The sequence below is a fragment of the Zophobas morio genome, unplaced genomic scaffold (assembly GCF_036711695.1).
Source record: "Zophobas morio isolate AGI-343-1 ecotype UQ-CSIRO unplaced genomic scaffold, CSIRO_AGI_Zmor_V1 ptg000031l, whole genome shotgun sequence".
Classification (NCBI taxonomy): domain Eukaryota; kingdom Metazoa; phylum Arthropoda; class Insecta; order Coleoptera; family Tenebrionidae; genus Zophobas; species Zophobas morio.
The window spans coordinates 5,858,302-6,105,851 of NW_026972136.1; the positions used below are offsets into that span (position 1 = coordinate 5,858,302).

Consider the following 247,550-nt stretch of genomic DNA (forward strand, 5'->3'; position numbering starts at 1 on the left):
TTTTTTCGATTTTTAAATTTCTCGGTTTTTAGTTTTTCAATGTTTTGATTTTTCGTTTCCCCAGTTCTTCGATTAGCAATTTTTCGATTTTATAATTTCCCACTTTTTCAGTTTTTCGATTTTTTAATTTTTGCCGGTTTTTATTTTGTATGATTTTTAATTTTTTGATTCTTCAGCTGTTCGATTTTTCAACTTTTTGAATAAAAAAACTGAAACATCGCAAAATTATAAAATTGAAAAATTAGAAATGAAAAAACGAAAAAATATAAAATGAAAACTTTGAAAAATCTAAAAATTAGAAATCAAGAACTTGAAAAATTGAAGAAACTTAAAAATCGAAAAACTGCAAAATCGAGAAAACGAAACATTGTAAAATCGAAATGTTGCAAATTAAGGCAATCGGATAGTTGAGAAATGCAAAAACTGCAAAATTGAAAAATTAAAAAAATTAAAAATCGAGACATCAGAGACTGAAAATTTAAAGAATTGAATAACTGAAAAATTATAAAAATGAAAAAAACGTTGAAAAAATAAGGGAAATGAATAAACGAAAAATTATGATATAGAGTCAAGAAAATGAAAATTAAAAGTTTTTGTTTTTCACTTTCTTTTTTAAAATTTTTCGGTTTTTAAGTTTTTAGATTTTTCGTTTTATGGATTTCTTAAATTTTAAATTTTTCGATTTTTCAATTGACTATTCAATTTCTTAATTTTCCAATTTTTCGATTTTTCGATTAATTGATTTTTTAATTTTAAATTTTTCAATTATTCTATTTTAAACTTTTCGATTTTTCGATTTTAGTCTACTTCAATCTCTCAATTTTTTCGATTTTTCAATTTTTCAACGTCTCGACATATCGATTTCTCGATTTTTTGATTTTTCAGTTTTTAAATTTTTCGACGTTTCGATTTCTCGTTTTTTCGATTTTTTACTTTTCGGCTTTTAGATTTTTCAATATTTCTATTTTTCAATTATCCGATTCTTCAATTTTTTAAATTCTGGAGTTTCATTTTCTCGATTGTTCGATTTTTCAATTCGATTTTTAAATTTTACATTTTTAATTTTTCATTTTTTCGATTTCTTGATGTTTAGATTTCTCGTATTTTCTATTTTTCGATATTTAATTTTTTAATGTTTTAGATTTTAAACGTTTCGTTTTCTCGATATAAAATTGAAAGAAACGTTGAAAAAACAAGGGAAATGAAAAAACGAAAAATTATGATAGAGTCAAGAAAATGAAAATTAAAAAATGGGGAAAATGAAAAATAGAAATTAAAACATCGAAAAATTAAAAATTTAGAAACTGAAAAATAGAAAAAGTTGCAAAAAACGAAAGCTTTTGAAACCCAAACATTGAAAAATTAAGGAAAATGAAAAAACAAAAAATTGTAATATCAAACAATTGGAAAAATCGAACTGATAAATCGAAAAATACAAATCTAAAAAACTGAAAAATTAAAATATCGAAACAATTAATAAATTTTAAATTTTAAAAAGTAAAAAATTAAAAAATCGAAAAGTCGAACATTTGAAAAATCCCAAAACTGAAATACCGAAAACCTGAGAAATTGGAAAGTCGAAATATCGAAAAATCGATTAATCCAGAAATGGAGAAACCGAAAATTTAGAAACGCCAAAAATTGAAAAACCAAAAAATTGACTTATTAATCGAGAAATTGGGAAACTGAAAATTTAGAAACCTCAGAAATTGAAAAACCGAAAAATTTAAAAACCAAAAAATTTAAAAATCGTAAAACTGAAATATCGAAATATTGCAAAACTGAAAAATAACAAAAACGAGAAATCGAAAATTAAAAGAAAACAGAAATTGAAGAATCAACAAATTGAAAAATCCGCAAAGACAAATATCGGAAAATTAAAAAATCGAAAAAAGTAGGATTTAAAATTCAAAAAACTGAAAAATTTTAAAATTCGGAGAACTGAAAAATTAAAAGTAATAAAAAATTCCAAAACTTGAATGTTGAAAAACTAAGAAATCGAACATTCGAAAAACTGAAAAATCGAGAAATCGAACTGAAAAATTGAAACATCGAAAAATAGAAACATCAAAATATCGAGAAATCAAAAAGTCGAAACGAAAAATTGAAAAATTTACATTAAAAAAAACGAAAAATTGAAAAATCGAAAAATTTATAACCGAAAAATTAAAAAGTCGAAAAGGCAAAAATTTTAAAATTCAAAAATTGAAAACCCGAAAAATCTAAAAGCGAGAAGTTGAAAACTCAACACGGATTCATACACCACCAATGCAGGAGTATCTTATTTTATAAAAATAAAAACAAATTTATCATCAAATTATTGGTGGGGATGATTAGCCAATTTTTAGTTGGGATTTTACCATCTACGTGATAGTCCTTCTACAAAATTTGACAACAATTGGGCCAGTGTTTCAAATATTATCTGTCTAAAAAAATCCAGATAGACGGTAAACAGACAGACGGAAACCTATTTCTTCGTACTCTAGGGATCATGAAAGGTCGAGAAAACACAAGAGTAGGGAGTCGCCCGATGAAGCCGATTACAATACTTCCTTAGCTTGCTTGTCAAGTAAAAAGCATTCACATTCACTCAAAAAAATGTCAAAAAAATTAAAGTACAATTTTCCTAACGTCTGTGTTTGCTTTCAATTTTTGCTCTCTCCTGAATTAAAATTTTACACTCTCCGAACTGTTTAAAAATGTCATTTGTCGGAAACTTTCACTGTTTATGGAATAAAAACCGAGCCTTTACTCTTTTAATGTCACACACTGCCTACAGTCATAAAGCATTCTTTTTACCCATAATTGAATTCACCCCTCCGATTCATTTTTCAACGTTAAAGCAAAATTCACCTAATTGAACCTTTGCAATCTAGCAAAAAACAACCACAGTCAATCGGCTAAATTAGTTTATCTTTTGCGGCACTCAAGAAGCCCACCCACGCGAAATTTTCTTTAAAATTTGCATTATCCTCGTTCCATGACAGTTTAATTGGAGAACGTGTTATTTATCGGCGGTAATTCCAACAATTACCCATCTAATATGCAACTGCAGTTTAAATTCAGGCCTATTTGTAACAAATCTAGCATGGAATGGGGTTCTGCGGCCCATTTGAACGTCAAGGTTTTGAAAGGAGGCGTTATCTTTAACAGAAGCTGAAATGTGTAAGAATGTGAGTATTGTGCGTGGAAATGAGTGCTTCACATCACGCATTCAAAATGCCAGAGGTAAATACTTCTATTTTTATTTCATTTGGATGGTGTTTTCATTGGGAATTCAGAATTTCGCCAATAATTGAAAGTCAATTATTTCAGTAATTTTTATCTCTTGGAATCGCGGCCGAATTTAGTTAAATAGCAGCGGTGTATTATTGCAGTAGACACAGTTTAATCTGTAAATTAACTGCAGAGTTTCAGTCGCTTCAAACTCGTCCTTATTAAATCTGAACAACCGCAAAACACGAAATTATAAAAGCAAATGACATCTCTCCCTAGATTCCCCTTCCTGGTGGAATAAAGGTGCGGCAGTGGTGGATAATTAGGTAATCTACATAAAATAACAACAATAAAATAAGTTTTCAATGTAATTTGGACACATTTTCCTAATAAAATTTCAAGTCGATGAAACTTTCGCTCGGTGAAAGTATATTTCAAGAATAATTAATGAGATAAGTGGGGTGGCTTGAAGCAAAGTTAAATTTAACAGCAGTCCGACGTATGAAAGATTTAAAAACTACCATTGTAGTTAAGTGTCTACGTACCTTCGGGTAAATTTTTTGCGAAAGAAAAATGGCGTGCTTTAGAAACTGAAAAAAGCAAAAGATCGAGATATTCAGCGTTTTACAGAAGCTTGTCTAAATAGATAAACGGAGAAATGTTGATTCTCGATTTCTCGATACATTTGAAATGTACATATTGACTTACGTTTGTATATACAATACAGTTTGGTTTACTCTGGAGGACACCATTTATTATTAAAATTGTTTATTAACCTTAGTTAAAGTACTAACTGATAAACTTTATCACTTTCATCACTTTCGTGAGAACACAATAAAATTACTGGTTGGAAAAAAATGTGCGGGCATCTCCTGTGTGTATGTAATGTAATATTTTGATTGCAGAGGCTCGTATTCGAAAACTTGAGCACGAATTCATTCTCTGACTTATGCCAGTGTATTAGTCGATTAAACGACATGTTGTAGGAAATGGTTCAAATAACCAAGTTTTTTCGAACGTTGGGTCCAGTTACTTATTTAGCAACCGATTTTTTGTTTCCTTAATTCTCAAGAATCGTACCTACACCAAGGATAAACACGTAACCGGTGTAGAATTCTATCTACAAGACATCCGCCCCAATCAGTATCGGCGTAACCAAGTAATCGATTCTTTGAGTACCTAATTAGAAGTTAAGCCAACATTGTGTGCTCCTTTCAAATAACATATAATTGTTTTCAGAACTGGTCGGTGTTTTTAACCAAAAAAATAAATAAATAACTGAGAACTGTATTTCCTTTCAAATAACGGGGTTATTAATCAAAACAGTTTTGATTTAACTAAGTACACCTATCACGTAGATTATTCGAAGTCGCAGTAAATAGATTTTTACTTACCGAGCATAGGCTAGGAACCGATAGAGTATGAAACAGTAAGTGTCCCGTTTACGTCTGTCTACCTGTTTGTCTGTCGAATTTTTATTTGACAGATAAATAATCGTCGAAACTACCGGACCGATTTTTGTTCAATTTTGTACGTATATTAGGGATATCATATAGATGGTAAAACGCTAACCAAAATTTGACTAATCATCCCCACCAATATTTTAATGACGTCATCTCAAATGATTTTATTTTAAAATGATTTAAATATTATGCAATAATATACTCCTATGCTTGAGGTGTACGAATCCCCATTTTACAAAACCAAATTTTGTAATTTTTCGAAAAAGCTGGAGATAAACTTCGACCAATTTTTTCTATTATAACCAATTCTTAATTTTTTTTCGACTTCTCATATTTTCGATTTATTAATTTCTCGGTTTATCAGTTTTTGAATTTTTCGATTTTTCGATTTTTGTTGTTTCGATTTCTCGATTTTTCAGTTCTTTGATATTTCTAGTTTTTAATTTTAGATTTTTTTAAATTGTACAGTTTTCGATTTTTCAATTTTTCGATTTTACGATTTTTTAATATTTCGATTTCTTGACATCTTGGTTTTCCGAGTTTTAAAATTTTTGACTTCGATTTATAGATTCCTCGGTTTTTCAAGTTTCCGATTTCTCAATTTTTCAACATTTCAGTTTTGGAAATTTTCCCATTTCTGTTTTTTTCAATTTCTCTATATTTTAATTCTTCGATTTTTTGATATTTCGATTGCCTGATCTTTCAATTTTTCGACTTTTCGATTTTTCAAAATTTCTATTTAAATTTTTTTTTGGTTTCTCAATTTGTCGATATTCCGATGATTCAATTTTTCGATTATTCCATGTCTCTGAAATTTTTCAGTTCTATTGTAATAGAAATGAAAAATTTTTTTCAACACGTTTTTTCAATTTTAATCTTTACAATTGTTCGTTTCTTCAGTTTTTCGATATGCAGTTTTTCGTTTCGGTTTTTCATTTTTAGGTTTTTTCAATTTTTCAATTCTTCAATTTTCCGATTTGCAATTTTTCGTTTCGGTTTTTATTTTCTTTGTTCTTACAATTTTTTTATTTTTCAATATTCCAATTTTATATTTTTTTATTTTTTTTATTTTTCATTTCACAAAACCAAATTTTGTAATTTTTCAAAAAAGCTGGAGATGGTTTATTTATTCTATTGCAGGGATGAGGAAAGTGCTGTCGACATAACCTTCCACCAATTTTTTCTATAACCATAATTCTTAAATTTTTGGTGTTTCAATTTGAGATTTTGCAATTTTTGGATTTAGAGTTTCACGGGTTTTCAATTTTTCATTTTTCAATTTTTTGATTTCTCGATTTATCGAGATTTGGGTGTTTCGATGTTTCGATTGTTTAGTTTCTCGATTTTTCAATTTTTCGATATTTCGATTAGTCGATTAATTAATTTTCGATTTTGGCCTATTTGACATCTCAAATTTTTGATTTCTCGATTTCTCCATGTATCAGTTTTAGAATTCTACGATTTTTCGATTTGTCGATTTTTAAATTTTAGATTTTTAAATTTTTCATTTTTTCGATTTTTGTTGTCTTGATCGCGATTTTTCAACTTTTGTATATTTTAACTTTTCAATATTTTAAATTTTAGATTTTTCGATTCCTCGATTTTTCAGTTTTTTGATATTTCTAGTTTTTAATTTTTCGATTTTTTTAAATTTTACATTTTTTAATTTTTCAATTTTTCGATTTTACGATTTTTTAATATTTCGATTTCTTGAAATCTTGGTTTTCCGAGTTTTAAAATTTTTCGACTTTTCGATTTATAGATTCCTCGATTTTCCTATTTCTGGTTTTTTCAATTTCTCGATATTTTAATTCTTCGATTTTTTGATATTTCGATTGCTTGATCTTTTGATTTTTCGCCTTTTCGGATTTCGCCTTTTCGATTTTCCAAAATTTCTATTTTTAAAATTTTTTTGATTGTTATTATAAATAAATACATTTTTATATATTAAAATTCTTCAATTTGCAATTTCAAGAATTGTCAATTTTTAGTTTTTTAATTTTTCGATCTTTCAATGTTTCCTTTCTTCAGTTTTTCGATGTTTCCATTTTTCAATGTTTCGACTTTGTAATTTCTTGTTTTTTCAGTTTCAATTTTTTCAAGTTTTCGATTGGCAATCAATTTTTCAATTTTTCATATTTTATTTCTTCAATTTTACAATATCTCTTCGAGTTTTCATTTTTAAATTTTGTTATTTTTCGATTTACAATTTCACGGGTTTTCAGTTTTAAATTTTTCAATTTTTCAATTCTTCAATGTTCCGATTCGCAATTTTTCGTTTCGGTTTTATATTTTCTTTGTTCTTGCAATTTTTCTATTTTTCAATGTTCCAATTTTGTAATTTTTTGTTTTTTCAATTTTTCATTTCACAAAACCAAAATTTGTAATTTTTCAAAAAAGCTGAAGATGATTTATTGTACTGCAGGGGTAAAGAAAGTGCTGCCGAAATAAACTTCGACCAATTTTTTCTATAACCATTAAAATTCTTAAATTTTTGGTGTTTCAATTTGAGATTTTGCAATTTTTCGATTTGCAATTTCACGGGTTTTTATTTTTAATTTTTCAATTTTGATTTCTCGATTTATCGAGATTTGGATGTTTTGATTGTTCAGTTTCTCGATTTTTCAATTTTTCGATATTTCGATTAGTCGATTAATTAATTTTTCGATTTTGGCCTATTTGACATCTCAAATTTTTGATTTCTCGATTTCTCTCTCCATGTATCCGTTTTACAATTTTTCGATTTTTCGATTTGTCGATTTTTAAATTTTAGATTTTTAAATTTTCCATTTTTTCGATTTTTGTTGTTTTGATCGCGATTTTTCAACTTTTGTATATTTTAATTTTTCAATATTTTAAATATTAGATTTTTCGATTTCTTAATTTTTCAGTTCTTTGATATTTCTAGTTTTCAATTTTTCGATTTCTTTAAATTTTACATTTTGGCAGCAGGTGACGCCATCAAATTGTTGTTCAGACTAATTTCAGTTAGCGCTGTACCAGCTATTTTTTCATTCTCTGCAGTCGTTCCACATTCCTTATTACAATATTTCCATAGCTTACGCTCTTAAAGTAAAAACGGTGGGTGGGCGGGGCCACTTTAAAATTTTTATTTAATCGTAAATTTTATTAATGATTGAAGAAGATTTTTGGGTTGGCAGTTCTGAATTATTGGCAATAGTGTTAGCATGCAGTTGTCAATTTTGACATGAGCCTAAAAAACGAATCAAAAGATGGCAGCTACTGAATTAGTACCAAAAATTTCATATGACATCATGCATACCATCATAAAATTTTATACAATTTTGACTCTTTTGTGAAAATTTGGATATCTAGGTAAAAAAATCAAGGTAGATTCATGAACTACAAACGGAGGAGTATGTTCTTTTGTAAAATTTAAATAGCTTTTACCACGCAAACTTTTGAGGTGACGCCATTAAATTGTTGATCGGACAAATTTTAGTTAGCGCTTTACCAGTTACACGATATTCCTAAAATTTGACAATTATCAGTACAGTAGTTTCGGAGATTATCCGTCTAACAGACGACAGATGACAAAAAACAGAGAGTTGGAAACGGAGGACCTATTTTTTCATTCTCAGGAACCCATGAAAACGAAACCAGTCGTTCCACATTCCTTATTACTCTACAATATTTCCCTGACTTACGCTCAGAAAATAAAAACGAAGATAATAAAGAAATGGTTGGCAACTATTGAATTAGGCCAAAATTTCAATTTGACATCAGACATGCCATCATAAAATTTTAGATATATTACCAGCTTAAAAGTCCCCAATTACTTACAACTATACAATTTCAGACACAGTAGAGAACAATAAATCTGACATATCTACCAATAACACCCACGTGTTATTATTATCAGCCCATCAAACTATAAAAAACACATACACATAATATGAAAACACCAAAAAATCATAATATCAATGAAAACCGCGGTCGCGCCAATAAAATAAGCATCGATTTGCCCGTAACTTTTAGATCAGATAATAACATTTACATTATCGAACACACGAAGCGAATGAATTTAATAATCACCACAAAAAATCTGTGAAATCAATTTTTCTCAATGAAATTATATACAAAAAAACGGTGATTCAGACACGTGATAAAATACATAACGTATTTTATTTACATCTCCCAAATCTCGTAATTAATATCTGGAATTTTTCTGTAATGTTGACGCAAGCTTGAGACTCACTTGAGATACCAGAGTCAACATAAAAAGTAGCCTTTGATCACACAGAGTCGCGGCTGTTGAATTTAATTCATCTCGCGATGTCATTTATATATTATTATTTATTTAAACCGACGCTGGTTTTATTTATTTTTTCTTCTGAAACCTGGTTGCTTCTACAAAGTGGCTGTAATTTGAACACTAATTAAAAATATATTATTAAAAACCTAATTAGGTTAAAAATAAAAACCTGGATTCCGTATTGTCATAGCTCAGAGTTCATTACAAGCAAGCGAAAAACAGGTAGACAATGAAATTCACTAGTTTCAACCCGAACAAATTTCAGTCACCAAAAAACGATCAAATATAACCCACTTTAGTTGTCGTATCTTTTCGTAACTCATTTACTTTGAACGTAAATTGCGAATATAATATATTTTTTGCAAAAGTTGGGAATTTAATTACGTCAAGGTTTCATTACAGTACAACAAGTCTATTCGTTTTAATTCGCATAGTTATTAAGTATTGAGGGATAAAACAAAACTTTTCTCGCTTTGCCTATGGATTTTCAATAACTAAATTTAATTTATAAAGGTGAGTTCTTAATTTACTACATTATTTACGAGATTATTTGAGTTGGTAGGTGCGCTGAAACTTATTCTCCAATATTTCAGGTTTGGGGATATTTATAGCTTGGGAACGTTGGCCTAAAGTGACGTCAAATTTCAAGCTGAGGAGGCGCCAATTAATTATTTAGATGGTGGTTAAACGAAGAAGCACAAATTTCCTGGTTGTAGTACACAACTTATTTATTTAATTTAATATTTCGTTATCATTGTGTATTCAAATGAGAGGATTTAAAAAATAATAACCCCAATAAACCCCTTCTCAATAAATCCATATGTTTGAAGATTAATAACAATAAAATGAAGGTTCTAATAAACTTTAATGTGTTATCATAATTCAACCGACTCGTCAAACAAGGAATGAAGAATTTTAGATCCCATTTTTATGATTTCGCAGGTAAAAATGAATTAAAAACAACGTACGCAACCTGAAACGGTCCAAATGAATTTTGTAACAACTTCAAATTGATGCTCTATATTTAATTATTATTATCCACCACACACGAATAAATCCAAAAAAAAAACCTCAATTCACTAAAAAAACCGCTTTAAAAACCAGCATCAAATTCAATAAACCCCAAAATAGCTGTACTTACTGCAACTTTAACCCTTGCTTGTCCAGATTACGCAGTAATAAACCAACCCCTTCAAATTACCAAATTATTACCCTAACTTTACGCCGTGTCAACACTCAGCTCCAATATTTATTTTAGTGTTTTTTCTAGATAAGACGCTCATCTTTACGTCTCCGAAGCAAGAAGCAGTTAATTCAAATAGCCCCTCGGGCACTGGAAGGAACAACACGAAGTTATGGCAGAATCGACCTTCGTGTTCAAAGCTGCAAATATAAATACCGCGGCTGCAAAGTAAAACTTGAAGAGGAAGAAATAAAAGCTCACGAGAAGGAGTGTCGATATCGGTGGTTTAAGTGCGAAGGACGTAAATTTGCCGCCTGGAACTGTAGTTTTAAAGGATATCGCGAAGACGTAATGAACCATTTTAGGAGAATCCATCCGGAAAGGACGTACATGAAGGTCGGTTCAAAAAGCAATGATTTATAAATGTAGATGCGTGACAAGTGTATCGACAAAAGTTGATGTTTTCGGTGTGCTTAGTGTTTCATGCAAAAATAAATTATGCACTGTTATTTTGCTGCGTTATCGTGGCTTTTTTACGCGTTAATTAAATTTGCTCGTGTGAAATAGTAGCTTTTAAAAATTCTTCCACTAATTCATACAAAGAGACAAAGATTATGATCTAAATTTTTGAGGACGCACTGCTGCTGGTTGTCTTTGAAGTGTATGGCCTTTATATATCAACGTCCGCATTTATTGTGCCAGCACTAATCTAAATACAAGTTTGCACAACTTATTTAACGGCCGTTGCTTTAATACGATCACCTTGAAATAGAATGTTTCAACCACCACGTTTACGTTTGTTTAATTCAAATATTATGTTAGATTTCGACGAACAGCAAATTATTAACTCGAAAATTAAACATTTCTACTCATTTATGATAATCATAGTCATAATTATGTTTTACTAGCAGTAGTTTTCATAATAACGTTCGTTATATCAATATATTTCTAGGGAAAACATTCTGGCTAAATATTACAAACTACCCGTAAATTTATTGTCTCGCTGTTAGTAATCAATAGTAATTAATATTTATTGTCTAACATTTATAGAAAACTCGGCCCCAATTGATTAATTTAAAACTTCAGCAAAATTCGAAACTTTCAAACATTTTTATTGTCTCTTCTTCAGGTTCAGAACATTATCGACATGAGCATGACTTTCGGCCGCGACTCCTACGACATCGAGCTCATACAAAAGCGCAAACAGCTCTTCTGGTTCAAGCACCGCCTCCTCAGCAAAGAAAAAATCGCCTACTGGCTGTGCCAATACGTAGGTCCCCAAGACGAAGCCCTGACCTACTGCTACGACTTCGTAATCAGCGACGAGGTCCGGAAATTCGCCGTAACCGAATTGTGTTATACAGACGCTCTGGATGCAGATGAAATTTACGAATCCGGAAAATGTGTCGTTATGACGTTCGATCAAATTAAGAGCTTTATGACTGGAGCGAGGAACATCCACGTGTACTTCAGAATTAAGAAAAACGTCAAAGCTAGACGGTGACTGGAATTACTGGATTAATAAACGCGGTTTGCGCATACATTTTTTTATGAAATATTTAAACTGATAATAATTAAACAACGCATTGGTGCAAATAAATTTGTAAAAACTCAATTCAATTCTATATAAAAATATCGACCCTTTTTGGACAAATCTTACAAAATTTATCTAAAAAGATTTTTTTGCAAATAAGTTACTTTCGGCCTCATTTCTTCGTAAACTTTTACCATTTTTCCAGAATTGCCCAACGAATTGTGGCTATTTTTGGGATTTAAAAAAAAATTGAATTTCAAACCAAATATTTCTAAAATCTTGCTTCGGGACACTTTTGATTTTGTTTTAAATCTTAGATTCTACCGCTTGTCAAAATAGAATTCAGTTCCAATTTTATAATTTTTTTCTACAATCTTATAGGCAAGACGTAGCCCCGCCCACCCACCCCCTCTTCATTCTAACGACCACCTTTAATATTCTTCAGTCTTATCTTAGCAAGTACTAGGACCATCCACCCGCCCCCATTTTTCTTATAAAGTACGTCATTTGCCAAAAATTAGTGTTATCTTGGCCGGTACTAGCCCCGCCCACCCGCCCTCTATTTTCTTAGAAGATATGTCATATGCCAAAATCAGTTTTATCCTATCAAGTACCAGCCCCAACCATCCGCTGTTTATTTTGCAATCAGCACGCCGAGATCTTGATTTTTTTGTAGATTTTTACATAACTTTTTCATAAATAGCAATTTTTAGGTAATTTAAATTTTCAAATTTGATTAAATTCAAATATTTCGAAAATCCTGGTCCAGGACAAGTTTTGTTTCTCCAGAGTCTCCAGAGATATATCTCACATTTTTTTTTGTAGTTTTAGGAAACTTCGCCAAAAGCTCATTTTTTCAATAAATATGAAATTTCTGACCTTCTTCCGAGCACCTTCGAAAATTACATACCAAAAAACCTCTTTTGTTGATCTCGACATCGAGAAGTTGTTTTCAGCTCTATTTCTTCGAAAATAGCTACCATTTTTTCAAAATCGCCAAAATGAAATACGGCAATAACTTTTAGGTCAATTGGAATTTTTGAATTTGGTTGAACGCGAATATTTCGAAAATGTTGGTCCAAAAAAAGTTATATTTTTGGATTCCGCTTTTTGTAGATTTTTGTGCCAATTCCCCAAAAGCTCACTTTTTCAATGAATATGAAATTTTTGACCTTCTTTCTTCTGAGTACCTTCGAAAATTATTAAAAAACCTTGTATTGTTAATTGGTTAATCGAAAAATTGAAACATCGAAACCTCGAAAAACTGGAAAATCGAGAAATCGAAAGCTCGAGCAAACATTTAAAAACTGAAAAAATAAAATATCGGAAAATTTAAAACTCCTCAAATTGAAATTTTCAAATCGAAAAATCAAGCAAGAATTTAAAAAATCGAAACATTGAAGAATCGAAAAATCAAAAAATGGTAAAATCTAAAAATCTATTGAAAGGCTGAGAAATCGAAACTTCTAATAAATAAAAAATCTAAAATTTAAAATTTCGAAAAATTGAAAACAAAAAAATGCAGAAATCGAAAAATCTAAAATTTAAAATAGAAAAACTAAATGTTGACAAATAAAAAAATCCAGAAATCGAAACATCAAAAAATCGAAAAATTAATAATAAAGTAAATAAAGCGATAAGGTGAAAAATTGAAGAAAAATTGAACAATTGAAGAAAATAAATCAAACAATTCCAAACTTCAAATAACGAAAAACTGAGCAAGGGAAAAATTGAAAAAAAAAAATAGAAAATTCGAGAAGTCGAAACTTCGAAAATTGAGAAAAAGAAAAATCGTAGTCAATTTTAAAAATCGGAAACCAAGAAATCAAAAAATTGAAATAAAGTTGAAGAATAACAAAATCGAAAAAATGAAACATCAAAAAAATCGTACAATTAAAATTTGAAAAATTTCCCAGTTCTGTTATTTTTAAAATCGAAAAATTCATACATGAAAAAATAAAAAAATCATAAAATCAAAAACTGAAAAATTAAAAAACAATATATCGAAAAATGTATAATATAAAAAACCGAAAAATCTAAACATTGAATTGAAAAATTGAAACATCCAGAAATTGAGAAGTCTTAAAACTGAATTAGTTAATCGAAACTGGAAAAATTGGAAAATCGAAAAATCGAAAAGCCAAAAAACCGGGAAATCGAAGCATCGAAAAATTCAAAAATAAACATCGAGAAAACGAAACGTCGAAAATCGAAATCGCATGGAATCAACAAATTAAAAACTAAAAATTGAATAATTTAAAATTTAACAAATCAAATGTTCAATAATCGAAACATCAAGCAAAAATTTTAAAAATCGAAATTACCATTTTTCGAAAATGTTGGTCCTAGAAAAGTTATGTTTTTGGATTCTGCTTTTTTGTAGATTTTTGGGCAAATTCCCCAAAAGCTCACTTTTTCAATGAATATGAAATTTTTGACCTTCTTTCTTCCGAATACCTTCGAAAATTATTAAAAGACCTTGTATTGTTGATCTCGACATCCAAAAGTTGTTTTGAGCTCCAGTTCCTCGAAAATTGCAAAAATCAAATATGACAATTTTTAGATTAAATTCAATTTTCGAGTTTGAGTAACTTCGAATTTCCGAAAATGTTGATCCAATACACATTATGTTTTTGGATTCTGCTGGTTGAGGTCTATATCCTAGAATTTTTTATAGATTGTTGGGAAAATTTGTCAAAAGCTCACTTTTTCAGTGAATTTTTGACCTTCTCCCTAGCACCTTCCAAAAATTACTAAGAGACTTTCGTTTGTTGATCTCGACATCCAGAATTTGTTTTCAGCTCTATTTCTTCGAAAATAGCTACCATTTTTCCAAAATCGCCAAAATGAAATACGGCAATAACTTTTGGGGTAATTTGAATTTTTGAATTTGGTTGAATGCGAATATTCCGAAAGTGTTGGTCCAAAAAAGTTATGTTTTTGGATTCCGCTTTTTGTAGATTTTTGGGCCAATTCCCTAAAAGTTCACTTTTTCAATGAATATGAAATTTTTGACCTTCTTCTGAGTACCTTCGAAAATTTTTAAAAGACCTTGTATTGTTAATCTCGACATCCAAAAGTTGTTTTGAGCTCCATTTTCTCGAAAATTGCTAAAATTAAATATGGCAATTTTTAGATTAAATTCAATTTTCGAGTTTGAGTAAATTCGAATTTCCGAAAATGTTGATTCAATACAAGTTATGTTTTTGGATTCTGCTGATTGAGATCTATATCCTAGAATTTTTTGTAGATTGTTGGGAAAATTTGTCAAAAGCTCACTTTTTCAGTGAATTTTTGACCTTCTCCCTAGCACCTTCCAAAAATTACTAAGAGACTTCCTTTTGTTGATCTCGACACCCAGAAGTTGTTTTCAGCTTCGAAAATAGCTATCATTTTTCCAAAATCGCCAAAATGAAATACGGCAATAATTTTTAGGTTAATTGGAATCTTTGAATTTGGTTGAACGCGAATATTTCGAAAATGGTTGGTTGGTCCAAGAAAAGTTATGTTTTTGGATTCTGCTTTTTTCTAGATTTTTGGACAAATCCCCCAAAAGCTCACTTTTTCAATGAATATGAAATTTTTTACCTTCTTCTGAGTACCTTCGAAAATTATTAAAAGACCTTGTATTGTTGATCTCGACATCCAAAAGTTGTTTTGAGCTCCAGTTTCTCGAAATCATTTTTCCAGAATCGCCAAAATAAAATATGGTAATTTTTAGGGATAATTTAAATTTTCGAATATTTCGAAAATCTTGGTCCAGGACAAGTTATATTTTTGTGTTCTGGTCTCGAGATCCATATCTCAGAAGTTTTTGTAGTTTTGGACAACTTCGCCAAAAGCTCATATTTTTCAATGAATATGAAAGTTTTGACCTTCTTCCGAGCACCTTCGAAAATTACTTATCAAAAAACGTCCTCTTTTTTTCAGCTCTATTTCTTCGAAAATAGGTACCATTTTTCCAAAATGGCCTAAATAAAATATGGCAATAATTTTTCATTTAATTTAAATTTCTGAATTTGGTTGAATTCGAATATTTCGAAAATCTTGATCCAAAAAAAGTTGTTTAGATTCTGCTTTTTGTAGATTTTAGGCAAATCATCCAAAGCTCACTTTTTCAATGAATATGAAATATTTGACATACTCTCGAGCACTTTCGAAAATTGCTACATAGTGTTGATCTGGACATCCAGAAACTGTGTTCTGCTCCACTTTTTCGAACAGAACTATCGGAATTGTCAAAATGAAATCTTGCAATTTTTAAGTTAATTTAAATTTTCGAATTTGAGTGAATTAGAATATTTCGAAAATGTTTATCCAAGTCATGTTTTTGGATTTTGCTCGTCGAGATCTATATCCCAGAATTTTTTGTAGATTTTTAGGAAAATTCGCCAACAAAGTTCATTATTTCATTGAATTAAACAATTTCTAAAATTTCTAAAATACATCCTTTTATTGATCTCGACATCGAGAAGTTGTTTTCAGTTCTATTTTTTCGAAAATAGCTACCATTTTTCCAAAATCACCAAAATGAATTATGCCAATAATTTTTCATTTATTAATATTTTTAATTTAAATTTCTGAATTTGGTTTAATTCTAATATTTCGAAATTGTTGGTCTAGGAAAAGTTTTGTTTTGGAATTTTAATTTTTTGTAGATTTTTGGGCAAATTCGGCAAAAAATCAAATTTTCAATGAATATCAAATTTGTGACATTCTACCGAAAAAAACACTTTCGAACATTTTTTTGTTGATCTCGACATCCAAAAATTGTTTTCACCTCCACTTCTTCGAAAATAGCTGCCATTTTTCCAGAATTGCCAAAATGAATGTGGCAATTTTTGAGTTTAATTGAATTCAAATATATATTTCAAAAATGTTGATCCAAGGCAAGTCATGTTTTTGGATTTTGCTCGTCGAGATCTACGTCCTATGTAGAATTTTTTGTAGATTTTTGGGAAAATTCGCCAAAAGCTCATTATTTCAATGAATTTTTGAGCTTCTCTCCCAAACACCTTCGAAAATTATTCTACTAAAAGGCGATTGATTGATGTCTTATACACCTAGAAGTTGTTTTCAGCTCTATCTCTATTTCTTCGAAAATAGCTACCATTTTTCCAAAATCGCCAAAATGAAGTATGACAATAATTTTTAAGTTCATTAAAATTTTTGAATTTGGTTAATTTCAATTTTTCGAAAATATGTATTAGTCCAAGAAAAGTTGTTTTTAGATTTTGCTTTTTGTAGATTTTTGGGCATTTTCACCCAAAGCTCACTTTCAATGAATATGAAATTTTTTACCTTCTCCCAAACAATTTCTAAAATTTCTAAAAGACATCCTTTTATTGATCTCGACATCGAGAAGTTGTTTTCAGTTCTATTTTTTCGAAAATAGCTACCATTTTTCCAAAATCACCAAAATGAAATATGCCAATAATTTTTCATTTATTAATTATTTATAATTTAAATTTCTGAATTTGGTTGAATTCTAATATTTTTCGAAATTGTTGGTCTAGGAAAAGTTTTGTTTTGGGATTTTAATTTTTTTGTAGATTTTTGGGCAAATTCGGCAAAAGCTCATTTTTTCAATGAATATGAAATTTGTGACATTCTCCCGAAAAACACTTTCAAAAATTTTTTTGTTGATCTCGACATCCAAAAATTGTTTTCACCTCCACTTCTTCGAAAATAGCTGCCATTTTTCCAGAATTGCCAAAATGAATATGGCAATTTTGAAGTTAATTTAATTTTCCGAATTTGATTCAAATATTTCAAAAATGTTGATCCAAGGCAAGTCTATTTTTGGATTTTGCTCGTCGAGATCTATATCCTATGTAGAATTTTTTTGTAGATTTTTGGAAAAATTCGCCAAAAGTTCATTATTTCAATGAATTTGTGACTTTCTCCCGAGCACCTTCGAAAATTATTCTACTAAAAGGCGTCCTTTTGTTGATCTCCCATGGAGAAGTTGTTTTCAGCTCTATTGCTTCGAAAATAGCTACCATTTTTCCAAAATCGCCAAAATGAAATACGGCAATAACTTTTAGGGTAATTTGAATTTTTGAATTTGGTTGAATGCGAATATTTCGAAAATGTTGGTCCAAGAAGAGTTATGTTTTTGGATTCTGCTTTTTCGTAGTTTTGGACAATATAGCAAAAAATTTTAGGTTGATTTAAATTTTTGAATTTGGTTGAATCCAAAAACTTTGAAACTGTTTGTCCAGGAGAAGTTGTTTTTAGATTCTGTTTTTTGTAGATTTTTGGGCAAATTCACCCTTACTTTTTCAATGAAAATACCATTTTTTACCTTCTCCCAAGCACCTTCTAAAATTTCTAAAAGACGTCCTTTGGTTGATGTATATATCGAGACCTTGTCTTCAATTTTATTTCTTCCAAATAACCACCATTTTTTCCAAAATTGTCAAAATAAAATGTGGCAACAATTTTTAAGTGAATTTGGTTGCATTCGGTTATTTCGATCCAGGAAAAGTTATGTTCTTGGATTTATCTTTTGTAAATTTTTGGGCAAATTCGCCTACGTCCAGAAGTTGTAGTCAGCACCGTCTCCTCAAAAATAGCTACCATTTTCCCAGCCAAAATCGCCAAAATGAAATATGGCAATTTTGAAGTTAAATTTTCGAGTTTGTTTGAATGCGAACATTTCGAAAATGTTGGTCCACGACAAGCTTATGTTTTTGGACTTTGCTCGTAGAGACCCATATCCCACAATTTTTTCTGTAATTTTAGACCATTTCGGTGAAAACTCAATTTTTCAGTACACCTTTTGACCGAATTTGAATCAAAAGTTGGCACTGAAAAAAAATAACAGCGGCGCAAAATCACATTTGAAAAATTTAAATTGGAGAAAAAAATCAATCAAAAAAATCGTTAAACATGGGCAACCATGTGCACGTTAGCGCTTTTTGGATAGTTGGTAGTTCCGCTTGGTAGCGGTTTAACGACAATTAATTGTAACGACGACGACGCCCAGTTTCCCCAACACTGCTATTTTTTCCGAACGGAAACATGCGAATTTTCGACCGACGCTAACATGTGTAAATTTGTTTTAGTGTTTGTAAATTCACAGTTCATGTTAGGATGTTAATCGTTAACTGGTGCTAACACAATTTAACAGATATTACATTTATTTGGATAAATACTGGATGCTAATGCTTCAGTGTTACATTATAAAACTTCTTAATTCTTCATACAAAATTGCTAATACTTTATTTACGGCAGTTAAATTAACCTAAGGTTGCCCCACTGTGGAAAAAGACCGTAGAAACACCGTCATAATATCGTAGACTCACGGGGGGATTAAATATTTCTCTCCTTAGACAGTTATCATCGTTATCATCATCACATCACCGAGACATTTTATTTCTCACAATATTGGATAATTACGCAGGACGCATTTTGTGTTTATTTATCATGTGTTTTGTTTGGGGTAAACAGTTCACGATATAAACTCTCAAAACAAATTGTTTTAAGTAACCAGTGACTTGGATCATGGCATAATGTAACATCATATAAATTCTTTGTTTGAGTCGTTAATAAAGTGTGGCAAATATTAACCTTATTATTCATACTTTTGTTAGCTTTGCAAATTTTCACCTCCCACAGTTTTCTATCTCCCAACTTTAGCCTCAGTAATTTTCTTTGTTGTATAATTTAAACTAAACGTAAATTTTCACGCTCTGTAGTTTCTAACCTCACGTAATATTTGATCTGCACAAGTTTACTTCATACCAGATCTTTTGTTTTTATAAATCTTTGCTAGTTTTGTTTTGTAAATATTTTGTTAATGAATGTTTCCATCATACAAATTATCTGATATAATCTCAAATAAGAATTTTGAAGTTTTCGAAACTTTAACACTTGTTCAGTTGTCGTTCATGTCAGAGTCATAGAAATTGAGGTAAAAAACACCATCGTGGGTAGGAGAACAGCCACAACCAGGAGCCCCAAACTCCGCACAAATGAATCAACGTTTCGTCGCCTCAAGAAACTCACCATGTACATCTAAGAACAATTTTAGTTTTGGATCACAACCTAGACGTCCTTGACTTTTACTTTGTACTAATATACACCCGGTATTTTAATACTATAAACCGGGTTCTAACCAAGTTTATTTGCAAAATTGTCGTAATTTTTGAGTCTTTGACGATTTCTTCATCCATCTTTCACATTCTTCATCTTCTCAGCAAGTGAGATATAACCTGAAGAAGAACGTGTATACTTTTAAAATATGAAAAGAAAAATATCTTCAAGTGATAAATTAACAATGCTAACCTTATTGTTCGCCGTTTAGAAAAGTGATACAGGATCGGGGATGGAAGACGGAGGTTTACACAGGAACAAATACACACCCCCCTTAACGTTGACAACTCTACAAACACAACTCCGGCGAAGAGGTTCTCTGTAATCAACTGTATTTATTTTAACAAAATTTAGATTACAAAAAAAATCTGACCTATCATAGAAAACTGCACCTTACTAAAGTTGGCGCACTCAAATTAGGATACAATAAAAAATAACTTCCCCTTCGTTCAGGCAACATGCATATTTATACTTGCAGTGTTAATCACAAGTTTACTACGATTAAATAGATATTCATTGCATATCACAAAACAACAGCTCATATTCAACTTACAACAACAATAACAGCAGCAGTACTTGGAAAAAATCCACAACACCAGATCACTTTAATAAAACGTACACTTTTAACAACGTTTAATATAATAAAAGGCAGTTGCATACTTTTTGACTAGTATTACGTTGAGCGATAAAAATGCATGTTACTGACTTGTAGGAAAATGCACGCACAAGAACCACTACGAAATGTACTAACGAGACGCCTATCTTTTTCATTACAACTAAAACAAATTCTACTATTTTTCCGCAGCTTCTGCTTTTATTTCTTTCGTTTTTTCTTCGGGTTTTTCTTCTTCGACTTCGTTCTCTTCGGTCAGTTGTCTCTTTTCGATCTCCGCTTTGAAGTTCTCGATGTCTTCTTGACTGCAAGCGCTTGGTTAACAACAAATTCGAAATCGCACACAATGTTTAATACCTGATCTGAACGAACAAAATTCCGTTTATAACGTTTAACATGTCTAAGACTGAACCCATGGAAGGCGGCTGGATTTGGATTGGTGGCAGTGAGGCTCCATTTTTACCTGTGTAGATCTCGTTCATTTTTTTCTGGAGAACGACGGCTTGTTGTGTTAGGTGTTTGAGACACTCTGATGATTCTTTAGTTTTTTCGTGGTTTTCTCCAAGCTGAATAAATTATTTATTAATTTCGAGTCATTATTTTTTTTTTTAATTCTACTCACTTGCTGCTTATAGATGGCGTAAGCTTCCTTTTCATTGGTTAGTGCCGACCGGAAGTTACCCATACAACTCTGGGTCCTGGCCACTAGGTGGTAAGTCACGGCAACTTTGAGAGATTTGGCCCCGTAATATTTGATATTTAATGCTAAGGCCTTTTCTAAGAAACGCAACGAAAGTTCATATTCGCCTACTGCGTGTAGAATTAAACTGATATTGCTCTAGAAATTTATTGTCGTTAGTTGGAGTGTTCAATAGTTAAATAAGTTTCTTACATCAAGCAAGGCAACTTCTGGGTGATTTTCGCCACATACGAGTACTGCGAGATATCTAGCCCTGTACAATAATTTTAGGGCAGTACTAACCTGACTATTGGCGAAACAATATAAGGCGAGATGTGCCTACAAAAATAAAAATTATTAACGTACAATACACAACAAAACTACTGAAAGTAATAATAACCTTGGCTTTTTTTATAAAATTATTTTAATTTTAAATATTAATAGAAAAAACACCTTTAAACTGCTCGATTATCAAATCCTTCGGTTTTGTTTCTTTGTGTTTTAATAATTAGTGCTAACAATGTTGCTTTTATACGAACCACATTTTTTATTGTTACAGTACTTAAAAAAATTGGTCGAAACGAAAAATCGAAATCCGAAAAGTCGAAAAATCCAAAGCTCGAGCAAACATCAAAAGCCTGAAAAAGTAAAATATCGGGAAAATTGAAAAATTCTGAAATTGGAAAATTCCCAAAATTGAAATGAAACGAGAACTAAAAAAATCGAGAAATTGAAAAGTCGAAAGATTATCGAGATGTCAAGAATTGGAACATCCAGAAATTGAGAAGTCCTAAAACCGAAATACCGAAAAATTGAAAAATCGAAACCTCGAAAAAATGGAAAATCGAAAAATCGAAAGCTCGAGCAAACATCAAAAAACTGAAACAGTAAAATATCGGAAAATTGAAAAATCCTGACAGTGAAAAATTCACAAAATTGAAATCGAGAAATCGAAAAATCGAAGTCAAAAAATTTAAAAAATCGAAAAATCGAAAAGTCGAAAGATTGTCGAGATGTCAAGAAATCCAAAAATTGAAATATTAAAAAATCAAGAAATCGAAAAATTGAAGAATCTAAACATTGAATCAGAAAATTGAAACATCCAGACATTTAAAAGTCCTAAAATTGGAATATCGAAAAATTGGTTAATCGAAAAACTGAAAAAATCGAAAAATCGAAAGGTCGAGCAACCATCAAAAGAACTGGAAAAGTAAAATATCGGAAAATTGAAAAATCCTGAAATTGGAAAATTCCCAAAATTGAAATGTAGAAAAACTGAAAAATCGAAACCTCAAAAAATTGAAAATTGGAAAATTCCCAAAATTGAAATCAAGAAATCGAAAAACCGAATTCGAAAAATTTTAAAAATTCAAAAGTCGAAAGATGTCAAGAAATCTAAAAACTGACAAATTAAAAAATTGGAAAATCCAAACATTGAATCGAAAAATTGAAACATGCAGACATTGAGAAGTCCTAAAATTAGAATGTCGAAAAATTGAACAATCGAAACCTCGAAAAATTGAAAAACAAATATCGAGAAATCCAAACATGAAAAGATGGAGAAATCGAAAAGTCGAGAAGTCGAAAATCGAAATAACCCAAAATCAACAAATTAAAAACTGAAACATTGAATTTAAAACAAATCGATGAATTGAAAAATTGAAAAATGAAACAATCGGAAAACTGAAAATTCGAAAACTTGGAAACCCAAAATGATCAAAAATCGAAAAATCTGAACTGAAAACTTTAAAAACCGAAAAATTGAATAATCGAAAAACAAAAATTTTAAAAATCAAATACTTAATAGTAAAATCGAAACTTCAAAAAAATTTAAAATTTAAAATTTCGAAAAATCTAAAAATTAAAAAATAAAAAAAAATTGAAAAATTGAAAAATCAAAAATTGAAAAATTAAAAAATAAAAAAATTGGAAAATCGGGACATTGAAGTCGAAAAATTTAAAAATCAAAATATTAAAAAATCTCAAAACTGAAATTTCGAATAACTGATGAATCGATAAAGCGAATAATCGAAAAATCGAAGAAAAATTGAAAAATCCATAAATAGCGAAAAAATTTTAAAAATCGAAAAATTGAAATATTAAAAAATCAAAAAATCGGGAAATCGGAACATCAAAAAATTGTAAAATCAACCACTGAAAAATAAAAAAAAGAAAAAACGCAATCAAAAAATCTTATATTTTAAAAAATTGACAAAATCAAAAAAGTAAAAAAATCCCAAACCTCAACCAGAGAAAAATTGAGAAATATAAAAATCAAAAAATTGTAGTCGAAAAATTTTTAAAATCGTACAACCAAGACGTTGAGAAGTCGAAAGATCGAAAGATTAAGAAATCGAAACTTCAAAAAAATTAAAAATTTCTAAAAATAAAAAAATTAAAAAGTCGAAAAACTAAAATATTGAAAAATTAAAAAATACATAAACCGGAGCATCAATAAACAAATTAATTGAAAAATTAAGAAATCAAAAGATTGGAAAATCGGGAAATCGAGAAATCGAAGTCGAAAAATCGAAAAATTGGAAAATCAAAATATTAAAAAATCTCAAAACTGAAATTTCGAAAAAGTGATGAATCGATAAAGCGATAAAGCGAAAAATCAAAAAATCAAAGAAAAATTGAAAAATCAAACAAGTGAAAAATCCAAACCTCAAACCAGCGAAAAATTGGGTAATTGAAACATCGAGAAGTGGAGAAATCGAAACTTCTAAAATTGAAAAATCGTTAATTCAAAAAATTTTAAAAATCGACGTCGAGAAATCAAAAAAATGGAATAAAATTGAAGAATCAAAAAAATCCGCACATCGAAACATCAAAAAAAATCGTAAAATCGAAATATGAAAAATTGGTCGAAGGTTATTTCGACAGGACTTCCCTCGCCTCTGCGGTACAGTACAATAAATCTAGATTTTTCGAAAAATTATAATATTTGATGCTGCGAATTTTATTATTTTTTTTTATGACAACCCTTCTAAGTTGAAATAAAGATATGTACGTAATGTTAAAGTACTGAAAAAAATAGTCGAATGTTCTTTCGATAGAACTTCCCTAAAAAACTAAAAAAAATTACCAAACCGAAAAAATCGAAATCCGAAAAGTCGAAAACTCGAGCAAACACCACAAAACTGAAAAAGTAAATTTTCGGAAAATTGAAATGTTGAAAAATTAAAAAATCGAGAAATTGAAAATCGAAGTCGAAAAATCAAAAAATCGGTAAAACGAAACCTCAAAAAATCGCAGCAAAGTTAAAAAAACAAGACATGGAAAATTCTATATTTTAAAAAATGGAAACATCCAGAAATTGGAAGTCCTAAAACTGGAATGTCGAAAAATTGGTCAATCGAAAGATCGAAGCCTTGAAAAATTGGAAAATAGAAAAACCGAGAAATCGAAGTATGGAAAAATTCAAAAATAAATATTGAGAAATCTAAACATGAAAAGATGGAGAAATCGAAAAGTCAAAAATCGAAACACCCCAAAATCAAAAATAAAAAACTGAAAAATTGAATAAATTAAAATTGAACAAATCGATGAACTGAAAAATTAAAAAATTGGAAAAATCGGGAAATTGGGCAATCGGAAAACGGAAAAATCGAAAACTTAAAAAACCGAAATATTCAAAAATCGAAAAATGAAGCAAAAATTTTAAAAACCGAAATTACCATTTTTTGATTTCGAGAAACCGAAAAATCGAAAAATCGAAACTTACAAAAAAATTAAAACCTAAAATTTAAATTTCGAAAAATTTAAAACAAAAAAATCCAGAAATCAAAAAATCTAGAATTTCAAAAATAGGAAAACTAAAATAATGAAAATTAAAAAAATCCAGAAATCGAAACATCAAACAATAAAAAAAAAATTGAGAAATCGAAGTTGAAAAATCGAAAATTGAAAAATCTAAATATTTAGAAAACTCAAAACTAAAATTACCAAAAACTGATAAATCAATAAAGTGATAAGGCAAAAATCGAAGAAAAATTGAAAAATCAATCTATTGAAAAATCCCAAATCTCAAATAGCGAAAAAAAAATTAAAAATAGAAAAATTGAAATATTAAAAAATCAAAAAATCGGAAAATCGAAAAATCTATATTTTAAAAAATCAAAAAATTGAAAAATTTAAACCTCAAATAGCGAAAAAAATTTAAAAAACGAAAAATTGAAGTATTAAAAGATCAAAAATTGGGAAATCGAAAAAACCATATTTTAAAAAAAAAATTGGAACATTCAGAATTTGAGAAGTCCTAAAACTGGAATATCGAAAAATTGGCTAATCAAAAAATTGAAAAACTGAAACCTCGAAAATTTGGAAAGTCGAAAAATCGAAAAGCCGAAAATCGAAATAACCCAAAATGAACAAATTAAAAACTGAAAACTTGAATAATTTAAAATCTAACAAATCGATGAACTGAAAAACTGAAAAATGGAAAAATCGGGAAACTGAAAAATCGAAAACTTGAAAAATCAAAAAATGTTAAAATCGAAAAATCTAGAACCGAAAAATCTAAAAATCAAAGGTTGAGAAATCGAAACTTCAAAAAAATTAAAAATCTAAAATTAAAAATTTCGAAAATTTCAAACAAAAAAATCCAGAAATCGAGAAATCTAAAATTTAAAAAATAGAAAAAATTAAATATTGAAAAATAAAAAAAATCGAGACATGACACATCAATAAAAAATTGAAAAAATAAAAATCGAAAAATTGAAAAATCGGGAAATCGAGAAATCGGAGTCGAAAAACAGAAATATTTAAAAAAACTCAAAACTGAAATTACGAAAAACTGATAAATCGATAAAGCGATAAGGCGAAAAATAGAAAAATTGAAAAATCAAAGTCGAATAATTTTAAAAACCGAAAAATTGAAATAGTAAAAAATCAAAAAATCGAGAAATCGAAAAATCTATATTTTAAAAAGTCGAAAAACTGAAAAATCTAAACATTGAATCGAAAAATTGATTAGTCACAAAACTGAAAAATCGAAACCTCGAAAAATTGGAAAACCGAAAAATCGTAGAGCCGAAAAACCGGGAAATCGAAGCATCGAAAAATTCAAAAATAAACACTGAGAAATCGAAACATGAAAAAATGGAGAAATCTAAAAGTCGAAAATCGAAATAGCCCAAAATCAAGAAATTAAAAACTGAAAAATTTAATAATTTAGAATTTAACACATCGATGAATTGAAAAAACTTGAAAAACCGAAATGTACTAAATCAAAAAATCAACAGACAGACGGAAACGGGATACTTACTTAGCTTACGCTCGGAAAGTAATAAAGAGGTTTCAAACCAAGAAGCATATAACCTGTTCGTTTTAATTAATATGATTATAAAATAACACTCATATACTTGTGGTTGATAAATCCGCCTTAATTTTGCACCCTAGGCAACCAGACTTTCGCAAAGAAATGTTGAAATTAATCTTTTTAAAGATATTTCCAATAAAATAAGAAAACTTGCATTTATATCGAAATTGTAACCATTTTTTAGTTTAATTTTAACACCTTTGATATGTATTGGGAAATTTTTTGCAACAATATACCTATTTCTCAAACTAAAAATGTTAAGTTGGCAACGGAAGAAACTGTCATTCTTGTCTTTCTAAACGCCAACTTTTGTTTATGTAGTGAGATGAATAATAAATTCATATCACTTTTTGGACGTGAAAATAAATTAAAATCAGTTAAAAGACACTTTAAACCTATTCCAAATGTGTTTCATTGAACTTTTTAAACCATTTTCACCAAAACTACACCTTCATCTTCTAATTCACATGCTTTTTTAATACCTGGCCGCCAACTTTACAGTATTGTTTCTAATATTGAAAATAATCATTATTCTTCACAATTTATGATCTCATTTAGTCAATATATCAGCAATTTTAACACACACGAATCACGACAATTAGTTAATTCGCTGTTAAATGAAATAACACAATGACGTTTGTTGTCATTTGTTTGTCATAACAACCTACTTGATTCGACGAAAAAACAAATTAATACAACTTATGCCAACCTAACAAGAAAACAAATTACACATGACACTATTGACATTTAAACTATGGCAACTTTTTATTTATAAAGAAAAAACCTAGAACAAACCCGAACACAACCAAATACTCACATATTCCGTTATAGTATAAGGATGATCAATCCCATTAACCCGCTCCGACATCAACACAGCCTTCTGTTGATACACCATAGCCTCGGTGTGCTCCCCCATAATATAATTCAACCGAGCGATCATCCTCAAGCACTGCGCAATCTCCGGATGCATGGCCCCGTACACGTTATTCAACAAATTCAAAGCTTCGCTGATCAACTCGTACCCGTCCTTCAGATAACCCTGTTGAATCTTGTTTTGTCCAGTGGTGTAGAAATTATACGCGTCAGTCGCCCTCGGATTGATGTGCTTGACGATGGGGAAGACGTTCAGGATATCCTCCTCGTAAAATATCAATTTAGTTTTAGAATCGAAATGGTAGTCTCTTAGTAGAATCTGAACGCCGGTTTTTAGACAAAACGAACGTAGGAGGGATATTTTTTGCAAGGAAAAGCTTTCCGTGGTAGCGTCGATGTCGTTGGTCGTTAGTTCATAGTCAAAGTAGGATTTCAGTTCTTGTTTTAGTTGAGACCAGAGGGTTTTAGGGGTGAGATTCGCCCATTCGTTATTGTCGTTGCAGGCTAGTGGGTTCAGTTTGCCGCGACGTTTGTTGCGCTTCCTGTTGTTTTTGCTCTGTAAATAATAATTTAAAATCCCGTTTTACTGTTTTACCACTCACCTCATCAATGCCTTGTATAGGATTTGACACTTGCCCTGAATACAAAAAGCAGTTCAAAAAGTGAGCAATCGCTATGGACAAGTTCATCATTTCTGAAGACTACAAAACACAAATTTAGAAAAAATAAAAACGCTTTTCAATCAAAACTAACCTGTAAATATACAGTGAAAATATGTTTAGCTGCTCTTAGCAATAACTCCGCAATAGCAATACTATGCAAATACTCCAACTGTTTAACCTTCGCTAATAAATTTGTTACTTTTCCTAAGTATCTCATATTGATTCCGCGATTGTGCAACGCTTCCGATAAAGTGAAACCATCCATTGGTGCCGACGAGTGGTCCAAACAGTCTCGAATCTGCAACGAACCCACAAATAATAACCTGTACACCACCAACTACTCCACTCACGAATGTAGGAATTTGTACAGTGAGCAAAAACTCTGCCGCATCTTTCACTAGTTGTCTCTGTTTAGAGATCACTGGGTCCAATTTATCACAATGTTTGATCCCCGGAGAATACACATCCGGATTAAAACGAATATCGAATTCCGTATCTTTCAACGAACCCACAGCCACAGCTGCCGTCTTAACAATATTTTTGGTGCTTTCTTCAACTACAAAACAAAAGTGTGACGATTAAAACCGACCTTAATCCGTCGCTACTTACGTTCTATTTTGTTTCCGTCGGTGATACTCTCGACCATTTTCTTCGCCTCTTCGTCCTCCATCTGTCCCTTTTTAGTTTCACTATCGTCGGCGATTTTCTCTGGCTCCTTTTTCTCGCTTTCGTCCTTCTCAGTCTTTTGGTCATCAATCGCCTGATTATTGTTAATTTTGGGGTCATTCTTACGTATATTCAGTTGTTGCAAGTGATATGCAGCATATTTAATAAACATCATATAACGCGAATCAACGAAACTATCGATCAATTCCTGACGCAAACAACACAACTTGTGCTTGTGTTTAAGTGGGAAGCCTAAGAGTTTCACTTCTTTACTTAATTCTTCGTCGACTAAAATAGAATGAGTGAGATTATGGTTGCAGAAGTTTATTTAGTTGATTACGTTGCAAGAAATTAACGTCAGGTGGGAAAGTTCGCAACAGATCTAAAATATAATGGCGTCCGTCGTTCCCTATGATACCTTTACATTCGACACTCGAACACAACTCGACGGGTTCATCCTTGTCATTAAGTACGTGATGAGGTAATATTTTTAATTGTTGGCCGGCTTTGTTCAACTGGAACAACCTCAAATTCAGTGGTTGGAAGTAAATCGATTACAAGAAATTCATGTAATGAGTAATTGTAACAAATTACTTTTTTTGAGAAATTCAGTCACTTTTACAATTACTTTTAACCCAAATACTCAAAAATATTGTTTTGTTTTTCTCTACGAATCGTTTACTTGACCTGGTTCGTCCCCACAAAGAGAAGATTAACCCAGTAGGGAGTAAAAATCTAAAACGAGTTTAGCACAGAATTAACCAAATTATACACAAGCTCTTCATCATTTTAAGGGTGAGCTAAAGCATATTTCAGCATACATATAAATTTCTGCCTCAGTTCTTTTCAGAAGTACTAACCCCGCCAATTGGCATACCCTTGCATAAAATAAAAGGTGGGTGGGCGGGGCCAATACTTACCAAGATAAGACTGATTTTGCCAAATGATATACCCTCTACCCTTCATTTTCTTAGAGGGTATGTCATTTGGAAAAATCAGTCATATCTTAGCAAGTACCAGCTCCGTCTACTCGCCCTTCATTTTGTCAGAGAGTAGGTCTTATCTTAGCAGGCACTAGCCCCGCCCACCCACCCTCTTTTTTCTTCGAGGATATGTCATTTGCCAAAATATATACATATATACACTAGGCGGTTAATATATATTTTGAAATACTCATACTCATACTGACGTCATCAACTTTCTAAAGGGGGCAAAGACAAAATTTATTTAATGTTGTATAATGGAGAATGATCAAATCAATGCCAGTGCTGTACTAAAAATTGAAACATCTCCGTTATGTTATTTCTCAAGTGAATTGCAAAATGTTATTGTAGAGAGAAAATAGTTTGAGAACAACACACCAATAAAATATCGCAGTAGACCAATTGCCCGGACGGGTCCACTTGTGAATTTAGAGGAAGCGATTTGTATCGTCTTCCCGTGATTTATTACTTTTATAATCTTTCATCGGTCACATCTGACAGATAGTGATGATGACTTAACACGTTCTTCTCATAATATTTCTACTCTACCAATTTGAATTCTTTTTTTTTTATAATCCGACTATGTGAAGTTAACAATAAGGATATTTTTTTGAACGTCAGGTCAAAGACATTGTTTCAAAACAGATGCATTTAATACATTTTAAAATGGCGTCATCAATTTTTCAGAGGGGATGCATAGACAAATTTTCTGTAAGTTTTCATTATTTTTATGCAACCTTAATGTATAGACATAAAATTTTAAGAAAATTGCTGCACACTTCCGAAGCACGGGATATAAATGAAACCAATATATTTTCAAAAAAAAACACGAACTAATTTTGATTAAAAAAAAATCGAAAAACATGTTTGTTAATGAGTTCAAGGAGCGCTTAATATTTATTTTGGAACATTCTGTGTAGGTAATCGTAAAGCCACGATTTAATAAACAAGTATTTAATAATTTCTTGGGGTGACGTCACCAATTTTCTAGAGGGGGGTAAAAAAACAAAATTTATTTAACGTTGTATAATGGAGAATGACCAAATCAGTGGCAGTGCTTTAGTAAAAATTGAAACATCTTCGTTGTATCATTTCTTAGATGAATAAAAAATGTTGTTGTAGAGACAAAATACTTTGAGAAGAACACATCTTTAATAAACTTATATTTAATAATTTATTGCAGTGACGTCATCAACTTTCTAAAGGGGGCAAAGACAAAATTTATTTAATATTGTATAATGGAGAATGATCAAATCAATGCCAGTGCTGTACTAAAAATTGAAACATCTCCGTTATGTTATTTCTCACGTGAATTGCAAAATGTTATTGTAGAGGGAAATAGTTTGAGAAGAACACAGCAATAGACCAATTGTCCGGACGGGTCCACTTGTGAATTTAGAGGAAGCGATTTGTATCGTCTTCCCGTGATTTATTACTTTTATAATCTTTCATCGGTCACATCTAACAGATAGTGATGATGACTTAACACGTTCTTCTCATAATATTTCTACTCTACCAATTTGAATTATTTTTTTTTATAATCCGACTATGTGAAGTTAACAATAAGGATATTTTTTTGAACGTTAGGTCAAAGACATTGTTTCAAAACAGATGCGTTTAATACATTTTAAAATGGCGTCATCAATTTTTCAGAGGGGATGCATAGACAAATTTTCTGTAAGTTTTCATTATTTTTATGCAACCTTAATGTATAGACATAAAATTTTAAGAAAATTGCTGCACACTTCCGAAGCACGGGATATAATGAAACCAATATATTTTCAAAAAAAAAAAAAAAAACGAACTAATATTTTTTTTTTCCAAAAACATGTTTGTTAATGAGTTCAAAGGGCGCTTAATATATATTTTGAAACATTCTGTGTAGGTAATCGTAAAGCCACGATTTAATAAACAATTATTATTTAATAATTTCTTGGGGTGACGTCACCAATTTTCTAGAGGGGGGGGGGGGTAAAGAAACAAAATTTATTTAACATTGTAACTAATATCGAAGTGCCACAGAGGCGTTAGTTTACTAAAATATCAATCGATCAATGAATCAATCAAGTTTTATTTGTACTCTTTGAAACTTTAGTTTTGAAAAAAATGAAAAAGTCTTAGAAAAAATTGGAAAAAATGTTGGGTGCTGCTGCTAGAATTTGGCATTTCTTTTAAAAGATTTTGAAGAATCCTGGCAAGCTCTGGTGTTATCTTTACGGAAGTATCTTGGAGATAATTCATGTATAGTTTTTGAAAACAAAAACAAAAGATATTGGGTTTTTCTGGTGTTTTCTTAGAGTTTAAGCGACTTTTGAGCCACCTGATATTCCATTTTTAAAACAATTTTTTAAATAATCATCTTTTCCAGCTTTTTTCTTTTCAAAAAAAGTGAAAGTTTATTAGGAGCCCTACTGTTGATTTTTGACAAAATTTGAAAAAATATCGGGTAACTCTGCTGTTCATTAAGAGTTTAAAAGGATATTGAGACCCATGGTGTTTTATTTTTGCAGGAATTTGAAAGCATCCTGGAGATCCTTCGTGTTTAATTTTTTAAAACAATTGAAAAAATTGGGTCTTTCAGGCGTTTTTTTTTTAGAGTTTAAAGGAATCTTGAGGTCCCTGATTTTCCATTTTTGAAAAAATGTGAAAGAATCTTGGGGGTTTCAGGTTTTCTGTTTTCTAAAAAAGCGAAAGTTTCTTAGTGTTTGATTTTCGAAAAAATTTGTAAAAATGTTGGCTACCCTGCTGTTTTTCAAATGGTATTGGGACCCATGGTGTTTTATTTTTGAAGGAATTTAAAATAATCTTGGAGATCCTTCGTATTTAATTTTTGAAAACAATTAAATTTCACTAGATTTTTAATCTTATAATAGGGAAAAAATCAGTTTTATCTTAACAAATACTAGCCCCGCCCACCCGCCCGCTATTTTCCCAGAGGATATGTCATTTGCCAAAATCAGTCTTATCTTACCAAGTACTAGCCCCGCCCACCCACCCCTTTTTTTTACGGGATATGTCATCTGCCAAAATCAGTCTTGTCTTATCAATTACTAGCCCCACCCACCCGCCCCCTACTTCCTCAGATTTTATGTCATTTGCAAAATCAGTCTTATCTTACCAAGTACTAGCCCCGCCCACCCGCCCTTTATTTTTTCAGAGGATACTACTTACCAGTACTTGCTACAATAAGTCTTATTTTGGCAAATGACATATCCTCTGAGAAAACAGGGGCGGGTGGGAGGGGCTAACACTTGCTCAGATAAGCCTGATTTTGGCAAACGCTATATCATCTGTGAAAATAAAAGGTGGGTGGGCGGGGCTAGTACTTGATAAGATAAGACCGATTTTGCTCCTATTAAACATGTAAAAACTTATTAAATTTAAAATGTATTAAATTGTATATTTCCATAGTAACGAATTCAATATGTACCTAGATCTGATTGGATATATATTTTTTAACAATTCAGTCATTAGTTTTTCTGAGGCAGACTGTATAAACAAATTTAAGAAATATTAATTATATATTAAAAATAGATCCCAAGTATAGACTCATCATATTTTGGACATTTAGGTGACGTCATCAATTTCTTAGGGGGAATGAGCAAATACATTTTGATCAAAAATTTACCATGCTTATGATAACCTTAAAACATGTCCAAGATTTCAAAGGATTCGGTTTTGCAGTTCCTGATTAAATCAATAAAATAAATTCATTAATTTTTTTGAGTCACCCTATTTAAGTAAATTTAAAAAATATGAATGCAATGATAAATAAACACTCATTATATTTTGCATATTTCGGGTAGATTTAAGAATTTAACACGTTACTATAGAAATTTGCTTTTGAACACCTTTAAATTTCACAAGTTTTTACAAGATTAATAGGCGTCAAAGCAGTTTTATCTTAATAACAAACACTAGGCCCGCCCATCCGCCTCCTATTTTCCCAGGGGATGTCATTTGCCGAAATAAGTCTTATCTTAGGAAGTACTAGCCCCGCCCACCCACCCTTACTTTCTTAGAGAGTATGTCATTTGCTAAAATCAGTGTTATCTTACCCAGTACTAGCCCCGCCCATCCGCCCTTTATTTTCTCAGAGGATGTGGCGTTTGCCAAAATCACTCTTATCTTAGCAATGGAGAATGACCAAATCAGTGGCAGTGCTTTAGTAAAAATTGAAACATCTTCATTGTATCATTTCTTAGATGAATAAAAAAATGTTGTAGAGACTAAATACTTTGAGAAGAACACACCAATAAAATATCGCAGTAGACCAATTGTCCAGACGGGTCCACAGACTGGTGATTTTAGAGGAAGGCAATTGTATCGTCTTTTTGTGATTTATTATGTTTATAATCTTTCATCAGTCATATCTTTAACAATCATAACTATATCTAACTTAAAATAATATACACTCTAAGAAAATAAAGGGCGGGTGGGTGGGGCTAGTACTTACTAAGATAGACTGATTTTGGCAAATGATATATCCTCTAAGAAAATAAAAGGTGGGCGGGGCTGAGCATCATCGCCCATCGACCCTTTGTTTTTTTAGAGTATATATCGTTTGCCAAAATCAGTTTATCTTAGCAAGTACTAGCCCCACCCACCCGCCCTTTATTTTCTTAGAGTGTACGTCATCTGCCAAAATCAGTCTACCTCAGCAAATGCTAGCCCCGCCCACCCACCCTTTATTTTCTTAGAAGATGTCATTTAAGAAAATAAAGGGTGGGTGGGCGGGGCTAGTACCGGTCAAGGGTCGACTGATTTTGGCAAATGACATATCCTTTAAGAAAATAAAGGGCGGGTGGGTGGGGCTAGTACCTGTCAAGATGGGACTAATTTTGGCAAATGAGCACTAAGAAAAAAAAGGGGACTGTATCAATTCACACGTGCTTACTGCACTTGTACTCCTCAAGTTGTTTTTGTCACAATAATTTAGCGTCTATAGAATTATTATAATAAAACAAAGTAAGTAGCCATACCGATGATTCACAATTGTCGAAAAAAACATTAAGAATGCGAGCACAGCGAGCACGTTTAAGTGTTATTAAAAATTACTTGTTAATGTCCCCGAGAAGCCGAATTTATTAATGAGAGATTTTTTTTCTTGTCTAAAAAAGGTGAATCCCGAAAATGTTTGTGTTATTATCTGCTGAAATTGGGGAGACTATCGCAATTTTAAACGTGCTTTTCGAAAGTCTAGAAATTTATTCGAAACAACTTCGCTGAGACTCTTTCTTGCAGACGTCTATGAAAATAAAGCGGAAAAATGAAGTTTAAAGTGCGAGCGCAGCGAGCACGTTCAGGTGTAAATTAAAAAATTATTAATTGGTGTTCCTGAGAAGATAAATTATTAAGAACGATTTTGTTGTTATTTAAAAATGTGAGTTTAAGATTGTTTGTGATCACTGATGTCTGTGAGACTGAAACATCCTGAACAGGCTCGCTACGCTCGCATTTTGAAGATCGATTTTTTCAGAGTAATTTACCTTCATAGGGACACATCTAGAATTATTACATTAAAAACTAAGTAGTCTTGCTGACCGTTCATTAGTAAATGTATTTATGACACTAAATTAATTGAAAAAGAGCATTCAGATTGGGAGAGCAGCGAGTGTTATTAATAATTATTGGCCGATGTCCCTGGTAAGTTAAATTAGTATTAATGAGAACGTTTTTTAGTGTCTGAAAAAGGTGAATCTTGAAATTTTTATGAAAATAAAAGTCGTAGAGACCCCAGCGACCCAAACGTGCTCTCTGCGCTCGCATTCTACAGGTTGTTGTTTTTTTTTTTTATAATAAGACTAGAGGCAACCTAGACAGCTTCGCTGAGGTTCTTTTATGGCACTAAACTGCTAAAAAAAGAACGTTTAGATTGCGAGCGCAGCGAGCTTGTGGAGGTTATATTAAAAATAATTCTCTGTTGTCTCTGAGAAGCTAAATTACATAGGCTTGCATTATATAATATATGGAAATATATTTTTCAGAACTAGTAGTTACACGCTACAAAGTGTAAGTGACAGATAGTGATGACTTGACACGTTCTTCTCATACTATTTCTACTCTTACCAATTTGATTTCTTTTTTTATAATCCGACTATGTGAAGTTAACAATACGGACATTTTTTGAACATCAGGTCAAAGACATTGTTACACTGCATATTTTGATTTAAAAAAGTAATTGTTAAAGTATTGCATTACTTTTCAAAATTAATTGTTCCAATCACTGCTCAAATTAATATCAAACACACAAATCCAGGCCAAACTCACCAAATCCAGATATTTAGGGTGGCTCAACACAGTCTTTCCAAAATCGATGGACCCATAAACCACCGACTGCTCTTGTTCGCGCTCGAGTATACCGGGTATTATCGACTGAGCAGTCACTCTAAATCCTCTATAATCAATAACAACAGTACCTAGCGTATACAAACCGGGTAAATCAACAGCGCTATAAACGCGAACACCTTGTAGATCATTTTTCTACAAACAAAATAATAGTCATTATATTATACAGGGTGTTAAAAACATACAGGAGCAACGAAGGCAGCGGCGTCGCCTCCGAATTCCTTGTAATGATCCCTGACGTCGAAACCCAGCGAGAAAAATATGTTGTTCCAGATGAACATTTGCATTTTGGCTTCTTCGCCCGGGTTTATCGCCATTACGTTGCCGTCTATGACGGCCATTGCACCTCTGGTGGCCGCAGCCACGAAATCGCTGTGAACCTTGAAGATGGCCCGTTCCCGAAGGAGGCGTTCCGGGAGGGTTTTTCTGGGCAACTCCCGCGTGGTTTGGAGCTCCTCGTTCCAGTCTCTGGTCTGACCAGGAATGTGCTCCTCATAGCCCAGCTTTGAGGAGAAAGCTAGGTGGATTACGAAAGTGAAATTAGAACTCAAAAAGTGGCACTATGTCCTACGAAATTTACATTGGTCAACAAGCGATTTATTGCAAAATTTTATTCGAATGTTGTAAAACTTTGATGACGCTCCGTTGTAACGTCGTGAATTATATCACATCAAAAACATGCGTTCCGGTCTTCGACTATAACGTCGACGATAACTAATTTCATGTGATGTCCAAACAGCATAAACAACACTTGTGGTTAAGTAACCACAAAATATTATTTTTATACGTAAGGAGGGTGACAAATATGTTACAAAACAATCGAAAATGTTTAGCGATAAATTTTCGACGAGACGTTGGCCGAGCTAAAAAATAATCCGAGAACGAGAAATTGATTTCTATTGAATGAATGCTTAGTGAAGAGAACTATAAAAATGGCAATATCCACGTCATAGCGTATAATCAGTTGACAAGTTGTAAAATGAGGTTTATATTTTAAAACAACACGATAATTACTACGATTACCCTCGAAATGTAAACAAGGACACAATACGTAAGCAATACGACTTTTAACTACATATAGCTTCACCATTTAAATATTATTCTAATTTATAAAAACAATGTATACTATTAATTTTTATCACATTTCTTTACCACAATAGCTTTCAAAAATCAAAAACGAAAAAACTACGAACAACGAAAACACCTATAAAATATTTAAATTTTGATACAGGGAATGTTTAAGCGCATCCGGGCCAACGTAACCTGGCGTCTAACCGCGCCAAGCCTCTACCGAGATGCGTTGAACCATTTCACACTGGAATATAAAAACTTTCAACACAAAATTGCTTAATGAAAACAGACTTCCATTTTCTTGAGCCGGGTGCGCTTGAATGTTCACAAGGTGTAAATTATCGTTTTAGCGTAAAGTATCGACTTTACTCCACGTCATTATAAAATTTAATCAGCCAGACTGTAAAATGAAACTGTACGACATTATTTATTATTTCCATTCCCTTCCAAACCAAAATGACTCATTGAAAACGCAAGTAATGCATACGATTTCTGTTTAAAATAGTTTTATGAATAATAACTTGTTTTTTTATAACGCAGTAAACAGTAAATGCTCAAAAAAAGGATTGTTTTCTACGTTACAGAATTATGTCTAAGCTGTAAAATGAGCACAGTTTACTTTTTAAAGACATTTTTTCACCGTAAAAGTTGAAATTTTGAAACACGAAATGTTTAAGCGCACCCGGGTCCAATTAAATCTATTTTGTGCCTAGCGGTGCCAAACCCTTTTCAATTTTACTCTGAAGACGATTTTTTTAATTATCACTTCACTTTTATCTAATTTTACAAGATGTATTAATTTTTTTTAACATAATTTTATATAAAAAGTAATTTACGTTTTTTCTGAAAAAATAACAACGTGAACTTATTTTTAGCATTTTTTTCAATGTTCAAGCGCCTCCGGTTCAACGAAAAAGTATCACACGATCGACAAAAAAAGTACTCTAGTAGGCCATAAATTTTATTTTTGAAGTAACTATGTTGGCATTGCAGTTGCTTGATCGTAACGGAATAGTTTAAGATTTAATTTTCCTAGTTTAATTTTATAAAGTCATAGGTGTACACGGATTAAAATGTCAAACATCTGTCACTTAAACGCCACTGTTGTGTCATTCAGAAACCACTCTCTGCTCAAAATTGTACCATATGATCGAGAAAAAAAGTCGCCACCTTTGAAATTTAATGTTAAAAAAATTATGTTGGCAACACCAACGCCTCCCCTTTCTTGGTTATCAGTTTGGCATTTAAATAAATCTGGAATGTCATTATTTTCAAAATAAATTTCATGGTCTGCCGACTGTTTTTCGATCATATGGTAGCTTGTCTCTAGGTTATCCCGTTAAAAGTCTCAGTTTTCATTTATACAGGGTGAGTCAAATATCGAGAAATTGGGATATCAACAAATTTAAACATCGGAAAATTGAAAAATCCGAAAAATTACAAAATCGAAAAATCTAACAAACGAAGCAAAGAAAAATCGAAAAATTAAAATACTGAAATACTGAGAAATCGAAAACTTGATTAAATCCAAAAATTTTAAATCAAAAAGTCGAAAAATCGGAGAACTGAAAAATCTGAGAAATCGAAATATCAAACAATAGAAAAACTGAAAAATTCAAAAATCTAAAATTTACAAATCAAAAATTTAAATATCGAAAAGCAGAGAAATCGAAAATCCAAAATTTAAAATACTGAAAACTGGTGAAATTGAAGAATTGAAAAACTGAAAAATCGAGAAAACTGAAATGATGAAAAATTGGGAAATCGAAAAATCGAAATATTGCAAAATTCAGAAACGGAAACATCGAAAAATAGAAACAGCAAAAGATCAAGGAATCAGAAAATCGAAAAATTGAGGAGCCGAAATAGGCAAAAATCGAAAAATCGAATAATTAAAAATTGAAAATTTTAGAATTAAAAAAATCCATAAAACGAAACATCTTAATTGAGAAATCGAAAAATTGAAAAATCAAAATCAGAAATTTTCAAAAATCGAAAAAGTCAAAAGTTGAAAAATCTAAAATCGAGAAGACCAAGAAATCGGAACATCAAAAATCTGGAAAATTGAAAATTTAAAGATTCGAAAACTGGAAAAATGAAAATATCGATAAATTGAAAAATCAAAAAAGTAAAAAATTGTGAAATCGAAAAATCGAAGAATTGAAATATTGAAAAATCCCAAAAGTGGAATATCGAAAAATTGAAAAGGAAAAATCGAGACATCGAAAAGCTGAAAAATCGAAGCGGAATAATCGAAAATTTTAAAAATTGAAAAATTTAAAAATCAAAAACCCGAAAAATTGAAATATCCAAACATTGAAAAGTCGAGAAATTGATAAGTCGAAAAATTTAAAATATAAAGAATCGAGAAATTAAATAATCAAAACTGAAATTAAAATTCCAAAACTGGAATTATGAAAAACTTAGAAATCGAAAAATCAAAACATCAAAAAATTCAGAAACTGAAATGTCGAAAAACAGAGACATCAAAAGATCAAGAAATATAAAAAATCGAAAAATCGAAATGTGAAAATCTGAATAAAACCGAGATCAACAAATGGAAAAATAAAAAAAAATGAAAATTCGAAAATTTAAAGATTCGAGAAATTAAATAATCAGAACTGGAATTATGAAAAACTTGGAAATCGAAAAATCAAAACATTGAAAAATTCAGAAACTGAAATGTCGAAAAACAGAGACATCAAAAGATCAAGAAATATAAAAAAATCGGAAAGTGAATATCTAAATAAAACCGAGATCAACAAATGGAAAAAAAAATGAAAATTCGAAAATTTACAGATTCGCAAAATAGAAAAGTAGAAATATCAGAGAAATAAAAAGTAGAGAAATCGAAAAATCTAAATTTTAAAAAAAGAAAAATGAAAATAACGATAAATAGAAAAATTAAAAAAAAAAATAAAATTGAGAAATCGAAAAATCGAAATGTGTGTTGAAAAAACCCGAAGTGGAATATCGAAAAATTGAAAAACGGAAAAAAACTTAAAAATCGAGAAGCTGAAAATCGGAGCGGAAAAATCGAAAATTTAAAAAATCGCCAAATTTAAAAATCAAAAACCTGAAAAATCGAAAAATAAAAACAGCAAAAATCAAGGAATCAGAAAACCGAAAAATTGAGGAGCCGAAATAGGCCAAAATCGAAAAATCGAAAAGTTAAAAATTAAAAAATTTAGAATTAAAAAAATCCATAAAACGAAACATCAAAAAAAAAGAAAATTGGAACAATCAAAAAATCTTAATTGAGAAATCGAAAAATTGAAAAATCAAAATCAGCAATTTTAAAAATCGAAAAAGTCAAAAGCTGAAAAATCTAAAATCGAGAAGACCAAGAAATGGGAACATCAAAAAACTGAAAAATTTAAATTTAAAAGATTCGAAAACTGAAAAATGAAAATGAAAATATCGATAAATTGAAAAATCAAAAAAGTAAAAAATTGAGAAATCAAAAAATCGAAGAATTGAAATATTGAAAAATCCCAAAAGTGGAATATCGAAAAATTGAAAAAGGAAAAAAAATAAAAATCGAGGAATCGAAAAGCTGAAAAATTGGAGCGGAATAATCGAAAATTTAAAAAATTGAAAAATTTAAAAATCAAAAACCCGAAAAATTTAAATATCTAAACATTGAAAAGTCGAAAAATTGAGAAATCGGAAAATTGAAAATTTAGAAACATTAAAAACAGAAGAGAAACGTCGGAAAATTAAGAAACCTAAAAATGAAAAAAACCAAAAATTGAAAATTTGATGAATCGAGAATAAAAAACATTGAAAAACCCCAACACTGAAATATGGAAAAATTGAGTAATCGAAATTGACAAATCGAGAAATCGAAAAATTCATAAAGTGAAACATCGAAGAATAGAAACATCAAAAGATCAAGAAATATAAAAAAATGGAAAAATCGAAAAGTTAAAAATTGAAAAATTTAAAATTTAAAAAACCCATAAATCGATAATCAAAAATTGAGAAGTCGAAAAATTTTAAAACCGAAAAATTAAAAAATCGAAAAGTGAAAAGCTGAAAAATCTAAAACCTAGAAGACCAAGAAGTCGCAACATCAAAAAACTGAAAAATCGAAAATTTAAAGATTCGAAAAAAAAATAAAAATATCCAAGAAATGAAAAATCGAAAAATCGCAATTTCTAAAATTTTAAAAATGGAAAAATGAAATTATCGATAAATTGAAAAATTAAAAAAAAAGCAAAAACTTGAGAAATCGAATATTGAAAAATCTCAAAAGTCGAATACCGAAAAATTGAAAATCGGAGCGGAAAAATCGAAAAATTAAAAAATCAAAAACCTAAAAAATCGAAAAATTGAAATATCGAAACATTGAATAGTCGAAAAATAGAGAAATGGAAAAATCAAAAATCGATGAATCAGAAATTGAGAATTCGGAAAACTGAAAAATCGAGAAATCGAAATATCAAAAGATCAAAAAATCCAAAAATCGAAATGTTAAAATCTGAAAAATTGAAAAATTTTAAATTAAAAAATCCATAAAACGAAAAAACGAAAAATCGAAGTCAGAAATTTTAAAAATCTAAAAAGTGAAAAGCTGAAAAATCTAAAACCGAGATCAACCAATCGGAAAATCAAAAAACTGAAAAATCGAAAATTTAAAAATTCGTAAAATGGAAAAATAGAAATATCGAAGAAATAAAAAGTCGAGAAACCGAAAAATCTAAAATTTTAAAAATGGAAAAACAAAAGTATCGATAAATTGAAAAATTTAAAAAATTAAATATTGAGAAATCGAAAAATCGAAATATGTATTGTAAAATTTCGAAAGCGGAATATCGAAAATTTGAAAAACGGAAAAAAACTTAAAAACCTAAAAACCGAGAAGCTGAAAATCGGAGCGCAAAACTCGAAAAATTTAAAAACCAAAAACCTAAAAAGTCAAAAAATTAAAGAAATGAAAAATTGAAATATAGAAAACATTGAAAAGTCGAGAAATAGGGCAATGGAAAAATAAAAAAATCGATAAATCAGAAATTGAGAAATCGAAAAATTTTAAATTTAGAAACACCAAAATTGAATTGAAACATCGGAAAATTAAGAAACCTAAAAATGAAAAAATCGAAAAATCTCAACACTAAAATATGGAAAAATTGAGTATTCGAAAAACTGAAAAATCGACAAACCGAAAAATTCCAAAACTGAAACAATGAAAGATTTGGAAAGCGAAAAATCGAAACATCGAAAAATTCAGAAACTGAAATATGGAAAAATAGAAACATCAAAAGATTAAGAAATATAAATAAAAACGATAAAATGAAAAATCGAAAAATTGAGAAATCAAAAAACTGAAAAATCGAAAAATTTGAAAACTGAAAAATTAAAAAATCGAAGTCAGAAATTTTTAAAATCAAAAAACTGAAAAGCACAAAAACCTAAAATTGAGATCAAGAAATCGGATCAAAAAAATGAAAAACCGAAAATTTAAAGATTCGAAAAATAGAAAAATACAAGAAATAAAAAGTCGGGGAATGAAAAAATCTAAAATTTTAAAAATGGATAAATGAAAATATGTATAGATAAATTGAAAAATTAAAAAAGTAAACAATTGAAAAATTCTAAAAGTCGAATAACTAAAAATTAAAAAACGAAACAACTTAAAAATCGATAAATTAGAAATCGAGAAATTAAAAAATGGATAGTTCAGAAATCGAAAAATTAAAAATTTAAAAACGTCAAAAGTTGAACTGAAACATCGGAAAATTAAGAAACCTAAAAATAAAACAATTGAGAAACCGAAAATTTGAAGAATCGAAAAACTGAGTAATAGAAAAATTGAGAAAATGAAAAATTGACGAATCAAAACTTTTTTATATCTGCAATTTAGATTTTTTTCCGAAAAATTTCGATGTCTCGGATAAAAATTCGACACGGATTCAGAAACTACAAGTTCAGGATTACGTTAGTTTTTAACACTGAAATAAGATTGATACTGTAAAATTGTAAAACTCAACACGGATTCATAAACCACAAATGGATTACAATCCTTCCTTAGCTTATAGGTCTTTGTTAATTATTTTTCGTTACACCGGTATCAGTTTGGTTCAGCTTATTTAAGTATGCTTCCATAAAATATTGTAAGACAGTCTTATATCCCTATTGCGACTTTTTTACCCCTTCCAATTGCCAAAAAATTTCAAGCAAATTGGAATAACGTGGCAACGTCGCATCGGAATTTGAAAAGTAAACTGCGATTATAAAGCGTAAGAAGTCAATCAAAATACGTAAAAATATAAGGGGTGTTTAATTAAAAAAAACTAAGTGATGTTTTGATTGAACCCTGGAGGTACATTTTTCAACTAAAAACAAATACAGGGTGCGCTTGAACATTCGCACCTCCTACATTATTTTCACTCCACGTCATTACCAAATTAATCAGTCATCAATCACAAAATGACCTTTCCACGCTACAACATTCCAATCCCTCCGAATCAAAATGAATCATTGCCCATCCATTAATCAATCATCTACACACTTTGACCCCGCGCATTTAACTTTGACGTCACGCCAACAATCTCCACAAACAACTCACTATCTTCAGCTCTAATGGCATCAATCGTGTGCTCCATCAGCGGCGCCGTCCACGAATACAACTGATAGGGTGTCACCACCCTCTCGAACGGATGCCTCTGACTCCTCTTCTTCTGCAACAGCGCGAAATTCCGCTTGAACTGCGGCGAAATCTGGTTCAAAAGCTCGATCAACGAATGGCACAAATGACTAGGCGTAGCAGGTTTAGGATTAAACTCTTCAGCGGTGGACCTAGAACAACCCCCTTAATACGACCTCGACGAACATTACCGTCACCTACTGGTTAATATAGAACCCCCTCGAACACGCAGATATGTAATAGTGCTTATCCTCCAACGTAACCACGTACAGGTACATCAAGTCGCCGTGGATCTTCCTGTACCCCGGTGGCGGGTTCCACGCCGAGGTGGTCAGCACCTTGACGCACTGCGCCACCTTCTGGTCTTTGAGTTGGGGCTGGAGCGCCGTCAAGGGTCGATCTTTGCTATCCGGCATTATGTAGTCCGGAGGGGTGCAATCGACGCTCTCCGGCCGCATTTTCTTCTTCTCTAAAATATCTCCCTGAGTCACCGTGTTCAAGAAACTTAAAGAATTGCACTCGATTCCGTTGTAAGCGTCCGCTGGGTCCAGACTCTTGAGTAAATCTCGGACGTGTCTGACGTGGATTCGTGCCTCGCGCATGGTGTAGGGTTCTTCGACCACTTTGATCACTGAACCCTCTTTCAAACCTTCGATGTTTTTCAGTTCGGCGAAGTTGTCTAAAGTGTTGCCGTCTAGTTGAAGCGAAAAACATGTTCGATGACAAGTGTCTTCTCTGTCCATTAAGAGTTGATGGATTTCTTGGACTAGTTCCACGCTAGAAACTTGAATATCGAAGGGTTCCACACCGGGACTCACGATTTTTACGGAGAAACCGATGTCTTGGATAAACACGACTTCATCTTTACCCTTGGCTTCGTCCTCTTTCTTCTCCGTTTCTTCGGCGTCTTTGGTTTGTTTTTCTGAAAAAAGGGTTAGGTGTGGATGGAGGCGATAAAGTGCTATTTTCGTACCTGGACTGACGTCCGCGTGTCCATTTTGTAACGGAGTTTTGGCGCCAACATTTTCGCTGTCTCCGTTAACTGGAAAAGATAAAAATATTGACACGTGAAATATTGCACCCGATATTGTTTTTACTATTGTGTAAATCATGATAACTGAGCCAAAAATACACGTTTATTTACCCTGTGGCCATATCATGAATGATTAATTTCGGTACTCCGTTTTTACCTTGAAGTAAGTACTTACTCAGCAAATTGTGACAAAAAACATCCCGAATTAGGACAAGTTTCGCGCTATATTTGCATTTCCTCTAATTACATCAACAGTTAGCGAGTTTTGTTTAAATTGGACAAATAGTTTCAACAGCAAAAATCCAATTTGCCGACTTCCTTTGACAAAAATATAAAATAAAACACGTTGTTTTAAAATAAATGAAATTAAAAATTATAATCAGTTCTTACGTATTATATCTATTACAAAAATGAAAGTCACGATCATTTAATGGTCCACCTGACGGACTTTGCTCAGTTCATTATTAATACAATTAATTAATAATTCTCATTGGTGCGCACATATTTCAGTAGCAATATTTCATTCCACCAGAACACACTTTTCCAGAACTAGAAAAAAATAAAAGTTTAAAGGGAAATAATTACGACTGGATATAGTCCAACAATTTTATTAATTATTCCTTGGACGAGTACTATTTTTACTCGGACTCATTATTTCGCAAACAGACAAGTCCATTCTGTTATTCAAGACACTTCTCCACATGATAATAATCTTGTTTTCTCAGAATTATCACGTTACAAGAGGAATGAAAAATATGCTTCATTTGAAAGTCAAAACTAAGGTCTAATTGTTAAACAAATTATTTCTTTTGAGAGATTTATTTCCATTCAACAATGTAAATGGCCTATAACCCAGTGAATGTTGAAACATGTTAAATTTTAATGAACTATTACAAGTATCGTAAAACGTTATTTTTGTTCTCAAAACGTAGCATAGGTAAGAAATCGCTCTGTAAACAACCGATTGCAATTCATTATTTTTCCGATAAACATAGTTTGTAAACCTGTTAATATTCAAATTAAAACATATATTTGTTAAATCAGTTTGTTGGTATGGCGTCATTTGCGTTGCGTAACTTCTGAAACATCCAAATCCAGTCAAATTGAATTATTTTTTGTTGCTCAAAATTTGAAGTCACGACCGCGACATCACCTGGATTTACGCTGGTGGTGTTTCATTACAACTAAGTAAAACGAATCTGAAGAAACTATTTTGTTTGGTGAGTTTCATATTTTCCACTCCAAATGTCAACCCGGAAGAAAATAAATGTTGTTGACTGCCTTGACTACAAAAAAACTTGTTTTTCGCCCTACTGTTCTGGCTAATAATCCATATACTCAAAATATGTAATAATCTTCACGTAAGAATGTCTCTCACCTTTCCCAAACCTAACTAATTACTGCAATTAAATGCAAAAATACACAAATTTTTAAACAATTACTTCCAGCTAATGTTACTTAACTTCTACTTTCACATTTTCGCCTATGATAAAAATTGAATGCGTTATTATTTGCACTTTTAGATAACCAAAGTTAAATATGCTCAGAAGTTTTATTATCTCGAACAGAATTTGATTTATAACCGCTTGGAGATAAATTTACAGTGATAAGTGTTCAGATTTTACGTATTATTCAATTTTATGCTAAAAAAGCAACTTGGTAGGTAGATGAGAGGTACATTACATTTACTTAATCTTAAATTGTGTATTTATTGATTACCAATTTTTTTGAGAGAGAAAAAAACAAAAGTAGTAACTCCTTTCATCAATTCTGTGCACCTTGGAAGTTTGCCTAAAATTTATTATCCAATTATACGAGATTTCTCTCGCTGTTACGCTCAATGAAATAGATGGCTACAAGGGTGAATGCCCCTGGTAAACAACCTATTTCAAAATCCTCAACACTCCCGTCGTCAAACAAGAACGACAGCAGGATTAAAATAAAAAACGAACGGTCCTGCAATGAGCTTCAGTCTAACAAGTTCAAGAATCAATAAATCTTTACAAATTATATTGACTTGCGTTTATTTATCTACTTTGTCGATCACCCATATAATTTATTGCTGCTCTTCTGGTCGGAATTTATCTTATCTTATTTTACTTTTTTGTTTAATTTTTTTATTAAATTAAAAAAAAATGTTGGCAATATCAACACTCTTCTTATTCGCATTAATCAGTTTGACATTTAATAACTGTCAAACAACTGTCTGCAATGTCATTATTTTAAAAGTAGATTTCATGGCTTACCAGACAACTTTTATTTTTGATTTTTTTTTTTCAAAAATTCGAATGTCTGGGGTAAAAACTCAACGCGGATTAATAAATCACAAGTCCAAGAGTAATTAATTTTGAAATTAACGGAAAAGTTTAGCTATTCCTCAGTATTTTTGGATTTTTACATTTTTGACTCATTGATAAAAATTGGTCGAAAATTATTTTGACAGAACTTCCCTTGCCCCTGAAATACAGTCCAACAAATCCCGATTTTTTGAAGAATTGTAAAAATCGATTTTGAATTTTTTATGATAACCTCAATGTTTTTTATTATATATTTTTATAAACTTCATTACGATTTACCGTGCTTGGATGTTTTTTTTTCTAAAAATGTGGCTGTCTAAGGAAAAAATTTAACACGGATTCATAAACCACAAGTGCAGGAGTATGTTATTTTATGACATTAAAATAACGTTTTTTCGGCAAAATTTTGTAATATTTCAAAGTATTCAGTTTTGCGCTTTTTGGTTTAATCAATAAAATATATACATTGACTTGGTCAAAAAGATTAAAAATCGAAAAATTGTAAAATCGGAAAATTGAAACATTAAAACATGAAAAAATTGAGAAACTGAAAAGGGAGAATTTGAAAATTTATAAATCGAGGAATGGAAATCTGCATAATTCTAAAGTTGAAAAATTGAAAATGGAAAAACAAAAAAAATTTTAAATTGAAAAAAAAGAAAAATTCAAACTCGAGAAAATAAAACAGAAAAATTACAAACTTGTAACATTGAAAACTTGAAAGCTGGAAAAATTGAAAAGAAAAAATCAAAAATAGAAAAAGTGAAAAATTGGACAACTGAAATGAAAAGACGAAAACCTGTAAAATTGAAAAATTGTGACATTGAAAGATCGAAAAATCGCAAAAACAAAACATTGAAAACAAAAAATCAGAAAAAGTGAAATATGGAAAAACCCCAAAATTGAGAACTTGAAAAATTCAAAAATTGAAAAACGTAAAAATCGGATAAAAGAAAAATAAAAATATTTAAAAATAAAAAATTCGAAAAATTTAAAAAAGATAAATTGTAAACTAATTAAAAAGTCCAAAAATTGCAGAATTATAAAATTGAAGAATCGATAAACTTCACATTCGAAAAATTTAAAAATAATAGTATTCAAAAGCTGGAAAATCAAAAATCAACAATCCAGAACATGAAATATCGAAAAATTAAAATGTGCCTCTTGAAATCGGAAAATTGAAAACTTATAAAATCGCACAATTGCATATCGAAAATTTAAGACACGAAACACTGAGAAACGGAAAACTGAAGAAATAAAAAAAATTTAAATCGAAAAATTAAAAAATTCAAAAGCGAAATAATACAAAAAATTGCAAAACTCGAATATCGAAAAATAGAAAAGCAAAGAAATTGAAAATTCGAATATTGAAAAATAGAAAATTCAACCAATCAGGTCTCAAGTCAAGTAGGTCGAAATTAGAAAAAATCGAATATCGAAAGACCGAAAATTCAATAAATGGAAAAATTGAAAATTCGAAATTTTGAAAATTTCTCGATTATTTTATTTTTCGATTTCCCTATTTTCCGATATTTCAGTTTTACGATTTTTCAATTTTTCGATTGTTTAATATTCCGCTGTTTGGTGTTTCTAAATTTTCAATTTTTTAATCAACCAATTTTTCAATTTTTTGATTTTTCGACTTTTCGATTCCCCGATTTTCAACTTCTCGATTTTTCGACTATTAGATGTTTTGATTTTTCGATATTTTCTCAATTTTTCCGTGTGTCGGTGTCTCGACTTCCCAGTTTTTCGATTTTCATATTTTCGATTGTTTCTCGACTTTTCGATTTCTCGATTTTTTAATTTTCCCCTATCTCAGTTTTTCGATGTTCCAGTTTTCTATTCTTCAATTTTTCCTCGATTTTAAAATTTTTCGATTTTTGAATATTCCAATTTTTGGTGGTTGTAAATTTTCGATTTTTTTATCAATTGATTTTCCGATTTTGTGATTTTTCGACTTTTCCAACTTCTCGACCTTTCGATATTTTGATCTTCCCATTCTTCGATTGCTCAACTTTTCGGCTTTTCGATTTTTCGACTTCTCGACCTTTTGACTATTACATTTTTCGCTTTTTGGATATTTGATTTTCTCATTTCTCCATTGCTCAATTTTTCGATGTTTCAGCGTCTCGGCTTTTCAATTTCGCGATTTCTCGATTTTTCCATTTTTCGATATCTCAGTTTTTCTTTTTCAATTTGGATTTTGCCATTATTATGATTCTTCAATTTTTTGTTATGTTAATTTCTTCGATTTCTCGTTTTTTGATTTTTCGGTTTTCGATGTTTCCATTTTCTGGTTTCAAAATTTTTCCATTTTTCAGTTTTATCATTTTTTCGAATTATCCAGATTTCGATTTTTTTATTTTTAGATTTCTCGATTTTTCAATTGTTCGTCTTAAAAACTAAAGAACCCAAAAACTGAAAATCGAAAAATAAAAAAATTGAAAAGTCTACGAACTGAAGAATGGAAAAATGGAAAAATCGAGAATGCGAAAATTCGAAAGTTTCAAAAAGCGAGGAATTGAAAAACAGAAAATCGAAAAGGAAATAAATTGAAAAATCTAATTTCGAAAGACCGAAAATTCGATAAATGGAGAAATCGAAATTCTAAATTTCGATAATTGAAAATTTGCAACATCGAAAAGTCGAAAAATCGAAATAACGAGAAATCGAGAAACCGAAAAATTTTCGATTTTTCGATCAATTGATTTTTCGATTTTGTAATTATTCGATTTTCCCATTTCTGACTTTTCCGAATTCCCGACTTTCCGATTTTTCGATATTTTGATCTTCCCAGTCCTCGATTGCTCAATTTTTCGGCTTTTTGATTTTTCGACTCCTCGACCTTTTGACTATTAGATTTTTCGATTTTTGGATATTTTGATTTTCCCATTTCTCCATTGCTCAATTTTTCGATTTTCGATTCTCTTCGACTTTTCGATTTCTGGATTTTGCAATTTTTCGATATCTCAGTTTTTCTTTTTCAAGTTTGAGATTTTTCATTATTGTGATTCTTCATTTTTTTGTTATGTTAATTTCTTCGATTTTTGTTTTTTGATTTTTCGGTTTTCGATGTTTCCATTTTCTGGTTTTAAAATTTCACATTTTTTCAGTTTTATCATTTTTCGATTTTTCGAATTATCCAGATTTCGATGTTTTGATTTTTAGATTTGTCGATTTTTCAATTTTTCGTCTTAAAAACTAAGAACGGAAAAACTGAAAATCGAAAAATAAAAAAATTGAAAAGTCTACGAACTGAAGAATGGAAAAATGGAAAAATCGAGAATGCGAAAATTCGAAAGTTTGAAAAAGCGAGGAATTGAAAAACAGAAAATCGAAAAATCGAAAAGGAAATAAATTAAAAAATCTAATTTCGAAAGACCGAAAATTCAATAAATGGAAAAATCGGAAATTCGAAATTTCGAAAATTGAAAATTTGCAATATCGAAAAGTCGAAAAATCGAAATAACGAGAAATCGAGAAACCGAAAAATTTTCGATCTTTTGATCAATTGATTTTTCGATTATGTAATTTTTCGACTTCTGATTTTTCCGACTTCCCAACTTTTCGATTTTTCGATATTTTGATCTTCCCATTTCTCCATTGCTCAATTTTTCGATTTTCGATTCTCCTAGACTTTTCGATTTCTGGATTTTGCAATTTTTCGATATCTCAGTTTTCAATTATTGTGATTCTTCAATTTTTTGTTATATTAATTTCTTCGATTTCTCGTTTTTTGATTTTCCGGTTTTTGGTTTTTCAATTTTTCAATTTTTGAGTTGTATCATGTTTTGATTTTCCGAATTATCCAGATTTCGATGTTTCGATTTTTAGATTTTTCGACTTAAAAACTAGAGCACGGAAAAACTGACAATCTAAAAATCGAAAAAGAAATAAATTGAAGATTCGAATATTGAAGAAGGGAACAATTAAGAAAAAACAAAACTGAGAAATCGTAAAACCCAAAAGCACATTTTGACATCACCCCCGGAATTGGGGTTGATAAACAGATACTTTTTGATTAAAAAAAAATAATAATAAAAAATGTAAAAAGTTGAAAAACAAAAATTGTAAACCGAAAAATTTTAAAATCACTACACTGGAAAAGCAAAAATTGAAAAAATTAAGAAAATGAAAAACCGAAATAAAAAATTACAATTCTACAAAGAAAGAAATGAAAAAAATAAAAAAATTCAAAATTTAAGAATTATAGAATCGTCAAATTTGGAAAAACTGTAACATTGAAAAATCGTAACATCAAAAATCGAACACATGAAAAATGGAAAACTTAAAATTATAATTATTATTACATATTTGACATGACAATTAGAAAAATTGCAAATCAAAAATTGAAGAAACGAAAAATCGAAACAGTGAAAAACTAAAAATCGAGAAAAAATAATGAATCAAAAAATTGAAAAAAAGAAAAAACGAATCGAATCGAAAAATTGGAACAGCCAAAAATTGTACAATCGAAAAATTATAGGATCGTCAAAGTTGTAGATGACAATTAGAAAAACTACAAATCAAAAATTGAAGAAACGAAAAATTGAAAAATCTAAAAATTGAAATATTTCATATAGGAAAAAAAGAAAAATTGCAATTCGAAAAACTGAAGGAATGAAAAAATAAAAAATCGAAAAATTATAGAGTCGTCAAATTTGTAAAGTCAAAAAACTATGACACTGAAACATCGAAAAATTCAAAAATAGAATAAATTTTAAAATCGTAAAGTTGAAAAAGGGGAAAGTTTTAAAAATTCTAATAATTATTACATATTTAATTAAAATGCCAATTTGAAAAATTGTAAATCTAAAATTGTAGAAACGAGAAACTGAAAAATCTCTAAAATTGAAAAAACGAAATATTCACAATGTAAAACTTGAAAAAACGAAAAATTGGTTAGCGTAGTAGTTTTATTAGTTAGTAGACAAACAGACGGAAACGGGAGATCCATTGTTTCATACTAGAGATCATGATACGTCCCAAAAATACGAAACTACCTATTCATGTCTGATTACAATAGTTCCTTAGCTACGAAAATAAAAACTACTTTTTCAATTTTTTTTTTTTTTCAACTGACTAGCACCTTAATATTTTACGATTGTAAAGTAATATTCAAAATTCATCCATCATGGCATTTGAAACAAACCCTTCTTATACCATTTTTTTTTTCAAGAACAACTTAAAACAACGTTTATTTTTAACAATAAATTTTAAAATATGACAGCACTATTTACAGGTTTTAATTATAACAATCGTTATAACTCTCTTGACACCACAGTAGTTAATTATAGACATATCATCCACGATTTTAGGGGTCAAATTTGTATTAATTATGTATTATAATGTGATCCAAGCTACTATTATCTATGACTTTGAACTGTCTCTAAATTATGATAATTATTACCTGATTAGCGCGATAATATAATTCATTACCTAATTTATTTAAAGTAAACATGCTTTTCTGTAGTGGAAATAATTAAACAATAAATAAAGCAAACCCTACCCGAGGAACATATTTATGTAAATTTAACCTTAAAGGAGCTTAAAACACAAAATAAAAGGAAGTGAACTGAAAATTGTAGATACTCTACCGAAGCTTAGAAGTCACCAAACACTGAACAAAGTCGTATTAACCCTACATTTTACTTTCACGAAAGTATCTGTATACCAGATAGTGTATCAATCAGATTTGAAACTTACACTGGAGCAATTTTTATTAGGCGTTGAAAAAATTATCGTCAATATAATTTATTAACTAGATAAAACTACAAAAATCAGAAAAAATTTTAAGTACAAATCTCCGATAGTCTACTAAACACTGCATTAATTAGTTCAAATTATGGGTATTTTAAATAACTTGTTTTAGATTCAACTCATTTAACATATGGCACGAAAAAAATCCTTTTTTATTTCCATGATACAAGTTGCATTCACCCTAAATTTAAAGTCGTATTAGAAGGTCAGAGACACATAAACCGTATCAGTACCTTAGGTGAGTTTAATTACAACTGAGTAAAGTTGACTATGCGCACATGCGCAGACAAGGTATATTAATATGTTAACTTAACCCATTAATTCAAAAAATGTATAATTTTCTTCTCTTTCTCTTACTGGAAACTCCTTGACTCATGATGTTTGATGTGAAAACATTCTAGTTTTCAAGAATTCCCTATAACCTCACAAAATATTGTGAATTAATTTGGTCCGAATGACACGAAAAGGTTAAGACATGAATCTTCCCAATTCTCTCCACCTTGAAATTTTCCCTAAAATTTATTACTCAACACACTGTCAATGTAATCAGATAGCAAAAGGGGTGAATGCCCCCAGCAAACATCCGGCGTTAAAATCCTCAACATTCTCGATCTTCAAACAAGAATGACACTGCACAATAGGACAAAAAAGGCCGAAATGATAAGAATCCACCGCGAGCTCCATGTACCACTTCTTGCAAATAGCATACCGGCTTACAAAAGAGGCAAGGTCCAAGTTCATCAATAAATCTCCATTGTAAATCAGAAAATTTATCAGCCGACACTGTCCTCCCCACCCCGCGGCCCTCTATCACCCGACAGCCCCCCATAACCCCAAAACGGCCGCTTTTCCAACCTCGCCGGATTACGTAACGATGTCGTAATAATCGCCGGCGAGGGGTTTTGCGGCCCCCACGGCCCCCCGATTCGCCACTAACCTGCTATTTTCGCATCTCCGGGCTCACTTTTATTCACTTTGTCGATTGCGCCGTCTAGGTTATTGTTGGTCTTCGGCTCGGAATCGTTCACCGCTGCACCAAGAGCCATTTTATGCACTCAACGTTCGTCGCACGATTCTTATTTATTCAATTCAAGAGGATTCCGTTTCACGTTCGTTATTTAAAAAATGTTCAACGGTACGGTATTTTACAACGACAGGAACATTTTGTTTAGCACGTGCTTCGAAAATAACCCCCCCTAAACGCACTAGATGTAGTGCGGGCGCGCATGCCACGGGAGCGGCACGCACTATAATTACGCGAAGACGCCCTTTTCACACGACGATAATTTTAGCGCGATGGGTTGTGATGGGCACGAAATTTCAAATTTGGGGACGGTCACATGTCAGGATTTTTTCATTTTTGGGAATTTTGACGGGAGGCGACTTGGCGGTGCGGGGGGATGTGACGATTTCGTGGGTCATGGTGCTCTTGCGTAAGAGTAATGGGTTACGAAATTGCGACAATGGATAAAGAAAACAAGATAAAAAGTACAATCTGTAATTACGGTTTTATTGATTTGTTTAAAAAAAAAAAGTAGGCAACCAGTTATACACTTGCACTATCAAGGTTTCTGCAGGACCATTGACGTCAAAAGTGTCCTGCACATGATTCTTACAGGAATCATAGTTTGGATGGGGGCTTCCAGGTACTGAAACGGACAAATTATATTGTATTATTATATAAGTAATGAGCAAATTATTGCAGAGATTGCTATATACATCATTATGAAACACTAGTTTACTATTATTTTTAAAGTGTTTTTGAAAATAAATACCTTTTTCATATTCTTCTCTCCTATGTCTTTTAAATATAAGTGTTCCACTGACTTCGTGCTTTTATTTTTATCAGTCTGGGACTGTGGAATTGTCATGCTGAACAATGATTTGGATATTTCTTGTATTTCTCTGGGAGTATCCAAATTTTCTTCATCACAACCCAGACTAAATAACTCCTACGAAAACACATAAGTTAAGATAAAATAAGAGAAAGTTTATAGCCAAATTTTCAAAATATTTTCAGTGATTTTTGGCTTATATCAATTTAATAATTGTTATTAAGTAGTTCAAATTTAGTAGATAATTTTTCACGAATATGTTAAACATTAAAAAGTATCCTAATTTTAAAGTTTTCCTATAGCAGAAAATGCTAGATTAAAATCAAGAACGACTCACTCTATTTTCCCGAAAATTTTGGAATACAGTGGTGTTTAAATTTACAGTTACTTTAACATTACATACACGTCTTTATTTTCACGTAGAAATGTTACCACGAAAAAATAAAATTCGCAAAATCAAATCTTATCATTTTTCCAAAAATCTGGTCACACCTTTACCTTTTTCTTCGATTTTACAATTTTTTGATATCACAATTTTGTCGTTTCCTTAACTATAAGATTCCAAATAAACTAAAGTTCTAATGTTCTAAATATAAAAAACATTCAACAAAATCTTTAAAATTTCCATAGATTGGAAAGACTCTAAAGAACCTAAAGACTAAAGATTTTAAAGACTCTGAAGGGTCTAGAGACTCTAAGGACCTTTCTAAAATTCTGTTTCGAATGCTTGAAAGATTCTAAAAGTTCTAGAGAAATTCCCAAAGCCGAAGATTCTAATTAATGTTTTTAATTTTTTAATTCCGCGACTTCCAAATTTTTCGAATTTTGCGTTTCTTCAATATTTCATTTTCGATTTTTCAGTTTCTCAATATTTAATTTTTCGATTTTTCAATTTCCCGTTTCCTCAATTTTTCCAGTTTTTGAGTTTAATTTTTCATTTTCCGATTTTTTAATTTTGTTTTCTCGATTTTATATCACAATTTTTCGATTTTACCATATTTAATTTTTTCGATTTTGCACTTTTTTGACTTTCAAGTTTCTCAATTTTTAATTTTTCAATATTTCAATTTTTCGTTTCTTCAGTTTTTCAAATTCTTGACTTCCAATTTTTAGATTTTTCAAAACTTTTATTTTATACTTTTTCGTTTTTTCATTTTTGATTTTTCAGTTTTACATTTTTGTATTTTCCCATTTTTTTTTATTCGAAAAGTTGAAAATCGAAAATGCAAATCGAAGTACTGAAGACGCGAAAAACTGAATAAATTGAAAAATTAAAAATCTAGAAAAAATAATTAATCAAAAAATGGAAAGAAGAAAAAACGAATCGAATCGAAAAATTAGAAAACACAAAAACTGTAAAATCGAATGAAAAATGGAAAAAGTTTAAAATCGTAAAATTGGAAAAGTGAAAAATTTTAAAAATTACAATTATTATTACATATTTAAAATCAAAAGAAAAATTGCAAATCAAAAACTGAAGAAACGAAAAATTGGAAAATCCAAAAATTGAAAAATTTCACATTGAACAAAATTGAAAAATTTTAAAATCAGAATATAGAAAAAGCAAAAAATTGATAAACTTAAGAAAATGAAAAACCGAAACGAAAAATTGGAATTCGAAAATCTGAAGAAATGAAAAATCGAAAAATTATAGAATCGCCAAATTTGTAAAGTCGAAAAACTGGAACATTGAAAAATCGGAAAATTCCAAAATCGAATAAATGAAAAATGGAAAAATTTTAAAATCGTAAAAATATAAAAAGTGGAAAATGTTTAAAATTATAATACTATTATTACATATTTGAAATGACAATTAGAAAAACTGCAAATCAAAAATTGAAGAAACGAAAAATTGAAAGAGTGAAAAACTAAAAATTTATAAAATCGAGAAAAAATAATGAGTCGAAAAATTGAAAAGAAGAAAAAACGAATCGAATCGAAAAATTGAAAAACTCAAAAATTGTAAAATCGAGAAATTATAGGAATATCAAAACTGAAAAGTCGAAAAACTCAAACACTGAAAAATCGAAAAACTGAAAAATGGAAAAATTTTAAAATTGTAAAATTAAAATTCTAATTATTATTACATATTTAAAATGACAACTAGGAAAATTGCAAATCAAAAATTGAAAAAACGAAAAACTAAATACTCTTTAAAATTAAAAAAACGTAATATTAAAAAATGTAGAAGGTGAAAAACCGATAAACTGAAAAATTTCACATTAAAAAAACGAAAAATCTTAAAATCGGAACTTTGAAAATATGCAAAATGGAAAAAATAAAGAAAATAAAAACCGAAAAGAAAAATTGCAATTCGAAAGATTGAAAAATCGAAAAAATGGAAAATTGAAGAACTGAAGAAACGAAAAATTGAAAAAATTGAAAAACTAAAAATCGATAAACTTACAAAACCGGGAAAAAATAATTAATCGGAAAATTGGAAACAAGAAAAAACGAATCGAATCGAAAAATTGAAAAACCCAAAAATTGTAAAATCGAAACATGGAATCGTGAAAATTGTAAAGTTGAAAAACTGCAACATTGAAAAATCGAATTAATGAAAAATGGAAAAATTTTAAAACCGTAAAATTGAAAAAGCGGAAAATCATAATAATTATTATTACATATTTAAATTGACAATTAGAAAAATTCAAAATCAAAAATTGAAGAAACGAAAAATTGAAAAATCGAGAAAACTGATAAACCTAAAATTGAAAGAACAAAAAATTAAAAAACGTAAAAACTGAAAAACCGAAAATTGAAAAATTTCACCGTGAAAAAATAAAAAAAAATGTAATCAGAACACTGAAAAAGCGAAAAATTGATAAAATAAAGACAATGAAAAACCAAAACGAAAAAATAAAGAAACGGAAAATTGACAAATCGAAAAATTGAAAACTCGTGAAATTGTAAATCTTTAATTTTTCAATTCCTCGATATTCGAATTTTGAAATTTTTCAATTTTTGGATTTCTTAATTATCCGATTTTCCGTTTCTTCAATTTTTCAAGCTCTTGATTTCCAATTTTTAGATTTTGCGATATTTTCACTTTATACTTTTTCATTTTTGATTTTACAATTTTGCAATCGAAAAACTAAAAAATCAGAAAAATTGAAAAGTTGAAAACTTGCAAATAGAAGAAGTGAAGAAATGCAAAATTGCAAAATTAATACATTGAAAAACTAAACATCGAGAAACCTAAAAATCGAAAAAAAATTGATTCAAAAAATTGGAAAGGAAAAAACGAATCGAATCGAAAAATTGGAAAACCCAAAAATTGAAAAAACGAAAAATTTAAAAAACAAGAAATTAAAAAATGTGAAAGTTGAAAAACCGAAAAAGTGGAAACCGAAAATTGAAAAATCCAAAAATTGAAAAATTTCATCCATAAAAGAAAGAAAAATATTTTTAAATCAGAAGACTAGAAACGCGAAAAATTGAAAAAATAAAGAAAACGAAAAATTGCATTTCGAAAAAATTAAGAAATTAAGAAATGGAAAATTGAAAACTCGAAAAATTTATAAATCAAATATTCAAAACTGTAAATCGAAAAATTGCAAAATCTAAAAATCGAAATATCCAAAAGTTGGAAAACTCGATGAGTTACAAATCGTAAAGTTGAAGAAACAAAAAAATGAAAAATTGTAATACATATTGCAACCGAAAAATGAAAGAAACAAAAAATTGAAAAAATTGAAACTGAAAAAAACAAAAAATTCTAAAATCGTAACATTGAAAAATCGAAAAATTGTAAAAATGAAGAAATAAAAAACCGAAACGGAAAATTGAAACATTGAAAAACTTATAAAATCGAGAAATAATAATTGATCGAAAAATTTGAAACAAGAAAAAACGAATCGAATCAATAAAAATAACAAAATGAAAAATTGAAAAATAAAAAATTGAAAACTTCTGAAATTGTAAAATTTTGATTTTTAAATTCCTCGATATTCGGATTTTGAAATTTTTCAATTTTGCAATTTTTGAATTTTTCAATTATCCGATTTTTCGTTCTTCAATTTCTCAAGCTCTTCAATTCCCATTTTTAGATTTTTCGATATTTTCATTTTATGCTTTTTCGTTTCTTCATTTTCGATTGTACAATTTTGCAATTCTTTCATTTTTTTGATTCGAAAAGTTAAATTAAAAATCGGAAAAAATAGAAAAAGCGAAAAATTACAAATCGAAGAACTGAAGAAACGCAAAATTAATACATACATTGAACTTGAAAATCGAAAAAAATTATTGTATCGAAAAATTGGAAAGAAGAAAAAACGAATCTAATCGAAAAATTGGAAAACACAAAAATTATAATAGAAAAATCAAATATCGAGAAATTCAATCAATCAATCAATTCAAAAATTAACAATCGAAAAATAGACATTCAAAAGCCGTAAAATTTATAGTCGTAAATTTTAAAAATCATAATTATTATTGCATTTTTAAAATGACAATTAGAAAAATTGAAGAAACGAAAAACTGAACAATCGAGAAACTGAAAAATCTAAAATTGAAAAAAACAAAAAATTAAAAAATGTAAAAGTTGAAAAACCGAAAAATTTCACCTTCAAAAACAGAACACTGAAAAATGGAAAAATTGACAAAATAAAGAAAATGAGAAACCGAAACGAAAAAATGCAATTCGAAGCACTGAAGAAATGGAAAATTGAAAAATCGAAAAATTGAAAACTCGTGAAACTGTAAATCGAAAAATTACAAAATAAAAAATTGAAATAACCAAAGTTGCAAAACTCGAAGAGTTACAAATTGAAGAAACAAAAAAAAATAAAAATTGTAATATTGCAGTCAAAATATTGACGAAACGAAAAATTGAACGAACTGAAACTGAAAAAAACAAAAAATTATAAAATCGTAACATTAATTAATCCAAAAGTTGTAAAAATAAAGAAAATAAAAAACCGAAACGAAAAATTGCAAATCTAAAAATTCAAGAAATGAAAAACCGCAAAATTCCAAAATGTAAAAATTCAAAAGTTGGAAAATTGAACTCAAAAATTTAAATTTGAAAATCGAAAAAATGTAAATCGAAAAGCTGAATAAATAAAAAAATTGAAAAATCTAAGAATTGAAAAATTGAAGTCAAAACAGCTGCGGGAATGGTTTTAACGTTATAGAGGTGACCAGAATAAAAAATGCCAAAAAAATGTATATACATTTTCAAAGAAGCAGGATTTGTTGGGCTGTACTTCAGGGGCGCGGAAAATTCTGACGAAATAACCTCCGCCCACTTTTTATTTTGCAGACCTTTGACTGCGACGTTGCCACGTGATTTAAGTAGTAAGCTGACTTAACTTATTCAAAATTTTCCGGATACTTAAACCCTTGAAAAAATCTGTACAGTTCTTGATTATACATTTAGTGCGTTTTTTTTTTCTTTTTTTTCGAAGACAATACCTTCTTAGCATCCAGTACGAAAATCGGCGACCTTCGATACCACTGCAACTTCGTATCATTACTCTGCCTACTCGGAACAAAAGCCGCCGCATAAATACTTCCCGACTTCTTCAACAACTTATCACTTGAAAAAACCGGCTCAGGTGATATTGGGGCAAACACAAACACTAAAAATAATCATTAATAACAATCACAACAACAACAACAACAATAAAACAAATCTACCCATATTATCTTTCGTTATAATCGCCATATTCGTAGTCACCGTGTCCGCAATCAAAATAGAAACATTAACCGGCACAGTCCACACCATCGTCAACGTCAACAAATTCCACACACAAAGTCTCTCACTGCTAGCAGCCACAAGAAGATGACACTGATTACTAGTCCCAAACTCCACATGAGTAATGTCTTTCTTACACATAGGGTGGCTCAAAACACACTTCAGATCGCCATGATCCGGCAACCACGTAGTTACAGTATTACCAAAAGTAACAGCGACCAGAGAGCCGTCAATGGAAAAGGAGAGATCTTTGCAGGGTAAATCGTGGTAGAAACCAACCCACAGACCCATCCATATTTCGCTTTTACCTGTAAAAGCACAAAGTAAGTATAGTACGCATGCGCATCAAGATTTTATTAAGTTAAACCACTCCCACTTACTGTTGGCCGTCTCAGTTTCCGTCAAATGCAAGACGTTGAATTTCTTATCCCCTCCCACAGTCACTAATTTTAAGTAATCGACGTTTTCTAAAGGCTGAAATGCTAGAGCATGGATGTGGTTTTCGTGGAGATCTTCCATCCATGTATTTAACTTGAAACTAAAAAAATATTTTACAATTTGTGCCACAGTTATTTTAATATTTGAGTTACCTTTGAATAGTGACGTCAAATTTCCATAATTTTAGACGTAATTCGGAAGAATAGTCCGGGTCTCGTCTGGATTCAACGGTGGCAAGCCAAAGTCCGTTTTTACTAATCGCGATTTTGGACACTTGGGTGTTTTCTATATTACAATTTCTCTCACTACTTACTTTATTCTGACCAACAACATCTACCTACAGAAAAAATCCAAATACAAAAATATTATTAATAGCGAAGTGAACTCACATTATATAAAAGACTATTATCACAGGACGAATAAAACTGGATTTGACCCACATTCCCATTCATAATTAGCGCTTTCGTTTTTGGGTCCACAACAATCCCAGTTTCATAGCTGTCCCCTATCACTAAATTCTGAATCAGACTGACGTTCTCAAACCTCGGATCCACGATTCTCACAGCGTTATCATTAGTCGCAATCGCGACTAACGCATTATTAGAGGAAACCCTGATCTGGGCTATCGTGGAAGCCAATCTTGGTAAAAATTTTCTTTCATAGTGATTATCCAACTGCCACCTAACCAAAACGGACTCGTCGCCCCCACTGTAAAAGTAGCTTCCTGACGTAGAAAACCCGAGACACTTAACAGGAAGTGTGTGCCAATGAAACACGGCTTTCGACGGTTTTGACGTAAAAATTCTTTGCCAAACCACCACACGACCTGCGCTGTCGCCAGTCAAAATAATCTCGTTTTCCGGGTGACATGCCACACACGTGAATTCGCGCGGACTATCTATGCAAAAAGTGTAAACTTTTAAAACATCTTTAAACGAAACAACGTTGAGGGAAAGTTTTTGCACAACGGCGAAATATTTATCGCTTGAAACGTCCACTTGGTAGTGATATGGGGTGATTGTTAGGCCACAATTGTGACTAATTTCAAGCGTCAGCTCGATGATTTGAAATACAATCTTCCCATCTTGTTTGAAGGAAATTAGCGCTCTGGGGGCACCTTCTGACTGTATAACGTGAAACGTCTTAATGTTGCGCTCTTTAATAGTCTAAAACGGGAATATTAGAATTTATACTTGTTGATACAAACACCAAACCTTTGTTAATAGCTTGAAAAAAGTTACAACTTTCCACGTGATTATCTCTCCAGAACTGGAACAAGCGGTGACACACTCATACGAGTCGTAGTAGTGGACCCCAAAACCCACGATTCGGTCCTTGATTCCTCTAAATTCGGCGAACTGTGCCCCTGTTTTGGTACTATAACCCAAGATTCGGTTCTTCCAGGCGATATACACATTTCTAAAATTACACATGTATTACAGTGGTTTAAAAGGTAAGTACTCACTCAGCGTTGGAAGAAAACTGCGGTGGGAGCTCCACGAACGAGCCCCCTGCTTTAAAATTCACTTTTATATCCATAGACCGAACAAAGTGAGGTTAGAAAACCGAACACATGTCTAGAGCGGCCAGCAAAATGAAAGATGACAGACAGCACGTGACCAGCGCAGATCGCACAATTTCGTTCTGGTCGAGTCCATTGGGAGCTGAAGGGAGATACGTATAATACACAGTGGCGCGCGTCTACTCGCTGTTACTCAGTTTTTCTCTTCAATTTTACGATTTTTAAATATTTCGATTTTTCAATTTTTTACTTTTATAAACTCTTTATTTGTCGATTTTTCAATTGATTGATTTTTCAGGTTTTTTGGTTTTTCAATTTTTCTGTTTTTCAGGTTTAGATTTTTCAACTTCACTTTTTTGATTTTCCGATTTCTAAATTTTTCAGTTTTTTAATTTCTCAGTTTTTTGACATTTCAGTTTTGGGACAGTTATATTTATTTTATATACATAGTATTCTTGAAACAATACGATTCTCAAAAACATGTTTTTAATTTCTTGTGAAGAAATAAGTTTTTTGCAGTTAAGCTCACGACGAATAAAAAAAATCATCACAATTGAGATAGGGCGGGTGGGTGGCCATACATTTTGCCTTTTTGTTTTAATATGTATAAAATTCTTTTTACAACATGAAACTTAAAACATGTTTAAAATGGAAAATTTGTATAAGGAAAAGTCGACTTTGCAATTAAGTCCTCCCCATAATTGCAAAATCTATATTTCCTTGCGAAAATGTACTGTTTTAGCCATGTGTTAAGTTTCTTGTTGTTGAAATAAGTCCACAAATATTGAGAAAAAAAGTCAAAATGGAGCCCCGCCCACCCACCCTATCTCAATTGTAATGATTTTTTTTATTCGTCATGAGCCAAAGGGGCGGAGCTTAACTGCAAAATCCTTATTTCTCTATCAGAAATTAAGAACATGTTTTTGCGTATCGTATTGTTCAAAGAATACTAGTATATTAAGAAAAAAATAAAGGCAAAGATTAGACCCCACCAATACCCGCCCCGATGTCAATTCTCAATTGTGATGAATTTTTAATTCGTTGTCAGATCGATGGGCAGGGCTTAATTGCAAAATCTATATTTGTCTACAAGAATTTACCATTTTAAGTTTCTTGTTCTGAAAAGGCGATTACGTATATTAAGAAAAAAGGCCAAATATAAACCCCGCCCACCCGCCCTATATCAATTGTGATGATTTTTTTTTTTTGATAGCCGTAAGTCAAAGGACCGGAATTTAATTGCAAAATCCGTATTTTCTAACAAAAATTTATCATTTTAAACGTGTTTTAAGTTATTATGAATAAAAAAAATTATCACAATTGAGACAGGGTGGGTGGGCGGAGTTTATACTTTGCCTTTATTCTCAATATACTTAGTATTCTTTGAACAACACGATACTCAAAAACATGTTTTTAATTTCTTATAAACAATGAAGTATTTTGCAGTTAAGCTCCGCCCTCTTGGTTCACGGCGAATAAAAAAAATTATCACAATTGAGATAGGGCGGGTGGGCGGGCTTATATTTTGCTTTGTTGTTTTAATATGTGCAGACCTCATTTCACAACATGAAACTTAAAACATGTTTAAAATTGAAAATTTGTATAAGGAAATGTCGATTTTACAAATAGGTTCCGCCCCATAAAAAAAATCAATATTTCCTTGGAATAATATGCCATTTTAACCATGATTTAAGTTTTTTGTTGTCGAAATAAGTCTACACATATTGAGAAAAAAAGACAAAATGGAGACCCGCCCACCCTCCTTATCTCAATTGTGATGATTTTTTTTGATAGCCGAGAGTCAAAGGAGCGGAATTTAATGGCAAAATCCGTATTTCTTTACAAAAATTTATCATTTTAAACGTGTTTTAAGTTACTATGAATAAAAAAATCATCACAATTGAGACAGGGTGGGTGGGCGGGGTTTATGTTTTGCCTTTTCTTCTTAATATACGTAGTATTCTTTGAACAACACGATACTCAAAAACATGTTTTTAATTTCTTGTGAAGAAATAAGTGGTTTGCCGTTAAGCTCCGCCCCTTTGGTTCTCGGCGAATAAAAAAAATCATCACAATTGAGATAGGGCGGATGGGTGGGCTTACATTTTGCCTTTTTGTTTTAATATGTACAGACAAGAAACTTAAAGTATGTTTAAAATGGAAGATTTGTATAAGAAAATATCAATTTTGCAATTAGGCTCCGCCCCATAATTGCAAAATCCATTTTTCGTTTCAAAAATGTACCGTTTTAACCAGTTTTAAGTTTCTTGTTGAGAAACAGTTGAGAACAGTTTACTTATTATTCAATTTTTCGATCTTACGATTTTGCAGGTTTTTGATTTTTCAATTTTTCGATTTTTTTAAGGTTTCGATATTTCGACTTCACTTTTTTGATTTTTAGATTCTTTAGATTCTCAGTTTTTGCATATTTCAGTTTTTTGATTCGTCAGTTTTTTTTCATTTTTCTGGATTTTTCGATGTGTCGACTTTTTACTTTTTCGATTTTTAAATTTTAGATTTGTCAGTTTTTTGGTATTTTAATTTTTCATATTTAAAATTTTAGATTTTTCGATTTCTCGATTTTTCATTTCAGCTCTTCCATATTTCAATTTTTCTAATGTTTGGATTTCTTAATCTTTCGATTTTTTGACTTCCCGGTTTTAGATTTTCTGTTTTTGAATTGTCATTTTTTCAATTTTTCGATTTTTAAATTTTAGATTTTTCAGTTTTTTGATATTTTAATTTTTCAATATTTAAAATTTTAGATTTTTCGATTTCTCGATTTTTCATTTCAGTTCTTCGATATTTTCAGTTTTTCAAGTTTTCGAATTTTTCAAATGTTTTGATTTCTTAATCAATCGATTTTTTGACTTCCCGCTTTAGATTTTCTGTTTTTCAATTGTCGTTTTTTTTAAATTTCGATTTTTCAATTTTTCAAATTTGACACTTATAAACTGTCAATTTTTCGATTTTTCCATTAATCGATGTTTTGATTTTCCCATTTCTTGACTTTCGAGGGTTTCGATATTCATGTTCTTCAATTCTTTAATTTTTCGATTTTTCAGGTTTTTGATTTTTTATTTTTTATTTTTTAATTTTTTTAAGGTTTCAATTTTTGGATTTTTCTATTGCTCAATTTTTCGACTTTTTAGGTTCTCAGTTTTTGGATATTTTAGTTTTCGGAGTTTTCAGGTTTTCCATTTTTCAGTTTTTCTTTCATTTTTCAGTTTTTCGATATTTTAGTTTTGGGATTTTTCAATATTTCGATTCTTCGACTTGTCGATTTTTGACTCCTAGATTTTTCGATATGTCCATTTTTTTACTTTTTCGATTTTTCAATTTTTCGATTTTTAAATTTTAGATTTTTTAATATTAAAAATTTTAGATTTTTCGATTTCTCGATTTTTCATTTCAGTTCTTTGATATTTCAATTTTTCAAGTTTTCGAATTTTTCAAATGTTTCGATTTCTTAATCTTTTGATTTTTCGACTTCCCGGTTTTAGATTTTCTGTTTTTCAATTGTCATTTTGTCAAATTTTCAATTTTTTAATTTTTCAAATTTGACTTTTATAAACTCTCAATTTTTCGATTTTTCAATTAATCGATGTTTTGAATTCCCAATTTCTTGACCTTCGAGTGTTACGATTTTCTTGTTCTTCAATTCTTTAATTTTTTGATTTTTCAGGTTTTTGATTTTTCAATTTTTCGATTTTTTAAAGTTTCTATTTTTCGACTTCACTTTTTTGATTTTTCGATTTTTCAGTTTTTAGATATTTCAGTTTAGGATTTTTCAATATTTCAATTCTTCGGCTTTTCTATTTTTGACTTCTGGGTTTTTCGATGTGTCTATCTTTTTACTTTTTCGATTTTTTAATTTTTGGATTTTTAAATTTTAGATTTTTCACTCATTTGATATTTTAATTTTTCAGTATTTCTTAATCTTTTTATTTTTCGATTTCCTGGTTTTAGATGTTCTATTTTTCAATTTTTCGATTTGTTAATTTTTCATCCCCGATTTATCGAGATTTGATTGTTCAGGTTTTCGATTTATCATTTTTTCAATTTTTTATTTCGGTTTCTCAGTTTTTCCAGTGTTACATTTTTTCGTTTTTTGATTTTTCCGCTTTTCCAATTTTTCAACTTTTAACTTTTTGTTTATCGATTTCTCTATTTTTCGATTTTTCGACTTCATCACTTTTCGATTTCTCGTTCTTTGGATCTTTCAATCTCTCAATTTTTCAATTTTTCGAATTTTTAAGTTTTTTGATTTCTCGATTTATCGAGATTTGGATTCTTCGATATTTTGATTGTCGATTTCTCAATTTATAAATTGTTCAATTTTTAACTTTTCGATTTTGACCTATTTCGGTTTCTCAATTGTTCGACTTTTCGACTCCACGATTTCTTGATCTTTTGATTTTTCGATTTCTCAGTTTTTCGATGTTTCGATTTTTCAGTTATCCGATTTTTTAAATTTGGGAGTTTAGATTTCTCGATTTTTCGTTATTCGGTTTTTAAATTTTACATTTTTTGGCGCTTGAGGATTCCAATGTCAATAAGGGTGGTTTTGCAAAATCAGCCTCTATGTCGCATCTATATTAATCTATGGGTTGGTATGTCTTCTCGAGTTGCTTTGTGTTTTCCAAGGTATTTCTTTTTTAATAACTAAAACAGCCTTGTTAAAGACTAAATTTAATTAATTAAATAAAAAATAATTAATGAAATGTTGTATGGTACGACACTGGTGACTTGAAGCCGCGCAGCCTAAGCTCCGCCCATGTCATCTTCTATTCTGCCAGCTGCTCTAACACTAGGTCGTGATCACCGAACAGTTACTCAAAAATGTCACTAGATTTGTTAGTGCGCGCCAAGTTTTATTTGACATTAAAATGACATTTGACGTTTCTTGAACCGGTGCAGACTTGTTTATTGTTGTAAATTGAGCAAAACCCATGTTTATTGTTATTAAAACTAATAGGTAAGTTTATTATTAATTATTACTTTATTTCGTACTTACAGTAAATATAAAATTAACAATTTTGTAAAAATATTGTCAATATGGGGGCTCTTCCTCCGCCAGATTTATGTCATGTATTGCCCCTAAAAATATCCAAACCGACAAAACTTGATTGGGGTAGGGCTTCACGTACACGGCGGATGCGAATTGAGCCTTGTCTTCTTCCACTAAGTGCACACCATATGATTTTATTCGTTTAACAATCGAAGATGTGTCAGTAAAGGCTGAATTGAAAATGTGTCCACGCATCTAGAGTGTTAACTATGACTAATACGCATTGTTGCAGTTATTACAAACCTTATACATCTTTGTCAACTTCTTAATTTCGTCAAAAACGTCTGAATTGCTTTTGCCATACATTTCAGTTTTTTCAAACGCGCTTAAAATTCCTTTGACTGTGTTGGAGACATGGTGATTCCATATAGTGCGATCCAGTTGTCTCATTTTTGCCACTCGCTTCCGGATTTTTCGGTCCACAATGATTTCCAGTTCGTCGGTAATAGGTTTGGGTAAATACGTAATTATCCCTTGAATGGAAGTTGTGGGGGCTGCATTTTGATTATTAAATAAAGCCACCCAGTCAAATCTACGGGTTAAATCAAACCTCATTGTTGATACGTCGTCGTTTCTCTGAATATTCCCCCAAATCTATAATTAATAACAAATCTTCAAACACGAAAATGCTAAAAAATACAAAAATTACGTTTTGTTCATTGACAACACAATACACCTTCTGGAGAGGGCAGAACGCGTCCGTCAGATTAATTTTCGCCCCCTGAACCACGTCAAACAAGTAATAAACGGGAATTTGATTGTTGTCATACTCTTTTACTAGAACAAAAGCGGTGGAACCGTATGGAACCCCGAAACCTAGCAAAAGCCACACTTCCATTTTTAAAGCCAGGAGATAACACGTTAAAGCCACTGCGTGGTCTATGATTGAACCAATCATGAAGTGTAGAAATTTCTACAATAAAAATAACAATCGTTAATGTTGGTTTTAAATTTAATACACAGTTACTTCAGTTGGAAGCCAGATGTTTTTGTAAAATTCGTTGCAGTCCGTGAATGGAATTAAAGACACAAATCGGGCGCACTGTTCGGGGGTGACGTCGAAGCCTTCTACGTTGATTTGTGGGGGCTCCAGGGGTTTAATGTAGCGTACGATGCAAGTTGTGGTGGCGTTGGTGTCGATGGCGAAAACTGAGAATTTTCGGTGTGGGTAGCGGGTGTTGAAGTCTTCGTTCCAGAGTAGACAGTGTTCTTTTATGTAGGGTAGGTCGGCGCAAGGGAGGTCCTCCTGAAATTGGTGTTAATTTTTGGGGGTGGCTGATGTTTCGACTTACCACGGCGGGGTTTAGTTTTGGGACGTTGGGTTCTATGGATATGTGGAGGTTCAAGTATGTTTGTTGAGTGGGTTGAGTGTTGTTTCGTGAGGATTTGTTCTGGGCTTGGGTTTTGCCTCCGTAGCCGAATAGTAGGTAGGGGGTTTTGACTTTGAACATCCCTTGAAGCTGAAAATTTTTCATCATTAAAATTTGAAAAACAAATGGTTGAAGATTAATTCAACAGAATTTCCCTGGGCCCTGAAGTACAGCCCAACAAATCCCGTTTCTTTGAAAAATGATACATTTGTTGCGTATTTTGTTTTCTGATAACCTCTATAAAGTTAAAACTAGTGGCCCAAAATTTTTAGATTTTGCACTTTTTCGATTTTGCAATTTCTCTTTCTGTCAGTTTTTCGATTTTGCAATTTTTTCCGATTTTTAATTTTTCGATTTTCGGTTTTTTGTTTTTTGATTCCAGCGTTTTTATTGTTTTTGTTTCTTCAGTTTTTCGATTTTCCAATTTTTTGAGATTTCAGTTTTTCGATTTTACCATTTTTCCGATTATTGTTTAGTTTTTCGATTTTTAATTTTTCGGTTTTCCATTTTTTATTTTCTTTATTTTTACAATTTTTCGATTTTTGATGTTCCCATTTTATAATGTTTTGTTTTTTGTCGATTCCAGTTTTCAGTGCTTCGTTTCTTCAGTTTTTCGAGTTGCAATTTTTAAATTTTTCAGTTTTTCGATCTCCCAACTTTTGGATATTCCAATTTTTAGATTTTGCAATTTTTCCTTTCGATTTTTTATTTTCTCTATTTTTTCAGTTTTTCGGTTTTTCAATAATTTATTAATAATAATTTTATAAATTTTTTTTCAATGTGAAATTTTTCAATTTATGGATTTTTCAATTTTTCAGTTTCTCAATTTTTCGTTTCTTAAATTTTTAATTTGCATTTTCTCTAGTTTTCACTGTAAGTATGTATGTAATATTTTTCGATTTTGCAATTTTTCGATTTTTCATTTCCTTATTTTTTTTCAATGATTCTTTCATTTTTATGATTTTCTGTTTATTCAATTTTTCAGTTGTTCTTCGATTTTTCAATTCCTCGATTTTCCAATTTTTAAATTATTCGATTCCTCGATTTTTTAATTTTGCAATTTTCGGTTTTTTATTTTCTTTATTTTGACAATTTTTCGTTTTCTCATTTTCCGATTTTATATTTTTTTGTTTTTTCAATTCCCATTTTTTCAATGTTTCTTTTTTTCAATTATATTTGCAATTTTCAAATTTTTCATTGTTTTTGTTTCTTCAGTTTTTCGATTTTCCAATTTTTTGAGATTTCAATTTTTCGATTTTACCATTTTTCCGATTATTGGTTAGTTTTTCGATTTTTAATTTTTCGGTTTTCCATTTTTCATTTTCTTTATTTTTACAATTTTTCGGTTTTTCGATCTCCCAACTTTTGGATATTTCAATTTTTAGATTTTGCAATTTTTCCTTTCGATTTTTTATTTTCTCCATTTTTTTTTTCAATGTGAAATTTTTCAGTTTATAGATTTTTCAATTTTTCGCTTTACAATTTTGGATTTTTCAGTTTCTCATTTTTTCGTTTCTTCAATTTTTATTTGCATTTTGTCTAGTTTTCACTCTAAATATGTATGTAATATTTTTCGATTTTGCAATTTTTCGTTTTTTCATTTCCTTAATTTTTTTCAATGATTCTTTCATTTTTATGATTTTCCGTTTATTCAGTTTTTCAGATGTTCAGTCTTCGATTTTTCAATTTCTCGATTTTCCAATTTTTAAATTATTCAATTCCTCGATTTTTTAATTTTGCAATTTTTGGATTTCTCAATTATACGATTTGCAGGTGTCTTTAATTTTCAAAATTTCGATTTTACAATATTTCGTGTTTTCGATTTTGCATTTTTATGATTTTTAAGTTATTGATTTCCAATTTTTAGATTTTTCAAGTCTTCATTTTATACTTTTTCGTTTTTTCATTTTTCAGTTTTACAATTTTTCAATTTTTTGATTCGAAAAGTTACAAAATCGGAAAATTAACAATCGAAAAATTAAAAAAAAAAACTAGAAAAATTGAAAAATCGGAAAACTGAAGACACGAGAAGCAACAAAATCGAAAAAGTGGAAAATCGAAAATTTTCAATTTCTCGATATTTAATTTTTCAATTTTTGGATCTTTTAATGTTTCTGTTTTTCAACTCTACAATTTTGACGATTCTATAATTTTTCGATTTAATAGTTTTTGGGTTTTCCAATTTTTCGATTCATTAATTTTTTTTTTAATTTCTCGATTTTTAGTTTTTCAATGTTTCAATTTTCGTTTCTCCAGTTCTTCGATTTGAAAAATCGAATAAATAGAACAGTTTCAAAATCCAATAATTGAAAAATGGAAAAATGTTAAAATCGCAAGAAAGAAAAAGTAAGCATTTTTTAAAATTATAATAATAATACATATTTTAAAATGGCAATAAGAAAAATTGCAAATCAAAAATTAACGAAACGAAAAATGAAAAAATCGGGAAGCTGAAAATTCTAGAATTGGAAAAACGAAAAATGAAAAAATCTGAAAGTTGAAAAACTGAAAAATTGTAAATCGAAAAATTGCAAATCGAAAAACTGAAAAATTTCACATTGAAAAAAAGAAAAATTTTGAAATAAGAACAAAAAGCGAAAAATTGATAACTCCTGAAATTGCAAATCGAAAAATTGTAACTTGAAAAAACTGAATTATTATCCAAAAGTTGCAAAATCCAAAAACTGAATTTGTTTAATTACATATCGAAAAATGGAAGAAACGAAAAATTTTAGATTTTTCATTTTTTCGATCTTCCAACTTTTGGACATTTCAATTTTTAGATTGTGCAATTTTTCGATTGGGAATTTCACGAATTTTCAATTTTTGGATTTTCTAATTTTTGGATTTACAATTTTTCGTTTCGGTTTTTTATTTTCTCCATGTTTTCAGATTTTCGGTTTTTCAATAATTATTTATTAATAATAATTTTAGATTTTTCAGTTTCTCAGTTTTAATAATCTATATATATAAAAATGGATGTTGGTATATACATCTGTGATCGATAGACTCCGAAATCGTTTGACCGATCACCATGAAATTTGGCACATGTAAGTGGTTTTTCATGGAGAAGGTTTTTATAGTATCCGCTTTGCTGTAACTAGCCACTAGATGGCGCTACAGCACATCAACTTCTACACCGTTCAACCGATTCTCATAAAGATTGGTACACGTTGGCATTTGACTATGGAGAATATTTTCGCCCTATCCATTTTGCTGTAACTCGCCACTAGATGGCGCTGCAACACATCAACTTCTGTACCAATCAACCGATCCTCATGAAAATTGATATACGTTGGTATTTGACCATGGAGAATATTTTCGCGTTATCGATTTTGCTGTAACTTGCCACTAGATGGCACTGCAGCACATCAACCTCTCTGTTAAAGTATTATGAACTTAGAGAATCAGCGGCACCCATATATATAATACTACTATATTGCTATCAGGCCTCAAAAGAGTCCGAAAACACAACGTCAGAGCAATATATCGGACCTCTTTGTCTCTCTATAGTACCAAACAGTACTGCTCATATACTCGTACTTGCTTGATTTTTAGTCGATAATGTGACTAGATGTGTTTTGACATTTCATACGTTCGCTTCTATTTTGTGTACGTGCGCACAGACCCTCGGTACTTTTCTAGACAGAAAACAATATCTTCCGTCTCTCTTTGTCCGTGAACACCGTTTCTATGTTACTTCTGAAGAGTTAGCAAGTATTAGATATATGGCGGCACCAATGACAGCATTGTTTTCGTTGGTATTACAACAAAAATCGTATTGACCGCAAAATAAAATCATTAGTGATGTTCACTGTCTACAATCCTCAGTAATAACAAAGAGTGAATTACTAGAGATTATTGAAAATGCCATCCAAAAAATCAAACTGATTCCGCGCATTCCAATGGTTCCTACTGATTTGCCCTTTACATTCAAAACGACTACAGTATCCTGTGCGTCTTGCTTTCGCGATGGCAATCAACAAAGCCCAAGGGCAGTCTCTGCGCGTTGCCGGATTAAATTTAGGAAATCCATGTTTTTCGCATGGTCAACTGTATGTTGCTTGCTCCAGAGTAGGAATTCCAAAAACTCTGTACGTCTATACACCAAATCGAAAAACCAAAAATATTGTTTACCCACTAGCGTTACGATAGATGTTAGTATTGATTAAAATGTGTTCAAGTTGTTTCAGTTATAGTGGACCAAAAGCTATAAGGTTATATGGCCATCATAAAATCATCCCATTGTGTCGAAGTTAAGTTGTTTACAATAGAAAAGGTTTTAGGGTCGTAAATAACGTGTCCAATGGAGCTCGACCGGCTGTTGTGATTTCGTTCAGGGGCGGCTTTCACTAAATATGTAAATCTACCACTCCACTATTTCTTTACTACCTGCAGCCGCTGAGGGTTCCGAAATCACCACTCGCTTTGAAAGCCGGCCCTGTTAAATATGAGCAAGAAATGTTGAGAAGACGATTTATTGCCAACCGGTAAGCTTAGTGCGAACCACACAAAGGGGGTACTTATTTGCGGTCACTACTTTTATAATGGTCATATAACCTTACACCTTTTGGACTAGCATATATAGCGAATACAATAGTCAAAAATTTTGTTCATTCACGTGAATTACTAATACAAAAATGTGTACATTGTGTATACTAATGAAAATAAATGGAATAGCATCAATATGAGTTATCTTATTATTCAGTTTTCTACAACGCATTCTGCGCTCCAGACCATACATTTATATCCACATATATACAAAGTAAATATATACACAAGCAGGATAACGTCTGCCGGGTTCCGCTAGTAATTATTATAATTTTTAAAATGTTTCACTTTTCCATTTATTTTTCTTTCAATGTTACAGTTTTTCGAATTGCCAATTTTGATGATTCTACAACTTTTCGATTGCACAATTTTTTATTTTACAATTTTTCGATTCGTTTTTTCTTCGTTCCAATTTCTCGATTCATTCGTTTTTTCCACTTTTAAGTTTCTGGATTTTGGTTTTTTCAAAGTTTAAATTTTTCGTTCACTCAGTTCTTCGACTTTTTGGTTTTTCGATTTTTCTTTTTTCAACTTTTCGAATAAAAAAAGTGGAAATGTTATAAAATTGAAAAATCAAAAATGAAAAAGTATTTAATGAAAACTTTTGAAAATCTAAAAACTGGAAATCAAGAACTTAAAAAATTGAAAAAATGAAAAATCGAAAAATGAAAAACTGAGAAACTTCAAAATCGAAAAAGTGCAACAAACCAAAATATTGGAAAATCTAAATATTGAAAATTAAAGAAATCGAATAATTGAGGAATCCAAAAATTCCAAAATTATAAATTGGGAAATGGAGGAATTGAAAAATTAAATAAGTGAAAAATTATGCTATAAAATCGAGAATAAACGAAAATTAAAAAATCGGGAAAATGAAAAATAAAAATCAATCAATGAAGAGTTAAGAAAGCGAAAAATTGCAAGTTGAAAAAGTGAAATCAAAAAAATTGGTCGATGGTAAATAAATCAAGATTTTTCGAAAAATAATAACAATTGATTTTGCGAATTTTATTTTTTTGATACCCCTTATAACTTAAAATAAAGATATGGTTGCGATAGATTATCTTAAAACGGACGGCAGACAGACAGACGGAAACGGGACTATTTTTCGGTACTCTAAGGGTCATGAAACGTCGAGAAAACATAAAACGAGTCATTCGTCCAATGTACTCGATTACAACAAAATATAATAAAATAGGTTCATATAAAGAAATACCCACCCCATTAAAACATATCGCTGATAAAGGAATTTCCACACTTCCTAACCAGTTCTTGCCTTTCTCACCCCCAAATCTCAACAAAACTTTATCACTTTCATCAAACAGATTAATAATAATCGTTCCATTGAGCGAATTAGGGTTCAAATAATCCAAATGTGAGGGTTCGAGTGGCAAAACCAATTTTTCGTTCCAACTAGGATGAGGTCCTTGACTCGTCAAAGTCCTGACACTTTTATCATTATATTCAGCTTCAACAAAAGGATTGACGACTTCATTTTTGCCTTCCCGTTGCACAGGAATATTAAGCCCCGAAATAACGTTAATAACAACTTTAACTTGACTTTGTAAATCGTAGTCGTTTTGCTTGGACGTTTTCGTTTCGGGAAGAGGCTTGAGAGGACGCCACTGAAACCACCTGATAAAACCGGCAACTAGTCCTGTGACCAGTTTTCTGAAACCAAAGTCACCTAATACAATTGTTTCATTTTATAAAACACTTACTCCAACTGGGGCAACAATTTCTCGTCCACCACATCCTCGAACGTAAGATTATCCTGCGAATTTTTACACTTCTGGAAAACTCTAATGTGGATTTGCTTCAAATGCTTCCGCCCGCTGCTCCTCTTCTTTTCGACCTCTTCTTCATCGTCGTCTTCTTCGATGGACATCGCTTCGCGCTCCGCCGCGATTCTTCTCTTATAATCCGAAAGAATATCCAGCGGGATTTCCTTAATCCGGTTAGGGACCATCATTCGGTCGAATTCGGGCTCATTCCGATTCCTCAGTTGCAAAACCTTCAGTCGGAGATTGTCTTCCAGGATTTTGGGGTCGCAGAATTGCCAACCTTCCATTTGGTGGTTCAAGCGAAAATATTTTTTGGGTGTGTTGGGCGCAATTATGTCTTCATTGGAGTCAAACGCGTACTCGTACAAAATCGAATTTCGGGGGTCCAGAGGGTCCGGTTTGTGTTGCTGCATCCAGTGGGAGAGTTTCTCGGGATCTACTGACCCGTTTTTGTCGATTATTTCGTTAAGGATTCGTCTGGCGCTTTCTGGACTGTTTTCGTCAGGTTGCGTGGATGAATCCCACGTTAGGGAATACACTAGACAACCGGAGGTGTTAAGAATGTCGTCTTCATTGACCGGAAGACCTAAATTATGTACTAAACTGTCCATTTTTAAGCCACTTCCGACTCCTTCGTGTTTGTAGTGAACAGTTTCGTCTTTATCGAACGTAGCTTCAATTTTTTTCTTCTCGTTTAACGTTTTCGCGGGTATTTTTAAAGCGAGTTCGCCTACAGTTCTTTTGATGAGAGATTTCGGTTGTTCGATAATTTCCACTGTGATTGACTTTGGAACGCTTATTAATTGTATCGAAATAGTTTCGTCGAAGTTACACGTGAAATCGTCTTGCAAGTTCACCCATTTTGTCCTACACACCTCCATCTTGTTACAAATTATCTTTAGAGCGACTTTGGTAGACGCAACAACGTTTCTTCGACTCGTTTCTTTGGTGTTGTCTATAGATTTGTTAACTTCGTTGTCATTGGTGAGTGTGAAGTATAAAATTGGTTCCCCCGGGGCCCTAAAACTCTCCTTAAACCGTTCCTGGAGCTCTTCCCTAATTTCGTCTTCGTCTTGTCTTTTGCGTCTCGATTTTTCCCGATTGTAATCAAGAAAGTCTTCGTAGGTTTCTTCAAACGTGCGTTCAAAATTTTCCTTGTCTTCTTCATAGTTGATTTTTTCTTTTTTTATGATTAGTCGCACCAGGGTATTTGCATACTTGTTTGTCTCTCGTACTTTCTTGACGGCTTTCCACGTCTGTAACATCGTTCGAACTCTATCCCTTTCCTTTTTTCCCTCTTGGAAGACTTGTTCTTGTAGCTCTTTTATGTCCCTTCTATATGCTTCCATTTTTCCGTCTTCTCTGTCCGATTGGTCGCCAGATTGACTTGAAGTGTCTTCCCAGTGTTTCAGAAGTTTTCTCAAACCTTCGACACGTCTGGTAAGTCTTGTTAGGTCATTCTTCAAAACACTTTCTTCATATTCCGTGTATAGTTTCTTCAATTTTTGTGCGAGCACGTGCTCCAAGCTAAACAAAGGGTGGTGGGTGAATTTTAGCGAAGAAATTTGTAGTTGAAGGAGGTTCTCCCTAACTACTACGATTTCTTCACATTCAGTGTCTTCGATTTTTGCCGGTAAGTAAGTGGCGACTTCGTCTACGAGAAGGTGTTTCAGGTGTGGTCTGTAGGAAATTTCCTGGCAAGGGTTTTCAATAATGTTGAGCTCGCCGTCACAATTAAACCATTTTCTGTAGAGAAACAAACATTGGTTGAAGGTTATTTCGGGAGAACTTCCCTCGCCCCTGAAGTACAGTCCAACAAATTTAGTATAAAATTTAATTTTGCGGAAGTTTACTTTTTGTGTAAACTTTTACTATGGAGTAAAAACAATACAGAAATAAAAACTAGTGAAGTAATTAATACCCCGCGGCCCGCACAAATATGAGTAATGTAAAATATATCTAAAACAGATCACCAACAGAAAAAATTTTTATATTCTCAATTTCTCGCTACATGCTTAACTTCGACTGTTTATGTTATATTTCGAAAAAATTCGACTATTAGCACTTGCAGATGATAAGCATCAGCGGTTAAAATGAAAAGAAATTGTAATTTGTTTCCTCAACACAAAAGAGGAGATTGATTAATTATTTAACCGCATCCAAAAATTTTACCCAAAAATACTAATACGAACATTTATTCGGCAAAATTGTAAGATGACAGAAAAATTTTGATTAACGATCTACCCGGCTTTCAATAAATTTAAGGTGTTTGCAAAATTTCAGATTTAAAGTTAAATTGTACAATATTGTTTTTTTTTGTGGATTATTGTGTTCTGAGGATTTGAGGATTTTCGTGCTCTGAGGATTTGAGGATTTTCGTGTTCTGAGGATTTGAGGATTGTGGTGTTTTGAAAGTTTAAGGATTATGGTGTTCTGAGGAATTTAGGATTATGATGTTCTGAGGATTTGAGTACATATTATGGCGTTTTGAGAATTTTGATGTTTTGAGGATTTGAGGATTATTGTTTTAAGAATTTGAGGATATGGTGTTCTGAGGATTTGAGGATTGAGGATTGTTGTGTTCTGAGGATTTGAGGACTGATGTTCTGAGGATTTAAGGATCATGATGTTCCGAGGATTTGAGTATTGTCATGTTTTGAGAATTTGAGGATTACGGTGTTCTGAGAATTCAAGGATTATGGTGTTTTGAGGATATGAGGATCATGATATTTTGAGGATTTGAGGATTATGTTGTTCTGAGGATTTGAAGTTCATGATGTTTTGAGGATTATGTTGTTCTGAGGATTTGAGGGTCATTGTGTTTTGAGAGTTTGAGGATTATGGTCTGAGGATTTAAGGATTTTGAATTTCTGAGGATTTAAGAATTGTTTATGTTCTCAGGATTTGAGGATTGTATTGTTCTGAGGATTTGAGGATTTGAAGATTTTTATGTTCTAACGATTTGAGGATCATGTTCCTTTGACGATTTGAGGATTGCGATGTTCTGGGAAATTGAGGATTATGATGTTCTAATGACTGATGATCATGTTTTGACTATTTGAGGTTTATATTGTTTTCAGGATTTGAGGATTTTGAAATTCTAAGGATTTAAGAATTGTTGTGTTTTAAGGGTTTGAGGATTATGATGTTATGAGGAATTGAGGATTGTTGTATTCTGAGGATTTGAGGATTATGATGTTCTAAGGATTTGAAGTTCATGAGGTTTTGAAGATTTTGAGATTACGGTGTTCTGAGAAGTTAAGGATTTTGAAGTTTTAAAGATTGGGGATTGTTGTGTTCTGAGGATTTGAGGATTATGATGTTCTGAGGATTTAAAGATCATGATGTTCTGAGGATTTGAGGAGTGTTGTGTTCTAGGGATTTGAGAATTGTCATGTTTTGAGATTTGAGGATTACGGTGTTCTGAGAATTCAAGGATTATGGTGTTTTGAGGAATTGAAGATCGTGATGTTTTGAGAATTTGAAGATTATATTGTTCTGGGAATTTGAGGATCATTGTGTTTTGAGAGTTTGACGATTATGGTGTTCTGAGAATGTAAGGATTTTGCATTTCTGAGGATTTAAGAATTGGTTATGTTCTTAGGATTTGAGGATTCTAATGTTCTGAGGATTTGAGGATCATAATGTTTTGGAAAATTTGAGAATTATGGTGTTTTCAGGATTTGAGTTTCATGGTGTTTTGAGGATTTTGATGTTATGAGGATTTAAGGATTATTGTGTTTTGAGAATTTGAGGATTACGATGTTCTGAGGATTTGAGGATCATGTTCTTTTGACAATTTGAGGATTGCGATGTTCTGGGAAATTGAGGATTATGATGTTCTGATGACTGATGATCATGTTTTGACTATTTGAGGTTTATATTGTTTTCAGGATTTGAGTATTCTGGTGTTTTGAGGATTTGAGGATTTTGAAATTCTAAGGATTTAAGAATTGTTGTGTTTTAAGGGTTTGAGGATTATGATGTTCTGAGGATTTGAGGATTGTTGTGTTCTGAGGATTTGAGGATTATGATGTTCTAAGGATTTGAAGATCATGAGGTTTTGACGATTTTGAGATTACGGTGTTCTGAGAAGTTGAGGATTATGGTGTTCTGATCATTTGAGGATTATGGTGTTTGGAGGATTTGAGGATTACGGTGTTCCGAGAATTCAAGGATTATGGTGTTTTGAGGATTTGAGGATCGTGATGTTTTAGAATTTGAAGATTATATTGTTCTGGGGATTTGAGGATCATTGTGTTTTGAGAGTTTGACGATTATGGTGTTCTGAGAATGTAAGGATTTTGCATTTCTGAGGATTTAAGAATTGGTTATGTTCTTAGGATTTGAGGATTCTAATGTTCTGAGGATTTGAGGATCATAATGTTTTGGAAAATTTGAGAATTATCATGTTTTCAGGATTTGAGTTTCATGGTGTTTTGAGGATTTTGATGTAATGAGAATTTAAGGATTATGATGTTCTGGGGATTTAAGGATTATTGTGTTTTGAGAATTTGAGGATTACGATGTTCTGAGGATTTGAGTATCATGATGTTTTGAGGATTTAAGGATTTTTATGTTCTGGGAAATTGAGGATTATGATGTTCTGATGACTTGAAGATCACGTTTTGACTATTTGAGGTTTATATTGTTCTCAGGATTTGAGTATTCTGGTGTTTAGAGGATTTGAGGATTTTGAAATTCTAAGGATTTAAGAATTGTTGTGTTGTAAGGGTTTGAGGATTATGATGTTCTGAGGATTTGAGGATTGTTGTGTTCTGAGGATTTGAGGATTATGATGTTCTAAGGATTTGAAGATCATGAGGTTTTGACGATTTTGAGATTACGGTGTTCTGAGAAGTTGAGGATTATGGTGTTCTGATCATTTGAGGATTATGGTGTTTGGAGGATTTGAGGATTACGGTGTTCTGAGAATTCAAGGATTCTGGTGTTTTGAGGATTTGAGGATCGTGATGTTTTGAGAATTTGAAGATTATATTGTTCTGAGGATTTGAGGATCATTGTGTTTTGAGAGTTTGAGGATTATGGTGTTCTGAGAATGTATATATTTTGAATTTCTGAGGATTTAAGAATTGGTTATGTTCTTAGGATTTGAGGATTCTAATGTTCTGAGGATTTGAGGATCATAATGTTTTGGAAAATTTGAGAATTATCATGTTTTCAGGATTTGAGTTTCATGGTGTTTTGAGGATTTTGATGTAATGAGAATTTAAGGATTATGATGTTCTGAGGATTTGAGGATCATGATGTTTTGAGGATTTGAGGATTTTTATGTTCTAAGGAATTGAGGATCATGTTTTTTTGACGATTTGAGGATTGCGATGATCTGGGAAATTGAGGATTATGATGTTCTGATGACTTGAAAATCATGTTTTGACTATTTGAGGTTTATATTCTCAGGATTTGAGTATTCTGGTGTTTTGAGGATTTGAGGATTTTGAAATTCTAAGGATTTAAGAATTGTTGTGTTTTAAGGGTTTGAGGATTATGATTTTCTGAGGATTTGCGGATTACGTTTTGAGAATTTGAGAATTTTGATGTTCTGAGGATTTGAGGATTATGATGTTCTGAGGATTTGAGGATCATAATGTTTTGGGGATTTGAGGATTGTGGTGTTTGGAGGATTTGAGGATTGTTGTGTTTTGAGGATTTGAGGATCATGATGTTCTGAGGATTTTAGGATTATGGTATTTTGAGGATCTGAGGTTTTCGATGTTCTAAGGATTTGAGGATTATGGTGTTCTGGGGTTTTGAGTATTATGGTGTTTTGAGGATTATGTTGTTTTGAGTATTTGAGGATTACAGTGTTCCGAGAAATTGAGGATTATGATGTTCTGAGAACTTGGAATTATGGTGTTTTGAGAATTTGAGGTTATGGTGGTCTGAGGCTCTGAGGATCATGATTTGAGGATTGAAGGATTATGTTTTTTGAGGATTATGTTGATCTGAGGATTTGAGTACATATTATGATGTTTTGAAGATTTAGAAGTTTAGAGGTTTTGAGGATTATTGTGTTTTAAGAATTTGAGGATTAGGGTGTTCTGAGGATTTGAGGATTATGATGTTGTAAGGTTTTGAGGTTCATGATGTTCCGATGATTTGAGGATTGTTGTGTTCTAAGGATTTGAGGATTATGATGTTCTGAGGATTTGAGAAGCATGTTTTGGGGATTCTGATGTTTTGAGGATTTGAGGATCATGATATTTTGAGGATAACGGTGTTCTGACAATTTGAGGATTATAGTGTTTTGAAAATTTGAGGAGTGTGATGTTCTGAGGATTTGAGGATCATAACGTTTTGGAAGATTTGAGAATTATGGTGTTTTGAGGATTTGAAGATTACGGTGTTCTGAAAATTTGAGGATTACAGTGTTTTGAAGATTTAAGAATTTGAGGATTATGTTGTTCTCAGGATTTGAGGATTATTGTGTTTTGAGGATTTGTGGATTTTGATGTTTAGAGAATTTGAGGATTATGATGTTCTGAGGATTTGAAGATTTTCATGTTCTAAGGATTTGAGGATCATGATGTTTTGAGGATTTGAGGATTGCGGTGTTCTGTGAAATTGAGGATTATGATGTTCTGATGATTTGAGGATCAAGCTTTTACTATTTGGGGTTTATGTTGTTCTCAGGATTTGAGTATTATAGTGTTTTGGGGTTTTGATGTTCTGAGGATTTGAGGACTATTGTATTTTGAGAATTTGAGGATTAGGGTGTTTTGAAGATTTAAGGTTTTGAGGATTATGTTGTTCTGAGAATTTGAATTTTATGTTCTAAGGATCTGAGGATTATTGTGTTTTGAGAATTTGAGGATTATGGTGTTCTGAGGATTTGAGGATTTTGAAGTTCGAAGGATTTAAGAATTGTTGTGTTTTGAGGATTTGAGGATTGTTGTTAATAATAATAATAATATGTATTTGCCCAACAGATACAAATCCATTAACAGGACAGGTGTTTTGAGGATCTGCGGTTTTCGGTGTTCTGAAGATTTGAGGATTAAAGTGTTCTGAGGCTTTGAGTATTATGGTGTTTTGAGGATTTGAGGATTTCGATATTCTGAGGATTTGAGGATTATGTTGTTTTGAGTATTTGAGGATTACAGTGTTCCGAGAAATTGAGGATTATGGTGTTCTGAGAACTTGGAATTATGATGTTTTGAGAATTTGAGGATTATGGTGTTCTGAGGATCTGAGGATCATCATTTGAGGATTGAAGGATTATGTTGTTTTGAGGATTTGAGGATTACGATGTTCTGAGAATTTGATGATTATGGCGTTCTAAGAATTTGGGATTATAGTGTTCTGGGGATTTGAGGATTATAATGTTCTGAGAATTAGATTGTTCTGAGGATTTGAGTGTTATGGTATTTTCAGGATTTTGATGTTCTCAGGATTTGAGAATTATGTTCTTTTGAGGATTTGAGTGTTATGGCGTTTTGAGGATTTGAGGATTTTGATGTTCTGAGAATTTATCATAAATCACACACACAGGAGCATGTTATATTATAAAATTTAAAGAATATTATTTATTCGGCAGAATTATAAGTTGACGTCATCACTTTAGGGAAGGGGAGCATAAACGAATAGATTTTGTTTAACGATATATCATGCTTCTGGTAACCTTAAAACGTTTGCAAGATTGCAGAGCATTTGGTTTTGCATTTTGTTAAATTGTAAAAATGTCCCACCACTTTTTGGAGGGACATAAACAAAAAAATTTTGATTCGGTTTTGCAGTTTCAAAGTTAAATTGCAAAATTGCAAATCTACAATTTTGATTTTTTTTTCCCCAAAAACTGAACACGAATTCATTAAAACACACATGTGAAAGGATTCTTACTTTAAAAAATTGAAATAATATTTACTAAATTTTGGAGTTGACGTATCCTATTGTTGGTGGGGACGTTTATACAAATTTTGGTTAACGTTTTACCATATACACGATATTCCTAATACACATATAAAATTTGACAACAATCGGTCCAGTAGTTCTATCTAATAAAAATTCGGACAGACGGAAACGGGGACCTGTTTTTGCGTACTCTGGAGGTCATAAAACGTCGTGACAACATAAAAGTAACCAATCGTCCAATGGACTCGATTACAATACTTCCTTAGCTTATGCTCAGGAAGTAAAAAGGTAAAAGTAACCCGTTGACTTATTTTAGTTACTATGAGATGAAAATTGTAATTTTATTTTGACGAATTGTAAGATTTTAAAAAAAGTTAGAAGTAGCACACTTACTTGTGGTCACGTGAAAGCCGCTGTTCCAAAATATGGACATGTTGAATGGGTAGTTTGGGCTTAGGAGTAACGTAGAGGCCTTCATCTTCCAAAAAACGAGGTTCTTCCGAGTCGATTTTATCAATAATGTCTACAGGTCGCCTAAAATTTACCATACGAAAAAATCGCTACTACCAACATAATTTTCTTAGGTAATTTATTTTATTACTATAATACTACTCACGCTTTCGCTTTAAACAAAATAGCATCCTCCGAACTCCTCACAACCCCTCTACACTGCCTGGGAAACTCGAACTCAACACCAACCCTCCCGTCCGTCAAATCATCCGTAGACTTAAAATTCTCTTCCTTCTCCTCCTCACTCGCTTCGTGACACTTCTCGCGACAAAAAAACTCGTACACGTCGCTATTCTCGGGCGCTTTTCCCAGCTTCAAGCGATCCCGCATCAGCTCCAACTCCGCGTCGATGTCGCTGCTTTCCCTTTTCACCTTTTCCAAGAGAATCTTCTCGGCTGCTTCCTTGAACACGTTCGCTTTCTTCGTCGATTTTCCTGCTTTTTCTTTCACGTTTTTGAACCGTTCGTTGATCCTGTCTCGGTAGGACTTCGTGTCGGATCTGCTGGGGGTGGACAGGGAGACGGGTTTGGGCTTGACAAAGACATCGTCGGAGAGCTCGGAGGTGTCTTGGCTGTCTGAAAGCGCAGTTTTGGTTTTGTGGTGCTTAATTGGGGTTTTTATTGTGAATAATTCGAAAACGTCGCTCTTTTTGCTGGGGTGGTTGAGCGGGGAGTGGTTGATTTTGTTGCCTTTTTTGGTTGGTTTGGTGGTGCTTGATCTTGCGGGGGAGTTGAATTCGCGGATTTCTTCCTAGAGAAGGTTGTTTTATTTTGATTAAAAAGTAAATAGTTGAAATACCTGCGAAATTGACATGGTTGGATGACAAGTAAACAGTGTCGATTTGTTTGTATTGGTCGTTGCTATGTAACGGGCCACCTGTTGCTGTGTTGGTTGTGGTAATTTGTACAGTTGGCAATATTTGGAGCGAAATACAGTAAAAAGGGTAGTGAAAGGTTAAGTAATTATTATAACAAAAAAGTGCCCATCCCTAGCAGCTCTTGGTAGGTAGTAGAAGAGTGTTACCAATTTTTTTTTTATTATTATTATTTTTAATGAGCTAGCATAACCCACTTTTTTGTCGCAGTAGTTTATCGATTAAAATTTAATATATGAATATTTCTAAAATGTCCAATTTCCGAAATCACATTTTGAAAAATATCGTTGAAAAGAATTTGAAGTTGCTACGGAAATTTCTACTTAATAAATTGTACTGAAAAGAAACGTGATTGGATGAAATAAAAAATACTGGGATTTGGTTGGTTAAAAATGTTTAACATATTAATAAAATGAGTATTTCCCGAATCCATGTGTTTTATTATCTATCTGATCACGATTTTAGAAGAAATCAATCTTACACATTTTCTTTTACTCTTTTCCAGACAATGGCGACCCTAACACGACTCCAAATCTCGGGCATCCGCAGCTTCGGCCCCTACGAAGAACACTCCCAGCAAATAAAATTCGGCACTCCCGTCACCCTCATCCTAGGTCAGAATGGCTGCGGCAAAACCACCATAATCGAGTCCCTGAAATACGCCTGCTCCGCCGAGCTCCCCGGCGGAACCAACAGCGGCCAAGGTTTCGTCCACGACCCCAAAATCTCCAGAACCTCCTCCACAAAAGGCAACATCAAACTACAGTTCCTAGACCCCCGCAACAACGAAATCACCATCGCCAGAGTAGTGGAAGTGAGCCAAACCGAGAAACAGATGAAATTCTCCACCAAAGACTCCACACTGAGAAGACTGACCCCCACCGGCAACACTTCGAGCATCTCCGGCCGCTGCGCTGACATCACCACCGAGTGCTGCCAACTCATGAACGTAACCCCCGCCGTTCTCAACAACGTGATCTTCTGCCACCAGGAGAACTCGCTGTGGCCTTTGGACGAAGGAAAGAAACTCAAGGAGAAGTTCGACGAGATTTTCGACGCCCAGAAGTACAACAAGTGCACGGAACTGTTCCGCAAACATTGCAAGACGAAACATTTAGAAGTCAAGTTTTTGGAAAACGAACTGAAGAACAGGAAGGAGAAGAAAGATTACGTGAATGCGAAGACGCAGACGCTGCAAGATAAGGAAACTAAGTTAGAGGGGTTAGCAAGCGATATAGAAACTAAAGATGAAGAATTGAGTGGTGTTAGGAACCGAATGAACGAGATTCTCGAGCTGGAGGGGACTTTGTCTCAGTTGCAGACGGAGCTTGCGACGAAAGAGACGATGAAGAACGGGATAGTGGAAGAGCAGAAGACTATCAAGAAGGGACTGGCTTTCGAATTTGAGGGTAGCGATGAGGATTTGAGGAACAAAATCAATACTTTTGAGAACGATAGGCAAAAGGAGGAGAGTCTAATTTCGAATTTAGAAACAAGGAAGAGCGAGATCGAAAGTAAGAATAAAGTTATTGCGAATGCCACTCAGGAGGCTCAAACTGAGTTGGGTATATTGAAAGAACAGAAGAATCAATATGAGCAGAAATGTGTTCAAAGAACGAATTTGATAAAGGAAGCAAGAAATGAGATGAAAGTTAAAGATCTGAAGGAGTTTCAAGACAACGATGGAGCAAGAGCTGCGCTGTCTGAGTTGAACGCGGAATTGGAGAACCAGGAGATTTGCTTGGCAAGTTTGATTGACGAGAAAGACGAAGTACAGAAGAACTTACAGAACAAGATTGATAAAGTGAGGGAGAAAACGGTAGCCACCAAGCAGAAAAAGTTGTCTAAAGAAGGAGAAGTGCAACAGTGTGAGAAGAAAGTTATTGACATAACCGGAGAATTAATAGCTTTAACAACCTCAGACTCCTTAATGGAAGATATGAAGAAGCGTATAGAAAGCATTGATAAAACTGTACATAGCTTGAACTCTACATTCAAAGAAGCAGAAGAAAGTAAAAAAATAGACACCTACAAAGCGGACATACAGGGAATGGAACGCCAGCTGGAGTCTCTAGACAGTGAACATAAAACCCTGCAACAAAACGACGTCATCGAAGGAAAAATGGAAAGCGAGAAACATCTAATAATCGAAAAACAAAAGGAAATTAATAGAATCAAGTCGAAACATTCTGATAATTTTAGACAGCTGTTTGAAGGAACGGTTCCAGAGAGGAACCTCAAAGACTCCGTCGTAACCAAACAAAAAACCGCTGACACTTTATTCAAAACCTTAACCAACGACATCAACATCAAACAGAAAGAAGTGACCACTTTGGAAGTCCAACGCAACAACCAGTCGGGAAGAATCGCCGATTATGAAAAGGAACTAAAGACCAACCGGGCTAAAATTTCAGAGGCTTGCAGCGGCCGCGATTTTGAGGAGACCTTCAACAGTACCTTCCAGAAAAAAGAGCGTCTTCAAATCGACAAAGGACAGTATAGATCAGTTCGAATCATCTATGGTCAGTTTATTAAAAAATTCGAAGAACAAGCTCCATGTTGTCCCGTGTGTGAAACAGATTTCAGCAATAAAAGTACCGTGGTACAGAAGATCATATCCACGTTGAAAAGTAAAGTGGAACGAGTTCCTCAACAGCTGACGCGAGTTGAAAGCGAGTTAGAGAAAGAGGAGGCTCTATACAGCAAGCTCCAACAGTTGAAGTTGGTGAATGAAGAAACGGAAGTACTCGAGAAGGAAAAGTTGCCTCAGTTGAAGCAAATTTTGAGCGACATTGAAGATAAGTTGAGTGCGACTACAAGCGAGTTGAATCAGTTGAAGACGAGATTGACTGAGCCCCAGAAGATTCTTGAGCTGTGTGGGAGGGTCATCTCGGATGTGGGTTCGTTGGATCAAAGTATCTCGGATGTTGAAAAGTCACAGCGGACCGTCGATAATTTGAAGCAAAGCTTGGTTGAAGTCGCTTCTAAAAAATCGAAGGAAGAAGTTGCAGCGGAGATTGATCATATTAAATTCGAAGTGAGCGAGTCGAGGGGAAAAGTGGAAACCATCACCAAAAACATTAACAAGCATAAAGATAGAATACAGAACTTGATGCAAGAGAGAAAGGAAGTGGTTGAGAAGCAACTCAAACTGAGGGATGGCATTCAAAATAGGCCACTTTTGGAAACACAGCAGGCCGAACTGACAGATAAAGTAGGGTCATTGCAGGAAGAAATCACCCAGTTGTCGACCCAGTTGAATGCCGAAGAAATAGATCTACAGAACGCGATAGAAAACAAGAATACCACCACACAGAGGGATAAACAAGAAGTCGACGAACAAAGACAAAAAGTAATAAATTATCGCAGACTGCTTACCGGGATAGATAAACTTCAAACCGAAATAGACGACTACTTGAAGAAGGGAATCACCGATAAGCTCACCACAATCGAAGAGAAATTAAAAGAGTACAAAAACAAAGAAACCGCTCTCGAAGTCACCAAAACCAAAATTCTTGAAACGATTTCCGAAAAGAGAGAGAATCTAGCCAAGGAAGAACTCCGCTTTCGCACTCTACAAAGCAACGTCGTCCTCCGCGAAAAAAAAGCATCAGAAGAAAAACTAGAGACCGAAGTTAGAGCCCTGAAGATCCGAATCGGCGGCTACAACTACCGGACCGTCTACGAAGAAAAAGTCCGCCTAGAAAGAACCCGCGAAAACTTGGACAAACAAATCAACAACATGAAAGGCCAAAAGAACGAATTACAAAACTCAATCGACGAACTACGCAGAGAGTTGGCTCTCCCCGACAACAAAAACGCCTACGCGAAATACAGGGAGCAGCTATACCGACTCGAAATCAGAAAGAGTGTCATCAAAGACCTGGAGAAGTACATCGTAGCGCTAGAAAAAGCAGTCCTGGAGTTCCACAAGTCGAAAATGGTCCAAATCAACCGCACGATCAGACACTTCTGGCGAAACACGTACAGGGGCAACGACATCGACCACATAGAAATCAAAACTGAGTATGCAGCCGGAACTTCGACGAAACGCACCTATAACTACAAAGTTGTTCAGATAAAGAAGGGGATTGAGCTGGATATGAGGGGTCGCTGCAGCGCTGGACAGAAAGTCTTGGCTTGTCTATTGATTCGGATGGCGCTGGCAGAGACGCTCAGTTCGAATTGTGGCATTTTGGCTCTAGATGAGCCCACGACGAATTTAGATAGGGCGAATGTTTTTAGTTTGAGCGACACGCTGGCTAGGATTATCAATAATAGGCATCAGGAGAAGACATTCCAGTTGATTGTGATCACGCACGATGAAGAGTTTTTGAATGCGTTGACTAGAGCTCAAGGGACGACGCATTATTATAAAGTGGAACGGGATAGAGATGGTTATTCTGTTATTAATAGGCAGCAGACTTAACTTAGTGGCTAGAAGTGTAAAGTTGCCTTATTCGTGTTTAATTTCCTCTCCGACGTTTCCAATATTCCAGTGCTGTTAAATGATAAAAAAAGTTGGGTAATACCTCTTTTGCATTTTGTAATAATAAGTGTAATTTTTGTAAATGTTGTTTTAAGTCAACAATAAAGCTAATTGAAGTTGAAGTTTCTTTAAAATAATTTAAATAATAATTAAAAATTAATTTTTTCTAACCATCTTTCGACTGTCATCAGAGAGTCTAGACTTGATTATGAGAAGCGTATTGCAGAGAATAAGGACACCAAAACTCTTTTTAAGTATATTCGCACTACATTATCAGGTCCAGTTAAAACAGTTAAGGTTAAAGATACGACAGACACGGTTAATGATAACAGTTACACCGTTGCTGATATATTTGCCGATTCCTTTGCCAAAGTGTTTACTGTGGAATCTCTTTCTGGGATGCCTAATTTATCTAGCGTTTGTCATTCGAATAGTATCGCTGATCTACGGACGCGGTGTCAGATAAGCTCAGAAAGTTGAAAATTACTTAATCCCCAGGTCGTGATCTTTTTTCCGCCTGCGTTTTAAAGGACTGTGCACCCTCTCTTTCCACTCCGCTTTCTATTCTAATGGCGCCATCATTCATGCAATCTAGACTTCCCTCCAACTGGAAAACCGCGTTTGTCAAACCAATTTACAAGAACAAGGGTGATAAGTTTGATGCATCAAACTATAGGCCAGTGAGTTTGACATCGCTCGTGGTCAAGGTCATGGAATCCATTATCTATGACCATTTAGTCAAGTTTCTTATAAATTACAATCTAATTCCACCTGCACAGCATGGCTTCTTACCTGGGAAATCTGTCCAATCTAATCTTTTGTGCTCTTTGTCAGAGTGAACTAGACTGTCCAGCGAGTTGCGAGGAAAGCAAATAAAATGCTCTTTCTTCTGAGGAAAATATTTTCCAAAGCTAGAGTTTGCTAATGGTGTCTGGTCTCCCATACTTCAAAAAGACATTATTTTGTGCTTGGAATCCATTCACCGTCGAGCAACCAGATTTTCATTCGGCATAAATCCGCCTCCTTACTGCAAACGGCTTAGACTAATGCATCTCTGCCCTCTTTCAGACAGGCGCAAACGAGGGGATCTAATCATTACTTATCAGGCCTTGGGTGATAGTTTTTCCCCAGTGAGGCATCTGTTCCCTCTCAATCCTCTAAAGTTGCGTAAGTTGAAGTTTTGCAATTTAGCTCGCCAAAAATTTTTAACAAATAGGGTGTTTGACAGTTGGAACGTGTTACCCAAGGATATAGTGCTAGCTTCATCTATTGTAAGTTTTAAATCAAAATATGATACATATTGTGCGACAAAAAATCTCTAAGTTATACTGAAGATAAAGCCACTACTCACTTTGTCGCGGGCATAACAGGCATAGCCTCTGCCCGATCGATTCCTTAATAATAATAATAATAAATTAAACAGTTCATGTATACTGATTGTTGTCAAATTTTGTATTTATATTAGGAATATCATGCAGATGGTAAAACCCTAACCAAAAATTGTCTAATCATCCCCACCAAATTGTGATAACGTCACTTCAAAATTGGACATAGTAAATGGGTCTTAATTGTATAAAAAACACAGTCCTACACATGTAGTTCATGACTCCGAATTGAGTTTTTATCCGAAACGTCCAGATTTTTGGGAAAAAATCAAAATTATGAAACATTTTGCAATTTAATTTAGAATCTAGAAAACCGAATACTTTGAAATCTTGCAGACGGTTTACAGTTATGATAAGGATGATACATTTTTAGTCCAAATATATTTACTTATAACCTCCACAAAATTGATGTCAGCTCAAAAGTTTGCCGAATAAATCCTGTCTAAAATGTCCAAAATATGATGAGTCTGTACTTGTGATTTATCGTTCCATTAATATTTTTTGAATTTGCGTATACAAGTGACACTTTTTACCCTGGATCCGATTTTAAAAGTATATTTAAAAAGCAAGTCCTTTTCGATTTAGAGTTTAAAGAGAAAAGAAACAGATGTCAATAAGAAAAAAATAAAATTATTTATTATGAAGAGATACATATATAGTATTATCTTGACAAGATTTATATTCACGTTCCTACTAGTCCACGTGGATGTTCTTCTATTAGAACTTCAACTTCTTAATGAAGACATTTAAGATGAAATTAATAAAAAGTAATTGTGTACAAAAAATTGTATTTGCAATATGTACATTGTTTCAATTATTTTTTTTAAGTTTTTTAATTTTTAGGTAATTTTACAATATATCATCATAGTTAATTTAATTATACTAGAAATACTTACTTACAACTTAAAAACTGCTCCATAAATAAATTAACAGGGCAGCACACAAACCGTTGTTAACACGAACGATTCATTACTCGCCAGAACATACAATAGATTTTTTTTTTAAATTATCTTTACCCAATAGCCATGAATTTCATTTTGTCAAGTAAACAAAAAGTTGGTGCTTGGCATTTACAATCAAGATAAATGCAAATTCTAAACGTATTTTCACTTTAAAATTCCACCATATATTCCTTAATATTCATTTTCAGTTCATCTTTTTGGGATTGGACTATGTGGTGTATAAGTTTCTCGCGTCCTAATATTTCTCCCTCCATTCCGTTTATCGTTTTGTCCTCAGGTTCAAACTTATGTGTACAAAGTAGTTCGTATCCACATAGTTTGTGGTGGACGTTAATGATTTTACGTCGACAATTATCACATTTTTGTGCAGAAGGCAGTTCTGGCCGAAGATATTGATAAGAGCTTTTCACGTATCGTTTTCCAATAAGTTCACGGAATGTGAACACGGAAAGTTTAAAAGGAAACTAGCCTGTAAAGAAAAAATCTTATATTAATCACGGTTGTGAAACCACTTCTAGACCTTGCGCTTAGAGCCCTCGACGCTGCCCGTCTCAGGTTCTAATTTGCGTTCGGTCTACAATGCTTCGCTTCACATAAGAGGTACAATAAATTATTCATTAAATCAATATTAATTAACAATGAAAAGGATTAATTGCCAAATGGTATTGTATCAAAGTTTTCTGTAATAACTCGCTTGTCATAAACAAAACCAAATTCTTTTGTTTCTATTTTATTTAAAAGTTCTTTAGTTTTAGTGGCTCTGGTAATTCGATTATATGTATTGTGTAGGTACTGATTGTTTTGTCTTTGTTTTCTAAAATATTATTTATAATATCGGAGTTAATCTTTTTGGACGTTTCATAGTTTAATGTGAATCCTTTTATATTTTTACTTCCCGAGCGTAAGCAAAGGAAGTATTGTAATCGAGTCCGTCGGCCGACTCTCTACTTTTACGTTTTCTCGATCTTTCATGACCCCTAGAAGACGAAGAAATAGGTCTCCCATTTCCGTCTGTCTGTCCGTCTGTCCGTCCGTCTGTCCGTCCGTCTGTCCGTCCGTCTGTCCGTCCGTCTGTCCGTCTGTCCGTCTGCCGTCCCGGATTTTTATTAGACAGATAATCTCCGAAAGTACTCGACCGATTGTCGTGAAATTTTGTACTTATATTAAGAATATCATGTAGATGGTAAAACGCTAACCAAAATTTGTCTAATCATCCCCACCACTAATGCGATGACGTCACTTCAAAATTGTACATAGTAAATGGGTTTTCATTTGTATAAAATAACATAGTCCTACACATGTAGTTTACAACTCTGAATCGACTTTTCACCCGAAACGTCCAGATTTTTGGAAAAAAAATCAAAATTATAAAACAACATTTTGAAATTTAATTTTTAATCTGCTAACCAGAATGCTTTGAAATGTTGCAGATGTTTTAAGGCTATAAAGAGCATCATAAATCTTTGGTCAAAAAATATTTGCTTATCCCCTCCAAAAACTTGATGACGTCAGCTCAAAAGTTTGTGGAGTAAATCATATCTAAAATGTACAAAATATGATGAGTCTGTACTTGTGATCTATCACTCCATTCATATTTTTTGGATTTGCATATACAGGGTGACTCAAAAAAGTTAATGAATGTGTAAATATATTTTATTGATTTAATCAGGAACTACAAAACGGAATGCTCTGACATCTTGCAGATATTTTAAGGTTATAAAGAGCATAATAAATGTTTAGTCAAAGTATATTTGCTTATCCCCTCCAAAAACTTGATGACGTCAGCTCGAAAATTTGCCGAATAAATCATATCTAAAATGTACAAAATATGATGACTCTGTACTTGTGATCTATCACTCCGTTCATATTTTTTCGATTTGCATATACAGGGTGACCCAAAAAAATTAATGAATGCGTAAATTTATTTTACTGATTTACTCAGAAACTACAAAACCGAATGCTTTGAAATTTTGCAGATGTTTTAAGGTTATAAAGAGCATAATAAATGTTTAGTCAAAATATATTTGCTTATCCCCTCCAAAAAATTGATGACGTCAGCTCGAAAGTTTGCCGAATAAATCCTATCTAAACTGTAAAAATATGATGAGTCTGTACTTGTAATTTATCACTCCATTCATATTTTTTGGATTTGCATATACAGAGTGACTCAAAAAAATTAATGAATGCGTAAATATATTTTATTGATTTAATCAGGAACTACAAAACGGAATGCTCTGACATCTTGCAGATGTTTTAAGGTTATAAAGAGCATAATAAATGTTTAGTAAAAATATATTTGCTTATCCCCTCCAAAAACTTGATGACGTCAGCTCGAAAATTTGCCGAATAAATCATATCTAAAATGTACAAAATATGATCAGTCTGTACTTGTGATCTATCACTCCATTCATATTTTTTGGATTTGCATATACAGGGTGATTCAAGAAAATGAATGAAAGCGTAAATTTATTTTACTGATTTACTCAGGAACTACAAAACCGAATGCTTCGAAATCTTGAAGATATTTTAAAATTATCATAAGCATGGTAAATTTTTGATCAAAATGTATTTGGTCGTCCCCCCTAAAAAATTTATGACGTCACCACAAAATTTTGCTGAATAAATCCTATCTAAAATGCAAAAAATATGATGAGTTTGTACTTGTGATTTATCATTCCATTCATATTTTTTAGATTTTCTTAAGAGGTGGTTCAAAAAAATTAATGAAGTCAATTTATTTTATTGATTAAATTAAAGGCAACACTTATTATTAGTATTACACCCCAACCAACCCAATTTGGTAGACACAAAATTTGTTAAAGGAAAAACTCGGTTGAAACATAAGGGTAGCACGCTTATTTACAGCGACTTTAACATTACAGACCTGCATTTGTTTTATGCGCTCACTTGGTTCCGCGAATGTGAAATAGACATGTTTATAATCAACCAATTGTGAATTTCACCGTCAAGAATTAAAATAAAACCCAATGTTTTATATAATAAGCGGAAGTCGAAGCAATAAAACCGATGGTCGTTTTGTTTAAGTTTCTCTGTTTGACTCTCACGTATGCTGTTACGCTTGTCATCTTAAATTAAGAATGTTTATACATAAACGATTTTCAGTTGCCCCTCATATTACTAGACAGCGGATTTGTGTCGGGCTACGTCACGATTATAGGGGGGGACGTGCTGGATCGCCGGGTGATAGATAATCACTACATTTAATCAGTACTAATTCCATAAATATAATTAACGATTTATTAATCAAACGGCTAAGTAAATGAGAACGGGAATTAACAGCAGAGTGCAACGAAACAGCGTTATTCTAATCTCAAATAAACGAAGTGCAGTCCGCAACCGCAATGAATTCGCATCCCGTACGAGCCGTACCGAGTTTGGCCTTGCCTAGCCCATTGATTAAATACATATGTATATATGTATTTAATCAATGCCTAGCCCGACAGAAATCCGCTCTCTAGATATTACACACCGGCGCCGTATACGTGAGTAAATTGTTTCGTTATTTTATTGATTATAAGAAATCAATATTCAAAACGACCCAATTCATTTTCCCGAAAATTTGGGAATACAATAATTTTATTCTTAGTATTACACTACATCTATCCCAACTGATATACGTGTCCTTGCAAAAATGTTGATGACGTCATCACATTTTTTTTTAAATTCCCACTACAAAAATGTAATGAGAAAAAAATTGGTCTAAAGAGTTTAGACAGTACTTCCCTCGCTGAAACGGACAGACGGACGGACAGACGGACAGACGGACGGACGGACGGAAATGGGAGACCTATTTCTTCGTCTTCTAGGGGTCATGAAAGATCGAGAAAACGTAAAAGTAGAGAGTCGGCCGACGGACTCGATTACAATACTTCCTTTGCTTACGCTCGGGAAGTAAAAATAAAAAATACGGAATGTGTTATGAGTAAAAAAGACAAAATAATAAATTTTTTACCACTACAGTCGAATAATGAGTCTGTAGTAAATAAATTAAGTTTGAAAAAATTAAAATCCATTGCAAAATAGCAGGGTTTAAAGAACTACTCAAAATATAACTCAGAGATTAATACGATCGTATAAAATTAATGCTGGTGATTGGTTTAATAAATTAAATAGACTCAATATTAAAAAATAAAAATTGGTCTAAAGAGTTTAGACAGTACTTCCCTCGCTGTCGGAAACTTGACGACTGCATGCCTATTGTGTTTTTTTTTTCTTATTACATTTTTGTAGTGGGAATTTGAAAAAAAATTGTGATGACGTCATCAACATTTTTGCAAGGACACGTATATCAGTTGGGATAGATGTAGTGTAATACTAAGAATAAAATTATTGTATTCCCAAATTTTCGGGAAAATGAATTGGGTCGTTTTGAATATTGATTTCTTATAATCAATAAAATAACGAAACAATTTACTCACGTATACGGCGCCGGTGTGTAATATCTAGAGAGCGGATTTCTGTCGGGCTAGGCAAGGCCAAACTTGGTACGGCTCGTACGGGATGCGAATTCATTGCGGTTGCGGACTGCACTTCGTTTATTTGAGATTAGAATAACGCTGTTTCGTTGCACTCTGCTGTTAATTCCCGTTCTCATTTACTTAGCCATTTGATTAATAAATCGTTAATTATATTTATGGAATTAGTACCGATTAAATTCAGTGATTATCTATCACCCGGCGATCCAGCACGTCCCCCCCTATAATCGTGACGTAGCCCGACAGAAATCCGCTGTCTAGTAATATGAGGGGCAACTGAAAATCGTTTATGTATAAACATTCTTAATTTAAGATGACAAGCGTAACAGCATACGTGAGAGTCAAACAGAGAAACTGTAAACAAAACGACCATCGGTTTTATTGCTTTGACTTCCGCTTATTATATAAAACATTGGGTTTTATTTTAATTCTTGACGGTGAAATTCACAATTGGTTGATTATAAACATGTCTATTCCACATTCGCAGAACCAAGTGAGCGCATAAAATAAATGCAGGTCTGTAATGTTAAAGTCGATGTAAATAAGCGTGCTACCCTTATGTTTCAACCGAGTTTTTCCTTTAACAAATTTTGTGTCTACCAAATTGGGTTGGTTGGGTAATAAGTGTTGCCTTTAATTTAATCAATAAAATAAATTGACTTCATTAATTTTTTTGAACCACCTCTTAAGAAAATCTAAAAAATATGAATGGAATGATAAATCACAAGTACAGACTCATCATATTTTGTACATTTTAGATACGATTTATTCGGCAAACTTTTGAGCTGACGTCATCAGTTTTTTGTAGAAGATAACCAAATATATTTTGACTAAAAATTTATTATGCTCTTTATAACCTTAAAACATCTGCAAGATTTCAAAGCATTCGGTTTTATAGTTCCTAATTAAATCATTAAATAAATTTACACATTCATTAATTTTTTTGAGTCACCCTGTATATGCAAATCGAAAAAATTTGAATGGAATGATAAATCACAAGAAGAGACTCACCATATTTTGTACATTTTAGATAGGATTTATTCAGCAAAATTTTGTGGTGACGTCATAAATTTTTTAGGGGGGACGACCAAATACATTTTGATCAAAAATTTACCATGCTTATGATAATTTTAAAATATCTTCAAGATTTCGAAGCATTCGGTTTTGTAGTTCCTGAGTAAATCAGTAAAATAAATTTACGCTTTCATTTATTTTCTTGAATCACCCTGTATATGCAAATCCAAAAAATATGAATGGAGTGATAGATCACAAGTACAGACTGATCATATTTTGTACATTTTAGGTATGATTTATTCGGCAAATTTTCGAGCTGACGTCATCAAGTTTTTGGAGGGGATAAGCAAATATATTTTGACTAAACATTTATTATGCTCTTTATAACCTTAAAACATCTACAAGATGTCAGAGCATTCCGCTTTGTAGTTCCTGATTAAATCAATAAAATATATTTACGCATTCATTAATTTTTTTGAGTCACTCTGTATATGCAAATCCAAAAAATATGAATGGAGTGATAAATGACAAGTACAGATTCTTCATATTTTGTACATTTTAGATATGATTTATTCGGCAATCTTTCGAGCTGACGTCATCAAGTTTTTGGAGGGGATAAGCAAATATATTTTGACTAAACATTTATTATGCTCTTTATAACCTTAAAACAACTGCAAGATTTCAAAGCATTCGGTTTTGTAGTTTCTGAGTAAATCAGTAAAATAAATTTACGCATTCATTAATTTTTTTGAGTCACCCTGTATATGCAAATCCAAAAAATATGAATGGAGTGATAGATCACAAGTACAGACTCATCACATTTTGTACATTTTAGATATGATTTATTCCACAAACTTTTGAGCTGACGTCATCAGGTTTTTGGAGGGGATACGCAAATATTTTTTGACTAAAGATTTATGATGCTCTTTATAGCCTTAAAACATCTGCAACATTTCAAAGCATTCTGGTTAGCAGATTAAAAATTAAATTTCAAAATGTTGTTTTATAATTTTGATTTTTTTTTCCAAAAATCTGGACGTTTCGGGTGAAAAGTCGATTCAGAGTTGTAAACTACATGTGTAGGACTATGTTATTTTATACAATTGAAAACCCATTTACTATGTACAATTTTGAAGTGACGTCATCGCATTAGTGGTGAGGATGATTAGACAAATTTTGGTTACCGTTTTACCATCTACATGATATTCTTAATATAAGTACAAAATTTCACAACAATCGGTCGAGTACTTTCGGAGATTATCTGTCTAATAAAAATCCGGGACGGCAGACGGACAGACGGACAGACGGACAGACGGACAGACAGACGGAAATGGGAGACCTATTTCTTCGTCTTCTAGGGGTCATGAAAGATCGAGAAAACGTAAAAGTAGAGAGTCGGCCGACGGACTCGATTACAATACTTCCTTTGCTTACGCTCGGGAAGTAAAAATTGGTCTAAAGAGTTTAGGCAGTACTTCCCTCGCTGTCGGAAACTTGACGACTGCATGCCTATTGTGTTTTTTTACTTCCCGAGCGTAAGCAAAGGAAGTATTGTAATCGAGTCCGTCGGCCGACTCTCTACTTTTACGTTTTCTCGATCTTTCATGACCCCTAGAAGACGAAGAAATAGGTCTCCCATTTCCGTCTGTCTGTCCGTCTGTCCGTCTGTCGGTCCGTCTGTCCGTCTGTCTGCCGTCCCGGATTTTTATTAGACAGATAATCTCCGAAAGTACTGGACCGATTGTTGTGAAATTTTGTAGTTATATTAGGAATATTATGTAGATGGTAAAACGCTAACCAAAATTTGTCTAATCATCCCCACCACTAATGTGATGACGTCACTTCAAAATTGTACATAGTAAATGGGTTTTAAATTGAATAAAATAATATAGTCCTAAACATGTAGTTTACGACTCCGAATTGAGTTTTTACCCGAAACGTCCAGATTTTTGGAAAAAAAATCAAAATTATATAACAACATTTTGCAATAATTTTGAATCTGCTAATCCGAATGTTTTGAAATGTTGCAGATGTTTTAAGGCTATAAAAAACATCATAAATCTTTACTCAAAATATATTTGGTTGTCCCCTCCAAAAACTTGATGACGTCAGCTCAAAAGTTTGTCAAATAAATCCTATGTAAAATGTACAAAATATGATGAGTCTGTGCTTGTGATATATCACTCCATTCATATTTTTTGGATTTGCATATACAGGGTGACTCAAAAAAATTAATGAATGCGTAAATTTATTTTACTGATTTACTCAGGAACTACAAAACCGAATGCTTTGAAATCTTGAAGGTGTTTTAAAGTTATCATAAGCATGGTAAGTTTTTGATCAAAATGTATTTGCTCATTCCCCCTAAAAAATTTATGACGTCACCACAACATTTTGCTAAATAAATCCTATCTAAAATGTACAAAATATGATGAGTCTTTTCTTGTGATTTATCATTCCATTCATAGTTTTTGGATTTGCATATACAGGGTGGCCCAAAAAAATTAATGAATGGGTAAATGTATTTTATTGATTTAATCAGGAACTCCAGAACCGAATGTTTTGAAATCTTGCAAATGTTTTAAGGTTATAAAGAGCATAATAAATTTTTAGTCAACATATATTTGGTTATCTTCTACAAAAAACTGATGACGTCAGCTCAAAAGTTTGCCGAATAAATCCTATCTAAACTGTACAAAATATGATGAGTCTGTACTTGTGATTTATCACTCCATTCAAATTTTTTGGATTTCCATATACAGGGTGACTCAAAAAAATTAATGAATGCGTAAATTTGTTTTATTGATTTACTCAGGAACTACAAAAACGAATGCTTTGAAATCTTGAAGATGTTTTAAAGTTATCATAAGTATGGTAAGTTTTTGATCAAAATGTATTTGCTCACCCCCCTAAAAAATTTATGACGTCACCACAAAATTTTGCTGAATAAATCCTATCTAAAATGTACAAAATATGATGAGTCTCTTCTTGTGATTTATGATTCCGTTCATATTTTTTCGATTTGCATATACAGGGTGATCCAAAAAAATAATGACTGCGTAAATTTATTTTATTGATTTATTCAGGAACTACAAAACCGAATGCTTTGAAATCTACTTCGAAAAAAAAACATAATAGGCATGCAGTCGTCACGTTTCCCACAGCGAGGGAAATACTGTCTAAACTCTTTAGACCAATTTTTCTTTTTTTCGTATCCTTTTTGGCCGTATTTCTTATTCTTATTTAAAAGGGTTATAATAAAAAAACTTAAATTTGCAAAACCAAGTTTTATAATTATTAATCTAAGAAACTGGATTTACTTGGTTGTAATGTCTATGTTAAACTATGAAAACATTATTAAACCATAATGATGTCACAACATAAACCTTTTATCAGATCTAACCAGTTTTCCAAAAAAATATTCGAATACTTCAACATTTATTACTGAAACCCAGCTTAAACACATTTTCATCCACTCTCTTCCAGACAATGGCGACCCTAACTCAACTCCAAATCTCCGGTATCCGCAGCTTCAGCCCTTGCAAAGAACACTCCCAGCAAATAAAATTCGGCACTCCTGTCACTCTCATCCTCGGACAGAATGGCTGCGGCAAAACCACCATAATCGAGTCCCTAAAGTACGCCTGCTCCGCAGAGCTCCCCAGTGGAACAAACGGCGGCCAAGGCTTCGTCCACAACCCTAAAATCTCCGGAACCTACTCCACAAAAGGCAACATCGAACTACAGTTCTTGGACCCCCACAACAACGAAATCACCATCTCCAGAGTAGTGGAAGTGAGGCAAACCGGGAAACACCTGAAGTTTTCCACCAAAGACTCCACACTGAGTAGATTGACCCCCACCGACAACACTCCGGGCGTTTCCGGCCGCTGCGCGGACATCACCACGCAGTGCTGCCAACTCATGAACGTAACCCCCGCCGTTCTCAACAACGTGATCTTCTGTCACCAGGAGAACTCGCTGTGGCCTTTGGACGAAGGAAAGAAAGTCAAAGAGAAGTTCGACGAGATTTTCGACGCCCAGAGGTACAACAAGTGCACAGAGCTGTTTCGGAAACACTGCAAGACGAAGCAACTGGAGGTCGAGTTTTTGGAAAACGAACTGAAGAATAGGAAGGAGAAGAAAGATTACGTGAATGCGAAGACGCAGACGCTGCAAGATAAGGAAACTAAATCAGAGGGGTTAGCAAGGGATATACAAACTAAAGATGAAGAATTGAGTGGTGTTAGGAACCGAATGAACGAGATTCTCGAGCTGGAGGGGACTTTGTCTCAGTTGCAGACGGAACTTACGAAGAAAGAGACGATGAAGAAGGGGATAGTGGAAGAGCAGAAGACTATCAAGAAGGGACTGGCTTTCGAATTTGAGGGTAGCGATGAGGATTTGAGGAACAAAATCAATACTTTTGAGAACGATAGGCAAAAGGAGGAGAGTCTAATTTCGAATTTAGAAACAAGAAAGAGCGAGTTTGAAAGTAAGAGTAAAGTTATTGCGAATTACACTCAGGAGGCTCAAACTGAGTTGGGTATATTGAAAGAACAGAAGAATCAGTATGAACAGAAGTGTGTTCAAAAAACGAATTTGATAAAGGAAGCAAGAAATGAGATGAAAGTTAAAGATCTGAAGGAGTTTCAAGACAACGATAGAGCAAGAGCTGCGCTGTGTGAGTTGAATGCGGAATTGAAGAACCAGGAGATTGTTTGGCAAGTTTGATTGACGGGAAAGACGAAGTACAGAAGAACTTACAGAACAAGATTGATAAAGTGAGGGAGAAAACGGTAGCCACCAAGCAGAAAAAGTTGTCTAAAGAAGGAGAACTGCAACAGTGTGAGAAGAAAGTTAGGGAGATAACCGGAGAATTAATAGCTTTAACAACCTCCGACTCCTTAATGGAAGATATGAAGAAGCGTATAGAAAGCATTGATAAAACTGTACATAGTTTGAACTCTACATTCAAAGAAGCAGAAGAAATTAAAAAAATACACACCTATAAATCGAACATACAGGGAATGGAACGCCAGCTGGAGTCTCTAGACAGTGAACATAAAACCCTCCAACAAAACGACGTCATCGAAGGAAAAATGGAAAGCGAGAAACATCTAATAATCGAAAAACAAAAGGAAATCAATAGAATCAAGTCGAAACATTCTGATAATTTTAGACAGCTGTTTGAAGAAACGGTTCCAGAGAGGAACCTCAAAGACGCCGTCGTAGCCAAACAAAAAACCGCTGACACTTTATTCAAAACCTTAATCAACGACATCAACATCAAACAAAAAGAAGTGACCACTTTGGAAGTCCAACGCAACAACCAGTCGGGAAAAATCGCCGATTATGAAAAGGAACTAAAGACCAATCGGGCCAAAATTTCAGAGGCTTGCAGCGGCCGCGATTTTGAGGAGACCTTCAACAGTACCTTCCAGAAAAAAGAGCGTCTTCAAATCGACAAAGGACAGTATAGATCAGTTCGAATCATCTATGGTCAGTTTATTAAAAAATTCGAAGAACAAACTCCATGTTGTCCCGTCTGTGAAACAGACTTCAGCAATAAAAGTACCGTGGTGCAGAAGATCATATCCACGTTGAAAAGTAAAGTAGAACGAGTTCCTCAGCAGTTGACGCGAGTTGAAAGCGAGTTGGAGAAAGAGGAGGCTCTATATAGCAAGCTCCAACAGTTGAAGTTGGTGAATGAAGAAACGGAATTACTCGAAAAGGAAAAGTTACCTAAGTTGAAGCAGACTCTGAGCGAAATTGAAGATATGTTGAGTGCGACTACAAGCGAGTTGGATCAGTTGAAGACGAGATTGACTGAGCCCCAGAAAATTCTTGACCTGTGTGGGAGGGTCATCTCGGATGTGGGTTCGTTGGATCAGAGTATCTCGGATGTTGAAAAGTCACAACGGACCGTCGATAATTTGAAGCAAAGCTTGGTTGAAGTCGCTTCTAAAATATCGAAGGAAGAAGTTGCAGCGGAGATTGATCATATTAAATTCGAAGTGAGCGAGTCGAGGGGAAAAGTGGAAATCATCACCAAAGACATTAACAAGCATAAAGATAGAATACAGAACTTGATGCAAGAGAGAAAGGAAGTGGTTGAAAAGCAACTCAAACTGAGGGATGGCATTCAAAATAGGCCACTTTTGGAAACACAGCAGGCCGAACTGACCGATAAAGTAGGGTCATTGAAGGAAGAAATCGCCCAGTTGTTGACCCAGTTGAATGCCGAAGAAATAGACCTCCAGAATGCGATTGAAAACAAGAATACCACCACTCAGAGGGATAAACAAGAAGTCGACGAGCAAAGACAAAAAGTAATAAATTATTGCAGACTGCTTACCGGGATAGATAAACTTCAAACCGAAATAGACGACTACTTGAAGAAGGGAATCACCGATAAGCTCACCACAATCGAAGAGAAATTGAAAGAGTACAAAAAGAAAGAAACCGATCTCGAAGACACCAAAACCAAAATTCGTGAAGCGATTTCCGAAAAGAGAGAGAATCTAGCCAAGGAAGAACTCCGCTTTCGCACTCTACAAAGCAACGTCGTCCTACGCGAAAAAAAATCATCAGAAGAAAAACTAGAGACCGAAGTTCGAGCCTTGAAGACCCGAATCGGCGGCTACAACTACGTCGACGAAGAAAAACTCCGCCTAGAAAGAACCCGCGAAAACTTAGACAAACAAATCAACAACATGAAAGGCCAAAAGAACGAACTACAAAACTCAATCGACGAACTACGCACAGAGTTGGCTCTCCCCGACAACAAAAACGCATACGCGAAATACAGGGAGCGACTATACAAGCTCGAAATCAGAAAGAGTATCATCAAAGACCTGGAGAAGTACATCGTCGCGCTAGAAAAAGCAGTCCTCGAGTTCCACAAGTCGAAAATGGTCCAAATCAACCGCACGATCACACACTTCTGGTGTAACACGTACAGGGGCAACGACATCGACCGCATAGAAATCAAAACTGAGTATGCAGCCGGAACGTTGACGAAACGCACCTATAACTATAAAGTTGTTCAGATAAAGAAGGGGATTGAGATGGATATGAGGGGTCGCTGCAGCGCGGGACAGAAAGTCTTGGCTTGTCTTTTGATTCGGATGGCGCTGGCGGAGACGCTCAGTTCGAATTGTGGCATTTTGGCTCTAGATGAGCCCACGACGAATTTAGATAGACCGAATGTTCTTAGTTTGGGCGACACGCTGGCTAGGATCATTAGTAAAAGGCATCAAGAGAAGACATTCCAGTTGATTGTGATCACGCACGATGAAGAGTTTTTGAATGCGTTGACTAGAGCTTAAGGGACGACGCATTATTATAAAGTGGAACGGGATAGGGATGGTTATTCTGTTATTAATAAGTAACAGACTTAACTTAGTAGCTAGAAGTGTAAAGTTGCCTTATTCGTGCTTCAATTCTTCTCCGACGTTTCCAGTATTCCAGTGCTGTTACATAATTAAAGAAGTTGGGTAATACTTCTTTTGCATTTTGTAATAATAAGTGTAAATTTTATAAATGTTGCTTTAAGCCAACAATAAAGTTAGTTGAAGTTAAAGTTCCTTTATAATAATTAAGAATTAATATACTTCCAGTTAATAAATTTACGAAAATCTTTTTTCATAAAGGGTACGGCATTTGCCAAACTCAATCTTATCTTAGCAAGTACTAGCCCCGCCCACCCGCCCTCGTCTCAATCTATAACGACTAAATTTATATCTGTTCAGTATATTAGATTCACCTTTCATCTGCAAACTAGATAAAATCAATCACTGAAATGGTGGCAGGATGGGTGGGCAGTGCTAATTATTTTCATCTGTCTAATGAGAGTGGGAACTAAATAGAATTTAGGATATGAAAAAGTAAAAAAAAAGTACCTGCAACTTTTTTTGTTATAGTACTTATTTTTAGATTTATTTCTTAATTCAGATAAAAAAAAAGAACGGGTGGGTGGGCGGGGCTAAGTTTAACTTTACTTTACAGTTTTATCTCAGCAGCTTCTAGTACCCCACCCACCCACCCTCTCTTTTCTTACAAGGTATTATCTGCCAAAATCGGTCTTACTTTAGCAGGTACTAACACCGCCCACCCGCCCTCTCTTTTCTTATAGAGAAGAAACTGATTTTGGCAGATGACATACCTTCCAAGAAAAGAGAGGGTGGGCGGGCGGGGCTAGTACTTCCTAAAGTGAGACCGATTTTGGCAGATAATACCTTGTAAGAAAAGAGAGGGTGGATGGGTGGGGTACCAGCAGCTGCTTAGATAAAACTGATTTTAGCAGGTACTAGCTCCGCCTACCCGCCCCCCATTTTCTTAGAGAGATCTCATTTGCCAAAATCAGTATTATCCTAGGAAGTACTATTTGCTATTATCTATTCACTATACATAAATGACAAGAATAAAAGAGGTTGGTATAATAACCAATTCCTCTATACATACTTTTTAAAAAAATATTTCTAGCGTTAGCCACACTGACACATTTTTTTAAATAAATGATTAGGCGCTTAAACTTTAGTTTGAATATTGTCATGATTGTCATTCATGTCACTGTAGAAAACTCATTGAAAAAAAAAAAAAACTAACATAGAACTAAGATCGGTTGATATAACCTATAATTTTATAATAATGGCCGGTATAGGTATCTAAGGATTCTCAAGCAATTTTAGTTGATGTTATACCATTTTGGAGTTTCACCAACTTAAAAAAACTTCAGACATACTGAAATGGCTTTTGACAATCAATGCCAACATAAATACAATGAATTCACTAACAATTTTTTATTTGTACAAAATTCTTAAAAATAATTGCTACTGAATTTCTCCACATGCTGCAATTGTAACTTTCTCAGTGGGTGTCCCGCTTTTGCTCCCGCACCGTTCCATCCTTCGGACGACGTCCATCCCGCTTATCACGTGCCCAAAAACCACGTGTTTCCCATCCAGCCACTCAGTTTTCGCCGTGCAAATGAAAAATTGCGACCCATTGGTATTGGGTCCAGAATTGGCCATGGATAACGTTCCAGGCCCCACATGTTTCAAGTCGAAATTCTCGTCAACAAATTTCCGCCCATAAATCGACTTTCCGCCTGTACCATTGTGGTTGGTGAAGTCGCCACCTTGGCACATCTATGACAACGTTAAGGAAAAGCCCTAAGAAACCGTATAAATTGTATTGTAGTGTCCAAGGATACAAAGTCTGGAATGATTCTGTGAAACGTGGACCCTTGAAACCCATAACCCTTTTCATGGGTGCATAAACACCTGAAGTTCTCTGCTGTCCTGGGAACCACGTCTGCGCGCAACATCATGGTAATCCTACCCACCTCAGTCTTACCAACCCTGACGTCAAAGTACACTTGCGGGTTTTTCACTTTCTTATTTTCGTCCTTTTCTCCTGCAGCCTGCAATAAAAACTCTTAATTGAAATTAATGATGAAAAATTAACTCACTGTGTCTGAAGAATCTTTATTGTCTGCAAGCAAGTCATTAACGGTTTTGCCAATAGTTTCACCGGCATGTTGCTGCAACCACGAGTCTTCAGACCACACAGGCCGCGTCGAACCCTCCTTAATTCTTTGTGGTTTGGCCAAATTGACCCGTATGGTCCTCCCGAACAGCTCTGAGTCATTCTACAAAAAACTAGCTCAGTGGATAAAAATTACCAATTCTACTTCTACCATGTTGTCGATGGCTGCAGCCGCATCTTCCGCACTCTCAAATTCAATGAAAGCGAACCCCCGGTGCTTTTCAGTCTCGTAATCTAGAGGAATCTGAATATCGACTATATCACCGAATGGAATGAAAGCAGCATTGAGAACCTTATCGTCCACTTCCTCCGCTAAACCGCCAACGTAAATCGTGCGCTTCGAGCCCGTACTCATCTCAAAACATTTATTTTTTAACTTTACGATTCAAATATTGTCCATAAACATTGAGATAACCTCACTTTAAAAAATGAAGGACGTTTTTGACGTCCGATGACTCGAAGCGTGCGCATGCGCACTCGTCACTCGTGCGAAATTTCACAATAATTCTGCCAGTAACGCTAATAGTGAGTTATCGACACCCACTCAGTCGCTTTTAGTTCAAAAGTAGTCATTTTTGAGAAATAATGAGGGTTTAATAACTCCGGGGTCCTCTGAAATGCTGGATGGAGCCAGCCGGAATTTGCGCGTTAGGGACTTTCGATTTTAATTGTGGCACTTTGTCACCTGTCAATCGCATTTGACAGGGGCAACGTACGACAACTTCCCCCGTTTGTCTCAGCCATGTTGGCCTGTATGTGTAAAAATTTTAAGTTTCACGCGAGAATTTGAGGCTGGAAGTCTGTAAGAAAACATTATGCCCAAGTGTGATGTTAAGACGAGGTACATACCAGCGACATTTGCTTGGACTCTACTGATTGTAGCAACAACGTTGTTCTTCTACTACCCGTGAGTTATTCCCGTCCAGTGTTTATGTTACCAAATTTAGCGAAACCGTTGTTGTTAGAGCCCGGTATTACCTGACGGACTACCCATGGGTCCCAGCGTACCAAGGCGTGATCACGTTCTTCGTGCTGGCCAATTTCACCCTGGCTACCTTCATGGATCCCGGAGTCATACCAAAAGGTGGTTAAAACGTGCAAAGTGGTTGAATGTACTATCGCAGGCAATAGTATTGTTGGTGTCTCAAGAGAAGGCAGTTGTGATTATCTGACCATGGTGGCATATCCTTTGATAATGTAATGAAAAAGTAAGAACCATGGGGGCGCTCCATGACCCGGTGATAAGTCACCCTAGTAGTGAGTTTGGCTCGTATTTTTGGTGTTAATGAGTTGTTTGTTGAACTAAGTGTGATAAGTATCCTTTTTTATGTTGTATCAATCGCCGGGGGTTCTGGAAGTTACATATTTGCTTGTGATTACAACTATTGGAAACAAATTACAACTGAAATGTTCCACAGTTTAGCTTTATCGTTGCAATACTTAATACCATCAATATTGGGTTTAATTAATTTTAATTACTTTTAATCAACTACCGCATTCCAATACATGTGATTTATGACACAAAAATGTAAAAAATAACGTCTTACAAAATTTCCTTCTTTGGCTAAATTTAAAAATTAAAGCCGTATTTTTTGGTAGTTTCAACATACAATGTGGAAATATTTTAGGGGCAAATTCATAAATTGATTAAGTAAAACATAGTTCATGATGCAGCGAATCTCGAAAATCTAAAATTAATTTGTTTATAAACTTAACCCACCTTGTGATTACTGGTAAAAAATAATTTTTGTTTATATAGTTATATTCTGAGTGAAGAAGAAAAAGTCTAGCTTTAGAAAATACAAAGTATGATTGATGTCACAACAAGGCGGAATTTATTTTTTATGTGGCGGTCCTCGAAAATATCGTTTGATATTATATAATATATTTTGTAACTAAACGAAATTCGTTTCCGACGTATTGCTAGGCTCAAGTGGGTCCTTGAAATAAATTTGATAAAACCGCTCTTCCTGAGTATTTGTGGAAAACGCTTGAAGAGGTGAATCATATTTATTTTAAGGCCGTTTGAAGCAACACTCAATTTAATACTGAATGTAGGACGAACTGCGGATGATTTTTTATTTTCCGTGATGTACATCTTCAAAACCTAGTCTTAGCTTTAAAGTCGTGTCAGACGAACAGATGTGGGTTCTCTAATTATAACCTTAATTTAAAATCGCTTTGTAATAGTGACTGAGAAAATCGTAACTGTGGAGGCGCTGCGATGTAATTTGTGATGGTTCAAAATAGATTTCTAGAATACGAAAAACGTGGTCTCCCGTTTCCGCCTGTCTGTCGTCGAGTTTTCACTCTGGACTTCCAGATTTTTTGAAAAAAAAAAATCAAAGTTATATAACATTTTGCAATTTAAGTTTGAAACTGCGAAGCCGACCGTTCGAAATCCTGCAATTAAATCGTCAATCAAAATTTATTCATTTATCCACTTCCAAAAAATTGATGGCATCATCTGAAAATTTTGCCTAGTAAATCTTGCCTGAAATATGGGAATTATTATGACTGTACTTGTGTTTATCAATGCACTCATAGTTTTTAGAATTATTTACACAAGGTGACTCAAAGTAATTATTGATGAGGCAATTTATATTATTAATTGATTCAAGAACAACTCACTGCATTTATCCAAATTTGACATACGTGCCCTTGAAAAAATGTTAGTGTTGTAATCACAAAGTTCTTTGCATTAACATTACATACATAAATATCTTTATTTTAACTTATGAGAGTTATCATAACAATAAAGTTTGCGAAATAAGATCTTACAATTTTTCGAAAAATCTGGATTTTTTACCTTCGACCAGCTTTTTGGTATCACAATTTTTTATTTTGCAATTTTATTTTTTCAATGTTTCTTTCGATTGTATAGTTTTTTGTTTTTTTTATGTCCCAATTTTCCAATTATGCGATTTTCCGATTTCTTTAATTTTCAAAATTTCAATTTTACAGTATTTCGTTTATTCGATTTTGCACTTTTTCGATTTTTAAGTTACTCAATTTTTCTTCAATTTTCCAAGCTCTTGAGTTTTCATTTTTTTGATTCGAAAAGTTGAAAATACGAAAAACTAAAAAATCCGAAAAAATTGAAAAATCAAAAACTGCAAAAATGAAAAATTACAAAATCGAAAAAATTGGAAATCGAAGAACTAGAAACGAAAATTTGAAACATTGAAAAACTAAAATCGAACAACTTAAAAATATAAAAAAATAATTAATTAAGAAAAAACGAATCGAATCAAAAAATATCGCCAAAATTTTAAGAATTGTAAGCATTATTACATATTTAAAATAAAAACTAGAAAAATTGCAAATCAAAAATTGAAAAAATGAAAAATTATAAAATTTGAACATTGAAAACCCGAAAAATTGCAAATCGAAAAATCAAAATGTAAAATAAATGAAAAAGTTTAAAAATCCAATCATTCAAAAATGGAAAATTCTAAAATTCTAAAATTGAAAAAGTGAAAAATCTTAAAAATTATAATTATTACATATTTTAAAACGAAAACTAAAAAAAAGTAAATCGAAAATAGAAGAAGCGAAAAAAAAAAATTGAAAACCCGAAAATTGCCAGCCGAAAAAAATAAGAATTGAAAAATTTGTGTTGAATAAAAAAATATATAAACCTTGAAAATTTGAAGAATTGAAATATTGAAAAATTAAAAATCGAAAAATTGAAATGTAGAATAAATGAAAAAAAATTAAAATTCAGTAATTCAAAAATGTAAATTCTAAAATCCTAAAATTGAAAATGTGATTTTTTTTAAATTATAAGTATTACGTATTTTAAAACGAAAACTAGAAAATAGGCAAATTAAAAATTGGAGAAACGAAAAATAAAAAAAACAAAATTGAAAACCCGAAAATTGCCAATCGAAAAATATTAAAATTGGAAAATTTTTATTGAATGAAAAAATATATAAACCCGGAAGATTGAAAACTCAAAAATTTTATAGTATAAAGAAAATAAAAAACCAAAACGAGAAATTGAAGACATGAAAAATTGAAAAATTAAATATGTATTGAAAGCTCGTCAAACTTCAAATCTAAAAATTGTAAATCAAAAAACCGAAAAATTGAAATTGAAAAAAAGTATAAAATCGCAACATTGAAAAATCTAAAAAATGTAAAATTAAAGAAAACGAAAAATTGCAAATCGAAAATTTGAAGAATTGGAAAATTGAAAAATCAAAAATCGAAAAATTGAAATGTAGAATAAATGGAAAATTTTTAAAATTCAGTCTTTCAAAAATGGAAATTCTAAAATCCTAAAATTGAAAATGTGAAAATTTTTTTAAATTATAATTATTACGTATTTTAAAATGAACTAGAAAAATTGCAAATTAAAAATTGAAGAAAAGAAAAATAAAAAATCTAAAAATTGGAAAATTTTGCTTTGCAAGAAAGAAAAATTATAAAACCAGAACATTGAAACAATAAAGAAAATAAACCCTAACGAAAAATTGCAAATAGAAAAATTTAAAAAATAAATATTGAAACTTCAAATCGAAAAATTGCAAATCAAAAAATTGAAAAAATTGAAATTGAAAAAACAAAAAATTATAAAATTGGAACATCGAAAAATCTAAAAAATGTAAAAATATAGAAAACAAGAAATCGAAACGAAAAATTGGAAATCGAAAATTTGAAGGAATTGAAAAATTGAAAAATTAAAAATCGAAAAATTGAAAAGTAGAATACATAAATGAAAAAGTTTTAAAATTCAACAATTCAAAAATGGAAAATTCTAAAATTGAAAAAGTGAGAAAAAAAGAAAAATTGCATGAAGACATGAAAAATTGAAAAATCTAAAAAATGTAAAAGAAAACAATTCGAAAATTTGAAGAATCGAAAAATTGAAATGTGAAATGAAAAAGTTTTAAAATTCAATAATTCGAAAATGGAAAATTCTAAAATCGTAAATTGAAAAAACCAAAATTTTTTAAATTATAATTACTACTAACATATTTTAGAATGAAAACTCGAAGAATTGCAAATTAAAAATTGAAAAACGAAAAATAAAAAAATCTAAATGAAAACTTGAAAATTGCAAATCGAAAAATCTAAAAATTGGAAAATTTCACATTGAAAGAAAGCAAAATTATAAAACCAGAACATTGAAAAATCTAAAAACTTAAAAAAAGAAAACAAGAAACTCAAAGGAAAATTTCAATTCGAAAAACTGCAAATCAAAAAATTTGAACAATCGAAAAATTAAAATTCAAAGAATTGTAGTGTGGAATAAATGAAAAAGTTTTCAAATTCAATCATTCAAAAACGGAAAATTCTAAAATCCTAAAATTGAAAAAGTGAAAAATTTTCAAAATTATAATTTTTACATATTTTAAAATGAAAACTAGAAAAATTGAAAACCCGAAAATTGCAAATCGAAAAATCTAAAAATTGAAAAATTTTGCATTGCAAGAAAGAAAAATTATAAAACCAGAACATTGAAACAATAAAGAAAATAAACTCTAACGAAAAATTGCAAATAGAAAAATTTTAAAAATAAATATTGAAACTTCAAATGGAAAAATTGCAAATCAAAAAATTGAAGGAACCAAAAATTGAAAAAACAAAAAATTATAAAATCGGGACACTGAAAAATCTAAAAAATGTAAAAATAAAAAAACAAGAAACTGAAAAAAAATTGCAAATCGAAAAATTGGAAATGTGGAATAAATGAAAGAGCTTTAAAATTGAAAAAAATATCAAAAATGAAAAATTCTAAAAAGGTAAAATTGAAAAAGTGAAAAAATTTTAAATTTATAATTATTACGTATTTTAAAGTTAAAACTTGAAAAATTGTAAATTAAAAATCGAAGAAACGAAAAATAAGAAATCTAAAAATTGAAAACCCGAAAATTGCAAATCGAAGAATCTAAAAATTGATAAATTTTGGATCGAAAGAAAGAAAAATTATAAAACCAGAACATTGAAACAATAAAGAAAATAAACTCTAACGAAAAATTGCAAATAGAAAAATTTAAAAAATAAATATTGAAACTTCAAATGGAAAAATTGCAAATCAAAAAATTGAAGGAACAAAAAATTGAAAAAAACAAAAAATTATAAAATCGGGACATTGAAAATCTAAAAAATGTAAAAATAAAGAAAAGAAACTGAAACGAAAAATTGCAAACCGAAAATATGAGGAATCTAAAAATTGAAAAAATAAAAAATCGGAAAATTGGAATGTGAAAGGAAAAAGTCTTAAAATCCAAGAATGGAATATTCAAAAATCGTAAAATGGAAAAAGTGAAAAAAATTTAAAATTATAATTATTACATATTTTAAAATGAAAACTAGAAAAATTGCAAATTAAAAATTGAAGAAAAGAAAAATCTAAAAATTGAAAATTCGAAAATTGCAAAATAAACATTGAAAAACCGAAAAATTGAAGACATGAAAAATTGAAAAAATAAATATTGAAAACTCGTGAAACTTCAAATTGAAAAATTGAAAATCAAAAAAATAAAGAAACCAAGAATTGAAAAAATTGAAATTGAAAAAAAAAACTTATAAAATTCGAACATTGAAAAATCAAAAAAATTATAAAAATGAAAATAAAAAACCGAACGAAAAATTGTAAATTAAAATTTGAAGAAATTTTGAAAAATTAAAAATTGAAAACCCAAAGACATTTTAAATCGAAAGATTAAAAAATCGAAACATTGAAGAAACAAGAAAAATGAAAAATTGATGAAACAAAAAATTATAAAATCGAATATGTAATTGAAACACAAAGAAATTAAAAAAGCGAAACTTGAGAAACTCAAATCGAAATATTGCAAAATATAAAATTGAGAAACTCAAAATTTGGAAAGTTGAAAAACGGGAGAAACAAAAAAATTAAAGGAATTGAAATATTGAAGAATCGAAAAATTAAAAATCGAAAAATTGAAATGTGGAATAAATGAAAAAGTTTTAAAATCCAATAATTCAAAAATGGAAAATTCTAAAAGCCTAAAATTAAAAATTTGACAAATTGCAAATTAAAAATTGAAGAAACAAAAAGTAAAAAAATCGAAACATTGAAAAATTTTGTACAGAAAGAAGGAAAAATTATAAAACCAGAACATTAAAAAACCGAAAAATTGAAAAATTAAAAATTGAAAGTTCGTTAAACTTCAAATCGAAAAAATGCAAATCAAATAATTGAAGAAACCAAAAATAAAATTGAAAAAACAAAAAATTAGAAAATTCATGCATTGTATAATCAAAAAATTGTAAAAATGAAGGAAATAAAAAAGCCAACGAAAAATTGTAAATCGAAAATTTGAAGAAAGGAAAAATTAAAGAATCGAAAAATTAAAAATTGAAAATTCGAGAAATTTCAGATCGAAAGGTTGAAAAATCTAAACATTGAAGAAACAAGAAAAATGAAAAATTGAAAAAACAAAAAATTATAAAATCGAATATGTAATTAAAAAAACAGAAAAATTAAAAAACCGAAACGAAAAATTAAAACGCGAGAAACTCATATCGAAATATGGTGCAATCTAAAAATTGAAAAACTCAAAATTTGGAAAATTGAAAAACTGCAGGAACAAAAAAAAATGTAATTGCAGAATTGAAAAATCGAAAAATTGAATTGCGCAATAAATGAAAAAGTTTTAACATCTAATAATTCATAAACTCTAAAATCCTAAAATAGAAAACTAGAAAAATGCAAATTAAAAATTGGAGAAACTAAAAATAAAAAATCTAAAAATTGAAAAATTTTGCATTGAAAGAAGGGACAATAATTATAAAACTAGAACATTAGAAAACCGAAATATTGAAAGCTCGTGAAACTTCAAATCGAAAAATTGCAAATCAAAAAATTGTAAAAATGAAGAAAATAAAAAATCCCAGCGAAAAATTACAAATCGAAAATTTGAGGAAATGAAAAATTACAGAATCGAAAATTAAAAATTGAAAACTAGAGAAATTTAAATTCAAAGGTTGAAAAATCTAAACATTGAAGATTCAAGAAAAATGAAAAATTGAAAAAACAAAGTTAGTTTTAGTTTTTATAATTTTTCGATTTTTCTACTTTTCGAATCAAAAAAGTGGAAGAATTGCAAAATTGTAAAAAAGTATAATCAGAAATGAAAAAGTATAAAATGGAAACTTTGAATAATCGAAAGATTAAAAATTGAGTAATTTAAAATTCAAAAAAGCCAAATATGTGTTGTAAAATTGAAATATACAAAATTAAAGAAATCGGAAAAATGAAAATTTAAAAATCAGGAAAATGAAAAATAAAAATCAAGAACCTGGGAAGCTGAAGAAACGAAAAATTGTAAAATCGACAAATTTGAAAAATTATAGAAAATGAAATTCAAATCGAAATATTACAAAATCAAAAAATTGAAAAACTCAAAATTTGGAAAATTGAAAAACTGGAGAAACAAAAAAATGCAGATTTTCAATTCAAATCAAAAAAGCTGCGGGAGTATTATCTACGCCACTGGTTTTTACTTTATAGAAGTTATCAGAAAACAAAAATCGCAAAAAAATTTCATAATTTTCAAAACTTCGACCTTTTTTTTATTTTATAATAAATTTTATTGTGGTGATTTTTGTGTTCTAATTGTAAATTCGTGTCAAAATTTCCATGACATTTTTATTCGCATTTTTGAAAAATATGTATTTAGAAACCTTTTGCGTCTTTTTTTTAATGAAAAGAATGTTGGAGACTCCTAGTGTGTGCCTTAAAGTTGTGCAATAGACTTAGGTTTGTGCGCACTTCGTTCTGCGCATTTTGTACTTAAGTCAATTTGGTATTGGATAATGACAGTTGGCCTCCTTGTGAGACACCAACGATACTTTTGCGAGCGATAGTACGACGACGTCTTTCAGCTCCCCCTGACGAGGACCGAGAAGATGACTTCCGGGCGCCACTATACAAGAACGTTGAGATAAACGGGATTACAGTCCGAATGAAATGGTGTGTCACCTGTAAATTTTACAGACCACCGCGATGTTCACATTGTAGTGTTTGTAACCACTGTATCGAGGTGAGATGGGTTTATTTTAAGATAAAATAATAATGAAAAAAATTATCTGGTTTTGCAGACATTTGATCATCATTGTCCATGGGTCAACAATTGCATAGGAAGAAGAAACTACCGGTTTTTCTTTTTCTTTCTCATATCACTTAGTATACATATGATTAGTATATTTACATTAAGCCTAATTTATATTCTCAAGTATGAAAACACATTCTCCAATGCAGAACCAATCGTAGCGTATCCTTTTTATCGTCGGATTTTGTTTCTAGTTGGTTGAAAATGATCGATGTCCTCCTTAACTACACACAGCATTGTGTTAATGGGTTTGGTAGCGTTACTAGCGATACCAATTTTTGGCTTAACAGGGTTTCACATGGTGTTGGTTTCGAGAGGTAGAACAACCAATGAACAAGTTACCGGTAAATTTAAAGGTGGTTACAACCCGTTCTCTCGGGGTTGTTGGGATAATTGTTGTTACACCCAATTCGGCCCCCAATTTCCTAGCTTAATCAAGCCCCACAAATACAATGTGAAGCGAAAACACTGCCCTCACGGGCCCATAGCGACCATAACGAACGACAGCCAAGTGAAAACGTACATGGACAACAGCAACGGCGTGCGAAACATCAATTCGAATGCGTACAACAAGGTAGATCATTGACGAATATCGCGAAAAGACGATGTCTTAGAATTTTGTTCTGTTCCAGTTGTCTCCCGGCCGCGACGGCTGCGAACTCGACATGGAGCCCTCGGCGTCCCAATCCCAAGACTGCGAGCCCACGCCCCCGCTGCAGCAGCACGGCTCGAAAAGCAACTTTTTTCTACCGCCGATGGAAGGCGAATCTCCCAGACATCCCCGAGGTGTTCACTACCCAAGAAGTAGTCCCCATCCTAGGCCGAGAGGCCTAGACCCGAACCGGAGCGGCACACCGGAAAGCTTGGGGCCTCAGAGACCGTCGCCCACGATGCAGCAGAGGATCAAAGCTCTCGGTGTGCCAACTCCATTAGCAATGTCTAGTCCAGTTAGGAGGTGAGGTGGAGAGATTTTCCTTGTGATATTTATAGTGATGTCATTGCCCATGAACAATAAACACATTCTCATGTATTTAATGCGAAGCATGGACTCGTTTATGATTTGTTCCGCTCCTTGTCTAGCACACAGTGTGGGTCAAGAATTGGTACACTGAGCAGCAAATTTTGGCTTTATTGGCCGCTATTTAAGTGGCAGCGTAGAAATCGCGTTAGTGGGGATTTTTTGTGAGGTTTAGCGGCGGTGTTGCCAATTCCAAAGACGCTTCGAATTACCGAATTTTCATAAAAAAAATGAAAAGTTGACTTGCGACCGAATTTTTATAAATGAGAATTAAACTTTTCGTATAAAATCCAAGAATCACGCTGCCAACTAAATGTGAACTGAAATATACAGGGTGAGTCACTAAACGCCCGGTGCTCGATATCTCGTTCTGCGGTTCTTTGAGGACTATACTTCAAAATTATGTTTAACTATACAGAGTGTTCTGTTTTAACACGCATACAACTTGATGTTTTTTAATGAAACACCTATATATTTTTACATATTTTGTGATTGACTTAACTAACGCAGTAACCATCAGTATCAACTTTAAATATAGAAAATAAAGAAAAAAAAAACTGAATAACATTCAGTAATAAAATATAGTGTGTTCTATTTGAAAAAAATTGAAATATCGAGATTGGAAAATTATAATAATTAAAATATTTTTATAAATACTCTGTATATGCAAATTTAATCTCATTAATGTCACAACAAAGCGCGTATTGTAATACAGATTTTAAAAATAAGCATATTACAATTTTTTGTGAACTCTTTCATTGTCAAAAAATTTTGCGAAAATTGGAATAACGTGGCAACGTCGCATTGTAGTTTCAAAAATAAACGGTGGTTGAAGGCCTAAGAAAAGGCCAGTTAAAACACGTAAAAATACCTAGGGTGTTGTATTAAAAAAAAAAAAACAAACAAATTTGTGTGTGACGGCTTAAAAACAGAACACTCTGTATAGTTAAACCGTACAGCTTTTACTCACCTTGTACAATAAATGAACTCACAATTTTTTTTCCAGAATTGAATGTTATTAAAATTTTTCTCTCAGGCGTGGTTTTGCAATGCGAGTGAAATAAATATTTGAATAAATTTATTCTTATTGTAAAGTCGATGAAATTTTTGTTTCTTTTGAGGAAACAGAAATATTTCTAAAAATTTTCCGACTTTTAAAATTTCTGGTGTTTAATTTTTCATTTCTTCAAATTCTCAATTTGCAATTTTTCGTTTCGGTTTTTTATTTTCTTTATTTTTCAATACAAAATGTTTTTTTTCGGTTGATAATTTTTCGATTTTCCACTTTTCCGTTTTTTTATTTTTTAGATTTTTCAACTTTTCGGTTCAGAAAATGGAAAAATTGCAAATCAAAAATTGAAAAAACGAAAAATTAAAAAATTGAAAAATTGAAATTTCGCATTGAAAAAAAAGTAAAATTATAAAATTTGAACATTGACGACATGAAAATTGAAAAATCGAGAAATAGTTGGCTTGAATATTTCAATTCTTTAATTTAATTTCGACAGAACTTTCCTCGCCCCTGAAGTACATTAAAAAATTATAAAAATTTTTGTTTTCTGATAACCTCGATAAAACTAACTTTTTTAACTGAATTTTTAATTTTTTTGTTCCTTTAGTTTTTCGATTTGCAATGTTTCGAATTTTGAAGTTTAAATTTTTCAATGTAAAATTTTTCAATTTTTGGATTTTTCGGTTTACAATTTTTCGATTTTTCAATTTTTCGTTTCTTCAGTTCTTCCATTTTGCAGTTTTTCGCCTTTTCAGTGTTCCGATTTTCAACGTTTTTTGGATTTTTAATTTTTTCAATTTTTCAACTTTTCGAATCAAAAAATGGAAAAATTGCAAATCAAAAATTGAAAAAACGGAAAATTAAAAAAAGAAAAAATTGAAAAATTTTACATGGAAAAAAAATTATAAAATTTGAAGATTGAAACCTGAAAAATTGACGTCATGAAAAGTTGAAAAATCGAGAAATACTTTCAGAACAGTAGAAAAAAATTGGTCGAAGGTTATTTCGACAGAACTTTCCTCGCCTCTGAAGTACAGCCAAACATTATAAAAATGTTTGTTTTCTGATAACCTCTATAAAAATAGCTTTTTCAATTGAATTTTTTTGTTCCTTCAGTTTTTCGAATCCCAATTTTTCGAATTTTCAAGTTTAAATTATTCAATTTTCCAACTTTTGAATTTTTTCAATTTTAAATTGTGGAGTTTCATTTTTTTACTATAGCATTTTTCGGTTTTTCGATTTTGCGATTTGCAATTTTTCGGTTTACTATTTTTCGATTTTTCACAATTGTTCGTTTCTTCAGTTCTTTAATTTGCAATTTCTCGATTTTCCACTTTCTTGGTTTTGCATTTTCTTGATTTTTCAGTTTTCTCATTTTCCACTTTTTTCGATTTTTCAACTTTTTAATCAAAAAATGGAAACATTGTAAATCAAAAATTGGAAAAACGAAAAATTAAGAAATTTAAAAGTGGGAAAATAAAAAAATTGAAAAATTTCAGAAAAATTATAAAATTAAAACATTGAAAACCTGAAAAATTGACATGAAAAACTGAAAAATCTGGAAATACTTTCAGAACAGTGGAAAAAAATTGGTCGAAAGTTATATCGACAGAACTTTCCTCGCCTCTGAAGTACCATACATAAAAATTTTTGTTTTTTGATAACCTCTACAAAGCTAGCTTTTTTAACTTGAATATTTCAATTAAATTTTTCATTTTTTTTTGTTTTTTCAGTGTTTCGATTTGCAATTTTTCGATTTTTCAAGTTGAAATTTTTCAGTTTTTCGGTTTAAAATTTCTCGAGTTGATTTTTCGTTCCTTCAAATTTTCGATTTGGTTTTTATTTTCTTTATTTTTTCAGTGTCAAACTTTTCAATTTTTGAATTTTTCGATTTTTCACTGTCTCAATTTTTCGTTTCTTCAGTTCTTCGATTTGCAATTTTTCGATTTTCTACTTTCTCGATTTTTCAACTTCTCGAATTAAAAAGTGGAAACATTGTAAATCAAAAATTGAAAAAACGAAAAATTAAAAAATTTAAATTGGAAAAATCAAAAAATTGAAAAATTTCACATTGTAAAAAAGAAAAATGATAAAAATTTGAACATTGAAAACCCGAAAAATGACGACATGAAAAATTGAAAACTCGCGAAATAGTTTCAGAACAGTAGAAAAAAAATGGCCGATGGTTATTTCGACACAACTTTCCTCACCCTTGAAGTACAACCAAGAATTCTAAAAATTTTTGTTTTCTGATAACCTTTATAAAGCCTAGCTTTTTTTACTTGAATTTTTCTATTCTTCAGTGTTTCATTTTTTTGGTTTTTTCAGTTTTTCGATTTGCAATTTTTCGAATTTTCAAGTTTAGTTTTTTAAAATTTTCAATTTTCCAATTTTTAGATTTTGCAGTTTTTCGATTTAAAATTTCTCGAGATTAATTTTTCATTTCTTCAAATTTTCGACGTGCAATTTTTCGTTTCGGTTTTTATTTTCTGTGTATTCTAATTTTTCGGTTTTTCAATGTTCCGAAGTTATAATTTTTCTTTTTGTAGAAGTTTTCATTTTGGGATTTCTCAGTTTACAATATTTCGGTTTTTCAACGTTTAGATTTTTCTTTGATTTGCAGTTTTTCTAGTTTTCATTTTATATATGTAATGATAATAATTATAAAATTTAAAATTTTTCAATTTTACGGTTGTGGAATTTCTCCATTTTTCAATTATTGGATTTTAAAACTTTTTCAATTATTCGATTTTACAATTTTTGGGTTTTCCAATTTTTCGATTCGATTCGTTTTTTTTTGTTTCATTAATTTTTTCATTAATTGATTTTTTCTCGATTTTTGATTTTCCAATGTTTCAATTTTTCGTTGCTTCAGTTTTTCGATTTTGCAATTTCTTCTTTTTTCAGTTTTTCGATTTTCCATTTCTTTCTGATTTTTATCTTTTCAATTTTCGACTTTTCTAATCAAAAAATAGAAAAATTACAAAATTATAAACTTGACAAGTTGAAGAAACGAAATGTAAAATCGAAATATTGAAAATTAAAAAAATCGGAAAATCGATAATTGAGCAATCCAAAAATTGCAAAATTGAAAAATTAAAAATTGGAAAATCCAGGAATTACAAAATCAGAGTCGGATACGAATTTGAAAAATTGAAGAAACGAAAAATTCAAAATGATGATTCAAAATTGAAAAACAGTCCAAAATCGCAAAAATGAAATACATATATATATTGTAAAATCGAAATATTGAAAATTAAAGAAATCCGAAAATTACAAAATTTAAAAATTGGAAAAGCAAGGAATTAAATAAACGAAAAATTGTGATATAGAATCCAGAAACTGAAAATTTAAAAATCGGGAAAATGAAAAATAAAAATCAAAAAATTGAAAATTGGAAACGAAAAACTGAAAAATCTAAAAATTTAAGTACAGAAAAATTTCGAAGTTGAGATTGAAAACTTAAGAACATTAAAGTTGAAAAAACGTCAACAAAACAAAAGCGTAGCTTACGCTCAAAAAATAAAATACTAACTAATTGCAAAAAGCTGCTAACGGTGAGACCAATACAGTTTCCTCCCCCCAAAGTGGACCCGCCCGGCCACTTAACCTCCACTGTGACGTATTTTTCTTGTTCTTAAAGTGTTTCCACTCTACTTTTCGAGTAATTTAATAACAAATTAGAAAAGTTACAAATCTACTTCTAAGTAAACAAAAAATAGTAAAGTATACCCAGAAAAAAACTATTGCAGACAGAAAAATTCTGATAACATATTTGAATCCAGAACCCAATCACTCTTATTCACGGCTCAAAATTTTTGCTGATCAGTGTACTTGAAACGTTTTATCGCAAGATAAGATATCGACTAATGGCGGGGGCTTACTGTTACAAATTACTGTCAAAATGACGATAAAAAATGAAGATTGATTGAGCAATTATAGCAAAATTTTTAGTGCTACTGAAGGCTTCAATATTTAATTAATTTTCCCTCTCAAAACAAGCAAGCAAATTATGACAAAATAAATGCTAGATACGATTTCGGTTGTTTGTGATTAATGAAATGTCTTGAAACCGTCACGTGCATAGCCAAAATGTGGTATCATTACCGGGGACCCTTCTTGAATATTAATATAATTTAAAAGCCATTACGTTTATTCATAAGCGGTGTGTACATTTGGCCACCAAATTGACGCTTAGTGTCGTCATTTTGACATAAACCAGAGAGTAATATGTACATAGACAAATGAAATAAGGTGTTTGTAACCCACTGTACTTTTTCAAGTCGTTTAACTACAGACAATAAATATTGTGACACCAACTCATGTTTTTTTTACTATATATTTAATAAAATACTTACACGAAAGTAGTAAATTACAGAGGTTAGTTCGATGAATTTGAGCATTTAGTAGTGTTCACAGTACAACAAGCTCCATCTTTGATGCCCCCTTAAAGTAAAACTACGATTTCTACTATTTGCTCCCTTATCAAGCGCCTCCTTATCTAACTCAAATAGCGCCAATTTCATTCGTCTATGACCGCCGTAAACCGTTTCAAATCTAAAATTCTCGCACCACGCTGCTCTCATCAGATTAAAACACACCCAAATTAAGTCGGCACTGGCGAAGGCATCTGCAGACTTAATCGGACTTGCAACACCTTAGGTGGCGCCAGCGTCGCGGTGCATTTATTTTTCGTTTTGGCATAGTTCTGAATAGATTTTGCTATTTTCGGCGAACGCTACAAACCAGTACTAACTTCCAGGTATGGTAGCAGTCAAGAGCAAATTGTCGTCACACACAGATAATGCTGTATTGATAAGTTTTCATTGTTAACTGTGGAATTGTTTGCGCGGTAAAGTATAGACTGCATTGTTTGAAAACGTAACTTGGCTTTCAATATTTGTTTCACTAGTTTGGGTGTGTTTTTACAGTGTTTGATAACGCACAATTAAGTTTTATTTTGTATGGCGCACTTGCGGTAGTTGGGTTTAATAGTGATTCTGAGACGATTGATTGCTTTGTTGTAGCGAGTTGATTGTAATTTTTATGGTTTTGGTAATTGGGTAAAAACGTGAAAGTGGCTCAAGTTGATTTCATTGCCTGTTGAACTGATTTGTGCGACTGTGAAAAATCTGATTGAAAGCAGTTTGCATTTCAAGTGGCAGTTATTGTTTAGAGGTTATTTTTCTCGTGTTAGCGTTTATTGGCTGGTATTGTGCTTAATTTAGTGCGTTAAAGACTTTACTGAAATAATATATTGATAGACGTGGCTTAATTGATTCGACATTATTTCATAACATCAAATATCGTTTGTCATGTTATTTGTTTATTCCTCTAAATTATGATGATTTAAAACACTATAATTTCTTTTTTTCCATTATATATGTATTAAGTTCAATTTCATGCAATTTTTATGACAAGAGTGATGTATTATGATGAATCTAACAAATTCGTTTAATCTTTAATGTATATTCCGTTTGAAATATTAGATAGAAAGCACATTCTCTGAATCATACATATAAAGTTATAAAAACATTCATGCTGAAGCCATTTTTGTTGCATGTGTATCATGATTTAACAGTAGATATAGTTGTATGGGTGGTACTACTGCAATCTGACACGTGACACGGATTTACGTCAAATTGAAGACAGTGGTACCACTTCACAAAAAGTGCCAACTCTAACTCATTTCATTTACAAGTATTATCTTATTGAGATACATTTAATTTTGTGCAGTCAGGTACTTATTCCTGAAGTCGGTTAAATGTTTCAGAAGTCTTTGTCGTAGTAATCTGAAAGTTTGCATGAGCCTTGGAGAATTTTAGACACTAGTTACTTATTTTTAATGTTTGTAACAAAATGAATCAATTTTAAAATTTAAAAAAAAATCGCGATTCAAAAACCCCGAAAAATCGAAAAAAAAATTCTTTGCGTAGATTAATGATGGTTGAAAAAGTGAGAAATCGAAAACTTGAAAAATCTAGAAATCTAACAACCAAGATGTCAAAGATCGAAACATCAAAAAACTGAAAAATCGAAAAATGAAAATATCGAAAAATTGAAAAATTGAGAATACGAAAATCCAAAATTTAAAAATCACAAAAATTGGTAAAGTCGAAAAATTTCAAGAATTGAAAAACTGAAAAATCGAGAAATTGAAAAACTCCGAAAAACTGAAATGACCAAAAATTGGAAAATCGAAAAATTCAAAAATTAAAATATCGAAAAATTCAAAAATTAAGAAATCGGAACATCAAAAAATCGAAAAGTCGTAAAATCCGAAAACTGAAAAATTGAAAAATTCCAAAGCTGGAAAGTAGAACATCGAAAAATTTCGAAATTGAAATAGACTAAAATCAAAAAGCTAAAATTGAAAAATCGAAAAGTCGAAAAATCGAAAACCCTAAATTTAAAAATCACAAAAATTGATAAATCGGAAAACTGAAAAATCGAACAATTCAAAAACTAAAACGTCGAGAAAACGAAAAATTCACAAATTGGCCAAAATCGTTAAGTTAAAATTTGAAAAATTTGAATTTAAAAAAAAAAATAAAAATTGGAAAAACGAAAATCCAAAACCGAGAAGTCGAAAAATCGTAAGATGGAGAAATTAAAAAATTAAAATATCGAAAAATTGAAAAATCGAGAAGTGGGAACATCAAAAAATCGAAAAAATGAAAAAATCCAAAACTGAATAAGTAAAAAATCCAGAAATTGAAAAGTCGGAAAATCCAAAAGTTGAATCATGTATTGATAAATCCCAAAACTGAAATATAAAAAAATTGAAAAATCGAAGAAAAACTAAAAATCCTAAAACTGAAACATCGAAAATTTGGAATTGTCAAAAATTGAAAAATTAAGAAATCAAAAATGGAAGAGTCGAAAAATTGAAAAAACGAAAACTTACAAAATTGAAAAACTCCAAAGCTGGAAAGTAGAAAATCGAAAAATTTCGAAATAGGCTAAAATCAAAACGCTAAAATTGAAAAATCGGAAATCCAGAATTTTAAAATCACAAAAATTGATAAATCGGCAAATTTCAAAAATCGAAAAACTGAAAAATCGAGAAATTGTAAAATTCCAAAACCCTGAAATGACCAAAAATTGGAAAATCGAAAAATTCAAAAACTAAAACATCGAGAAAACGAAAAATTGACAAATTAGCCAAAATCGACAAGTTAAAATTTGAAAAAACGAAAAATCCAAAACCGAGAAGTTGAAAAATCGTAAGATCGAGAAATTAAAAAATCAAAAATTTTTAAAATTAAAATATCGAAAAATTGAAAAATCGAGAAATGGGAACATCAAAAAACTGAAAAATTCAAAAATCAAAAACAAAAACCGAAAAAATAAAAAATCGAGAAATTGGAAAGTCGGAAAATCCGAAAGTTGAATTAAGTATTGAAAAATCCTAAATCTGAAACATCGAAAAATTGAGAAATCAAAAATCAATCGAGAAATTGAAAATTTGTAATCGTCAAAAATTGAAAAATTACGAAATCGAAAAATGCAAGAGTCGAAAAATTGAAAATCCAAAATTTAAAAATCACAAAAAAATCGGAAAATTTCAAGAATCAAAAAACTGAAAAATTGGGAAATTGTAAAATTCCAAAATCCTGAAATGACCAAAAATTGGAAAATCGAAAAATTTAAAAACTGAAGCATCAAGAAATCGAAAAATTGACAAATTGGCCAAAATCGACAAGTTAAAATTTGAATTAAAAAATAATGAAAAATTGAAAAAACGAAAAATCCAAAACCGAGAAGTCGAAAATTCGTAAGATCAAGAAATTAAAAAATTAAAACATCGAAAAATTGAAAAATCCAATACTGAAAATCAAGAAATTGAAAAGTCGGAAAATCCAAAAGTTGAATCAAGTATTGAAAAATCCCAAAATTGGAATATAGAAAAATTAAGAAATCAAACATCAGTGGAGAAGCTAAAATATCGAAAAATTGAAAATTTGTAATCGTCAAAAATTGAAAAATTAAGAAATCGAAAAATGGAAGAGTCAAAAAAATTGAAAAAACGAAAATTCGCAAAATTGAAAAATTCCAAAACTGGAAAGTTGAAACATCGAAAAATTTGGAAATCGAGATAGGTTAAAATCAAAAAGCTAAAAATTGAAAAATTTAAAATTAGAATATTCGGTAAATCGAAAAATCAAAAATTGAAAAAAATAAAATTCACAAATCTAAAACTGATAAATCGAAAATCCAAACTTTTAAAATCACAAAAATTGATAATTCGGCAAATTTGAAGACTCGAAAAACTGAAAAATCGAGTAATTGTAAAATTCCAAAATCCTGAAATGACCAAAAATTAGAAAATCGAAAAATTCAAAAACTGAAACATCCAGAAATCGAAAAATTGATAAATTGGCCAAAATCGGTAAGTCAAAAATTGAAAAATTTGAATTTAAAAAAAAATGAAAAATCCAAAAATTGAAAAACCGAAAAATCGGATCAATATTGAAAAATCCAAAAACTGAAATATAGAAAAATGGAAGAAAAATTGATAATCCTAAAACTGAAACATCGAAAAATTCAAAAATCGGGAAATCAAAAAATTGAAAAGTCGAAAAATCGAAAAATGAGAAAGTCAAAAAATCAATCGAGAAACTGAGGTGTTGAAAAAATTTAAAATTTAGAAACTTCAAAAATTGAGTCAAAAAACTGAAAAATCGAAAATTTGAAAAATCGAAAAATTCCAAAACTGAAATGATAAAAAACTGGAAAATCGTAACATCGGAAAATTTGGAAATGGAAATAGGCTGGCTGAAATCATAAAGTTAGAAATTGAAAAATTTTAAATTATAAAAATCAAAAAGAAAAATTGCAAAATCAATTACAAAAAATCGAAAACCGAGAAGTCGAAAAATCGAGAAATTGAAACATCAAAAAACTGAAAAAAATTAAATTCAAAAATTCCAAAAATGTGAGAAAACGAACTGAAAATCGAGAAACTTAAAAATTTTAAAATTGAAAAATCTAAAATTTACAATTCGAAAAAATAAAAAATGCAGAAATCAAAATATTGAAAAATCCAAAAATTGAAGAATCAAATACTAAAAAATCCCAAAACTGAATTATCAAAAAACGGAAAAATTGAGAATGCGAAAAATTGAAAAATCGGGAAATCGAAAAATGGAAAAAATAAAAAAATCAGTCCAGAAATTGAGATATCGAAAAACTGAAAATTTAGAATCGTCAAAAATTGAAAAATAAAAAAATCGAAAAATGTAAAAGTCGAAAAATCGAAAATTTGAAAAATACCAAAACTGAAAAGACGAAAAACTCAAAAATCGTAACATGGAAAAATTTGGAAATCGAAATAGGCTAAATCAAAAAAAGTTAAAAATTAATAAAAATAGAAAAATTGAAAACCAAAAAATGTAAAACCGAGTCGAAAAATTGAGAAAACGAAATGAAAAATGCAGAAATCGAAAAATATAAAAATTTAAAAATTTACACATCGAAAAAATAAAGCACAGGAATCAAAAAGTCAAAAAATCCAAAATTTGAAGAATCAAATACTGAAAAATCCTAAACTTGAAATAGCGAAAAAATTAAACAATGGAAAAAAAATCGAAATGATGATAGGATATGATTAATCGAGAAATTGAGAAACCTAAAAATTGAAAATTTAGAAAAGTTGAAAAACCGTAAAACTGAAACATCGGAAAATTGGAAAATCCCAACACTGAAATATTGAAAAATTGAGTAGTCGAACGGAAAAAATGAAAATCGAGAAATTGAAAAATTGAAAAAATGGATAAATCGAAAAAGTCGAAAAACCCAAAAATTGAAGACGCAAATATGTACAGAAAAATCCTAAAACTGAAATATCTAAAAATTGAAAAATGGAAGAAAAACTGAAGATTCAACAAATTGAAAAGTTGAGAAATCAAGAAATGGAAAAATTGTGGCTACAATTTTCATTTTTTTTTTCCAAAAATCTAGGTGTCTAGGATAAAAATTCAACACGGATTCATAAACCACATGTTCAGGACTATGTTACTTTTTAACATTTAAATAACGTTTATTCGAGAAAACTGTCAGATGACGTCATCAATTCGATGGAGGCATGAACGGATCAATTTTAATTAACGATTTACCATACTTCCGACAACCTTAAAATGTTTGCAAGATTTCAAAGCATTCGTTTTTTCAATTTTAAAGTCAAATTGTAAATGTTTTTTTGGATAAAATCATAAACCACAACTGTAAAATTTATCTTCATTCCTAACATACACTGGCGGCCAACATAAAGTAGGACGTTTCAGATTTATATTGACGTTTAAATGTCATTTTCAATTGAGTCCGGTTTACACAACTAAATTTCTTGAAAAATCGGTTCAAGAGGTATCCTGCTTTATTTTGGTCGCCAGTGTACATACAAAATTTGACAACAATCGGTCCGGTAGTTTCGCACTCGATTACAATACTTCCATAGTTCACACTCGGGAAATATAAATTAGAAATATTGTAGATCGTTTTAAGCAACTTTTTAATTATAAAAGAACAAGTTAAAAAAAGTAGTTAAAATGTATCAATCACTTGGCCAAAATCAACTTTAGCTACTGAAAGCAGAGCCTAGTTTGTACCTACAATCAGTTTATGACTTAATCATAACCTCAATCAAGTTAAACAAGCATATACAAAACGTCCAAAATTTCCACTTTATCAACTTAAAGCAAACCCCCAACTACCAACTTTCTCAAATAAAAACCCAGAATCACTACCCTACCCCCCTTCAGCCCCATCAAACCCTACCCAAGCTTTCCTTTTCCAGGTGGAAATGACCGGAGCTTGTGCTTGTATCGTGTACCGCTAGTTTTGTAGCTTGCTTGCTCTTCGCAGATCCAACCCGAGCACCCCGACCCAGCCTCGTCGTCCCGACTTCATCGGGGTGTCGGCCAACCACCAGACCGGCCAATACTACGACTTCCAAGCGCACCAGAACGCGGGCCCGCGCCCCAACCCATCCCAGGGCTACGGCAGCCCCCAGCGCCGCTTCATGTCCGAAGGCGAGCTGGTCCGGCAAGAGGGGGCGCAGCTGTCGTACCCGCGCTCCAACAACACGGTCGACAACATCCGCGAGCTGGCCAACTCGCCGCAGCGGGGGGTCTACATGTGGAAGGACACGTCGCCGGGGTACCCGCCGCCGGCGCAGCACCCGGACTTCTACAGGTCCAACCCCACCAGCCCCACCCAGCAGGCGTACACGGCCCCCAGGCCCTACCACCCGGCGGTGAGGGGCGGGGTTGCCGTCTATCCGCCGCAAAGTCCGCAGGTAAGGGGTGAAGAGGCGTGGGGATTCCGAGGCGGGGTGGCGGCTTCCGGAGGGTCAGGCGGTGGGGTGTGGTTGTAGTAGAGAAGAGTGGTGGGGGTGGTTGTGTGCCAAATGTTCGAAAAGTCAAAAATTTGAAAATTATTTTTGCTAGTGTGACTTGTTTCAAATTTGACACCGGGTGTTGTGGTGTATCTTAAATATACTTTCATGATCACTGAAAAGTAATGGACCACATCCATTCACGATCTTTTCAAAGTGAAGTAGGCGTTGATATTTTTTGTTCATGTTGGACACACTGATTCGATAGTACTGTGTTTTGTCTGTCAGTAGTCGGACTCATCATCCCGTTTTCTATTTCTTTTATCAGATAGCTGCATTTTTTAATCAAGCAAATAAAAAGTTTTATTTTGTCAAAAATGTTTGTTTTTGATATATTTCCTAACCTTACATTTAAACGACATAACCTAACAAGAAAATCTGATGGAAATTTGATTATTCTCTACCGACTACCAACAAACTATTGAATTCTAGATTTTCATGGCCAACTCGATTTCAAAAAGATCGTGAATGGACTTAAAAATCTTCGCGGGAGATTTGAATTAAAACCAAAACTTGCAGCTTTTATATTTAATTAAAGCAAATAACGGTGGTTTTTATATAATTTTTTCAATTGAGGTATTTTATTTCTTTGTTTTCGAGAGAAAAATCATCAAAGAAAACCTAGTGTTTTTTTCGTGGGTCTGGTATAGGTTGGTCACACTGAGGTTGCCTAGGTGACGAAATCAATAACCGAGACGGAGCATTCAGTTTTCAAAACGACAAATTGTAAAATTTCAACGCCGAAATATCTAAAAATTGAGTAATCGGGACAATGAAAAATACAAAAATCTGAAATTGAAAAACCGAGAAATCGAAAATCCAAAATTTAAAAAACTGTGAAAATTGATAAATTGGAAAATCAAACAATTGAAAAATCGGGAGATCAAAAACCTGAAAATCGAGAATTAGACAATAAAAAATCAGTTAATCGGGAAATTGAGAAATCTAAAAATTGAAAATTTAGAAACGCCAAAAATTGAAGAGATACGAAAAATTGAAAAATCGGAAAACTGAAACGTCGGAAAATCTAGGAATTAAAAAATTGAGAAATCGAAAAATTGGAAAATCTCAACGCCGAAATATCGAAAAATTGAAAACGGATACAATGAAAAATTCAAAAATTTTAAATTGAAAAATCAAGAAACTGAAAAATTCAAAAATTGAAAAAGTAAAAAACTGAGAAATCGGAAAGTCGAAAAATCCAAAAATTGAAAAATGGAAGAAAAATTGAAGAATCAACGGATTGAAAAGTCGAGAATTAAGAATTGGGAAATAAAAAAATCAATTGACAAATGGAGAAATTAAGAAATCAAAAAGTTGAAAAACCCAAAAATTACAGACGCAAATATTGAAAAATCCTAAAACTGAAATATCAAAAAATTGAAGAATGGAAGAAAAAATTGAAGAATGGAAAATTTGAAAAATCGAAAAATTGAAAAATCAAAAAATTGAAAATTTAGAAACGTCAAAAATTGAAGAGTCGAAAAATTGAAAAATCGTAAAACTGAAACATCCGAAAATCTGTAAATTAAAAAACGAGACATCGAATAATTGGAAAATCCCGACTCCGAAATATATATCTAAAAATTGAGTAATCGAAAGATTGAAAATAGAAAAATTAAGAAATTCAAAAATCTAAAATTGAACAACCCAGAAATCGGAAATCCAAAATTTAAAAATCGAAAAATCTGAAAAATGAATCGAAAAACTGAAAAATTCAAAAAACTAGAATTGAAAAAGTAAAAAATCGAGAAATCGAAAACCCAAAAATTGAAGAAGCAAATATTGAAAAATCCTAAAACTGAAATATCAAAAAATTGAAGAATGGAAGAAAAATTGTAGAATCAACAAATTGAGAAGTCGAGAATCAAGAATTGGGAAATTGAAAAATCAATCGAAAAATGGAGAAATTGAGAAATCAAAAAGTTGAAAAATCCAAAAATTGAATCAAATATTGAAAAATCCCAAAACTGAAATATCAAAAAATTGAAAAATGGTAGACACATTAAAGAATCGAAAAATTGAAAAATCTAAAAATTGAAAATTTAGAAACGTCAAAAATGAAAAATTGAAGTCGAAAAATTGAAAAATCATAAAACTGAAATAAAACATCCGAAAATCTGTAAATTAAAAAATCGAGACATCGAAAGATTGAAAATAGAAAAATTGAGAAATTCAAAAATCTAAAATTGAACAACCCAGAAATCGCAAATCCAAAATTTAAAAATCGGAAAAATGAAGAATTGAAAAATTCAAAAAATTAGTATTGAAAAAATAAAAAATCGAAAACCCAAAAATTGAAGAAGCAAATATTGAAAAGTCCTAAAACTGAAATTTCAAAAAATTGAAGAATGGAAGAAAAATTGAAGAATCAACAAATTGAGAAGTCGAGAATCAAGAATTGGGAAATTAAAAAATCAATCGAAAAATGGAGAAATTGAGAAATCAAAAAGTTGAAAAATCCCAAAACTGAAATATCAAAAAATTGAAAAATGGTAGACACATTAAAGAATCGAAAAATTGAAAACTCTAAAAATTGAAAATTTAGAAACGTCAAAAATGAAAAATTGAAGAGTCGAAAAATTGGAAAATCCCAACGCCGAAATATCTAAAAATTGAGTAATCGAAAGATTGAAAATAGAGAAATTGAGAAATTCAAAAATATAAAATTGAAAAACCAAGAAATCGAAAATTCAAAATTTAAAAATCGGAAAACTGAAAAATTGAAAAAGTAAAAAATCGATAAGTCGGAAAATCGAGAAATGGGATATTAAAAAAACAATCGAGAAATGGAGAAATTGCGAAATCAAAAAGTTGAAAAATCCAAAAATTGAAGAATCAAATATTGAAAAATCCAAAAACTGAAATATCAATAAATTGAGAAATCTAAAACTTGAAAATTTAGAAACGTAAAAAATTGAAAAATCGTAAAACATCGGAAAATCTGTAAATTAAAAAATCGAAAAATTGGAAAATTCTAACGTCGAAATATCTAAAAATTGGAAAATTCAAAAATTGAAGAAGCAAATAGTGAAAAATCGTAAACTGAAAAATCAAAAAATTGAAGAATGGAAGAAACATTGAAGAATCAACAAATTGAAAAGTCGAGTATAAAAAATTGGAAAATTAAGAAATCTTGATAAATCCAGAAATAGAAAAATTGAAAAATTAAGATTTTAAAAAATCGAAAAATTGGAAAAGCGAAAAATCTAAAACCGAGAAGTCGAAAAATCGGGAAATTAAAAAATTTTAAATTTTAAAAATTGAAAAATTAAAATGTCAAAAAATTGGAAAGTCGAGAAATCGAAACATCAAAAAATCGAAAAAATTAAAAATCCAAAACTGAAAAACCGAAAAAGTTAAAAATGGTGAAATCGAAAAGTCGAAAAATCCAAAGTTGAAGGATCAAATGATATTGAAAAATCCCAAAACTGAAATGTCTAAAAATTAAAAAATGGAAAAAAAAACTGAAAATCCTAAAACTGAAACATCGAAAATTGAGAAATCGAAAAATTTAAAAATTGAGAAATCACGAAATGGAAAAATCAAAAAGTCAATCGTGAAATTGAGATATCGAAAAACTGGAAATTTAGAAACGTCAAAAATTGGAAAGTTATGAAATGGAAAAAATGTTTAATTCTAAAACTGATTGAAAAACTGGAAAATTGAAAAATTAAAAATTGAAGCTCTAAAATTAAAAAATGGATAAATCGAAAAATTGTAAAATACAGAAATTGAACACTCAAAAAATGGAAACATAATTCTCGATAAATCGAGAAATAGAAAAATTGCAAACATTTTAAAAAACCGAAAAATTTAAAACTGAAAATCGATAGATCGAGAAATCGAAACATAAAAAAAATCCAAAAATTGAATAATCTAAAATTACCAAATCGAAAAAAAACTGAAACATCGAAAAATTGAACAGTCGAGAACTAAAAAACCCGAAACTCGAGAAATTGGAAACTAAAAAATCAATTAATCGAAACATTGAAGAGTCAAAAAATTGAAAAATCGCTATTTTGAAAAGTTGAAAAATTGGAAAATCCCAGCACTGAAATATCTAAAAATTGAGTCAATCGAGAAATGGGAAAATCAAAAAATCAATCCAGAAATTGAAGTATCGAAAAATTGAAAACTCGTAAAACTGAAACACCGGAAAATTGAGAATTCGAAGAATGAAGAAATCGAGAAAACGAAATTTTGAAAAATTTAAAAATTCCAAAATTGAAATGAAAAACTGGAAAATCGAAAGATTAAAAATTGAAGACTATAAAATTATAAAATCGAGAAATTGAAAAATCAAAAATTTTAAAAAACAAAAAATCAAAAACTGAAGGAAAAAATTCGAAAAATTGAGAAATCGAAAATTTGAAAAATCGGGAAATCGAAACAATAAAAATCCAAAAATTGAAGAATCAAATATGGAAAAATCCCAAAACTGAAATATCAAAAAATTGACAAATCCTAAAACTGATATATCAAAAAATTGGGTCGAGAAATCGAGAAAACGAAAATTTGAAAAATTTAATAATTTCAAAACTGAAATGAAAAACTGGAAAATCAAAAAATTAAAATTGAAAACTATAAAATTAAAAAACCGATAATTCGAGAAATAGAAAAATTGAAAAATCAAAAATTTTTAAAAACCGTAAAATCAAAAACTAAGGAGAAAATTCGAAAATTCGCAAAATTGGGAAATCGAAGAATTGAAAAATCGGGAAATCGAAACAAAAAATCCAAAAATTGAAAAATCTAAATTAGCAAATCGAAAAAATAAAAAATCGAGAAATCCAAAAATTAAAGATTCAAATATTGAAAAATCCCAAAACTGAAATATCGAAAAATTGAACAATGGTAAAAACATTAAAGAATCGAAAAATAGAGAAACCTAAAAATTGAAAATTTAGGAACGTCAAAAAATTGAAGAGTGGAAAAATTAGAAAATCCCAACGCCGAAATATCTAAAAATTGAGTCATCGAAAAATCGGAAAAATAAAGAATTGAAAAACTGAAGAATCGAGAAATTGAAAAACTAAAAAAATGAAATGAAAAAGTAAAAAATCGAAAAATCGAAACGTCGAAAAACCCAAAAATTGAAGAATAGAAGAAAAATTGAAGAATCAACAAATTGAAAAGTCGAGAATCAAGGATTGGGAAACTAAAAAATCAATTGAAAAACGGAGAAATTGAGAATTCAAAAAGTTGAAAAATCCAAAAATTGAAAAATCAAATACGGAAAAATCCTAAAACTGAAATATCAAAAAATTAAACAGTGGTAGAAACACTAAAGAATAGAAAAATTGAAAAATCGTAAAACTGAAATATCGGAAAATCTCTAAATTAAAAAATGGAGAAATCGAAAAATTGGAAAATCCCAACGCCGAAATATCTAAAACTTTAGTAATCGAAAGATTGAAAATAGAGAAATTGAGAAATTCAAAAATTTAAAATTGAAAAATCAAGAAATCGAAAACTCAAAATTTAAAAATCGCAAAAATTAATAAATCGGAAAAATGAAAAATCGTAAAACTAAAAAATCGAGAAACTGAAAAATTCAAAAAACTAAAATTGCAAAAGTAAAATATCGGTAAATCGATAAGCCGAAAAACCTAAAAATTGAAAAAGCAAATATTGAAAAATGCTAAAACTGAAGAATGGAAGAAAAATTGAAGAATCAACAAATTGAAAAATCGAGAATCAAGAATTGAGAAATTAAAAAAATCAATCGAGAAATGGAGAAATTGAGAAATCAAAAAGTTGAAAAATCAAAAATTGAAGAATCAAATATTGAAAAATTCCAAAACTGAAATATCAAAAAATTGAAAATTTAGAAACGTCAAAAATGAAAAATTGAAGAGTCGAAAAATTAAAAAATCATAAAACTGAAACATCGGAAAATCTGTAAATTAAAAAATAGAGAAATTGAGAAATTCAAAAATCTAAAATTGAAAAACCAAGAAATCGAAAATCCAAAATTTAAAAATCGCAAAAATTTATAAATCGGAAAACTGAAAAATGGAGAAACTGAAAAATTGAAAAAATAAAAAATCGATATGTTGAAAAATTAAGAAATGGGAAATTCAAAAAATAAATTAATCGAGAAATGGAGAAATCGAAAAATTGACAAATCGGAAGTTGAAAAATCTAAAATTCGAAAAAATGGTATGTCTAAAATTTTTGATTTTTTATCCAAAAATCTCGATGTGTAGGACAAAAACTCAACACGGATTCATAAACCACAAGTTCAGGACTATGTTACTTCTTAACTTTTAAAATAACATTTATTCGACAAAACTGTCACTGTGTTATAGACCACATTCTCCCACGATGTTTTTTAAACTAAGTAAGCATTGATATTTTTTCTTCATGTTGGACACACTGATTCGATAATATTGTTTTTTGTCTGTCAGTAGTCTGACTAATCATCTCAACATTTACATCGAGCCGATTTTTTTTTTATAAAATTTTTTCAATTGCGGTATTTTATTTCTTTGTTTTCGAGAGAAAAATCATCAAAGGAGACCTAGTGTTTTTTTGGTGTGGCTAGCATACGTTGGTTACACTGAGGTTGCCTAGGTGACGAAATCAATAACCAAGCCATTCAATTTTGAAACTTCAAACTTTAAAAAGAAGTTAAAATATGTAGTTTGAGTTGTTGTTTTCCGGGATTGAGTGTTTTGATAGGTAGAAATGACAAATCGATCCCCAAATATTTGTTTCCGATAACGTCTAAAACTTACTTGGTTTCCAGATCAAAGCGGTATGTAATCGAAAATTTAAACTATTAAATGAATAAATATTATTATTGGATTTTGCCAAATAAACAATTATTTAGAATCATTTTATAACACTGTGACACTAATTGGCAAACCAATATTTTATTTAGTTCACTGACAGATCATAGTAATACTGGTTGCATATTTTCCAAAAAAAATTGAGGGGTGTGCTTTGATGCATTTTTATTTATTTATTTTTTAACAACACAAAGAGCTACAAAAACAATATTACACCATGTTTAACATCTTAATGGCGACTACCAATCCCACCACTCGACTAGTAGACGTTTTGGTGTTTTTCTCTGTGTAAATGTTTTCCGGTGCGAGCAACAAGATGGCATCTCCCCCAAATGGCCGCCTTCTCGTTGCCCGCATCTTCGGTGTTCGATGTATCTCGCGTGGGCATAACCAGACACGTGTTTCTTGTGTTTGATGTAGGAGTATCCTTGCCCTCAGGTGCACCGGAAGGGTCCGTTGGGCGCCGGGACGCCCACCGTGACCGACCAGCGGCGCCGGCCGATGTCGTTCGTGCGGGCGCTCGAGATGTCCGACTCGGTGGAGCTGACCGCCCCCAACTCCCAGTGTGCTGCCCACATGCCTCAACGTCCCTCCACCCCCGACCGGACCAGCGTCTACGACATGAACTATGAGATATCTGTATAGGGCAGGTGTTGGCACTCTCGCCCCGCCGAATGAGTGCATTTAGTTTCTCTGCATCAGAGACCCTCATCGTAACAGTAAACATTCCGTTTACTACTCATCCCACTGTGTCACGGACCTAAGACCAACTGTAGTGTGTGTAATATAATCTATATGTTATTTGTTGTTTATCTACAATGTTTAAAGAATTTTCGTCTCATTTGGAAATTTTATCCGTGTGTATTATGGAAATGTGGCTTGTGTTGTTGTTTTACTGTTGACTTAACATTTGTTTGTATTTTTTTATATTTTGTTTTTTAGTGATCTGATCATAACAAACCTAACCAGACTGTAACTGTACTAACCGAAAGCAGCGGCTCAGGCATCTTTTTTTTTATAAGATGAGTTGTTGAGTGTATTATTGATGATAACTTTAATGGTGTAAATATATTTAAGTTTTAGTAGTTTTTTTTTTTATTTGCACAGCACGTCGGACGCGGGAACCACCAACGTGTGAAAGGAAATATACACCGGACGTAGTAATGCACATGATGAAACACACTTTGTATATCGTTCAGGATATTTTTAGACAGAGGTAGGTAATCTCAATTTAGTAATTTTGTTGGGCAACCAATTTCGTATATGCAACCGTTGGGACCCCGAGAAGGTTTCACATTCTTAACAAAGACATTTTGGACCCCCGAGAAGGTTTTACATTTTTAAAAAAGACAGTTGGGACCCTTGAGAAGGTTTCACATTCTTGACAAAAAGACATTTGGGACCCCCGAGAAGGTTTTACGTTTTTAAAATAGACATTTGGGATCCCTGAGAAGGATTTACATTCTTAACAAAAAGACATTTTGGATCCCCAAGAAGGTTTTACATTAAAAAAAAAAACAGTTGGGACCCCCGAGAAGGTTTCACATTCTTGACAAAAAACATTTGGGACCCCCGAGATTTCACATTCTTAAAACAAGACATTTGGCGTCCCCGAGAAGGTTTTACATTTTTAAAAAAGGCAGTTGAGACCCCCGGGAAGGTTTCATATTAAAAAAAAGACATTTGGGGCCCCCGAGAGGGTTTTACATTTTGAAAATAGAGAGTTAGGACCCCTGAGAAGGTTTTACATTTTTAAAAAAGACAGTTGGGACCCCCGAGAAGATTTCATATTAAAAAAAGACGGTTGGGACCCGTGAGACGGTTTTACATTTTTAAAAAAGATATTTGGAACACCCGAGAAGGTTTCACATTCTTAACAAAAAGACATTTGGGACCTCCGAGAAGATTTCACATTCTTAAAACAAGACATTTGGCGCCCCCGAGAAGGTTTTACATTTTTAAAAAAGACAGTTGGAACCCCCGAGAAGGTTTCATTAAAAAAAAAGCCGTTTGGGGCCCCCGAGAACGTTTTAGATCTAAAAAAAAGACCGTTGGAACCCTTGAGAAGGTTTTACATTTTAAAAAAAGACAGTTGGGATCCCAAGAAAGTTTCACATTCTTAAAAGAAAGACATTTTGCGCCCCTGAGAAGGTTTTCCATTTTTAAAAAAGACAGTTGGGAACCCCGGGAAGGTTTCATATAAAAAAAGACATTTGGGGCCCCCGAGAAGATTTCACATTTTTGAAAAAAGACAATTGGGACCCCCGAGAAGGTTTTACATTTTTAAAAAAGACGGTTGGGATCCCCGAGAAGGTTTCATATTAGAACAAAGCCAAATGGGGCCCCCGAGAAGGTTTTACATTTTAAGAAAAGACAGTTGGGACCCCCGAGAAGGTTTTACATTTTTAAAAAGACAGTTGGGGCCCCCGAGAAGGTTTTACATTTTTAAAAAAGACGGTTGGGATCCCCGAGAAGGTTTCATATTAGAAAAAAGCCAAATGGGGCCCCCGAGAAGGTTTTACATTTTAAAAAAAGACAGTTGGGACCCCCGAGAAGCTTTTACATTTTTAAAAAAGACAGTTGGGGCCCCAGGGAAGGTTTTACATTTTTAAAAAAGACAGTTGGGACTCCTGAGAAGGTTTTACATTTCCAAAAAAGACATTTGGGGCCCTCTGGAAGGTTTCATCTTAAAAAAAAAGACATTTGGGACCTCCGAGAAGGTTTCAAATTCTTAAAACAAGACATTTGGCGCCCCCGAGAAGGTTTTACATTTTTAAAAAAGACAGTTGTTGGGCTCCCAAGAAAGTTTCACATTCTTAAAAGAAAGACATTTTGCGCCCCTCAGAAGGTTTTACATTTTTAAAAAAGGCAGTTGGGACCCCCGGGAAGGTTTCATATATAAAAAAAAGACATTTGAGCCCCCCGAGAAGATTTCACATTTTTGAAAAAAGACAATTGGGACCCTCGAGAAGGTTTTACATTTTTAAAAAAGACAGTTGGGATCCCCGAGAAGGTTTCATATTAGAAAAAAGCCAAATGGGGCCCCCGAGAAGGTTTTACATTAAAAAAAAAGACAGTTGGGACCCCCGAGAAGGTTTTACATTTTTAAAAAAGACAGTTGGAACTTCCGAGAAGGTTTCATATAAAAAAAAAACATTTGGGGCCCCCGAGAAGGTTTTACATTAAAAAAAAAAGACCGTTGGGACCCGTGAGAAGGTTTTACATTTTTAAAAAAGATATTTGGAACACCCGAGAAGGTTTCACATTCTTAACAAAAAGACATTTGGGACCTCCGAGAAGATTTCACATTCTTAAAACAAGACATTTGGCGCCCCCGAGAAGGTTTTACATTTTTAAAAAAGACAGTTGGAACCCCCGAGGTTTCATTAAAAAAAAAAAGCCGTTTGGGGCCCCCGAGAAGGTTTTACATAAAAAAAAGACCGTTGGGACCCCTGAGAAGGTTTTACATTTTTAAAAAAGACAGTTGGGATCCCAAGAAAGTTTCACATTCTTAAAAGAAAGACATTTTGCGCCCCTGAGAAGGTTTTCCATTTTTAAAAAAGACAGTTGGGACACCAGGGAAGGGTTCATATTAAAAAAATGCCATCTGGGGCCCCTGAGAAGGTTTTACATTTAAAAAAAAGACATTTGGGCCCCCCGAGAAGGTTTTACATTTTAAAAAAAGACATTTGGGGTCCGAAGAGAGGTTTAAATTTAAAAAAAAGATTGGGGACCCCCAAGAAGCTTTCACATTCTAAAAAAAAAAAATTTAGCGCCCCCAAGAAAGTTTTACATTTTTAAAAGGACAATTGGAACCCCCGAGAAGTTTTTACATTCTTAAAAAAATACATTTTGGGTCCCCAAGAAGGTTTTACATTTTTAAAAAAGACAATCCCCAAGAAGGTTTTACATTTTTAAAAAAGACAATTGGGAGCTCCGAGAGGGTTTCACATTCTTAAAAAAATCATTTTGAGCTCTCAAGAAGGTTTTATATTTAAAAGAAAACTGGTCAAAATTTATTTCGAAAGAACCTCCCTTGCTCCTGAAACAAATCTCGCTTCTTTGAACAATTATAAAATTTGAAAAATGCGAACGATGGAAAATATATTTAACGAAAAAATGAACACTTAATAATTAGGTGGTTAACTTTGTGAAGTTATTTATGTTTATACTTCGAAAAAAGTCGAATTATTTGCGGTGTGACATTACTGTAATTTTCAAGTAAATAGGGTGAACTGTTCTTGATTTGTTAAAAAAAAATGTAACGAGGATGCGAATGAAATTCGAACCTCATTAGCGCAGATCTTATTTGAACACTTGGGTGGCACTCCAGCCCAAGCTATCACAACGCAGTTACACAGCACACGTAGCGAGTATTGCAGAAACATTTCTGTAAAATAATTGTGATTAAACCTAAACGCGAATTCGTAAACTACAAGTGTAGGAATATTTGATTTAAAAAATTTTAAAAGTATTTGATGATTAGATAAATTTAATCCAAAATAATGAGTTTAATTTTTCATTAGGGATATTCGCATATAAGTACGAAATTGGTTTCAAACCAAGTTATTAGATTACATGTCCTACCTTTGTCAAAAAACATCTCGAACGATTTATAACTGATTTTTCTTAGCACCACAGCTTAGAACAGATCCCTGTGGAGACTTTTTTAACATTACGTGTTAAGATGACGTCATCGATTCCTTGGAGGAAATGAATAAATAAATTTTAGAGTTACACCACCTTCAGGTTAATCTATAAATATAATTAAGATTTGAAAATGCCCCCCCTTATTGTTTTTAGCGTGTTCTGAAGTCCTTAAAAAGGTATTTCCAGTGGTAAAACTTATTGTTTTAACTGTCCAAAAATAATCTTCTTTCATTAATAATCCTTGAAGAGTTTACATTGGCGCCATTTCCAGTTGTGAAATAGAGCTAATAATAACAGTAACAATATAATGACTGTTGTTATCGTTTTAAGTTGTTGGTTTCTCCAGCGCAATGACTGTAACCTCAACTTCATAAGAAAACAATCAATGGTAAAGTTGGACACTATTACTGGGCATTTCTTAAAAAAAAATAAATAAAAAAAATTATCATCAAATTTTTCTGACTGCGTTTCAGAGTGAAACTCTTTGTGTAAAAACCTTAACAATAAATATTTATTGTACGAAGATAACGAGTATTTTACAAGTAAACCTATTTTGTAATAAATAAATATTTAAAAATTAGAAACACTACAATCGTCTTATGTTCTTGTAGCCTCTACATCGTCGCACCAGCTCGAACTTTCTGTATCTCATACAGTGCCACTGAGGAATCTGGGCCATGATTTCTAAAGCCTGAATAAATAAATTAGGAAAAATGCAAAAACCAAATAAATAAAACGCACCGTTTCGGGGTTTCCCACAGGACCCGTCCAGCACCTCTGCACCCAGCAAACGGCAACAACCATGACAACGACACACAATTTCAACACCTTCATTGTTACAATGCACACAAAATGCAAGCGTTAACTGGATGCACCGAGCCCCCTTATTTATTTATATTATGCAAAATAGAACAACCTACTTTTCAATAGACCCCAATCAATTAACCATCTCAAAAATTACTCAGTAACCTACTTTACTTATTAAAGATATTGGTAATAACCCAGAATGGGGTAATTTTCCCGGCTCTTTCTTATCAAGAAAGTGTCGGCGCTACACTAAATAAACAACCAATTTAATTCAATCAGCGCATTTCCGTCCCGACTCGCAGTCACAAATGGTCCGAGCAACACGTGACGTGAAAATCGACGTATGCAACACATAATGGTCGCGATGGAGTTTTCCAATATCTCCGACCAAACCATCATGGGCAAGCGTGTTTGAACCCCGCGCGAACCCCTCCGCCAATCCGCGCGCACCAAACCGCGGACGCCGCTCCCCATTGGCCGCTATTTTTTGACAGTGACGTTTTTGACAGCCGATTGGTGATGACGTTTCCGAAAAGCAACATGGCGATTTTCCTACTGATAGACGCAATGGCTTCAAGGGTGCATTTTCACGTATTTTAGGAGAAACTTAAAGAAAAATGACGAAGTAAGCTCCCGAAACGTGCGGACTAGTTGTTGAATTCGTTTAGCGTATTTAGGTTAGTGAGGAGCGCGCGTGTGTGGAATTTCAACCGCGAGTTGTTATCTAATAAGGTAATTGAATTGTTTTGTAAATAATGAGGTGGGATTGTTTACATGTGTAACCTCACCTGCGGAATGCTAATTGGGCGTGTTGTAGAGGGATGGAGACTGCCGTGGTCGACTCTTCCGAGACCAACAACGTGGAGTCCCCGCCGGACTTACCACCGAAAGAAGTCGCCGAAGAGGGCGTTCCCGACTCCGTGAGCAGCAGCGAGACCGAGAAGAACGCGACCAGCGAGAAGGAGTTGTCGTGGGAAAAAATCGCAGCTGAAATCGCCGCCGACGGCGACAACGAAACGAGTGAAGTGAGTGCGGGGGCCGAGGCCGAGGCCACCGAACCCAAAACGGACGAGACTGTGATAACTACTGTGACTGAAGAGAAAACCGCGACTGACGAGACGCACGAGGTGGTGGCAGATAGCACCGAGCAGCAAACCGTCATTGAAAGTGAAGAGGTGGACTACGTTACGGACACGAAGGAGGCGGAGCCCGTGGTTGAAACCACCACGGAGAACCCAGAGCCAGAAGACGCGCTTCCGGTCGAAGAGGTCGCCGTGCCCGTCGAGGAAGTCGCGCTTCCCGTGGACGAAGAAACCAGTGACCTTGACAAGTCCGTCGGCTCCATACCCGTCGACGAGGTGATCGAAGAAACGGTGACAGAAGTCGTGGAAGGCGGGGAGCCAGAGGAGGCAGCCACTGAAGTGGTTGAAGCCCCAGAAACTGAGGAAATTCCAGAGACTGAGGAACAACCAGAGTCTGAGGAGCATCCAGAGTCTGAGGAGCATCCAGAGACTGAGGAACTTCCAGAGACCGAGGAGCCAGAGGCCGAGGAACATCCAGAAAATGAGGAACATATAGTGGTGCAGGAACCGCCAGATGTGGCGGAAACGCCTCCCGAAAAACAAAAAGAAATAGAAATCTCGGAATTGAAGTGTGATGAAGTGCCGCCAGAGGCCGTGGAGGAGATGGAATACACAGTTCTTGAATCTGAAGACGTCGAGACCAACGAGATCATCGAGGAGCATCTAGCGCAAACGAAAACCTCCAAAGGGCTCACCGAGACTGTGGTTATTATAAATCCGGACGAATCGCAGACTGAACTAACTATAGAACAGATTGAGGACGATGACCGGAATGACGATAGTTCGCAGGATTATACAGAGGCGATTTATCTGGTGACGAAGGAAAGCGAGTCCGTGGATGATCCTCACAAATCAGAGGAAGTGGTGACACCCAAACCCAAAAAACAACGCGGGCGTAAACCCATCTCTGATATCCCTCTCCACGTTCTGGGTAGAGATATCAGTAAACCCACGGAAGGAGTGTCCAATGGTGGTCGCACCATGCCTAAACCGCGACTCGGGGTGAAGGTCCCTTACAGAAATCTAACCAGTCAGATCGTCTCCAAGCAAGAAATCGAGAAAGAAATCATGGAACGTTTCAAAATGAAGCAAGAACAGAATTCCACCAGCAGCGGCGATCTTCTCTTTGCGAGAAAACTCACACAACGTCTAGCGAAAAAATTGATCCCCACGGATAAAGAAAAAACGAGCCCGAAAGCAGAACCCGCTGAAGCCCCCAGCAGTTCTGTGAATCAAATGTCAGAAATCAAAAACAATTCCGACTTGATTGCGATTTTGGAGGGCGAAGGTGACGAGATACAACTAATGAACCAGAAGCAAGCAGCTGAGGAAAGGAAAGAGGTTGCTAAAAGAACAGAAAGAGAAATCGCTTTGGAGCAGCTGAAGGAGTTACCAGGAAAGCCTGTGAAAGTCCTCAAACCTAAACCAGAAGAAGAGAAGAAAGTAGCGACTCCACAAAAGGAGGCAAAAGTAGTAATAACACCAACGGTTTCCCAAAAGTCTCCTGGTGACAAGAAACCGGTGGACCTTGAACCAAGACTCAAAACCGGAATGGTGATCAAAACGTACACCAGGAAACGTAAATCGACGGAGTTGGAGCCAGTTCTGCCACCAAAAAAAGCGGCTCTTACTACCCCAATTAAAACCGAAGACGGTTCCCCGAGTAATGTTTACATAACGAAGAGCTCGAGGGTGATCAAAAGGAAAGTCATTTGGGACCCTGATGAGGTGCCAAGTAAGAGTCCGATGAAATCGCCAAAAATCGAACCGTCTAAACCATCACCCGCTAAACCAGTGGAAAAGAAAGATCCAGTTAAAGTAGTAGAGAAGAAGGAACCGGTCAAAGTCGTCGAGAAAAAGGAAGCTGTGAAAATCGTGGAAAAGAAAGAAACCTCTGAAAAGTCCCCCGAGAAAAAAATCGCAACTCCCGTGAAGAAAATCGTCAGTAAAAGTCCGCAACCCCCAGCGAAAAAACCCAAACGGTTGACCGAAGTAGACAAACTCTTAATGGACGAAGGGGCCGTCAATATGATCTACGACGTAAAAACCAACGACGACGCAAGCCCCGACAAAGTCAAAAAGAAGACCAACAAATCCGTCATCAGTCTAGACCGAGCACACAAAGAGCTCATGAGTAAAACCAACGTGATCAAGAACGATCTTCAACAGAATACCACAAAAGACGTACAAAAATCGCTACGTAAAAAAGAGATCGTGTCACCTACGTTGAAAAAAGAAGCGAAAAAAGAAACCACACCCACTGCCATCACCCGAAAAAAATCTAAAGACTCTACCAGGAGTTCCGTTCACAGTCCGCCTTCGTCTCCCCCGTACAACGCCGCCGAGGCTTCGCGCATCATCAGGAGACACTCGAGTAGTTCGTTCTCCAGCAACGACGAGATGAGCGAAGAAGACGGCGAGGAGAAGTCGCCGAAGAAGAAGCCGGCGGAGTCGCCGAAGAAGAAGGTGAAGAAGAGCGGCGACGGGAAGCCGAAGGAGGTGGCCAAGAACAACAACAATACGGTCACGGAGGCGAAGGTTAATCACGTGGAGAAGAGCGTGGTGGAGTACAAGTCGTTCACGACGACGAAGAAGAACAAATTGATGTCGATTAAGTTGCACAGCGTGGACGGGAAGTGTTACTTGAACGAGCAGGTAATGGATTGGGGGGCGCGGATTGGTGGTAATTGAGTTGGGTTGCAGGTTTTGAAGGATTTGACGGCGTGTTTGAAGGAGTACGGGAAGGACGACGATTGTCACGTGGTGTCGATTACTTCGGATAGCAATGAGTCGTTCTGCGAGGGGCTGGATTATAGGCTGCTGGTCGTGGAGGAGGAGGCGGCGCGTAAAAAGAAAGCCAATGAGTTGGCGACTTTAGTAAAGTAAGATTTGCATGCTTTTTAATGCCTGTATTTGTGGTGTATGAATCCGGGTTTAGTTTTCACACTAGACATCCAGATTTTTGGAAAAAAAAATCAAAACCGGATACTCTGAAATCTTGCAAACGGTGTAAGATTGTCGTAATTGTAAATTGTTGATCAAAATTTATTCGATTAACCCTCCCAAAAAATTATTGAAGTCTCAAAATTTTGTAATGGAAAAACTCACTTGAAACTAACGCATAGCACGCTTCTTTACATTTACTTTAACTTTACATACATATTTCTATTTTAATTAATAAGGATTTTTGTTAAAAAAAAAAACGCAGAATCAAATCTTATAATTTTTCATTTCCGTGAATTTTCCAGTTCTTGAGTTTTTATTTTTCATGCTCCCGAATTTTTAAATTTTCATTATTTGTTTTTTCACTTCCCCGATTTTCAAATTTTTCAATTTTGAAATTTTTGGATTTCCAACTATCTGATTTTCCGATTTAATTATCAGCAATTCTCAACTTTTAATCATAATCTTAAGTTTTTCAAGTTCTTAATTCCAATTTTCAGATTTTTGAACGTTTTCAATTTAGTAATTGTTCAATTTTTTTTATACGAAAAGTTGAAAAATTGAAAAATTAAAAACCGAAAAACTAAAAAATAAAAAAAAATGAATAATCGTACAACTGAAGAAACGAAAAATCGAAACTTTGAAATAAATAACTAAAAATTGGGAAACTCGAAAATCGAAGAAAATTGGAAAACCAAAAAATTGTAAAATCGAAAAGTTTCTGAATCCTCAAAATTTTAAATTCGAAAAACCGTGACATTGAAATATCGAAAAATTAAAAAATCGAATATCGAAAACTAAAAAATTAAAAATCGAATAAATGAAGAAGTTTTAAAATTCAATAATTGAAAAATGGAAAAAATCTAAATTCGTAGAACCGAAAAAGTGAAAAAATTTAAAACCTAATTATATTTAAAACGAAAACTAGAAACATTTCAAATCAGATTGAAAATTGAGAAATTGGAAGTCGAAAAATCGAAAAATTTCACGTTAAAAAACACAAAAATCAAAACATTGAAAAACGAAAAATTGAAACAATGAAGATAAAAACCCGAAACCAAAAATTACAAATCGAAAAATTGAAGATATCAAAAATAAAAAAAATTGAAAAATTAAAAATTAAAAACTTATGAAATTCAGAAATCTAAAAATTGAAACATTGAAAAGTTCTAAAATCGAAAAACTAATAAATTTAAAAATGAAAACTCGAAGAGTTCCATGTCGTAAAATTGAAGAAACAAAAAAAAAATCGAAAATTGCAAATCGAAAAATTGAACAAATTCAAATTGAAAAAACAAAAAATTATAAAATCGGAACACTGAAAAGATCGAAAATTTGGAAAAATAAAACAAATAAAAACCTTAAAAAAAAAATTTTAAAAGTCGAATAAATGAAAAGATTTAAAATCCAATAATTGACAAATGGAAAAAATCGTAGAATTGAAAAAGTGAAAAATTTTAAAAACTAATTATTACATATTTAAAACGAAAACTAGAAAAATTACAAATCAAAAATTGAAAAGTTATGAAAGTAAAAAATCTAAAAATTGAAAACTGAGAAATTGGAAGTCGAAAAATTGAAAAATTTCCCGTTAAAAAAAACAAAAATGAAAACATTGAAAAACCAAAAATTGAAAAAATGAAGGTAAAAACCCGAAACCAAAAATAACAAATCGAAAAATTGAAGACATAAAAATTAAAAAAATTAAAAAATTGAAACACTAAAAATGAAAAATTTATGAAATTGCAGAAATCCAAAAAATGAAAAAAAAAACAAAAAATTATAAAATTGGAACATTGAAAAAATCGAAAAATTTAAGAAATAAAACAAATAACAAACCTAAAAAAAAAATGAAACGTCGAATAAATGAAAAAGTTATTTGAAAAATGGAAAAAATATGAAAACCTAGAATTGAAAAAGTGAAAAATTTTAAAAACTAATTATTACATATTTACAACGAAAACCAGAAAAATTACAAATCAAAAATTGTAAAGTCGTGAAAGTGAAAATCAAAATATTGAAAAACCAAAAATTGAAAATAAAGAAGATGAAAAACCCGAAAAATTGAAGACATAAAAAATTTAAAAAATTGAAAAATTGAAAACTTACGAAATTGCAAAATTCCAAAAATTGAAACATTAAAAAGTTCGAAAATCGAAAAACTAATAAATTTAAAAATGGAAACTCGAAGAGTTATGTTGTAAAATTGAACAAACAAAAAAAGAAAAATTGGAAAAATAAAGCAAATAAAAATCTAAAGAAAAATTTGAAAAATCGAATAAATGAAAAAATTTAAAAATCCAATAACTAAAAATGAAAAAATGCTTAAATCGTAAAATTGAAAGAGTGAAATATTTAAAAAATCATTATTACACATTTAAAATGAAAACTAGGAAAATTGAAAAATCTAAATCGAAAAAACGGAAAAATAAAAAATCTAAAAGTTAAAAAACCGAAAAATTGCAAATTGAAAAAATAAAACAAAAGAAACGAAAAAGTGCAAAATTTAAAAATTGAAACATCCAAAAGTTGGTAAATCGAAAACTGAAAAATTTTAAATTAAAAACTCGAAGAGTGCGTATGATTAAATTGAAAAAACAAAACAAAAATGAAAATTTCAAATTGAAAAATGATAAAATTAGAACATTGAAAAATAGATTGTAAAGATAAAGAAAATAAAAACCAAAACGAAAAATTGCAAATCGAAATTTGAGGGAATGAAAAATGAAAAATCGAAGAATTGAAAAATTAAAAATGAAAAATCGCAAATCGAAAAGTTGAAGAAACTAGAAACCGAAAAAATTAAAATTGAGAAAAACAAAAAAATTATGAAAAAGAAACATTGAAAAATCGAATAACTGGAAGAAAAAAGAAAATAAAAAAGCGAAAGGAAAAATTGAAAAATCCAAAAAGTGAAAAATCTTATACTGAAACAAAGAAAACTTATAAAATCACAATATTGAAAAGCCGGAAAATTGAGAAAGTAACGAAAATAAAAACCTAAACAAATCAAAAATTTGAAAAGTCGAATGAATTAAAAAAATTTAAAATCCAATAACTGAAAAATGAAAAAATCGAAACATTAAAAATCGAAAAATTCTAAGTAATAAAATTGCAAAAAATTGAGTAAACTAGACACTGAAAAATGAAAATTGAAAAAAAAAGAAATTTTGAAACATAAACGTCGAAAAATCATATAACTGAAAATAAAAATAAGGAAAATAAAAACCCTAAACGAAAAATTGAAAAATGCAAAAGTTGAAAAATCTGACATTGAAAAAAGAAAAGTTATAAAATTAGATTATTGAAAAACCAAAAAATTAAGAAAGTAAAGAAAACTAAAAACCTAAAGGAAACGTTGCAACTCAAAAATTTGAAAAATCGAATAAATAAAAAATTTAAAAATTCTGAAAAATGAAAAAATGCTACAATCGTAAAATTAAAAAATCTAAAAGTTGAAAAATCGAAAAATTAAAAACCGAAAAAATGAAGACATGAAGAATTGAAAACTCATGAAATTGTAAAATTGTAGAAACAAAAAACTGAAAAATTTGAAATTGGAAAATAAAAAATGTTAAAATGGAAATATTGAAAATGGAAAAATTCTAAAACTACAGAAAATAAAAAAAGCAAAACGAAAAGCTGCAAATCAAAAATTTGAAAAAAAAAGTAAAAGGTTCGAAAAACTGAAAAATTAAAATTGAAAAATCGCAAAAAGTTGAAACTAGAAAGCGAAAAAATGAAAATTGAAAAAAATAGAAAATGAAAAACCTAAACAAAAAATTGGAAAATCCTAAAGTTGAAAAATTTCCTGTTGGAAAAAAGAAAAGTTAGAAAATCAGAATATTAACAAACCGGAAAATTGAGAAAGTAAAGAAAATAAAAAACTAAACTAAACGTTGCAAATTTAAAATTTCAATAACTGAAAAATGAAAAAATGCAAAAATCGTACAATTGAAGTAAAATATTTTAAAGATCATGATTACATATTTAAAATGAAAACTAGAAAAATACAAAAATCGAAAAGTTGAAAAATCCAAAAATTGAAAACAGAAAAATTGCAAATTGAAAGAATAAATATCGAAGAATTGCAAAATAAAAAAATTGAAACATCCAAATGTTGGAAAATCGAAAAACTGAAACATTTAAAAATGAGAACTAATTGAAAAAACGAAAAATTGAAAAAATTGAAATAAAAAAAAGATAAAATCGGAACATTGAAAATCGAAAAATTAAAAAAACTAAAGAAAATAAAAAACTAAAACGAAAAATTGCAAATCAAAAATTTGAAAAAATGAAAAATTGAGTCGAAAAATTAAAAAATCTAAAATTGAAAAGTCGAAAAATTGAAAACCAAAAAATTGCAATTCGAAAAATTGAAAAATCCAAAAAATGAAAAATGACAAAATCAAAACATTGAAATAATGAGAAACTAAAAATATAAAGACCAAAACGAAAAACCGAAATCGAAAAATTGAAGAAATGAAGAATTGAAAATTCGAAAAAGAGAAATTCGAGAAACAAAAAAAAAAATAATAAAAAACTGAAAAATTGCAAATAGAAAAATTGAAAAATTTGAAGCTGAAAAAATATATAGGAACATGAAAAAAACGAAAAATTTGAAAGTCGGATAAATGAAAAACTGAAAAATTGCAAATAGAAAAAAACCCAAACAAAAAATTGAAATTTCCAATAGCTGAAAAATCCCATATGAAACAAAAAGTTATAAAATGAGCATATTGAAAAACGGAAAAATTGAGAACTAAAGGAATTAAAAACCGAAACGAAAAATTGTAAAAATAAAGAATCGAAAAACTGAAAAATTAAAAATTGAAAACTCGAGGAACTTTAAATCGAAAATTTGCGGATGAGGGAAGTTCTGTCGAAATAACCTTCGATCAATTCTTTGTTCTTGTGGCTGTAAATGGTCTCAAAATTTATTCTAGTCATTTTCAGTACTCGATTATAACCTTCTGTTTACGATTCCAGGGAGTTCCTAAGGTGCCTTTTAAACTTTCCCAAGGTCTTAGTGGCCGGCATTCAAGGAGACTGTGTAGGTTTAGCTGTCACAATGCTGCCACTTTTTGACATGGTAATAGCGAGTGACACCTCGACGTTCAGTGCCCCCTACTCGAGGTTAGGGTGCATACCAGAGGCCGGATTTTTACTCAGCGTACCGCATTTAAGCAGTAACGGATTGGTAAATATAAAAATTTAGGTTTTTTGTAATTAAAACATTTTTATTTCTTATCGTAAAAGGCGAGCGAATTGTTGTATGCTTCTCAAACAATCAAAGCAGACGATGCATTTAGAAGAGGTTTAGTATCCAGGCTTTGTTGGCCCGAGAAGTACCAGCAGGAGCTAAAAGCACTCGTTTCACAAGTCGGAAATCAATCTAGAGAGGTATTTTTTAGTAAACAACTATATAAATCTTGTAATTTGTGTAGAGTTGAGTAGATTGAGTAATGTGTGTTGGTGTGTTCCAGAGCATAATAGCAACCAAGCAGCAGTTGCGCCAAAACGTCTTGCAGAGCACAGAGTCGGCGTTGAGTTCCGCGAGTAAAGTTCTGGTCGAGTACTGGACTAGTCCAGAGTGTCAAAAGAACTTCGCCAAATAGGGCGCCCTAGGTGTAGAGTAGTGGGATGAAAAATTGTTGAAAATATCAATGGTACAAACTGTTTTGTTTCATTCGTAGGATAAGTGATGAATTTGATGAATGTAAATTGTTTACATTTCGGACTTTATGTATAACTTGGAAAAAATATTTTTTATATTTTCATAAATAGAGTAAGGTTTCCATCTTCATTAGGATACCTAATTTAGATTGTAAAAATCATCGTAGTGATGCGTTGTAAGATGCAAATGTTCACTCTAATGCACGTTTTGAAGATGTCTCTATCAATTTTCCAAAGAATGGTGCAATCTGGATCTTCGTATGAGTTGCGGTTGATTTAAGAGGACTGTATCGGTTTTATCAAGTGTTGAAAATTTTATGAAGCGTATTTTTAATAAAACATCTGAAGGAAATTATTGGATTGTTGATTTCGACGATTTCCGTTCTAGCGATATGCTTTTTATTTTAGTTTTAATTTTCTGTTATGAAGAGTAGATTCGTTTAGTATTATCTTTATGCAATATATTATGTAACAGATTCAAGTGTTTTTTTGACCTGTCCCGACTAACACTTGTACAGTTAGCAAGCTTAATTAGCCAAGGCGAAAGAACAGATGAATTGAAGTCGGCCCCAAAGGGCAAACTAATCTATTGTTAAATAAATTTCACAAAAAAGCTAATTCGTCACGAGTTCATGACGTAATAAAAATCTGAAATATTGGCAGCATGTATGCATGAATCGCAACAATTTTAATCGTTAACCGTTAATTAGTGAGATTCTAACGGATAATGGATAATGAATCTAAAAGTCAACGACCTGTTCAAAATGTGTTAAATTAAATGGAAATTGGTGGGTTGTGATTGATAGAAATAAAAGGAACAAATATGAAAACTAAAGGTAAGTATTTTTTCAGGTATTACTTGTGATGACAGAAACGGAAACCTGCATTTTCGTACTTCATGCTTAGAAAGTAAGAAGGGAAGCAACTGGAAGATTTTATGTTATGCTATGCTCACGTTGTTATTGACCATTGTATATGTAAAATTTAAATGTTTCCGTAAATATTTATCATGTGATCGAAAATAAAACTAATTTGAATTGGCGTTGCTTGTAGGTGGTATTAATGCCCTCAATTTGACTTAAGTCACTTTTTGTTACTAGGTGTTGAGAAAATACGAATACATGGATACTGACGCACGTGTTTAATTTTTGACGCTGACAGATGACAGATCTGTCAGTTGATCGAATGATGTGATATGTCATTTTGTGCAGTAGTACCACCCACACAAATAATGTCACAACCAACTCTAATTCAATTTATTGTCAATCCTAGTTCTTTCGATGGTATTTTGTGGCACATATTCGATTAAGCTCATATAAAAACAATGAAAATTCCTGGTGCTAGGACAGCCTGCTACTAAACATGACTTTTTGGAGCTAAAATAACACTAGAATCAGTCCTTCCCTTGATTATTATAAAAAAAAAAGAAAACATAAAGTAGTATAATACTTAGTACATTTCGAGGCCAAACTTTGAATTGAGAAAATTATATATGATTACCTCGGCGCACCCACCATTTTTATGTAAAAATATAAAACTGCTCTAGTCGGTCCGAAAACGGGGAAATCTTTATCTATCTCACATCAGGTCTAGGGTTATACATATTTAAACATTAAATTTTTGTTTCTGTCGTGATGATAACTATTACAATAGAAATAATTTCAACGTTGTTTAATTTTATTTCAAATAGCACACATTATAGCCGTTTTGTAACAAAACTATAGCAGGGTTATATACCGCAGTTGTATTGTTGTTATGTGTTATGTTTGTTACGTAAAAAAAATTATAACAAAGTTAGCATGAGGTTACAAACAATTTTGTAGGTATCACAATTATAACTATAACATCAGTGCAACGATGTTTCTTCGAAAATTTTGACCATTTTTCTATGACGGTCCAGTTGGCAATTTTTAGGATTTAAAAAAATATATTAATTTCGAACACAATATTTCTAAATTTTTGCTCCGGCACAATTATATTTTTTAAAATTGGTACGTTGAAATTCATATCTGCGAATTTTTTTGTAGATTTTTAGACTTTTTGAAAAACTTTTTGAAATTTTGATCGGTTTGGAAATCTTGTGAAAGACATTTTCTTGTAGACTTCGAACTTAGAAATTATTTTCGGCCTCATTTCTTCGATAACTCGTACCATTTTTCCAGAATCGCCAATTTAAATGTGGCAATTTTTAGGATTTTTTTGAAAGAATTAAATTTCATACCGAATATTTCTGAAGTCTCGTTTCGAGATCATAAACACGATATGTTTTTCCAATTGGCATGTCGAGATTTATATTTCAGAATTTTTTGGTATTTTTTAAGGAATGTTTTCAAAAACTCAATTTTTGAAATTTTCGACTGTTTATCGACCATTTTCGGAATTTGGCTAAAGACATTTTTTTGTAGATTCCAACCTTGAGAAGTCATTTTCGGGTGGGTACATTTCTTCGATAATTCCTACCACTTTCCGGAATCGTCAATTGAAATGTGGCAATTTTTAGTATTTTTTGAAAGAATTAAATTTCAAACCGGATATTTATAGCACAGGGATTTAGAAAAGCTCAATTTTTCAATACTCTCCGTTTTTTAAATTTTCGACCATTTTCTAAATTTAGTCAAAGATATTTTCTTGTAGATTTCTCCGTCTATAAGTTATTTTCCGCCTCAATTCCTCGATAACTGCTAGCATTTTTCCAGAATCACCAAATGAAATGTATCAATTTTTACGATTAAAAAAAATATATACAATTTCAAACCGTATATTTCTAAATCTCGTTTCGGAACAATAAACTATATCTTTGGAATCAGCAAGTTGAACATTTTTCGAGAATTTTTAGGCAAGTTTTTCAAAAGTTCAATTTCTTAATACTCCCAATTTTTGAAAATTTCGACTGTTTTCGACCATTTTCGAAATTTATTCAGACATTTTCTTGTGGATTTCTACATTTTCAGGTTATTTTTGGCCTCATTTCTTCGATAACTCCTACCATTTTTCCAAAATCGCCAACTGAAATGTGAAATTTTTTAAGATTTTTTGAAAAAATTAAATTTCAAACCAGATGTTACTGAAACCTCGTTTGGTGATCATAAACACCATATATTTCCAATCGGCACTTCGAGATCTATATCTCAGAATTTTTTGAGATTTTTTAGCAACGCTTTCAAAAACCCAGTTTTTCAATACTTTAAATAATTTTTTAATTTTTGAATGTTTTTCGACCCTTTTCGAAATTTTATCAAAGACATCTTCTTGTAGATTTCGACCTCTAGAAGCTACTTACCGCCTCAATTTCTCGATAACTTGTACCATGTGTCAATTTTAAAGATTTTTTTAAGAAAATTCAATTTCGAAGGGGTTATTTTTAAAATCATGTTTCGAGACTAGAAACACGCTATATTTTTCGAATCAGCACGTCGAGATCTATATTCAAGAATTTTTTTGGCAATTTTTAGGAAACTTGCAAAAGCTCAATTTTTCAGTAATCCCCATTTTTGAAATTTTCCACCCTTTTAGGACCATTTTCGAAATTTAGTTAAAGACAATTTCTTGTAGATTTGATCTTTGGAAATTATTTTCCGCCTCATATTTTCGATAACTCCAAACTTGAAATCTTTGAAGACTTTTTAAGAAAATTCAATTTCAAACTGGTTATTTTTAAAATCTTGCTCGGAGACCATAAACATGCTATATTTTTCGAATCAGCACGTCGAGATCTATATTCAGTAATTTTTTGGGAATTTTTAGGCAACATTTTCAAAACTCAATTTTTCAGTACAAAAAATGAAATTTTCGACTGTTTTTAGATCATTTTCGAAATTTAGTTAAAAACATTTTCTTGTAAATTTCGACCTTTAGAAATTATTTTCGGCCTCATTTCTTCGATAAGTCCTACCATTTTTCCAGAATCGTCAATTGAAATGTGGCAATTTTTAGAATTTTTTTGAAAAAATTAAATTTCAAACCGGGTATTTCTAAAATCTCGTTTCGGTATCATAAACACGTAATAATTTTCCAATTGGCTTGTCGAGATCTATACCTCAGAACTTTTTAGGATTTTTAAGTAACCTTTTCAAAAAGTCAATTTTTTTAAATACATTACTTTGAAATTTCAACTGTTTTTCGACCATTTTCGAAATATAGCCAAATATATTTTCTTGTAGATTTCAATTTTAGAAGTTTCTTTTGGCCCCATTTCTTCGATAACTCCCACCATTTTTTCAAAATTACCAATTGAAATATGGTAATTTTTAGAATTTTTTGAAAAAAATACATTTCCAACCGGATATTTCTAAAATCTCGTTCCGGGATCATAAACACAATACACAATCACCACGCCGAGATCTGTCTCAGAATTTTTAGGCAACGTTTTTAAGAACTCGACATTTTCTAAAATTTGTTAAAGACATTTTCTTGTCTTACCTCTAGAAGTAAGTTCACGTCAATTTCCCGAGAACTCCTACCATTTTTCCGCTAGTTACAACGTGACCAATTTTAAGATTTTTTATGAAAATTCAATTTCAAATTGGATATTTTTAAAGTCCTGCTCCGAGACCACATATTTTTCGGATCAGCACGTCGAGATCTATGTTTCAGAATTTTTTAGGAATTTTTAGACAATTTTTTCACCAACTCAATTTTTTAATGTACTCCCACACATTTTTTGAAATTTTTGACCCTTTTTCGACTATTTTTGAAATATAGTTAACATTTTTTTGTAGATTTCGACCTCTAGAAATTACTTTCCGGATCATTTCTTCGACAACTCCTACGTTTTTTCCAAAAACGCCAATAGACAATTATTTAGTTCTTTTTTTTAATTTAACTTCAAACAGGTTTTTTCTAAAATCTTACTCCAGGATCATAAATACTCTTATGTTTTTCGAATCAGCATGTGTAGATTTATATCCCAAAATTTTTGAGGAATTTTTAGCTAACTTTTTCAAAAGCTCAATTATTTAATTTTAATTTTTTAAATTTTCGACTGTTTTTCAATCAGTTTCAAAATTTAGTTAAATATATTTTCCTGTAAATTTAGATCCTTACAAGTTATTTTCGCCTTCATTTCTTCTAGAGTTCCTACCATTTTTCCAGAATTGCCAATTGAAATGTGTCAATTTTTAAGATTTATTAAGAAAATTCAGTTTCAAACTGAGTATTTCTAAGATCTTGTTCCGAGACCATAAACACGCTATATTTTTTCAATCAGCACAGAGAAACCTATATGTGAGAATTTTTTGGGAATTATTAGGCAACTTTTTCAAAAGCTGAATTTTTCAATACTCCCTCCCCATTTTTGAAATTTTCTACACTTTTTTGACCATTTTCGAAATTTAGTCAAAAACATTTTCTTGTAGATTTCGCCTTTAGAACTTATTTTTAGCCTCATTCTTCGATAACTGCTAACATTTTTTTAGACTCGCCAAATGAAATGTGACAATTTTTAGGATTATTTGAAAAAAATCAATCTCAAGCCGGATATTTCTAAATCTCGTTCTGGGACCATAAAGACACCCTATTTTTCGAATTAGCACGTCGAGATTTATATTCAAGAATTTTTTGGGAATTTTTTGGCAACTTTTTCAAAAGCTCAATTTTTCAATAATCCTCCTTTTTGAATTTTTCGAATGTTTTCTACCATTTTTGGGAACTTTAGCAAAGCCATTTTCTTGTAAATTTTGACCTCTAGACGCTACTTTCCACTTCAATTCTTCGATAACTCGTGTCATTTTTCCAGTATCGCCAATAAAATGAATTCAATCGAATTTTCCTAAAGTTTTGCTCTGGGACCATAAACAGGCTGTATTTTTCGAATCAGCACATCGAGGTCTATATCTCAGAATTTTTTAGGATTTTTTTAAGCAACCTTTTCAAAAACTCAATTTTTCAATACTCCTCCTTTTGAAATTTTTGAATGTTTTTCGACCATTTTCGAAATTTAGCCAAAGACATTTTCTTGCACATTTCGACTTTTCCAAGTTATTTTTGGTCTCATTTCTTTGAAAACTTCTACCATTTTTCTAGAATCGCCGATTGAAATGTGGCAATTTTTCGCATTTTTCAATTTCAATTTCCAAGCGGATATTTTTGAATCTCGTTCCTCAACCATAAAGGTGCTATATTCTTCGAATCAGCACGTCGAGATCTCTATTTAAGAATGTTTTGAGAATTTCTTGACAACTTTTTCAAAAGCTCAATTTTTTGAATAATCTTTTTTGAATTTTTTTGACTATTTTTCAACCATTTTTGGAAAAATTATCAAAGACGTTTTCTTATAAATTTCCACCACTAGAAGCTACTTTCCGCTTCAATTCTCCAATGACTCGTATCATTTTTTCAGAATCGCCAACTGAAATGTGACAATTTTTAAGATTTTTTGAGAAATTTCGATTTCTGTGCGGGTATTACTAACGTCGAGATCTATATTCCAGAATTTTTTGTGAATTTTTAAGCAATTTTTTCAAAATCTCAATTTTTCATTTTCTTGCATTTTGAAATTTTCGACTCTTTTTCGACCATTTTCTAAATTTAGTCAACGACATTTTCTTGTAGATTTCGACTTGTAGAACTTATTTTTGGCCTTATATCTTCCATTTCTTTCTAACATTTTCCCAGAATCACCAATTGAAATTTGGCAATTTTTAGGATATTTTGAAAAAATTCAGTTTTCTAAATCTTGTTTCGTGACAATAAACACGCTATATTTTTTGAATAAAAATTTTTTGGGAATTTTTAGGCAACTTTCTCAAAAGCTCAGTTTTTCTATACTCCCACTTTTTAAATTTGAAACTGTTTTTCTACCATTTTCGAAATTTCGTCAAAGACATTTTCTTGTAGATTTAGTCCTATAGAAGTTACTTTCCGCCTCAATTCCTCAATAACCCCTATCATTTTTCCAGAATTGCCAATTGAAATGTGACAATTTTTAAGATTTGTTTAAGAAAATTCAATTTCAAACTGGTTATTTTTAAAATCTTTCTCCGGAGCCATAAACACACTGTATTTTTCGAATCAGCACGAGATCAATATCCCAGAACTTTTTAGGAATTTTTAGGTAACTTTGTCAAAAGCTCAGTTTTTCAATACTCCCCAATATTTTGTAAATTTTCGACTGTTTTTCGACAGTTTTTGAAATTTAACTAAATACATTTGTAGATTTCGACATTTAGAAGTTTACTTTGCGCCTTATTTCTTCGATAACTCCTATTACTTTTCCAGGATCGTCGAATGAAATGTCACAATTTCAAAAATTTTTTAAGAAAATTCAATTTCATAAATACTCTAAATTTTTCGAATCAGAACATCTAGATTTATATCTCAGAACTTTTTAGTCATTTTTGGACAACTTTATCAAAAGCTCAATTATTCAACATTCTCCCCTTTTGAAATTTTCGACCTTTTTTCGACTATTTTCGAAATTTGGTTAAAGACATTTTCTTGTAGAGTTCTACCACTATAAGGTATTTTCCGTCTCATTTCTTTGATAATTCAAACTATTTTTCCAGAATCGCCAACTGAACTCAATTTCAGACCGGATTTTTCTTAAAATTTACTCTGGAGCCAAAAAACACGCTGTATTTTTTGAATCAGCACGTTGAGGTCTATAGGTATACCAGAATTTTTTGGAAATTTTTGGCACTTTTTTCAAAAGCTCAATTATTATTCAATTGAAAATTTCGATTGTTTTTCGACCATTTTAAAAATTTAGTTAAAGACATTTTCTTGCAAATTTAGATCTTGAGAAGTTTTTTTCGGGCTCATTTCTTCCATAACTACTACCATTTTTGCAGAATTGCCAATTAAAATGTGACAATTTTTAAGATTAAACTAGATATTTCTAAAATTTTGCTTTGGGACCATAAACATTATATTTTTATAATCACTATGTCGAAACCTATGTGTAAGAATTTTTTGTAGATTTTTAGAATTTTTCTAAAAGCCCCGTTTTTCTCGTTATGAAAATTTCAACCTTTTTTGACAGATGCAAAAATTATATTTTTCTGTATATTTCGAACTTCAGATTTTATTTTCGGCTTCATTTCTTCGAAAACTTACCATTTTTGTACATTTTGATCTCCAGAAGTTATTTTCGGTTTCATTTCTTTGAAAACTGCTACCACTTTTTCACAATCATGAGGATTGAAAGATTTTCAAACCCACTATTTCCAAATTATTGTCAAAATTTATATATGTGATTTTTTGTGGTCTGAATTGATCTGACGTGACCTGAGCTGAGCTGACCTGACCTGACCATATAATTATAATAACAAAAATATAACAAAACTCTGTCATGACGACTGTTACTGCTATATAATTATAACCAGTAAGAAAAACTTTTCAATGTTCTTTATAGAAGCTCCGAAAACTACTTCCTATTCAAAAGCTGTTATTAGTTATATACAATTCCTTAACACACACATAAAAAAATCAGTGCGCTATTTTTACACGATCACATCGAAGGAATCCCTCCTAATCAAATCGCCCAACTCTTTATCAAACCAATTAGACCATCACCCAGGTCCCAAAATTAGCATAACCCGTCGTCGCCCGACAAAACCCATCGCGCTAATTGTCGTGATTGACGCATTCGAGTTAGCACCGTGTCTTGTGCTGCGTGGGGGCGGAGCCCGGCAGCGGCAGCAGCGGCGGCAGTGGGCGCAGGTGCCCCCAAGAAAGTTGGTGGTCGCAGGAAGGCGCAATCTGCAGTGGTTCGCACGGTCTCGTCGAGTTCGCACGCCATCGCCACCAGGAAGAGAAGAGCGCACCAGCAGCACGCATTTCCACGCGGTCGAGCATGCCACCTGACACCAGGCCACCACTTTAAAGGTAACATAATCGTATCATAGCCACCCTAATGATTCCCAAAAGCCGCCGGAATTAGATAATATGCGTCGGCAAGTGAAGGCTTTGTTGCACAGAGGGCTAACTTTGAGATAGCATCGGGCCTCTGTGACTTGGGCTTGAGATGTATCTGGACTGCGGAGGAGGGTTGGGGATTTTTTGTTTTTTTTTTAGAGGAGAGTTCAGAGCGTGGTGGTGTAGGCGATGTAGAGTTAATTGGGTTGGTGTTTGCTCAAGGGTGGAGAACTATGCAAACATATTTTTTAATTGAATTTTGGAACAAGCGATTGATGGGTTTTAAAAATTTCGTGCTAGTACGTTTTTAATATTTAATTTGAGATTTGTTTTTGAATTTAAATCAGAAAATTTGAAATAAGTTGCCAACCTGACAAAATAAATCACAAACATTAATATTTACTTGGTATACAGTAATATTTTTCTGAAATTGGTCAAAATTTTGTAATATTTGAAAAAATGCATTTTGGTTTAAAATGTGGACGTATCTTTCGAGATTTTAAACCTAGTTTAGAAAAAAGCGGATCCGAATCCTCAAAAATTGATAATCTGTACAACACTAGATCAAAATTAATTCGCTCATTGACGTGTTTAATTACAGTTAGAACGAGACATTTTGCAGGATACGGAGATTTGTTATTTGCTTATGTATTTGTGTTTCTGATTAAACGATAACATCACTAAAACACTGAAATCTATTTTCAGATATTGTTAACATAATGCATAAGTTCATAATCAATTGTAAAATAAAATATTGATTTTAAGCCAATTTTAGTAGTTCCTTCATTGATGTTTCATATTAATGCAGTTTGATGTGCGTAAGACGTCAAAAAGAATTAATTTGTTGTCAATAGTTTGAACTTGATAAAAATGACGTCATCTCAAAATTTTATTATGGGTTTTTTTAGCTTTTAAAAATTCACTTCTGTTTTTAACTTTAAAATAGCAACCTGATTTTTGGAATCTCACAAATTAATTTTGAAAAACCTGGACATAGATCTAAAAAATTCAGAATCCTGAAAAAAAAAAACAACGTACTTAAGGTTTTAGACTGTATTTCAGGAACAGTTTTGGGTAGTTTTAGTTAAGTTTTTTAGTTAAAGTTTCTTCAAATTCTATAAAAAAGATACTTGGAAACTTCAAAATATGTTCCAATTTTCAAAAAAAAAATACAAAGGCTTCTTATAAATTCTTAAACAAAAAGGGGAACCCAAGATTCATTCAGACTCAAAAAAACGACACAGAAACTCCAAATTGTTCCAATTTCTATCAAAAACAAAATTAAAAATTCGTGTAAATTCTTTAACAAAAATATATTATGGACTCCCAAGATTCTTTTAAAATTTTAGATAAAAACGCACAAGGGGAACGCCAGATTCTTTCAAATTCTATAAAAACGACACTTGGAAACACCATTTCTTTCAAAAACAAAATACCAAGGTTTCAGAATTATAAATTCTTAAACAAAAACATATTAGGGCCCTCAAGATTCTTTAAAATCTTAGCCAGAAACACACAAACGGATATCGAGATTATTTCAAATTCTATAAAAACGAGACTTCGAAAAAATACAAATTGTTCAAATTTCATTCAAAATCAAAATACGAAGGCTTCAGAATTCTTATAAATTTTTAAACATCAAGGGCTTGAGATTGTTTTAAAATATTAGCCATACACACGCAAAGATACTCCGAATTCTATAAAAAAGACACTTGGAAACCCCAAATTGTTCCAATTCTCATTAAAAATAATACACCAAGCCTTTCGAATACTTATAAATTGTTAAATAAAAAAAGGCTTTCAAGATTATTTTAAAATCTTAAACAAAAACACACAAGGCGATTCCAAGATTCTTTCAAATTCTATAAAAATAACATTTAGAAACCCCTAATTGCTCTAATTTCAGTCTAAAACAAAATACCACGGCTTCAGAATACTTATAAAATCTTAAACAAGGGCTTCCGAGATTCTTTTAAAATCTTAAACAAAAGCTATACTTGAGAGTTCCTAAATTGTTCTAGTTTTCATCAAAAACAAAACACCAAGGATTCCAAATTATAATAAATTCTAACACAAAAACACAAATCCAAAGATTCTTTCAAATTCTATAAAAACGACATTTAGAAACCCCAAATTGTTCCATTTTCAATCAAAAACAAAATATCAAGGCGTCAGAATTCTTAATTCTTGAACAAAAACAGATCAAGGGCTTCCGAGGTTCTTTTAAAATCTTAAACAAAAACACACAAGGAGACCACAAGATTCTTTCAAATTCTGTAAGAACGACTCTTGGGAACCCCAAAATTTTTCCAATTTTCATTAAAAATAAAACACCAAGGAGCCCCAATTCTTATAAATTCTTAAACAGGAGCTCTCAAGATTCTTTTAAAATCGTAAAAAAAAAACGCACAAGAAAACCACAAGATGCTTTCAGTTTCTATAAAAACGACATTTAGAAACCCCAGATTGTTCTAATCTCAATCAAAATCAAAATACGAAGGCTTCAGAATTCTTATAAATTCTAAAACAAAAACACACCAATGGCTGTTGAGATTCTTTTAAAATGTTAGATAAAACCACACAAGGGAATCCAAAGATTTTTTCAAATTCTATAAAAACGATACTTGGAAACGCCCAAATTGTTCCAATTTTAATCAAAAACAAAATACCAAGGCTTCCGAATTGTAATAAATTCTTAAAAGAAAACACATCAAGGCCCTCCGAGAATCTTTTAAAATCTTAAACAAAAACACACAAGGAGAAAACAAGATTCTTTCAAATTCTGTAAGAACGACTCTTGGGAACCCCAAAATTATTCCCATTTTCATTCAAAATAAAACACCGAGGATCCCCAATTCTTATAAATTCTTAAACAGGAACACATCAGGAGCTCGCGATTCTTTTAAAATCGTAGAAAAAAAAAACAACGCACAAGAAGACCGCAAGATTCTTTCAATTTCTATAAAAACGACATTTAGAAACCCCAAACTGTTCCAATCTCAATCAAGAACAAAATACCAAGGCTTCAGAATTCTTATAAATTCTAAAACAAAAACACATCAATGGTTGTCGAGATTCTTTTAAAATTTTAGATAAAACCATACAAGGGAATCCAAAGATTCTTTCAAATTCTATAAAAATGATACTTGGAAACGCCCAAATTGTTCCAATTTCAATCAAAAACAAAATACCAAGGTTTCAGAATTCTTATGAATTCTTAAACAAAAACACATTAAGGGCCCGCGAAATTCTTTTAAAATCCCAAACAAAAACACATAAGGGGATCTCAAGATTCTTTCAAATTCCATAAAAACAACATTTAAAACCCCAGATTGTTCCAATTTTAAACAAAAACAAAATACCAAGGCTTCTGAATTCTTATAAATTCTTAAACAACAACAGATCAATGGCTTTCCAGATTCTTTTAAAATTTTAAACAAAAACACAGAAGGGAACCAAAACATTTTTTCTAATTCTATAAAAACAACACTTGGGAACCCCAAAATTCTTCCAATTTCCATAAAAAATAAAACACCAAAGCCTCCGAATTGTAATAAATTCTAAGACAAAAACACATCAATGGCCCTCGAGATTCTTTCAAAATCTTAGACAAAAACTCACAAGGGGACCACAGGATTCTTTCAAATTCAATAAAAACAACATTTAGAAAGCCCAAATTGTTCCAATTTCAATCAAAAACAAAATACCAAGGATTTCGAATTCTTATAAATTCTTAAACAAAAACACATCAAGTGCCTCCGAGATTCTTTTAAAATATTAAATAAAATCACACAAGGAAATCCCAAGATTCTTTCAAATTCTATAAAAACGACACTTGGGAACCCCAAAATTCTTCCAATTTTCATCAAAAACAAAACACCGAGGGATCCGAATTCTTATAAATTCTTAAACAGAAACATATCAGGAGCCCTTGAGATTCTTTTAAAATCGTAGACAAAAACACACAATGGAATCCCAACATTCTTTTAAATTATATGAAAACAGCAGTTAATAACCCCAAAATTGTCCCAGTTTTCATCAAAAACAAAATACCAAAGCTTCCGAATTCTTAGAAATTCTTAAATAAAAACATACCAAAGGGACCCGAGATTCTTTTAAAGTCTTAGACAAAAACACACAAGGAAACCCTAAGATTCTTTCAAATTCTATGAAAACAACAGTTAATATCCCCAAAATTGTTCCAGTTTTCATCAAAAACAAAATACCAAGGCTTCTAAATTCTTATAAATTCTTAAATAAAAACACATCAGAGGTCCCCGACATTCTTTTAAAATCATAGCTAAAACACACAAGGGGATTTCAAAATTCTTTCAAATTCTACAAAAAAGACACTTGGAAACCCCAAAATTGTTGCCGTCTTCATCAAAAACAAAATACCAAGGCTTCCGAATTCTTATAAATTCTTAAACAAAAATATATCAGAGAGATGCTCGAGATTCTTTTAAAATCTTAGACAAAAACATACAAAGTGACCACAAGATTCTTTCAAATTCTATAAAAAGACAGTTGGAAACCCAAATTATTCCAATTTTCATCAAGAACAAAACACCAAGCTTCTAAATTCTTATAATTTCTTAAAAAAACACATCAAGCAGTCCCGAGATTTTTTTAAAATCATAAAGAAAAACATACAAAGGAATCCGAAGATTCTTTCAAATTTTGTAAAAACGACACTTGAGAATCCCAAAATTGTTCGATTTTCATCAAAAACAAATCACCAAGGCTTCCGAATTCTTATAAATCCTTAAACAAAAACCCATTTGGTGCCGCGAGATTCTTTTAAAATTTTAGACAAAAACACACAAGGAAATACCAAGATTCTTTCAAATCTTATAAAAACGACACTTGGGAATTTCAAAATTGTTCCAATTTTGATAAAAAACAAAACACTAAGACTTCCGAAATCTTATAAATTCTTGAACAAAAACCCATTAGAGAACTCTGAGATTTTTCTAAAATCTTACACGAAAACATACAAGGCGACCTCAAGATTCTTTCAAATTCTGTGAAAACAATAGTTAATACCCCCAAAATTGATCCAGTTTTCACCAAAAACAAAATACCAAAGCTTCCGAATTCTTCTAAAATCTTAAATAAAAACACATCAGACGCCCCCGAAATTCTTTTAAAATCATAGCTAAAAACATACAAGAGGACTCCAAAATTTTTCAAATTCTACAAAAAAAAATACACTTGGAAACCCCAAATTGTTCCCGTCTTCATCAAAAACAAAATATCAAGGCTTCCGAATTCTTATAAATTCTTAAACAAAAACATATCAGAGAGGCTCGAGATTCTTTTAAAATCTTAGACAAAAACGTACAAAGTAACCACAAGATTCTTTCAAATGCTATAAAAAGACAGTTAGAAACTCCCAATTATTCCAATTTTCATCAAAAACAAAACATCAAGCTTCCAAATTATTATAGATTCTTAAAAAAACACATCAAGCAGCCCTGAGATTCTTTTAAAATCGTAGACAAAAACACACGAATGGCATCCGAAGATTCTTTCAAATTTTAATCATAAATCCTTAAACAAAAACCCATCAGGTGCCGTGAGATTCTTTTAAAATCTTTGACAAAACACACAAGGAAATACCAAGATTCTTTTAAATCTTATAAAAACGAACTCCAAAATTGTTCCAATTTTCATAAAAAACAAAACACTAAGACTTCCGAAATCTTATAAATTCTTAAAAAAAAACACATCAGGCGGCCCCAAGATTCTTTTAAAATCGTAGACAAAAACACAAAAATAAATCCGAAGATTCTTTCAAAATCCGTAAAAACCACACTTGGCAAGCCCAAAATGTTTTCCATTTTCATTAAAAATCATAAAGGCTTCCGAATTCTTATAAATTCTTAAACAAAAACACATCAGGGGCACTCGAGATTCTTTCAAATTCTTAGACAAAAACTCAGTTTTTATCAAAAACAAATCACCAAGTTTCCGAATTCTTATAAATCCTTAAACAACAAGCCTTCAGGTGCTCCGAGCTTCTTTCAAATCCTATAAAAACGACACTTGGAAACTCCAAAATTGTTCCAGATTTCATAAAAAACATTGAGATTTCCGAATTTTTATAAATTCTTAAAGAAAAACGCATCAGAGAACCCTGAGATTCTTCTGAAAACTTAAACAAAAACACACGAGGCGACCTCAAGATTCTTTCAAATTCTATGAAAACATCAACTGTTCCAAATTTCATCAAAAACAAAACAGCGAAACTTCAGAATTCTTTTAAATTCTTAACCAGAAATATATCAGAGGCCTAAGTTTGTCGTATTTCGCCTATTTTAAAGATTTCCGTCTCAGTTTACTGTTGCAATAATGAAAAAGAAATACAACACAAATTAGACTTTATTTTGTGTATTACAACGAATTCAAAATATACACAAAAGTCACTTTTTCAAATAAATGAGCTGTACTTGATATAACTCGATTAAGTACAGAGCTATAAATTACATTTGAATGTGCCACTCCAACACTGCAAACTACCTGTGTATTCGTAATTTGTTACTGCAATTATTTCTCTCATGTCAACTAAATAACTGTTTGCAGTGAGTGTGAACATCCAGGGGGTAAAATTGTGTATTATTCTTTATAAACTGGTCTTAAAACATTACAAAAAAACTATTGTCAAAAAGTAGGAACAACGCGTTGTTGCCAACATTATTTATTTAACATTAAATTTCAAAGGTTCCTAGATGACTTTTTTCTTCGATCATGTGGTATTTATTTTTTTAATTTTAAATTCAACATTTTAGCGACCTCGTTTGTTAAAATAATGCTGTTAAAATTACAGTGTTGTAGCAGTAATTCTAGGTGACGTCACTATAAAAAACATGTGAAATGGCACATTACTTTTCAAAACATTGTATTTATAGACGTTTATTACATGTGTATATCTGTCTACAGGTTACTTACCGTCTAATGCCTTGTATCCATAATGAACATCACGAATGTGGCTAATAGAATGTTATTTTACAATAATAGTGCTCGTTTATCTTGTCTTTATTTATATAACAAAATACATATTGTGTTAAAAATACCTGTGAATTTTCATGGGAGAAAAATTTGGTTTTTATTTTTGTTGGGGTTATTTTAAGAAAAACGTTTTTTTTTTCTATTTTAGAAAACGCCAGATTTTTTTATTTTTCTACAAACACGGACTCTGTAACTTTGAAAAAATATTATGTGTAAAATCAACATTGCTGATAATATATAAACACATAAATTTACCCGCATTAGCATAAAATCATTGACGTTGCAATAAATCACTTTAGAATTTTCTTTTGCACATACCTTAGAAAATTTAAATTAAATAAATAATGCATCGAGCCATTAGCACAGGCCAAGGTCCCATTTTGATGGAAGTCAGCATGATCGGCACATTTGGAAGAATTTCAGAAGGATCCATTATAATTGTTAATCTCACCGACTACACAATAATGCCGTTGCATATTAACAAATAAATTTACCTTCGACACTTTAGTTCCGTGATCCAGTACCCCTTAAGTTCTCTTTTCCGGTGTTTTATCCGCATGTGTAATTAATTAGATTACTCCTCCATCATGCAACCTCTCAGAACCCGCGGATCGCCGACATGCGAGGCTCCAATCTCCGCTTCGGGAATCAGAAGCAGAAACCGGAGCCAGAATTTTTTCCATCAAAAATTACTGCCACATTACACGGCATTTATTCCGCGAAGGCTGCACTAAAAGATTTCAAGTTTAATGCCAACAATCAATTATTATTGCCATTATGGCGATGTAGTTCGTAAAATAAAAGCTTGACATGTGCGTTAAAAACGAATTTGCTGTCGTTCTGTGTTGCATGTTCGATGTCGACTGTTCTGCTCGATACTGCGTGACGAAGAAAGGTCAAATTGTACCGCAAGACTAATAACACAGGCCTGCGAAATATAACTTTTAATTTCCCTTTTAAATAATATTGTTTTTTTTTTAGGTATTTATGTATGCCGAATTAAAATATAACTCTAGTTTTTTTGTAGCACATCGAGATTTATTTTTAAGTAGGCCTAAATATTCATAGTTTTTCAAACAATTTTTATGAAAAAATAAAATATAAAAAATATAAAATTGAATATTTATTTATTAAATGAACTAAATTAGTTATAAACAAGACTTAAAAAAACAAATAAATCAAGAAGCTTCTTTTTTAATTTCTTCAAAGCTCTGATTTAAGCGTTTTCTCTTGTATTCACGATAGGATATGTTATTGCTGTTACATTTTTCGCATTATATCTTTTTATATTTGAACAGCAAAAGTAACAATCGTCTGTATGATTTTGTGGGTCCATCCAAATTATTGGTGTCAGCAAACTTAAAGATTTTTTTTTCCTTTTGACCATTTGCGAGGTGCATGAACACATTTTAGGAGGCACCCATTTTTTGTCTTGGTTTTTTATATTAACTTTAAAATAACTTTCGCATTGTTGTTGGATAAATTTACAAATTATTTGTTGTTGTTTTTTGATTAAATAACTTCTACAAATGTAACAGAAGTTATGTGAAGAATTAACCCATCTCCGAGAAGACATTAGTAATTTTTGTTTAAATTCAGGGTAGTAAGCGCATAGTCGACACAAATAACTCTTACTAAGCTAAACAGCAAATGAAATATCAACACCATTATCCATACATATTATTACCACAAAATCTAGAAGTTAATTTTTATGGTACTAAGAACAAAATTGAAAAAAATATTTTTTGCAGAAACTGTACGTGATAGAAATTTTTGCAATTTTTTTTTATACATGAGTATCTAAGACCTACCGAAATTACTACTTGATTTTGTTGGGGGAAAACCATCGCAGGCCTGTGTAATTATTCTATTATTACACCGTGTTCAACACATTTCCCGAAAAAATGAATCGTAAATTTTGACAAAGTCGATTTTTATTGATCGGGGAGGGAGGATGGCAGCTGAATGCTAAAGAGAAAGGGACAATTACTGTGAATGGAGGAAATCAACGGAAAGTGAAAAAATGGCCTTACGTGGATATTAATGCGGTGCAGTTTGCTGGAATCGGGGCGTTTTTCAGGATTACTTTTTGATAATTTCGGGAGAAAGTGACTGTCTTATAAGAATTGGGATCAAATAGTTTGGATTCATAATAGAATTTAAACAAAATATTTATATATGGTTTTATTTTAACGTCAACTCGGGACAGGTCAGATCAGCTGAAGTAATTACTCTGGTGTACAACTTTAACTCTATAGTTAAACACAACGATGTTAGGATTGTAGTTCTGGTGATTATTTGTGAAAATTAACATGTCGTTATTCAGTTCTAATTTGTTTTATTTTCGTGTCAATACTTGTTAGTCAAAATATTGACACGTTTTTATTTCGCCCAAAATGTGAATCAGTTTGTTTTGGAGGAGGATAATTCACGTGGCTAAACACAATGTAGAAATATTATTGACATTTGTAAACAGACATAAATCAATTTTACCAAATAAAGCATTAGCATTGTCAATATGTCAACATTTTGACGCATTTTTGAGTTTCCTTGATTATAACCCCAGATCTGGTGAAATTTGTCAATGACAAATGTATGATGTTTTGTAATCTGACAACTCAAATTGATATAATTTATTACTGCTATTATTTATGGAAATGTACTTTATCGAAAAAAAAATATCTAGCAAGTTTTGAAATTTAATTCTAAAAAAAATAAGTTGGCAAAACCTCATTCGAGTTGACAGTTATGGTGAAATAACTGTCAAATAAAAAATTTATATATAAATTTCATGGTATACCAGAGGACCTTTTCCGATCAGAGGAAAAAAAAAGAAAAATTTCGGAATTTATGATATTGGTTGGTACAAATTGAAGTTACTGGAAATTTCTGAAATTCTTTGAAATATTTTAGAATTTATTGAAATTCTTCTGGGACTCTCAAGGAAATTGTTATATTTTTGTCATTTGACTACGTTATAAGCTAAAATTTTTATCTCAAGTTTGTGAATTCTGGGAATTTGGAAAGCTACTTTGGAACTGATGAAATTATCAGAATTTGGAATTTCAAAGAAGGCAGTGACTGAGTTATTTATTTATCTATCTGATGGAATTCGGAATTTATGGTTTGGCTTGGTACAAATTGAAGTTGCTGGAAATTTCTGAAATTCTCTGAAATATTTTGGAATTTACTGAAATTATTTTGCGACTCTTAAGAAAATTGTTATACTTTTGTCATATGATTACGTTATTAGCTAAAATTTATATCTCAAGGTTGTGAATTATGGGAATTTAGAAACCTACTTTGGAACTAATGAAATTACCCGAATTTGGAATTTTACCGTGCATTCTCGAGATTTATACGAATTTTTGAAATTACTAGAAGTAATTGGAATTACAAAGAAGGCAGTATCTGATGGAATTCGGAATTTATGATATTGCTTGGTACAAACTGAAGTTACTGGAAATTTCTGAAATTCTCTGAAATATTTTGGAATTTACTGAAATTCTTCTGCGACTCTCAAGTAATTGGAATTACAAAGTCGGCAGTGCCTGATTTATTTATTTATCTGATGTAACTCGGAATTTATGGTACTGCTTGCTATAAAGTGGAGCCACTGGAAATTTCTGAAAGTCTCTCAAATATTTTGGAATTTACTGAAATTCCATTGCGACTTCCAAGAAGATTGTTATATTTTTGTCATTTGATTACGTTATAAGCTAAAATTTATATCTCAAGGTTGTGACTTCTGGGAATTTGAAAACCTACTTTGGAACAGACGAAATTATCCGAATTTGGAATTTTACCGTACCTTCTCAAAAATTTACACGAATTTCTGAAATTACTAGAAGTAGTTGGAATTACAAAGAAGGCAATGTCTGATTTATTTATTTATCTATCTGACAGAATTCGGAATTTATGGTATTGCTTGGTACAAATTGAAGTTACTGGAAATTTCTGAAATTCTCTGAAATATTTTGGAATTTACTGAAATTCTTTTGCGACTCTCAAGAAAATTGTTATACTTTTGTCATTTGATTACGTTATTAGCTAAAATTTATATCTCAAGGTTGTGAATTCTGGGAATTTGGAAACCTACTTTGGAACTAATGAAATTATCCGAATTTGGAATTTTACCGTGCATGCTAGAGATTTACACGAATTTCTGAAATTACTAGAAATAATTGGAATTCCAAAGAAGGCAGTGTCTGATTTATTTATTTATCTATCTGATGGAATTCGGAATTTACGGTATTGCTTGGTATAAACTGAAGTTACTGGAAATTTCTGAAATTCTCTAAAACATTTTGGAATTTACTGAAATTCTTTTGCAACTCTCAAGAAAATTATTATATTTTTGTCATTTGATTACGTAATAAGCTAAAATTTTTATCTCAAGTTTGTGAATTCTGGGAATTTGGGAAGCTACTTTGGAACTGATGAAATTATCCAAATTTGGAATTTCAAATAAAGCAGTGTCTGATTTATTTATTTATCTATCTGATAGAATTCGGAATTTATGGTATGCTTGGTACAAACTGAAGTTACTGGAAATTACTGAAATTCTCTGAAATATTTTCGAATTTACTGAAATTCTTCTGCGACTCTCAAAAAAATTGTTATATTTTTGTCAATTGTTTATGTTATAAGCTAAAATTTTTATCTCAAGTTTGTGAATTCTGAGAATTTTGAAAGCTGCTTTGGAACTGATGAAATTATCCGAATTTGGAATTTCAAAGAAGGCAGTGTCTGATTTATTTATTTATCTATCTGATGGAATTCGGAATATATGGTATTGCGTGGTACAAATTGAAGTTACTGGAAATTTCTGAAATTCTCTGAAATATTTTGGAATTTACTGAAATTCTTCGGCGACTCTCAAGAAAATTGTTATATTTTTGTCATTTGATTACGTTATAATCTAAAATTTTTATCACAAGTTTGTGAATTCTGGGAATTTGGAAAGCTACTTTGGAACTGATGAAATTATTCGAATTTGGAATTTCAAAGAAGGCAGTGTCTGATTTATTTATTTATCTTTCTGATGGAATTCGGAATTTATGATATTGCTTGGTACAAACTGAAGTTACTGGAAATTTCTGAAATTCTCTGAAATATTTTGGAATTTACTGAAATTCTTCTGAGACTCTCAAGAAAATTGTTATATTTTTGTCATTTGATTACGTTATATAATCTAAAATTTATATCTCGGTTGAGAATTCTGGGAATTTGGAAATTTTTTTTTGGAACTGATGTACTTATTCGAATTTGGAATTTCAAAGAAGGCAGTGTCTGAATTATTTATTTATCTATCTGAAAGAATTCGGAATTTATGAAATTGCTTGGTACAAATTGAAGTTACTGGAAATTTCTGAAATTCTCTGCAATATTTTGCAATTTACTGAAATTCTTCTGCGACTCTCAAGAAAATTGTTATATTTTTGTCATTTGATTACATTATAAGCTAAAATTTTTATCTCAAGTTTGTGAGTTTTGGGAATTTGGAAAACTACTTTGGAACTGATGAAATTATCAGAATTTGGAATTTCAAAGAAGGCAGTGACTGAGTTATTTATTTATCTATCTGATGAAATTCGCAATTTATGGTATGGCTTTGTACAAATTGAAGTTACTGTAAATTTCTGAAATTCTCTGAAATATTTTGGAATTTACTGAAATTATTTTGCGACTCTCAAGAAAATTGTTATATTTTTGTCATTTGATTACGTTATAAGCTAAAATTTTTATCTCAAGTTTGTGAATTCTGGGAATTTGGAAAGCTACTTTGGAAGTGATAAAATTATCAGAATTTGGAATTTCAAAGAAGGCAGTGTTTGATTTATTTATTTATCTATCTGATGGAATTCGGAATTTATGATATTGTTTGGTACGAACTGAAGTTACTGCAAATTTCTGAAATTCTCTGAAATATTTTGGAATTTACTGAAATTCTTCTGCGATTCTCAAGAAAATTGTTATACTTTTGTCATTTGATTACGTTATAAGCTAAAATTTTTATCTCAAGTTTGTGAATTCTGGGAATTTGGAAAGCTACTTTGGAACTGATGAAATTATCCGAATTTGAAATTTCAAAGAAGGCAGTGTCTGATTTATTTATTTATCTATCTGATGGAATTCGGAATTTATGATATTGCTTGGTACAAACTGAAGTTACTGGAAATTTCTGAAATTCTCTGAAGCATTTTGGAATTTACTGAAATTCTTTTGCGACTCCCAAGAAGATTGTTATATTTTTGTCATTTGATTAGGTTATAAGCTAAAATTTGTATCTTAAGCTTGCGAATTTTTGGGAATTTGGAAACCTACTTTGGAATTGGTGAAATTACCCGAATTTGGAATTTTATCGTACATTCTCGGAATTTACATAAATTTCTGAAATTAGTAGAAGTAACTGGAATCGCAAAATCGGCAATGCCTGATTTATTTATTCATCTGATGGAATTCGGAATTTATGGTATTGTTTGGTACAAACTAGAGTTATTGAAAATTTTTGAATTTCTCTGAAAAATTATGAAATTTCTGAAAAGAAGATTGCTATATTTTTGTCATTTGATTACGTTATTAGCTAAAATTTTTATCTCAAGGTTGTGAAGTCTGGGAATTTGGAAAGCTACTTTGGGACTAATGAAATTATCCGAATTTGGAATTTTACCGTATTATTATTATTATTATTTACTGAATTATTTTGGAATTTTGATAATTATCATTAGTTAATTCCGTTATAGAATGACACAAAATTACTTTTGAAAATTTATCAGTTTGTTTAATGAAATGTTTTTAATAATTATTAAGAACTCCATTCTCACACTAGAATTCCTGTTAAAATCCTAAACTCTGATCATATAGTATTCTAAAATTGGTACTATAAACTTGAAGATTTTCGTGTCACAGGTTGCCAATTTGAAATTAAAAAAAAGAAACTATCAAATGAAACATAACCTCAAATTATTTCTCACTAGAAAAAAATCACTAAAGCTGCCATTGGCAAGGGTGCCAGTTGCATTTTCAAACCAATTGCGGTGTTGGTGGATTTTTAATTTTTGAATTCACCCACTGAAATACAGTACATATTATTATGTTTATTTTTAATTTTGTTTTGCACTTATAGTGAATTATCTTTCAAGTAATTACTGAATCACTTGGAAATTTTAGAATTACTTTGTAATTAATACAATTACTTAAAGCCAAGTAGAATTGTTTGGAAAATCATTAGAATGAATAGGATTATTTTGGAATTATAAAGCAAACAATAATTATTTAGACAGGATTTTCCTATTTTCCTCTCCTCTGACGCACAGTCAGTTCAAAAAATTCTTGTTCTGTAGGGATTATACATATTTACAAGTACTTATGTCACGGATGGAGTGAAATAGCGGTTCTCTGCGCACTTCGCTCTTCGTGGCAAGAATTGTGTCATTCGGCGTAATCGCGGCGATGACCGTTAGTGCAATTCGTAGTCTACCGTTCTTAGATAAAATTTGATTTTAAAATTTTCTTTTTTTTAATGATAAACCCAAAAATAGCGGTAAACTATTAAAATAAAGTATATTTCAAGTGAGATTTAAAAAAATATATGAAGTCAAAAATGTTCATAGGAGAGAAATATACTCCTAGCATTTTTGAAACTCATTCGGTGTGAAATTTGAATTTTTTGAAATTTTTAAAAATCGTGATATTTCAGTGGGCCATTCTGGAAAAACGATTGGAGTTATCGAAGAAATGAGCCCGGAAAAGTGACTTCTGCGGCCTGAAATCTACAAGAAAATATACTTCGTTAAATTTCGAAAATCATCGAAAATGCATAGTGGAAAATTTCATTTTTGAAAAAGTCGCTTAAAAATTCTAAAAAAATTCAGGGTTATAGATCTGGACGTGCTGATTCCAAAAATATAGCGTGTTTATGGTAAGGGGGCAATATTTTCGGAATATTCCGAGTGATATTAGAATTTTTTGGAATTTTTAAAAATTGCGATATGGGCGATTCTGGAAAAATGATTGGAGTTAAAAATAAAATTCTCAAAATCAGATCTTATTTTTTGGGAAATCTGGATTTATTTACCTTGGAACAATTTTTTGATATCACAATTTTTCGTTTTTTCATTTTCTTTCATTTTTAGTTTTTTCAATTTTTCGATATTATTAAAATTTTTCATTTCCTCAATTTTTCAAGTTTCTGAATTTTGGTTTTCATTTTCCCGATTTTTTAATTTTCATTTTCTCGATTTTATATCACAATTTTTCGTTTTTACATTTCCATTAGTTTTCAATATTGCTTTCGATTTTATAATTTTAAAATTGAAAAACCGAAAAATTGAATAATTAAAAATTGAAAACTCGTGAAATTCTTTCTTCAGAGGCAATAAGAATAAATGATTAAAACGGAATAGGGGTGGGTGGGTGGTGCGACTTTTTCCTTTGATCTTAGATTCCATCGTCAAAATAGAATTTATTTCCCATTTTACAGTAAATAAAATAAGCCAGCGAAGCAGAGAAAATAGTTGGTTGGGTGGAGCTGAGTTTAGCCTTTTTTTTCATTCCAGTAACTACTCTTAATATTATTCAGTCTTATCTTAGCAAGTACTAGTACCGCCCACCCGCCCTCTATTTTCTTAGAAGGTATATTATTTGTTAAAATCAGTTTTATTTTACCAATTACTAACAAAAAAAATGAAAAATTGAAAAACGAAAAACTGAAAAATTAAAAATTGAAAACTCGTGAAATTACAGAATTTGGAAAAAAATCGATAAGCTATTTTGATTTAATTAATAAAGTAATTTCATCATTCATTAATTTTTTGAGAGTTTTATATATAAACAGTGTTAAAAATATTAATATTTAATTAGAATAGAAATGAAAGGAGAATTGTAAAAGTCTTGAGCGAGTTTCATTTAACAAAATTTTAAGATGATATCTTCATATTATCTTCAAAATGTGTGCAAAATTTCAGAGGAATCTAAGTGTAAATGCCGAAAATCCAGTTTAAAAGAGCATATTTGATACATTTAGAAGTTTTTGAATTCAATAATAAATCGAGAAAATTTCTATATACATCCAACTATAAATTGAAGCTAATTTTAGTGACATCACATTTTCGACTTCAACAGATGTCTTCGTCCAGTTGTATAACTTTGATCTGAAGAAATTGTTTAGTCATGTAGTGAAGGTCTCAACAATTAATAGTTTTAACAATGACTTTGGCCAAGTTCTTAATTGGTTCAAGTTTTGTTCGTAAAAAATTGGTCTAAGGTTATTTCCACAGAACTTCCTTCCAGCTTTTTCGAAAAATGATAAAATTTGATGTTGCGAATTTTATTTTTCTTATGATAATTCCAGGATGTTAATATAAAGACATGACAACATTTTAAAGTAAAGGTTAAGTGAGTTTTTCTATTACAAAATTTTGTGATGACGTCATAAATTTTTTGGGCGGGATAAAGAGGTAAATTTTCATTGATAACCTTAAAACGCTTGCATGATTTCGGAGAACAAGTGAAGAAGTATGTTATTTTATAAAACTTAAATAACATTTATATGCAAAATTTTGAGTTGACGTCATAACGTTGGTGAGGAGATAAAGTTTAAAATCAATATAGAATTTGGCAATAATCGGTTTTGGAGATTATCAGTCTACTAAAAATTTCTGGTCGAAAATTCTTAACAATTCCTCCACCTTTTTCGAAAATCCGACTAAAACAACACCAAACAAATAAACCTACACCAAAATCATTCGAACCACTGACCTCCAAAACCTGATCTAAATCCGATACAGCTACTCTAAATTCGTCCACTTTCGTGATGAAGCGTGCATTTTCCACCCCCGAAACGCCGAAAATAGCCCGCAACGTCAACCCTTTGGTTTATTTTTAAATCTGCACTAACAATCGCGCCTCACACAAGGATACTTTTGTCCTCGCGTTATCGTGTTTTTCCAGCGGCGTCCTGCAGGATTTCGCCGTAGCGCTGATAGGATCACGTCGCATTTCCATCCGCCCTCATATTAAAAATGTTTCAAACGTCTTGATTAAATTAAAATGAGAGGTGGCGGCTGCGAGTCACAGGTGTTTCTAATTATTATAATCGACTACGCCGGATTTATTCATGTGGAGGCAATTTATTAAATTAGAGAGCTGATGAAGTAAGTTTTACACAAGTTGGGACAAATATGATTGATTTAGTGGTTATTAATAACATCTTACTCTATTTTTAGACTTTAAACGACGAGAACAGTTGTGTTTTTTTTTTTTTTTTGAAAATGTATGTAGTGAATAAAAATCCACCCACTGTCTGTACCGGCACCAGCCCACTAAAGAAGCTATTGAAATCCGCTGTGTCGGTATAATTTTGCATATGTCGTTCGCTTTTACGACGGGTTTTATATTTTTTGCAAAGGGGGAGATTTAAGAGGCCACAAATAGCGTTCGGATATTAAATTGTTACATGCCTTTTACGGCTATTTTTCGATAGATATCGGTTATGTTTTATTAGAGTGTGTTGCCAGGGGTCGAAGCTATGATTTACCGATAATGGCCCAAGGTGTAGCCTAACATGAACGATGGCAATATAACACGTTTGAATGTCGCAGCGATTTCTTCTTCGTGTCTTTTGAGCAACGAGACGTATCAAGAACGGACTTTTTGCTGCAATTAAAGGCAGAAAAGGGAGAAGACGATGATACGGTTCATGATATTTATCGGTTCGGCGAAAATAATGGTAGCTTCGGAGGACTGTTCTCTTGGTAATTGAACTAGTGTAATAAGGAGGTCGGAGTGCTTGAAAGTTGTTGAAATATTAATAAAAGTTTTGAGGGGTTAACTTCAGGAAGCACTAGAATTCTACTTCTAAAATTTTCTTCGCAATTAATATTTAATTTAGTTACCCTTTAATATACTTATTTTATTCTATTACTTGAGATATTGATGTAGGGAAAACTACAATAATTAATGACAAGTGACGTTTCGACGCTGTACTTATTGCTTTTGGAGAGAGATGGAGCCACAGAATATAAGAGAACTTCTTTTAAAATTAAAGAAATGTTGACTCTAAAATATCGTTACGCATTTATATACGTCTTTCTTTTTACTCTTGTTTTCTTCTGCATTTCCTAAAGTAGTAGTTCTAAACATTTAACAGTGAATAGGCAGGAAGCCAGAGAGTGTAAAGTGTTTTTACGCTACCGACTTATTTTTACTGTTTCCCCTTTTTACTTCCCGAGCGTAAGGAAAGGAAGTATTGTAATCGAGTCCGTCGGCCGACTCTCTACTTTTACGTTTTCTCGATCTTTCATGACCCCTAGAAGACGAAGAAATAGGTCTCCCATTTCCGTCTGTCTGTCCGTCTGTCCGTCCGTCCGTCTGTCCGTCTGCCCCCGGATTTTTATTAGACAGATAATCTCCGAAAGTACTCGACCGATTGTTGTGAAATTTTGTACTTATATTAAGAATATCATGTAGATGGTAAAACGCTAACCAAAATTTGTCTAATCATCCCCACCACTAATGCGATGACGTCACTTCAAAATTGTACATAGTAAATGGGTTTTCAATTGTATAAAATAACATAGTCCTACACATGTAGTTTACAACTCCGAATCGACTTTTCACCCGAAACGTCCAGATTTTTGGAAAAAAAATCAAAATTATAAAACAACATTTTGAAATTTAATTTTTAATCTGCTAACCAGAATGCTTTGAAATGTTGCAGATGTTTTAAGGCTATAAAGAGCATCATAAATCTTTAGTCAAAAAATATTTGCTTACCCCCTCCAAAAACTTGATGACGTCAGCTCAAAAGTTTGTGGAATAAATCATATCTAAAATGTACAAAATATGATGAGTCTGTACTTGTGATCTATCACTCCATTCATATTTTTTGGATTTGCATATACAGGGTGACTCAAAAAAATTAATGAATGCGTAAATATATTTTATTGATTTAATCAGGAACTACAAAACCGAATGCTCTGAAATCTTGCAGATGTTTTAAGGTCATAAAGAGCATAATAAATGTTTAGTCAAAATATATTTGCTTATCCCCTCCAAAAACTTGATGACGTCAGCTCGAAAGTTTGCCGAATAAATCATATCTAAAATGTACAAAATATGATGAGCCTGTACTTGTCATTTATCACTCCATTCATATTTTTTGGATTTGCATATACAGAGTGACTCAAAAAAATTAATGAATGCGTAAATATATTTTATTGATTTAATCAGGAACTACAAAACGGAATGCTCCGACATCTTGCAGATGTTTGAAGGTTATAAAGAGCATAATAAATGTTTAGTCAAAATATATTTGCTTATCCCCTCCAAAAACTTGATGACGTCAGCTCGAAAATTTGCCGAATAAATCATATCTAAAATGTACAAAATATGATGAGTTTGTACTTGTGATTTATCATTCCATTCATATTTTTGGATTTGCATATGCAGGGTGACTCAAAAAAATTAATGAAGGCGTGAATTTATTTTATCGATTTAATCAGGAATTACAAAACCGAATGCTTTGAAATCTTGGGAATATTTTAATGTTATTATAAGCATGGTAAACTTTTGTTCAAAATGTATTTGTTCATCCCTCCTAAAAAAATTGATGACGTCACCCTTAAATTTTGCTGAATAAATCCTATCTAAAATGCAAAAAATATGATGAGTTTGTACTTGTGATTTATCATTCCATTCATATTTTTTAGATTTTCTTAAGAGGTGGTTCAAAAAAATTAATGATGTCAATTTATTTTATTGATTAAATTAAAGGCAACACTTATTATTAGTATTACACCCCAACCAACCCAATTTGGTAGACACAAAATTTGTTAAAGGAAAAACTCGGTTGAAACATAAGGGTAGCATCGCTTATTTACATCGACTTTAACATTACAGACCTGCATTTGTTTTATGCGATCACTTGGTTCCGCGAATGTGAAATAGACATGTTTATAATCAACCAATTGTGAATTTCACCGTCAAGAATTAAAATAAAACCCAATGTTTTATATAATAAGCGGAAGTCGAAGCAATAAAACCGATGGTCGTTTTGTTTACAGTTTCTCTGTTTGACTTTCACGTATGCTGTTACGCTTGTCATCTTAAATTAAGAATGTTTATACATAAACGATTTTCAGTTGCCGTATACGCGAGTAAATTGTTTCGTTATTTTATTGATTATAAAAAATCAATATTCAAAACGACCCAATTCATTTTCCCGAAAATTTGGGAATACAATAATTTTATTCTTAGTATTACACTACATATACATATATGGTTTTGACCTGTTGACCACTTGTTCAATAATAATAATAATAATAATAATAATAATAATATACGTGTCCTTGCAAAAATGTTGATGACGTCATCGCAATTTTTTTTAAATTCCCACTACAAAAATGTAATGAGAAAAAAACACAATAGCCATGCAGTCGTCAAGTTTCCGACAGCGAGGGAAGTACTGTCTAAACTCTTTAGACCAATTTTTATTCTCTAAAGTTGGTATGGAAATAGTACGGTATCTTATTACACACACATTATTTCCTAAGTTGAAAACACACTGTAGAATTTTTTAGCCATTTTAATGAACATTTGAAATATTTCCTGCGTTAGAATGTTTTTTTTTTAATTACCGTACATTATTTAGATTTGTTTGTCATTAATGACGCATGTTAGTTTAATGTTCAATAAAATTCGATTAAAGTATCGGTTTTACTTTACTGTTTTTGGTACTAATTTTCTGCCACAAATACACAAACAGTATTTTTTTATGGGTGAAAGAATCCGATTTTTTATCGTTCGAGTGTCCACCGAATGTGGATAAAAATATCCAGAAGCTAATGTAACGAGACGTCGCAAACCTCACACAATCGAAGAACTTTACCAAAACAAAACCGATAAAAAGAAGGCGAGCAGTTAGAACGTTGACGCGAAACCAACAAACTTCAAATTTTTCCAACAATCGGGAAATTATTCTGGGTAAAAAAAAATAAACATTTTTACCAATACGTTAGCAGGAGTTGGGTGAAGTTCCACAGTGAAAATTGAAATAGATCGGTGAAATTTAACTCAGAATTGAATTGTCATTATGAGATTCGGATGGAATCTGGTGAACCAACGCGGGAAAATTTACACCGGCGTCTGAAAGGACGAAATTTTACTTATTTTAAAAGTATATAAAATTTGGAGTAGGACACCGGCGCTTTGGAGTACCACGGCTGGAAAAGTAACAACTTTCAAATGGTACAGCCTGTGAAGTTTTGTCTATGAAGTAATTTGAAAAAATCTCAGGGACACCTCGTGTTTTGTTTTTGAGCAATTTGAAAGAATTTCGGGGAAACCTTGTGTTTTTTTTTAAGTACATAGTTTTGAAGGAATCTGAAGGATTTTGTTTTTGAGTAGTTTGAAAGAATCTCGGAGACCCCATGTGGCTCTTGTTTTTGAAGTACATAATTTAAGAAAAACCTCGAGGATCGCTTGTGTTTTGCTTTTGAAGAGTTTGAAACAATGTCTGGGATTTCTTGTGTTTTGTTTTGAAGTAGGAGTAGTTTAAAAGAATGTCGGGAAGCCCTTATATTGTTTTTAAAGTAATTTGAAAGAATCTCGGGGTCCTATTGAGTTTTGTTTTTGAAGTACATAGATTGAAAGAATCTTGGAAATCCCTTGTTTTGTTTTTGAAGTAATTTGAAAGAATCTCAGGAATCAATTGTGTTTTATATTTTTGCTTTTGAAGTTGTCTGAAAGAATCTCGAGAATTCTTTGCGTTTTGTTTTTGAGTAGTTTGAAAAAATCTTGGAAATTCTTTGACTTGTTTTTAAAGTAATTCGAAAAATCTATGGTACCCTTTACATTTTATTTTTGAAGTAGTTTGAAAGAATCATGGAAATTCCTTGTTTTGTTCTTGAAGTAATTTGAAAAAATCTCGCGGATCCCTTGTGTTTCGTTTTTGAAGTAGTTTGAAAGGATTTCGGGAATCTCATGTGGATCTTGTTTTTGAAATAATTTGAAAGAACCTCGGGAACCCTTTGCATTTTATTTTTGAAGTAATTTGAATGAATTTTGAAAATCTTTTGTCATGTTTTTGGAGTAATTTGAATGAATTTTGAAAATTTTTTGTCATGTTTTTGAAGTAATTTGAAAATACCTCGAGGACCTCTTGTGTTGTGTTTTTGAAGTATATAATTTGAAAGAATCTCGGGGACTTTTCGCTTTTGTTTTCGAAGTACATAGATCGAAAGATTCTTGAGAAACCCTTGTTTTGTTTTTGACATAATTTGAAAGAATATCTGGAATCCTTGTGTTTTATTTTTTGTTTTTGAAGTAGTCTGAAAGAATTTCGGGGATCCCTTGAGTCTTGTTTTTGAAGTACTTTGAAAGAATCTTGAGAATCACTTGCTTGTTTTTGAAATAATTTGAAAAAACCTCGAGGACCGCTTGTGTTTTGCTTTCGAAGAGTTTGAAATAATGTCTGGGATCCCTTGTGTTTTGTTTTAGAAGTAGGAGTAGTTTAAAAGAACTTGAAAGAATCTCAGGGACCAATTGAGTTTTATTTTTGAAGTACATAGATTGAAAGAATCTTGGAAATCCCTTGATTTGTTTTTGAAGTAATTTGAAAGAATCTCGAGAATTCTTTGCGTTTTGTTTTTGAGTAGTTTGAAAAAATCTTGGAAATTCTTTGACTTGTTTTTAAAGTAATTCGAAAAATCTATGGTACCCTTTACATTTTATTTTTCAAGTAGTTTGAAAGAATCATGGAAATTCCTTGTTTTGTTCTTGAAGTCATTTGAAAGAATCTCACGGACCAATTGAGTTTTGTTTTTGAGGTACATAGATTGAAAGAATCTTGGAAATCCCTTGTTATGTTTTTGAAGTAATTTGAAAGAATCTCGGGAATCAATTGTGTTTTATATTTATAAAAGAGATTGTCGTAAAATTGTATTGTGTAATTAATTTTTGAAATATTGTACTTTGTAACTGCTATTTTTGTATTGCCCTTTTTTTGGCGTAATAAATACTAAATACTATACTATATTTTTGCTTTTGAAGTTGTCTGAAAGAATCTCGAGAATTCTTTGCGTTTTGTTTTTGAGAAGTTTGAAAAATCTTGGGAATTATATGTCTTGTTTTTAAAGTAATGCGAAAAATCTATGGTACCCTTTACATTTTATTTTTGAAGTAGTTTGATAGAATCATGGAAATTCTTTGTTTTGTTCTTGAAGTAATTTGAAAAAATCTCGCGGATCCCTTGTGTTTCGTTTTTGAAGTAGTTTGAAAGGATTTCGGGGATCTCATGTAGATGTTGTTTTTGCAATAATTTGAAAGAACCTCGGGAACCCTTTGCATTTTATTTTTGAAGTAATTGGAATGAATTTTGAAAATCTTTTGTCATGTTTTTGAAGTAATTTGAATGAATTTTGAAAATCTTTTGTCATGTTTTTGAAGTAATTTGAAAAAACCTCGAGGACCTCTTGTGTTGTGTTTTTGAAGTATAGAGTTTGAAAGAATCTCGGGGACCTTTCGCTTTTGTTTTCGAAGTACATAGATCGAAAGATTCTTGGGAAACCTTTGTTTTGTTTTTGACGTAATTTGAAAGAATATCGGGAATCACTTGTGTTTTAGTTTTTGTTTTTGAAGTAGTCTGAAAGAATTTCGGGGATCCCTTATGAGTCTTGTTTTTGAAATAGTTTGAAAGAATCTTGAGAATCCCGTGCTTGTTTTTGGAATAATTTGAAAAAATCTCTAAGACCGCTTGTGTTTTGCTTTTGAAGAGTTTGAAAGAATGTCTGGGATCCCTTATATTGTTTTTAAAGTAATTTGAAAGAATCTCAGGGACCAATTGAGTTTTGTTATTGAAGTACATAGATTGAAAGAATCTTGGATCTCCCTTGATTTGTTTTTGAAGTAATTTGAAAGAATCTCGAGAATTCTTTGCGTTTTGTTTTTGAGTAGTTTGAAAAAATCTTGGAAATTCTTTGACTTGTTTTTAAAGTAATTCGAAAAATCTAGGGTACCCTTTACATTTTATTTTTGAAGTAGTTTGAAAGAATCATGGAAATTCCTTGTTTTGTTCTTGAAGTAATTTGGAAAAATCTCGCGGATCCCTTGTGTTTTGTTTTTGAAGTAGTTGGAAAGGATTTCGGGGATCTCATGTGGATCTTGTTTTTGAAATAATTTGAAAGAATTTCGGGAACCCTTTGCGTTTTGTTTTTGAAGTAATTTGAATGCATTTTGAAAATCTTTTGTCATGTTTTTGAAGAATTTGAAAGAATCTCGGATGTCCGGTGTGGATCTTGTTTTTGAAGTAATTTGAAAAAACCTCGAGGACCTCTTGTGTTTCGTTTTTAAAGTAAATAGTTTGAAAGAATCTAGGGGACGTTTCGCATTTTGTTTTTGAAGTACATAAATTGAAAGATCCTTGGGAAACCCTTGTTTTGTTTTTGACGTAATTTGAAAGAATATCGGGAATCACTTGTGTTTTATTTTTTGTTTTTGAAGTAATTCGAAAAATTAAAAGAATTTCGGGGATCCTTTATGAGTCTTGTTTTTGAAGTAGTTTGAAAGAATCTTGAGATTCCCTTGTTGGTTTTTGTAATAATTTGAAAAAACCTCGAGGACCGCTTGTGGGTCTTGTTTTGTGTTTTTGAGTAATTTGAAGGAATCTTGTAAATTCTTGTTTTGTTTTTGAAGTAATTTGAAAGAATCTATGGGACCTTTACATTTTGTTTTTGACGTAGTTTGAAAGAATTTTAAAAATCACTTGCTTGTTTTTGAAGCAATTTGAAAGAATCTCGGAGATCCCTTATGGGTCTTGGTTTTGAGTAGTTTGAAAGAAGCTTGGAAATTCCTTATTTTGTTTTTGAAAGAATCTATGGGAACTTTTGCATTTTGTGTTTGAAGTAGTTTCGGAGAACCTTGGAAATTCCTTGTCTTGTTTTTGAAGTAATTTGAAAAAATCTAGGGAATCCCTTGTGTTTCGTATTTGAAGTAGTTTGAAAGGATCTCAGGGATCCCAAGTGGGTTTTATTTTTGAAGTAATTTGAAAGAATCTCGTGTGTTTGGCGTGGATTTTGTTTTTGAATTAATATAAAAAACCTCGAGGACCTCTTGTATTTTGTTTTTGAAGTATGTAGTTTGAAAGAATGTCGGGGATTCTTTATCTTGTTTTAAAGTAATTTGAAAGAATCTCGTTTTGTTTTTGATGTAATTTGAAAGAATATCGGGAATCACTTGTGTTTTATTGTTTGTGCTTGAAGTAGTCTCAAAGAATCTCGGGAATCCCTTGTGAGTCTTGTTTTTGAAGTAGTTTGAAAGAATCTTGAAAATCCTTTGCTTGTTTCTGAAGTAATTTAAAAGAATCTCGGGGACCATTTGCGTTTTGTTTTTGAAGTACCATAGATTGAAAGAATCTTAGAGAAACCTTGTTTTGTTTTTCATGTAATTTGAAAGAGTCTCTCTCTCACTTGTGTTTAAATTTTTGTTTTTGAAGTAGTCGCAAAGAATCTCGGGATCCCTTGTGTTTCGTTTTTGAAGTAGTTTGAAAGGATCTCGGGGACCCCATGTGGGCTTTGTTTTTGAAATAATTTGAAAGAATCTCGGTGACCTTTTGCGTTTTGATTTTGAACTAGTTTGAAACAATTTTGTAAATTCCTTGTCTTGTTTTTGAAGTATATAATTTGAAAGAATCTTGTGGACACCTTGTGTTTTGTTTTTTAAATAATTTAAAAGAATCTCGTGGACCCCACGTTGGCCTTATTTTTGAAGTAACTTGAAAGAATCTCAGGACCCTTTGCGTTTTGTTTTTGAAGTAGTCTTAAACACTACCTGTGTTTTGTTTTTGAAATAGTTTGAAAGAACCTCGGAGATCCTTCGTGTTTTGTTTTTGAAGCAATATATTAACACCTCACAAACCTTTTTGTTTTGTTTTTGAAGTAGTTAAAAATAATCTCGGAAATCCCTGTGGCTCTTGTTTTTGAAGTAATTTGAAAGATTTTCATGGACTCCTGACGTTTAGTTTTTGAAGTAGTTTTAAAGGATCTCGAAGTTTCGTGATCCGTGATATCTTGTCTTTGAAGTATTTTGCAAGAATCTCGAGAATATTTCTGTGTATTGTTTTTCAACAATTTATTAAGACCTCACAAAGCTCTTTGTTTTTTTTTAAATAGCTAAAAATAATCTCGTAAATCCCCTGTGTTTTTGAAGTAATTTGAAAGAAGTTTTTAAAGTAATTTGAAAAAATCTCGGGAACCCCTTGTGTTTTGTATTGGAAGTAGTTTGAAAGAATCTAAAATACCCCTTATGTTTTGTTTTTAGAGTAGGTTGAAAAAACCTCGGAGACCCGATGTGGGTCTTGTTTTTGAAGTAAATTGAAAGACTCCCTGGGACCGCTTGTGTTTTGTTTTTGAAGTACTTTCAAAGAATCTCGGGAACCCCATGTGGGTTTTGTTTTTGAACTAGTTTGAAAGAATCTTGGGAATCCCTGGTCTTATTTTTGACTGAATTTGAAGGAATCTCGGGGACCCCTTTTATGTTTTGTTTTTGAAGTAATTTGAAAGAATCTCGGTGACCCCATGTGGGTCTTGTTTTTGACGTAATTTGAAAGAATTCCGGGGACCCGTTGCGTTGTGTTTTTGAAGTAGTTTTAAATAATTTCGTAGATCCCTTGTCTTCTTTTTAAAGTAAATTGAAAAAATCTCTGGGACCCCTTTTGTTTTGTTTCGATTAGCTGGAAAGAAACTCGGGGATCCCTTGTTTGGAGACGAATATACATCAGAGAATGGACGGTTTGATCATTACTATCTTAAATAAAGTCGACTTGAAATCATCAGTTTTTCGCGATTTATTGTTATTTTATTTTTTGCTTCTTTTCAGGACTAGTGTGTGAGTTCTGCCGTTTAGACACTTACTACATATAGTCTGAAAGTTGATTTTAAAAGGTGTGAAATTTTTTCAGGAATTTCAGCGTCTGGCCTGTAGAAGCTTCACCTAAAATTTAAATAACTCGTCTTTTAACTGTCTGTTCATCTTAGTGTATTAGTTCAGTTGACCATTAACCACTGGTTTAGAACGCATCGTCAGGACGTCGAACTTAATAATGAAACTTAAAATAGATGGATACAAAATCGATGGCTTTAGTGAGGAATCATCTCATAAGCATGTTGTCGAAAAGTAAACTAAGATTATAAAGAAAATCAGACCTCATAACAGCCTTAAATTTGAATTTCACACTTTTTATTTTTTTGCTTTGAAAAGTCTAATACCATAATGTAAAGGTGTCCAGCAAATTTATAACACGCCTAAGCTTTTCAACTGAATAATTCGAGTGTCAAAGATTTTTAGATAAAACCCAATATTTAGTTCGGGACCGGAATTAAAGTTGCGTGCGAATTCTTATCGCAATATTTAAGATAACATTTTTCACCATTCCCCCTTTTTTGTATTATTCAGAAGAATGTACCTAATTAAGGCACTTTGCCTACAAATGCGACTGCTTTTTACCTTGGTTTTAAGTTTATTCAGTCCTAAGTTTAATTCTTAATTCTTGTATCTGCCTCATCGATCTCACTTCTTGACCCTCAAAGTTGCTATTTTTTTAAGGGATGAAAACGTTTCATCGGACGTAGTCAGCTAGCACCCGCAATGGCCGAACCGGAAGGGGACAACTGCAAGGAGAACTCCCATCCGAACAAGCAAAAGCCCGATGGTGAGAACAACTGCAAGAAGTCGCCGGTCAAGACCAAGGACTGCAAAAATTCCAAGCAGAACAAGGACAACGTCACCAGGGTGGTGGTGGTGGCTCTGACCCCCGACAGGAGGAGAGAAACATGGAACAAGAAAGTGGAGTTCCTCCTCGCGGTCGTGGGCTTCGCCGTGGACCTGGGGAACGTCTGGAGGTTCCCCTACATCTGTTACCAGAACGGAGGAGGTGAGTCGAAAAAGTTCAAACAAACTTTGTGACCTCCAGACGGGACGGAATTTAATCACGAACAGCAACATAAGTTTTAAAATTTATAGTCACGAAAAATAACTACACCCTTTGAACGTTTTTTGCCGGAGCAATTTATCCATTGACGAGGTTCGTTTTTCCGTCTAATTTTCTGCGAATAACCGAAATCTGTTTACTCATCTTAAAACTTTGATCCGCGCTTCTAATCTAATGAGATTAGACAGATGCTACCTATTGAATGGAAACTAATGAGAAATTGAATAACAGACGTTTGCATGGCTTATTGATCATGCGAAGACGCAAAATCGAGTTAAATTGATGGAAAACACGGTTCGAGTGCTGATATAATTATGGGAATAACACGGAACAAATGGCCGCTAGTACGCATTTTGGCAAGTTTTCAAAAAAATCTGGCTATTGGGAACTAAGTGGTGTTTTGATGTGTGGCGTTTCATTTTGGCAGGCTTGTCTGGATTGATGGGATTATTAGCCGCCATTAATCCGAGCGAAAATTAAAAAAAAAAAAACGTGGTGGTAAAAGAGTCGATTAATTTAAGAAAGCGTATAGTTGCTAGGCTGTTGTGATAAGCAAATTTTTCCTTGTTTCTTGTTTTCTGGGAATACGCAGTATTCTAAGGAAAACATTATTTGCAAGTATGATGTTGACTGTCAGGAGTGGTGATAAATTGCAAGAGGAAGTTTAATCTCTTGGCAGTTTTCTTAATTTATAGACATATTTATCAATGACCAACTACACATATTTACCAAGATATTATTAATTTCTTGTTTTCAATTGTGATGTTGAGCGATCAAGTGTTGTTAAAAGGCATTTATCGCCAAAAAATTTACTCAGAATGGAGATTACGACACTTGATTAATCGCTTCTAATTAACAAAGAATTTTTGGATTTAGATAATTTGTTTATTTTAAAGAGAAAGATGATTCATTGTGATGTAAGCAACATTGAAAATAAAGCAACAATTTTTTAAGAACAATAATTAATTTTAGATTAAAAAGTAAAATAAAAAGAATAGCTGCAAATAAAAAATACAGAGATTACTTTTTTCGAAAATTTGTGATTCACCAGGCTCTGGTTGGTTTAATAAAAGTGGGATTCGTTCGGCCTCTGTTATTGATTGCATTATGTGGTAAATATTTACCACATGTTTGTCCAATGTTCATGTGAATTTATGCATTTTATCCTGACTTTGCACGTGCACAAAAACCAGAATAAATGAATCGTGTTATTCAAAATTAGTTTTCCGTGTTCTACGTATTTTTTGTTTTAACTTATGATAATAATTAAAGTTCATAAATACAACAACAAAATGGTAACTAAATCTGGCCTTGAGGTGGCACAAAATGGCTCGACTTGACCGAGTGTCACTGCTTGAATTATTATGTTGTTAAAAATGCCGAGTTTCTTAGTAAATGAGTTAAAACTTAATTAAAATTTTCGTGCCTTATTTTGTATGTAAATAATAATCATCATTAGAGCCGCCGATAAGCATGAGATTAAACAAAATAGTGGAATGGCATTATAATAAATTATTTGTTATTTGAAGTTAAAGAACTCATGTTTATGTGAAAAAAATAATCGGGTTTCATGATCTTAATGCGTGTGACGGACTTAGCAACAAGTGGTTGTGGTCCTATGCAAGTTGATTTTGGGTTAAATTTGTGAATGATAGTGCGTTCGCTGTAATTCTGTGAATTTTTTAAGGTGCTTTCTTCAGAAGTAAATGTAGTAATATTTAAAGTAGGGAGAAAAGAAAAAGAAATGTAAAAACACGGATATAAAATTATACTTCTATCCGTTTTTTGTCAAAAGTGTAGAAAGCAAAAGTTGATACAAGTAGAATTTAAAAAAATATACAAAAATTAACTAGTACTAAAAATTTCGAAAATTTAAGTTTTAAAAATTGAAAAATTTTTTTGAAAAATAATAGACTCGATGGATAACTGCATTTCAATTTCGAAGTATTGTTGAGTTTTGTACTTGAAAGTAGAAATCTCAGGACTTAGTTGTACTTCCAATTTAGAAATAGTATCGAACAGAATAGACAACTCGGATTCCCGATTTTGTTATGTTTTTTGAAATATCAATTTTGAGGGCTAATTGTGTTTTGCATTTAGAAGTAGCAATCTTGGGGGATAATTTTGCTTGGATTTTAGAAATACTTAGTTTACAATAGAATAGGGGACTCCGATACCCCCATTTTCTTTCCCCTTTAGAAGCAGCAATTTCAGGGAGTAATTGTGTTAGAAGTAGTGATCTCTAGGGTTAATTGTGTTTCGAAGAACCTCAAAAATTCAATTTTTTGGGGTTAATTTTGTTTCACTTTTAGAATTAGCAATGTCAGGAGCTATATGTGTTTCGATTTCAGAAATAATATAATACAGGGTAAAGAGTGGTTAGAGGTCGATTGCGGTTCGTTTTTAGATAAAGCAATGTCGAGAAGGATTTGTGTTTCGGTTTTAGATTAAGCAATCTCAGGGCCTAATTGGGTTCGATTTTAGAAATAGGACAATACAGAATAAAGATCGTTTGAAGATCAAATTTGTTCTTTTTGAAAAGTAGCAATCACGAGAGTTAGAAATTTTAGAAATAGCAATCTCGGGGGCTAATTACGTTTCTGTTTTGGAAATAGCATAATACAAAAAAAAAATGTTTGTTTCCTTTTTAGAATTAGCAAACTCAGGGGCTAAATATATATATCTGAAATTTTAGAAAGAGCATAATACAGAATATCTCGAGATCAAATAGCCCTATACAGAATAAAGAAGATGGAATTTGTTCGATTTGAGAAATAGCAATATCGCAGCCATATTATTTTGAGCTTAGAAATAGCCGTTTTTAGAAGTAGCAAGCAAGTTAGTTAATTTTATTTCAATTTTAGACATAGCAATCTCGGTGCCTAATTTTGTTTCAGTTTTTAAACAGCATAATACTGAATAAAAAATATCTGGAAATCGATTTTATTCCGTTTTTAGAAGTAGCAATCTCGAGAAGTAATTATGTTTCGCTTTTAGAATTAGCAGTCTCAGGGGCCAAATGTGTTTCGATTTTAGAAATAGTGTAATACAGATGGAAAAATATCTTGAGAAAAATTGTGTTTCATTTTTAGAAGTAGCAATCTCGGGGCGTAATCTTGTTTCACTTTTAGAATTAGCGATCTCCGGGGTTAATTATCTTGTTCCCATTTTAGAAATAGCCCTATACAAAATAAAGAAGATCGAGTTTGTTCGTTTTTAGAAACAGCAATCTCGAGGGATAATTGTGTTTTGACTTTAGAAATAGCAATATCACATACAAGGCTACAATGGAATGAAAAAACTCAAGATTTCATTTTTTTCCAATTTCAGATGTACAAATTCCGGGGGTTTACTTTGTTTCACTCTTAGAGTTAGCAATGTTAGGGCCTAAATATATTTAGATTATAGAAATAGCCTAATGTAGAATAAAAATATCTCGAAATCAACTGCGTTTCGTTTTTAGAAATAGCAATCTTGGGGTGTTATTGTGTTTCAACAATAATCGTTTTTAGAAGCAGCAATCACGAGAGTTAATTGTGTTTCGATTTTAGAAATAGCAATCTCGGAGGCTAATTTTGTCTCAGTTTTTGAGATAGCATAATACAGAATAAAAAATGTCTGGAGATCGATTGTGCTTCGTTTTTAGAAGTAGCAATCTCGGCAAGACATTGTGTTTCGCTTTTAGAATTCTCAGGGGCTAATTGTCTTTCGATTTTAGAAATAGCATAATACAGAATGAAAAATACTTTGAAAAAATTGTGCTCCTTTTTTGAGAAATAGCAATCTCGGGGCGTAATTTTGTTTCACTTTTAGAATTAGCCATCTCCGGGCTTAATTATTTTGTTCCCATTTTAGAAATAGAATAAAGAAGATCGAATTTCTTCGTTTTTAGAAATAACATCTTGAGTTTGGATTTTAGAAGTAGCAATATCGGAGGCTAATTATTTCGAGCTTAGAAATAGCCTACAATGGAATCAAAAAACTCGAGATTTAAATTTTTTTCCAATTTTAAATGTACAAATTCCGGAGACTTATTTTGTTTCATTCTTAGAGTTAGCAATGCCAAGAGCTAAATATATTTAGATTATAGAAATAGCATAATGTAGAATAAAAATTTCTCGAAATCAACTGTGTTTCGTTTTTAGAAATAGCAATCTTGGGGCGTTATTGTGTTTCGACAGTAATCGTTTTTAAAAGCAGCAATCACGAGAGTTAATTGTGTTTCGATTTTAGAAATAGCAATCTCGGAAGCTAATTTTGTCTCAGTTTTTGAGATAGCATAATACAGTAATCGTTTTTAAAAGCAGCAATCACGAGAGTTAATTGTGTTTCGATTTTAGAAATAGCAATCTCGGGGACTAATATTGTCTCAGTTTTTGAGATGCTACAGAATAAAAGATGTCTGGAGATCGATTGTGTTTTGTTTTAGAAGTAGCAATCTCGGGAAATAATTGTGTTTCGCTTTTAGAATTAGTAATCTCAGGGCTAATTGTGTTTCGATTTTAGAAATAGCATAATACAGAATGTTAGACATCTTGAGAAAAATTGGTTTCATTTTTAGAAGTAGCAATCTCGGGGCGTAATTTTGTTTCACTTTTAGAATATGGAATTTTAAGGGTGAATTATTTTGTTCCCATTTTAGAAATAGAATAATAAAGAAGATCGAATTTGTACGTTTTTAGAAATAGCAATCTCGACAGCTAATTGTATTTCGATTTTAGAAATAACAATATCGCAGGCTTATTATTTCGAGATACAAACAGCATACAATGGTACGAAAAAATTCAAGATTTAATTTTTTTCAATTTTAGAAGTATAAATTCCGCGGGTTATTTTGTTTCACTTTTAGAGTTAGCAATGCCAGGAGCTAAATATAATTAGATTTTAGAAATAGCAATCTCGGGGCGTTATTGCGTTTCGAGAATACAGAATAAAGAATGTCTGAAGATCGAATTTATTTGTTTTCAAAAGTAGCAATCACGAGAGTTAATTGTCTATCGATTTTAGATATAGCAATCTCGGGGACAATTCAGTTTTGAAATAGCATAATACAGAACGGAAAATATCTTGAGAAAAATTGTGTTTCATTTTTAGAAGTAGCATTCTCGGGGCTTAATTTTGTTCCACTTTTAGAACTAGCTATCTCAGAACTTAATTATTGTGTTTTCATTTTAGAAATAACCCAATATAGAATACAAAAGATAATTTGTGCGTTTTTAGAAATAGCAATCTCGAAAACTAATTGTGTTTCAATTTTAGAAATAGTAATATCGCACGCTAATTATTTCAAGCTTAGAAACAGCATACAATAGAATGAAAAAACTCAAGATTTAAATTATTTCCCAATTTTAGAAGTAGAAATTCCGGGGATTTATTTTATTTCACTTTTAGAGTTAGTAATCTCAGAGGCTAAATATATTTAGATTTTAGAAATAATATAAAATAGAATAAAAAAATATCTCGAGATCAATTGTGTTTCGTTTTTAGAAATAGCAATCTCGAGGCGTTATTGCGTTTCGAGAATACAGAATAAAGAATGTCTGAAGTTCGAATTAGTTTTTAATTGTTAGAAGTAGCAATCACGAGAGTCTTTCTTGTCTTTCGATTTTAGATATAGCAATCTCGGGGACAATTCACTTTTTGAAATATCATAATACTGAACAAAAAATTCCTGGAGATCGATTGTGTTTCATTTTTAGAAATAGCAATCTCGGAAAGTAATTGTGTTTCACTTTTAGAATTAGCAGTCTCAGGGGCTAATTGTGATTCGATTTTGGTAATAACATAATACAGAATGGAAAATATCTAGAGAAAAATTGTGTTTCATTTTTAGAAGTAGCAATCTCCGGGCGTAATTTTGTTTCACTTTTAGAACTAGCGATCTCAGAACATAATTATTGTGTTTTCATTTTAGAAATAACCCAACATAGAATACAAAAGATAATTTGTGCGTTTTTAGAAATAGCAATCTCGAAAACTAATTGTGTTTCAATTTTAGAAATATGTAGTAATATCGCACGCTAATTATTTCAAGCTTAGAAACAGTATACAATGAAATGAAAAAACTCAAGATTTAAATTTTTTCCCAATTTTAGAAGTAGAAATTCCGGGGGTTTATTTTATTTCACTTTTAGAGTTAGTAATGTCAGAGGCTAAATATATTTAGATTTTAGAAATAACATAAAATAGAATAAAAAAATATCTCGAGATCAATTGTGTTTCGTTTTTAGAAATAGCAATCTCGAGGCGTTATTGTGTTTCGAGAATACAGAATAAAAAATGTCTGACTTTCGAATTAGGTTTTAATTTTTAGAAGTAGCAATCACGACAGTCTTTCTTGTCTTTCGATTTTAGATATAGCAATCTCGGGGGCAATTCACTTTTTGAAATATCATAATACAGAATAAAAAATTCCTGGAGATCGATTGTGTTTCATTTTTAGAAACAGCAATCTCGGAAAGTAATTGTATTTCACTTTTAGAATTAGCAGTTTCAGGGGCTAATTGGGATTCGATTTTGGTAATAACATAATACAGAATGGAAAATATCTTGAGAAAAATTGTGTTTCATTTTTAGAAGTGGCATTCTCGGGGCTTAATTTTGTTCCACTTTTAGAACTAGCTATCTCAGAACTTAATTATTGTGTTTTCATTTTAGAAATAACCCAATATAGAATACAAAAGATAATTTGTGCGTTTTTAGAAATAGCAATCTCGAAAACTAATTGTGTTTCAATTTTAGAAATATGTAGTAATATCGCACGCTAATTATTTCAAGCTTAGAAACAGCATACAATGGAATGAAAAAACTCAAGATTTAAATTTTTTCCCAATTTTACAAATAGAAATTCCAGGGGTTTATTTTATTTCACTTTTAGAGTTAGTAATGTCAGAGGCTAAATATATTTAGATTTTAGAAATAACATAAAATAGAATAAAAAAATATCTCGAGATCAACTGTGTTTCGTTTTTAGAAATAGCAATCTCGAGGCGTTATTGTGTTTCGAGAATACAGAATAAAAAATGTCTGAAGTTCGAATTAGTTTTTAATTTTTAGAAGTAACAATCACGAGAGTATTTCTTGTCTTTCGATTTTAGATATAGCAATCTCAGGGGCAATTCACTTTTTGAAATATCATAATACAGAATAAAAAATTCCTGGAGATCGATTGTGTTTCATTTTTAGAAATAGCAATCTCGGAAAGTAATTGTGTTTCATTTTTAGAATTAGCAGTCTCAGGGGCTAATTGTGATTCGATTTTAGAAATAACATAATACAGAATGGAAAATATCTTGAGAAAAATTGTGTTTCATTTTTAGAAGTAGCAATCTCGGGGAGTAATTTTGTTTCTCTTTTAGAACTAGCAATCTCAAAAGTTAACTATTATGTTTCCATTTTAGAAAAAACCCAATATAGAATGCAAAAGATAATTTGTGCGTTTTTAGAAATAGCAATCTTGAGAACTAATTATGTTTTGATTTTAGAAATAGCAATATCGCACGCTAATTATTTCAAGCTTAGAAACAGCATACAATGGAATGAAAAAACTAAAGATTTAAATTTTTTCCCAATTTTACAAGTAGAAATTCCAGGGGTTTATTTTATTTCACTTTTAGAGTTAGTAATGTCAGAGGCTAAATATATTTAGATTTTAGAAATAACATAAAATAGAATAAAAAAATATCTCGAGATCAATTGTGTTTCGTTTTTAGAAATAGCAATCTCGGGGCGTTATTGCGTTTCGAGAATACAGAATAAAGAATGTCTGAAGTTCGAATTAGTTTTTAATTTTTAGAAGTAGCAATCACGAGAGTCTTTCTTGTCTTTCGATTTTAGATATAGCAATCTCGGGGGCAATTCACTTTTTGAAATATCATAATACAGAATAAAAAATTCCTGGAGATCGATTGTGTTTCATTTTTAGAAATAGCAATCTCGGAAAGTAATTGTGTTTCACTTTTAGAATTAGCAGTCTCAGGGGCTAATTGTGATTCGATTTTGGAAATAACATAATACAGAATGGAAAATATCTTGAGAAAAATGGTGTTTCATTTTTAGAGATAGCAATCTCGGGGGGTAATTTTGTTTCACTTTTAGAACTAGAGATCTCAGAAGCTAATTATTATGTTTCCATTTCAGAAATAACCCAATATAGAATACAAAAGATAATTTGTGCGTTTTTAGAAATAGCAATTTCGAGAACTAATTGTGTTTCGATTTTAGAAATAGTAATATCGCACGCTAATTATTCCAAGCTTAAAAACAGCATAGAATGTAATGAAAAAACTCAAGATTTCAATTTTTTCACAAGTTTAGAAGTAGAAATTCCGGGGGTTTATTTTGTTTCACTTTTAGAGTTAGCAATGTTAGAGGCTAAATATATTTAGATTTTAGAAATAACATAAAATAAAATAAAATATCTCGAGATCAACTGTGTTTCGTTTTCAGAAATAGCAATCTCGAGGCGTTATTGCGTTTCGAGAATACAGAATAAAGAATGTCTGAAGATCGAATTATTTGTTAATTTTTAGAAGTAGCAATCACGAGAGTTAATTGTCTTTCGATTTAAATATAGCAATCTCAGGAACAATTCAGTTTTTGGAAAGCGCATAATACAGAATAAAAAAATCCTGGAGATCAATTTTATTTCTTTTTTAGAAGTAGCAATCTCGGAAAGCAATTGTGTTTCACTTTTAGAATTAGCAGTCTCAGGGGTTAATTGTGATTCGATTTTAGAAATAACATAATACAGAATGGAAAATATCTTGAGAAAAATTGTGTTTCATTTTTAGAAGTAGCAATCTCTGGGAGTAATTTTGTTTCTCTTTTAGAACTAGCAATCTCCAAACTTAATTATTATGTTTCCATTCTAGAAATAACTTAATGTAGAATACAAAAGAAAATCTATGCTTTTTTAGAAATAGCAATCTTGAGGACTTATTATGTTTTGATTTTAGAAATAGCAATATGGCACGCTAATTATTTCAAGCTTTGAAACACCATACAATGGAATGAAAAAACTCAAGAGTTCAATTTTTTCCCAGTTTTAGAAGTAGAAATTCCGGAGGTTTATTTTGTTTCACTTTTAGAGTTAGTAATGTCAGTGGCTAAATATATTTAGATTTTAGAAATAACATAAAATAGAATAAAAATATCTCGAAATCAACTGTGTTTCGTTTTTAGAAATGCCAATCTCGGGGCGTTATTGCGTTTCGAGAATACAGAATAAAGAATGTCTGAAGATCGAATTAGTTTTTAATTTTTAGAAGTAGCAATCACGAGAGTTAATTGTCTTTCGATTTAAATATAGCAATCTCAGGGACAATTCAGTTTTTCAAATAGCATAATACAGAATAAAAAATTCCTGGAGATCGATTGTATTTCTTTTTTAGAAGTAGCAATCTCGGAAAGCAATTGTATTTCACTTTTAGAATTAGCAGTCTCAGGGGCTAATTATGATTCGATTTTAGAAATAGCATAATACAGAATAAAAAGATCTGTAAATCAATTATTATCAAGTCAAAGAAGAAAACCAGTGTTTTTGTGTGCCCCGAGCTGTAAAACACTAAAAAAAACACGAAATTTTTCCATTAAAAAAAAGTTTTCCAGTTTTTGTAAATTTTGAACTGAATACAATTTCAGATTATATAAAACAAATCTGTCGGAAATGTTTTCAGTCTCCAAGAAATATGTAACGATTCATTCCTGAATCCGAAAATTCGTCATCTGTTTCGATCCACCCTGACCTAGCCAGCCCCCATCAATCGATTCGCTGAAAATGTATTTTTACATTCTTTGCTGAGTTTGTGTCACTGTTATTTACTCATCAATCAACCATTGTTGAATGGGATTTACGTTTATCCAAGTAATCTTTCGGTGTTAACAAGTTCGCAAACATTGATTTACCATTACAAATGCATAACAACATCCTCAAACAAATTTTTGCATTTGATCATCACAACCACAGTTATTGTTTCTCAAATAGGAAACAAATCCGTAAACGTAAATCACAGTTAAACAACACAACGTTAGATTTATTTAGCACTCCCGCGAACAATGAACGGATTGTTCGAGTGCTCCGGCAAACACGAAGAAGTGCATGGTCAGTTCGAGAAACCCTGAAAGGAACTACAAGTTCTTAAAACCGTAATGGTTTCAGAATCAATTAAACGTAATGAAAGAGCAAACAGACTGTTGGTAATTTTAGGTTTGTGGAAACGATTCCTAGTTGCCAGCTTGAACATATTAACGTATTTTTAGAAGCTGTGGAGAGTGTTTGTCGATGCACTTCATAAAGTAGGAGCGATTGTGAAATATGATTACAGAAAGCGTAATGAACTAAATGAAGGCAGATTTATTGCTATTACTGGTAATAGAAGCAGACCGACGTTTAAGATCGTGATGGTTATTAGGTGTCGAAGTATTGTTCGTCATATATTCGTCTTTTTGGAGGAAATGGAAATTGATCATTTAATTGAATAACCAGCAACCACAGGCCACAGCCCTTTACTTGACGTGAACAACCGGAATGTGCGTCACACAATGAGCCATTCCGGAAAGGTGTGCGGACAGAGCTTGCTGACGAAATGTATGTGCTTGATTATTCAGTTAAATGATGCTGACAAGACTGTTTTAACAGAAATAACCAGACTGTCGGGGTTTGAAATAATAAATTTGTTTCGTGTTTTATTGTCCGTGTCCGAGTGGCACTAGTTTAATAGGGTCATTTTAATTAAACTAATTGTTTTCTTCCTTATAGAACACGAAAATGCTAGTTTCTCTTTAAAGCTTCTGTCTGTTGAAAGTTTTGAACTACTGAAGGTCGATTTATTTTAAAACTACACATGTTATTACACATTTTTTAATTGAAATTCAGTTCTTAAGATGACTCGAAATTTATTGAATGTTCCACTATCTGCTTTAGCTCGTTTACTACAAGACCAAAGAAATTGCCGCTTGCGTACTCTAGTGTTCTTAACTTACTACCTTCGATTACTGCCAACCAAGGAAGACACAATATGTTCACTAATTTTAAGAATGTTTACCATATTAGGGTGTTCAAATACGATTTTCACGTTTGATTGAAATGGTAGTATGAATGAGAGCAACTTTTTTTCTTTGTTTAAGTGAATTTACAATTAACCTAAAATTTCAGGTAGTTTATTAATTGCGAAACTTTCGAAAAATGTCTGCAGCAGCAACTATTTTTAAATATATAACTTACAGAACAAAAAGTTCTAAATCATTCTTTCAAAGGAACAAAAACTTTCAGTTTGACCGCCAATTCTTTAAAATAAATCCTAAAATTTGCCATATTTTATGAGACGATTCTGTTAAAATGATAAGTTTTCGAAGAAATGAGGCTGGAAATAAGTTCTGGAGCTCGAAATCTACGAATACAAAAGAATCACTTTGGGTAATTTTCGAAGGTGGTCAAAAAAAAAAGTTGAAACTTTCATGAAGTTTAGAAAAACTGAGATTTTGAAGAAATAATCTAAAAATTCACAAAATTTGTATTAATATTATCTTCTTATATTTATATCTACAATACTGTTATATAACAGATACAAATTTTGTAATATCTTTGTTATATCTATGGTCAGGTCGGGTGAGATCAGTCAGGTCAATCCTCAAAATACAATAATTCTTAAATCCTCAGAACACCGTAATTCTCAAATCTCCAAAACACCATAATTTTCAAATCCTCAGAATACCATATTCCTCAAATGCTCAGAACAACATAATCCTCATATATTGAGAACACCAAAATCCTCAAATCCACAGAACACTATAATCCTCAAATCCCCAGAATACCATTATACTCAAATTGTCAGGACACGAAAATCCTCAAATGCTCAGAACAGCATGATCCCTCAAATCCTCAGAACACCATTATAGTCAAACCGTCAGAACATCACAGTTCTCAAATCCTCAGAACACCATAATTAACACCATTACACTAAAATCGTCAGAACATCACAGACCTCGAATGCTCAATTTTTGTTTTTACGATTTTTCTTTTTTTGAGTTTTCAGTTTTCGATTTTTTAATTCTCCAATTTTTAATTTTCAGATTTTCGGCTATTTCGAATTTTCGGTTTTTCGACTATTCGACTTTTCAATTTTTCCTCGATCTCTTGATATTTCGTTTTCTCAACGTTTTAAATTTTTAATTTTTCAATATTTCGATTTTTAGATTTCTCGATTTTTCGTTTTATCGATTTTTCAGTTTATCAATTTTTTAATGTTTCGAATTTGAAAATTTTTCGTTTTACGATTTTTTAATTTTTCGATATGTATTTCGAACTTTCTATTTATGTCGTCGATATTTCGGTTTTCCGATTTTGTAAAATTTTCGACTGTTTAATTTTTCAATTTCTCGATTTCTCAATTTTTCATCTTTTCATTTTTGTGAATTTTTCCATTTCTGCATTTTTCGCTTTTTAAATTTTACATTATTCGATTTTTCGATTTTATTTTTATTTTAATCATTATTTATCGAGATTTCAATTTTTCAATCTTTAGATTTATCAATTATGAATCAATTTTTCGATATCTGGGCTATGGGATTTCTCAATCTTTCGGTGTTTTAGATTTATCGATTTCCTGTTTTTTTTATTTTTCAGTTTTTCGATTATTTAATTTTCAGATTTTCGGCTATTTCGATTTTTCGGTCTTTCGACGCCTCCACTTTTCAATATCTCGATTCCTCGATCTTCTGATGCTTCGTTTTCTCAATGTTTTCATTTGTTAATTTTTCTATATTTCGATTTTTAGATTTCTCGATTTTTCAGTTTTTCAATTTTTTAAATTTTCGATTTTCTAATTTGTCGTTATTACGCATTTTTAATTTTTCAATACGTATTTCGAACTTTCCATTTCTCGACATTTCGGTTTCCCGATTTTTAAAATTTTTCGACTGTTCGATTTTGGACTTCTCGATTTCTTAATTTTTTCACTTTTCATTTTTGGGAATTTTTCGATTTCTCGAATTTTTTATCCTTCAGTTTTCCGATTTTTAAAATTTTACAGTTTTCGATTTTTCAGTTTTTCATATTTTAAATTTTTCATCATAATCCTCAAATTCTCCGATTTTTTAATTTTCGGATATTTTAGATTTTTATATTCTTCAATTTTTCGATATATTAATTTTTGGATTTTTTAAATTTTACATTTTTCGATTTCTCAATTTATCGAGATTTCGATGTTTCGAATTTTCGAGTTTACAATTTTTCAGTTGTTTAGTTATTCGAATTTTTAGTTTTGGGATTTTTCAGTTTTTCGACTAAATTTTTTTTTCGATATTTAAGTTTTCGGTATTTTAATTATCCTATTTTTTAAATTTTAGATTTTTCGGTTTCTCTTTTTTTGAGTTTTCAGTTTTTCGATTTTTTAATTCTCCAATTTTTAATTTTCAGATTTTCGACTCTTTGATTTTGCGGTTTTTCGACTCCTCGAGTTTTCTCAACATTAAAAATTAAATTTTTAATTTTTCAATATTTCGATTTTTAGATTTCTCGATTTTTCGATTTTTCAGTTTATCAATTTTTTAATTTTTCGAATTTAAAAATTTTTCGTTTTACGATTTTTTAATTTTTCGATATGTATTTCGAACTTTCCATTTATATCGATATTTTGGTTTTCCGATTTTTAAAATTTTACGACTGTTTGATTTTTCGATTTCTCGATTTTTCGATTTCTCGATTTTTCGATTTCTCAATTTTTCATCTTTTCATTTTTGGGAATCTTTCCATTTCTGTATTTTTCGTTTTTTTAATTTTTGATTATTTGATTTCTCGATTTTATTTTTATTTTTCAGTTTTTAAATTTTTCAATTTCTCAGTTTTTCAAATTTTCATTTTCATCATAATCATGATTTATCGAGATTTCAATTTTTCAGTTTTTAGATTTACCAATTATGAATCAATTTTTCAATATCTGAGCTATGGGATTTTTCAATTTTTCGGTATTTTAGATTTATCGATTTCTCGTTTTTTTATTTTTCAGTTTTTTGATTTTTTAATTTTCAGATTTTCGGCTATTTCGATTTTTCGGTTTTTCGACTCCTCGACTTTTCAATAGCTCGATTCCTCGATCTTCTGATGTTTTCGTTTTCTCAATGTTTTCATTTGTTAATTTTTCTATATTTCGATTTTTAGATTTCCCAATTTTTCAGTTTTTTCATTCTTTTAATTTTTCGATTTTTTAAATTTTACGTTTTTCGATTTTTCAATTTTTCATTTTTACGATTTTTTCATTTTAGCATACGTATTTCGAACTTTCCATTTCTCGACATTTCGGTTTCCCGATTTTTAAAATTTTTCGACTGTTCGATTTTGGATTTCTCGAATTAATTTTTTAGCTTTTCAATTTTGGGAATTTTTCGATTTCTTGATTTTTTTATTCTTCAGTTTTCTGACTGTTTAAATTTTACAGTTTTCGATTTTTCAATTTTTCAGATTTTAAATTTTTCAGCATAATCCTCAAATCCTCAGAACACCGTACTCCTCAAATCTTCAGAACACCACAATCCTCAGATGCTCAGAGCAGCATAATTCTCAAATTCTCCGAATTTTTAATTTTCCGATATTTTAAATTTTTCAATTCTTCAATTTTTCGGTATTTTAATTTTTGGATTTTTTAAATTTTACATTTTTCGATTTCTCAATTTATCGAGATTTCGATGTTTCGACTTTCCGATTGTTAGTTTCCCGATTTTTAGGTGTTTCGAATTTTCGAGTTTACAATTTTTCAGTACTTCAGTTATTCTAATTTTTGCTTTTGGGATTTTTCAGTTTTTCGATTAAATTTTTCTTCGATGTTTAATTTTTCGCTATTTTAATTTTCCTAGTTTTTAAATTTTAGATTTTTCGATTTCTCTTTTTTTGAGTTTTCAGTTTTTCGATTTTTTAATTCTCCAATTTTTAATTTTCAGATTTTCGGCTATTTCGGTTTTTCAATTTTTCGATTCCTCGATTTCTTTTCATTCTCTCAACGTTTTAAATTTTTAACTTATCAATATTTCGATTTTTAGATTTCTCGATTTTCCGTTTTTTCAATTTTTCAGTTTATCCATTTTTTAATTTTTCGAATATAAAAATTGTTCGTTTTACGATTTTTCAATTTTTCGATATGTATTTCGAACTTTCCATTTATACCGATATTTCGGTTTTCCGTGTTTTAAAATTTTTCGACTGTTTGATTTTTCGATTTCTCGATTTTTCATCTTTTCATTTTTGGGAATTTTTCCATTTCTGCATTTTTCGCTTTTTAAATTTTATACTATTCGATTTCTCGATTTTATTTATATTTTTCAGTTTTTAAATTTTTCAATTTCTCAGTTTTTCAAATTTTCATTTTCATGATAATCATGATTTACCGAGATTTCAATTTTTCAGACTTTAGATTTATCAATTATGAATCAATTTTTCGATATCTGAGCTATGAATTTTTTCAATTTTTCGACATTTTAGATTTATCGATTTCTCGTTTTTTATTTTTCAGTTTTTCGATTTTTTAATTTTCAGATTTTCGGCTATTTCGATTTTTCGGTTTTTCGACTCCTCGACTTTTCAATATCTCGATTCCTCGATCTTCTGATGTTTCGTTTTCTCAAGGTTTTCATTTGTTAATTTTTCTATATTTCGATTTTTCAGTTTTTCATTTTTTTGATTTTTCGATTTTTTAATTTTTGCATACGTATTTCGAACTTTCCCTTCCTCGACATTCCGGTTTCCCGATTTTTAAAATTTTTCGACTGTTCGATTTTGGATTTCTCGATTTCTTGATTTTTTAACTTTTCATTGTTGGGAATTTTTCGATTTCTTGCTTTTTTTATTCTTCAGTTTTCCGATTTTTTAAATTTTATAGTTTTCGATTTTTCAATTTTTTACATTTTAAAATTTTCAGAACACCACAATCTTCAAATCCTCAGAGTACCACAATCCTCAATTCCTCAGAACACCAAAATCCTCAAATCCTCAGAACACTACAATCCTCAAATGCTCATAATAGCATCATTCCCAATCCTGAGAACACCAAAATCCTCAAATCCTCAGAACACCAAAATCCTCAAATCCTCAGGGCATCGTAATCCTTAAATCTTGAAAACAACATAGTCCTCAGATGCTAGAATTCTCAAGTCGTCAGAACGCCAAAATACTCAAATCCCCAGAACACAACAATCCTCAAATCCTCAGAACACCATTATACTCAAGTCCTCAGAACACCACAATTCTCAAATACTCAGAACATCATAATCTTCAAATCCTCAGAGCACTACAATTCTCAAATGCTCAGAACAGCATAATCTTCAGACACTATAATCCGCAAATCCGCAGAACTGAAATTTTCAACTGTTTTTCGACCATTTTCCAAATTTAGTTAAAAACATTTTCTTTTAGATTTTGCAAAAATGGCAGAAGTTTATGAAGAAATGAGGCCGAAAATAACTCCTGGAGGCTGAAACCTACAAAAATCTCTTCAAAAATGGTCGAAAAAATGTTGAAATTTTCATAAAAAAAGTCGTACTAAAAAACTGAAGTTTTGAGAAAAATATCTAAAAGTCCATAAATAAATCTGGAATATACATAGATCTATTATGGTCCCGGAGCAAGATTTTAAAAATATTTTGTTAGAAAATATTTTTTTTGATCTCCAAAAGTTGCCATATTTCGCTGAAATAAAGGCAGAAGTTTTTGAAAAAATGGGGCCGAAAATGAGTTCTAAAGGTCGAAAACTATAATATTTCTGTTATTAAACCCTAGAAATGACGTTTGGACGTTATTATTCTTCCTTTTTTGGACAGATGGCTCACACAAAAATAAATCGTAATGATTACTACCTACTTAATGAAAATATTGTATAAAACCTAATAGTGTAAACAAAATAAAAGTAAACGTATTTTATTGTTTTAAGATAAACGTGGTGCTATTTTATCGAGAAAAAACGCATTTCATTGGTTAGATAATAATATTAAATAGTTAATACGATAACATTTGAGAAAACTATTACTATATTTTTCAAACCTACAAAATTCGAGAGAGCTCCGCTTTTTACAAACAATTTATAAAATACAAACCGGAAAATGTAAAATATGCGGAAATTTAAACACATTTAAAATACATCATGAATTCGAAAAGAAAAACACATGCCAATTAATTCGATGAAAGTAACCGAAAATAGCCTCGTAAACATACTGGATGAATTTACCTACTGAAAAATAATTTTAATGTTATCTTTTTGTAGAAAAGGAACACAGAGTATTTTGTCGCTTGTTTAAGAATAAGAAAAAAAATCGCCTAAATAAGTAAATACAATTAAATCACAATGCAAAATTGTGTCGTTGTTACTTTTCAAAATGTACACATATCTAATAGTTTCAAATGCAAATTAACCAACATCACGTCCACGTCCGCTCTTAAAAATAAATCAGACATTTACATAAAAAAGCAATTGACGAACATGTTTCACCGAATTATTAAAATTATTAAAAATTATAACGACAAGTGACTATCAAAAAGCGGCTCACCTTCCCGAATTTCGAAAATAAATATTTCACTTGTGTCACTTGAATCGGCGCCGACAAATAAATTACCAAAAATCAAAATATTAACATTCATTTTATAAAGCGACGAAATTTAGTTTAGCACATGCAAAACATTTCCAGCTATTAGCCCAGTACTAGGAATTTATCGATTGTGACGAACTGATTAAGTAGGATATTCTAATGCGTCTATTATCCTTTCAGGTGCTTTTTTAATACCGTACACCATAATGCTGATATTTGGAGGTCTGCCACTCTTTTACATGGAACTGGCGCTGGGCCAATTCCATCGAAGCGGTTGTCTGACCATTTGGAAGAGGATATGTCCGGCACTGAAAGGTATGTGATCAACCAGTTGTCCACAAATTGCAAACACGAGGTTACAGACTCCGCGTGAAAGTGTTTTTTTTTTGTTTTATAAACTGCTTAAACTGCTTACTCATCTGAGTATCAAGATATTTTAAAATTTAAAAGCTTCAATAATAAGTGATAAACATGTACCTAAACAATTTCTGTTTATCTATTTAATATCACGTCGTCTATATCAATTTTTATTAGACCCTCTAATCTCCGAAACTATTGGACCGATTGTTGTCAAATTTTGTGTGTATGTGTATATTAGGAATATCATGCAGATGGTAAAATCCTAACCAAAATTTGGCTAATAATCCCCACTCCCAATGAGAAGACTTCAACTCCAAAATTTAAAAAAAGATATTTTTTTAATTGAAAATCTTGCAACCGTTTTCATGGTAAATCGTTAATCAAAATTTATTCGTTTGTCCTCTCCCAAAAATTGATGACGTCATGTCATTTTTTTTATTCAGTAACTCAAGAATCACTTTGAAAATATATACTACACTGACATACGTGTCGTAGCAAAAATGTTGATGACGTCATCACAAAATTTGCAAAATCATATCTTATTATATTTCGAAAAATCTGGTTTTATTTACTTTCGATCAATTTTTCATTGTTTCGGTTTCATAATTTTTCGTTTTCTCAATGTTTCCAAATTTTGCAATTTTTCGTTTCTTCAATTTTTAGATTTGCAACTTTTTAATTTTACAATTTTTCGATATTACATTTTTTCATTTTTGGAATTTTCATTTTATCAATTTTTAACTTATCGATTTTTCATTTTCCCGATTTTTTAATTCTCATCTTCTAGATTTTATATCATAGTTCTTCGTTTTTTCATTGTTTCTTTCGTTTTTAGAGTTTTTCGTTTATTCAATTTTTCAAATTTTTGGTTCTTGCATTTTCCAGTTTTTAAATTTTTCAATTTTGTAGTTTTTGGTTTTCCAATTGCCCGATTTTCGATTTCTATAATTTTCCATACTTCAATTTTACAATACATACCTATTCCGTTTTTTTCGAATTTGAGCTTTTTCGAATTTTAGGTTTCTCAATTTTTAATATTCGATTTTCAAATTTTTCGCTTCAATTTTTTAGGTTCTCGATTTCGAATTTTTAGATTTTTCGTTTTATACTTTTTCGTTATTCCATTTTTGATTTTAAGATTTTGAAAATCTTCAATTTTTTTGATTCGAAGACTTAAAACTCGAAAAACTAAAAACTCGGAAAAAATTGCAAATTCGAAAAAGTGGAAAATCGAAAAATTGCAAATGGAAGAACTGAAGAAACCGAAAATTGAAACATTGCAAAACTATAAATCCAGAAAATTAACAATGAAAAAAATTAATCAAGCGAAAAAGTGGAAAAAGAAAAAACGAATCGAATCGAAAATTTGGAAAACTCAAAAATTGTAAAATCGAAAAATTATAGAATCGTCTAAATGTAAATTCGTAAAACTGTAACATTGAAAGCACGGAAAACTGCAAATCAAAAATCGAATTCTAGGGTTTCTCAATTTTTAATATTCGATTTTCAAATTTTTCGCTTCAATTTTTTAGGTTCTCGATTTCGAATTTTTAGATTTTTCGTTTTATACTTTTTCGTTTTTCCATTTTTGATTTTACGATTTTGAAAATCTTCAATTTTTTTGATTCGAAGACTTAAAACTCGAAAAACTAAAAACTCGGAAAAAATTGCAAATTCGAAAAAGTGGAAAATTGAAAAGTTGCAAATCGAAGAACTGAAGAAACCGAAAATTGAAACATTGCAAAACTATAAATCCAGAAAATTAAAAATGAAAAAATTAATCAAGTGAAAAAGTGGAAAAAGAAAAAACGAATCGAATCGAAAATTTGGAAAACTCAAAAATTGTAAAATCGAAAAATTATAGAATCGTCTAAATGTAAATTCGAAAAACTGTAACATTGAAAGCACGGAAAACTGCAAATCAAAAATTGGAGAAACGAAAAATTGGAAAATCGTTAAACTGAAATATGTATCTGAAATTAAAAAACGAAAAATATATCTATGTTGAATATTCGAAAAATTGAAAACTGAAAAATACCAAATCAAACGATTAAAAATATGAAAAATTGAAAAATGAAAAATTGAAAACGTGTAAAATGCAGTTCGAAAAATTGCAAAATCTAAAAACTGAAGTATCGAAAATTTTGAAAATGAAAACTCGAAGAGTTGCTTGTCGTATAATTGAAAAAACAAAAAAAAAAGAAAAATGAAAAATTGGCAAACGAAAAATTATAAAAATTGAAATTGAAAAAAACAAAAAATTATAAAATCAGTACACTAAAAAATGGAAAATTGTAAAAATAAGGAATCGAAAAATTGAAAAATTAGAAATGGAAAATTAAACAAACGAATAAATGAAAAAGTTTTGAAATGCAAAAATTGAAAAATGGAAAAATTCTAAAATAGTAAAATTGAAACAGTGAAAATTTTTTAAGTATTATGTATAATACATATTTAAAATGAAAACTAGCAAAATTGCAAATTAAACATCGGAGAAACGAAAAATTGAAAAATCATGAAACTGAAAAATCCTAATATTGAAAACACGAAAAATTAAAAAATCCAAAATATCAAAAATTTTACATTGAAAGAAGAAAAATTATACAATCAGAACATCGAAAAACTGAAAATTTGAGAAAATAAAGAAAACAAAAAACCGAAATGAAAAATTCCAAATCGGTATATTGAAGACATGAAAAATTGAAGAACTGAAAATTGAAAAATTGCAAAATCTAAAGTTTGCAACAACCAAAATTTGGAAAATTTGAAATGGTAAAAAAAAATTCGAAGAAATGAAAAATTGAAGAATCGAAAAATTGAAAATTTAAAAATGTAAAAATTCTATAATTGTAAAATTGAAAAAATTTAGAAATTTATGATCATTATTACATACTTAAAATTTAAACTAGAAAAATTGCGAATTAAAATAGAAGGAACGAAAATTGAAAAATCATGAAACAGTGAAAATTTTTTAATTATTGGAAAGACCAATAATTAAAAAATTTAAAAGTTGAAAAATCGACAAATTGAAAACCGAAAAATTTCAAATCGAAAAATCCAAAAACTGAGAAGTTTTATCTTGAAAAGAAAAATTATAAAATCAAAACATTGAAAACCGAAAAATTTCAAAAAAAATAAAGAAAATAAACCGTAACGAAATATTGCAAATCGAAAAATTGAAGACATGAAAAATTGAAAAATCGCAAAAATTGTTGTAATTGTTAGTTGTAAAATCGAATAACTGAAGAATTTAAAAATGAAAACTCGAAGAATTGCATGCCGAAAAATTGGAGAAACAAAAAAAATTGAGAAATAACATATTGAAGAATGCTAAAATTGAAAATTTAAAAATGGAAAAATTCTAAAATCGTAAAAACTGAAAAAACGAAAAATTTAAAATCTAAAAGTTGGAAAATCGACAAATTGAAAACTGAAAAATTTCAAATCGAAAAATCCAAAATTTGAAAAATTTTATCTTGAAAATAAGGACAATTATAAAATCAGAACATCGAAGAAGCGAAAAATTGAAAAAATAAAGAAAATAAAAAACCGAAAGTAAAAACTGCAATCGAAAAATTGAAGACACGAAAAACTGAAAAATCGAAAAATTGCCAAATCTACAAAAATTGAATAATCCAAAAGTTGAAAAATTGAAAAACTGAGAAGTTTTAAAATAAAAATTGGAGAAATTTTAAAACGAAATTGCAAAACCTAAACATTGCAGTTACAAGAAAAAAGAAAGATGGAAAAAAGTCAAATTGAAAATTTGGAAATATAAAAACTTGGAGTATCAAAAAATTGAAAAAATAAAAATGGTGAAATTGAAAAGTCGAATAAATGAAAAAGTTTTAAAATGCAACAAATTGAAAAATGGAAAAATTTTAAAAGCGCAAAATCGAAAAAGTACATTTTTTTTTCTTATTATTATGATTATCATATATTTAAAATGAAAATTTGAAAAATTGAAAATGAAACATTGAAGTAATGAAAAATTGAAAAATTACTAAACTAAAAAAATCTAAAAATGGAAGCACAAGAATTTTAAAAATCTAAAAGTTAAAACCGAAAAATTGAAAAAATAAAAACCGAAACGGAAAATTGAAGACATGAAAAATTAAAAAATCTAAAAACTTAAAAATTGAAAATTGAAACTCGTGAAACAGCAAATCGAAAATTTGCAAAATCTATAAATTTAAAATTAATTCAGCATTTGTTTGTTTTTCTTTTAAATATTTGTATAATTATAAGTAATTTTAGGTATATATAAATCTACGTAAAAGTATATTAACCGCTAATAAATATTACATTTCATTCAAAAGTTGGAAAAATTGAAAAATTGAAAAATCTAAAAATGAAAACTCGGGAAATTTTAAAACGAAAATTTCTGAAATCTAAACATGAAGAAACAAGAAAAATGAAAAATTAAAAAATCACAAATTGAAAAGTCGAAGGACCAAAAGACTGGAAAATTGAAAATTTGGAAACTGAAAAATTGGAGAAAGAAACAAAAAATTGTAAAATGGAAATTGAAAACACTGAAATTGAAAAAATAAAAAATTATAAACTCCGAACACAGAAAAATCGAAAAATTTTAAAGTATAAGGAAAATAAAAAACCGAAACAAACAATTGCAAATCGAAAATTTGAAGAATAAAAGGCTGAAAATTTTAAAAATGAAAAACCTGAAAAATGAAAAATTGTATAATCGCAAATCGAAAAATTGAAGAAACAAAAACATGAAAAATTGCAAACGAAAAATTAAAAAAAATGAATTATTGAAAAAACAAAACATTATAAAATCAAAAAGTTGTAAAAATGAATGAAGAAAATAAGAAACCAAAGCGAAAAATTGACAATCGAAAAAGACATGGAAATTTGAAAACTCATGAAATTGCAAATCGAAAAATTGAGATATTCAAAACTTGGAAAATCGAAAAACTGAATATTTTAAAAATGAAAAGTTAGAGAAACTTTAAAACGAAAATTTGCGAAATCTGACATGAAGAAAAAGAAAAATGAAAAAGTAAAAAATCGCAAATCGAAAAATTGAAGGAACAAAAAAACTGAAAAATTGGAAATATTCAAAATGAAAAAATAAAAAATTGTATACTCGCAACATTGAAAAATGGAAAAATTTTAAACTACAAAAAAAAATAAAAAACCGAAACAAAAAAATTGCAAATCGAAAATTTAAAGAAATGAAAAATTGAACAATAAGAAAACTGAAAAATTTAAAAATGAAAACTCAAGAAATTTTAAATCGAAAAATTGTAAAATCTAAAAATTGAAGAAACAAGAATAATGAAAAACTGAAAAATCAAAAATCGAAAAATTGAAAAACTCAAAAGTTGGAAGAATGAGAAACTGAAAACTTTTAACATGAAAACTCGAAATATGCAAATCGAAAAACTGAACAAACAAAAAAATGAAGAATTGAAAAATTCAAGCCCAAAAACCTGCGTCATTGTTATTTACGACTGGTTTTTACTTTATGCTGCACTTCAGGGGCGGGGGAAGTTCTGTCGAAATAACCTTCGACCAATTTTTTATTTTACTGAGTGTAACATAATAGCTTATTAGTCGTGTGACGCACTTTGCCGCCGCTGAACCGGAAAGTACGCATTATAGACAATTCTTAAAAATGATTAACATAGCTCCGAACCACAAAACTGCTTTAACACAACCGATCTTAAATTCCATTTACACATTTATCATTACTAGACAGCGGATTTCTGTCGGGCTACGTCACGATTATAGGTGGGAACGCGCTGGATCGCCGGGAGTCAGTAGCGGGTGATAGATAATCACTGAATTTAATTGTCACTTATTGCATAAGTACAATTAACGATTTATTAATCAAACGGCGAAGTAAATGAAAACGGAAATTAACAGCAGAGTGCAACGAAGCAGCGTTATTCTAATCTCAAATAAACAAAGTGCAGCCCGTAACTGCAGTGAATTCCCATCCCGTACGAGCCGTACCGAATTTGGCCTTGCCTACCCCGACAGAAATCCGCTCTCTAATCATTACCAAATAAACTAACTACTCTCCCTTTCTCAACACCCTCACAAACTCGCCAGACGTGAAGCAGTCCGTATTTCAACTTCCGCCACCCTCCAGCTCTTGTAAGCGACGTTAAAAACGCGCCAAAGCTGGCCGAAAGGACAAAAGCCGCCGAGCCGATTGTTGTTGTGATTGGGCGGTTTTTATATCGGCACAATGTTGCTCGCTAGATTGAACACAATTCTCTCCAGTGGCCCTATTGTTTGCATACTCTTTATAATTGCTGCTTGGGTCGATTGATGCACACGAATGCAAACACTACAACATCGAATGACGTTACTGACTAATTACCTGTGCTTATCGGGGGCGATAAGCCGGCAACCGGAATTAAATAACGCGCTGTGTCACTTGTAACGAGCTACGTGTATTACGGGTTGCCGATATTAATGCGACGGGCCGGGGATTTACTCGGCTAATTTATAGTTAGGGCGATCAAAATAGGAAAATTGGGGCTAATTAGCAGTAAAACATGGGAAAAGCATCGGCTGGAATAGTGGTTACCACTTTATGGGATGATTATAGTTTAGTTTTTGGGTGTGTTTAATTGTCACAGCGATTGTTTCCCCATTAATTTTTTTTCATTTTTTTTTTTTGTTGTTAGGGAATTAAGATTGATTTGGCTAAAATTGTGATGTATAAAGCGGTGTTTGAATTTTTTAAACTCGCAACTTTTAACGATGTTATAGAAAATAATTCCTCTGTGTAGACAAATCTGATCATATGCGTTTAAAAAGTTTGCAAGAATTTTATTCTCGACGGGAGTTTTTTTCTTGTAATTTTAATTTTCTCGTCTTCAAAAAACTAAATACATTTTTATGTGGATTTTGAGCTCTAGAACTCAGTTCCGGCCTCGTTTCTTTGATATTTCCAGCCGTTTTCCCAGTATCGTTCGGTGAAATATTGAAATTCTTAGATATTTTAAAAAATTCGCATTTCGTACTGATTCTTTGGAAAAATTGCTCCGTGACAATCAACATGCTATATTTTCGGAATCAGCATGTCGAGATCTACGTCCCTGTATTTTTTCAGAATTTTCAAACAACATTTATAAAAGTGAAATTTTTCCAATGGTCCCACCTCCTTCAAATTTCGGCGAATTTTTGACATTTTGAAATTTAACTAAACACATTTTCTTGTAGATTTTGAGTTTTAGAACTCTGTTCCGGGCTCGTTTCTTTGATATCTCAAGCCCTTTTCTCAGTCTCGTTCGATGTAATATTGAAATTTTTTGAAATTTCCAAAAATTCGAATTTCGTACTGATTCTTTAAAAAATATTGCTCCGTGACCATCAACATGCTATATTTTCAGAATCAGCATGTCCAAATCTACGTCCCTGAATTTTTTCAGAATTTTTAGAGAACTTTTATAACAGTCAAATTTTTCCTATTGTCCCCCCTTCTTCAAATTTCGGACAATTTTTGACATTTTCTTGTAGAATTTGAACTCTAGAACTCAGTTCCGGCCTCGTGTCTTTGATATCTCCAGCCATTTTCTCAGTATCGTTCGGTGAAATATTAAAATTTTCGGAAATTTCCAAAAATTCGCATTTCGTACTGATTCTTTGAAAAATATTGCTCCGTGACCATCAACATGCTACATTTTCGGAGTCAGCATGTCGACATCTACGTCCCCGAATTTTTTCAGAATTTTCAGACAACTTTTATAAAAGTGAAATTTTTCCAATTTTCGGCCAATTTTTGACATTTTCGAAACTTAACTAAAAACATTTTCTTGTAGATTTCGAGCTCTAGAACTCAGTTCCGGCTCCGTTTTTTTGATATCTCCAGCCGTTTTCCCAGTATCGTTCGGTGAAATTTTGAACTTTTTTGAAATTTCCAAAAATTCGCATTTCGTACTGATTCTTTGAAAAATATTGCTCCGTGACCACCAACATGCTATATTTTCGGAATCAGCATGCCGAGATCTACGTCCCTGAATTTTTTCAGAATTTTTAGACAACTTTTATAAAAATGAAATTTTTGCAATGGTCCCCCCTTCTTCAAATTTCGGGCAATTTTTGACATTTTCGAAACTTAACTAAACACATTTTCTTGTAGATTTCGAGCTCTAGAACTCAGTTCAGGCCTCGTTTCTTTGATATCTGCAGTCGTTTTCTTAGTATCGTTCGGTGAAATATTGAAATTTTTAGAAATTTCCAAAAATTCGCATTTCGTACTGATTCTTTGAAAAATATTGCCCCGTGACCATCAACATGCTATATTTTCGGAATCAGCATGCCGAGATCTACGTCCCTGAATTTTTTCAGAATTTTTAGATAACTTTTATAAAAGTGAAATTTTCCAATTCTTCAAATTTCGGCCAATTTTTGATATTTTCGAAATTTAACTAAAAACATTTTCTTGTAGATTTCGAGCTCTAGAACTCACTTCGGGCCTCGTTTCTTTGATATCTCCAGCCGTTTTCCCAGTATCGTTCGGTGAATTATTGAAATGTTTAGAAATTTCCAAAAATTAGTATTTCTTACTGATTCTTTGAAAAATATTGCTCCGTGACCATCATCATGCTATATTGTCGGAATCAGCGTGTCGAGATCTAGGCCCCTGAATTTTTTCAGAATTTTTAGACAACTTTTATAAAAGTGAAATTTTTCCAATGGTCCTCCCTTCTTGAAATTTCGGCCAATTGTTGACATTTTCGAAACTTAACTAAACACTTTTTTCTTGTTGGTTTCGAGCTCTAGAACTGAGTTCCGGCCTCGTCTCTTTGATATCTCTAGCCGTTTTCCCAGTACCGTTCGGTGAATTATTGAAGTTTTTACAAATTTTCAAAAATTCGCATTTCGTACTGATTTTTTGAAACATATTGCTCCGTGACCATCAACATGCTATATTTTCGGAATCAGCATGTCGAGATCTACATCCCTGAAGTTTTTCAGAATTTTTAGACAACTTTTATAATAGTAAAATTTTTCCAATGGTCCCCACTTCTTCAAATTTCGGCCAATTTTTGACATTTTCGAAACCTAACAAAATACATATTCTTGTAGATTTCGAGATCTAGAACTCAGTTCCGGTCTCATTTCTTTGATATCTCCAGCCGTTTTCTCACCATCCTTCGGCGAAATATTGAAATTTTTAGAAATTTCCAAAAATTCTCATTTCGTACTGATTCTTTGAAAAATATTGTTCCGTGAAAATATGCTATATTTTCGGAATCAGCATGTTGAGATCTACGTCCCAGAATTTTTTCACAATTTTTAGACAACTTTTATAAAATTGAAAATTTTCCAATGGTTCTTCAAATTTCGGCCAATTTTTGACATTTTCGAAACCTAACAAAATACATATTCTTGTAGATTTCGAGATCTAGAACTCAGTTCCGGTCTCATTTCTTTGATATCTCCAGCCGTTTTCTCACCATCCTTCGGCGAAATATTGAAATTTTTAGAAATTTCCAAAAATTCTCATTTCGTACTGATTCTTTGAAAAATATTGCTCCGTGACCATCAACATGCTATATTTTCGGAATCAGTATGTCGAGATCTACGCCCCTGAATTTTTTCAGAATTTTTAGACAACTTTTATAAAAGTAAAATTTTTCCAATGGTCCCCACTTCTTCAAATTTCGGCCAATTTTTGACATTTTCGAAACTTAACTAAATACAATTTCTTGCAGATTTCAAGCCCTAGAACTCAGTTCCGGCCTCGTTTCTTTGATATCTCCAGCCGTTTTCCCAGTATCGTTCGGTGAAATATTGAAATTTTTAGAAATTTTCAAAAATTCGCATTTCGTACTGATTCTTTGAAAAATATTGTTCTGTGACAATCAGCATGCTATATTTTCGGAATCAGCATGTCGAGGTCTACGTCCTTGAATTTTTTCAGAATTTTTAGACAACTTTTATAAAAGTGAAATTTTTCCAATGGTCCCCCCTTCTTCAAATTTCGGCCAATTTTTGACATTTTCGAAACTTAACTAAATACAGTTTCTTGTAGATTTCGAGCTCTAGAACTCAGTTCCAGCCACGTTTCTTTGATATCTCCAGCAGTTTTCCCAGTATCGTTCGGTGAAATATTGAAATTTTTAGAAATTTTCAAAAATTCGCATTTCGTACTGATTCTTTGAAAAATATTGCTCCGTAACCATAAACATGCTATATTTCCGGAATCAGCATGTCGAGATCTACGTCCCTGAATGTTTTCAGAATTTTTAGACAACTTTTATAAAAGTGAAAATTTTCCAATGCTGCCCCCTTCTTCAAATTTCGGCCAATTTTTGACATTTTCGAAACTTAAAGAAATACATTTTCTTGAAGATTTCGAGCTCTAGAACTCAATTCCGTCCTCGTTTCTTTGATTTCTCGAGCCGTTTTCTCAGTATTGTCCGTTGAAATATTGAAATTTTTAGAAATCTCCAAAAATTCGCATTTCGTCCTGATTCTTTGAAAAATATTGTTCCGTGAAAATATGCTATATTTTCGGAATCAGCATGTTGAGATCTACGTCCCAGAATTTTTTCACAATTTTTAGACAACTTTTATAAAATTGAAAATTTTCCAATGGTTCTTCAAATTTCGGCCAATTTTTGACATTTTCGAAACTTAACTAAATACAGTTGCTTGTAGATTTCGAGCTCTAGAACTCAATTCCGGCCTCGTTTCTTTGATATCTCCAGCCGTTTTCTCAGTATCGTTCGGTGAAATATTGAAATTTTTAGAAATTTTCAAAAATTCGCATTTCGTACTGATTCTTTGAAAAATATTGCTCCGTGGCCACCAACATGCTATATTTTCGGAATCAGCATGTCGAGGTCTACGTCCCTGAATTTTTTCAGAATTTTTAGAAAAGTTTTATGAAAGTAAAATTTTTCCAATGGTCCCCCGTTCTTCAAGTTTCGGCCAATTTTTGACATTTTCGAAACTTAACGAAACGCTTTTCCTTGTAGATTTCGAGCTCTAGAACTCAGTTCCGACCTCGTTTCTTTGATATCTCCAGCCGTTTTCCCAGTATCGTTCGGTGAAATATTGAAATTTTTAGAAATTTTCAAAAATTCGGATTTCGTACTGATTCTTTGAAAAATATTGCTCGGTGACCATCAACATGCTATATTTTCGGAATTAGCATGTCAAGATCTACGTCCTTGAATTTTTTCATAATTTTTAGATAACATTTATAACAGTGAAATTTTTCCTTCTTCAAATTTCGGCAAATTTTTGACATTTTCGAAACTTAACGAAACACATTTTCTTGTAAATTTCGAGCTCTAGAACTCACTTGCGGCCTCGTTTCTTTGATATCTCCAGCCGTTTTTCCAGAATCGTCCGTAGGAACAACAAAATTTTTGGAATTTGGACTTTGTATTTATCAAAAACCCTAATTTTCTAGAAGTTGCTCATTATTATAAAAATTAAATTTTAAAAATTAGTTGTTGACCTAAAAATAGGACTTAGGATACTCGACATGGCTTTTCCCAGCGCCTCCGCCAAACCCCCCGTTTTGCGTTAACAAACCACCCTTTGCATTATTCAAAAATCTTCTCTCTAATCGCCACCGTAATCAGCGTTACGCGTTTTTAATAAACCCTGTACTAGCGAAAAATTTAAATCCCGCTTGTCCATCTGAAGATTCCATTAGGTCGGTTTATCAAACAATAGAAATGGATGAATCTCGAGGGACGATTTGAAATTGAAATCGCTCTTCCATATAAACAGAGCACAAGAACGCATTTCGCTAGCCACCTTCATTTATATAAAGGGAGTGTCAAAGATAAACGTGCTAATGAAATGAACATGAGGAAAATTACGATTCCACTTGAAACTAAAAGGTTTCTGTTGTTTGCCGCAACTCAAACTTAACACTATTCTTCTTATTGGATTGCAGAATTTTTAACTTTTTAACCCGGATCGATCCTTTCCGTTTCATTTGCAATTCTATTCGCCCGAGATAAACGCAACTTTCAGTTTACGTTTGCAATTAAAAAATTCCAGCGGAAACGGAAACTCTTAGCCGGCATAAGTTGCGAAGTTATGTGGAAGTTACGTTTTAATTATTGGAGGTGGGTGGGGCGGCAGGTACAAATGGTGGTAGAAGTGTGCTCAACAAACTTGAAACTGATCGGGTTATGATTCTGGGAATTGTGAAGGTTAAGGTTGTGGGGTGGTGGGGACGCAAATAGTGTGCTTTGTGTGCACATTCGGCTGAAAATTATTTACTAAGAGGGGTTGTGTTACAGCTTTCGTGCCGCATACGCTGAAAATTTTATTCATTGTCTGAGTACACGAAAATAGTGCGGTCGAAAATAAAACGAGCTAGAGTTGGCGTTGTCTGTCAAAATTTATGTATGCCATCACAAAATTTACATATGTTGTCAACTTGACAAAAAAAATGGTCGAAGTTTATTGCGCTAGAACTTCCCTCGCGCCTGAAAAACAATGTCCAACAAATCTCGCTTTTCTTTTAATTTTATAAATTGTTTCCGATTTTTGTTTTCTGGTAATCTCTATTTATAGATTATTGATTATATTTGATTTACAAAAACCAGTTGTAGTTTTTAGGCTTCAATTTTCCAGTTTGTTTTGTCTCTTCAATTTTTCGATTTGCAATTTTTTGGTTTTTTCAATTTTCCTAATTCTATTTTTTTTCATTTCTCAGTTTATCGATTCTTTAATTTTTCATTTCTTCAAATTTTTGTTGCAATTTTTCGTTTCTTCAATTTTTTTAGTTTTTCGTTTCTTCAATTTTTCGATTCGCGATTTTTCAAATTTCCATTCTTTTGGTTCTTCAATTTTACGTTTCTTCAATTTTTCGATTTGCAATCTTCCAACTTTTCATTTTTTTGTTTCTTCAATTTTACGATATGGAACTCTTCGAGATTTCATTTTTAAATTTTTCGGTTTTCCGATTTTCCAACTTTTGGATGTTTCAGTTTTTAGATTCTGCAATTGCTCGATCTGCAATTTCACGTGTTTTTAATTTTTCAATTTTTCATGTCTTCAGTTTTTCGATCTGCAATTTTTCGCCTAGGTTTTTTGTTTATTTCAGAATTTTTCGGTTTTTCAATGCTGTGATTTTATAATTTTCGTTTTTTTTAATGTGAAATTTTATCATTTTTGGATTTTTCAATTTTGGGATCTGCCTCTTTCCGGGTTTCAATTTTTCTAGTTTTCAACTTTTAAATTTTTAAATTTTTCATTTTTACTTCCCGAGCGTAAGCAAAGGAAGTATTGTAATCGAGTCCGTCGGCCGACTCTCTACTTTTACGTTTTCTCGATCTTTCATGACCCCTAGAAGACGAAGAAATAGGTCTCCCATTTCCGTCTGTCTGTCCGTCTGTCCGTCTGTCCGTCTGTCCGTCCGTCTGTCCGTCTGTCCGTCCGTCTATCCGTCTGTCCGTCTGTCCGTCCGTCTGTCCGTCTGTCCGTCCGTCTGTCCGTCTGTTGTCCCGGATTTTTATTAGACAGATAATCTCCGAAAGTACTCGACCGATTGTTGTGAAATTTTGTACTTATATTAAGAATATCATGTAGATGGTAAAACGCTAACCAAAATTTGTCTAATCATCCCCACCACTAATGCGATGACGTCACTTCAAAATTGTACATAGTAAATGGGTTTTCAATTGTATAAAATAACATAGTCCTACACATGTAGTTTACAACTCCGAATCGACTTTTCACCCGAAACGTCCAGATTTTTGGAAAAAAAATCAAAATTATAAAACAACATTTTGAAATTTAATTTTTAATCTGCTAACCAGAATGCTTTGAAATGTTGCAGATGTTTTAAGGCTATAAAGAGCATCATAAATCTTTAGTCAAAAAATATTTGCTTATCCCCTCCAAAAACTTGATGACGTCAGCTCAAAAGTTTGTGGAATAAATCATATCTAAAATGTACAAAATATGATGAGTCTGTACTTGTGATCTATCACTCCATTCATATTTTTTGGATTTGCATATACAGGGTGACTCAAAAAAATTAATGAATGCGTAAATTTATTTTACTGATTTACTCAGAAACTACAAAACCGAATGCTTTGAAATCTTGCAGATGTTTTAAGGTTCTAAAGAGCATAATAAATGTTTAGTCAAAATATATTTGCTTATCCCCTCCAAAAAATTGATGACGTCAGCTCGAAAGTTTGCCGAATAAATCCTATCTAAACTGTAAAAATATGATGAGTCTGTACTTGTAATTTATCACTCCATTCATATTTTTTGGATTTGCATATACAGGGTGACTCAAAAAAATTAATGAATGCGTAAATATATTTTATTGATTTAATCAGGAACTACAAAACCGAATGCTCTGAAATCTTGCAGATGTTTTAAGGTCATAAAGAGCATAATAAATGTCTAGTCAAAATATATTTGCTTATCTCCTCCAAAAACTTGATGACGTCAGCTCGAAAGTTTGCCGAATAAATCATATCTAAAATGTACAAAATATGATGAGTCTGTACTTGTCATTTATCACTCCATTTATATTTTTTGGATTTGCATATACAGAGTGACTCAAAAAAATTAATGAATGCGTAAATATATTTTATTGATTTAATCAGGAACTACAAAACCGAATTCTTTGAAATCCACTGCAAAAAAAAAACATAATAGGCATGCAGTCGTCACGTTTCCGACAGCGAGGGAAGTACTGTCTAAACTCTTTAGACCAATTTTTTCAATTTAAGATTTTTCAGTTTCATAATTTTTCAACTTTTCATTTCTTCAATTTTTGATTTAAAGTATTTCTAGTTTTCACTGTAAATACATATGTAATAATAATAATAATTTTTAAAATATTTCACTTTTTCATTTATTCGACTTTTTCAATTCTTTTAATGTTCCTATTTTTTGTTTTTCAGTTTCAATTTTTCAATTTTTCATATTTTTTGTTCCTCCCGTTTTACGACATGGAAAATTTAAAATGGAAAACTTGAAGAGTTGCGTTTGAGTTTTCCATTTTAAATTTTCCATTTTTTCCATTTTCCAATTTTGGAAGTTTTATTTATACATTTTGCGATTTTTTTCGATTTGCAATTTCAGTCGGTTCCAATTTTTAATTTCTCAGTTTTCAATTTTTTCTTTTCAGTTTTTCGTTTTCTCAATGCTCGGATTTTATTTTTTATTTTTTTGAATTTCAATTTTTACTTCCCGAGCGTAAGCAAAGGAAGTATTGTAATCGAGTCCGTCGGCCGACTCTCTACTTTTACGTTTTCTCGATCTTTCATGACTCCTAGAAGACGAAGAAATAGGTCTCCCATTTCCGTCTGTCTGTCTGTCCGTCCGTCTGTCCGTCCGTCTGTCCGTCCGTCTGTCCGTCCGTCTGTCCGTCCGTCTGTCCGTCTGTTGTCCCGGATTTTATTAGACAGATAATCTCCGAAAGTACTCGACCGATTGTTGTGAAATTTTGTACTTATATTAAGAATATCATGTAGATGGTAAAACGCTAACCAAAATTTGTCTAATCATCCCCACCACTAACGCGATGACGTCACTTCAAAATTGTACATAGTAAATGGGTTTTCAATTGTATAAAATAACATAGTCCTACACATGTAGTTTACAACTCTGAATCGACTTTTCACCCGAAACGTCCAGATTTTTGGAAAAAAAATCAAAATTATAAAACAACATTTTGAAATTTAATTTTTAATCTGCTAACCAGAATGCTTTGAAATGTTGCAGATGTTTTAAGGCTATAAAGAGCATCCTAAATCTTTAGTCAAAAAATATTTGCTTATCCCCTCCAAAAACTTGATGACGTCAGCTCAAAATTTGTGGAATAAATCATATCTAAAATGTACAAAATATGATGAGTCTGTACTTGTGATCTATCACTCCATTCATATTTTTTGGATTTGCATATACAGGGTGACTCAAAAAAATTAATGAATGCGTAAATATATTTTATTGATTTAATCAGGAACTACAAAACCGAATGCTCTGAAATCTTGCAGATGTTTTAAGGTCATAAAGAGCATAATAAATGTTTAGTCAAAATATATTTGCTTATCCCCTCCAAAAACTTGATGACGTCAGCTCGAAAGTTTGCCGAATAAATCATATCTAAAATGTACAAAATATGATGAGCCTGTACTTGTCATTTATCACTCCATTCATATTTTTTGGATTTGCATATACAGAGTGACTCAAAAAAATTAATGAATGCGTAAATATATTTTATTGATTTAATCAGGAACTACAAAACGGAATGCTCTGACATCTTGCAGATGTTTTAAGGTTATAAAGAGCATAATAAATGTTTAGTCAAAATATATTTGCTTATCCCCTCCAAAAACTTGATGACGTCAACTCAAAAGTTTGCCGAATAAATCGTATCTAAAATGTACAAAATATGATGAGTCTGTACTTGTGATCTATCACTCCATTCATATTTTTTGGATCTGAATGTACAGGGTGACTCAAAAAAATTAATGAATGCGTAAATTTATTTTATTGATTTACTCAGGAACTACAAAACCGAATTCTTTGAAATCCACTGCGAAAAAAAAACATAATAGGCATACAGTCGTCACGTTTTCGACAGCGAGGGAAGTACTGTCTAAACTCTTTAGACCAATTTTTTTTCCTTATTTTTATAATTTTTCGATTTTGCAATCTTCCTATTTTATAATTTTTTGTTTTTGCTGTTTTTCAATGTTCTGATTTTGTCACTTTTTATTTTTTCAATTTTTCAATTTTAGATTTTTTAATTTTTCGTTTTCTCAATTATAGATTTTCAGTTTCGCAATTTTTCAATTCTTCATTTTTTCATTTCTTCAAATTTTCGAATTGCAATTTTTGGTTGCAGTTTTTTATTTGCTTTATTTTAACAAATTTTAGATTTTTTAGTGGTCCGATTTTATATATTTTTTTCCAATTTCCGTTTTTTCAATTATTCGTTTCCTCAATTTTCCAACTTTTCATTTTTTTTTGTTTCTTCAATTTTAGGGCATGCAACTCTCCGAGTTTTCATTTTTCAATTTTTCAGATTTTCGATTTTCCAATTTTTAATGTTACAATTTTTCAAATTTTTCATGCAGTTCAAAGCTCAGATTTTTCAATTTTTCGATTTGCAGTTTTCCGGTTTTCAATTTTGCGTTTTTTATTTTTCAACTTTTAGGATTTTTAATTTTTGGTTTTTTTAAGTTTCATGATTTTTCGAATTTTTCCTCTCTTCAATTTTTGAATTTTTCTAGTTTCCACCATAAATACATATGCAATAATAATGATTTTCAAAATTATTCCTTTTTTCAATTATAAGATTTTAAAATTTTTTCATTTATTCGATTTTTAATTTTTTTCCGATTCTTCAATTTTTCAATTCTTCGATTTGCAATTTTTCGTTTCAGATTTTTAATTTTCCTTATTTTTATGATTATTCGATTTTTTAGTCTTCAGAAATGGTCATAATTTTTGGTTTTCGCGACTTCAGTTTTTTTAATTCTACGATTTGCAATTTTTATTGGTTTTAGTTTCTTCAATTTTTGATTTGCAATCTTTATATCTTTCATTTTAAATATGTATTTTTTTTATTTTTCACTTTTTCAATTTTACGATTTTAGATTTTTTCCGTTTGTCGATTATTGAATTTCGAAACTTTTTCATTTATACGATTTTTCGACTTTTTTTTTTAATTTTTTAATTTCAATTTTCCAATGTCTCGATCTTTAAATTTTCAATTATTCGATCTTTCACTGTTACAATTTTCACGATTCTATAATTTTTCAATTTTACAATTTTTGGGTTTTTCAATTTTTCGATTTTCAATTTTTTCCGATTTTTAATTTTTGGATTTTCGATTTTTCGATATTTCAACTTTTCGAATCAAAATAATGGCAAAAATACAAAATTCTAAAACTGACAATCGAAAATGGAAAAACGAAAAAGTATAAAATGAAAACTTTGAAAATTCTAAAAACTGGAAATCAAGAACTTGAAAAATTAAAAATTGCATAATTAAAAAATCGAAAAAGGCAAAATCGAAAAATCGAAATATGTATTTTAAAATCGAAATACTGAAAATGAAAGAAATCGGAAAATCGAAAAACTGGAAATCCAAAAATTCAAAAATTTAAAAACTGAAAATAGGAAAAATTGAATAAATGAAAAATTACAAAACTAACAGAAACATTAAGAAAATAAAGGAAATGAAAAAACGAAAAACCGTGGTATGAAATCGAGAAAATGTAAGTAAAAAATCGGTACAATGAATAATAAAAATCAAGAACTTGAAAAATTGAGGCAACGAAAAACTGAAAAACTGCAAAATCTTAAAATGAAAAATTGTTTTATAGAAAAATTGCGAATAGAAAAATGGAAAAAATTGATAGTCAAGGGATTGAAAAAATTTAGGCTAGAATAAAAAACGAAAAATTATTATATAAAAAATGACAAAAAGAAGGAAAAAGCAAAAACAAAAAATTGCCATAAAAAAACTAAAATCGTGCTAAATCGATTACGATCTGATTTGAAAAATTAGTATTTAACGTTCATTTGTTTTTGTGTACGACATTCAAATTTTTTTTAAATATCACCCTATATATTTTTTATAAATTAATGTAGATTTTTCTGAATTCATTGATGTATCATACTGTAATATTTTCAAACATTAAAAAATTGCTAGTAGGCTATTTCGACAGAACTTCCCTCGCCTCTGAAGCACAGTACACAGTACAATAAATCCAGATTTTCCGGAAAATTATAAGATTTCACTTTGCCAATTTTATTTTTTTATGAAAACCCTTATAAATTAAAATAAAGATATGCGTGTAATGTTCGTTTCAAGTGAGTTTTTCCATTACAAAATTACAAAGTCATAATATTTTGCAGATTTCAGGGAGGATTTATTCGGCAAAATTTTGAAATGTCGTCATCAATTTTTTGAGAAGGGATAAACCTAATAAATTTTGATTAACAATCTACCACGTGTAGAATAACCTTAAAATGTTTGCAAAATTTTAGATTATTCGGTTTTGCAATTTTAAAGTTAAATCACAAAATGTTATTATATAATTTTGATTTTTTTTTTTCAAAAACATTTAATAGCAATTAATTAGAATCCTTAACAATTTTCAGGAATCGGTTATGCCATCTGCTTAATCGACATTTACATGGGAATGTACTACAACACCATCATAGGTTGGGCTCTCTACTACTTAATAGCATCATTCCAATCCGAACTACCTTGGACAAGCTGCCACAATGCTTGGAACACCAGAGACTGCCATCCTGTTACTGAAATACGACCGAACAGTACCTCCTCAAGTCCTGCCAGAGAATTTTTTGAGTGAGTGTTAAATTCAGCAACGTCAACTCAGCGAATCAAGACTCATATTGTATTAACATTACTTAAATGAGTTACCTAATTTCAGACGAGAAGTGCTAGAACAATACAAAGCTGACGGCCTCAACAGAATGGGTCCTATCAAACCCGCTCTGGCCTTGTGCGTCTTTGCGGTTTTCGTTCTTGTTTATTTCTCGCTGTGGAAGGGCGTCCGTAGCACGGGAAAGGTGAGTAATTGCCACGTCTATAAACTAATTACGCTTTGAACTCCTATTGTTGATTCAGTAAAACGATATTTGTTCGTATTGTATTTCCCGGCGCCTCCGCCAAGCCGACTTACGCTTAGGCAACCAGTGATACACTTCTGATTGCACGTTTCCAATTCCTCAGAACTCGCTTAAAAAGAAAGAAACGTTTTTCAATAACGTCCACAGGTGGTCTATTAAATGGAGATTTAATCTTCCGAAGCATTATAAAAGTGAAATATTTGCGCTGATATTAATATCATGTCGTAGACGGCGAACGCATGTCGTTATTATTCCACAACATTTTATATCATGTCAAGTATTTAAATAAAAAAATGTTGTGAAATTAGGTAATAAATCTTCTTTGTGTTTTGGGATTGACTGTTTTCGGTGCTGGGATCAGAATATTCAATCGACATTTTCGGTGATAAATTATAAACAATTTTTTAGATTAAATAAAAAGTTAATTTCTTTCGATATCACAAGTCTGTTTGCAATTATTCCACCAAATAAAGTCATAAACATCATTCAAGAAACTCCTATTGCCAAGAACGCTAATCGGGTTAGTGTCGATGAATTTGTAAGCTTATTAGAATTTTGTATATTCAGAATAACTTTCAGTTCAATGGCGAACTTTGTCAGCAAAAATATAATATTCATATAGTCTGGTTATCGAAAATTAACTAAGCCACTTTTAGCTGAAATATTTAAAAAACAAAATTTCTCAGCATAATTTATTTAAACAACGCATTTATTGCTTTAGGTATGTTGACAATATTTTAATTTTAATGATAATAACCGGTAGAAAAAAATGAAATTTCGATATTGCAGCTGTTATCAAAACTAATTAGAAAATGATTTTTTAGAAGAAGTGTTTGGTGTATCTGAAAATAATTATGTAAATTGTTACTTATTTTTTAAATTTATCAATTAATTTTCAAAAATTTTATTATAAAATCATTTTTATTTAGTTATAGGACGAATAAATTTAATAATGGCAAATGTGAGTAGCATGGAAATTCGAATCCTGGAGACGATTTATTAAAATTGCTTTAACAGTGTTTATTTACATTGTCGTTTGTGCATTTTTTTTAGTTAGCACCAATTTTCGCTTTTTTGATTTTTCAATTACATTTTGCAGTTTTTCCATTTTTTGGTTTTTCGATTTTTCAATTTTGCGGTATTTAAATTTTAGAATTTTGCATTCATTTAATTCTTCAGTTTTTCGATTTTTATTTTACCAAGATTCTGTTTTTCAACTTTCAATTAAATCGATCTTTCAATCATTTTTCTATTTTCTAATTTTGCAATTTCTCGGTTATCCAAATTCTCAACTGTTAGACATTTAGTATTTCAGTTTTTAAATTTTACATGGTTTAATTTTTCAACCTTTTATTTTTTAATTTTGGATTTTTTGACTTTTCAATCATTTATTTTTCAATTTTTTTATTTTCCACTTTTTGGATTTTTTAGTTTGGTTTTTCAATATTTCGAATTTACAATTTTTAATTTGTCACTTGTCCGATTTTTCAGTTTCCCTAATTTTTCAATGTTTCAGTTATCTAATTTCTCTGTTTCAAAATGCTTCAATTTTTTAATGTTTTGATTTTACAATTTTTCGAGTTTTTAAATGTAATTTAAGAGAAATTCTACAATTTCTCAATTATCCGACTTTCCTAATTTTAGTTTTTCAATTTATCGATTTCTTGTTGTCTGAATTTTTGATTTTGCTGTTTTTCTATTTTTTGATTTTTTTAATTTTTCAGTTTTTCACTTTTTCGATTTTACAGTTCTGCAATTTTTGAATTAACCAAATTTTCAACTTTAAATATTAGACTTCTAATTTTTCAGTTATTCAATTTTGCAATTTTTAAATTTTTCAGTGTTTCGAGTTTTTCAGGGTCTCAATTTTCCGCTTTTTCAATTTTTCAATTTTTAATGGTTGTGTTTTGCTATTATACAGTTTCTCTAATTTTTTAATTGTTCAATTTCTCAATTTATCAATTTCTCGATTTTTAATTTTTTAGTTTTTCAATTTTTCAACATTGATTTTGAAGTTTTTCGATTTTACAGTTTTTGATTTATCAATTTTCAGTTTTACGATTTTATATTTTGAATCATTATTTGCCCTTTTTATTCAGAAATTGAAAAATTAAAAACCGGAAACCTGGAACATTAAAAAAATTGGAAAATTTTGAAATTAAAAATGTAATATTGAAAAAAAATCTAAAAAATTGAAAACGTGAAAATTTATCGAAAAACAGAGAAATTGAAAATTGAAAAATCGACACCCTGAAAAATCGAAATGAAAATCTGAAAAATTAGAAACCGAAAAATCAAAAAATCGAAAAATTGAAAAATTAAATTCTGATTCTCTAGATTATTGAAAAATCGAAAAACTGAATCATTTAAAAATTCCAACATTTAAATAAAAATTGAAAATTTGAAAAAAATAGAGAAAATAAAATGAAAAAACAAACAAATTGAAATTCGATAAATCGAAATACTGAAAAATCAGAATGAAAAATGGAAAAATTGAAATAATTAAAGAGTAGAGAAACGAAAAAGGGAGAAACCGAATATTGAAAAATAGAAATAATGAAGAATGAAAATTCTGCAAAATCGAAAGATAGAAATTGAAAATTAAAACATTGAAATGGTAAAGCAAAAAAAAAATTAAGTCAAAAAATACAAAAATTGCAAAATTGAAACACTCAAAAACTGAATCATTTAAAAATTGCAACATTTAAATAAAAATTGAAAATTTGAAAAAATTGAGAAAATAAAATAGAAAAACAAAGAAATTGAAAATCGATAAATCGATACACTGAAGAATCAGAATGAAAAATCGAAAAATTTAAAAAAATAAAGAGTAGAGAAATTGGAGAAACGAGAAACGGAGAAACCGAATATTGAAAAATCGAAAAATTGGAGAATTAAAATTCTGAAAAATCGAGAGACAGAAACTGAAGATTAAAAAATTAAAATGAAAAAGTAAAAAATGAAAAAAAACTAAGTCAAAAAATAGAAAAATAGAAAAATCAAAACACTAAAAATCGAAAAATTGCAAAATGTTTCATTTTTCGAAATTGTAATACAGAAAAATTGAAAATTGAGAAATCGAAACACTGAAAAATCGAATAATTGCAAAATAAAACACTCAAAAACTGAATCTTTTAAAAATTGCAACATTTAAATAAAAATTGAAAACTTGAAAAAGTAGAGAAAATAAAATCGAAAAACAAAGAAATTGAAAATCAAAAAATCACAAAACTGAAAAAATAATCTAAAAATTGTAAACCAAAAATCTAAAAATATTAGATAAATGAAAAATTATCACATTAATTTAGCATTGTAAAATCGAAAAATGATTGTAAAATCGAAACAACAAACTGAGAAATCGAAAAAATTTAGGAAAATAACAAAATGAAAACATTGAAAAAGAAGAAACGAAAAGTTGAAAAATTCAAAAATTGACAAATCAAGGAAAAATTATAATTCGAGGGCCTTAAAAATCGAAAATTTAAAAAATCGAAAAAGAAACAGAAAATTAAAATATCTAGGAATGGAAAATCCAAAAATCGTAATTTTAACCGAAAAATTGAAGAAATTTAAACTGAAAATTCGAAAAATTCAAAAATCAAAATTAAAAATCGAAAAATTGTAAAATTAAAACATTGAAAAACTGAATCTTTTAAAAATTGCAGCATTTAAATAAAAATTGAAATTTTGAAAAAATTACAGAAAATAAAAAATTGTAATACAGAAAAATTGAAAACTGAAAAATCGAAACACTGAAAAATCGGAATGAAAAATCGAAAAATTGAAAAATTAAAATTTGAAACATCGAAAAATTAAAAAACATGGAAAACTGAACAACTAAAAATCTAAAAATTGAAAATATAGAAAAATCGAAAAATTGAGAAACTGAAGCAACAAAGAAACTGAAGTAAGGAAAAGCAGAGAAATTGAATACTAAAAATCCGAAAAACCTAAAAATTGAAAATTTAAAATTCTGATAATCGAAAATATGAATTGAAAAATCAAAAAATTGAAAAACTGAATCACTGAAAAATTAAGTTATATAACAAAAATTAATAATTTGAAAAAATGTGGAAAATAAAAAATCGAAAGACAGAGAAATTGAAAATTAAAAAATTGAAACACTGAAAAATCGGAATGAAAAACTGAAAAATTAAAAACTGAAAAATCAACAGAACGAAAACTTGAGAATTAAAATTCTGAAAATCGAAAATATTGAAAATCGAAAAACTAAAAACTCAACAAATTAAGAAAGGGAAAAATCGAAAAACAGAAATTGAAAATTGAAAATTCGAAAAATTAAAAAATCAAAACACTGAAAAATCGAGAAATTGTAAAATTAAAACAGTGAAAAACTGAATCACTGAAATTTTGAACAAAAAATAGAGACAATTAAAAATTGAAAAACAGAGAAACTGAAAACTGAAAAATGGAAACACTGAAAAATAGGAATGAAAAACCGAAAAATTCAAAAAAATAAAATTTGAAACATCAAAAAATTGAAAAACATTGGAAACTGAACAATTAAAAATCTAAAAATTGAAAATATAGAAAAATCTAAAAACTAAAAAACTGAATCACTAAAAAATGGAATTATTTAGACAATAATTAATAATTTGAAAAAATGTAGAAAATAAAAAATCGAAAGACAGAGAAATTGAAAATTAAAAAATTGAAACACTGAAAAATCGGAATGAAAAAGTGAAAAATCAAAAAAAACAATTATTTAGAATTAAAATTCTGTTAATCGAAAAATATTGAAAAGCGAAAAACCAAAAACTCAAGAAATGTAGAAACGGAAAAATGGGAAAACAGTAATTGATAATTAAAAATTCAAAAGATTAAAAATCAAAACACTGAAAAATCGGAATGAAAAATCGAGGAATTGTAAAATTAAAACTGTTAAAAATTGAGCCATTGAAATTTCGAAAAAAAAAATGAGAAAATAAAAAATTGAAAAACAAATTGAAAACTGAAAAATCGGAACGAAAATCGAAAACTTGAAAAAATAAAATTTGAAACATCAAAAAATTGAAAAATTGAAAAACATGGAAAAGTGAACAATAAAAAATCTAAAAATTATAAAAATATAGAAAAATCGAAAAATTGAGTAACTTAAGAAATAATAAATAAATAAAATAAATAACTGAAGGTCGAAAAACAGAAAAATTGAATACTGAAAAACTAAAAAATATAAAAATCCAAAAATTAAATTTCTGATAATCGAAAATATGCATTGGAAAATCAAAAAATTAAAAAACTGAATCACTAAAAAATTAAATTATTTAAACAAAAATTAATAATTTGAAAAAATGAAGAAAATAAAAAATCGAAAGGCAGAAAAATTGAAAATTAAAATATTGAAATGATAAATCAAACATTGAAAAAAAGAGATAACAAAAAATTGAAAAATTGAAAATCATGAAAAATCGAACAATAATTAATAATAATCTAAAAATTAAAGATAATGAAAAATCGAAAAATTGAAAAATCGAACCGATAAATCAAAACAATGAAAAATTGAAAATCAAAAAATTGAACAATTATAATCATCTAAAAATTGTAAACCAAATATTTAAATATTGTAATAAAATTGAAAATATAAACACTGTAAAATCGAAAAATGTAATAAAAAATGAAGAAATCATAAAATCGGTAAGCTGAAGAATCCTTAAAAATTCAAAAATCGGTGGGAATAAAAAACAATGCTCAGACTTGTATGCCCATACATCAAAATATATAATAATAATTAATAAATAAATAAAATAATGCAACACACCTGTAATAATAATATTGACATCCTGCATACTGCAGATAAGTTCAAATTTAAGGCTCTTAAATGTCTTGAAATAATTTAAAAATTATTTTAAAACCAAAACTATACAATAACTTTCAATTAAAAATTTTAATTTCAAAGAATATTGACCTCGATTATAAAAAAAAATTTATGACAAATGTAAATAATGAAATTTTGTCAACTCGCGGAATCAACCGTCTCGGCTAACCGCCTCATGCACAAAATTTTCACTTCTTGTACAAAACTGTTAATTCGAAAACTGAACATCAGCCAGCCGTGTAAAACAAAATATCAGTTTTCACATAATCAACGATTTCCCAACAAACCTGCCTTATCCTCCACACCGCACATCCTTCCAATAATTCCCACTTGATCGCCCCCATTCTCACCCAAATCCCCCCGCTTAAACACAATTTCAATTTTATCCGTTCGCAGGCGGTATGGATAACAGCCATCGCCCCCTACGTGGTCCTCATCATCCTCCTCGCCCGCGGAGTCTCCCTCCCCGGCGCCGCCGAAGGCATCCGCTACTACCTCACCCCCAAATGGCACAAGCTCAACAACTCCAAGGTGTGGATAGACGCCGCCTCGCAAATCTTCTTCTCTCTGGGCCCGGGCTTCGGCACCCTCTTGGCCCTCTCCAGCTACAACAAGTTCAACAACAACTGCTACCGAGACGCCGTTCTCACCAGCAGCATCAACTGCCTCACCAGCTTCCTCGCCGGGTTCGTCATCTTCTCGGTCCTGGGCTACATGGCCCACGTCCAGCACAAGAGCATCGAGGAGGTGGGGCTGGAGGGGCCCGGGCTGGTGTTCATCGTGTACCCCGAGGCCATAGCCACCATGGCGGGGTCGGTGTTCTGGTCGATCATTTTTTTTCTCATGCTGATCACGCTGGGGCTGGACAGCACCTTCGGGGGGCTGGAGGCCATGATCACGGCGCTGTGCGACGAGTACCCGAAGGTACTGGGGCGGCACAGGGAGGTCTTCGTGGCGGCGCTGCTGTTTGGGATTTACATTTGTGCCTTGCCGACGACAACTTATGTAAGTTTCTGGTTGGGGGTGGCTTGGAGGTGTGATTTTGGCGGTTTCAGGGCGGCGTCTACTTGGTTAATATGCTGAATGTTTATGGGCCGGGGCTGTCGATTTTGTTTGTGGTGTTCGTGGAGGCGGCGGGGGTTTGCTGGTTGTATGGGACGGAGAATTTCGCGAGGGACATTGAGAAGATGATTGGGCACAAACCAGGGATTTTTTGGAGGGTGTGTTGGAAGTACATCAGTCCGATTTTTCTTTTGGTAAGAATTTGTTAATTATTCACTTTAAATTAGGTTAGGTTAACTTTATTTTGAATAAAAATGAACATTCCTTTGAGATTTTAAAGTTTGTGGTCAATAAAATAAACTATACCTTGATTTTAGGTTTATAACTTCATTATACAGAGCATTCCAACGGTCTGGTTGGAATCATTTAGGGTTATAATTTAAAATTATTTTTAAACATATAGGAAGTATAGGTGGAATATTACGTTATACGTACCATAGTTGCATTTCATTACACGCAACACACTGTATATTTTTATAAACTTATGGGGATTTAACTTAATTCACGAAGGTTGTGAATTGTCAAATTTTGCACTGGTTTCTGATAAATACTATTAAGTAGTGATTGAAGTAAATTTTTGTGTTGGCAATTCTGAATTTTTGGCAGGGATGCTGGCATGTCAGTCACAGTTATGACAAGATGGCAGCTACTGAATTGCCCAAAATTTCAAACTGACATTGATCTTGCCAACCTGACAAAAAATTACAAATATTAATTTGTAGTTACTCGATATTGCTTTTGAGGATATTTTTATTGTATCCGTCATTTGCCTGCTTTTAGAACCCAGAAGTCAAATTAAATTTTGCTGTTCGTCAAAGATAAACCGTAACTGTCATTACATTGTTGCCACTACAATTTTTTTTATTTTTTATCAGTAAGCCAGCATGACATTTTGACAGTTCACAACCTTAATGAACACAAATTTTGTCAAATAAAGGAAATCGATGTAGGTATAAGCGAACTGATACCTAACTTCAATGGAAAATAACAGTACAGCCACCACAGTTTTTTAAAAAATTAATTCCCTGCCTAACTATAGAAGTTTTTTTATATCACATGGTATAACTCAAAAGTGTTTTCGTTTATTTATACAGAGAAATTCTATTTACCATTTACCGTGTCAGTGTCAGTTTCTGTCTTTTTCAAATTTTACCCTAATTTGGAATAATAATAATTTTTATAAAAACGTTGTGTTTGCTATCGGTTTTTTTCCTTTTTTCATAAAGAATCTAAATTTGTAAAAATATGTATATAAAGTATGTAGGTGTTCTGTTTGAAAAATACAACTTTGGTGCATACATTTTAAATGAACTTGTATACCGCGTGAGTCACTAAGCGCGCGGTCCTCTAAATCTCATTAATTATTATTAATACAGAGAGTCTACTAAGGTTTGTGATTTTTTTGTCAGGTTGGCAAACACATTTTATGACGGCATCCTAGATGTAAAATTTAAATTTTGACCGCCAATTCTGTAACTGCCATCCTCTCCTGGGTTTTTAGGCGCGCTCATGTCAAAATTGATAACCGTGAACTAACATGCTAACACTGCTGCCAATAATTCAGAAATGCCAACTCAAAAATTTGCTTCAATCATTAGATACAAAAAAGTTAAAGAGTAAAGTTTTACTGTTCTTTGAGTAATATACTTTAAAATTATTTTCGATTATACAAAGTGTTTTGATTTTGAGGCATAACTTTAAAAATTAAAAATTTAAAAGGTGCAAAATAAAAAAAATAAAATCAAAAAACTGACACAATCGAAAAACTGTAAAATCGAAACATTTAAAAATTGAAAAATTGGATAAATGTGAAATTGTAATATTGAAAAATCGAAAAATTGTAAAACTGACACATAGAAAACTCAAGAAATACAGAAACGGAAAGAAGAAAAAATAGAAATTGAAAATTGAAAAGTCGGAAAACAGCGAATTTGAAAATTGATGAATCGGAACGTGGAAAAATTGAAAATTGAAAAATCAGAACACTAATAAATCGAAAAATTGACAAAAAAAATTGAAAGATAAAAAATTGAAAATTTAAAAATTGAAAATATTGAAAACTCGAACAACTGAATATTGAAAAATCGAAATGAAAAACTGAAAAATAAAAAATTGGAAAATCAAAAAAACCAAAAACTGAAAAAAATAAAAGATTGAAAATTAAAATTCTGATGATCGAAAAGACTAAAAAACCTAAATATTGAGAATTCAAGAAATAAAGAAACCGAAAAATCGAAATACAGAAATTGAAAATTGATAAATCGAAAAACAGCGAATTTGAAAATTGGAGAATCGGAACATAGAAAACTTGAAAATTGAAAAATCGGAACACTGAAAAATCGAAAAATTGACAAAAAAATTGAAAGATTAAGAAATTGAACAATTGAAAATTTAAAAATTGAAAATATTGAAAACTCGAAGAATTGAAAATTTTAAACAATAGAGAAACTTAAGAAACGAAAACCAGAACAACTGAATATTGAAAAATCAAAATGAAAAACTGAAAAATAAAAAATTGAAAAATCAAAAAAACCAAAAACCGAAAAATATGAAAAATTGAAAATTAAAATTCTGATAATCGAAAAGACTAAAGAAAAGACTAAAAAACCGAAACATTGAAAACTCAAGAAATAAAGAAACGGAAAAAAGGAAAAACAGAAATTGAAAATTGAAAAGTCGGAAAACAGCGAATTTGACAATTGAAGAATCGGAACGTAGAAAAATTGAAAATTGAAAAATCGAAAAATTGACAAAAAAAATTGAAAGATTAAAAAATTGAGCAATTGAAAATTTAAAAATTGATAATATTGAAAACTCGAAGAATGGAAAATTTTAAACAATAGAAAAACTCAAGACACGAAAACCAGAACAACTGAGTATTGAAAAATCGAAATGAAAAACTGAAAAATAAAAAATTGAAAAGTCAAAAAAACCAAAAACTGAAAAATATGAAAAATTGAAAATTAAAATTCTGATAATCGAAAAGACTAAAGAAAAGACTAAAAAACCGAAACATTGAAAACTCAAGAAATAAAGAAACGGAAAAATCGAAAAAGAGAAATTGAAAATTGAAAAATCGGAAAACAGCGAATTTGAAAATTGGAGAATCGGAACGTAGAAAACTTGAAAATTAAAAAATCGGAACACTGAAAAATCGAAAAATTGACAAAAAAAATTGAACAATTGAAAATTTAAAAATTGAAAATATTGAAAACACGAAGAATTGAAAATTTTAAACAATGGAGAAACTTAAGAAACGAAAACCAGAACAAATGAATATTGAAAAATCGAAACACTGAAAAATAAAAAATTGAAAAATCAAAGAAAGGAAAAACTGAAATAAATGAAAAACTGAAAATTAAAATCCTGATGATCGTAAAGACTAAAAAACCGAAATATTGAAAACTCAAGAAATAAAGAAAGGGATAAATCGATAAACAGAAATTGAAAGAAAATTGAAAAACTCAAAAATCGAAACATTAAAAAATCGAAATGAAAAATCAAAAAATTGTAAAACTAAATTACTGAAAAATTGAATCGTTAAATTATTGCAACATTTAAATAAAAATTGAAATTTTGAAAAAATTGAGAAATTAAAAAAATGAAAAACAGAGAAATTGAAATTGAAAAATCGGAAAACAGCGAATTTGAAAATTGAAAAATCGGAACGTAGAGAAATTGAAAATTGAAGAATCGAATCACTGAAAAATCGGAGTGAAAAATCCAAAAATTGAAAAAATAAAATTTGAAAGATGAACACTTAAAAAAATACGAAAAATTGAACAATTAAAGATTTAACAATTGAAAATATTCAAAACTCGAAGAATTGAAAATATTCAAAACTCGAAGAATTGAGAATAGAGAAACTGAAATTGAAAAATCGAAAAATCCAAAAATTGAATAATTGAAATTTTGATAATAGAAAATATTCAAAGATCGAAAATTTGAAGAAATGAAACACTGAAAAATTTAGTCATTTAATTTAAAAATAAAATTTTGAAAAAATAGAGAAAATAAAAATCGGAAAACAGAAAAATTGAAAATTAAAAAATTGGAAACAAAAATCCAAAATTCAAAAAAAAACTTGAAAAGTCAAAACATTTAAAAAATATGAAAAATTTAACAATTGAAAATCTAAAAATTGAAACTACTGAAAAATCGAAATGAAAAACCGAAACGAAAAATCAAAACAATGAAGAATTGATAAAACAAAGTGTTTTGACTTTGAGGCATAGCACATAACTTCAAAAATTGAAAAATTTAGTAGGACAAAAATAAAAAAAATAAAATTCAAGAAATTGCACAATCGAAAAACTGTAAAATCAAAACGTTAGAAAATCGAAACATTTAAAAATTATAAAACTGACACATAGAAAACGAGAGAAACTGAAATAAACGAAAAATTGAAAATTAAAATTCTGATAATCAAAAAGACTAAAAAACCGAAACGTTGAAAACTCAAGATATAAAAAAAAGAACGATCGAAAAACAGAAATTGAGAACAGAAAAACTGAAAAACTGAAAAATTAAAACATTAAAAATCGAAATGAAAAATCAAAAAATTGCAAAACTGAAACACTGAAAAGTGGAATCGTTTAAATATTGCAACATTTAAATAAAAATTGAAAATTTAGAAAAATAGAGAAACTAAAAAATTGAAAAACAGAGAAATTGAAAATTGAAAAATCGAAACACTGAAAAATTGGAATAAAAATCAAAAAGTTGAAAAAATGAAATTTGGAAGATTGAATAATGGAAAAATATGAAAAATTGAACAATTAAAAATTTAAAAATTGAAAATATTGAAAAAAATGAAATTTGAAAGATTAAAAAATTGAATAATTGAAAAATATAAAATATTGAACAATTAAAAATTTAAAAATTGAAAATATTTTGGAAACTCCAAAAAAGGAAAGCCAGAGAAACTGAATATCGAAAAATCCAAAAATTGAATAATTGAAACACTGAAAAATGTAATTATTTAAATAAAAAATCGAAAGGCAGAAAAATTGAAGTGAAAAATCTAAAATTGAAAAGTCAAAAAATCGAAAAATTGAAAAACAAGGAAAATTGAACAATTAAAAATCTAAAAACTGAAAATATTGAAAAATCAAAACACGAAAAAATCGAAACAAAAAAGCAAAACAATGCAGAATTAATAAATAAAAAATCACAAAATTAAAAAAATAATGTCAAAATTGACAACTCTGAGCTAACATGCTAACATTGCTGCCAATAATTCAGAAATGCCAACTCAAAAATTTGCCTCAATCTTTGAGTAGCATTCTTTAAAATTATTTTCGACTATACAAAGTGTTTTGATTTTAAGCCATAGCACATAACTTGTTTTTTTTTAATAGAACATCCTACATATTATAATTTTATATATTCTCATTAGCCTCTTCCTCTATTTTATTACTCTATTTGTTGTTCTCTTTCTTTCAATATGTCGGTGCATCTCTTAATAAAGTAAAAAATCCCAATAATTTAAATATAGAAAATATTTAACAAAAAAGAAAGAAAACAAGAAACAGATGAGAATTCGAGAAGTGCGCGCTTGGTGACTCACCCTGTACACATTTGAATATATATGTAAATTGTAGCCTGAAATGAACGAAAGAAAAGACAACATATGTTATTTTGTTTCAGTAATTTATTTCTATATACAAAAAAATAAATAAAAGGGTAATTTTTATATGAAACACCTGGTATATTTGCATCTAAAATGTCTAAAAAAAATATTACCATTATTGTTCTTTTTTGTTGCAGTCGATTTTCATTTTTTCCCTTCTTAGTCACGAGCAGATGTTGGGCACAGAATATGAGTACCCTGATTGGTGCTTTAAGGTGGGTTATGTACTTACCGCCTCATCGATTATTTGCATCCCGCTGTATATTATATACAAGTTCGCCATCACACCAGGGAGTCTAGTACAGGTTAGTATCCTTGATTATACATACGAATAAATGCAGAAATTGTTGCGCTTCTGAGGCAATGGAAGTTCACTATAATTTTTTTTTTATCGTCCTCTTTGCTTACCTGACTTGTTTTGATTAAAGGATAAACTTATGTGTATTAAACACAGCCTTCCACTAGCTGAAATTTTTTTAATCATGCATGCAACTGTTAAGGAGAAACCAAAAACACGACCTTTTTTATTACATTATTTAATAAATAATAATAAATAAAACTAAACATAGACTAATAATTACAAAATAATGAAATGACAACGCCAGCAGAAATTTAATTTTGTGTGTGCACATGTCCATCAATAATAATAACTGCAATTAATTAATACAAAAAATATAATTGTAAAACACCAACATTTTGGTTTAAACCAGCCTTTCTCTCATTTTATTTCCACAATTTCCAATTTTCATTTCCCCGCACGATCAGCGCCTACCTCCAATCGATAATCTAGCAGGAATTCAGTTTCCTGTCTCCTATCAGAGTGCCTGTTAACATCTCCCGGAAATGTTCCAGAGATGGAAAATGATATGGAAAGCCGAGCACTCCTCCGACAACAGCGCCCTCACCTACTGCGGCGGCACCGAGGTGTGACCACAAAGCATCGTCAGGTCATACACAATCGAATGGTTAGTTTAAGTTAGTTGTAGAATCTCGTTAATTTTCTTCTTCTTCGGGCAAAATACCAGCCATATCTTGCCCGGAAACACGGATTACAAGGGTTGATTTGCCGGTTTTGTTGTTTTAGGTGTACTTAGGAGGTGCGGCAACAGTGTAACAGCAGCCATTGTTACACTCTTGCGTTTGTATATCGAGATGTTTCCTATATTCTAGTCTAGAGTATTAAAAGCGGGTGCTATATGTTGTGTAATAATAAAGTTATTATCAAATAAGAGGATAGTGAGATCGTGTCCTAACAATAATCAAATGATAGGTTAGAGATAGATGTCGCTTCTAGCATGCCGCGACTAGGGTTCCTGCATGTTAGATTAAATTATGTGGTCACGTGTCAAGGCTCCATCACCTGTTGAGTCGGTAATATAATGAATATATTCCTACATGTACATACGAACTTGAAATTTCATGTACACAAATGCGACAGTGGTGGATCTCGATACGTGTATAAACAACGTGCAGGAACCCTAGAGCTATGTTCTGTGTATTTAGCAGTGGTTTAGCTGTCCATTTTCGTGTGAAGGTACTAGATAACCCCGAGGTTAGATTTTTGTAGAACTGAATACGTACGCTGTACAAACACTTAAACAAACAACAAGATAAAACATGACAATAAAAGATGACGGTCGACCGGATTGAGTTGCAGATTTTCGGTACTAAGCAAAAATCGGGCCTATTTTTGTGATACTAACAGCATTGTTGGGTGAAATAGCAGCCATATTTCGCCTGATGGTGGTTTGATTGAATTCGTTTGTGTGCCAATTTTGTTTACTTATTTTTTATTATCTCTTGATTTAGTCCTAGGATTTAACGGTAGCACTTTAGGAATTGAATTGAATATGTTGAGGTTTATCCAAAGGAGCATATTAAACAAAGTATTTGACTAAAATATAATAAATAAACAGAGCTGTCGTTGTGTTGTTGTTACGAGGATAAATTTATATAAATTAATTAATGGTTTGTTTGTGTTGATATATGTACAAATTCTTGTACGGTTGCTGACGTCTTGCAGCCATAAGGTGACAGCAACTATTTTTGTTATTGGAGACGATTCGTCTAAAAATAATATTGTTCGATTTATAGTTTTTATGGTTTAGTGTAAGTGACCTTTTACTGTGTATTAATAAATTTATTTATTTTTTGTAGAAAAGTGTGTTTACTTATTGATTTCTTAGTTAAAAGAATCAGAGTTGACTATGCTTTTAAAGCTTCCATTGGTAATACTGTTCCGTGAAGGTCAGTGATGACAGCAACGTATTTTTAAGTTAAAATCAATTGTGCGTTGATATATTATTTATACAAGTGATCATCCTATCGCTGAAATTTTGTAAACCGAAACAATATAATCTGAGCAAATATTTGACATATTTGTTAGTAGTACAAAATAAATATAAGTTTTGCAAATTTTAAACACTTCCATGACTTTTCCGCTGGAAAAGTCTTATTATTTTATGTTTACGATTTTATTAGACAGATAATCCGAAACTGCGACTGAAACTGGAACTGTTTGATTCTGCTTCAGAGGCCAAGAAAGTTCAATACATATAAATAACTTTAGATGAATTTTTTACAAGTATTTAAAACATCTGCTGACTATTAATGATTGAAGCAAATTTTTGGGTTAGCAGTTCTGAATTATTGGCAGCAATGTTAGCTGTCAATTTTTACTTCAAGTTACAATCTGACATCATAAAATTTAAATATGTTGCCAACATGACAAAAAATTCATAAATATTCAAGTCACTCCATATTTTATAATTTGAAAAATCAGATTTAATGTGTATTTATTCAAGATATATAAACGTTGTATCGTGTGTTTTAGCTTCCTACAGCCAAACTTAGTACATTTTATTTGAAAAGTAAACTGTAAAAAAACATAAAATGTGGCGCCATCTGTGTAAAAGATGGGAATATTATTAGGAAAAACTGTAATATCGACCAACTAATTACTCTAAAACTGACAAATTTTAACAGTTATATTAACCTAATAATTTTTCTCATTTACTAATGTATTAAGGCACGATATTGACGAAGTTTTCATTAACAAATATTTCAAGATTTATAGCAATATCCTGCAGATGTCGTTACTAGTCAAATTATGAGCTGCCACCTGCGATGTTGCCTCTTAATTTCAATTTTTTGTTGTCAGTCTCTCGACCCATTTTATACTTATTAATTACACCATATGATTGAAAAAAAAATGCGCTAGTAAACCATGAAATTTATTTTTAAAATAATGAGCGTTTTTTGTTCGGTTTGACAGCTGTGAAATAACTGCGAACATAAATTTCATGGCCGATACGAGCTTAGCTAATTTCACTTTTTTACAGCTTTTCTAGTGATAGCTTTTCTCTCTTACCGACGCTATTTTGAAGTTCTTGTGTGAAATCCTGGTCAAAAATTTTAGGTTGGTCCACCTGTTTAAAATTTTTGGAATTTTGTCGAATGCTTCCAAAAATGTCACAAATTTTATATTTATCCATTTCGGGCCCATTAAGGAATTTAATTCGTCGAAATTATAAGGAATTCACGTTCGGTAGATGTAACTAGATTTGGTAACTTTTTTTTTTAAGCTGTGTAACTGCGGACATAATTGTTCTAGTGTATAATGTATTACTGGAATGTCAGAAAGTAGCTATCAAAAATGTGACATGTAAGTAAGTAAAGGTCAAATATCGAAAATGTGATGGTTTTGTGGTAATCTGGTGAATCTATTTTTGAACCAAGGAGAAAATCGCATCCCTCTAAAAGCCCAAAGAGCAACCCGCATGTAAAATTTTGAATCTTTTCCCTTCACTAGTTTTTTTAGGAGGACAAGCTTTGATGTCATTATCATGGATCCACAATTTCACCATGGATCCGTTCTGGTATATCCGTGTCTCATTCAAGAAAATGAAAAGTAAATCTTCACCACAATCACGCAATTGGAGATAGGTACCGCCTTAGAAATTTGATTCTGGCAGCTATAACGTGTTTAAAATGTGAAAAACTTCGCCTTCGGCAACCTAAATTTATACGTGTATTATGTACAATTATTTTCAAAGCCAAGTGTTTTACCTCTTACAAAACAATAACGATTATATAAAACTTAAAAACCAATTGTAGAACGGAACCAACAAAGCATGTAGGTATATAAATCTGCGCAGTCGTCTTTCTGATTCTGATTATAATATTAACGGCACAAGCGCCGCTGTATCTGTATTATTTTAAAATTCGAAAAACACTCGACAACACTAGCGAACTTTACGGAGAATATTTCTGCCACCAGTTTAACTGTTTCCGTTTTACCCAATATTTCTTGTTTCTTTTCCTTTAAAATGAGCTTTCTCGTGATTACTTTTATGGAAACTGTTTCCATGCTGTATTTAAGGATTTTCTAGAAACGAAGCGTGTTGAAATTAGAAAAACTTCGTTTTTTTCCACACAATTCAGATTTGACATTTGAATTAGAAAATTAGACAGTTGATGCCAATCTTAAATTTCTAGTGATCTTAAGATTGCAACTTAACCACAGAAAAGTTTCTGTCAGTTACTTCTACCGAACGTGAATGCTTATTATATAATAATTATAATAGATATTATGAATAAATAGAACTGAGTGTTTAGCGCAGATGCTCGTCGAGATATATACATAACGAAAAAATGTAGTTTACAAGTACTTTTTTTAAAGTGTACAAGATGTTAAAGACAACTTTCTACAACCACAGATAATTGGGAAAAAGTAGAATTCTTTAAGGTTATGTTGAAAGTATAAAAATTTCAATAAAAGCTTACTGTTTTCAACTATCAAGATAGAAAAAAATTGTTCGCAGTGTACCTTCTAGCTCTTGGGAGCGAATTTTTCATAGCGACAGGTTCTACACATCTTGGAAAACCTAGAAATATTTGAAAATGGGAGCAGAGTCCTTAACTCAGATGCTGGTGGAGACATAAATCGTTGTTCAAGAGCAACGTTTTCAAAATGTACAAAATTTTAAAGCCAACTTTTTACAACCATAAATATTAGAAAGAAGTAGAATCCTCTAAACGTATGGTAAAATTCTTTAACAAATTCAGTGGAATTTAATGTCTTCAAGCATGAATGAAAGTTGAAAACATTTTTCGCAATGCATCCATTAAGTGTACCAGATTAGCCGTTTAGAGCGAATTTTTCACTGTAAGAGGTTTCACACGTCTTGGAAAATCTAGAAATATTTAAAAATGGGAACAGAGGCCTTAACTCAGATGCTGGTCAAGGCATAAATCGTGAAAATGTTGTTTAAGAGCAATGTTTTCAAAGTGTACAAAATTTTAAAGCCAACTTTCTACAACCACAACTAATAAGAAGAAGTAGAATTCTCTAAACTTCGAAAATGGGGGCAAATGCTTTAACAAATTCAATGGGACTTCAATGTTTTCAAGTATGAATCAAAGCTGAAAAAATTGTTCATTAGGTGTAACAAATTAGATGTATAGAACGAATTTTTCACAGTGACAGGTTTTGCACGTCTTGGAAAATCTAGAAATATTTGAAAATGGGAATAGAGTATTTAACTCAGATGCTGGGCGAGAGATAAATCGTAAAAATGTTGTTTAAAAGCAATGTTTTCTAAGTGTACAAGATTTTAAAGCCAACAGCTTTCTATAACCCCAAATATTAGGAAGAAGTAGAATTCTTTAAACTTATGGCAAAATTATTTAATCTCAATGGAACTGGTCAAAATTTCAGGTTGATCCACCTGTTCAAAATTTATGGGATTTTGTCGAATGTTTATAAAAATGTCAAAAATTTTACAGTGATCTATTTCGACCCCAGAAAGGGATGTAATTCGCCTTACACTTTCTCGTAAAAATAATAGAATTTATATAATTATAATAAATATTATGAATAAATAGGACTGAGGGTTTTACATAGTGAAAAAATGTTGTTTAAAATTCCTTTTTGTAAAGTGTACAAGCTTATAAAGACAGCTTTCTACAACTACAGATAACTGGGAAGAAGTAGAATTCTTTAAGGTTATTAAAGCTTACTGTTTTCGAGTATCAAAATTTAAGAAATTGTTCGCAGTGTATTTTCTAGATGTGACAAATTAGCTCTTCGGAGCGAATTTTTCATAATTCTTGAAAAGTCTTGGAAAATCAAGAAACATTTGAAAATGGGAGCAGAGTCCTTATCTCAGATGCTGGTCGAGACAAAATAAACCGTGAAAATGTTCTTTAAGAGCAACGTTGTCAAAGTATACAAGATTTTAAACCCAACTTTTTACCAACCACGGATATTACGAAGAAGTAGATCTCAAGGGGACCTTACTATTTTCGGAAATTTAAATTGAAGAAGTGTTTCGCTTTGCATTCTCTTGGAGAGATAAATTAGCTGTGAGGAACGAACTTTTTGACACTGGCAGGATCTAATCGTTTTGGAAAATCTATAAATAGTTGAAAATCGGAACTGAGGGCTTAGCACAGATGCTGGTCGAAATATATATCGTGAAAATTTTGTTGGAAAGTACTATTTTCAAAGTGTACAGGATTTTAAACGCTACTTTCTAAAACTGTAGGTATCAGGAAGAAGTAGAATTTTTTAAACTTATGTTGAAATTCTTTCAAAATCTCAGTGGAAGCTTACTGTTTTCAAGTATCAAAATTGAAGAAACTGTTTGCACTGCATTTTCTCGTTGTGACAAATTAGCTCTTTGGAGCCATTTTTTCATAGTAACAGGTTCTACGCGTCTTGGAATATCTAGAAATATTCGAAAATGAGGGCAGAGCTCTTAACTCAGATGCTGGTCGAGGCATAAATCGTGAAAATATTGTTTAAGAGCAACGTTTTCAAAGTGTACAAAATTTTAAAGCCAACATTCTACAACCACAACTATTAGGAGGAAGTAGAATTCTCTAAACATATGGTCAAATTCTTTAACAAATTAGAATTTTGGAACGAATTTTTCATGACAAGTTTTACACTTTTTGGGAAACCTAGAAATATTTGAAAATGGGAACAGAGTTTGTAACACAGATGCTGGTCGAGATATAAATCGTAAAAATGTACAAGATTTTAGAGCCAACAACTTTCTATAACCCCAAATATTAGGAAGAAGCAGAATTCTTTAAACTTATGGTAAAATTCTTTAAAAATCTCAATGGAACTAGTCAAAATTTCAGGTTGGACCACCTGTTTAAAATTTATGGGATTTTGTCGAATGCTTCAAAAAAGTGAAAAATTTTACAGTGATCCATTTCGACCCCAGGAAGGGATTTAATTCGTCTCGCACTTTTTCGTAAAAATAATAGAAATTATAATATTTATAATAATGGACATTATGAATAAATAGAACTTAGTGTTTAGCACAGATGCTGGTTACATAGTGAAAAATGTTGTTTTAAAGTACTTTTTTAAAAGTGTACAAGATTTTAAAGACAAATTTCTATTTACAACTACAGATAATTGGGAAGAAATAGAATTCTTTAAGGTTATGTTGAAACGAATTTTTCACAGTGACAGATTTAGACGTCTTGGAAAATCTAGAAATAATTGAAACTGGGAGCAGAGTCCTTAACTCAGATCCTGGTCGAGATATAAATCGTGAAAATGTTTTCAAAGTGTACAAGATTTTAAAGTCAACTTTCTACAACCACACATCTAAACTTATGGTAAAATTCTTTAACAAATTCAATGGGACTTCAGTGTTTTCAAGTATGAATCAAAGTTGAAAAAAATTATTCATTAGGTGTAACAAATTAGAGTTTTGGAACGAATTTTTTACAGTGACAAGTTCTACACTTCTTCGAAAATCTAGAAATATTTGAAAAAGGGAATAGAGTGTTTAACGCAGATGCTGCTCGAGAGATAAATCGTAAAAATGTCGTTTAAAAGCAACGTTTTCTACAAGATTTTAAAGCCAACAACTTTTTATAACCCCAAATATTAGGAAAAGGTAGAATTCTTTAAACTTATGGGAAAATTATTTGAAAATCTCAATGGAACTGGTCAAAATTTCAGATTGGTCCACTTGTTTAAAATTTATGGGATTTTGTCGAATGTTTCTAAAAATGTCAAAAATTTTACAGTGATCCATTTCGACCCCAGGAAGGGATTTAATTCGTCTTGTACTTTTTCTTAAAAATAATAGAAATTATATAATTATAATAATAGATATTATGAATAAATAGAACTGAGTGTTTAGCGCAGATGCTGGTCGAGACATATACACAGTGAAAAAATGTGGTTTAAAAGTACTTTTTTTAAGTGTACAAGATTTTAAAGACAAGTTTCTATTTACAACTACAGATGATTGGGAAGAAGTAGAATTCTTTAAGGTTATGTTGAAACACTAAAAATTTCAATAAACTGTTTTCAAGTATCAAATTTGAAGAAATTGTTCGCAATGCATTCATTAGGTGTAACAATTTAACTGTTTGGAACGAATTTTTCACACTGACAGGTCCTACACGTCTTGAAAAACTTACACATATTTGAAAATGGGAACAGAGTCCTTAACTCAGACCCTGGTCGACACATAAATCGTGAAAATGTTGTTTAAAAGCAATGTTTTCAAAGTGTACAAGATTTTAAACCCAACTTTTAACCAACCACGAATATTAGGAAGAAGTATATCTCAAGGAGAACTTACTATTTTTAAAAATTTAAATTGAAGAGTGTTTCGTTTTACATTCTCTGGGTGTGATAACTTTGCTGTGAGAAACGAACTTTTCACAGTGGTGAGATCTACACGTCTTAGGAAAGTCTATAAATAGTTGGAAATCGGAGCTGAGTACTTAGTGCAGATGCTGGTCGAAATATATATCGTGAAAATTTTGTTGGAAAGTACTAAGTGTACAAGATTTTAAAGGAACTTTCTACAACTGTAGGTATTAGAAAGAAGTAGAACTTTTTAAACTTATGTTGAAACTTTTTCAAAATCTCATTAGAAGCTTACTGTTTCCAAAAATCAAAATTGAAGAAACTTTTTGCACTGCATTCTCTAGCTGTAACAAATTACCTCTTTAGAGCGTATTTTTCGTAGTGACAGGTTCTAAACGTCTTGGAAAATCTAGAAATATTTGAAAATGGGAATAAAGTCCTTAACTCAGATGCTGCTAAAGCATAAATCGTGAAAATGTTGTTTAAGAGCAACGTGTACAAAATTTTAAAGCCAATTTTCTACAACCACAACAAATGGTAAAAAGTAGAATTCTCTAAACTTATGGTAAAATTCTTTAACAAATTCAGTGGAACTTTAGTGTTTTCAAGTATGAATCAAAGTTGAAAAAATTGTTCATTAGGTGTAACAAATTAGATTTTTGGAACGAATTTTTCAGTGACAAGTTCTACACGTCTTGGAAAATCTAGGAATATTTGAAAATGAGAATGGAGTGTTTAATTCAGATGCTGGTAGAGAGGTAAATCGTAAAAATGTTATTTAAAAGCAACTAAGTGTACAAGATTTTAAAGACAACAACTTTCTGTAACTCCAAATATTAGGATAAAGCAGAATTCTTTAAACTTTATTAACAAAATTTCAGATTGGTCCACCTGTTTAAAATTTATGGGATTTTGTCAAATGTTTCCAAAAATGTCAAAAATTTTACAGTGATCCATTTCGACCCCAGGAAGGGATTTAATTGGTCTTGTACTTTTTCGTAAAAATAATAGAAATTATATAATTATAATAATAGATATTATGAATAAATAGAACTGAGTGTTTAGCGCAGATGCTTGTCGAGACATATACACAGTGAAAAAATGTGGTTTAAAAGTACTTTTTTTAAGTGTACAAGATTTTAAAGACAAGTTGCTATTTACAACTACAGATGATTAGGAAGAAGTAGAATTCTTTAAGGTTGTGTGAAACTCTAAAAATTTCAATAAACTGTTTTCAAGTATCAAATTTGCAAAAATTGTTCGCAATGCATTCATTAGGTGTAACAATTTAGCTGTTGGGAACGAATTTTTCACATTGACAAGTTCTACACGTTTTGAAAAATCTATAAATATTGGAAAATGGAAGTAGAGTGGTTAACTCACATCCTGG

The 247,550-nt window shown here is 31.2% G+C and overlaps 9 protein-coding genes and 1 pseudogene across 13 annotated transcripts; 6 read left to right on the forward strand and 4 right to left on the reverse strand.

Moving 5' to 3' along the window:
• Window positions 1-3,043: 3,043 nt before the first annotated feature.
• On the forward strand, window positions 3,044-11,642 carry LOC135139634 (uncharacterized). The gene is made up of 3 exons (XM_064069934.1): window positions 3,044-3,124; window positions 10,226-10,534; window positions 11,268-11,642. The coding sequence occupies exons 1-3, from the start codon at window positions 3,044-3,046 to the stop codon at window positions 11,640-11,642; spliced, it is 765 nt and encodes a 254-aa protein (XP_063926004.1).
• Window positions 11,643-20,087: 8,445 nt separating this feature from the next.
• On the reverse strand, window positions 20,088-54,158 carry LOC135139226 (clustered mitochondria protein homolog). The gene is made up of 16 exons (XM_064069378.1): window positions 53,670-54,158; window positions 44,613-44,681; window positions 43,841-44,561; window positions 43,562-43,791; window positions 36,105-36,436; window positions 35,842-36,054; window positions 28,929-29,103; window positions 28,532-28,876; window positions 28,273-28,478; window positions 28,014-28,220; window positions 27,863-27,961; window positions 27,205-27,816; window positions 21,278-21,403; window positions 21,008-21,223; window positions 20,743-20,951; window positions 20,088-20,690 (listed from the first exon to the last, which is right to left on the reverse strand). The coding sequence occupies exons 1-16, from the start codon at window positions 53,776-53,778 to the stop codon at window positions 20,564-20,566; spliced, it is 3,996 nt and encodes a 1,331-aa protein (XP_063925448.1). The 5' UTR covers window positions 53,779-54,158; the 3' UTR covers window positions 20,088-20,563.
• Window positions 54,159-54,221: 63 nt separating this feature from the next.
• LOC135139550 (WD repeat-containing protein 75-like) lies at window positions 54,222-62,289 on the reverse strand. The gene is made up of 9 exons (XM_064069834.1): window positions 62,169-62,289; window positions 61,918-62,122; window positions 61,093-61,869; window positions 60,856-61,040; window positions 60,646-60,803; window positions 60,208-60,573; window positions 59,983-60,149; window positions 54,508-54,684; window positions 54,222-54,381 (listed from the first exon to the last, which is right to left on the reverse strand). The coding sequence occupies exons 1-9, from the start codon at window positions 62,240-62,242 to the stop codon at window positions 54,295-54,297; spliced, it is 2,196 nt and encodes a 731-aa protein (XP_063925904.1). The 5' UTR covers window positions 62,243-62,289; the 3' UTR covers window positions 54,222-54,294.
• A 4,812-nt stretch (window positions 62,290-67,101) lies between these two features.
• Window positions 67,102-88,868, forward strand: LOC135139549 (DNA repair protein RAD50). Its single transcript, XM_064069833.1, has 2 exons — window positions 67,102-67,203; window positions 84,763-88,868. The coding sequence occupies exon 2, from the start codon at window positions 84,766-84,768 to the stop codon at window positions 88,684-88,686; it is 3,921 nt and encodes a 1,306-aa protein (XP_063925903.1). The 5' UTR covers window positions 67,102-67,203; window positions 84,763-84,765; the 3' UTR covers window positions 88,687-88,868.
• Cc2d2a (Coiled-coil and C2 domain containing 2A) lies at window positions 67,217-84,230 on the reverse strand. Of its 3 annotated transcripts, XR_010282172.1 has the most exons (11): window positions 84,182-84,230; window positions 83,490-84,133; window positions 83,267-83,407; window positions 74,939-76,747; window positions 74,438-74,888; window positions 68,589-68,756; window positions 68,264-68,542; window positions 67,946-68,209; window positions 67,847-67,890; window positions 67,540-67,790; window positions 67,404-67,491 (listed from the first exon to the last, which is right to left on the reverse strand). XR_010282172.1 is itself a non-coding variant. In XM_064069831.1 (10 exons), the coding sequence occupies exons 1-10, from the start codon at window positions 84,194-84,196 to the stop codon at window positions 67,279-67,281; spliced, it is 4,335 nt and encodes a 1,444-aa protein (XP_063925901.1). In that variant the 5' UTR covers window positions 84,197-84,230; the 3' UTR covers window positions 67,217-67,278. The 3 variants fall into 3 exon arrangements, 2 of the variants coding, with proteins under 2 accessions (XP_063925901.1, XP_063925902.1); XM_064069831.1 differs by having other exon boundaries at window positions 67,217-67,491; window positions 67,540-67,890; XM_064069832.1 differs by having other exon boundaries at window positions 67,337-67,491; window positions 67,547-67,890.
• A 1,055-nt stretch (window positions 88,869-89,923) lies between the features above and the next one.
• Window positions 89,924-104,131, forward strand: LOC135139473 (DNA repair protein RAD50-like; annotated as a pseudogene).
• Window positions 104,132-105,392: 1,261 nt separating this feature from the next.
• LOC135139461 (peptidyl-prolyl cis-trans isomerase E) lies at window positions 105,393-106,662 on the reverse strand. The gene is made up of 4 exons (XM_064069702.1): window positions 106,307-106,662; window positions 106,079-106,258; window positions 105,821-106,030; window positions 105,393-105,755 (listed from the first exon to the last, which is right to left on the reverse strand). The coding sequence occupies exons 1-4, from the start codon at window positions 106,508-106,510 to the stop codon at window positions 105,438-105,440; spliced, it is 912 nt and encodes a 303-aa protein (XP_063925772.1). The 5' UTR covers window positions 106,511-106,662; the 3' UTR covers window positions 105,393-105,437.
• Window positions 106,663-106,950: 288 nt separating this feature from the next.
• Zdhhc8 (Zinc finger DHHC-type containing 8) lies at window positions 106,951-136,551 on the forward strand. Of its 2 annotated transcripts, none has more exons than XM_064069693.1 (8): window positions 106,951-107,062; window positions 107,121-107,239; window positions 115,018-115,175; window positions 115,234-115,406; window positions 115,479-115,818; window positions 115,877-116,199; window positions 128,138-128,570; window positions 135,887-136,551. In XM_064069693.1, exons 1-8 carry the CDS (start codon window positions 106,971-106,973, stop codon window positions 136,109-136,111), a joined length of 1,863 nt encoding a protein of 620 aa, XP_063925763.1. In that variant the 5' UTR covers window positions 106,951-106,970; the 3' UTR covers window positions 136,112-136,551. The 2 variants fall into 2 exon arrangements, with proteins under 2 accessions (XP_063925763.1, XP_063925764.1); XM_064069694.1 differs by having other exon boundaries at window positions 135,905-136,551.
• Window positions 136,552-141,432: 4,881 nt separating this feature from the next.
• Window positions 141,433-150,976, forward strand: LOC135139685 (titin). Its single transcript, XM_064070002.1, has 6 exons — window positions 141,433-141,655; window positions 141,741-144,660; window positions 144,709-144,887; window positions 149,938-150,148; window positions 150,208-150,351; window positions 150,435-150,976. Exons 2-6 carry the CDS (start codon window positions 141,745-141,747, stop codon window positions 150,564-150,566), a joined length of 3,582 nt encoding a protein of 1,193 aa, XP_063926072.1. The 5' UTR covers window positions 141,433-141,655; window positions 141,741-141,744; the 3' UTR covers window positions 150,567-150,976.
• An 8,239-nt stretch (window positions 150,977-159,215) lies between these two features.
• Window positions 159,216-239,689, forward strand: LOC135139456 (sodium-dependent serotonin transporter). Of its 2 annotated transcripts, XM_064069696.1 has the most exons (10): window positions 159,216-159,447; window positions 187,090-187,417; window positions 205,223-205,357; window positions 224,504-224,714; window positions 224,800-224,938; window positions 231,231-231,839; window positions 231,890-232,090; window positions 237,666-237,833; window positions 238,381-238,493; window positions 238,613-239,689. In XM_064069696.1, the coding sequence occupies exons 2-9, from the start codon at window positions 187,132-187,134 to the stop codon at window positions 238,456-238,458; spliced, it is 1,827 nt and encodes a 608-aa protein (XP_063925766.1). In that variant the 5' UTR covers window positions 159,216-159,447; window positions 187,090-187,131; the 3' UTR covers window positions 238,459-238,493; window positions 238,613-239,689. The 2 variants fall into 2 exon arrangements, with proteins under 2 accessions (XP_063925766.1, XP_063925765.1); XM_064069695.1 differs by having other exon boundaries at window positions 238,381-239,689.
• Window positions 239,690-247,550: the final 7,861 nt, after the last annotated feature.

Coding starts and splice junctions, on each gene's coding strand:
- LOC135139549 (XM_064069833.1), top strand. CDS start 84,766: ATGGCGACCCTAACACGACTCCAAATCTCGGGCATCCGCAGCTTCGGC.
- LOC135139685 (XM_064070002.1), top strand. CDS start 141,745: ATGGAGACTGCCGTGGTCGACTCTTCCGAGACCAACAACGTGGAGTCC. Junction 144,888..149,937: donor GAGTTGGCGACTTTAGTAAA/GTAAGATTTGCA, acceptor TTACGATTCCAG/GGAGTTCCTAAGGTGCCTTT. Junction 150,352..150,434: donor TCGGAAATCAATCTAGAGAG/GTATTTTTTAGT, acceptor GGTGTGTTCCAG/AGCATAATAGCAACCAAGCA.
- LOC135139456 (XM_064069695.1), top strand. CDS start 187,132: ATGGCCGAACCGGAAGGGGACAACTGCAAGGAGAACTCCCATCCGAAC. Junction 231,840..231,889: donor CCTTGCCGACGACAACTTAT/GTAAGTTTCTGG, acceptor TGGCGGTTTCAG/GGCGGCGTCTACTTGGTTAA. Junction 232,091..237,665: donor TCAGTCCGATTTTTCTTTTG/GTAAGAATTTGT, acceptor TTTTTGTTGCAG/TCGATTTTCATTTTTTCCCT.
- LOC135139550 (XM_064069834.1), bottom strand. CDS start 62,242: ATGGATATAAAAGTGAATTTTAAAGCAGGGGGCTCGTTCGTGGAGCTC. Junction 62,123..62,168: donor CAGTTTTCTTCCAACGCTGA/GTGAGTACTTAC, acceptor GTGTAATTTTAG/AAATGTGTATATCGCCTGGA. Junction 54,685..59,982: donor TCGTACTGGATGCTAAGAAG/GTATTGTCTTCG, acceptor GTGTTTTCGTAG/GAGTTATTTAGTCTGGGTTG.
- LOC135139461 (XM_064069702.1), bottom strand. CDS start 106,510: ATGAGTACGGGCTCGAAGCGCACGATTTACGTTGGCGGTTTAGCGGAG. Junction 106,031..106,078: donor ATAAAGATTCTTCAGACACA/GTGAGTTAATTT, acceptor TTTTTATTGCAG/GCTGCAGGAGAAAAGGACGA. Junction 105,756..105,820: donor ACAGAATCATTCCAGACTTT/GTATCCTTGGAC, acceptor ACGTTGTCATAG/ATGTGCCAAGGTGGCGACTT.
- Cc2d2a (XM_064069831.1), bottom strand. Junction 74,889..74,938: donor AAATTGTTGCCCCAGTTGGA/GTAAGTGTTTTA, acceptor CTTTGGTTTCAG/AAAACTGGTCACAGGACTAG. Junction 67,891..67,945: donor GTGTTGTCAATGAACAAAAC/GTAATTTTTGTA, acceptor TATTAATTATAG/ATTTGGGGGAATATTCAGAG.
- LOC135139634 (XM_064069934.1), top strand. CDS start 3,044: ATGCAACTGCAGTTTAAATTCAGGCCTATTTGTAACAAATCTAGCATG. Junction 3,125..10,225: donor CGGCCCATTTGAACGTCAAG/GTTTTGAAAGGA, acceptor TGTTTTTTCTAG/ATAAGACGCTCATCTTTACG. Junction 10,535..11,267: donor CGGAAAGGACGTACATGAAG/GTCGGTTCAAAA, acceptor TCTCTTCTTCAG/GTTCAGAACATTATCGACAT.
- LOC135139226 (XM_064069378.1), bottom strand. CDS start 53,778: ATGGCTCTTGGTGCAGCGGTGAACGATTCCGAGCCGAAGACCAACAAT. Junction 28,479..28,531: donor CGACGGAAACAAAATAGAAC/GTAAGTAGCGAC, acceptor TTTGTTTTGTAG/TTGAAGAAAGCACCAAAAAT. Junction 21,224..21,277: donor CAGAAGTTGCCTTGCTTGAT/GTAAGAAACTTA, acceptor ATAAATTTCTAG/AGCAATATCAGTTTAATTCT.
- Zdhhc8 (XM_064069693.1), top strand. CDS start 106,971: ATGCCCAAGTGTGATGTTAAGACGAGGTACATACCAGCGACATTTGCT. Junction 115,819..115,876: donor ATTCGAATGCGTACAACAAG/GTAGATCATTGA, acceptor GTTCTGTTCCAG/TTGTCTCCCGGCCGCGACGG. Junction 128,571..135,886: donor ATCCGCCGCAAAGTCCGCAG/GTAAGGGGTGAA, acceptor TGTTTGATGTAG/GAGTATCCTTGCCCTCAGGT.